The following is a 288,358-nucleotide window of genomic DNA, read 5'->3' on the forward strand; positions in this document are numbered from 1 at the left end:
TTCAATGTCCTTTTTTCCAATTTTTTTACAGTGATCTTCTTCAGTTTTTTTTGCGTGATCTTGAAGGATTGCTGGCAGCTCCACCTCATAACTCTTTTGGATTAACTACTGTCCAGTAGTGCTTTCTTTGTCCAGAGATGAGAATAGTCCTTTACTCAATTCTTCACCATGGATCAGTGCAGTGCTCATACGCTAACATTGTGTAATGGTGAATGCATGGAGGTTTACAGGCTTTATATAAAATCATCTTCCCTAAATTAATTTCTATATGAAAATATCATGTAAAAAATATATCTAAAAGTCACTCATGGCAGTTATGTTCTCCTGCATACGTAGGTTGTCATGGTTTCAGCTGGGATAGAGTTGACTTTCTTACTAGCAGCTGGTATATTGCTATGTTTTGGATTGCGGATGAGAATGGTGTTGCTAGCACACTGGTGGTCTCGGTTGCTGCTTGGCAGTCAAGGCCTTTCTGCTCCTCACACCACCCCGCCAGCGAGTAGGCTGGGGTGCACTAAAAGTTGGGAGGAAACACAGCTGTGACAGCTGACCCCAACTGGCCAAAGGGATATTCCATACTATATGACATCATGTTCAGTCTATAAAGCTGGAGGAAGTTGGGGGGGACATTCAGAGTTACGGTGTTTTGTCTTCCCAAGGAACTGTTATGTGTGATGAAGCTCTGTTTCCTGGAGATGGCTGAACACCTGACTGCCAATGAGAAGCAGTGAATTTATTCCTTGATTTGTTTTGTTTGCGTGCACAGCTTTTGCTTTATTTATTGAACTGTGATTATCTTAACCCATGAGTTTTCTCACTTCTACTTTTCTGATTCTCTCCCCCATCACAGCGGGGGGGGGAGCGAGCCAGCGGCTTGTGGTGCTTGGTTCCAGCTGGGGTTAAACCATGACATCCATCTACTTCAGAGCTTCTCTTCACAGCCAAAAAAGTTGTATTTCTAACTGCAGGGAAATGAATACAAATAGGCCACCCTAAGGTAAAAAATACAGCGAGAACAAGTTGTGTTATATTCCCTTCCAGGTAAATTTACTCCAAGCTTAACTTCAAGTGGGGAATAGGGTTGATCTAGGTGAATTTACCTTGAAGTGAAACTTTGCTATGATGTTTTCTTGTGCTTTTTATTTGGGATAGACAATCCTTCCTAGATCAAAGTAAAAAACACGGCGTTTTTAGCAAATTTTTTGTTCACAAAACTGGTAACTGCTTAGGATCCTGGCAACACTTATGTAGATTTTAGTCTCTGAAATATAACTGAATTAAAGAGACACAGCTTCTGTGTTTCTAACAACATGAATAAGAACACTTTTTGGTAGTAGTGCCTTGAATGTGAATCTTTGCCCAGGAAAAAAATTATTCTCTGGGGCAAGCCTTGACTGTTGACTGCAGGTGCCGCTGCGCCTGGCATTAGAGCAGGCGCTTTCGGCACTGCTGGGGGCTTACCACCACCTCCAAAATGCACAACAAGGAGCCTCTTAGTAATAAAAAAGGAATTTGGGGATTATTCTTTGGTGAGGGGGTATCTATCTGTGGATTTGGATGGAATATCCAGCCTCGTACTCCCGACTTGGACTCAGCTGTTAAAAACTGCAACTTTGAATCATCTGTTTACTTTAATCATCAGTTTATAGACATCATATTGTCTGTGTCGAGGTCCCATTGTATGCTTTTTACATGAATAGTGTTACTTCATCTTTTTGTAGTCTTTTACATTCAGGAGATGTGCTCTAAGCTTCGGGTAAGATCATAAGATAAGAGTTAAACGCTGTACTTTATTTTAGGGAACAAGTCACGTTTTAGAAACAGCTTTATCTAGAAAGGAATTTGAATTCTTTTTTAGCTTATCACGTTTCTGTTGTATTCAGGCGAAATGTCACACATTGGCATCTATAGGGGAGCTATTGTCAGTGACCTTTACACTACCTTGAAAAAGCAATAAAAACTTTTTTTTTTTTTTTTTTTTTTCCCCATTTGCTCAAAGAAAGAAGAGGAGGAATGACTCTGAACTCTTTCAGTAGCAGCTAAATCTTCACTTACTTCCTAATAACAATCCTTGTCCAGAGCAGGTAACAAGGTTCCCTGTCAATAGACATAACTTAAATAAATCCAATAAATACCGAGAAAACTTTACAGTAAAACTGCATTGTTAGTGGCATTAAAAGACCCGTGCATTTGCAAGCTCAAATATTTTCTTTCCTTTTTTTTTTCTTTTTTTTTTTCACGAGACTTTGGCTCTCCATACAGGGAGACATAAACCTGAGTGCTCCACTGTTCAAAACAAAAATTAAGACCAGTTTGCACAGCGTTGTAGATTAAACAAGAGAAAATGTTAGGTAATTAAATGCTAATGATTCAAGCTGGGTGCTTATGTTTTGGATTACTTGCCTAATAATGTTAGCATTTAAATGGTCAGCTTTGAAGTTAACAAACAGCCCATTAAGATGCAACCGGGGAGTTGCGGGCTCTTTGGGTGCCATTGTTTCAGTCTGGCTGGCTGCAGACTCAACAAAACAGCAGTGATGGGATTTACACAGCGAAGACTATTTTTTTGCAATTGGAAGGGCTAGAAGTTTTGGTTGTTTTTTTTTTTTTTTTTTTCTTTTAGTGAAAGCTCGTATTATTGAGAACACAGCATGTGGGAAAAGCCTAAATCTCCTCATTTCTTCTGAGTCCTGGGATTTCTATTGTCCCTGCTGACTGCTTAAATCCAAATCACTTGGTTCCCAAGCGGTTGCTCTGTGCAGTGATCATCCTACTGCAGCCATTCAAACTCTACCAGATTGTTGACTCCTAGGTGGCATTGCTGGGTACTTGCAAGGGTTAATATAAAAATGCACTCCTGTCAGTGAAAGTTAAAGGAGCTTCCGCGATGAAAATTGCGTCACAAAATGAAAAATCCTCGAAATAGTGGCTACCTATAGGACAGAAATGGTTAAGAGATAATTGTCAATAGAACAGTATATTCTCCAGGATAATGGACTCCTGCAGATGCAAGAAAGCCAAAGCATTTATGGAAAATAAATGGCACGGTGCAGCTCAGGTTCTTTCTTCGTCAAAATGCACAACACTGATCCTGTGACAACGGTCTGTTATTCCGAATCATTGATGTAGACTTAATTATTTTATCTAATGGAGGTTGATGTGGGAGTTACTTACTGTGCCACAGTAGACCTATTGCAGTTTGAGTGCCTCTGAAGAGAAAGGCACTGTGGATTTCAGTGCCTGGATTTCATCAAACGTTTTGTTATCCCTACTGTGACTGCTATTCCCCGTACTTGCCATGTGGTGTTAACCAAGGAGAGCTAGTTTCGCACTATCAAAAAGGGGATCGCTGTGACAGTTTGATGTTTCTTGGTGGCAACTGTAAATATTGACATTTTAGTGACTACCACAGTGGGAACTTGATGCAACTCATTAAAGGTAATGGGTTTTTTTTACTGAATTTAAAGTGAATAATTTCAGGCCCTGTTTGGTGCATTAGGAGGAGGAGAACTATTCTTAAATTGGCTTTGTTTTCTACTATCTTCTACATGATGTAGAAATGCCAGAACAGTCTCCTCGTATAACTGTCTTAGTTGTTGGGTTTTTATCTTTTGTGGTCTGCTAAAGGATTTATTAAAAATGCCACGAAATATGTACTGCTAGATCTCAGAACTTAATCAAAGAAATCGGTGATCTGGGTGTTTAACAGAGACTTCTTTATGCCAAAAATGTGAAATAGTGAAATAGTTCTTAGCTAGAAAGATTGCACTAAAACAACTTCTTTGAGTTATTCACTTGCCATCTTCATTCTTGTGACGCCATTTTTGTAATTTATCATGGGTTTTTGTTTTTTTTTCCTCAGAAATGTTGGATAGAACTTACCTATCTATTTTGGTCTCCTCTTCCATCCTGTGTTGACTTAGAGAGAATAGCTTTTAAGGGTTATTTCCACATTTAACCATCCACACGTGACATGACCATCAAAATGACGGCTGGTTTAATGCTGTGTGGGCTGTCTGGAGCTGAACAAAAGGGCATAGACTTGGCCCTCTGTATTGCACGCAAAAGCTGAATGTAATAACTTAGCAGGTTGTGCAAAAAAAAAAAAAAACCACAGCAAAAAGTGAATCCAAAATACAATAATGACATAGATCGAGATCAATAGTATGATTAAAGTACCAGGATCACACTGATTTTTCTCCAAGTGTCTACAGCTGTTAGAGTGAATGTCTGGTGATTTTTTAACTAGCCCAGTTTTAATTAGGTAGGTGGCTGAGAAAGTCACATGAAGCCTGCCTTGCCTTCTCGCTCCGTTTTTGTTACAAAGACGTTAACAGCGTATGATCAGCTCCATGACCTGATGCATCCCTCCTGCTTTAAACTTAACAAAAGCAAGGACAGCCAGGAAAGTACCCTTGCCCTCTGCCAAACTTTTCTAGCTGTCTCGTTCAAACACATTATCTTCTTCACAGATATTCCCACCCTGACTGTCAGGTGATTAGCTAGAAGATCACCACAAATCACAGGTGATTTTTAAGCTAAACCACATTCTCTTTGTTACAGTTTGATCCTTCTGTTACTGTAATAACAATGCCTATAAACATTAGTTAGGAGTCCACGGAAAAGTTTGCTATACGTAGCTTAAAGCCCATATGTGAATTGGGCTGTTGGCTTCAGTGAGGATTATGCTATCTGCATCTTGTATTTAGCCTGGATTGCTCCTAGAGAGGCTGATGACCACTTTTTAGTGCAATGTATCTATTTGGTTTTTGCCATATATGATGATTTTGTCTATGTCTGAGAGTTAAGAATATGTGGACATTAATTTGGAACAACTTCACAAACCTGTTATCTTTACTATAATTTTTCTGGCCTTATAAGTGGCCATTATATGAATGACACAAGTAATATAGATTACTTAATTTTTCGGTGCTTAAGATTTATTATTAGGCGTTACAGCATTTTAGAATGGCAGTCACAATCTGGGGTTGTCTCTGAGTGCGGAGGAAGGCCTGTTACAAACTAGCTCTGCCTGCTTGCTAAAACCACACGATGTATGTCATGTTGAGGATGGAAACAACTGCACTGGCTTCTCTGGCCTTTTCTCCTGACCATATTTCATTCCCAAGTCCGTATCCCAAAGATGCAACTTCTTTGTTTTGCAGCATCTTGAGGAGGGGACTGAAGAGCTTTCTGAGGAGCTGCAGATCACCTGAGTAGCTCTATTCTTTTTAGGACTCTTCCCAGACAGGTAATTTTCAATGTACTCCACTGCTGACACATATATCCACCGAATGACTGGTGTGCTCCACACCGCCTCTTCTTTTAGCCCTTTCTCCCGTGCCAGAACACCAGACTGTAGGATTTACACAGCTGCTGTGAGGAAGTGATAAAACAACACTACAAAGAGCAGCTTTCAGGTGGGAAGGTATAAGCAGTCTGTGAGAATGTGGCTGCATGGCATGCAGAAGCTTCTCTTGCTAAATGGGGTGTTGGACGCACTCTTAGATGTCCCTTGTTGATGATGATGCCACACCATACCTAGAGAATTTACAATCCTTTTCAGAAAAAAAGACCTTATTGTCCTTCCTGTGTCTGAAAGTCCTGCTTTGAGCATGTCCCAGGCTCTCTCCAAGGTTAGTCATTGATTTCTGGCTTTATATGGTTAAGGGCTAATTTTCACACAGTATCTGAAGGTGCTTCAGAGCTCCATATCAGCTGACAGACTCTCCATGCCACTATTTCTGCACGCTGCACTTACTTGGCCACCTGAGCTTGCCACTCCTCATCACAAGTGACAGTGGTCCTTAACTCCTCCCCTGTGGAATTTTAGCAGCTCTGAAGAGAGGATGGATCTTGCATTGCAAGGCTGCAGTCCACCATCTCCAAGCCAAGAAAGAATCAATCTAGGATAGTATGGCTCTGCACCGGTCCCGTTAATAAGCTGTTAAATACTTAGACCTTGGCGAATGACTAGCACTGCTTATGGTGGGTACAGAGAACAGTTAACATCTGTCACATACGTATAAGCAAACTATTTTCTATGGCAACTATTGATCATAACCAGCTATAGTGAAATCTATATACAGCCATCTCTTCTTTTGCCTTACACTACACAAGGAGGTGGAAAACAATTCGTATACCGTCAGGACTGGCCGAAGGTGTTGCCCCCAAACCTGCAATAAACATAATTTTTAAATAAAAAAGGCAACTTTAAAATATTCATATCTGTGTTTTCTGTTTTACTCAAGGCAGAAAAATTACACCAAAATTCTCCTGATGTTTTACGGTTAACCTGAAAAGAAGGTAGTCATAAATTTCTTATCAGAAAAGTAGCAGTGCTTCAGTTTTAGACTGTTGAAACCAAAACAGATGCAAGTAAAGACTGCTCATCCACAAAATACACTTATCAAAATTAAAAGTGCTTCAAAACCATACTTTCTAGGGCTTCAAAACCATACTTTTCTACAGACCAGCTGTATTCTTACTGGAGGCAATGCAATGATTGGGATTGGTGTCAGTGGAAATGGTTCAGTAGGTCTAACACTGGGTATAACAGGTTAAGGTTAGCTCAGAAAGCAGGAGATTGGAATTTCCCATACTTCTCCCATTGCTCTGCTTCTGCAGATGACTAACTCTGCAGCACATTCCACCTGGATGTCATTCAGCGCCCTCACCTCTTTGGACAGGTCTCTCCTGGTTCCACCACCACGTTTTATTGACCCCTACCAGTAGCAGATTTGCACCACCTTCCTTCAAAAGGGCTAGTTCCCAAGGTGTTATTTGTTTGGAATCACCAGTTGCTGGAAGTTAGTCACTAAGTTTAAAAAAGAAACCTTAAGAACAGTTTATTTACCAGCTCAGTAAGACAGAGGTAAAATGGAAAAGGCCGTGGGCCCAGAGGAAAGCTGCGGCCTTTGGAAGACCTGCAGTACTGATGTTAGAGGCACCTGCAGCGGAGGAGAGCCCCCCACTGTTGTGTGCGATAGCTGAGTGGGAAACCAGCTGTGTCTGTGGCATTAGGGCCCCTCTGCAATTGAATGAACGTATCAAAGGGCTCCATCAGAGTCTGCAAAGAAGAGCTACTTGAAGCAAATTTCACTCTGCTGCTGCCACTCTGTCTTGATTGATATGAACAAGTCTTATCTTCAAAAATATGTATAGCTAACACGAGTATTTCTATAATCACTTCAGATTGTATCTTAGAAAGGAAGACAATTTTGCCTGCCCCTCCTCCTCCTCCTCTCTTGTTGCCTCCACCCTGGAAGTCTTATGCATGGTTAAAGCATATGCTAAATGTGTGAGGAAAAAAAAGCACCTTCCAAGTCTTCATGCCTTTGACAGCAAAGCGGCTGTATATATCCCTCTTCTTTAAAGGTATGAATTAGAACTGAAGAACTACTACTCCAAAATCTCTTGCCTTTTGACAGATATTTTTTGTGTGTGGTGGTTATGGTTGTTGAGTTCTTAAGAATATTTGATATTGCAGGGAAGGACCATCTTTTTTTTCTCTCAAACAGGGGGGAATCCAGGAAGGGAATGACTGCCCTGGCCATGCACATCTATGCCTACATTTTCACTTTGACTCATCTGATCTTGCAGTCCTTATTCAACAGTACAGATTTTGCAGGCTCTAAAAGGCAGAGCTGCACATTCAGGGATGAAATCCCTTATCTCTGCGATCTAAGTACTGATACTCAACTCTTGGCCCAGATACGGCAGCAGCGCTAGGGGATGACACAGTATAAAAAAAGAAAATAAAATTCTCCCCCAAGACATGTTGAATGTGACTGTGGCTATACAGGGAGTGAATCTGATCCTGCATTTTTTGAACAGGTATTAGACTGATTTTTAGGACAGCCAGCAAAGGTTTTGGTTTTAAAAGCTGTTACACACAAAGAAAAAAACTCTAAATACCAGGAGCTGGCTACAAAAGCTCTGGGGAGAGCAACACAAGAGACCAATAGCCACAGGAGGATAGAAAAATGCAGCAGATTTTGATGAAGAAAAACATCCCCTAAACAAGGAGGAATAAAATGGGAAAGAAATAAAGAGAACTGACTTTAGGTTAGAGCCAATTCACATAGGTTGACCAACCGTAATCAATTGCCTTGTTGGTGGTCTTTAAATAAAGGTCAGACAAAATTGTACCGAAATCAACATGGGGATTATTTAAGTGCTTATTTAAGACAGTGGGTTGCCTGTGGGAGGCAGTGCTCAGTGCTAGTTTCACTGTATTTCTAATAGTGCTTAATTAGTTTATTATTGCATTTGGAATTACTCCTTTCTTAGAGACTTTAAAGTCTTTTTGTACTGTTCAAAACTCTCTTCCATCCACGTATCTGCCCACAGCTGCCACAGAAACATAAATTTTTGAGTTCAAATTCTATATTGTCATCTTTGCATCTTATCAAAGACCTAACCAATAAGCTCCTATGCAAATGATCAATCAAAATATCACCCTCTGCTCCATTTGTCAATGCTCGTCTTCTGCCACTATCATTGAAGCAACGCGCCATGAGCTCCATGCACTTAAGAACCTTGTCATTCCAAGATTGATGATGAAATCATGGCTGTTTACCCTTTGGCAAGCTTAGTTATCACGCACGGCGTGACAAAAATATTTATCTAGAATGGTCTGCTGACCTTCTGTTCCCACAGAAGTTGGATAATTGGAAAACATGTGCAGTAACATAGTCTGAATGGTTGCACAACAGAAGTCTGTACAGCTTCTGAATGTAACTTATGTAGATTGATAAAAAACTTTTGGAGCAGGGACAGCATTGCTGTGTATTCTCCTTGTTTCCGTAACACACTAAAATGCCTTAAATCAGGTATACAAGCTTAAGGACAGTTTCCTTGTGGTTGAGAATGCACAGTATCTCTTTGCTAAAATACCTCATGTCCTTATGCACCCAAGGAAGAAGCTGAAATCTTCCAGTATGGGACTTTAGTACATCAAAAATATATTTTTTTTTCCAATCTTGCACCTCATGCCTGTGCAAGACTTTGCAGCTGAACCATTTAAAGCCTCTAGATACAATATGTGAAAGAAATGTCCCTGTGAAAGGCTTAGGTTGAAAATGCTGTACTCCTTAGAGAAAGCAGCTTAAGACCAATTGTTTTTTGAGACCAAAAAAGGGACCCGTGAGTAGCCAACAGAGGTCCCCTTCAGAAACTTGTTGTTCTCGTGTTTGCTAGGTGTTAGGTTGCCTTCAGCTCAGCCATCTCACCACCTAAGAGCACTTCAGCCCCGGCACCCGTGACCGTCAGCCAGCTGTATGCTGCAGGAACCAGGGGGGTTGGAAGGCACCATTGAGCAGCTGTTGTCATTGCCAATCTGACACCATAAAAAAAAAACGAGAGAAGGAGCGCTAGATGAGAATGGGGTGGAGCTAGCTAGCTGCTGCTTGGCTGATTGCCACCCTGCCATCCCATCGTGGTGTCCAGCGTCAGGCTGTGTACAGGATTTGAGCTCATTGAACGAAGCGTGTTGTTTCAGACAGCTCATCTTTTTCTCTTGGCAATGAAGCTGTCATTTCCCGAGGGGCTTGCCTTCAGGAAAGTCTGTGGGACTAAGGAGGAGAAGACATTTTCTAAGAGTGCTGGTGTGGGAAGTGAGCCTTGGTTTGTGGAGCAGGAAAGCAGATCGACCAGCACTCTATAACGGAGCTGCAAGGAGAGACTACCTTGACCTACTGAAAGAGTTAGATGCTTGACTTAAGCTGCTGTATGTATTTTAGGGTCTAACTGGAACTTTCACGACAATAATTCTCCGGATCTGAACAATTCACTGTCCATTATCATTACTGTGAGTTTAAGCCTAATTTTACACAGGGCTTGAAATGGGAGCACTGTTGGGTCCTTGTACTGCGCTCCACGATATAAATATATAAGGAGCACAGCAACATACAGACCTACTTTAGGATTGAGGCTCCTCTGAAAAGTGTCCTTTAAGGCAAAATTGATTTCATAATATGCGAGTACTGTAGGGAACATTTTCCACTCTTTTTTACAGAGAGTGTGCAAGTTGGTCTCTATCTTTCACAAAATGGTATTTGATATGAACTATTATTAGCTGAAAAAGATAATCTGTTCAGTGAAACATGTTCATTTTCTGGTCCTAAATTGTTTCTGTTCCCTAAAAGCACCAATCCCACAGCAATTCAGAACACAGGCTCTGCTAATGTTATGCTTGACGCACATATTTATCAATCTGATAATTATGCTTAAAATAAGGGAGGGAAACACAAAAAGGCTGACTGAGAAAGAATTCTGATCAAATGCTAGAGGCAGACACTGTTCATGTCTGCTAGCACAGAGGTTTACAAGAAAACAGAAAGATAAAATGCAATTTTACATTTTATTCAGTGCTGTTTATTCAGCTCTTTTTCCCTAAGAATCATTATCAATATTCTGTAGTTATTTATGCTTCCATTTCTGATGGAGCTTGGGCTTGGTCAGCAAATCTTTTCTAGAATAAAGCATTTTTTCTTTTTTATATCTGCTCACAGATGTTTTAGGAGGAGATATTGATTATCCTGTAAATGGACAAGAAAGCAGTTGCTTTTGAACCAGAGGCTTGTTTTCCTCATTACAGCTCTAAACCACTTGCTGTTTTTTTAACCCTATTCAATCCTCTGGTTCTGTTTCATCAAGTTCCCTTCAGGCTTTTTTTCTTCAGCCTCTCCTCTCTCAAATCCTTGAGGCTGCAAAATTTCTAGGGTATTTCACTACTCGTGCTGCGCAGCGCTGAGAAAACTGAGGGATGAGTGTGTGTGTGTGTGTGTGTGTTCGTTTCTATATATGCTTTGAAAACTTAGTGATGCAGCCATACTGCCACGCAGATATTATTGGTGATACGCTTTTGCGGTGGGTTGACCTCGGCTGGCCACCAGGTGCCCACCCAGCTGCTCTTTCACTCTCCCTCCTCAACAGATGGGGGAGAAAATAAGACAGGGTCAAGATACAGACAGGGAGATCACTCACCAATTACTGTCACAGGCAAAACGGACTCAGCTTGGGGAAAATTAATTTAATCTATTGCCAATTAAAAACAGAGTAGAATAGCTCCAGCATGGGTGCCCTATGGGCCACAGACCCTGCCAGAAAACCAGCTCCCGCGAGGGCTCCTCTCCAAGGGCTGCAGCTTCCTTTAGGGCATGTTCACCTGCTCCACCGTGGTCCTCCATGGGCTGCAGGGGGACAATCTGCTTCACCGTGGTCTTCTCCAGGGGCTGCAGGGGCATCTCTGCTCTGAAAATCTTAGAAAGCTGATTTTTTGTCATCGGTATCAAAATACCGTGACCTGAATCTTAAGAGAAAAGTAGTAGGCTGAGAACAAGAGCCAGTTAATAAGTGCCTTTTTTTCTTGTTAAACCAAGAAGGATTGGCCTCCTGAATAAGTAATTCACAGCCCTACCAGCTTCCTGGTTTGCACTGGTTGCATCAGATAAAGCTGGAAGTTCATGAGCATGAAAAACAAAGGCATTGTAGGAGACAGAGAAGTGAGGGCTGAAACATCAGAGGAGTGAAGAGGTAGCAGAAGTGAACGGAGGTATCCTGTCTTTATTTGGGCATTACAAGATCTGGGTGGCCACAGAGCCCATCATATGAGGCAGTAGTAAATTTCTGAACTAGAAAGTTCATTGTAAGCATACTCTTATTTTTGTCTCCCAAGCACTGCAAACTTTTGCAACAGAGACACATGTTTTTAAGTGAAAGTGTGTGAATGAAAAAAAAATCTTAGCATCTGCAGGCTGAAGGGCAATTTGGAGGGTGAGGCAAGCATTGCTTTTAGCAGAAAAAAATGCCTGAACTAGGAAGAGATTTAATATCCAGAAGCTGGTGTTATAATAACCCACAAGTGTTGTAACACAATATCACATACCATCTAAGTCTTGGGCCACCATCATTCTTTACATGGACAGGCATGGGCTCAACTTTTGCTTTGCAGTAATGAGCATGAATACCAAGGTCTGTGAAGTTACACTTGTGTAAAAACTGTGTGGCTAGAGGTTGTCATTTAGACAAGTGATGAATGGAATCACAGTAATCTTTAAAAGTATTCTTGAAGGGAGCTTGAGGCATAGCATCTCCTAGAGTCAGCACTTCTTAAAACAACACCGTTAATGAACGCATAACAAAAGCATTTCATATCGCCCACTCTAAAGAAAAGGCATTTTGCATCTTCTTGCCTCTTCCGTGAAATAGACCAACAGCTTTCTATGGCAATATCCTACCACATACTTCCAGTCGCTGAGAATAAAGCACATTCCAACTGACATGTTGAAATAGCGGCTCACCGGGGCGCAGCGTGGAAGGCTCTGCTTCCTCCCCTGACAAGTGCTATCTAAGAGGCGGCACGCTGCCCTGCTGTACGCCTATCAGCAGTGAATAGCTTTACGCACCTTCCCTTTCCTTTTCTGTGTTTACAGTGGGGCTGTAATTGACCCCTACTGCTTCACACCTTCCTTCCCGAAAGGCTGAACAGCTTCCAGGCTGTGGTAGGACCCTGTCTCCCCACCAGGCTGGCACTCAGGCATTAAATTCTTTGACAGAGCACTTCATACACACAACTGTTGGAAGAATTTGAAGAATCTGACCAGCAGCAAATGATTGGTTGGGTTAAGCTTTGAAGCTGGGAATTATGGTCCACTAATGTGCTGCTTGGGAGCTTTGGGGCTATTCCCAGTCCAAGCCAAAACCAAAAAGGATTTACATCCATTTCCCTCTTGTTTCTTGAAGTATATTCCAGGCTGAGCCATCAGTGTAAGACAGTAAGACAACGACCTCTCAGTCAATGTAATACAGTGCAGTAGGGATTACTTTTCTCTTTCAGGGAAGGACTTTCTCAGCTAAAGAAGAACAGCCATCAAGTGAAAATTCTGTTTTGCCTGGAGTGTTTTGCAGGTCTGGAAACTACTTTGTGTATTGGGGTGCCCATGAGAGCCTGGAGGGACAGTCACCCCGGAGAATGGGTATGTGGGTACCCATCATTCTGGGACTGGACTCGGCTCCCCTCATGGCCCTTCTAAATCCTGCGTCGCAAAAACCACACGCTCAGAACTACTAATCAATTTATACCTGTAAATATAAAGCAAGTTAAATTAACAAAATTCTCAACTAGTGTAAATTAGCCTAGCCTGAATGGTTTCAGTAGCTATGCAAAACTGACACAAGAGATAGGGGAATCTGCCCCAATATACAAAATATTAAATAGTAGAATATATTACATATGTGTGTGTGTGTGTTTTCACATCCATATAACCAGAATACTATCACAGCATTCTGTTCTAACCTTTTTTAAACTCAACCTCAAAATGGACCAAGCTGATCAGATTTTGAGGATACCAGGTTTTATTAAAAAAAAAAAAAAAAAAAAAAAAAAAAGGGAAAAAAGTTTGTAATGCATGAAGCTCTATCTCAGCAATATCATTTCCTAACTATGGCAAGAAGTGCATATGGCTACTATTCAGAGCTGAACTGGAACAGATCTGAGGTTGGGTGGCACTGAGGTGACTCTGACAAGATGAGCCATTCAGAGGTGGTGTCATTAAAAAGAATGTGCCATTTTCTGACAGAACTGAATACAGTACTTTGCGTACCAAAAGACAGAAGAAATAAATAGCATTTTACCTAGAACTTTTCTCATTTCTCTCAGAACTCCAATTAAAAAAAACATGATTCCTCCCAGCTACTGAATTATTCTTGCTTTTAAAACCTTCCTTTTCCCTTTAGCTTCTGATGATTGACTCTCCCTGTAAACTGCTTTGTAATACTCTGTATGGAGGACAGTATATAAAAAATAAATTGCATTGAGTTTGATCCAAACATCATTTGACTCAAAATTACACTGAGGTTTTGGGCTGGTTTTTTCCCCTCTCCCCATTTCTAGGTCTGACGGGCAAGCCAAATCATTTCTATTTGCTATCATAAAGGCTAAATAAAAGGGCAAACAACTCATTGCTGTTTCAATAAAATTCATGTTGTTATTTCAAAAAGTAGTTCTGCTTTGTCAGCCCCCACCCCCATCTATTCATTCATCCATGGTGCCACTTGGATCACTGTCGTGTTTGCATATTACAGAGTCTGCAGAAATTATGGGATCAGGTTATACCTCTTTTGGTAAACCTGATCACTGGAGAACGAGTGAGTCCGTTGGAAAATTAGCTTTTATTTACAACACCGGCAACAGTGAAAAGATGTAGCTTCTTGCTGTTGTACTGAGGTTATTACCTTCCTTGTGGTAAATCTCAGGACACCCAATTAAAGTTAACTCACGGCTTGCAACAAGCAGCCTGTAAAGTTTGCTGGAAAGAGCTGCCATATTGTCATTCAAAGTACTTCATACTAAACAGTGCAAGGCGGTGACAAAACATCTAATTGTCTGATTACACTGTAAGAATAGTTTCTTACATGTACTGAATTTTGCGTACCATCAATGAATACAGACTGTGTTCATCACTGACTCACATAAACAAATAAAAGAAAATAGGATAGAACAATGGGTTTCAGCTACTATTGTTCCCAAACAGCAGAGATATTTTTGCTAGTACTCAGAAATAAACAGACCTCTTCAGCAAAGTGGGAATTCTGGTGACGTCTAGCTCAGGAACGGAATTTTCTGTCCTGGTTCTAATCCTGCATGACGCACGTGGTGGCCAGAGACGGTCCATCTTCATGGCCAAAACCAGGGCACCGTGCTGAGAGCTGTGCACCTGCTGTTGGCGGAGGTGGTGCTTCTTGGAGTAAAAAGATTTTCTATGAGACGTCGAAGAACAAAATGTACCCTCAGGCTTAGTATTTCACATTTGCCCACCCCTGGCAATGTGGGGTGAACCAGGTTGGGCATTAGCAGCTGCTTCATCAGAAGTGCTTGTGCCTTTTCTCTTACCCTGGAGAGATCCCATCAGAACTACCCGGGAGCCGCAGTGGAAGCTCAGACCCGGGTAGTTAAAGGAAATGGACACGTTTCAGTTTTATGCCCAGGTTTATCCCACAGCTGCTCATTTGTCTGAGCAATACAACCAGTGAAAAAGGCAGAAGAGCATCAGCAAGGAAGCTGCGCTATTTTCCCATCAGCTCTTCTTTTCTGCTGATTAGGCTTTACCACGGCTGGCCTGCCAGCCCATCGCACACGCAATACATCTGGTACTGTATACGCCAAACTAAACATGGGTAAGGTGCTCAGATTTCTTTTACTACAGCTTGTGGCAAGACAGAGGGAGGAAAAGGGGGCCTTGGCTATCTTATGACAATAACAATTTCAGAGGAGGCAGTTTTTTACTGTGCCACTACTGCGCTGTGAGTATCTTCACATCAGCCATAGCGTAGCCCCACTTCTTTGCCGTCCCAACTGTCAAACCATTAAACATAAATTGTGGCCTCAAGGGACCCTCTTTTCCAGAAGGGAGAAGCAATTTAGCCTCCATAACGCATCAGTCTCCAGCTTGTCCTCAAAGGGCTGTCAATTGTCCTGAATTATGTATAAAATCAATGCGAGGTGCCGTCTGCCAGAGATGGGTTGACATTAGCAATTTCATTTTCACTGAGGGGGGTCACAAGTCCCAAATCTTCATGACCACAGAATAAGTGCCCGTTCCATCCCTACTTCTCCAGTTCCAAAATTATACCCATTTTGTTGCAGTTTTAGAATTACAGAAAGGTCACAACAGGATGATGCTGTCATGAAAGACCTCTTTTAACTGCAATGGGCAAATTTATACGCTGTTGTCAATGGGGTATTATTATAATCTGTCCTTTTCTACTCTAATTTCCTGATACTCTTTATTAAATGGACATTCACAAACATATTTTTTTTGTGGGGGATCCCACACAGTGTTATATTCAAGTAACAAAAATTAGCACTCTTAAGACTCGCAAGGACTTTCAAGTGGTGGAGAAAATCTCCCCTGCAATAAGATGCACAAATACACCGAAGTATGACATATTCATGTGAGTTGGGATAACAAACAACCTTGTGATGATCTTCAGGGAAGCCTGATGTTTTATTTGACGCTGATTATGAATCCTGTCCTTGTAAAATCACCATCACTGTGAGGGTGTATTGAATGATCAGGGACTGCAGCCCACAGACCTACAATAAATACTTACACGGCATATAGCTCATGACCCAGCACTTTACTATACGCTTTTTCAATTGTATGTATGACTGCAGCAGTGTTGAAATCTAATTTCATGGAGTCATCTTTTCCCTTTCCTCTAGAATGGCAGCTGATCTGATATCCCCGTGACAGCTACTAAAGGTTCGAGTGTCTAGTGGTCTTTGAGACCATCAACCAACAAAATTGCCATCAAAATTCTCTTCCAAATACCCAGTTCTGAAACAGCTTTCTGTAAAACCTCATTTAAATAGGGTCGCCTGTCATCACAGCACGGTCCAGAGTTCAGCAACTTAGTGAATACAGTGAGTTGTAATAAACATAAAGTCATTAAAGGATATTTTTCAAAAAGAAGTCAACTGACACTTGAGAACAACTTGAAATTGTTATGTCAGTCTCCATTTTCTGAAACAAAGATATTCGTGCTTGTATTACTGGTTATCCAAGGTTATTTAGCTTCATATACTACTGTATACGGCTGCAGAAATATTACAGGTGTAAATGTTTTCTCTGAGACAAATGCAGATTTGGGAGCATCCACAACAGGAGCATCTCCATTGACTCAGGAGCTTTGTCACTGAACCCACTTTTGAAGGGCTGTATCCTGCCACTCTTAGTTATGCTCTGTAACGCATTGCTCCAGCAGACACGTTGACACTACTGGATTTCAAAGTGGCAAAATTTTTCATGAGAACGTGACCTGATGGACTGCTATTCAGCAAGAGGGTTTGCCTTCCGGTCCCTGAAGGACAAGGCTGAAGGCTTGTGCTCAAAATGTTTCTTTTTGGTCCTCGTCCTGTATGAAAACCTTATTGCCATTTGAGTCTTGCCTTCAAAGGCTGAGTGGGAAAGTCCAGCAAACAATTTATTTTGTGAATAACTGCAAAGGATTCGTGATCTGTTTCCTTCAGGATAAAATCTAGAGCTTTCCAGAGATTTTCATAGCAAAATTCAAGAGGCTGTTTTCAAAAGAATGGCGTTCGCTTGGCATATAAAATACCAAGGCACCGTTCCCTGTTCCTGAGCATGGACTGGGGCTTTTTACATCCCAAACAGTAGTTGAGGCTTTAGTCTTTTCTCAGGAACAGCAAATATTTAATTAGTCATAGGACTAATTAACAACAAGGAAAAACAGGAAACACAAAAGCAACTAACTCAAAGTTAGAGCTTGGACTTAAGACACTCTGCAGTCAGATTATTCAGGCTCTAGTCAGTGTGAATTCTTGCCACACAAAAAAATGGGAAGATCAAAAAACTCGGCCATAGCCCAGAATTCTTCTGCTATGAGACACGACAGCAGAGCAGGTCTTTGAAGTTGCCTCTCCCATTCCACGAGGAGTTTTTAAGGGTTGGTTTTACTTTTTTTGGTTGTTTTTCTTGGTTGCCTTCATTCTGCCCAAATGAGGAAAAATCAGTTCTCAGAAAGATAGGGCACAGAATATTGCTTCCTGACTAGGTCAGGCTAAAAGATTCATTTTTGTTTATTTCTCAGTTTATCTTAAAATAACCTTGCTGAGCAAACTGCTCTTTATTAACTTCAAGACAAAACATACCAGCAATGATTCTATGTTTTTAGTGTAATTCCTTCTAATCATCCCAGCACAAAAACTCTGCTTGTTTTTATAACTGCTTTATACAATGCCACCAGTAATGAATGTTCTAGAATTGGAACATAATTTTGATTATCTGGCCATTACTTTTGATGTATGGAGCACAGAGACAGCTGGGGTTTTATAAGCTCCCCCTGCAGTACTGCAGATAACAAATGTAATGTAATAATCAAACTTCTGTAACATGGAACCCAGAAGGGGTGGGCCCACAGATCTGTCTATCTATACATACCCACATCAACAAATTTAATCTTCAGAAGCAGGAGTATAAAAGTAATTTGCACGATGCTACCATTCATTACTCATACCCAGAGCGAAATATGTTGCTTTCAGAACCAGTATTTAGGCTCTGTGGGAGGGGGTGAACCACCTGAAGGTGGTTTCACGAAATTACATAAATGCGTACCACCATGAGGTTTACAAATGCATTAGGGTTAAAAAAAAAAACCCTCTCTAAAGAAACTGATTTTAAGAAATAGAAATAAATATAAGCCATTTTGAACGATGCAAAATCAATTTTTTTTCTGGGTGCCACACAGGAAAATACAAAGGCAACAAGAACTTTCCCCACTAAAAGGAAAAAAAAAAAATCAGCCGCTTCAAGGAAGAAGAGTTTGACCATTTTGTTCAGTTACAGGAGGTTGATCAAAGGTCTGAAAACAGCAGCAAAAGAGCTGGTTACACAAACTGAAAACGGGGAAGAGGAAAGCAGAAACATTCTCTTGGGCTTGCCAAGAGAACTAAGAAAGTAGAATTTGTTAATGCAAACCAAAAGGGGTTTAAAAACGTATACTAGGAGAGGAAAATGCGGCAAGCACCAACAGTAATTCATAAACCAGAGAGCATGCCCTTCGCTAATAAGAGACAAATGGTCCTAAATACTTTCTAAAAATCCGTCTCTCATAAGGTGGGGGGAGGAGAAGAAAGATGAAAGCATTGAGAAAATAACGATCGCCTCATCCAGGTAGTGGCTGGTTGTAAAGGTGATAAGGGAACGGTGGGGAGGACTGAGGTGACACTTGTGGGTGCCCGTGAGCTCCAGGTTTTGCGTTTCAGGAGTGGTATGTGGGTGGCTTTCGCGTGCTCAGGGAAGAGGGGAAGAGAGCTGTGACTACACTTAAATCCTCTGAGCGCCAGCAGTTCCATCACACACACACAGATGCATTCTCTGCAGCCAGAGCTATGCGGGGAGCAGTTCAGAGAGCACATGCCCACCACCTCACCCTGACTGACCTTTCAAAAAGCTCTATGGGGGTTGCAACTTCCCATTATCACCACATTAGCGTATGCTCTTCTGTGACAGAAAAATCAAAAGAGCATACGAATCTGAAATCTAAGTAGCTACCGTGTTACTGGCAATTGCTGGCTTTGTTGATGTTCTAGAAATCCACAGAGGTTGCAGGGGAAAAATGCTGTTGGGGACAGTAAACTTTGAAAAGGAAGACAAGTCCTCCCAGCTATTGCTGTGTTGAGAACACATCCTGCAGTCCACAGCAAAACACCCAAACCAAAACAAGACTGAGGCCTCGATTCTTTGAGGCTGTAAACTGAAGAATATGTAGAGCCTGATTTGAGATATGGCACTGTTCAACTATGTAGGTAAACTGAGGGCAAAAATTGTGAAAGCTCGGTGGTGGCACGTACCCCAGCAGGAAAAGCAGCAGCATGACACCAGGAGCTCCGGAGAAGAGGCTTCTCCAAGTCCTCCACTACACCAAAAAAGCCATTTGGCCAGTACAGAAGCAGCAGCCTGGATGGAGAGTGCCTTGACTGATCAAAGGGTCCCTAACAAATGGGATGCTCTTTCCCGATCTGTATGATGGAAGGCACCTTGAGTCCCCGTGGGAAGCGCTTAGCCTTTTTTCCTGAGCCATTCTTCTCCTCTTCGATTTCCCAGCTGGGCTTTGTTGCTAAGGGGAAAATTTTTTCATTATTCCTGAAGCTTCCTCATTATTTCTGTGACACATATTAAGTCAAGGGCAATTATCCTATGCTTTAGAGAAACTCCTAGAAAAGATCCTTTCCTACAGTAAAAGTACAGCTTATGTAAAGAAATGTGAAGGAAATGAAAAAAGTAAGGACATCGTACAAATCTAGATCATCTCTGGCTGAATGAGGAAAACTGCGTATAAAATAACTCCATTGTGAATTAGGTATTAAGGAATTTCAGTGACTTTTCTACATTTTATTTCAATAATTAATATTGACTGAGGTAAAAGCAGGGACTTTGCTTGCACATGCCTGATCCAGAAAGGTAAATCTGCCAAAAGCTCACTACTCCCGCTAGAAAGAAGGCTCCTTCAGAAGGTGGGAGTGGCTGTGCAAGGTAAGAATTGGCAGTGGCTTACCTGAGACATCTTGAATGACTACAGACAGGTCTGAGAGACCCTTCTGGGGATGTGTCCCCCATCACCTGCCAGAAGACATTTTCCCTTGCGTGTTAAGGTGAATGAGACCACGGCAGAGTAGATATAAATGTTCTTCATGGTAAGCAGCTTGGTAGGGTTCCAAAAAATGCTACATACCAAGAAACAGAGCTCCCAAGAAACAGATTTTATGTGGCTTTTAGCATCAGAGTGACTTTGCTACTTTGGCACCAGAAGAAAATAAATGGCCATTTAAAATATTTTTGTTCACAAGTGAGAAACATCTCCTGTCTGCAAACCAGTGCAATACAGACACAAACATCTTCTGTTTAAAAGTTACATGAATTTATAAACATTTATAAAGCAGAGTCAAGCAAGACAATAAATTGGAGTGAGGGGAAGAAGTCAGTGCTCATTGTCTGCCCTACCAAACTGATTTATGTGAGTTTTTTGCATTCAGAAAGATCAGTGAGCTTTATAGCCGGCTTCTAACAGTGCTACAGCACAGCCAAGAGCACATCACCACCAGTAAAATCACCAAGTGACAACTCAAACGTCACTCGGTTCAGCTACTTGGAGGGAGCATGATAAGTATGTTTTAGGCTGTTATGGGATAAGTATTAACATCCTTCACCAATGCTTGGCAATTCCAGAGGAAGCACAGGAAACTAGATCCGCCCACATGTAAGGCCTCAAGTATCCACTTGAGATCTTTATTCCCCCAAAACACACTTCTCCACCTTTTTCGCCCCTGAAGTTCAGAAGGAATAGGCTACGAAGGACCATCATTGAGAGAAAATACAAATTGTAGAAAGGCTGAGATAGGAAAGTTCCTACAGACTTATTTCTTGCCAGTAACTTCCCTTGGATACAACATCTACAAGGCAGAGATAATACAGATCACTGCCAAATCCCATTTCCAAAAGAGGCTGCAGGAATTTCCCAAGACAGCTGTAGGGTCTAAAGTTCAGCCATCCCCTTTCTCTCCGTGCAGTCCTCCAACAGGGGTTTATGCATGTATTATGGGTACAAAACCTGGTTGCACATTTCTAGAATAAGAACCAACATGAAACTTGATGAAAGGGGATCAGTTCAAACATTATTTTTTTTTCTTGTAAAAGCATTTGAGATGCATAAAAATGATTTACCCTTTGTTCTGTTCAGCAAACCTAATGCTGACCTAACACTAGGCTTGAGAACCGTTGCTACTATTTCAGAGCAGCTGTAGATAGAGCTGGAAGATTGTCTGATCAAGATAAAGCTCCTATTGCTGTGCAAAAGAGCTGAGTGCTCATAAAAGACGACCTCTGCTCCATTTTAACAAAAAAATGTACTATAGCCAAAACTGAAAACCTTTCACAAATCTTTCCCCCTCCGTATCTCTTTCACCATTCGATGTCAATTAAATAAAATTCTTCTAGCATTTCCACTTTGTTGGTTCCAAGAAACGATAATAGAATTATTATGCTTAAAATACATTTTTGCATAAATGACAGAAGAAGGAAAATCAATGTGCTAAAAGTGGCCTTTTGCTTATTTAACGTGCATTTACAGTTTAAATCCTGCCCTTTATAAAAGTTTTCCTGACTTAACTATGCAGAGCCAGGTTTTCATTTTTATGTCCTGCTCCACATCTTTTTTTCCCCACACTGCTAATTAATATGGAAATAGCTTAAAGAAGGTCACTGACAATTTGGACACATTACTGAAAAATCAAGGCTTTCTTACAGCATCAAGCTATAGTTACATATGCATGAGATAAATAATAGCCAGCTAGGCAGACACTGAAATGTTATATCCCAGTCTGAGAGGATTGCTACCTCTCAGCTTTCACAGGCATCATCAGGAAGGAGAGGAAGAAAGGAGACGTGCCCATGAAAAAGAGATACCTCACATGCAGCTTTAAGATTTCAGGATTTGCCTCTGGAAGTCATAGTCCATTTCTGTAAATTACAGTTTGAGTGCTGAGGAAGCACTGGGGCGGCACCACGCTGAAGAGCATCACCCACAGGCTAAGCCCCTGCCCAGCCTTCCCAGCGCAGAAGGACGCTACGCCAGTCCCGGTGCCTGGGATCCCCTCCCGCTGCTCCAGTTCTCTCAACAGACTGCGGAACTGCGGCTTTTCTGCCGAGTTTGAGCTTCACACTGTTCACCATTAGGTCCTTAATGAGTGTAAATGTAGACATTAAACCTGAGCAGATTGTGGCAAGTGAAAGGCGGCGGAACTGCTGTACCTACTAGGTTTGCTTTGTTCGCAAATAAATCATTGTAACAGGTTAGAAACATGTTTAGTAATAGCTAATCTCCTAATGGGACTTTTTGATAAAGCTCCATGACCGTGAGCACCACCTTGAAGGACACAATCTGATGCGCACTGAAGTTATCATGGGCTCGTCTTTACTTCAGCGTAAGAAAGTCCAGGTGGCAGATGACTGCCAGGATCTGCAATTTACTTTATTTATGCAACCCGCAGCATAATCACACAATCATTAAACTGTCAGTCTAGAAATGAGCCAAAAATGATGCAAGCTCTGTTATTTAGATAATGTACATTAAACCGAAGAGATAGCCATCGAGGTGGAACTGAAAATTCGGAATTCTCAGAAATGGCACAGAGCGCTTTGCTTTCACCTGGGAACTTGCCTTCCAAATCTGTGCCAAACTTTCTTCTACGTGCAGTGTATTTTCAGCCCAGCAGTACGGAATGCTAAAGCGCACCTAACTTCTGACAAAACTCAAACGCACTTTGTGTCCTTTTTATTTACTATAGTCAGGGCTGCCCAGGTAGGACAAAAAATGCCAAACCAAGCACCGGATCCAAAATTAGCATTTTATTCAGAACGTTGGGGTCAGAGGTGTATCATTCATATTCTGGTACACAATACAGAGGCAAAGCTGTTCTCAGAAGTCTCTCCAGTTTGAAAGCTCCTTCCCCCTTCCCTCCCCGCCCCCAAAACATACTGTATATTTACTCGTGCCACCAGTATCAGGCGAACTCCCCTCCCCCCCCTTTTTTTTGGTACAAATTATGTAAAACTTTTGTGCTAAGAACTTTTCTCCCTCCCCAAACCAAAAAAATAATAAAAATAAAAATAAAAAAAATATTGAGTACTCTAACTACAGTTCAACAATTGAATCAATGTCACTTGTTTGCAACCTGTTTTGTAAATACTTTATCCATAACGAAAGATATAAACATGCAAAAACCTGAATCCATAGTCCAAATAATACATACACGTGTTCTGAAGTTTCTGCACTTCTCCACAGACTATGCCAATAAAACATTATGTACACATACCATTTTTACAGTGAAGTGGGAAAAAAATACTAGAAATTAAAAAAAAAAAAAGAAAAAAGTGTACATGGATTAAGACCAAAATGTGTCTAACATTCTAGCATAAGAAAAAAAAAAATCAATTCTGCTACAAACTGGTGATATGAAAACTCCCTTTATTTGCAACCAGCTGCATAAGTTTTAGAATTTTAGTGAAAAAAATCCCCTAACATCTAAAACTAGAAGTAATGTACATTGTTCCACCTCATGGTCTTCTCTCCCAGATAATAAAATTGTTCCATGAGGATTTTTTTTGTTTCTTTTTAATCTCCTTATTTTAATAAAAGCAATGCGATGTAACAAAAGCATGTTGAAGCATATTGTGTTTCACCTTACTCCTCCCCACCCCAACATATTTTGTCTCTTTAATGCATCATTTCATAAATCAGTACCATTAAAGCCTTAAACATAAAACTAATTCCGATCTGAAAAAGGTACAAAAAGGCACATAAAATCCCAGTGCTTCTGTACTGTAAAATTCAAGTGTAACTGAGCTCAATATTTTTTTCCAAACAGCATTGGATCACTGATATTCCACGGAGCCCAAATTGATTTGCAGCCTAAGCCAAAGCCTTCAGCAAGCACTTGTGCTAGTAGACTACAAAGTTAAAGCCTAGCTTCTGTATGCTTTTGGGGAATATCAGTTGAAATGTTTGTACTTGTCCAAAAACAAAGTTCACTTTGAAGTTCAGTCATCACCTCCACCGTACATATCGGCAAGTTTCTTGAAACGTGGGCCCCAGTCATTTAGGTAGTCATAGTCTTGCTCACCACCACTACTTGAGGAGTTAAGAGAGCTCAAGGATCCAGCAGTGGAGCCACTTCCTTCATAGTCAAAGACTAAGAGGGAGTCATAAGGTGGGGCTGTAGGGTCATTGTCGGCTGCTTTAAGTCCCTGCAAGAAGGAGGAAAAAAAGATAAAGTTCTGTATCTGTGAGAGACAAAACGTAACTGGAATGTTGCAGTGCTGTTATTTATCGCAGAATCACAGAATGGCAGGGGTTGGAAGGGACCTCTGGAGATCACCTAGTCCAACCCCCTGCCAGAGCAGGGTCACCTACAGCAGGTTGCACAGGAACGCGTCCAGGCGGGTTTTGAATGTCTCCTGAGACGGAGACTCCACCACCGCTCTGGGCAGCCTGTTCCAGTGCTCTGCCACCCTCCAAGTAAAGAAGTTCCTCCTCATGTTTCACCACTTGAGAAAACCAAACTCTTGTTCTTCTGCAATCCAGTTCAAAACAGGAGTCATGTTTTTGTAACTCCAGCAAGAACTTATTTCAATTGCTTTTAGAATGGCCAGGTTTCCAGCATTACAGCACTGGACATTTTGAATGTACCTGCAAATACAGCTCTATCAAAACCTGAAGAGAACATCACAGTACCTGGACTGATGCTAATAAATACCTAGTTTCAGAGATACACAGCTCACAACCTGCGGCATGAGCAATATGGGACTGGTTAAACAGACAGATGGGGAAGGAGAAACAGGCATGTTTGCAAAGATTCACTTTAACAGCCATCTCACGTGGCCAATAACACATACACTGACATTGCTGGCCTGCAGTCCATCCGTGTGTTCCAAAAGCCATATTTATTTAGTTCTGTAAAATTCATGTACCTCTATACGCTGCTGTGAGAAAAAGATACAATGCTGGCTTAAGCCTTATGCCCTTTGCCATAACCACCCATAAGATTCCACCTGCTCTTCAGAAAACACACACACGCTATGACATCGAAGCTAAATACAAGATTATAACCATTTTTGTTTCCTCATTTCAAAGTATTCAAGTTAGCAACAGACGAATATTGGGTTGTCAGTAATTTTAAGTTTCTGCTCTCTAGAGCTGAATAACCCAAACTAAAACCAACACAAACTGAACATGAGGGAAGTAAGGAAAGAACCACACTTCTTCCCGAGAAAAGTCCCTTCCCTCCCTATTTTCTTACACAGGTCCAACCCCAAACACTAAGATTAATTTTAGAATATAAGATGATTGCTCTGTGCTTATCCTGGGAAGATTTACAAGTTGCATATGAAAGGCTGAAGTCCAAAGTTAAAAAGCCCTCTTGTGTTTTGGATTTCTCAACCTTGCAGTTCCTTCCACGGGTTTAGCAATGGTTTTTCAAGTTCTTCCACTTTGAATAGGTTCTGCTCTGGCAGTCACTGACAAGGGATAACGCATCTTCCAGAATGCTATAAGGCTGAGCTAAAGATTTTAAATTGCTCACTGTTAATTGTAACCAGTGCTATTTCGCTGGCTTTATTTTTAATGTTTATTTATTTAAAGAATGCCTTTTTAATACTCTCAGTTATTTGAAGGATTGAGTGTACCTCCTTTGAATTATTTAACATATTCTGTTTTTAGAAAAGTATGTTTTACTCTCAATTGTGTTTAGTCTAAGTGTGACATAATGGAAACAGACGTTGATTTTCCTTCTAGAAATACATACCTAAACCCATTAATTAAAGCATATGGCAATGATAAGGTAGAAAGAATCCTGGTTCTTTATTGCCTATCTAAAATCATTCAGAAGTGTGTAAAAGGTACCTAAAATAATTTTGCAAATCAGTGGTGGAAAGGCCTGGCATATTTATCAAACTAATGACGTCTAATCAAGAACACATTTTGGACTTTTAAGTCCATGATCGTTTCATGTAGCACAACAACATCAAGCAGGTTATTAATAGCCTGCATTAGAAGCGCAATTTCGAATTATCTGATAAGAATAATTGGTGATGCTTGTTATCTTTCTCTTTAGAGTTTTCCATCCTGATGGCCGTAATAAGGACAAAAGATCGGAGATTCAGAAAAGGCAACAGCAAATGTTGGAAGACTTCCCTTATCCAGCTTCAAAGCTGGAACTAGTTCTAAGGCTTTCTCTCAATTTATGCTGCTGAAGCAGAAATGCAACTTTACTTCTTAGGAAGTAACTGGCCTTGTAGTATTTACATCTTCCCTTAAGCCTGCCTGGAGTGAGAGACACCCATACTTTTTGAACGCAAGTGACGGAGAAGGAGAATAAATACCACTCGAGCTTAAGGAGTGCTGAGGTATGATTCCCAGGTATCAGTGTGTGAAAGTCATTTAGAAAGCCAGCTTGGAGAAGAAATGCTATTTCCCTGCAGTTCTGCCTAGTAACAGCCAGCCACCCATGGGATATTAATTTCTCAAAAATCAGCGAACAAAACTTTTTCCTACATCACTGCAGAAATTCTGATACCCATCAGCCATCCATGGCAAGGCGGCAGGCAGCCTCTTTCCATCTTTTTTTACAAAGGGGAAGTTGTATTTTTTCTGCAATTTGCTGCTGGTATCATGATAGCATTTAAAAAGAAAACTGGTTTTGAGCTACTGACTTACAAGATACCATCTCGCTAACAAATTCATTGTTTCAAAGGTTGTGCTTACGTAGCTACGGGCCATGTTATGGAGGTGTTGACTCAACTGCACAGCCCAAGTTACACTGACATTTGCACCTATCTTCTGGTTAAAAATTCCTCAGATTCATAGTATAATGACTGACCTTAGCCTCTAACTCTTCAAATGACAACCAAGTTTTCGTGTGGCAGGTTACACACTAAAATGACAAAGAAATATTATAATTTCTTCACTTTCCTTCTGCTAAGCATATTCTCTGGACCCACCCAGCGCACTGCCCTGCTTTGCTGTTAGGTTCTACAGCACGTCCACAGCTAGGGTTACTGGATGTAAGCTTTGGCAGTGAAAGTGGCTTATGAAGCTTCTGTTGCTTTCAGTATTTTCACCATTTTTGCTCATTATGCCATCCCTTTCAGTGGGTGGTACCACGACCTGCTGTATTGGCCCAACTGAAAAGGTAACAAATGGCTGCCAAGAATTGCTTCGACTGACTTTGCTGCCGTGGTATTGTCAAATGCTTCTGAAGGGATCTCTCAGTTTTTCCCAGATGTGTTCAAAGAATCTCAGAGCAGCAGAGTTGTTACAGGTATTTGGTTTACAGTTTCTTGATCTGAAAACCCAAAGCTGTTACTAGACAGAGAAGCTTATTCAATAACAGAATTGCTGGGGCACACACCTGGGACCAGGTGATCCTGCTGGGCGATAATGAACTAAGTCACATTTCCTTGCATTTGCCTAATGCACAACAAGCAGTCACAGAAGAGCCACAGCAGACTGACTAGTAAGCTCACTTTTTTCCTCTTCATTTTTTATATATGTCGTGGTAACTTTCACTAAGGAGGAGGTAAGGGGCAGAAGAGGAGAAACTACAGCACCTTGACTGAGGAACAATGGTAACCTTAAGTTATACCTTCCTTAGCATGGGTGGCATTCTCAATTTGTCTTAAATCAAGGGAAAGCAAAACCCTCAAAATCTTGAGCTAACATGAAACGTTAAAAAAATCTAATGCATTTATTTTCATTAATCCTACTACTTAATCAGATTCAGCAAACTTTTGATGAGAAGGAAAGGAAGTACAAAGCCCTACAGGGAAATACAAAAAAATTGTTTAAATCTGGAACCTTTTTTAACATGGCAAGAAAAATAGAAAACATTGAGGGACTCTATGCTGCTTGGAGGTTCACTGTATCAATAACCGTTTACTAAGAATGAACTGAGGGTCTTCCACGTCCTCATGAGATGAGACCTTTAGTTTGTAATTTAAATTCAGTTTACCTCAGGCTATGTCCTCTATTGATTACAAATATATTCTGAGCCACAAACTCCACCACAATGTAATTTGTTTAAGATTTCTAGGGACAGCATAGGTGGTTCTTGAAAACAGGATTAACAAAGCTACTTCAAACAGGCCTAATTTATACTGTCCCGCAAATCCTGACTATTCTAACTGTTAATTATGCTCCACACTCTGCAGGTTATGTTTTAAAAGGCTCCAAATGGAAAACAAGGTCTACAGAGGATTCTTAATAACACATGACTTATTTCACTGACTTGTTTGTACGCTAGACTGGAAGAAAAGGAGGTTTTTCCCTTCCCCCCTTAAATTAGAGATTCTCCATTGAAACAGACAAAACAAGAAAGTCCCCGAGGTCATTTAGCTTATGCCTGCAAAACATATTTTGATTATAAGGCACCTCTGGAACCTTCTTATTTTAGAAAGTTCATAGCTCTGTAGGTGTTATCTTAACTTTGTAAGTGTTATAAAAATACTTGAAGTTTCTATTATACTTGTAACTTGTTTTTCAGCTGAGATGTCATTAGGCCACTACGAAATACTCCTACTTATGTATGTCTCATTGAGTTTAGTAGATTTAATACAACGGATGGCAGCTAGAAAATAATATACCAAGAAATAGAGTACTGCCAAAAGGAAAGAAACAAAACAACCCACTAGGTTTTTTTCACTTTTTGTTTCTACGGCTCTGTAATATAAGTAGGAAGAAAAAAACAACACCCTATGCTTGCTTGGCGATGGTAGCCAAATCCTCTGACATCTGAAACCAACAGCCTATAGTTCTTTTTTGTCAAAAGTTGGAGCAATTCAGAGGCTAATCTGAACAATGCTGTCTGTGTGCATGAGGTGCTGCTGAGCATTGAACAGACTAAATTAATTCCCGCACGTGGGCCAGCATCCCAAGGGATGACACTGATCAGCATCTCAAGGATAGGGCCAAGTCCTCCAAAAGTCCAGACTGATCTCCAGAAGTGTTGCATCTTTTCAAACCAATGGGGTTCGATGCAGACTTTGCTACCGAGGTACTGACAAGTCAAAGGCAGCCTCCCCCTGCTCAGCTAGCGACCGGGATAGTTTTGCAGGTGGCTTGTTTTAGGGCTGCCCAAGGGAAAAATTATGGTATGACTTGTAATTACAGTGAAAGAAAGTTCTTCACGTAACGATGTTGAAGCTGGATGCAGAGAGATAAGAACTCTTCCCTTTCTTATCTTGCTATGTTGTTTTCACAGCTCAGCGTATCTTCTGTAGGAACTGCCCTAAGAAATGTCTGGTACAGGTTCTACCCAAGCTATTTCTTCCATTTACTCCAAGTAAAACTGAGAGGAACTCACCGATTTGTTTGGGTATAATCTTGCCAGGACTGTAGGCGGAATTCTCTGAAGAGAGTCTGAAAACCTGTGCAGCCTGAATGTTTATGCTCTAGATGCTGATAATTTGGAAATTTAACTGTAATGGTGAAGATTACTGTGAAAGACTGGTATTTCCCCCTCCCCCCCAAATAGACTTTTTATAATCACATTTGCCATGGGAAATTTTAACATAAAACACAAATTCAGATGAAACTGTTTTGGAGAAATAAAATCTCCATTTTGCTCAGAATTCTGACGTAACAGACAGAGCATGGACAACTTTTGCAGCTACTGTTTGCTAGAGAAGGTTGGGTGGAATGCCCCATAGTAAAACGACACATTACTGTGAAATCCTAATAAATACTTTATGAAAAAAGAAGCTAAATATATAGCGCTTGAAACATATAAACTCCCTCATATAGTTCCTTTCAATCAGAGGATATAATTAATTCTGAGCTAGCTTGCAGACAAGAAAATTACCACGTTTTCTTTAATTTCATATGCATTTCCAAAGTTAACTTACTTTAGAGTCAATGACATTATTGACATTATTTTACTGTGTAAGAATAGCTGGGAGAAGCTTTCTCTTTTGGTGCACGGCAAGGGGAAGCATAGAGGGAGGTATTGTACAATAGACAGCGTAAGAAAATGACTCCATGCTCGTCTGTGCTGTGACATAAACATATCGGGCTAAATCATGACAGCATGTACTGTTTCTATAGCTCCACGTCTACACATTGATGCTGTAATCTTCAAGAGCGATAACCTACCGTAAAACAGTATTGCAAGCACAGCTTGCTAAGTAATTTAAAATTTGTAGGATGCCAGACAAACTCTGGCCCCTTTCTGGCTTTCCAGGAGAATCAAACTTACTCCTTGTCTTGGCTTTGTAAAAGAGCTTGATAGCTGCTTTGAGCACAAGAAAAAACAGGGTATTGAGGATTATGGGTTTTTCCTGACCACCTGCCAGGCGGGTAGTATCTGGTCATGGCTGTGTGAGAACAGGATGGGAAACTGATTGTTTGGACGAAGACAAGGAAGCACAAGGAAGTTCTTTGTGTGCACGCCGCCCTGGCCAACAGTGTGGGCCTTTTATTGTCCCACATCTCCACTATTTTCCAGAAGCTGATTATAATTGTAATATTTAGAAATGCAAGGCATGCAAAAATCCTCTTTGTTGAGACAGCTCTTTCTAATACAGCTCTTCCCCAAACCTGGAGTCTCTTAAAATACAATGTCTTATGAGAATATTTGTATGTTTCCTGCTAGTCATGTCCCTGCAGGTTTTTTTACAATTGTATTGCTGTTTACCTTAAAAGGAGCAAACTCAATTTTCTGCAGCTTGCTAACACAAAAGACTTTAGTCTATTAGCCTGACTTTTCTTTAAAGCAAACAAGAATAAACATGTTTGCAAAAACAGTTCCGCAATACTTGTCAAGCTCTAGTTGCCAAGGAAGATATGAGAAAATTAGAGAAAAAAAATTGACTATTACTATATATCTATAGAATATAGCTTATTTTTAAGTGGTAATTTTGGATTAGTATTTGTTTTCCTGTAATCATCAAGCACAGGAAACTCTCTTAAGTACCACAAACCCAATGGTTTAAGATTGACCAGTGACAGAAATAATGAAACAAATACTTGTAGGAGCATTTCTTTTAGAACTGTGAGTAATCTGGTATAGTCTGAATCTTACTTACATTTATCTTTATTAGATTGAAGAATCAAAGATAATGCAAAGACTTTTAAAGCTCTACGACAAGACAAGTATTAAAAACACTTACATAACATTTAATTTAGCTGCCCTGCTCCCTAATCGTATTTGATGGAATTCTTTTGGTCTTATTGAAGGTACTGAATTTCCACTATTATCTGGACTCAAAGGGTAATGTGTGAGGAAAATGAAAGTGAACTCTTCCACTATTAAATTACTGTGAATTAATAAATGAATTTAGGCTAAACTATAATTTTGTTAGACTATTTATTACTTGGAACCCATAGAATAATCCTGCTTGGAGATACTGTGGTTGTAGCTGATAACATATTATGAATGTAATTAATACAAATGTACAGAAGTTAATTGATAAATCTTCCCTTTCTGTTTGAATGAGTTAATTAAATTTGCCTGCACTTTAAAAGAACATATTTACTTCTATCTAGCATAGCAATTTTAATTGTCTAAGTAAGTTTTAAAAAGTTATTATGTTCAAACATAACAGCTCCTCCTGCAGAGTACAATAAACAAAATAGAAAAGCTTATCAGATCTTAGGAGAAAACTCCTTTTCTCTTCTTTACCTCATTAATGAAGTCCCCGATGTCCCCAGGATGAGGAGCAGCTGATCTGACTGGATACTGAGGTTCTGCATGGATTGGCCTTTCATCAAGACGTCTGATTCCAACAGGTTTGATGGCATCTGGTTCCACAGTGTCAGGCTGCTGGAGCTGGCTCAAGTCATAATCCTGCAAAATATGAAACAAGGACACTACGTTAGGAGAATGTCAAACAATATCTGTCAGGGGGAAACATGAGGAGGAAAACAGGGAAAACACAAAGTATCGTTTCAACAGAAGTCCTATTTTCAGGATTGTAATGCTTACTAAGTCAATAACATTGTTATTTGCATACCAACAGGATGTTATTTGATTTATACTCCCTGAATCTACAGTTTTGATTCTATTCCATCAGATTTGTAGAGCTTCTCATAAGTTTTCCATTGAGAAGCAAGGATTTGAGTAGTACTATTAAGAGACTAAGCACTTTGCCTAGTAATGATGATTTACTGCATAGAGCAAAGATGCCAAATCCAACTCTTATTTTTCTAAGCAAATAAATGCCAGACATTCTCAGTCTGAGAAAAAAGCAAGAGCACTGCTCTGCAGCATTTTTATAATACCTTCAAAGAATGAATTTAAGACTCCTTTCTGATTTCATGTGGCTTCTCTAATATGAAAGCCAAAGGGGGAAAAATGTCATAAGAAGTACAAAGCTCCTCAGATTTGGTCTTAATTCTAAGTACTTTCTAGAGATTACTTGTGGATCTGTTCATTAAATACTTGATGCAGCAGTTTCAAACTCTGGCAGACTGATGCAGCTCGCACAGCACTATGAATTCCAACAAGCAGTATGTATGTATGTATATAAAAAATTTTAATTAGATGAATTTTTATGCATTTAAGATAGATATGCCTGAATACTATTTGCACAGCGCGATGCATTTCAGCATTGTCATTTACGGTTGTCATGTCCAGAAGGCAGTCATGCTCTAGGATGCCTTCGCAACAAGGCACTGGTAAAAATGCAGAACAAAGAAGTGGGCTTAAAGGCTTAAAGTAAAGCCACTCACGAACTACCAGTAGATTGGGGCTGATGCCAACTCTACTGTATGCCAGATACCCTGCCCCACAAATAATCCAAGCAGTTGAGGAGCATCCTAAATAACCTCCCTTTATCACCAGCCTCTATTTTTCAACAGTGTTGTTCTGGTAAAAATCTTATTTATAATCTCAACTTGCTGGAAGCTGGCTGTGCAGACAATTGCATTTTCATTGGTTCCTCACTGGCTCCTCAAGGAAGGAATGCAAGCATTTACTTGTGCTGTCACCTCTCGGGATGTAGGTCCTTTGTGAGAGTATTACCTACTGTGACCCCAAAACCAGACTTTTCAACAGAAGAAGTCGTCAGTTGACAGCAGTGAAGGTAGTTTGTTGGGAGAATTGCAACTGACTATCAAATCCACTACACCGTCTAATTTGTTACTCGGGTCCTCAGCTGACTGCACACAAATATATAGTCAAAAAAGGTGGAACAGCTCCACTGAGATCTGAGAATGCAGTTTCATATGCTTTAATTAGATTACAAGTTCCTTGGGGCAGAGCTGTAACTTCTACCCTTCGGTTCTTCATGTACCAAACAGAATAATAAGTGATCTCCATGAAGTGGTATGAGTAGGAGAAAAGTAAACAGAACAGAACTTTTTATCCTTTCTCTTTTTATTACGTAAAATAAATCAAAATAGTTCAGAGACATGCTATCACAAAATCCTATTAAACAGAGAAGAATATACTTTTTAGAATTTATAAATATGTAAACACACAAAAGTGCTTTTCATACCCAAAAGATAAAGGTGGAAAACACCAACAGAGAAAAATGAAAAAAAAAAAAAAAAAAAATAATAATTTTTTTATACTAAGTGTTTAATTATGAAGGAATTCAAACAGGTATGGTTAAATAATAATGTAATAAAACCAGGCGAGCCTCTCTGTCTGTTTCAGTTTTATAAAGATAGTATGTTTTTTTCCACCCACTGGCACATGCATTCGCTTCTTTCTGATTAGGGGTCAAACAGAAACGCAGTACGAATCAAGTCAGTCAGTCCAGTATCATCACTTCTAAGGCCATCCTCTTGAGTGCATGTATAGTTTGAGACATCTCCAGGCTCTACGGCTAAAAAGACAGCCCAGATTGCCATCTGCAAGGCAACTGCAGTGTAGAATGTGTCCTTACACGGACTCCCGCTTTGGGTTTGTTTTCTTTTCTAGAGTAATTTATGACACTGCCAACTAACCTTCTATCAGAGGAAATTTATTTTGTAGGTCTATTAGTGTCCGGACAGGAAGAGAAGATCCACTGTGCTTATTACCACAGACTCTCAAATCTCTCGTATCATTAAAATCAATACTAACTGTACATCCGTCAGTTATGGCAAAGTCATCCACCATCTCCCCAAACTGGCTCAGTGCCGTGCAAGCACAGCATCATGCAATGACTCCAGCTGTTTCAAAATTCTGTCTAAAGCCAACTCTACTCAATTATTGCAAAGTAAAAGAAGGAAAAATGTTTTAAAAAGCCAAGGTGTAAGCTGTTTAGCGCTGCTGAAATTCCATCTCTTCACTCAATGCTGCATTCACAGATAGAAAAATAGGAAAACCTTTCACATATTACCTAAAGCTCCTGAAGAGACTGTAAGGTTAGTCTCAAGCAGTTTGTTAAGATAGTTAAGTACAGAAGTGACAGTAAATGGAAAACTGTGGCACATCAGAGAGAAAACAAGACATGCTGGGGTAGGTTGGGATACCCAGCTTGGAACAACACGCTGGGTCATTATTTTTACTTTTAATTTCAGGACCACAAGTCAACAATGCTGTGTCTTGGCTCCAGTTTTTTTTTCCATGTAATCTGTTCGTAATTACAATCTGCTGAGGCACAAGATTAGGCCCTCCATTGGACACATACTTGAGCAAAGGCTGTGAGCGCCTAATTCATACGGCTGCCAATTTTTGTCAGAGGTATTTATTATTTATGCTGTTTAGCTCTAACTCCAGCAATTTCAGAACAAATACTTCTTTCCCATCCTTCAGTTTGGATTTAAGCAAATCCAAACAGAGGGTTTGAGTTTTTCTCCTCAAACTTCCAGAAAAGGTTAGATTGTTGATGGAAGGGAGAATTTAGTATTAGATTTTCTGTGTTAGAAGGTCACTAAAACATTTTAGTTTGCTCCCATTTTGCATCTAGCAACCCCCACGCCTTTTAAAACCAGAAATTTAGACTAGCCTGATTGTCCAAGTCTACAGTCAACAGGGAAACAGAAACCCCCCATTCTATGACAGGAATTTAAGTGAAGCAAGCTGAATGATCCCCTGTCTTTCCCCTTGTTCATAAAGGGATCTGATATTAGTGGATGAGACAATACAGCTACCTTTTAGATAACTACTGGTTCAAGAGGTGACAAACTTAATGCTTTATCGATATAACTCTCTTTGGTTAGCATCTCCGGCATCACTATTTGCTGTTGCTGAAAAAGACAAAAATACCCTGACATCTGTACCGAAGCAGAAAAAGTTCTGGTTTTGATTTGCTTTTTCTTTTAAGAAAGAAAATAAAATCCCAATATACTAAAAGGGCATTTTGTCACAAGTTGCATCTTGTGAAATTAAACAAGCTCAAAAAAACCCCCCGCAAAACCCCACCAACCCCCTCGCTCCAAACATTAATCTTATTATCTATTTACTTAGTTGTGGACAGCTTTAAGCAAAGACTTACACCAGTATTAGCTCACACCTCACATTCCTGAAATGTGAGATCCTAGTGAGACAGTGCTAAATGCCAAAACCAGCTAGCCAAGCCCTAAAAATTAACCACCTTACCAGATGTGTAGGCTGGAGGGTCCAAAACCCCCAAAAGCACTTCTTTAAGAACATCTACACAGCAGTCTGAAGCGCAGTGCAAGTATCTCTACTTGACTAGAAGAAATGTCCAGAACAGAAGAAAAGGCCATTTTATATTCCCCAGTAATCACTGATTTACAGAGAAACGAGATAACGCAGCCTTCAAAATCTCTTCCCTTAAACAACTTCCTCTTGTACGAGGCAGCTATTCGTTTCACAGCACCTGAGTAATAAACCCCCATGGAGCAGTCATCAGTTACGGTAGTAAGAGAAATTTTTTTTAAAAAGTACCTTGCTTTTTGACTGTTACCAGATTCTACATTCCTTAAAAAAAAAATAAATAAATGAAGGGATAGGCCAGGAAATAGAGTTTCTCAGAAGCTTCTAGTTTTATAAAGTTAACGTTTTGGTTTTTTTCCCCCTGGATTAGCTGTTCTGGTTGTGTTTGCATTTTAAAAGATTTACTTAAATTCTTGGCAAAAACTTAACAAAGTAAAACTTTTTACAGTAACTGGACCTGCTTTATACGAATGCATACTGGAACATTATACAGCAGAACTGCAAACAACAGAATCAAGGGCCACGAAGATGCTCAGAGGGCTGGAGCAGCTCTCCTATAAAGACAGGCTGAGAGAGTTGGGTTTTTTCAGCCTGGAGAAGAGAAGGCTCCCGGGAGACTTTGTAGTGGCCTTCCAGTACCTGAAGGGGGCCTATAAGAAAGATGGGGAAGAACTCTTTATGAGGGAGTGTAACGATAGGACGAGGGGTAATGGTTTCAAACTGAAAGAGGGGAAATTTAGATCAGATGTTAGGAAGAAATTCTTTACTGTCAGGGTGGTGAGACACTGGAACAGGCTGCCCAGAGAAGTTCCTTCCCATCCCTGGAAGTGCTCACAGCCAGGTTGGATGGAGCTTTGAGCAGCCTGGTGCGGAGGAAGGTGTCCCTGCCTATGGCAGGGGGGCTGGAACTAGATGATCTTTAAGGTTCCTTCCAACCCAAATCATTCTATGATCAAACCACAACATACTAAAACTGTGAATTGCTATGCATAGATGGGACTGACTTTTTTCCAGCTAGGAGAACTCTGATAATATTGGAATATAATACATCTAAATTGAACTTTCCACTACTAAGAAGTTTCTCTAACAGTAATACATTCTAATACATGCAACCTGACTGATACATTCATTAATGATTTATAAATCTGGCTTATCTCAGAACTCTCAGTATATTTCCTGGCCATTCATTAGACTGTGTTGTACACTTTTAGGGACGTCTTGTTTTTTTACCTTGTACAGAACTAAAGCTTTGGCTATGCATGAATACAGGCCTAGACATATGACTAATACAAAAAAAAACACTACGCCTGTTTCTCATTTTCAAAGGATGCAGCCTTTGCAAAGAAATATGAAAGTTCAAGTCTATCCCCATGCAAGAAATAATCAATTAGTCACCAGATCACTTAATTTGACAATGACAGCTGGAAGTGTCATTCACTAAACAAAATCAGCTGCCGTAGTCTAAGTGCACATAAAACAACATTGGCAGAAGTTTGCATCGCACCCATCCCCTTTACAGGATGATGCCTTAGTGTAAATCCAGTTTTATTGCTGGCTGAAGAGAACAGAGCAAACTATAACTTTGGATAAAATACACGTCCTGCTTTGCCTTTGTGTTCCAAAACCAATTACTGTCTACTCCAACAGAGAAATGGGATGGGGGAGCAAGGGAAGAAACATTTTACACAGCTGAATGTTCCCACCTGCCAAGGTCTTTTAAAAACAAAGAAAAAGGAAGTGAAACCCAATCCTGCTATATCTTACTATTTTACCCCCAAACCCACCAAGCATCACCCTAAAAAGCTAGTGAGAAATTTTCACATAAAAAAGCAAAAAGCTCCAACCCACCCTAAATCTTACATCCACTGAAATAACGGGACTCCAAAGAAAGCAAAGCACAGAGGACTGACTAGATGTAGGCTGCAGGTGGGGTGCTAGTTAAAATGCCTGCACTAACAGTTGCTCTTTATTTGCCACTCACATTTTTTATTACTTTCTGCCATATTGCTTTTCCCATTTGTTTTTATTATAGATGCATCTGGAGCATTACAAGTTAGTAATTTTTAGGATAACCAAGAAGCTAGCTTATCTCTTTTAATAATAAAAAAGGTGAAAGTTAAACTCCAGCTGCAGATAAAACACAATAACAGGCGTAGGTTCTAGATAGGATAAAATAAAACACAAAACAATTTTGTAATGGAATTATGGAAACATTACTTTTCGTATGTTGAGATAAAGATTCACCAAGGAATGACAGTAATTCCTCCACAGGAGCACTGCATGAGTCACTCATTCAAAAAAATGAAGTTAATGTCTTAGTAAGCAAACACAATCCCCAAAATAACTACCTTGTAATTATAATGTTTTATATTGCTAGAGATATCTTAGCAACAGTTATTCCATTCATTCTCATTAAAAATTCTAAACATAAAATAGGTTCCAAACTTAATGCAATGCAAAATAAAGGTTAGAGGGCGAGAGTAAGTGATCTGAATAACACTCAGATAGGGTGGCGAAAATAAACTATACTCAAATGGATTTATAAAGTTCATTGAGTAGGTAAGGTCTGTTGTCATGTTTACAACAGAGGTTATGACAAGATCCAGCATACAAGACCAATGTAATTTTAAGATGCACGCATACAAAGTTATGACAGTAAGAAAAAAAAAAATCAAACAAAAAATCCAAAGGTTTACTCAATTTGTTTTTATCAGTGACACACAAATGCTGGAATAAAGCTACCCTTTCATTGAAGGAGCAGTTTCTGTTTAGAATTTATAACCTATCATATAAAAATAAACCATTATGGTTTTATTTGTAATGCTATTATTACCTTTAAATTAAATGCTCTTTTCTTTCTCTATATAAATGTAATAAAACACGACAAAAAGCAAGCTACTGACTAATGTCTGAATACACACGTAAGAAAAGTTGATGTAGGACAGAACAAACAGAATCCTTACGAAGAATAATACTTTGAATAATCGTAAAATCATTGCATTAGAAACTTGTGCTGAAGAGATTTGAGGGCAAGATTAAAATACAGGTTTAAAAGAGCTGATCAATACTATCAAAACATACCATGCACTTGCTTGGGCAACTTGCTTCAACTGGACCATCTGCATGGGGGGCAAGTACTACTGAAATTCAGAAAATACTATAGAAATGGGCTCAAAGGAGGTAAGAGGATCATCTTGTGCAATGAGATGTATACAAAAGCAATTAAATGGAAAAAAATGTATCACAGTTATCAAGTTGACATATGCTGCACGTATCCCAGTCGAGCACCCACTGCCTCGATGTAAATCACACGAATGGCCTCAGATATGCGACGAAAACGAAATTAGTGATGCTTATGGGTTGTGATCTGCTATGTGTGTGACCTATGCTGCAGACATGTGCTAAGTGCTTTAACACTCAGCCAACGTGAGGTTTTGGTACTTAGAATTAACAATACTGTTACAAGCTAAGAGCACATTACGTCAGGGGAGAATATTTGTCATTTGTATCTCACACCTCCCGTTTGCTAAACAGCTACAAACTCCAGATCATACGGTCCATTAATAATCAAGACAGTCACTATCAGCTTCATAATTTGTACCTAAATTAGGCACATCTACCTCAGAATATAGCAAACCGTAGTTTGTGTTGTGTTGTGTCGTGTGTGTATCCCCCCACCCCCAATTGCTGGGTTAAACATTCAGATGGAATTTAAAAAAAAACTAAATCCAAAACAAATTAAATAATCCCACAACACTTTTCCCCTCCCCAAACCCATAACCAAACCAGTCTGACTTCTGTGGTGGAATGATGCTGACTCAAAGCCTCTCACGGCCCAGCTCCTGTAAGCCAGGTGGCCAGACTGTTAAAACTAGACAATATTGAAGAAAATCCTGAGAATAATCACAGACCTTCTATCTGGAATACCTCTGCCCCCTCTCCTTCCTCCCTTATCCCCAAATTCTGCTAGCACAGTGATCTTTGCTGATACCAGGAAAAAATGTTTCTGCCTGAGATGACAGGAGTGCTGTACAGCTTTCACAGCCAGTTTTTCAGACCAAATTTCTGACAAACAGAAGTTTAGGTGAAAAAAGTCCAGAATATTTCCAGTGTTGACAACACTCTTCAGTAGGGAGCAGGATGACTTCAGTTATGACCCACAGCTCAAGAGCATCTCTGGCTTAGGGAATTAAAAGCATTTTTCTCAACTGCTGTGGAGATCACACGACCCCGTGTACATCATGCCAGGCTAGAGGAAGACTATGAATCATTCAGGAACGTCTATTTATTTTACAAGCATTCAGTCTGTCAGAGTGAATGAAGCAGGCCAAGATGGCCTCAGATGGGATTAACAGAAGACCTTCACGATGGAATAAACTGCTCTTTTATGACAGACTTCACATAATAATTCCTTGGAAATGCTAGCACAGGAGAAAAACAAACAAACAAAAAAGAAAACCAAGCAGGAATTCCACCTTGTTGTTGACAGTTGCTATGACTCAGAGGAACTATCTGGAATTTGGAAATCATCAAGTTTGTTGCGGGAGACATTACTCTGATAACATGAACAAAGAGTTTGAAAGGAACACGCCAAGCATGCTTTAGGAGTTTCTGGGTCTGCCATGACAGCTAAGAAACCCAACTGCACAGCTTCCAAATAAATAAACCCTCTTGAATAAGTAAATTACTCCAAGAGCAAACCCACAAGTCTAAAAGTAGCTTGGTTCAGGATGCAGAGAGTCCTAAGTTCTATCACTCATCTTCAAGCCCTACCAGCCGAAGTCAAATCACCTAAAGATCTGGGATAAACAAGAAAAATATGAGGCCACACAGAGTAAGTTTTCAAGTATTCATCAAGAAAAACAGGCAATTTTAAGAAGGCGTAAGTAATTTGCTTGCTATAAACAGAAATAAGTAATTTTAAAAGGTACAGATTATGCAAGTATCTGAAGCTTTTAAAATGTTTTCGCGGAGATTCCAGGAAGCTTTGAGCATTCCTTTTTTTTTTTTTTCTGCAATAGATGCACCCTGGGTTGGATGGTTCTGTTTCTGGGTCACCTTGTGCACTGCCTTCCACCGAAGGTGCTTGTTCAATCAGTCCTGAGAGTTTGGGGGAAAGTGCACCATGAAAAGTTAATATTGACATTGAGCACTTTCTTCTGTCATTTGCTGATGACTTGTGGATGCAAGGCTGACGTGAAATATTTTTTCTTGATTTTAATAGAACAGTGGCAGTTTTACCCTATGAGGCCTCATTCTGAAAATAGATTTTTGATGGCAGTCTCATACTTTTTTAGAACACTTCAACTTTGACACTTTAATGCTTTAACTTTGATAAAAACACAGAGATCTTCATGGCCAATGCCTTTTACCCACAATGTTCTGCACACAGGTTTGCTTGTGCAGTACTTCGCTAAGCCACGGTTTGCAGAAATGAGATTACTACTTGTAGGGAACTTGTTGGGACGTTTCAAAAGCTTATCATTCCAAGTTCTTAAATCTCACATAAAATGCGTGCAAGACCAAATAAAACCTGATCAAGTAAAATCCTCCCTCTTTCCCCTAGGCACAGGAGGTGAGGGGGACAAGGAGGGAACCAAGAACAAATGAACCTAGGAATTATTATCATCTAGTTAAGCACAGGCAGAGAATAGACTATACAAAACGTCAAACCAAAATAAAGTAAAATAATCTCCCTGAAACGCAAGACAGAACTTATTTCCATCATCCATTGTAATCAGAAATCTAAGTGCCTATGCGAAAAATTTGTGCTCGCTATTCAGCCATTCTGGACAGGAACAAATTCCTAACTTTGGAGCTGTGGGAGAATCTACCCCCTTTTTTGCCTAAAACTCTTGTGGTCTAAAACCACTCTAAAGTGGTCTAAAACTCTTGCTACAGAAGTGGTTATAAAAGCTTGCTATATTTTGTACAAGCTTTTCTTTTCTTTTCCTGCAATGTTTTTTACATCTGGAGTGTATAAAGGCATTTTAGACCCTCAGACACTATGGTCTACTGCTCAATGGATCAGGAATGGGACCGGTGTACCTGAACTATGTGGCTGGCAGCTAAAATAACTAATTTGCAACTGTGGCCTTAAAATTTGTCTTTAGAAAGCAAGCAGAGGTTTTGTGGCTAAAAATCACTCAATTTTCTATAAGCCCTTAAACCTCTCCGTGTCTAGCTGCTTCCTCTGCTCACTGCGAGAGGCAATGATCCTAATTTCACATTTCTTACCACTTTACTGCTACTCCCCCCAGTTTTTCCTTTCATTGTGTGCACTGCGTGATTCACTGCTGGTGAAAGGCTACATTTACGGATGGTTTACATCCTGCTCATCTCTATGGCATGCACACAATGCTACCTCCTGCCGCACTACCCTGACTATACCTCTCTCAAAGACAGCACTTTCACTGGAGAGGAGCACAGTACAAGATCTTAGGAGGAACAGCTGAAGGAGCTGGGGTTGTTTAGCCTGGAAAAAAGGAGGTTCAGGGGAGATCTTATCGCTCTCTACAACTACCTGAAAGGAGGCTGTAGAGAGGTGGGGGTCGGTCTCTTCTCCCAGGTAACAAACGATAGGACAAGACGAAATGGCCTCAAGTTGTGCCAGGGGAGGTTTAGACTGGATATTAGGGAAAAATTCTACACTGGAAGGGTTATCAAGCATTGTAAGAGGCTGCCCAGGGAGGTGGTGGAATCATCATCACTGGAGGTATTTTAAAAGACAGGTAGACAAACAAGCAGAGGGAAGATATAAATGTCTGTGCCAGTGAAGGGAGACACTTTTCAGGTAACTCAAGTGCCAGATCACTGTGACTGGGGATATGTGGAAGAATTACACTTAATTTTTCAAGGCTTTTTACTGGAAAATTTCTTAGACCCTATTATATGCACTGCTCCATTTGTAATTATTACACTTACTTCTACCACTAATAATGTGCATAAATCTACTGTTTTGTCATGTTCATAAAGCACTTAATAAGCCTCATCTGAAGGAAGGTAATCACACTGCTTGGAAATTCACTAACTCGGAGACAGAGGGGAAAAAGAAGCTATTCTTAGCATATATACACATCACTCCTAGTCCTCTGACATATCAGCAGTGGTTCAACCAGAGGTGATGTGAGAGTAAATGCATATGGCACCTGCCTGGAATGGTATTTGAATAAACACAGATGTGCCCTGACAGCTACTTGAAACATAAATACTTTCCAAGCTGAAATCCCAGTAGTGGCCAATCTGTCAATAGCCAACATTACTGTACATCTAGAAAGGCATTCACCCACCACTAAAATGGTCATATTTGGAATAGACTATATTAGGCACTCTGCACTGGTGATTCTGTACAACAGGATCTCAGACAAGGAATGAAGAATGTTTACAGACTGCAATGAGAGTGGATGTTAATTTTCATTTAAAGGTAACAGCCTTAGTTGCAATATGGTCAGAATGCTGTGACTGTAAGCAGACAAGATACTGCCTGTTTTACATCTCATCCAAAAGGCAAGCAATTGGTATCTCTGGAACTGCAAAAAACAACATGATAAAGCGATGTTATATTTCAGGTTTTTAAAACATTAATTACTGCCTGCAGTATTTAACACAAAAATTAGCTACCTATCATAATGTGTCAATGGAAACAAAACAGATACATTGTAGAGTGAAATACAAATCTCTATGTAAAAACCATTAACCATTCCTCACCTGATCTTCTTCTCCACCACCTTCTTCATCGTATTTCAGAATGTTGTCCCTCACATCATCTTCTGGATCAATCAAGAGCTGCTTTGCCTGACGCTCTTTATCACGGCGTTTCATCCATACCACGAACATTAAAACTAAAACTACATGGCAAAAAGGGAAGACACAAAACCACATCTTAATTCTGACATTACATCCATGGAAAATTGTACAAATTTAATACCAAGATTTAAAAAAGAAAAAAAGAAAAAAGCCAAGAAAGTTGGCTTTGACTGTTCTGGATGAGGTTGTTTTTCTAAAAAATAAAAAAAAAATGTATAGAAGGCAGCTTAAGCAAGAGAAGTTTCAACTCAGGTTACTATAGGCAATTTGATTTGGAAATCAATCACGTTTTCAAGGTCATAAGTCACAAACGGATTCCACATCTGCAAAATAAACTTGTCACGAAAATAAGTAAGGAAGACAAAGCTTCATAAACCACTGCATTCAGAAGGGAATCTCTCCAGTACTGGCAAGAATTCTAAAAGATTATATTATTTATATTTTTTCCTGCTATGTCTCAATAATATATATTAATTTATATAGTTTAAGTTAAATTCTGATGTTTGAACATCACCGAGCTTAGGCTGATTTGGTGTACAACTCAGCGGTCCATGAGAACAGGCCATACTGTTGCCAAAGTTTAGATTTATGTTTAGAAGCAAGAGGAATCAAGGTCAAGGAAAACGCAGTGGCATTTAGGCTATGTATTTTTAATCTTTAATCTCAACAATTTCAAGTTATAGTGTTAAACTGTTTGCTTGTTTACAAACTAAAGCTGTTAAAGAAAACCGAATGAGAACAAACCAGAATAAATGTGAGTAAATTAATTTCTAATACAATAGGCATGCTTCCAATTACAACCACCTTCACGGAAAGAAATTCCAATGTATCTAGAATCATAGAACGGTTTGGGTCGGAAAAAACCTTAAAGATCGTCTAGTTCCAACCCCCCTGCCCATGGGCAGGGACACCTCCCACTAGACCAGGTTGCTCCAAGTCCCATCCAGCCTGGCCTTGAACACCTTCAGGGATGGGGCATACACAACCTTCTCTGGGCAAGCCGTCTCCCCACCCTGACAGTAAAGAATTTCTTCCTAAAATCTAATCTAAATCTACCCCTCTTTCAGTTTAAAACCGTTACCCCCAGTCCTATTGCTACACTCCCTAATAGAAAGTCCCTCCCCACCTTTCCTGTAGGCCCCCTATAAGTACTGGAAGGCTGCTATAAGGTCTCCCTGGAGCCTTCTCTTCTCCGGGCTGAACAACCCCAGTTGTCTCAGCCTGTCTTGTCAGAATGTCAATATGTAAAGACTATCTTAGAAGATTTGATAGTTTCAATAAGGTTCTGCTAATTGAATACCTAACATTTTAAGAGTATCTTGTATTGGGAAAATAATTGTACTGCACTTGTGTACAGCCACGGGCTTAACCAGGCTCATATACTTTTAAAATTTTAATTTATTTTGTTTTTTAAAAATTACTCCTTTGCGTCATTGGCATTGGACTGTTGCACAGTATACTTTGATCAGGTTAATCCTTCCTTGTGTTCCACCACAATCAGAAATCCGTTAACCATAATATGTAGGAGAGCTAGCATCTAATTTACTACATTGGACAGACACTTAGTCATGATGTTTGGTCATTTCCCTTATTAAATGCACTTAACACAAAACCAAAATACTAGTACAGCTTTAGGCAGTACTTAAACACACCCGTCTCTGTTCCTGCACAGCTGCCTGCTCGTCAGGCCTTATATGAAGGGCTGTGATGTATCACTTTCCAAACTCATCTAATAGCCTACTTACAATTAATCTGAAGCACAACAGTAGTAACACTGGAGCCCTCCTTAAAAGCACTGTTACCCGCTGTGGATGGCATCAAACCACTAGAGGTCTGCAGGATAATCACATCTTCAACCTGGTCGCTCACTGATGTAACGTAATAAGTGCCCAGGGGCACAGATGGACCATCTCTTTCACAAACCCACTGTGGGGCTGGACTGCCATGCAAGTGCTAGTTATGATCTGCCTCACAGACTCCTAATCCTTTACCTTCAGCAAGTTTTCATACTTGTCCAAGACATTAAACTAAGCAGCAACAACTCTTGGACTTTAGTCTTTAATCATTCCTCTGTCTTTGTCAAGGTACATGGAAGTAGAACATAAGATGGCACTCACAAAGCAAGAATAGAAGACTTAGGATTAAGAGATGTATCTACTCACTGAGCAAGATGATGATACAAAGCAGAATTGCAATGATGGCACCAGTGCCCAGCCCTGCCCCAACGATCCGGTCAACATCAGTGCAGTCTCCATTTATGTCACATTGGCAAACTTTCACTTTCAGCACAGAAGTGCTAGACGCATGTGGATTTCCAGAATCCGTAATTACTATGGGCACATCGTAGATACCAGCCTCCAAGAACCTGATCCTTAAAGAGAGCTGGGCATGATCACCTGTGTGGAAAAATAAGGCACTTGTTAACAAGTAATGTACTGCTTATGTGGGTTTAAAATATTATTGGCAAAAATGGCTCATCTTTGGGCTCTGTGTTAATTTATTGTTCAGCCCACTACATGACACTCGGGACAACAGACTTCTTTCTTACTGTGAACATCTTTTCTTAAAATTTCTTATTCTTTGGGCAACTTACACTAAGGTGCTTTCCTGTTCATATTAGCCAAATTCATGTATGTTGTGAAGTAACACCAAAGTAAAATACAGAAAAGCATATGCAATAGTTTCTTCAAAACGATTAAGATTTCTGTAACGTTGATTACCACTAATTCGAACAATGGTCCAATTCCTCTTAATACTAGCAGGTGTGTCAGGCAGCTCAAAGGCAAACGGGCCCGCATTTGGATCTATGTCAGGGTCTACAGCAGTGATGTTAATAGCGTTAGGCTGCAGTGTTTCACAAGTTGTGGCTTCTTTTGGATTCACTTGTGGGGCATTATCATTGATGTCCAGCAGGTATATCTGAAGCGTGCCCGTTCCGCTCATCGGGGGAATTCCTTAAAGAAAAGAGAAACGTATTGAGCTTGTTTCCAATTGGAAAGTTACTTAAATTAAGCCACACCAACACTTTCCTATTACCACGTACATATGTTCACCTCAGTTTTGTGATTCTGTCTTTACCAAGCCAATCTAACACTGTCACTGCTCCTGGTAACACACACATTCTTATATAATCTATCCTCAGAAAAAAACTGTCCTACTCAGCAAAATTCAGCAAATAACTGCAGATCCAGACATCAGGGACTCAGCCGCTTTACTGACCAGACAGCTAGTTCCTCTCCAGAGACAGTCCACATCAAATGCTTCAAAGAAAAAGGTGAAAAATTCGAATAGTTTATCCTCTGGAGAAATTATTTTGTAACTTTTAAGACTAACCATCACCCTTTACCACAAGTGTGCTATTTAAATTCTTTCTAATACTGGCTTCCAGCACGCTACTTCTAGACGTTCTTGCTATCCATATATAATGTGTGATGCTTTCGTAAACCTTGGTGAAGTCACACATTTATGTGAACATGTGGCACTGAATTTCTCAGTATAATTAGCAATCGTTCTCATTCCACCCCTACGCCCCATAATCTTCCATTTAATTTTTTTTCCTCCAGAACAGAGCCAAAAGGATAGAAATAGTTGATCTAGGTTTGCTATCCTGTATCAGTTTGCAAAATTTTACCATTTGTCTTCTCCCCATGATAAATAGCCCAAGTGTTTAAGTTTTCCCCTCTAATGCGAGAACGTTCCTAGCTGCACCTGCCCGTCTTTCTGGTATCAGCTATGAAGAGTACGGCACTCCAGCTGAATTCAAAGGACTCATTTCTGAGCAGAGACTGTTAATTGTCATTAACAAACTGACATTGAAAAGACACGGTTTTTGTTTTCCTCTACGCTGCTCTAACCTGAATGTGGAAAAATACAATATGGCTCCCTCAACACGTTACTCCCTATAAAGCCCACTGATGCTGCTCATTCACTCAGCCTACTGCACTGCTCTGCAGGGTTTTTCAGTTTTCTGTAAACTCAACTAATGTAACTAAGCCAGTGCCTTTCTCCAAACTCACGGAATTAATTTTCAGCCCACTTCCCGAGTAGTGGGAAATATACAAAGTCTGATACTAATACAGACTTCCAACTGGATGTATTCTAAGCACATCTTGCTCTCTGTCCCAGTAAAACTGAATGCCATTCAACCACACAGAAGAAAGCTTTTTGAATAAATATACAATGTTGTTACATACCATTATCAGAAGCAAGAAACGTTGCATTATACATATTATTTTGCACATATATTGACTCTCTGTCCAGAACAGCTGTAGTAGTTATTTGTCCATTAACAGGGTCAATTTTCAGCCAGTTTGCAGGATCTGAAAGTTTTGAGTACCTGTGTAATTGATCACAAGATGCATTATTTATCTGCCAACATAAATACTGACAAAGGCAATATTAGTATTTTAATTTGTATTCTGAACACATTTGTGGAATTTGGAGACAATATTTCACAAATTTCCATTTATTAAGTCTTGTTGCTAAAATTCTTGAAAGCACTTATTAAAAACAGTCCTACATTTAGATTCTTGAAGTGCTCTGCCATATAAATTATCGTGTATGATTGTAAATCTTACAATTACCATAACCTATATAACATGCATATTCAGATCCAATTACAGTATTTACTTAAGGATCTTTTGTGCTTGTTCTGTAGCTAGAGTTGTTCATACTAACTTTTATCTTATCAGAGCACTGCGAACAGGAGAGATGTAACAATGAATAAAGAGTGTTAGAGTAGCACTAACTCGCATTATTCTAGTGCTTCCAATATCACTTAATTTTTTAGAGATCATGGTTTTACTGCATGTTCCTCATCTTAATTTGAAACAGGAGTATCTTTCAAAACCATCCTTCCATCTGATAAATTGACCTTTGATCTGTGCAAGCTATCTTAGGTCATTAAAAATGCATATATCCTTAAGTCCTCATGCTATCATGTCTACAATGTTATGTCCAGAAATGAGCAAAATAATCAGCAACAGCTAACCAAAATTAAGACAAAATAAAATTTTAAGAACCTTGATTTTGGAAGGAAAGACAGCGAGTAAGTTTTGGAGTTTCCTCCACATGAACTAAAAACGTTGTTGGATAAGCTAGGAACCTAAATCCTGGTCCAAGGCTAGTCGCTGCGCCTTAGCTTTGCGGTTAATGACCATGTTTTAAACAAGGTATGCGAATGCGTGCTTTTAAGATTTCCATGTTTCATCCTCTTCACTTTTCTAATTTAGCATAGTTTTAAGACATTAGGCAAATTATGATTAAATTATGATCATAGCTATCAGTACAAGAGTTCACAGATGGACAACAGCAGCACTTTGCATGGCTGGAGAATAAATGAGAAGAAAGCCCTTCAGATTTGATCAGCAATCTGTGGATTGCTGCCATGTCAAAATTATTGGTTAATTTAAATTGCAAATAATCTTAATTCACACTAGCATGTGTCTGCTCTGACTGAATTTGCTGGGATGCCTCGTATAGAATCATAGAATCATTTAGGTTGGGAAAGACCCTTGGGATCATCGAGTCCAACCATCAAATATATGCATAATGTATACACATGCATAACTTCATTCTACCTTGATGTAGTAGGACTTAGCATTAGAAGATGACCTAGTTTACAGATCTATGAATGCCATTCAAGTCACCCTCTCTACAGCCAAAAATCTCTTTAGAGAAAGCTGCACAAACACTACAGGAGGTATTAGTATAGCTGTGTGCTATGGTAAATGCAGCCATTTTGTAAGCAGTCTCTGCTCCCCACCCACTCGAGAACATGGATATTGCATTCCAGTTGTTAAATAACTGCAAAATGTTAATATAGACCTTAGAGAGGTTTGCTGCATGTAACGATCTGGGTCCTGAGCAGTGAAAGTCGTCAACATGCTACCAGCAAGCAGCCCTTCTTCTTGACGTACAAGCTTAGGGTTTGGAACAAAATATGGGCTCTCATTCACATCAATGACCGTAATGGACACGGTTGCTGTTGACTGGGGAGGATGCTGAATCCCCTTAGCCAAAGGCACTTGATTTTCTGCAGCTACGGTAAGTACAAACATCCTGTTGGTCTCGAAGTCAATAGGCTGGGAAAAGCAAAGAGCAGAAAGTGTTGACATCTACTTACGATAGCGAAGAGCATACAATAACATTTTTACTTTAAAGCACATTTTTAAATATTACTTGCACTGCTTTTCTCAAAAATGAGCACAGAGCCTAAAGAGAATGCAATCAATGTAACACCTCAACAGGAGACTGGGTTGGGGTTTTGCTTAGCAGCAGCAGTTCTGAAGTCAAAACAGCTAGAAATCTTGTCATTCTTTGGCTTAACTTACTCTGGTACTGCCGTTAGTGGTAACTGAGGAAACAAGTAATTTAATCAGAAAATGATATAGAAACTCCCAGCTGTGTGCCAGGCACTCGCGTGAGCAGATGCACCTCCTGAGGAGCTCTCCTGGGGAGAGAAACCTGCCTCTCTCTGTTATGACAAAGGTTTCCTTCAAACAAGTTCATGACCATACCTAGCCCCACAGATCAGGGATTCCTATGTCCTTAACGTTTCACTAGAAAGACTCTTTGTAGTCTCAGCTAATCCTACTGCTGCTATACCACAGTCCAGACAACCTTCGGTTTGGGGTCTTCCTCACTGAGCCAGAAGTCCAATTTAAGGAGTAAAACCAGTTTGAGGCTAGAGTTCCTCTGCCGTGCTGCATAGGGGTGAGGCATTCCCCGACACCTGATTCACCTTAGTACTATGCACTGTACAACTCGTACTGATTCTAGACTTAAGGGAAGCCTGTACTTTACAGGGGCAGTTGGCACGTAACAGTATGAAGTCAGTGACAAGAGACAATCCAATCTTCATTACAGGTTGACAGATCAACTCATTGCACTGCCAATAAAAACTGTAGGGAGGCTTCCAACTCTTCCCATGTCTGGGTGCTTAAAGGAGTGCTGCTGGCCAGACTGCAAAACTGCCATTTATCACCTCAGCCTGATTTTCCTGTGCTGTTTAAGAGAGTCTGATTTCAGATGGCATGCATGGCTACAAACAGGCCCATCATTCCCTTGTATTTGTAGGAAAAAGTTCTTTTTCCAGCGAGGCTCCCACATGCTGCTACTCTGCTGTTAAACCTGGGCAGGTGTAGCAAAGCACTGAGGTACTCAGGCAGTAGAAGGGATAGAATTTGTTAAAAATAAATTTGTAAGTGAACGAAGCCATATCAAACAGGTTAGGGATCTGGAATCTTAGGCTTGCTTCTCTTTGTAATACTTTAGTTTAATCTGTGCATTTTTTAAATTCACTTTTCCAGATGGTTCTGGTTTGATACCATTCCTAGATCTGAAAAAGATGCTTATGTGCCTAATTGCAAAGCACAGACACTCACATAATTCTTGCTGGAAGACTGCAATATAACAATTGGTACCTCTGGGGAAATGCAGTTATAAAACAGAGACAGTTCTTAAAAAAAAATACCTAGTGTGAATTACCACTATAGCTGTACAAAAACTGTATCTTCTCCTCACCTAGATACTGAGAAGATAAAAAAAATAAAAATAAAAGGAAGGGGGGGAGAGAGAATGTTTTAATTTCCAAATGGGAACACTGGCATCTCACACTTGACTTCGTAAGTGGATCAGCCAAAACCAGACAGGCCAACTCAGAGATGAGACACTTATCAGAGGGCCGCGAGGAAAGGTGGCTACTTGCCTGGCAGGTTTAATTATAGAACCACATTGTTATTATCACTTGAAATAAGTCACCCCTCAACACAGAGCTTTGTTGGCTAGTGAATGAAGATAAGACAGGTTATTCCATAAAAGGTATTTAAGTGAGGTTTTAAAAATAGCCAGTCTTTAAAAGCCTCTTGTAGAAGTAGCCTCCCACCTATCACTTTTTCCTCTCTGATTGTGCCTTGACTGCCTATATCTGTTCCTTTAATGGGAACATGTTGACATAAAACCTGCAGATAACAAGCGTGAGTACTAATGGAGGCCAGGAGGTAGGAAGCTGTTTCTTTACACTAGCAACAAACACTAAGCAAATGCTTTTTCACAGACTAATTCCTATCTTTTGGCAAATAGAGCTTCAAAATCTGTCATTTTCAACAACCTCATCTTATTTTTTAAAACTGATCAGTTGGAATGCTACTGATAGCGTAAGCAAGAAAATGCTCCAAGAGATGGATGGCTTACTTCTGCAAGACAGACAGTGCCCATCCATTTAACTTTCCAGACTTGTGCTGGCCTCAGGAATTCACATTTCCCCCCCGCAACGTTCTCCCACTTCTTCCATCTCTGCTTAATTCTCTGAAGCACAAGCATCTCTTACCTTCACAACTGTCACCAGCCCATCGTTGCTATTGGGATCAGTCAGGATGGTGAATCGACCTGTCGGGTCTCCTCCAGTCATTCGGTACATTGCATTCCATGCAGGCGTGTGGGGCTGATCTTTATCCGTTACCGTCAGATTCGCTACGATCACATCCACCCTGTTTTCTGGTACTTCCCCGTAGAACTGCAAAAATAAGAAGAAAACATTTTTCCTCGGCTGCAGAAGCACACAAGAACCACGCCATACTGAGCATTCATCAATGTTAGGGAGCGCATCTCTCTCCACTGGAGCTCTCACAGTTTAGCTAACGAAGTTTACCTGAGGCCACTCAGAAAACTGATGGTTTGATTACCTTGTCAGTTTTTGCCTTTTGGCCTAAGCAGAGTACCGTAACTAAGGGATATGTATTCTGGACGTACTTCAATTCTGCCTGTCAGTACACTATTTAGTAAGTAATAAATATTTACTCTCTGTGAATGTAACGAGAAAAGCAGGGAATGGTTATAAATACGCACATCCTTCAGTTACTCCCACCCTGTACTTACAGTCATGGCGGTGAACTCTGGAGGATTGTCATTGACATCTGTGACAGTGATGACAGCAGTTGCTGTGTTTGAAAGACCATATGTTGGGTTTCCTTCCATGTCCGTAGCTTGAATTATTAATGTATATTGTTGTACTTTCTAAAACACAAAATGACATCAACATAAGTTTTAGACAAATCTAACATTACCTTAGGACAGCAGGTGTTTCCGAAATTGCACTTTGCTAAGCAATGGAGCCTATCACACTGTTTCTTCTAGTTAGCATCACCCGAAACGACAGGAGCAGAGTTTGTGCCACAGGAGTACAGCACCAGGCTGCACCTCGCTACAGTGAACTACTGCTTGATTTCCTTCAAATATCACTGAGATGAGGACAGGCCGCCTGCTTCCTACTCTCAAAAATGGAAACCACTTTATACAGTTAATGCTTCTCTCACAGATTTAAAAATGCTTTTCAAATGGGGAAAAGCACAAGAGTGCAGTTTACACTAAAACAGGCTAAGTCCTCAAAAGCATTTAAGAGAACTGAGCCAAGGCAGGTTCGTTGGCCAAACGGCCACAACTGCCAAGGTTTTGTTTCAGCCGAGCCCAAGTATAAAACTGCTGTTGCAACTTCTTGCGATCGTTATGGAAACCGAAGATGTCAAGGCTAACGGAGATGAGTGGGGGCACTGGGAGAAAGGGGGAGGGAGCAACCGCACGGGTTATTTCCATAAATGTTAAACACCCCGTCTGAGGATGGCCATCTCCTCCTCCTCCTCTCGTCGCTGTGTGTGCCAGTAGTAGCGGCTCCGCTCTCCCGGCAGGGCTGGAGCGGGGCCAGGGCTCCCCCCAGCACAAGGAAGAACTGACCGCAAACTGGCTCGCTCTTTAAAACAAAGTTGATGCGATTGTGTTAAGAAAAAAAAAAACCAAAAACAAAACCAAAACAAACGACCAGCTAGAAAGATGATTTTTTTTTTGTGTAGAGTTGCTGAGAAGTTGATTTTAACTCATCGACGGTTTCTACCGTGAAATGCAAATATTGTGTGTGCTTTTCCATTTACCAGTTCAGTTTCAAATCTGGCATTTCCCAGCTCAAAGATAGCTAGGTGTTAGCATTCAGTTCTTTCCAAAAGGAAATGTACAAACATAAGAAGCTGCTATTACTTTGAAATACCACTTTCATGAATGGTTTACTAACGTTGGCAAAAAACCTTCTGGCAAAACAAAGAAAAGCACAGTTTTTTCTACTCGGTACCTTATCTTCTCCCACTACTTAAAGACTGGGCTGTGAGACAGATGACTTCCTCATGGAAACTCTTTACAAAAAGGGACTATGGGTATCCATACAAAAAATCCGCAAAGACAATTCCACTGATAATGTCTAACTTTCTTCCAAATTTTGTCCAGACACAACGACAGACATTAGAGATCTAATGGTTATGCACACTTCCAAGCAGCAAATATGAGCCACTGAATAAAACAAGTTTTTAAAAAAAGCTGTATGAATCTTTATCTCCCACTGAGAATAATTTATGCTCATGTCCTCTTTCACAAAGGAACCCTTACAAACACACCTCAAATCTGTACTACTGCATATGCACCCCACAGTTCTTTAAAAAAGCAAGACTAATATTATTTATACAGAAGTGCAATATATATGTTTAATAATGCATAAGTATGTATACAAATTCTGGCTTGGAAAACATACTCGCAAAGTGACCTTCAAAAGGCTTCAGTAAACATCCTGAAGGTTTCCTTCATGACACCAACAAGAGCAACAGTCACAAGGGAATCAAAGAAATACTTTTACCACTTTCATCCATGAAAAAAAATAAATATATATATACACTTTACTTATCGCGAAGCAATAAAATCTAGAGCCGTATTGAAGCAAATCTTGCAGCCAGATGATTCTACGTTATTGAAACAGCAGGTGCTTCTGATTCATCTGGGTCTTAACACATTGATCCCAAGAAGCAAATTTCATTAAGGAAACTCCATTATTATTACACGGAGACTCCACTTCCGTACAATCTTCTTATTTATTTCCAACAGAAACAGCACACTAGAAGTGCCCCAAAAGACAGCATATATGTGGTTTTGTTTGTTTTCCCTCCCTTCCAGCACTCAAACACAGAAGATCAACTGCTGGGAATGAAATTTCAGAAATCGACAAGGGCACAACTTTCCAAGCATGGGGGAACTGAGGGAGGTGGCTCTCCTCTTTTAACTGCAGGTTGAGAAGGAGCCAGGAATAAGCCGTGTCAGCAGCCTGCACAGAGGCTTTGCAGCAACACATCCGAAAACGAACTGGCAGCTTCAAGACAGAACGCAGACCTCATCAGCTCACATCTTTCCATTTCAACACAAGCCAAATAAAAGAGCACTTCACTGAATTAACCTCACGTGAGGCAGGAATGTCAGTGTGTAAATTTAAGTACCCTGCCTGACTTCTTCGGCACCTCCAGCACTAAGGCAGATGTTTTAATGCTGAAGTGAATTCCACAGCAATAGCAGAAGAAATGAGAACAGCTGGATCTCATGAAAGAGCATCATTTGGGACAGCAAGTGAAAGACGACTTCTGCCTTTAGCTGAGTCCCCTACTCAAGCAACTCTCCTCCTGTGCACATTAGCACAGATAATGCATTGTGTATGTTGACCTAAAATACTAGCAGATGAGGAATGCCATCAGAGGAACTACTTTTTTTTTTTTAATGCCTACAACACATATGCTCCCGCAAATCATGGGTCACACAACTTAAGAATTTAAAATCCTGTCTACTATTTTATGAGCCTAACTAGAGCTTTAGAAAGAGAGTCAGGCTTAAGAGAAAAGGGCAGAATGGCTGAAGTGGGTAGCCCAGTTAAGGTTCCTGGGCAACAAGGAAACTTGGGCAACAAGGAAAACTTGTGCAACGAGGCACTCCCCAGTCCACAGTCAAGAGACCTGCTCAATTCCGATCTGGCTTTCTAGGCTCCTGGTCATTTTAATTTAATTGACATCCATGAAATGACTCAGGAAATGAAGGAAGCAGAGCAATGGCTTGGGAAGGAAACCATTTTATCTCATATTAGTCTAATTTAATATTTGAATGATTTAACATTAATCATTAATACTCAATATGTGCAAGAAATGTTTATAAATACTCATTTGGGTATCAGCACAGTGATCCATCAGGAAAACTGATGGTAAATGACAAGGCTTTTCCAACTGTTAATGCGAGGGCCTAAGCTCCAGACAGCCGGTTTCTTCCAAGCTAAATCACTCCAGTACAGCTAGTCACTGAGTAATAAAACTCAGAGTTATCGCTATGTCCTTCTGAAAGTTCACCTGTCAAAGATGACCAGGGGATTTTAAAAACAAGGGCAAAGCTGCCCATCATTCTTTTAATTTAATAGGGCAGTACAGTGAAGTTCAGGGTTTTCCTCTCCTCAAATCCATCCTCTTCAAAACCAACTTAAATAGAATTAACATTAATAAAATTTTAAAACTTAATTACAATATCTAACAGTCTGTTTAGCTTTTCAAATCTCCTGATTGCCCCTTTCAAACTGAAATGCATCAGAATATTAACAGCCGACGCAGAGCATCAGAAATATTTTTGTTCTCCATTTTACATAAGTATAAGCGAACAGCTAAAAGCTGAACAGCAAATCCAGTTTAAAAAAGCTTCAGATTTAATGAGCTCAAATGAGGTTAGTAAAACAGAAGTTGAAAAAACATGTGTTGAAATAAGATTTGTTTGGATTTTATAGTTTGTTTATAAAATAATGTTTATCTCTTCTTAAGTTTTCAAGTGGTTCAAAAGCACAGCTAGTCCATGTGACAGATCTGGAGTTGGGAGGGAAATATTTTTATTCCCACCTCACAGATGGGTGAACCAGAGCAGAGGATCTGGCATCTTTCTTCTCCGGTGGTGGGCAACGGTGAAGAACTGTCTAGACAGAACAGGACTTGCCCAGCACGTAGCAGGGAATTATTGACAGTCAGAGATTATTTTTTTTATTATTTTTTTTAAAGTGTTTGAATGTGTGTCCAGGCCTTGAGACAAGTCTCTATCTACACAGTTTGTATTACTGAGTGGTTTATTTCTTAGACACATGCTTTCAAATTTTAAAATTGGTAAGATTTTTCCTAGTTTATTTTAATAAGTAAAATTCAGATTAGAGAATTACTGATCTGAAATTAGCAACATGGCATCCAGAAGATTTCAAATATTTGCCACCTCTCTGTGAGGAGCAAGGAAGAGGACAGAGGGAAGACAGAAGCTCTCCTGGAGCTTCCAAAATAAATAAAACATATAGTCAATTCCATTTTCCATCTACTCCTTGCCTATGGAGCTCATCAAGAGGAACGGCTTGTAGCCGAGGAGCACCTCACATCTCAGCACCCAGGCTGAGCACCTGAGATCCTTATCTGCATCGTTCTGTGTGTGCCTGTTCCTTAAAAACAAACAGGCTTGTGAGACAAGATCCTTTCCACGACCCCATGGAAACAAGAGTGACATATACAGAACACATGGGTCCAGTTTTTTTCCAGGGAGAAAGTTCAGACCAGGGAGGGAGAGAAGAATTCATAAATTACTAGCAAAAACCGTGCTTCTTCACAATATTAAGTACAAGCCAGCCTATGGGATTGAGACCTGCCGTACCTCTCTGTCAAGCCCAGCTGCTACGGTGATAATGTCACCAGTCTCGTTGTTGATTGTAAACATGTTTGGAGAGGGGCTGCTCGGTGCCTGTGACAAGATTCTGTATCTCAGCATCCCATTCTGTGCATTGGGATCATCAGCATCGATGGCTGTAACGGTCATCACGTAGGTTCCTAGCAGCAAGATAAATAATTGATGTTATATAAACAGTTTACTCAGATTACACAAGATCACTTACAAGCAATGGTCAAAGAATGTATTTCTTTTGGTAAACTCCAAACATTCCTTCCCTTACTTAAAACAAACTGGTTAAACCCAAGACTCACCAACAGAGTAATTAAAATACATAAGAGGAGATAAAAATACTTCGTGTTTATAAAATATCAGATTTGCTTAGAACTGAAGAAGCTCCTCCATAAACAATGAAATCCTACAATTCTGCCACAAATAACATTTCTGTAACAAAAGAGCTCCTTACGTTTAGCTAAAAATGTTATTAATTGGGCCAAAGGAAATATAATTAATTTTCAGAATTGGTGCACATACTGATAATGATTGAAAATCAATGTAAATAATACTCTTTAAAAGGTCTTTGAGATGCATGTTCTTTTCATCTCAAATGCCAAGTCAACACTGCAAAGTGAGAAAATACGTTTCTTGGGCTAACCTTTCTGAAGAATTCATTTTGCACTACTGACAAATTAAGAAAGTGGTTTCAGCCACAGTGCAAACTTTAGTCTGAGCCAATTAGAATTTTAATGAGATGTGAACAACGTTTAGGGTTTTCTCGACAATTCAAATGAAACTGTTTGATTTCAAATCCCAGTATTTCCAAAGCCTCTGAGATTCAGAACTAGAACTGGATCTGCTGGTATTTCAGAAGTCTCTAATACCCTGAGCTGTCAACTAAATGAACGTCAATGGCTATCATGAACATAACTGTAAGAACTGCGACACTATAAATAGGATTTTCCAAAACAGGAACCTAAAAGTCATATTCTTAAAGACTGCTCTGTTTTAGTTTATGTACATAATACTTTCTTCTTTGGGAAATTAATCCTAGCGTACTAAAAACTGAATTAAAAATAACATGAAATAATAAGAGATTTTGCTCATCACACTAGTAAGACACCTCTGAAAGTGTTACAAGGTCTGAAGCCACCCTATTCATCACATTCAGCGTTACTGCACAGACTTTGAAAGCCCATGTATTACCTGGCTTCGATCCTTCAGGGACTGTCCCATTCCAAACCTGGTGTAAGAATTCAGGTCTGTTGTCATTCATATCAATGACATTAATAACAATGTCAATAGGATTTTCCACCTGGTTTCCATTTACATCCACTGCATGCGCTCTCAGCTGCAAACGTCATTAAAAATATTAGAATTTGCACAACATACAGGCACAAATAGATACAATAACGTTGGCAGGAAGTTTCAGACCAGATATTTTTAGCTCAATGTATTTTGTTACCTTCCACTGCTTCCTCATATCGACAACATTTGAGTTTTCAGGTTGCTCGTGGAACTACTGTTCAGACTTCTAAATTATTCTAAACTGCAGATTTACTTTGATTTATTGAAAATTATTTTGAATCATGTAATTTCGATTAATACCAGTGCCTACTGTCATATATAAATCTGATTTTAGTAATGACCATTAGAAAGCATACTCTAGAAATATGCAGATTTATAGCAACCAGATAGAAACTTATTAATAATCTATAGGGAAGGAACACTGGCATCATTTTCAAAAATTCTTTACTGATATTATAGATATTGAATAGACATGAATGCATAGGAAAAGTTTATAGAACAGACTTGTGCTACCTGCAACACCAAGGTAAGGTTTGTGATAAATCACTGTCAGTAAACACACAGAAATTCCAGACTAAAATTAAGGTATTGTTTATGGACTGAGTTTCAAAGATACTGAGACACTTAGATTTAATGCCCTCATTGTCAAAAAGGACTGAGTAACTACCTTTGACAGCCAGGTTTACCTAAATCACCTTAAATTGGACAGCCAGAAAAAAAGGAACACAGTATTTTCTGAAAGTTTAAACCTAGGTATCCAGGCCAGAACCAGACAATTGCTAGGCAAAAGAGCAACTTTTTCCTGTCGTCACTCCTGCTGATGCCCATTATATATATTTTTATATATATGTGTGTGCATGTACACACACACACATATGTATGTTTTGGCTACAAACTTGTTAGAAAGGAACAAGAGGGCATTACTAACTCACCACTCTGGAAAACAACTCATAACATTTAAATTCCTAAGTCAGTAAATCTTGAATTGCCAATGCCAGCAAAAATCTTGCAGATGCCAGAGCTGTCGTGCTCTTGTGAGAGGCGTTCCCCCCCTGCCTCCCCCCAGATGCCTCCTGCTGCCTCCTCTGTTCGGAGCAGCACTCGAAGGGCTTCCTGGAACGCGAGGCAAGGAGTGTTTTAATCCACGACATGCTGGAAACACTCTCTAGGAGCTGAGCGACTTCTGTAATGATTTCAGCGTGGTGTTTCAAAAGCAGAGACAACTTTAGGTCACCTCCTGGTCTCCCCCCTTCCTTCAAACCTTTCTTTTCCACTAATACTGGAATCCGTGGTATACTTTGTCAATTTCTTTAGAGCAAAGAATATCATTTTCATAAGCTGACAGACTTAATTTACAATTCCATTAAAATGCTTAGATTTGCCCCTGAAAATGAAAATTGGTAGGTTATTCTTCCCATCCATTTCTCAAATTACAGCTGCTGCAATTCTAATAGCAGTCACATCCTAATTTAAGTTGCTGAATGAAAAGTAAACTTTTGAAAAATATACAATACAGTGGAGACTGTGATCAATGGTCTGTATTTGAATTATAAGCTACAGTATCCATATTTCAATCTTTTAAAATTACTTTATCTAAATGCATTTAATCACTGTTTACATATATTAATGTATTTAAGCTGCTTAATCATAGGAAGAGTTAGCCTTAGTAAGTACAATAAATACAAATCTGCTACAAACTCTTCAAAATCATATCTCATAGAAAACTAAATGCTGGCTGCTCAAGTCATGTTTGAAGCAGATGTTAATCTTCAATTTGATAATCTGATTTATGGCAAATTAAACTCTTACATGAAAAGAAGCAATCTGCTCCCGGTCTAAAGGCTTTGTCACAGACAGCTGTCCTGAGATGGGGTTGATGATGAAGATGCCTGTTGGAGGTTGGTCGGCTCCTGGGCCAGTCACACTGTACCGTAGCGAGAGGCTTTTATCACGATCGGACCTAATCTACATGTCAAAAAAAGATAATATTTACATTAGTTACAAACAACCAATGGGCGTGACTGCTGCCAAGACAAACAGCAGCTCTTTTTTTTTTCCATCTTTAAGTTAAACTCGTAAAAATAATTATTCGGGAAATGGTATAAAGTTAGTATAAAGTTTGAGGTTTTCAGCTGCGCTTTTTGTTAGAAAGTTGGTCCATGAATTTTCAGGAACGTGAAATTATCCCTCTTTATTTCTCATAATAGGATCAATTGTATTAAACCAAAACAAATAAGCATTTTTGCCTTAAACAGTATCATTTAGATCCTAGAGGAAACATATACTGTCATAAAACTACATAAGAAATAAAAAGTTTGTTTTGTTTTTTCCCCCCTTCTGTATCTTTCCAGAACAAAGCTATAGACTCTCTTCTGCTACTGGCAGTAGCCCTTTAGAAACTTGCCATTTTTGTTTAAAGACTGAACTTTGGTTTCTTCTTCCAAGGGAAAAGTTAAAGGGCAGTGCATCTGTGAGGAGCAGGTGAATCACCAGCACTGCTCATCAACAAAGCAGAGCAAAACTATATCGTAGCAACTTGGGCTAATGCTCTACCAAGTTCCAACAAACCCTCACAGAAGTTGGTCATGACCAACCAGTACCATGGTTGGAAGCCCTCTCCTGTGCTGGGCTCCTGACAATGGCCAGATCTGTGCTGCAGAATCCTATGGAGCAACTAGTGCCCTCGCCCTGTCGCATCCTGTTTCCTCCTGCCTCCTGGTGCGCTCCTCCTCTCCCAGGCGGAAAACTTCAGTGCAGAAGACTAGAGAACTCCTGAACCACCAGAGATCCTCCTTAACCACTTAAGGAAGTTATCACAGCGCCTGCCACCCAAACCAAGGTCACCTTCCACCAGTACAGGAGGGACAGGGGCAACTTAAAAAAAAAATAAAATAGAAAATGCAGCCCAGCCCAATATGCACAGAGGCAGCAACATAAATCAGCCCAAAAGACTCTGATAAACGTTTGGACTATGAACAAGACATCATTCTCTTCAAGAGCTCTCCAAGGGACACTGAAACCACATTTCTATTAACTTTCTTACCCTAACTAATTCCTGAGGAAAAGGTCCTCTGGAATTTTCTGGTAGGTTGATTGGAGGAATAACCCAGTCTCTCTTCTGCCTCTTCAGAGGGCTGCTGTGCTTGTATTGTTGCCATGGAAATACGATGTCTTCAATTTTCTTTTGGTCCGTTCCCAGGTACAAGATAAAATTAAGCACATGTTAGAATGAGAATTACTAGTAGACATTATAAAATAACTCAGATACAATTACATAATTGACTGAAAGGCTGTCTTTCCTCTGTGTTCATAGAATTGTTTTATTTGCATTCACAGCGCAGAATGAAAATAACCAATATTATTTACAACTACACTGCAAAATTTTAAGAACTCCTTTTCTTTTATCCTTATTCAAGTTGGAGGAGAAATACAATTATAAACCATTTATAATGTGGCACTACTGTGTAAACTATTCTGCACTTTCTGAAGAGTAGTTAATATTTTGCAGAATTTAATAGTATGACTTTATGTATTTCTCATTAGCTAGAACTTCAGTTCAGGTAATGTGCTACTGTACATTAAATTTAGATCTGGGTGTGCTAAAATATAATTTGAGTTCCAAGAGAAGTTTAATACATACTGGTAAGGAATGTCTCAAATATTTATGACCCTATTAAATCCCATAGAATTAATGCTGTAATTATTTTAAACCTATGTCAGCCATGATGGATGCAGTAGATGACCCACTTTACACATTGGACATTAATCTCTGCTGGGTGTCAACATTCCCTTCCTATTCCCTTCTATATCTGCACTCATTTCAGCCTTTGGATGCCAGCACACATATAGCCATGCTAGCTTGCTTAAAGGCGGAGACAGGGCAACAGAAACTTTTTCCAAATCTTTTAAGAGAACGACTTTAAAAAAAAAAAAAAAATCTAATCAAATAGAGTAAAAACAGATGCCCAATTGAAGGTCAGATTCCCCAACTCTACATTCTGCTGATGGTAAGGATGCCTGACCTGGATTTTTGGAAAGAACAGGGCATGCCCTGGCATAACAAAGCATCTGCTCTTTTACTACACTTTTACAGACAAAATGACAACATTACCTTTGTTAAAAACATGCTGTAGAAGATTTAAAACAATCATCAAGTAAGCAAACAAAAAAATGAGGATTATACAGCTTTGGTCTCCAGTGTGTTCTTGGGAAAAATGTCTTCCATAACTACACTGTCTGTTTTGACATTATGATTAAATCCTTAATGCATACCTATTACAGGTACGTTCATCTATGAATACCTTTTGTTCTTCATTTGTAAACTAAGCACTTTATAAAAGAAGGTAAGAAACAGCAGGCAGCAAGTAATATAACAGAAAAAGGTAGTAGACCTAATATTGTTTTCCTAAAGTAAATGCATTTTTATTTGTATAGTGCTAGGTTTGATTTTTGTACATTTTTAGTACGTGGTTTATCCTATGCCAGCTTCCAGCAGAGGGAGACTATCTTCCTTACCAAGTAGTGCTGGAATCATGAATAATTTACAATCTACAATTTGATTATGAAGGGACAAGACAAAGCCAATATTCCCTGCCAGAAATGCTTTCCTACTACTGCTGTAAATCTACAGCTCCCATCTAATAAACGTGACTGATGCATTCTAGCACAAATTTGTTTATTTTGTGGTTATATTTAACCGCTCGAATAAATACTATAATACTTTCAAGCAATTTAAAATAAAGAAATGACCATGTCTGACTTAAATTCAGATATAAATCTCAAACTATACAAACAAAAAGCTCAAACATAAATGAATCCTATATATTTGAACAGGCATGCTTTTCCATGCCTTAGCAAAGCTACAGAATAACAGGCTATAAAAACGTTCTTCCTGAAGCTCCGGCTTTGCATACACTTGTTGTCCATTAATAAAATGCTTCATGGAGAGGTACATGACAGACAGGATCAAATCCCTATTTTAAAGCCTTTTTGCAGAGATACGTTTCTACAGGGAGCATTTAGCTTTTGTTTTACCTTTTCTGAAGGCCCTGCGAAGACTGGTTCAGGGGTTAGCTTCACTCTCATTTGCCATTCTTCCTGGGTTTCCTTGTCTTGAGCAGACACGACAAACTCTGTGGGCTCTGCTGAAAGTTGAAAGCTTCTCTCTGCATAGACCACACCATCTTCACCTACTCTGAAATCTTCTGGCTCGCTGCTTCCAAAGTGTATTTTTTTGTTTCCGTCACAGCTTCGAAACCTCACTGTAAAATAGACACAAAAAAACGAAGAATGAAAAATGAAAAAGCAGCCCACTTGAACTCGGTGTGACATAAAATGCATTAAGAACAACTATTCAAAAGCAGAAAGACTTAACTTGTTGCTCTTATTATCACATGCAATTATGAGTTAAGACTTCACTTTAGGGGTCAAGTCCACATAACAACGATACCCTTTTGTGGACTGCTAGGCAGAGGGGAGTTTTTAACCCCAGATACACTGATCTCCCAAATACACACCCCCTCTCCCCAAAGAAAACCAGTTGCCTCCATGTCTTGCTCTATGTTTCAGTTGGTTTCCAGTGGAACAGCTGCAGGGATTTGTACTTCAAGTCTCACAAAAAAGATCCAGTCAAGTCAATTCATCAAAAGCACTCAACAAATTTAATTACGCTGCAACCATAATTGCAAACACAACCGTGCTTCCAGCTCCTTCTCTGCCAACGAGGGTAAGGCAGAAACCCAGAAGCCCGTTAAGAGATTAACTTCTGTGCCCAGCTCAGCCTGTGATTCAGCTGTATTATCTCAGGTAGGTCATTTACGAATTTAGGGCCTGAGTTCCTCATCCCTCACCTACAAGACAAAGGCAGCGGTAAATATTTACCTCACAGAGAAAATCTAAGTTAAACACTTTTTTTTTTTTTAAGCTACTTCATGTACCACACATGTCCATTTATCTGCTTAAGAGTTACTCATTCTTGTTTAATTCCCGCTCTCCTTCCTTTTGTCCTGTCTGAAAGACTCGTACTGGAACAAGAAAGTCAGGAAAACTGATTGTATAGATAATGATGTGAAGTGCACGAAACAGAATTGATAACAGGTTGCTGCTTTTTTTTACCCAATTGCTTTCGCTACCACTTATCTTCTGGGTTAGTGCAAATAATAGTAGGTAAAAAATGAAAGTGTGCTTTTATAACCAATGATCGCTCTTTAATGTTTCCAAAGCATTATGAAATATTTTGATTGTATGGGCAATAGAAGTGCAAAACATCATTATGAAGGTTGTGCTGAAACGCACATAGTGAAGATGAAGATGAAATGAGGCTTTATGCCTCATTTCAGTTATTGGGCTTTTTATATTGTGCTAAACCATGCACAAACTATTTAGCTTCAAAACCTAAAGGTCCCTCTCAAGAAAAATCACTACTAAATGCCATACATCATATGCTTTCTTCTGTAATGCACTGTTTTCAGGAAGGTACTGAGAAGAATCATACCTTTTTGTATTTGAACTTCAAGGACCAAGCTGATGTTCAGATGACATATAAAATTTGTTTCCTTACTGCACCCTTTCAGTTATCCAGAATACCTACCCCTTTTGCCCTCTCCTGACAGAAAAGACTGTACAAAATACTTCTTTGAAAGGGTCCATCATGTACAAGAATGAGATAAAGCACAGCACTCCTCAAAATAAATAACAAAACATCAATCTTCTTAATACTGATCTTGCTGGGCTGAGCAGGGATACTGCTCTTTCCAGGTGGCTCGCGGACTTTGAAGGTCTCCTTCCATGAAACACCAGCTTCATCTCAGGTAGAAGATCATGCCATGTCCCACAGAGAACTGAACCCAGGAAGAACAAATCTGCCTGGGTAAAAAGCTGAAACCTCACAGCTAGGGCTCCTCCTGTGGCGCTCCTTGTAGATGTTGCCTCAGGTCTTCCTCATTAGCAGTGAGAGTGCTTTGCTGAAATGCTAATAAATACTCAGCCCCTTGCATTGGCTGCTCATGGCTTGGATGGGCATATGCTTCACTGGGTAAAAAAACTGACTGGATGGCCAGACCCAGAGAGCTGTGGTGAATGGAGTTAAATCCAGTTGGCGGCTGATCACAAGTGGTGTTCCCCAGGGCTGGAGTACCAGGGCCACTTCTACTTAGTATCTTTGTATCTTAGAGGCCACTTCTACTTAGTATCTTTGTCAACGACCTGGACAAGGGGATCGAGTGCACTCTCAGTACTTTTGCAGATGACACCAAGTTGGGTGGGTGTGTTGATCTGCTTGAGGGTAGAAAGGCTCTACAGAGCGATATGGATAGGCTGAGGCCAATGGTATGAGGTTCAACAAGGCCAAGTGCTGGGTCCTGCACCTGGGTCACGACAACCCCATGCAGCGCTACAGCCCTGGGGAAGAGTGCCTGGAAAACTGCCTGGTGGAAGAGGACCTGGGGGTGCCTGGAAAGCTGCCTGGTGGAAGAGGACCTGGGGGTGTTGGTTGACACCTGGGGGTGTTGGTTGACAGCCAGCTGAATATGAGCCAGCAGTGTGCCCAGGTGGCTGAGAAGGCCAACAGCATCCTGGTCTGTATCTGAATAGTGTGGCCAGCTGGACTAGGGAAGTGATCCCTAGTGAGGCCCCACCTCGAATACGGTGTTGAGTATTGGGCCCCTCACTACCCACTGAGGTACTGAAGCGTGTCCAGAGAAGGGCAATAAAGCTGGTGAAGGATCTAAAGAACAAGTCTTGTAAGGAGCAGCTGAGGGAACTGGGGCTGTTTAGCCTGGAGAAAAGGAGGCTGAGCGGAGACCTTATCACTCTCTACAACTACCTGAAAGGAGGTTGTAGCAAGGTGGGTGTTGGTCTCTTTTCCCAAGTAACAAGCAACAGGACAAGAGGAAATGGCCTCCAGTTGTGCCAGGGAAGGTTTAGACTGGATATTAGGAAAAAATTCTCCACAGAAAGGGTTATCAAGCACCGGAACAGGCTGCCCAAGGAAGTGGTTGAGTCACCAACCCTAGAGGTTTTCAAAAGATATGTAGATACAGGGCTGAGGGACATGGTTTCCAACCAAAATGACTCTATGATTAGTTTCTATAAATATATATATATTACTCTGTAGGCAATCCCTATTGGTCCTGAAGTCCATCCTACCTGCTCCATAAAGTACAACTGAAACATCCTTTCCTATGGATCTACAGACTTACAGGTCTGCAAGATTTGGAGAAGGTGACAGAAACTCTGGTTTGCTGTTCACACAGGAGGAGAAAATGACATGCAGAAGCTCCAGCTCCCAGATGTTGACCAACCCATTGATCTCCACTCTTTTCAACACTGAGCCTTGTGGCTTGAGTCAGCTTACCATGACGGTATGCTGAAACGCAACAGCCAACTGAGGAAATGCACGATTCTAAGCCAAGGATATAGAACTAGCAGTTAAAACAACTATACCAGTGTGCAGAAACCATTACCACAGTCCTAATTCTGTAATCCTGATTAGCCAGCCTTCAGAGCTGGAGAGTCTGTATTATTTAGCACAAAAATAAAGAGGCATACAAGAAGAGTTTACTCAAAAGTCACTTTATCTAATGATTTAAGAACTTAATGACTGGACTACCGAACAGTGCTGCTCGTACTTCAGAGGCACAGACCACCCACACCCCAGGCACGGAGAAAGCTGGGCCTCCTCCAAGTGTCATCTCTGTTCACAAACAAAACTCTCAGCTAGAAACAGCTCACATTAAGAAACTACGGAAAAAAACAGCCAGCGATATGTCCCAAAGCTCTGTGCCTCTGCTGACCTCTCATCTCAGCTACAGCTGCTCTCTAAATCTGCTCTTCAGAAGAGTGCCTCGACCAAAAGGATGAAGAGTGAGGAAGATTCACCTCTGGCTCTTCTCAGACTAACTTCTGAAAAGTAGGGAGCGGGAAAGAGAATGAATATTAATCTAATCTTTGATCATTACTGTTTTTAAAGAAGCTGAATTTTAAAATTAATATTACAGTCATTATGGTCCAAAAGACTAAAATATCACAACAAGATTTTATAAAAACTGATTTCCCAACTATTGCAACGTAAGATATTAATTTTTAAGATATTCAAATTCATAAAGAAGAATGATTTCCCCCATCTTCTTACACATAGACTCCAGTAGCCAAAAAAAAAAAAAAAAAAAAAAAAAAGGGGCAAGAAAAAAACCACCCTGCTGGCCACTTCATTGACATTCTTCCTCCAGGCAACTTTATATTATGAAATTCAATGAAAATCCCTTTCCTTTGACAGCATCCTGGTAAAAATGTATAAAATTGTCAATGCTTTGTGAGACTTTTTCTCCCTTTGCAAGGAGCACACATTAACAAATTATAGTCAAGTATAACCATCCATAATTAAATTACCTTGACAGAGTACAGGTTGTGCAGTAGCTACTCTCCCCCCAACTGCATGGTTATCGGTCTTGTAAATTCGATTTAGATCACTTTGCTCCATTGTTCAGTGTTCAACCAGTATGAACAAAGAGTGATTTCTGACTGTGGGTTTTTAGGCAAAGATTTTTGCAAAAATGTGACAGGAAATATTTTTTTTCACTGAGAATAATGACTGTTTATACCAACCATGTTCTTTCTAACAACAACATGTAAGGGAGGTATGCTTTCCAAAAATCATTTTCTGCTGACGGATCAGTAGTATGGATTATTTTCATTTTAAAAAGGGTTAACCAGACACACTATGTAGCATCTAGTCACTTTATATGCAACAGAAAGAGTAATCAAGTGTCTTATTTTACTGCTGTTTAACAGCATTCTCCGCATAAACGATCAGATGTACCACGATCTGTAAAAACAACTCATCGATATTTCTCTTTTGAGTATCTTCTGCACCTTCTGAAATGTACCTGCTTTTTAAAAGATTTCTAAGTATATTATTTGAAACTGCTAGGAACTATTCAATCATAATCTGAAATATAACTATTTTGGCTTTATGACGAATACCTTCGGTCCTATCAGAACAGTAAGATGCACACCAGCTTTGACGCATGGGAGTAAATGCAATTAGTTCAACATGCTCAAAATAAGGCCATGCACAAGGATTTACAAAACCAGGGTCTTTAAACAGAAGAAAAATATTGTATTTAGTATCAGCATATGATTATTATTAAACACTAGACCCTATGACTAAAGGCCATTAGTATCCTAATTTAGAAGTCTTTCCTTGTCCTAAACCCGAGACAAGTGTAATCTACTAAAAAAGAGAGAACCTCTGAGACTAAAACATTCTAAAATGAAAATCTACAGTTCCGTGGTATTAAAGCAAGCTTTCAAGTTAACACTCTTGCATGGAAGTAATTATGACATATGTATACACGCGTAGTCTACAAAGCGTTAAGAACTAAACATGCAAATAGATTTGAAGTGCACTAGAGAGCTACGCCACTCATACTCAGGTCTAACGAGATGAATGATTCAGAGTACCTACAAAATACATGTACCTTATGTCCCTTACTAGTAATCTTCAATTATCCAGAACCATTTCTCAGACAATAAAAATCCTTTTTCAGCCACTGATGTTGGTCTGCACTCTTTGACAATCTGCTTCTGCTCTTTTTATCTTTGGCAAATAACATCAGAATTACTTGACCCAAGGACTGAGCACAGAATGACATAACAGGCTGCATTACTAACATCATTTTTTTTGTGAAAATATTAATGTACGATACAGAATATTAATACAGAATGTTCATTACTCACTTTGCTCCCAAGACAGATGCATTGAGTTTGCCATCTGGATTTCTGCACTTTGAAAATATCCAATTCATTTCTAGATAACATCCGCATGTATATAAGCAAACAAAAAAAAAATGTATTTCCTTCTGTAAATTTGCTGGAACAGTATTACTCCTCTTGAATGCTACTCTCAATGCCTAAGCACCAACCTCAAGGCTAAGACTCACTTAGAGGACATTATGGAAATTGCAACAACATATGCACTCCAGCAATACAGTTAAGAGTGTGTATCATAAAATGGAAAACCCAGGCATATTTAATCCACTCAGGATCACTCTGCAGCAGATAAAATAAATAGAATAAGAAAGTAGTTTACATACAACTACCTGCCAGATACCAGTTTTACCTTTGACAGAATGAGAAATTATATGGAAACATTGTGCTTGAACTGTCTAGCTTCTGTATACTTAATATCTGAACACTACCTTCTCCAAAAACATTCTGTATTTAACAAGTCTTCCTACTTTTCAGAGAGAGAAACTGTTGAAAACTACACTAAAACACATAAAACCCAACACTAACTACTTTATAAATTAGTCATTTATTCAGAGTCTGTAAGGTGATCTGTTATTCCTACTAACACAGTGCACATGCTCCTGTTTCAGCTCATGGCTTGTTGGAGTGGCATGTCACCATGAGACCTCCTTTACAGACAACCTTCAAGAGAAGTATTGACATCATGGTGGACTGTTATAATCACAAAGAACTGAACTACATTCTAACTTGCTTTTTCCATCACCAGCAGCACTTTTAAAGTCGATCTCACTTTAGAACTTCCTGAGACCAGCTTAAAAGCATGATTTGATTTTTGATTTTTTGGTACATGGCAGTCTACAGCAGCCAGGAAAATGTCTTGTTCTCACCTCTAAGCTGAGAAAATTAGCTACAGAAATTGCTGACGCAAAATAAATATGGGAGATAATCAGGTTATTTTAGACAATGGCATTTTCCTATCTGCAATATAATTCAGTTTGTCATTATATCCTTTAGAGATGCTTCAATACACCACTGTTGTTTCTAATAGGTTCTTCTAGTCTTTTTTCTAATCCCCTTTCCTTTTCTACTTTTAGATTCATGCACTGTAGTTTATCCCATACTCCAGACCATCCAGAAAAATCTCAAAGCGCTACTCATTTTGAGCCTTTTTCGAGTAACCAACCTGTGACGCTTTAAAAGAAAGCTTGGCCGTCAAAAGGCAGCTGCTTACCACTTTCTGAAAAGCAAGCCTGCTAATTCAGTAATTGCTTTTGAAAACCTCTGCCTTTGTGCCGAGCGCTGCGTTCTGCCACCCAGCCCACGCCGTGTAGAAGGCTACTTCAGTGGGGCACATGAAACCAACTGGAGTTTTGCCACTTATTAAGGGCCAAATATGGCCATTTGCTTCTAATTCCTATTTTCGCTTGACTTCACAAGCTTTACAACGCGGTGCCAAGTGAAAACCAGGCTATGAAGCTCACAAAAGGGGAAAAAAAAAAAGTCACACCAAAAAGTTTCAACCGAGATAAAACTGGGGATACATTCAAGCTATTTACCAGCTTCAGGTGTTTCACGATCTAACCTGTAGCAGCTTAACTTTCCGCACTTCCATGCTGTGCTCTTTGCTTAATAATTTGTCTATTCAGTTAGGAAAACAATAAATAAAAGGAAAAGTGATTTGCAAGAGTAATGGTTTAATTCATACTGTACACTTATTTCATTAGCTGAAAGCAGTTCCAACGTGATTTGCAGCAGGCATTAGGTAAAACCTATTACTAATATATGACTTTACTCTATGGAATTAAGATGCTAAGTGAGTAGTCTACTGCAGAAAAGCTGTAAAGTTGTATGAGAAGTTGTATGAAAAGCTGGTAAAAATACTTTGTGCTGCTTACTGCATCTGATGTTCATTCAATGCAATTCTCTTCCCTGCCCCACTCCCCAGCCTGCCACTTATAGAGAAAAGAACATGCACATTACCTAAAACAACACACTTTTGAAGCAATCTGGCAGTCTACACAACAGCAGGTCAGTGGACACAGGCCTCCCTCTCCCTACTTCTGCAGCATGCATTTTTCATTCTTAATTTGTACAATTATATTTTGAGACCTTTTCTTTTCAAGTACTTTGCTGCAGGGTGCAAACAGGAAATATTAAAGCCCAGCGCATACTCTGTCCTAAATTAGAGGACTGCTTCCTCATAAACCCAACTAACTCAAACACTAAGGTCTATTTTTAAAGTATATTCTTTCGCAGGTAGCTATCCGATTCTTGCATTCACAGTGAAAGACTCGCACAGTTCTTTAATAAAATGCCATCTAGTTTCCAGTTCCCATAATCCTCTTTGTTTACAGAACAAAGTCCTAACAGGCATGCCAGAATGAAAATGGGGATAATGTTCTTTCTATTCGATGGAAATGCCTCTGCAGCTTTTCAGAACGGGAATACCAGCCATCAGCAAAACACAGGACTGGTATCTCAAACAGAGTCCAAATTATATCTGAATCACTGATTCTTTTCAGCCCTTGCCGCTACCACTCACTGACACAAAGATCTTCTGCGCTTTGACACCCCTTTTGTCTTTATTTTAGAAAAAATAAAATGCAGAAAAAGAGAATAAGCATCTTCGAGCAGGGGAAGTACTTTATTTCGACAACTGCTTTTGTTTTAAAACACTTAAAGGTTTCTTTCCCTTCTCCTCTCCTCTGCATTGTTTAAGGCAGTTTCACTACAGATGAGCCTATAGGCCCCCGCAGAGTTCTGCACCAGCTTTTTTTCCTAAATGATGCTAGCTGAAAGAAAACTCAGTAATAAATGTCATTTCTGTACTCTGGAGTACGCAGCGCACCTTTAATACTTTCCCAAGTATATCAATCTACACAGTAATAAAAAGAAGGATTAAACACTAATCTCTTATACCCATAATGCATCAACTGACTACACCTGCTAAAATCCAATTTGGTAATTAAAAAATATATCTACTGAACAGTCAAACCAGGAGAGACTACAGCAAAAGTACTGTCTCTGCAGATAGCTAGCAGAAAACAGTTTCAAAATTCAGGCACTTAACACAAACCTATTTTTACCTCTGTTCATTTTTATGTGACCTTAAGCAGCGTAAGAAACAAATACCTACAATTATGGTGCAGCAATTAAAGGCCAGTTTTATTGCTACAGTAATGACTTAAATATCTAGTAAAAACTAGATAAGTAGCTTTGCCTTTTAGTCTATCTTTAGAAAACACAAAAAAAGGTTAGCTTTTCCTTTTTTTCTCCTCCCCTTTGTTAGCAATAAGGAGGGTGAGAACAGAGAGTAGAGGCTTTTGTATCTTCTCTTTGCTAACTCTTCCTGGCCCAAAGTCCTTCTAGGCTTCAAGTTTCATGTTTTTTTTCCTAGCTCTTTTTTCTTTCTTTATTCCTCCTCCTCCTTCACCCGTTCTCTAGGTGTTCTGTTTTCTAGATTTTTATTTTTTTTTAAACTTACTTTATTCCCTGATGCTCCCATTTTTCCTGCCCCTTCTTTTCAAACTGTGCTCCTGACCCAGGTGGGGAGGTGCCAAAGCGTCACTAATTTCAGGCTGAGAACCCAGGCTGCAGCTCAGGCCTCAAGCACACCTAGGCAGAAAGAGCCTGTCACTAGAGGGCTGTCTTTAAAAAAAATAAACTAATGAACTAAATAAATAATAATGCAGGCTCCTGGAGTTTCTGTAAAGAGCCAGGACTTGCTGGAATACCAAACGGGCTCGTACTTTCAAATGAGTGATGATCTGTTTCACCAATTCAACCGGTCAGCAGTTTTCCATAGTGGCTTAAGCTCCCACACTAAGAAGGGTTTAGGAACAACAACAGAACGTGCATATATCACATTTAGACTGTCATGGGAGAAGGATGCATATATCCCATTTAGGCTATGTGTGACATTTTACCATGAAAAGAAATAAAATAAAATGGATTTTTCTCATTAAGTTACTGCTCAGGCAGAAGCAGTAAGTGTATTTGCATTGCACTGCAACAAACAAAAAATTCCTAGCTCTGACAAAATGGCAGTGATCCTGCCAACACCCCTGCTTTCCATTCAAAAAAAAAAAAAAAAAAAAAAAAAAAAAAAAAAAGTGTGTTGAAGCAGATGCAGGACCATTTAATATTCTGTATTCTGCTGCATACCCCAGGATACCACCCATCACTTGGGAGCACGTTTTGCAGCCCCTTCCAGGTGGCTATGGATGCAGCAAGGGGACGGTTTTCCCTGAAGTTCCTCTTCAGCTTCACAAACCAGCACAAAGTTGAGTGTGATGACCCTCCACAAACATCAGCGCTGCTTTTCCTCTTTCTGGCCTGTCCAATGCTCTGGTGGCGTTTGTCACTCCCCTACAGGTCATTCCTCTGGGCACACCACGGTCTAATTTTCCAAAGCTGCAATTATTTTTTTAATGACTTTTAAATGGTCCTTAGTCATCCTTGAGTTACCGTGGCAGCTCTGCGTGCCACTGTCTTCCTAAAAGATGAATTCTGTTGTCTCCAGGGGGAACTTGGAGAACCTCCCAGCCAGCGGAGCTGGACATGGACACTGGGACACAACTGCACCAGCGTCCCCATAGCAAACAGCAGGCACAGCCGACCTCAAAGCAGAACCACCCTATAATACAGGGGTGCTCATTACCTTAGCAAATGGATAATGGTGAAAAAAATATCCTATTTGCTTGAACACTGTACTTTGTACCAAAAACGGGCAAGAAACCTCCTAGTTGCCGAATGGGGTGGAAGAAGAGCAGAGACAGCCTAGCAGTATTTACACTGATGTGTTAGATAGCAATAAAAATCATAAAACCCGAGGATTAGACTATCACTGGATCATGTCCAGTAGGCCTCAGGCAGAAAACTAGTTGCCATGGCAGCTTAATGTTATCTAGTCAGACCTCAGGTTTTTATTATTATTAAACACAGATATCTGACCTTAAAAATCAAAAAAGCACCTGGTGACTGGTGCAGGCTAGTACAGTGTATTTCACAGCCAGGCCACAGCAGTGCTTCCCGTAACAAAGCGGAGGAATGAAAAAGCGAAGGCAATATGTCTATCTCGTTATAAGGGAGTACCTGCCCGTGAAAGTATTCTCTCTGCTATGTATAGCCTTCATCATTTAAAATGGCAAAGGTGACATGCTAACTAATCATTAATTACTTAATCATTAAAGAGGGGAAATACTAAGAGAACTGGCAGGAAAATGCTTAATTTCATATACCTGAAGGTACCTCTATCACCTGTTGCTTGTTATCGCATCTCTCTGAACACACCTCACATTCCCCCTAGATGCAATAAATGTGTGTAGACACTTTAAAAATAAATGAAGGACCACTAGCATGAGCCATCCTGTTTAAATGAACTGGAAAGGTATAGGGAATCATTTGACACTGCTGACCATAGAAGTTCACCTAAAACATTGCAACAGCATAGCAAAGCCTTAAGTTGTGTTCAGTTCTACACATAGCAGCAAAGAGTAGTACATGTTTTACAGGCTTTTCCTCTTGAGCTAAATTAAGTACAATGAGCAGAAAGAAAATAATCCAGTGCTGGAATACTTTTTAGTGACTGACACTTAGTGGATGCTCCCGGATGATTATTCATTACTTTTATCTTCTTGGTTGATTACCTAAACCATATTCTCAATGGGATGGAAACAGTCCATCGTTGCAATGTTACCAAATCTCAACAGCACAAAAGGAAAAACAAAAATAGGAAGAGAAATCTGGCTTCTTTGGGCCTGAGCTATGGACTCATAGCTCTGACTTGAGTCTTTTCAAATTACTATTGTATGTCATGGAATGCCCACCTGGCTGGACTAAGTCAGAGAAACACCAGCTGCAAGCAGAAGTAGTATCATCACTTAATGTCTGACTGCACTACATAGTGCAAACTCTTTAAAACGACCAAGATGAGGTCACTTGCATACAGCTGAGACAGTTTAAGCCAAAATTCAAGCAATGCTACTTCCCTTCAAGGACAACACTTACCATTCTCCACATATCCTGTCTAGGGATTACAAAATTACCAGGCTCAAATAATCCACTTAACTTCAAATGACAGTAATAAAATTGACGGGAGTAAAAAAAGGTGTTATGCTAGGAAAAAACACTGATAAAAACTGTTTTCTTTGCAAAACGCACACAAGCATGACAGCAGCACAACATGGTACCTGCGTTAATACAGGAAAGAAAAAACAAAATTAAAAAATCCTTGGATATAATATGCAGATAAATGAGAGGGATACAGACAGACTTCATTTAAGAGGCAACTTTCAATACAGCCACCACAAAATTAAGACATACTTTAGGATCCTATGCCAAGACAGCGCTGTGCAAATTTATGCAATTTATTCCAGGTGGGAACAGACAGAGACAGACCTGGCTGAGCAGCCTCTCGTTTAACAATCGTGATTCAGTCCCGTCACAGAAGAACAGAAAAGAAAAAGAACAGACATTCTGATATATTTGAAGATAGGCTTCCTATGATAAATGCAGCATATTTTTTTTTTTTTGTCTAGACTTTCCTGTGGGCCTTGTGAGCGCAAAACACAAGACACTTGACATTCAAATTGTGTTAGATTGGAATAATGCCTGAAAATGGCAGGGGCTTGACTGATTGCACTAGAACTGAAAATTCTACTTTTAGCAAAGCCTAAGGATGGGAGCAGGATATTACCTTTCTGAACCCTTTTGCTGGTTTGAGCAGCTACATGAGCTTCGAGACCAAAGATTACAGTTATAAATATCGCAGTGAAAACCCTACATGCAATAATCGTTCCTAAAGGGAATCATTAGGATTCATTCCTGGATTTGGCAATTAACCTACTACTGTCTGAGTCAAGACTATTTTGCTGAGAAGCAGTGAAGTATTCTACTCTATGCAGCCTTGATTTTTCAATTATTAGTCACAACATCCAAAGTTTCTTAGTAAAGATTACGCAGCCATCACCCTCCAAATGTCCAGACTGCAGAGTGTCCAGGGATTATCCCTACAGCAATCAGTACAAAAAATAGTAAACGAAAATAGTAACTTCTACATTTACATGAATTCAACATGGTGGTCCAAGCCATCCTGGGTAATGGAAAAATTCATTCAGTGCTAGCTTGCAGAATCAATGCATCACAAAAATGAAACTAAACTTGCTTTTAGAAACCCAAGTAGTGTCTTATTTCAATAGGAAGGCATTCCTTGCTTTGCTTACCAGAATACTAAATATTCCTTTCCAAAAGGAATCTGAGCAGAAAATCCTCATTGTAATAAACATTTCAACGGCTATTTCAACTGCCATCTGTATTCCTCTCAATTTTCCTCAAGTGTCTGAATTCCCCTAAAAGACACCTGTGGCATTCACTCATGAGAAAAAACATCTTTTTTCACTTCCTCTCCCCAAAAAACAATGCCAGGTTGCAAAGGGAATAAAGAAAGCCACGCTACACTTGCTATGCACTTCAGAAAATACTACCCAGTGTGTCCTACAGTAATGACCGTTGATGCAGAGATATTTTTCCTTAGGATAAGCATTATCTTGAACATCTTGTACAAAGATCACCGAAACGCTGCACTTTGATAGCTAATATAAGCAGATTCATGATCTACCTAAATGATTGTGAAAGTTACTCATGGTAAAATTCTTTCCTTTGCTGGTGCATGATGTACAGTTCCTCTCCAATAAATCTCAGACAGTTACTATAACCAAGACACGTCTTGTATGCATATGAAAATGCTTTCGGTCCATAAATGCAATAGTTTCACCTATCGAGAGAAGACAAAGTTATTCAGCGAGACAACATACTGAATTTTCTGTTGAAACAAAACTGTAGAGCGTGAAATAGCAACCTGTCTTCAGATGTTCGGAGTCTGATGTTCAGCAGCAGCAGCTAAAACCACCCTCTCCTCCCACTTATGTCTGAGGGAATTGACAGTCATCTGCAGGCAGGTCTGGCCAGTCGACATCCTGCGAGCAAGGACTGGAGTCAAACTCTACAACACCTTTTAGGTTCTATTTCACCAGGGTTTAGGGCTGTGTTCTAGGAAGACTGGGTTTTGTTTTTTGTTGGTTTGTTGTTGTTTTTTTTTTTTTTTAAAAGAAAACGAAAAACAAAACCCAACCCAACCAAACCAAACTCCCCAAAATCACTCCTAAAACAACCACAAACAAAAAAACCAAACCAAGCCAAACCATCCCAACACAAAGCCACAAAACAACCCTCTCACACACGCACACCCAGAAAATTAAACCAAAAAAACCCACAAGGCTCAATGTTTTCTAGCCATTTCAAGTAACTTCAGTGCAGGTGTTGCACTCCACTACAATCTACTTTCTATTAAAATGTGCACACTGTAATCGGAGAATTGACCCATATCCACATCACCCCACCTCATTTTATATTAAAAGGCAAGGAATTCACAGAATCCCACAGAATGGCAGGGGTTGTAAGGGACCTTCGGAGATCATCTAGTCCAACCCCCCTGCCAAAGCAGGTTCACTAGAGCAGGCTGGATAGGAATGCAACCAGGAGGGTTTTTAATATCTCCAGAGAAGGAGACTCTACAACCTCTTTGGGCAGCCTGTTCCAGTGCTCTGGCTCCCTCAAAGTAAAGAAATTTTTCCTCATGTTGAGACAGAATTTCCTGTGTTTCAGCTTGTATCTGTTGACCCTTGTCCTGTCCCTGGTTACCACTGAGAAGAGTGTGACTCCATCGTCTTGACACCCACCCTTGAGATATTTATAAGCATTGATGAGGTCCCCTCTCAGTCTTCTCTTCTCCAGGCTAAACAGACCCAGGACCCTCAGCCTTTCCTCATAAGAGAGGTGCTCCATTCCCTTGATCATCTTTGTAGCTCTCCGCTGGACTCTCTTCAGCACTCCCATGCCCTTCTTGAACTGGGGGGCCCAGAACTGAACACAGTACTCCAGATGTGGCCTCACCAGGGCAGAGTAGAGGGGGAGGATGACCTCCCTCTCAGTTTGCCCCCAGGAGGAGCTCCCAATGAATACAGCCTGAGAGCCTGCAAACACGGGCTTGGTAGTTGTCCAAAAGGCACCATCCAGAGCATGAGTGTTCAAGGCCAGGCTGGATGAGGCTTTGAGCAGCTTGGTCTAGTGAGAGGTGTCCCTGCCCATGGCAGGGGGGTTGGAACTAGATGATCTTTAAGGTCCCTTCCAACCCGAACCATTCTGTGATTGTATGTGGCATCACACGTCTACAGCTTTGTCTGGACAAGCTGCTCACAGGGAAGGTACTGCAGACCTTCCTGCCCAGTGGAGAGACTCCACATGGCTGGTGCATTAGCACTTTGTCAAGGTCATCAGACAGGTTACCAAGCAATATAATCAATTTGAGCAGCCATCTCAGCTGAGTGCTCCGAGTCCAGAATAACCCTTATTAAGTTGGGCAATGCCTACGGTAAATGAGCGATGCGTTATTTTGATTTGCCTCTCAGGGCTCAGATCGTGGTATCTAAAGCTCACCTTCCCATGAGAAAGGGATTTCTGCAAACTGAAAGCAGCCTCTCGAGCAGCAGGAAGAAGCAGCAAGTGAAATGGAACAGATCTGACCTTACACTAAACATCTGAGCTACATTTTAAAATACTGGCACCGAAACATTATTACTTTGCTTTGATATGCTGCCAAGGGAAAGCAAAGAGCCACTGAAAATTGAACTCCATTTAGAAGTCACGTCCATTTTTCAATAATCCTTGTAATACTGTGTACATAACTTAAGGACGTTACAAAAGACAACAGACTATGATGTCATAAAATAATATTAATGTGAAGGTCTTAACAGATTCATGCTTAGTACTGTCATAAATCAGAAAAATTACCAAGGAACATATACGTGATACCACAAATTAATTACATACAGTAACTTGGGTACGGAGAAAGGCATTTAGGTAATATTAACAAGACTTTTGGCTCACAAGCACGCAATATGGCTGCTGTGCTTTATTAGAAGTTAATGTTTTGATAAAGTTCGCTACAGTGCTTTTTTTCTTAAAAATGCAGAGATGTCACTTTTAATGTGTGACTGTTGGCATTTTGCCCATTATAGATATAACTTACCGATTTCCAAAAGACTGGTATCACCAATCTACATGCTTTTTCCTTAACTCTTTTGTTGCCGGATGTCTCCAATACTACAACTCAACTTTTTCTTTGAGGACCAAGGAAACAGAATAACTTGAGACACCTGATATTTTAGTCATGCAGCTGTGATTTATCTGTGGTACTCAAAAAGCCCTCAGGATAAAAATCAGTAACTGCATTCAATCTGTTTACAAATCACATTCAGCTGTCTCATGTACAGCTGCACAGCTTTGGTTTTACTTTAGCTTACCTTCAGATACGATGGACTTCTGCTCTTTTGCCCAGTATTGCAATGTTAACTTGTTTTAGTATTAATTAATCTCCCTTTAGTAATACTCCTTGTCACCACAATGCCTTTTCTTACCCTGTCTTCTATATATGACTCAACCTGATTCCCTGCCTTCACATTTTCAACTAGATGCCTCCAAGTGTTGTTTGCCATAAAATGTGTCCATGTTGTTCAGGACAATACTATTGCTACATAAGGTCCTTGTCTCTTAGGTGCCAGTGAGAACTCTTCCATTATTCTCCCAAATGGGGAAGATGGGGAGAGAACAAAAAATTCTCAGCTTCAAAGGCAGCAGACACAATGGTCTTCCCAAAATCTTGATGCAGGATAGCAGAGCCAAGACAGACAGCAACGCCTCAAGGAAACAGATCTCCCTCACCTGGGGCACCTTACCGTGTGATATTTTAGGAGGTAACAACATGGGACGCATCACTTCTTTCCACTATTCCATCAAATGCGTTCTCCCCATCACAACTAGAGATGTCATTATCTAAAGACGGATGAAAGGCGAATGCTATCTTTACAAAAGATTCAGAAACAATTCCTAAAGCCATTCTAATGAACAGGGAAGACCTAAATTCTGAAGACTTTCACAAAGCAATCCAAAATCAACAGCAAGGGTCTGTAAGGAAAAAATGGTAAGTAATACCGAGTAATCCAAAAAATGAATGAGGAAATACAAAACATCGCTCTCAAAACACTGTCCTGAAAACCTGTCACCATTTAAACTAAGTCTAGAAATCTCTGTCGTCTTATTTAAAAAAAATAAATGAGTATGATTCATGTAATTGTTTCCTCTCTTGTCAAATAGGACCATTCTCTCTTTATAGCCTCCTCAGGTCAAAAGCATAGTGGAGCCTGTGGTGCTGATTGACCTGAAGGGAAAACTGAATGTTTAAGAACAAAAAAGCTATGTCATTTCTCTAGATGAAAATGGAAAGGATCCATCTTTCCCTAAATGTCTTTTCAGTCAGGCAGCAGTTTTTATTTTAAAAATATTTATTAATAAGATTTGATACTTTTCTTGGTTGCGGTCATCAACTACAGAATGCTGAGATGTGGAGTTTCTCAATGAATGTAAGAAGGAAGGCTTTGTCCTTTACTTTTTTCATCTGAGCCTGAAATACGTTTAGATGGCCTAGTCAACAAATGTATATAACTTTGAATTAGAGGACTGGCTCACCAAAACTAAATGCAGTTTAGACACTGTTTAATGCTGTGCTGTAAAACATTGCCATTTTCCAAAAATTCAATTTACCAAGTTTTTAAAAGGTACATTTATGTTTCCAGACACAGTACTTTATGACATCTACTGGACCAATACCCAAGTCTACATTTCTCATCTCATCTCCATTGTGCAGATGTAGTAATGATTTGACTATTTCCTTTCCTTACGATGGATGATAAAATCCAAGAAAAAACAAACTTCCTGGGGCCTTCAAATACATCTACTACAGAACGTGATCTAAGGTAAATAAAAACTGTTCAGTAAAGGAGGCACAGAATGGGGTGTAACGTCCATCCCTGCCCCTATTAATGGTCCACTGTGTGACCCCGAGGAACAAACAGGAGTTTCCCTGTAGCAGCAAAACAGAAGTCGAGAGATGGGAGGTGAGGAGGATCGGGTCTAGTGGGAGGTGTCCCTGCCCATGGCAAGGGGGTTGGAACTAGATGATCTGTAAGGTCCCTTCTAACCCGAACCATTCTATGATCCTATGATCCGCTGCAGCTAGGCAGTTTCACGCAGCACAGGGCAAGCACCGCCTCAGCCTACCCACAAGCAGTTTCTCCTCCTCCTCTAATCGCTACAGACCTCTGTCCTTCTAGACAAGAGAAGCCACCTCAGCCTCGTCCTCAGAGGAGGAATTTATGCTCTGACACACAAACACACAGCTCGAGAATACAATGTCAACTGAGAGAGAGATGCTGTAGCCCTGAGTTCTCCCGCGCTGCCGCTGCAGGGGCAGCTCTGCCACGCAGGCAGGACGAGGGGTCACGCAGGGCAGCAAAATATCAAGGGCAGCAAATTGTTTAGTGACTATTTTGTTTACTGTGCAAGTGGCTTTTGACTAGGAGGGGCGGTAGTTCTTTCCAGCTCGCCTTGGGCAGTGAAAGCTATAAAAGCGTTTGTATTTGACTGGTGTCTAGGGAAATCAGGCCGAGTCCTAAATCTCTTTCTTTACCAAGTTTGCCAAGTGGTACGCTACATGTGGCACACTTATGTATTATTTTTTTCCCCTCTCCCCCCGCCCCAATTATTCCACCTAACATGCCTAGGAAGAGTATTAAGCACGCCAGTCCAAACGCAAACAAAAAGCAGGCAAACAAATCTCTCCGACACTCAGTATTTAGCAAGCTGCTTTTGCAAAGGTTTGCAACTTGAGCAAGAATTTGCCCTCATCTTCATAGGAAAACATGATGCCATGCAGATTCCTCCTGAGAAGAAAATCTCTCTCAGGCTAAAGATTTGCATGGCAAGTTGAAGGAAGCAATATATGGCTGAAAAACAATTTTATTTACAGCTTGGCAGAAGTGACAGTGCCCACTAGCAGGCATTACCAACAATAAAAACAGAAATATGGATTTTTGAAATTTATTTATGGCCCATTATGTAGTTTATGCTGCATCGCTATCACATGTTAGAGAAATTACAGCATAGCTGGTGACAACAGGGAATTTCAGTAATAACCTTGAACAATCATTTTATCCTTCCCCCCAACCCTTATCTAGGAAAAAGTGCAATTTTTGTCAAAACTCTTAAAACTAAAGTCAACTGTAAAATATTACATTCTTTGAAGAATAAGAAAATGACTTTGGCTAATACTGATCCATTTACAGAGAGGAACAATCCACCTTTCACAACAAAAATGTTCATTTGACATGAAACACTGAAATGATTAAAAATTTAACAGATTATAAATTGTGATTATTAAGTGCAACCACCAACAATAACTCAGAGAAAAGTGCTTTGTCTTTTAGGTTACTTTGATAGCTCACAGTAAAACTAATTATAGTTTCAAGGTCTTCATCATTATGTAACTCGATGCCCACATTAGCCAATTTACTAAAAACGTTAAATACACACGAAACAAATGATTTATGGCACAACTGAACAACTAAAGCAGGGCAGCCACAACACTAGGGTGAATTTAAGCAAGACTTGAAAAGCCCAAACCAACCAGCCATAGCCTGTTAATGTAGGAAGCTCAATCAAAGCAACCTGAATTTCTAATCTAAAACTCTAAAAATCTACGAAACATGAAATAACACCTGCTCCCCCCAACCCGCCAGACTTCTAGGTATTATTTACTGTGTTGGTCTATTGAAATTGTTGGATGGCATCTACTGGATATTTGAGTTCATGTTGTTTAAAAAAAAAAAAAAGTAGTCTTGGGTAGTCTTGGTATTATTTACACTTGCTTTAAATGAGACAAGTGAGGAAAAAATGAAGAGACTGCTACAGAAAACAAAAATGCTTGAGTTCTCGCTTGTGATTTCATTTGAAAGTTAAACAAAAACCTTACTGGACAGGCATCTTGAATTGATACTTACTAAATAAAAAACACACCAACAACTAAAGAGCAGCTCTTCCAGAGTAAAGTCACCATGTTTGCGAAGAAAGCACTAAAGGGGAACAAGTAGATAGCAGGAACCTCTCTGTACTACACACTGGTATTGATTTGGGAGAGTTTGGTATGCATGAGAACTGCAAGACTGCATCCTAGGGAAATGAAAAGGAGCTATGACACGGTTTCTGCTGCCTGGAATCTTTTCATTGAATGGAGGATTTGCTCCTGTGGCTTTTCCAAAAATTTCTCATGGCTAACAGAAAAAGAGGGGAAAAAAAAAATAATCAAAGCTGACAAAGCATGAAGCATGTCCCAGTCTCTCCCCTCTCCTTGATAGTTATCCCCTTGCCCCTCAATTAGGCGGCTGTGCAGAGACCCTCATAGAAACCCCGAGGAAATGCTTCTAAACAGACAGTGCTCAGGGAACACACCACTGGTCTCAACAACCGCATGGAGGCAAGGGGGAAATGCTTCTGCCAAGGTAGTTATGGCCCTGGACATACACACCGTGGGTTGCTTTCATTCGTTCCACTGCAGACTACAGCTCTGCTAATACATATTCCCAGTTCTCTTACTGTCTACAGGCAAGGCCTTACTTATCCTTTCAACCATACCAACACAATGCTTGCAAAAATCAATTTATCTTTAAGATACTGGATTCTGACGTACAGGTAAATTAATGTTCTACAACAAACACTAAATGGATGCAGCATCTTCAGGATCTGAGATGGATTTGAAGGCATATATTACACTAGCAGAATTGGCAAAAGATCCTTAATAAAGATTCCCCAACACAGATAAATGTTATCTATCTATATGTTTATCTATATATTTTTACAGTACATTGCGGTTGCCAATAGAACACAATTGCAACCACTCGGGGTGGAATTTGACATGAGACTATTTTATTTCTGTTCCTTTTGTCTCAGCATATGGGTCTCAGCCATTCCTGAAAGTGCCAGCAGGAAAAACAGTTGCTTTACTCCTACAGATGCCCATGCTAACTACCTTCACAAGGCCCATCGCAGGGAGGGGGTGCTGTTCTTGACTGTTGCAGCTATAAACCACAAATAATTACATTATCTTTAACTACTCTTCACTTTAGCCTAAAGAGACCTGTCTTGGATCCAGCCTCTCCTAGACAACTGTAAGGAAACAGAACAACTGTTAACTCCCAAAGCCCCCGACCTCGTGGGAGATGACACATGCTGCCCTTGAAACCACTTTTCGTCAAGAGTTTCCTCTAAGCAAGTGGCAGAGAAGTAGCTTAGAGAGAAGGGTCCACAGAAGCCAGAGTTCTGTGGCAGATGAGCACTGGAAAAGGACTGTGATGTTACTGCCCAGAGAACATGTACCATGAACGATCCCCCCCAAATTCTGCAGATTTGCAAATCTGCAAACTGACAAGAGCACTATACAGAAATACTAAAACTGTGTATTGACTCTCTAAACTTAAATTTGAAGCCAGCAATCATTCAAGAAAAAGGCACACATGGGCAACAAAAAGCACGCAGGACACAAGATTCAGTACATCTCTATTCAGTGGCAGGAAGGCATCTATTATCAGATGCAGAATAGGCCTGAAATGCAAAGAAAGCCAGCATTGTTGCCAGCATTACTGGGAACAACATCCTAACTGCTCGTTGCAATTATTGAAAGAAAGATGAGCTGGGACAAACCAAAAGAATATCTTTAGAACTACTAAACCAAACCTTAATTCTTGCAATAAAACTGAAAGCAAAGCGAGCACGTAAAGTACTTAGGTACTACCCAGAAAACTCACAGATAAAAAACGGCTGGAGGTTGGCCTTCACGGGCCCGTCTCGGCAAGCTCACGACAGAGCAGCAGTGAAAGATGCAGTCAGCCTTTTAGACATGGTTGTCTTGGAGACACCAGAACACACTGTATTGATGACAAAGGAAACAAAAAGCTGGATGCACTTTCTAAGGCTTTTAGTCTGCTCCCTTTCATGTGGGGTTTACGGAGGAGGGCCTCCCTGGGACGGGTATGCAGAGAATGCTGGCAGCAGCACCAGCTCATTGAGGTAGAAATCCGCACTTGCTTGGGACAGCCCTTCATGCAGCCCCAGAGCACCCTTTATCCCCAGGAACGCAAGACGTGGCAGCTCCAGCAAACGAGACTCACGTTTGCTCACTTTGAAGGTTTAGCTCTGCAGGAGCATTAAACTCTTCCACCTAAGGATCTTTAAGAGAAATAAAGGAAGCAGCGTCTCCTGGTTTGCGCAAGGGCCCTGGAGCTGCTCAGCTGCTCTGGGGACTCTCCATTTATCTGAGTAATCTTCTGCTAGGCTCCTTCCAAACGAGGGGCAGAAATCTGGCATTGTAGTTTGAGGTAACAGAGCCACAGAGTTTCCAGCAACTAGCAAAGGAATGGCTAGCAGCGTTTACGCTGTAACTATGAAAAGAGCAACTTCTACCACGCTGGAATTGAGATATGCATGGAAAAGAATTTCAAATGAAAGCTTGTTTATTTATTTATTTATTTATTATAAGAGACCATGAACAGTGACTCCTTCCTATTTCAATAGTTAAGTAACTCTTGTAACTCTGTAACGTGTAACTTCCATACCGAACTCTGTCGGATGCTAGCTTTGCAAGGAGACAGGCCAAGCATGTAATTTCCCCCCCTCCCTTTAACCTGCTTGGAGAGGAAGGCTATTACCATGAAGCAGCACTCAGTTTGAATGGACCTCTTTCGATGCTGCACTGTAATATGTGCACCGTGTACAAGGATCTTTTCAATTTGCAGTACTTTTCGTTGATAATGTAACTCAGCCCTACATCAGAGGATACCATGACAACAATAGTAACTACTGGCTTCAGATACAGCCCGTCACATGCACCTATCAGTCCGTGAATTAAGTGCCAGCGCTTAGGTCTAGCTGGGTAGCGTGACAACACAAGCCTAAATACATACGCTGGAAGGGTTCTGGCTCCCTGTCTCCACATCTAAACCTCTTGTAAGGTTTAGGCTCTTGTATGTTTAGGCTCCTGTAGGACAGGCGCAATACTGACTGTTACTTGCAAAGAGAGCTCAGGCGTTGTAGCTATTCCTCACACACGCACCAAAAAAAAAAAAGACGGAAGGTCTCACCCTGCCACAGGTCGCCTGCTTGCATGAATGTTTATAAATGTCCTGATTTCACAGGCTGCTGACTTTTATATGCCCACTTTCAAATTCCGTGAGTACACCAAAAATTGTGCATGATATATCAACATTTCGTTCTGACTGACAGTAGGATGGGTGAAGATGAGAAGAACAGGGGAAAAATTGATAATTTTCCACATCATAACCTCCTCTTCTTTCATGCTGCTCCTCTCTTTTGTCTGTACAGTAGATTGAAAGGGAGGGAAAGGAGTGAGGCTATGCAAAGATAGGTGTTAACTCCTTGCCTTCCCGGTCTGTTCTGAAGGGTTATAAAATGGACAGAAAATAGGTACCTGACAAAGGGATATTGGAATAATCAGCACCACCACCATCACACCTTAGAAGACCTCTCAACATCTTTACATGAAACTACGCATCTCTAGTAGATGATTGCTACCCTCTCAAAAATAATAAAACGCTTCTAGCAAGAGCAGAAAACCTCGGTCAAATGATGCAGACGCTCAACCTGATGGGACCGACTGCTACTGGTGTATTTCCAAATCAGATCTGCCTACGCAATAAAGTAGCATTGAGACCACCAGTTTTGGCCCATCCATCTTGCCACTAAATGCAAACCAGTATATTGTATTAACTGAATTGCTGATAGTAGCTGTGTTTTTTGGGAACACTAACAAGCAAACTATAGATACCACAATATGCATTTTGTAATCTCATTTCAGGCATCACATAGCTCAGGCATACCCACACTAGACCAAACATCATCAAGACAGAACACCTCTCAGTTGGAGAACCTGTGATTTCAGCAAGATTAAAAAAAAAAAAAAATCCAGAAATCTTGTCCCCCCTGTAAAGCGTACCTCAAACACCACCCGGGACACCAGTTGACTGTACACTTTCCAGTGCTCAGTCTGCGGTGCTTGCTTTTCTGCTAAGGCTTCAGTATCCTCCAGTAACGTCGTCTTGCAGAGGTATGCTATGAATAGGGCATATTGCCATCCATATTGGCTATACCGCTTTACACTCACAGCGCGAAGCTTACTTAACCGGTTGACGCTGACAAGTCCCTTTTTTGTATGTCTAATGTCATGGATCTGTACTCGAAACAAACAAGATCTACCCTGCATCCCAGCTTTTTCCTGGGTACAAGCCAAAAATCCAAGGAATTTGGACTGACCACTTATGGCTGCAGCATCCTAATGACCAGTGCTTGGTTGGTCTTTCTGAAGTGCAGTCTTTGACTTGTCAATCATCCAGAAGTTGAAGGGGTGCATACTGTGTACGCCTATTACATGTAAGGCAAATCAGCAGTGCAAGTACAAATCTGAAAACTGTGTTAGTTTCCCAGACTGGGTCAATCTGGCAGAATAAAAATGCCTCTCTGATGCATCATTTAGAATTTCTTTGATGATGAGTAAATCAATACACTCTCTGTACAGATGACCTATTCCTTGGTGTAGCTACCTTGTATACCTGAAGTATCCGTGACAGCACAATTCAGTAGGATTTATGAGGAAAAAATATTCTATTCTGTCAGTTAGTAAAATTAAAACTCCAACTATCCAACAGGGAACATCAGTGGTACGGTGCAAGATCCCGCCTTCCACAAAGGGGTCCTCTGATATTGATACAGGTGAATACTCGTGGTATCATGATTCCTGCTGTGAAATTTATAGCAACTAAATAGTCAAGCTGTGCTACCACCATTTCATACGGTGATCCCAACAGCAAAGACCAGGCTCAGAAAAACACAGAAGTATGTTTTGATGATGATGCATGAGGCAGAACACACTATATAACATTCTTTCTCCATCGACTTCCATTTTGTAAATAAAAGAAAAGAAAATATTAGAGGAGATTCATATAGACACCAATTGCATCCATTTCACGATGTTGCACTAGAGACACATTCAATATAACCGGCAGGCAGAGCAACCAGATGAATAACAAGCTGGACACTTGGATACACTTTTGGATCAGCTTTAATGCCCATCTGCACCTTACCTCATATTCTTTTAGAGGATGCTCTCAAATGCTGCTCAGAATTGGGACACAAGATGTTTTTACACATTGAATCTATGGGCATTTGGTAAAACATTTACACAACAACCATAGTGTACATCCATGGTAAGGAAACTTTAAGCAAGCCCTTTAATCTTTCCCTACATCCAATTCAAAAACCTCAAAACCACACTAAAGTCTCCTCTTGACTCCCACAAAAAAAAAATACTGAAAGTTCTAATCCTACTTTTAAGACTAACTATAATTAAGATCTTCTACCATATCTATTTATAGACAGGTGCAGTTGAACAGATAATGTACTTTACTGATAGGTGAATTGTTCCATTGTGCCCATGGCATATCGGACATTTATTAAAATTATTTCAGCATAGCAAATTAGAGGCTAGTTCCTTAGAGGGCATTCCCCTCTGCCCCAGCTCCAAATCTAGAGTATCACTGTAGCTCAGTTTCCCAGACCTTTTGTAAGGGTCTGTGCTCCATGCAGCTAATGTACACAGACTGCCAAATTTCAATGTTACCACTGATTCACCTACTAGGTCCTAGTACAACAAAACCTAAAACCAACAAAAAGGGGCATAACTATAAAAACTAGAACCTCGATTTTTTATTTTTTTTTTCCTTTCTTTCCTTATAGGAGAGAATGAAGCTTACCCATCTGGGTAATAAACCTCTGTATGTGTTCTGTTATCAGCAATAATCAGCCAATGGACTAAATTTTCACAAGATTGATGCCCAAAATAAATATTTTCAAACTAACATATTGAAACTTTTATTGCTAAGTAGAACAGGTCTTCTCATTCTTTACAGCAGGAGCCACTTGCCTCCATTACTCTGTTTTATGGGAATTCTGTTCCTTATTTAGACTTCAGCATTAAGGGCTTGCATGGTTTATGGATACAATTCTAAACCCAGGTCTGTTTCCAATTTTCCAAAGCCAAACCTTCATCTTAACAGACACAGTCAGAATCACAGGAACAAAGGGTGATCATGAACGAATTACATGTTTGTAACATAAACATACATGGTATTATACCACACAATGAAAAAGCAGATTTTGCAGCCCTAGCTAATACATAACACCGTGAGGTCATTTGTAGGATTTGCCTGATTGACTGGAAAGCAAAGCCTGAACCAGCAAAATCATTTTTGTATTAATATAAATACTCTCAGTCAAAAGGACTACTTATGTGCTTCAGACTGGACATATGCAAATTCCTTGTGGAGATGCAGTCCTACACAGTTAACACATCTCCGCATACATATAGTAGCTAAAGCACTGAACTTTTACACTCCTGCTGCTAAGATCACTTTTATAGCTCCAGCTGGTATTTGCATCCATGCTGTTCCTGTGGTAGAAACTAGCAGGATAAAAAATTTGGTAGGAGACACAAGTAAAAAGGTAGCTATGATTGATTGCTTTATTTAGTTATCTGCTTCCAAAACAGCAAAAAATCACTTCAAACCCATCAGAGCAGGCTCTTAATACTATATTTTAACATCATTTCATCTACCTCATTTTCCCCTTACTTTTTTGAATCTGTGTATTATATCCCTTCACCATTTTCTCCAGCTAAATTCCTTTTCTATTTTGCAGATGAAAAAAAAAAAAAAATATGCAAAATGAGCCTGTATGCCTGCTGTGGGATTGTGTCACTGAAAAAGAGAGAAGTTCACTAGAATTACATACTGTCAGCTCTGCTCCACTCCCACCGACGCTCACAGAGGGTCTTACTGTACAGGAGGGAACAGAGATGCAAAGCTCTAGCATACAGAAACTATGCATGGGGGGAGAAAAGCAAAATGGGAATCCTGGCGTATAATAAATATTACAGATGCTGACTGTGTGCATAACAGCTTCCTAAACAGAAGCCAACAGGAACGCTAGTTGTATAATCAACGGTCTTACAGTTTGCTTCCAAATTATGGGTATGTATGACTCACGGAGTTGGGGGTAAATCATTGCTTAAACTCAGTAATGTCAAATAAACTATACGTTAACAATTAAATGTTTTCCCCCTCTAATGCAATTTTCATCACATCAAGTCTGACAAGTTCCTTTTCAGCTAAAGACACAACTAAGTACACTTCACAGAAGAGATCTGTTTGCCTGTGAAGTTGTTAAATAGACTCAGAACCACTTCAGTTCTCATAGGAGAGTCATTCAAGTTTCTGATGGTCGGGAATCTTATTTTCAAAATCATTTCAACATTTAAGACTTCAAAATATATAGGTTATTGTTACACTTATCCCAAAGTGGTCGCATTCCTTCACTAGAAATTCGTTAGTAACGAGTCAAAGTTTGCTAATAACACTGCTGAAAAACTTTGATTTTTCAAAGACTGTATCTGTAATTGATATTAAAAACCCAATTTCCATTTTGAAGGCAGAACAAAAGAATAGAAGACCAACAGTGAATTGAAACTTTTTGGATTACCTTGTTTCCATTAAAAAATGCTTTCTTTGGCCTTTATCCAAACACAAGTATTAGATACATAAGAGAAGCTCACATAAATGTAAAAGGACCATCAACAAGCATATTTTCTGAATTACAACTTACCCCTAAACAAGATTGATACTGTTGGTAGTTGGGAATACATAAAAATGCAGAACACACGCAGAATGTGAAACAACAGGTTTTCTGTATTTTAGCATATTTGCATTGTCTGTATATACACACATGCTCTATGCCCACATACTAACAAATATACATGGACTCATATCAATGCCTTAGAACAGTGAGTGCTATTTATCCCAGCCCTAAGTGAACTGCATATTTAAACCCTTAATATGGGGATGCTGTTGATGCTGTAGTATTCACTTAAAGGCTCGTGTCTTCAGCCGATCCTCCAAAGAACCAGACTTCCAGAAAGTATCTGGCATATCTTTTACCCCATTTTCTACTCAATTTACCAAATAAATATAAACATTTTAAAGATGGCAATGACTTGCTGAAGATGGTGGAATTCATTTCATCCGACTGTTGTGAGTCCAAACGTCTCATCATCTGGACGCTTTCTGTTCTCAACAGAAAGACAAATTGCTTTCCTAAAGGGTTAAGACAGGCTGGGCAAACTGCCATCTAAAAATAACTCCCTCTCCACTGGAGAGGCCAGAAGCCCAGACAACGTACACTAGATGCCTAACAATGAAGGACAAAGTTTTGTATGAAAAAGTATCTTTCATTAGGCTGACTCGCATAAGTTTTAAAAAAATGACACAAGAACTGGGGGCACACAAACTCTTTTTTGTTTTAAAATCCTCAACAGTGTTATTCTCAGCTGGGCCAGTATTCTTACTTTGGAGCTAAGGAAAGGCAAACATACAAAGTCAAAAGACTTGCCCAGGGCTACTGTGCAAACTACCAGCAAACTAAGCTCAAAGATCAAGAGGCTCTGGATGTACATTTGGGGGGCTCCTTCCCCAGCTAACATCACTTCTCTCGTACTTCTGGAGTGCTTGTACTGCACAAAGAGAGAGTTGTGAAAATGCCTTAAGTGAGTTTTTGCAGGGCACATTCACATCACGAAGGTACTTTGGTGTCACCCACCGAGCAAATACACTGTCTGCGGCTGATAAATGAAACCCATTCAATTCACAAGAACACACCATGCCCCACCAATACCATGCATGGTTTTAAAATGGGCTAATCCACCTGTGCGAGTATTTCCGCAAAGTCAAAGAACAGACCCCTGCAAGGAGGAACACGGGGTTTTTTGGTTGTGTTTTTTTTTGTTGTTTGTTTGCTTGGGTTTTTCTACAAAAATGATAACCTCGCACTGAAACAGATTTGTTCTTAATAAGATTAACTTAACTGAAACAAGAGCCTGTTTTTAGGCGGTGTTTCTAAAAAGGAGAGAGTGAGTCAGTACAGATCAGAGGTGGTTTATACATACAGACATCCAGAGGAAAAAAATTACTGAAAAATTTGTTTACAGTTCTGAGGTTGAGACTGCCTACAGGTAAATAGTCTGATGTAAATAGATGAGAATTAGTGTCTGAGGGTGACCAGTCTTTCAAAATTCTCTGATCTGATATAACCCTTCCAGTGTGCTATAGCTAGATGTCTGCGTACTTGCCCCTTGGGGACTTGTACATGAGTCCTGACCTTGAATGGATACCAGCTGGCCTGGCAAACACTCCTATCACCGAATCCGAAACAGCCTTGACAATATACCCAGTGTGGGTCACAATTAGCACTGCCACTCGACAAGGAGTAACAACTCCTCCAGTTTGCGTTGCAGTTGATGGGCACACACAAAAAACTTCCCATGAATTGTTGAGCGGTACCCAACTGAGCAGGAAGAATCTGGAGGGAAGCTTTAATGGGCCATTGAAGAAAACTGTGATGAGCTAAGTATGAAACAGCAATAGAAATAATAGTGGAAGATTGCAAAACAAGGGCATAAGGCCTAATATATGAGAAGATGTGCCAGTTGGAAGCAGGAAGGAGCTAACGCTGAAAAGGAGAGATCACAAGGCAATTCCGAGACCAATGAGTCAGATAAAAATACCAGGTTCCCATTATCTTTAGCCCGCGATGCGTTTAGCTTCATTGCCTATCTAGGGATGCTGCCCCACTGTTTCACTGTGCTCCTTGCTTCTTCTCTACAGATGGCAGTACTCTGTGCCACCAGCTCCCACCTCACAAACCCATGCTCAAACTTGCAGAGGCTCAGGTGGAGGCAGACTGCTGACTGCTTTACCTTCTCCTCCTCCTCTTTCCATAACCTTTAAGATACACCTCCAAAACCATCATGCCACTAAGCACTGCGGACAGGCTGGGAAGCAACACATCCCCAAAGAGCATTGTCTACGCTTCATAGAGGCTCTGCTTCACTCCTCACTTCACTCCTTCACTTCACAACCTCACACTGCTACAGCAGCAGGGAAACTATTAGGACGAAAGGGCATTGAACTAAAGCTCGGTTAGAAGATGCTGTAAAGTTTCGCATTCATACATTTACCATGTATGGAAAAAAGAGACTTGTGATTACAGAGAGAAAACAAGACAGACATGGAAGAGACGCCGTAAACTTTTTTCTAATTGTCTGAGCCTTTGGATATATTTCTTCCCTTTGTGTTGTTACGATTGTTACGATCTTGCATACCCATTGAGGCTACTGAAAACACACCATTTTTCTCAAAATACCCAAACAGACAGCCAAAACATGAATTTGGACAACTATTCAAGGCACTTCCTGATCAGGACCTATCCAGGTTTAAAAGAGTACCAGCTGCACCAGCTGCTGAATACTGGCTAATTAAGATACAGTATCTGGCACTCCTAGAAACCCGTCTATGCATCCAAAGCCAGTCTTAGAGAAAGACATTTCCTTCTTCAGAGAAGGAGCCTTTAGTCTCTTTGAAAATTTCTGAGATTTGAGGTAAGAAATGCACACAGACAGAAAGGAGCAAAATTAGCAGCTGGAAGCTGAGCCCTTCAGACAAGCTGGCAGAAGAGATCACATACTTATTCTTAACAAATATTTAACTGCAGAAGACCCATTGCTGGGAAGGAGGTCCTTTTCCAAGTTTCGTATGAGAGGTGTCCCTGCTATTCGTGCTTCAAGATTAAGAAAGCATTCATGTATGTTTGAATACTTCGTCATTTATTCTATTCATATTTTTATTTCCTTTGACTCAACCTCTGCAAAAGTCATTCTTCCATTGACTAACAGGAGGGAGAGAAACATGGGCCAGGACACAGGAGTAAATCCCAGGCTGGTCCTTCCACAGACAGAAACCTGATAACTACAGACTTAACTGGGCTCATGTTTTACGTACTGCAGCATATTTGATTAGCATCAGATGACGCAGAAGGTGAGACATGAGGAACATTGACTGTTACAGCAGGGCTGCTAGATCTGCTCCAGAATTTCCTTCTCAAATGATTTATATAGTTCATAAGAGTTCTTATTTAATAAGCATTTCACTAAATGGCCTACATGGTAAATTGATTCACCAGAAAGAATCAGTGCAGAATTCTGTCCTGCATAAAACAAGAATCACATCAATAACATCTATAAGGCTATTCCCAGCTGGCAGCACTGCAACGAGAAAAATAAATCGTGCTTTCCATCTGTAGAAAACATTCTCACAATCTGGATATATGAAATATTTAACAATGGTCATGCAAAAATTGGTATTAAAATAAATATCCACTATTCCTTCTGCATTCAGAATGACTTTTAGTGGTAGAAATTATGCCCTTTCTCTGCACAGACAAACATGATATCTTTCATCCTGTCACTAATAGATGATCACTATGATGACGATGATTTACAGTGACCAAACTTAATGAATAAGACTGCATAATAAAGAACCCAATGTTTCCCTATCAACTTGCTGAAGTAACTGATGAGGCCAAAATTGGATTTACAAGCCAAACACTTTGATATAAGAACAAAAGAATTCACTTTGTTCAAAGAAATCACTTTGTTTGCTTTTTCTAGGACGCCTCGGAACAAGTTAAGGTTTCATAGACCTACAAGAGCATAGATGCAAGACAGATGCTTTCAGAGTCACCCTTAGCACTTCCAGTAGCAAATATGCCTGCAGATAAGTATGCGCCTCAGGGTTTGATTTGCCTCTCGAGTATGAAAGTTTGTGAAACTGTTTCTGTCCTTTATTAGGTTGTTAATCCAAAGGTAACTTAAGGGTTACAAAATGAGTATCAAATAAAAATAAATCGAAAAGCAATCCTTATGAGTAGAGCAGATCATGCTTCTGCTTTAACAACAGCCTTTACAGAAATGTAACATTTGTGTTTCTTGCATTTCAGACAGTGATATTCCAACTGGTAAACCCTTTTATGTATTCTGTAAAACATTAGGTGCCGGTTGCCCAAACTGACCATTTCATTATAGGTTTGAAACTCGGTCCCATTTTTATTTTTTTTTCAAGGAAGCCTGAAACTTAACACCTCATTAATATTTACCCACAATTCCTGCTGTGTCCTCCCCTTGCCTCCCCCCAGCTCTATTGGCTTCTGAATGATGCTAAGCAACCTGCTGTTTCGTTTCTTTATTAATACATTAGTGACTTTTTGCTGAACAGACAAAATCTAAAACTCAGGAGGCAAGACCACAAATCCCAGTCTCTCTACATATAACCAGCCCAGTTACTTAACAACTTTATTAAGCTAAGAACAGAAAACTATTCTTAGAGAAACAGCATAGAAGTTACAGAAAGATTTACTGTTTGGCCCTAAAAACTATCAATTGAACAGCTGGACAGATAACAACTCAAGAAAAAAGATATTCACCAAGTTTATCTTCTAGCAATAAACCTAGCCCCATCATTTTGTACTATTTCTCTACGACTAGCTTTTCCTCATTAGATGCCAACATTCAAAACCAAATCAAATCCTGCTTTAAGTACTCCCATTTCTTTTACTCTCTCAAAAACGACTACTCCATTGTCTTGCCTCTGATCATTTAGACATTACCCTAATATGTTACTTCTGAAGTCAACTCAAGAGAGGGGGACAAAGCTACAAAGACTGTTCAGCGCACAAGGCAGAGGCTTGTTAGTGCTACCACTGGACAAAATCCTAGTGAAGAAGGAAGATTGTGGCTATTGTCATTCATTGTTAAGATGGACAAGAAACATTCCCAGGTTTACACTATGGAAAACAATCCTTTCAGCTCTGAATTTGAAGCAACCAACAGACAAAACTGCAAAATGTTTTTCAGAAATCCTTTTCAGTGGACTGAAGTCATACATCTTATACATGGTTAATTTTACAAGCAATGGAAAGAAAACAGCATTTAATTTAAGGATTGTTAGCTTCAACTCAAATTATTACCTCTTCTGGAATAGAGATACAGGTACATTCATTTATTTTCTTAGTGCTTTTACATTGCTGCTTCTAGAACAAAACTTTCAGGACAAGGTATGCTAGACAATATGTAATATTTTTAGCATATACGTGATAAAGAGAAGCTAAATACTATGAGAAGCCCAGGGCTATCCCAGGACCATGAGAAGTCAGGAAATATTTTGGATCTTCCTTTGAACTTTCAGGAATTAAAGGCTAATCTCCTTTTTAAAAGAGAAACTGCTTAAAGCTTTTCGCAGTAGATAAAATCATCACTAGATGAACTACATCTGTTCATCACATCATTTAGAGCCAGCCACACTGATCATCTTGGAATAAAACATAACAACTCTGGGTGGAAGTTAAATAGTGATTATTCTGACTGCAATCCTTGCACAGGCACATTTAAGTGTGAGTTCAATGGGGGCTTGTGCTCAGCCACCCTTCTCCAGCCCATGCCCTCATCTAATTGCAATTCCTGTATCCTCTGGTCCCGCAGAACTCCCCTTACCTTCCTTTGTGTTAAGGCACTAAAGGCAGTAATTTACGTCTAATTAACGGAACTGAGTCATAACCGAGCTGCTTTCTTTTACCCGACTTGAATGTTAAATGTCCAAAATAACCAGTGAAACCCGGCTTTTAGTCCTGCTCCCTGTTAAGTTCCTGCAGCACAAAGCTGTTATTCAGGCCTCCTGGCTCTGGAGGGTCGGGGGTTACTCACACTGACAAATTCTTAAGATGGCACGCACAGAGGGGTTTCGCCACCAGCTCTCCTGTTTTAGCTAAGCAGCCATGTTGAGACAGGCTCATCCTTCAGGACCTGTCCATTTTCTCCTCCAGCTTTGAGGGGACATCCTTTCCCCACCGGCTGAACGCGATGGCGCTCTTCAGGAGGGATCAATTTCCACGCCAGAGAGACAAAAGGCAGGAGGAAAAATCGGAAGGCAGGCGCACACAAAGGGCTGTGCATCTGCCCAAAGACAGGCATGATAAAGCACTTCTGCTGCTGATCCGAGATGAACCACCTAGATGTCAGGAGGTAAATCAAGGCTATCAAAGAAACCAGCTAAAGCGGGAACAAAAGCAGGCACAAAATCATAACAAGTAAAGAAACTGAGGTTCCCACTCTAGGAAAGAGGAAACTGTTGCCGATTTAGTGAATCGAACCACAATAATACAAAACAAATAAAATGTTTAAGGATACTGACCAGTCATCCCAAAAGACAGACCAAGTTCTTCTGAACTACCCTGTTTTCATCATTGTGCTTTCAGTTATGTAGATAATGCTGATGGTGCATATATTACACAAATACCAGTATGTTACTATAAGGAGGAAGAGAAAAACCAGCCTAAGCAGGACCAGGTAGGCAACCCAACCCACCACCTTGGACAACTTCCTTCTTACCTTGTCCACGTGAGGTACCAGAACTTTGGAAGCAAAGAAGTCAAACAGGCCCTTCCACCTGCACAGCACAGATGCCCCCCATCCCATCCACTCAACTATGGATGGAAATGGAAAATTACGAATACAGACTCTTTGTATCAGAAGATTATTTTGTAAACTATCAAATGCGATAAAGACTCAGAATTATGTTTTTAATCATTCCTCATTAATGTGATGTGTTAGTTGTAACATGAGATTTAAACACATTTTTTTCCAAACTGATTTTAAGAAGAGTATCTTCTTTAATGTTAAAGCTACCTTGATGTCAAGTGACACGTAAATAGTTATACATCCACCTACTCAGTTTTATCTGTAGTTCATCAAAAGTGCGAAGTTGTGACAGCAAAAATAAAACCTCAGACTAAAGTTATTAATATTGAAATTCTGTTAGTATGGAAACATTCAGAGATTAGACTTTGTGTCGGTATGGTCACCTTACCTGCAGCAACCTGCATTTCCATACATATTGCTGCCTCGAACTTTGCAGCCACCCTCTCAAAAAATGTCCAGGAGCAAAGAACAGCTTAAATAGGGACGGCGTTTAGTTTTTTTAGCTGTTCTGACTTACCTCCCCACTCCCTCTACATCATTCTTTTCATGCAAACTTGTGCTACCAAGAGAAAATGGTAGTTTTTATACTACAAAAATTAATGCAATATGATTTACTGCATAAACTTTTAGGTATTTTTTTTGTTGCAACAGATTCAATGTATTAAGTGAGAACTACACAACTTCCCACCCCCCCCACCCCGCATGTTAGTCAAAATAACTGATGCATAATTAAGCTAATAATCTAGTTGCTTGGTAAAAATATTTAAATTGCTTAATAAAAAGAAAAAGTTATTATTTTTCAATTGGTTAAAAGCCCCATTTGTTGAAACTGAATTACACTAAAAGCATTTTTAATTTTACAATCATATGAAAAGAAAAAACAATGTATATTTAAAAAATCATGCTTGTCAAACATTCATTTTCTTAATGTACTATTCTGTTCATCCATGTTAATGGCTTATTAAATGTAGTTTTCAAAGAAATTTACCCTATAAAGAAAACAATTTAAGTACATCACACTATATTAAAACTAATGCTAATTTGAAAAAATACTGGTAATGAAGTAAGCTCATAAGTGGAATTGCTTTCTGAAGCAATATGAGTTCTCAATCAATTAAAGAATTGGTTAATCAAACATGAATATTCTTACTAAAATTACTGTAGTCTCTTTAAACCCAAGCACAGAAAGCAAGGTACGTAGTTTTCCGTTTTCCCCTACGTATTATTTTTGTTTATATGAAAACATAGAAAAAAAGACGACATATCAAGAACCACATATCCTGAGTTTGTCAAGGATCTTCTTCCTCTTTCTTCAATCAATCCAGTTCTGCTCCTTTAAAACTGAGTCAAATGGATTTGCAAAGGTTGATTACCATCATTCGCATGTTAAATGCATTTTTACCAGAGGAGTACACAGGGCAGACAGAAAGACAAGGAGGGAGGCAACTGCTAATAAATACGTACACCAAACATGAAACACTATTTCCATAATCATTTTCTCACAATAACGCAGACGAGCGCACAACTAGAGAACAGAACGGGTGATCTGCTGATGAGCACTTTGTTTGCTTTTTAGCAAGTGACGCTCAGGCTGATGTGTACCATGATTTCTGAGAAGTTCCCAGAGCACAGTTGCCTGGAAGACGTATTTTTGAAATAGTATACACAGTATTTCTCTGCACAAAGTACAATGCAAGGTGCATCACAGGTTACGTGAATCTTTCCCTGACAGAACAAATAAAAAGCCCGACCAACAAAGCCATGTAAAATTTTCTACTTCAGTATTTGCAAAGGACTTCAATAATATAAAATTTGGTTTCTTTAACATTCATTTTATTCGCATTATTTTCTACTCTTCCATTTTAACACTTTTTAAACACCATTTATGGAAGTCAACTTAATTATGGAAAAAAACCTTGGTTGACTGACAGTCTATCAATGGATGACACGGTTGTGCTAAACTCAGATTGCTTCAACATGTGCTGTACTAGACCCGAGAGCATCTTATCTTCTCCTGCACCATAAAAACTCAATATAAAAGCCTACTTCCTCGTGTAGATAAAAGTTTAAGTGGGTATAATAAGAACTTACTCCTAAAATTTAGCAGTGGTGGTCGATGAAATTTTAATGCTACACTGAGATGCCAGACAGGATTCATTTCTGCAATTTAAGTCTCAAATTTGCTTAAATTATGTTGCAACATAGCCATCCATTTAACAGCCTGCCAAAGCAGAACTTGCAAATCTATGGGAAATTCGATTTCGAGACAGGGATAAAGATGGCTGGAATACTGCTAATAAACTCATGGGTGTTTCCGTGTTCGTGCGTGTGTTCTGTTTTGCTAATAGATGTCTCCCAACAGAAAGCGCCCCCCACTTCTTCTGGCTCTTCCAAACACCAGATTCTTAATTCTCAGTTATTGGTTCCACCTTGTCAGAAACTCTATTCTTTACTCAGATATAAAAGCCCTTTTGTTCCTATTCTTAGAGAATCACCAACAGGAACAATAGCAGCAACAAAAATTCAGGCTGGAGAAAACTAGCTTTAGGCCTCACCTCTACAGAGGGTCTTTTTAATTGCTCGGTCAGGTTTTTCCTTTCATGTGCACCAATGCGGCTGCACCGATGCCGAGCTCACCCAAGGTAACGGATGCAACATTTTACATACGTGCAAAACACGTGCATCACTACGACTATAACATTAGAGGAGGGCAGGATTTGCAGTGCAACATCAGTGTTGTTTCCCACCCTCATAACTTTTTGCCTTTATAAGGCTTCTATTTAGGAAACACAAATAATTTCAAGTAGATTAAATTAAATGTATGACAAAGGCTATCTGTTTGTTTTTTTGGTGTTTGGTGTTTTTTTGTAGGCTTTTTTTTTTTGTGGTATTAGAGTTTGTTTTTGCATAATACAGTTTCAGCACAAAACGTGCAAATGCTCTGAAGAGCAAAACTGTAGCTGATGCATTTTTCCATTTCTGGGAACAAGGAAATATGCACTTTTCCTATATACAGCAAGATAATACCTTGCAGCTGTTTACACAGCCATAATAAATAAAGAGCCAAAATCCAAGAGCTGGATATCAGATTCAACTTTAAAACATTACTTCTCAGTTCAAGGATAGTTAAACAGTAATAAATTTTGATCAAAAGAAGTTCACCATCATGGTTACATTAAAAAAAAAATTAAATAAATACGGACTTTTTGCCAATATCAACCCCAAATATTGCTTTAAAGGTGCTCCTCTTAGGCTTTTATTAAGGTCATAATGATGACCACTGAGCCATCCGATCTTCTCTACTTTGGGACTCAAAATTGGAAAAAGCCTGAAATATAACACTAAAGGCATTTAAAAATACATTACTTCAACACTTTGGGACATGGTGAATTGACGGGTTGCCGTTTTGTTCATTTTTAATTTCTGAATAGTTATACGAACAGAGGCAAGCAAAACCTCTTTTCAGCAAGGCACCGTATTGTTCCCTCCAGAGCAGAATCCACAGCCCCGCACACATCTCGTTATGAGCGTGGACTCCACTGAATAACATTTTCTCAGTACTGCAGACCACAGTATAAATCCTGGGTCACAATTAAAATGTCCCACAGCTCCATCACAACAGCTCAAATTCCTCATGTGAACCAGCACAGTAGAGCGTTGGTATGTGCTGAAGGGGCAGCTAGGGCAGAAACACTGTGTATGACTGAGGTAGAGGAATATCCTGCGTAATATATGGTTCTCTCTGGTGCTCATTTCAGGAGCAAAAATAAACACACACCAAAAAAAAGTAAAAATAAGTATTTCATTGTGGCCAAAATTAAGCACGACTTCCACCAGCATGAGAACAAGAACAGACTATAATAAACTCCTAACATTGCATGGCTGTTTTATAGGAAAAGAATCGGGATTCCAGGAAGATCCGTCTGTAGCTTACATTATTACTTGTTTGGGTTTTTTTAAAGCATCTCAGAGTGCTGACTTCTTTAGGTAAGCGAGTTTGTCTTGCCGTGAGGTAGACCAGTTATGTACACTAGAATTTGGACTTTGCAATGCAGAGAACAGTCTACACTTCGGCTGAGGATTTCTATCTTTGCGTCTGACACCACCTCCATGCTGTTAGAGCAGAGCAAAGGCAACACGCCCATGATTGTTATAAAAAGAGTAAAGAAAAATTGTCATCTTGACAATACCGAACTTAAACTACAAACTTTCAGAGAAACTACTAATTCATGTGGTCCACCACTTGCCATGTTTATTCCCTCACAGTTCTTTTCCTATAATATATATTATTTCCCTAAGCATTGAGTCTTTCAGGTATGAACATGTACACTCATACAGAAGTCCAGGCTTATGGATGAAATAATTTTAAATCTAACCAGTCATCTTCTTACCATAAGGGATCATTGTACTCTGTATGTGGGAGTCAATAAAATGTTGATGACTTCCAAAAGGAAACAATCAAGCTGGAAAAAGCCAAAACATGGCAAATAAGTTGCGTATAAAAAAAAAATACTTCCCATGTAAAGAAAATGTGTGTGCTTGGAAATAAGTCTTCACTATGCTGAATACTCTTTGTTAAACAGTATCTACAAGGATTATTTCAGTAATAAATATCCAGCATCTAACACCCAGGCAATTTGTTCCAAGCACAGGGGAAAAATACTTCAGATAGAATTGTGGTATCTGGCGATTTACATTAAAAAAACCCCAACCATTCTTTAATGATGAACACAAGATTTAAAATTGTACTACCAACAGGGTTGTAGAGTATTAAACCACCCACTGAAGCTTGTCAGTAGGAAGACTACCTGTCAATGACCATATGTTCTCATATACCTCTTTCAAGTCACAAGAAAGGAAACACAGGATGTGGAAAGGGGTACGAATTTCAAGAAGGAAGTTAAAAATTCATAAAGACAACCCAGAATGACAACTTTTTTTTTTTTCGTTCTTTTTTTTTCCCCTCCCCAATCCAGAAGCAAGTTTCCAGAGGGGGGAAAAATGGGCACAGTCATCATCTCTTTCCTCAGGACATCCAAAAAGAGCTCGGAACACATGGAACACCAACAGTTATTGGAATTTTTTTTTTCCTTTTGTGGAGGCCTTAAACATTTTCCACTGGATGTGTATCTCTCCATCTAATAAACTTAAGCCTCCTGTTAGCGGAACTTCTCCAGCAGTCCTTCCAAGATGTACAAACAACAGACAGAAAACACAATAATTAAATAGCTATCTTCACTACAAGTGAGATCTAGAACTGACACAAGGCAGCTGTCTGTACAGAAAAGTCAGTCATGGCTGCTCAGTGCATTTCAAACCCTATTAGTTTTTTCACTCTGCCATAAAATGTTTTCAAAAAAATCTGCTATGCCCCCAAAAAATAGTATCTGAGATTGAGAGATTTTACCTATTAGATAACAATTCTGGAGGGCAACGATCCTTTTATTTGCTTCAGTTTGGAGATCCGTCTTTCCTCACTGATGCTTACTTGCATCCAGTGGGGGCAATGAAACTCGAAACACATATTTCTTAAAAGTCTGCTGTTAAATTTGGAAAAGCATATATTATTCAGGGGAAAGAAAAGATTGTTCTTGCTTGCAGTGATCTCTTGCAGACAGCTGCCAGATGGGACAATTCCCTAGACTGATCTGCTTTCCGATTCCGTTTCGGATACCCAGCTTTCCTAAATAATTTTAATTGTCTGACATAAAACGTCTGGCAGTAAGTCATACATATTTCTTCTGTAACTTGTAAAAATTCTACTAGTTCTCACTAGAGTAAGCGTTGTTACCATTTACACATTTGTAACAACTCCCTCCCTCTCTGTCAGCTGCTCCTTGATCTTTGTTTTAAAAACACCATTCCGACATGCAAAGTGACTAAGGGTTACCAGGTCAAGAAAATATAGCTACAAAAGGACTACAAACCTATAGCCTCTCTCATAACCAGAGCATGGCTAAGTTGCTATGCTTCTTTAGATCATTTTCCCCTCCACCAAAAAAACCCGACATTCATTGCATCTACTGGATGCTAACCCCCCCTTTTAAATCAACACAATAATACTAGCGACGACGTTCCTTTTCTAATGACTTACAGGAGAAAAAGAACATGGCATACGCTATTTGTGGCTACATCGTCCAGGAAGACTAGAGGCAGGATAATTGGTGATAAAGGCTCAATCTACTCCATTAGCTAGCACTTACTAGTGCTGCTGTTCCAAGTTCAAGAAAGAGAAGAATAAAGACAAACCAAAGGAAGTTAAGCAACAAACCTAAGAAGGAGCCTGGCAAGAGCAATTAATACTGTAAGACTAAAGAGCTGAACTTACTGTATGTCTTGGCTAAGTAACAAATGAGGGAGTCATGATAATTATCTGCAAAGTATCTGAAGGACACAGAACAGGGAGGAGGAGGAGGAATTCTGTAAGGCTGCACAACCCATGAGGGTACCAGGAGGGCATCAGCCTGCTTAGATAAGGACAATGGAAGCAGAGTATCAAGAAAAGTCTCGAATAAGAATCACTTACCATGCGGTTGCATTTAAAGAAGTAGCACTTCTCTTAACTTCCAAAACCCTGCACCATATCCAGAGGAAAACAGCCTTTCGTTTGGGGACAGCTCTTAGCTCTCTGCAAGCTACCTGACAGCGGCCACTCTGTCATTCACCTGCAGAATTTGTTTTCTTCTCTGCAATTTTGGTGTTTTCCCACATGGGTTTTGCTGGTACAGCAGTATTTATAAAACCTGGATTTGGAAAGCACTATCACTGGTCAAATGTTTGGGGTTTTGTTTTTTTTTTTAATAAAAACCACAAACAGAACTAGCAAAATAAGAAAGCCCTTAGAGAATCCTTCTGAAACATGAGGGGAAAAAAAACCAAAAACAAACAAAACCCAAACCTTTGAATAAAAAAAACAAACCACCAAGCCCACAAAACAACAACAAACCCCCCACCTACTTCCCCGGAAGAATGTGGAGGCAATACTCTGACATGCTCCAGGGATGAACACCTTACCACAAAGGGATGAAAGAAATTAGAAGCATGTCCCCTTTTTCGTTTTCAAAGTGTTCATAAGATTTACTAAATGATAGCCCAGTTTATTTTTTCAGTTACGTCAACATCTGAAAAGCATCCATAAAACTGTTTTATGAACCACTTTCCAGAGACAGCGCTGAACAGGGAGAGGCAAAACAGTAAAGCTGCTGAACCTGCACATTCTTGCACGTGTCAAACCAGCATAAGATAGAGCAGATGACAGAAAGGTTTAAATCCCAGCAGTTCCTCATATGGGCTTTCTAACTGGCATCAGTTTAGAAAAACCTATCATGGGAAAAGAGAAAGACAATGTTTTTGGCTATGTCTCACTCATGAAAGCCTGCATATGACGCCACAAGATCAAGGAGGAGACAGATGTCTGCTAAGGTTTAGGGTTAGCAACACCGACACTTCCAGTAGAGCAAATTTACAGCTAGTTTTTGAAAGGGTCTGTGGTTCTCAGATTTACTAAACTATTTTTGTGTCTCCCTCTCTTTCAAAAATAACTGGCAATAAGAAAAGTTACCTAATTGTCCAGGGAAAAAAAAATACAACCCTAAACAAATGCATCACTGGATACATACTTCATAGGGATGAAGGAGGCACTTATTTATACACAAAAGGAAAGACAAAGGATGGCATTATAGTATACTTTCTAGCAAGATGCTTTCCTGAATAAAGTAGTGCATTGATTATAAACTGAGCCAAATGCAAAAAGCTAATACACCATTGAGAGTATTAACTGAAATTATTTTGGGAGGGTGATGGGTTGGTTTGCCTAAGTATCAGGAGAAAGCAGTTTCTTTTATTTAGTATACAGTCTGTCTCTTAACAGTACAGCTGCACCAGCACCACTGGGCAAACTTGCCAGAACTAGAGCTACAAAAATAAAGGCTTAGCTGAATCCATGCAATTTTTAATATTGAAGATGAAAAAGAAAAATGCACTTCAAACTTAGGTTCCAGACTGAAAATGCAATGCTAGCAGTTAGAGGGAACATAATTAAACTTGTAGAGTAAGCGTATTTGACGATGATCTCAGTGACAAACAATACACTGGAAAGCACAAAGCCATTACAAATACGCTTTCCAGAACACACACTTTTTAGGGTGAACACAGAATATAGCATCCTCTGTTGACTTTTTGTTAATTCACTGTCTGAATCCTGTATATACCACAGCTTTCAATTGAACTTCTAGAACGACTTCCACCCTATGAAATGTTACTATGCTTGTGAAAGCCTCCCCGTTTTAGATAAAAGTCCATTATAATACCTTTTACAAGGTTTCCCTCCACCCTAAGGGGTGGTATTTAAAAAAAACACCGCTCAGGTATGGAGATATAACCTCCTAATTAGTAATAGCTTGTTCAAATATCCTAAAGAGTTTTCTGGCAACACTGACCTTTGATGCTTGAGCTTATGGTCAGCATCTTTTAGAAGGAGAAAAGCATCATTGCTTTCCTCTAAATGTGATAGCTATCTGTTAATAGCCATAAATACAAATAAGGGCCTCAAATCACGTCAGATTTATACGATGCTTTTAAAAAAAAAAATAATAAAAAATTCAGCAGTCAATTTTATTTTAACAACATATCACAGCCATTTTTGCCGACTGCTTTTACGAGACGGTGCTGTCCCAAAGGGCACCCCTCGCAGCCCTGCCGTCAGCCTGCCCAGACTCTTCGTTCTGATTTTTCCTTGTAACTTAGGCTCAGTTCACAGAATTTACATTTCCCTTCTTGGAGTCTAATTTTAAATCTTTATTCAATATAGTGTCCCTTGGCTCCGCACACCAGATAGCAATTAGATTCTACCCTGTTTGAGGGATGGCACTCAGACTACCATGTGACCACTCCTTAATTTGACTGCTGCCCTCTTTAATACCCAAGCTCTTAAGCAAAACCCACATTATTTTACTTTTCTTTCTATTAATCATGCAATGTTTGTTTGCGTTCTCCAAAACAAACACAAAACTAAGAGAAAGAACTGCACCCAAGTTATCTGATCCCCAAATCCTGGGCAGCCTGTCACAAGTAAGATGATTACTTACAGCTTGTCCTTTTAGACAGTGCCAGGATTACACTTCATCCTTTTACTACCCTCCCTTCTCCCGAAAACGTACCTTTGGCAGAGGCTGTCAAGCAGAAGCGTCTTAAATGGGCCATCTGCAGGGAGTGAATTCCATCCACAAACCCCATTTACTGCTGCTCAGTATTTGTATATTTTGTGCATGAATCTTCTACTATATAATTTATGCAGTCAGTTCAAAATTACACGGAAGTCATTAGATGCAACTGAACATTTAGTCTACTCAGAATTATGTTATGGAACTCAGAGCAGCATCAGAAATGAGATTATCTGAGTCGCAATGGTAAAGGGCAAGAAAGCATAGAGGTTCTTCGGTCAGACAGACACATGCTTTACTTAGCTAACGTTATGTATTTCAAGTTTTCTCTTTGAAAAAGAAATTTAAAAAAAAAAATAATCAGTAATTGTAATACCACGTAGCTCACCACTTTGGCCACCTGCTTTTTGGATTACTAAACCGCTGCCTTAAAATGATCAACATCTCAAAATCTTCACGAAAAGCAAGAAGCTTTAAGCCGTGGCAAAATAGTTGACGCAGATGTTGGGGAAAGCATGGTGTGGTGTCAAAATGACCATTCCAGAATCCAAATAAACTTCAATTAAAAAAATCTCTTGAACAGTTTTGTAAATACAAGCCATTAAAGAAATGATAACCTTCTACCTCTTCTCAAGTTAATATACCTGTGAAAAATAATTTCTAAAAGAAACTCAACTAGAATACTTATTTTTGGTCATTTTAAGTTTTACATGTAAGTATAAAGAAACTTGTTTTAAGGAAATGATCTTTTACTGTGTTAGATATCATGTTTGTTTGTAAATTTTTAGTTCTTGTATGTATATATAAAATGTGCCTTGGATGTATGTGCATTGATTAATTTATGTTCCCAAAACTGCACACAACCTTAAACTTGCTTCTTTAGCCAACCTGCAGAAAGAAAAAAAGAGAGAAAATTCTTTGCAAATGCCTTATTCTGAGGCAATGCTTTCTTGAAAAGATTAAGCAAAAAACTCTCTTCATACGTTAATTAGCCAGCTTGCAAACCAGGGAGAAGATGAACACAAACTGTTAACATCTTCCATAGCTCACCCTTTGCTGTCCATCGAAAGAAAATCCTCTCATGTTGGGCCTTAAAAGAGTGGTTTTCCTTTAGTATCCTTCCTGTAGCTATTGGCAAGGTTTATCTTGCAAGAACTCCTTGTTTACAATACAGATATTATTCTTCCATGAATTAAACCAAATTATCCAGATTTATTTTTTTTAATTGAAACTGTTTAAAAATCCACTAGCACCGTTTTGGTCGAGAAACCAAACCATAACCCGTAACTGGAGGGGAAGGGCTGGGGGGAGGGGGTTGGGAAGTGAGAAATATTGGGGGAGAAGGGGCTTGCAAGCCCCTATTAAAAAAATAAAATAATCTAGATGTTCAGTGAGCATGACAAATGGTAAAGAGATGAACAGACTCATTTTCCAACACTTTAGTCTTGGCGTTTGACCAAGAGGTCCCTTCCCAGCACGGAAATAAAGCCCTGAAAGCTACTGACCGCTCCAAACATCTGTAAGTATCAACTTCTTCTGGACATTTATTCATTCTTAACATATGCCCTCATTAACTTTTACCTCTAATTGCAATCTAAGGAATTTTTTTTTTTAGGTTTTTTTTTAGCCGGTGCCAAAGGACCCCAGCTAAGCAGGTCCAGCTGCAGCAATAGCAAGCAGCCCCAATGGACCTGGCCGTGCCGGGGGCTCTGCCAGCGCAGCCCGATGGGCTGATGCTCGGGGCTTCGCCACGCAACTACTACCCAACTTTCCAGCCCATCAGGAGAGATCTGAGCAGCAAAGCCAAACCCAGATTTGCAAAAAAAGTTAAAAAAAAAATCAGATTTTCTCAGAGCAGGAAGGTGACTTCTGTGCTTTGTTTGTACTCTAAAAAGGTACAACGTTTATCTAAAAACTTCTCAAAACTTGTAGGACCCTGGTCATGTCAGACATCTTTGTAGTAAAATCAACCAGGCACACTTTCCTCCCTCAGCAAATCACAAACTTAAAACGGAGGCTGACTTCAGTCTAGTTAGCCTTATCATTGTTACAAAGAAAGTTAAAAGGGGGAATGAATTTCCCTCCCCATTTTTAAGATGACACCACCTCTCCCCACCCTGTAATCTCGCCTGGAGAATAAGCACAGCCCTTTTGAGTACTGCGTCTTGTGGAATGGCTTCCTACAAAGCAAAACCACAAACATTTCAGTAACTTGATAGATTATGGGGTTTATGAGAAAATAAGTTAACTTGGGTCTCGCACCACATCCCAAGAGAGCAAGAGACAACTGCAGCATAACTTCTCATTATTCATGCAGAACCATTTATGCCTCTTTGCTGTGTAACCCCTGCACTTCTGGTCTTTCATTACACTCTCAAGAACGCGCACCCTCTCTTGTTAAGAATAATTCCACTATTCAACGTATCATTTACACACAACTCTTGAGAAAGAACAAAAACCTATCCCTACTCCTTACGCGAGCCTTATGAGATGATCAGTTCTTTGCACACAAACCTCACATGGGCCTGATGTCCCAACTCACAACATCACACACTTCTCGGGACTGTCTACAAGAGATGAGAAGCATGTACAAGAAAGGAAAGGTAGATCTGCAGTGCGATCTAGTTAGAACCAACAGCACTAGAAATATGTACCTTGCACCTACAAATGTTTTTGGCATACGTTAGCAATGGATGGTAGCTTTCGGCTTCCCACCTTCTGGATGTGCCACAACTTAAGCATATGGACAAGGAGGTTGCCAGCTGCTAAGTGACAACGGTAACCTGTTCCCGTAGGAAAGTACCGCTCCTACAAGAGTCAAGGGCACCTTTGCTTCAGCACTGAGGTACGCACTGAAAAGACGAGGCCTTTCTGGTTTGGCAAGCTGGGGACATGGAGGAGGAAGACAACAGCAGGAATGGTGGCAAAAGCAATGCTGGGGTCTGCATTTAGGAAAGCAGGATGAAAACATGCAGAGGGGCAGGGCCGGCTCCTGCTTTCAGGGAGGTAGGAATATAGTGGAAGTATAGGGAAGACAGATTTGGGAATACAAGTAACTCCAGAGCCTCTTGCTGGCCGGTGCAAAGTTGAGTCAAAAAGGTCAATTTAGCCTACGTGCAACTAGTCTGAAACCAAATGAAGAGTGGAGCAAGGCAACTCAATCAAAAGTTTGGCGCTATTTTTGTAACACTGTCATTAGTTCTTACATAGAACCCTAGAGAATGTCTTCCAAGGTTTGCCACGAAGCAAAACCAGCTTTCTGCAGATAATTTAGCTAACTAGTAAAAAGGATGGAATGAACTTTACGTGGCATTTCAACAGCCCTGTCCTGTCAGAAGATTATAGGCATCACAAAATATGCGTACTGTGCAACGGTTAGACCACAGATAGCGATAATGATACGCTGTGCTACACAGGGCTTTCATTGTCAGTGAGCTTTGCAAACAGAAAAAGCATCACCACAAAGGTCCTTCCTAACAAAGTTTTGCTTGGAAAAATATGAAAGCGCTTTAAACCCTGACATCTTCCTCCCAACTTTCCTTCTTGACCACATCTCTATTTAGACTTTGGCTGGCAAATAAGTATGCCAACTTGAGTCTCTTCGCTCTCAGGGACTGCAAAAGATGACAGAAGACCATTTTGGTTTAGTGCAACAGCACATTAATTGTCTCATGCATTATTCTATATCAGATCTCTGAACCACACTTGCCAATGGTTCACAGGTCTAACATTAGGAAACGGAGGGTTTGAGCCTTCTTTTGGGGCAGGGAACATCAAGGCAGGCTCTACAGAATTCGCAATGTACAGCTAGTATAAGAAGCAACTTGGTAAAGCCCATCCCTTCCAAGTCAATATATTTCAGCAGTAACCTGGATCTGTAAAAACAAGAAAACAAAAAAACCCTGCACCCACAAAAACTTCAGTTGTCACCAACTGCTAAAAAGTTCAATCCCACTACCAGAACTGTCACAATTTCTATGTTCTGGTCTTTCTACATCAAAAATAACTTCCAGGGTGCTGTACCTCAGTGTAGTATTCTCCTCCCCTTAACATTTTCATTGAATCACAGAATTGTTTAGGTTGGAAAAGACCTTTAAGATCATAGAGTCCAACCCAGCACTGCCAAGTCCATCACTAAACCATGTCCCTCAGCACTACATCTACACATCTTTTAAATACCTTCAGGAATGGCAACTTAACCACTTCACTGGGGCAGCCTATTCCAATGCTCGATAACCCTTTTGGTTAAAATTCTTTCCTAATATCCAATCTAAACCTTCCCTGGCGCAACTTGAGGCTGTTTCCTCTTGTCCCATCACTTGTTACTTGGGAGAAGAGACCGACCCCCACCTCCCTATAACCTCCTTTCAGGTAGTTGTAGAGAGCCGTAAGGTCTCCCCTCAGCCTCCTTTTCTCCAGGCTGAACAACCAATTTTCTTTGGGCATTTTAAAAGCTACATTGATTTAGTAGGTAAAGGGTACAGACAGCTGGGTTGCACGTCAGGTCTAACCACCTAAGGACCAAAGATTCTTTGTATTACTGTCTGGTAACTTTAAGTTACTAGACCTACATGATTTTACACAGCCAGACAAACAAATGGGAAGCACAACACTTTTGCTCACGTTGTTACGATTTTACTTCCCCCCCACCTTAAGTCTGTGTTATTTCTTTTAACAGTATTTTTTGCGTCACCTTTGCATGTTTGATTGTCATACCTTACAGTCTGTGCCAGTGGAGAAACAAATGGCTTCTCCATCCAGCATGGCAGGATTTGACCCCAATTCTTCCTCTTTTAGCTGTAAAGGATGCCCACAGAAACATGCTCAGCTACTTATTTTGCTATTAAAAGTATTCAGCATTTATAGCTTCACTGCTTGTTTCCCTTGATGTCTTAATTTTTGCTTCGCTTTTGACTGAAAATTTCACTTCTACGTTTTAACTTTACTTTATGTATGAAACAATAGTGACTACCAAATAATAATAGATCTAGCAGAAAGGACAGCCAATATCCATACGCTGAAGTTCATGGAAAAACCTTGTCGCCTACAGATAACTTCCTAAATCACACCCACTACAAGCTCCGGGAGGCACGCAGTCCTTTTTATTTTATATCTCCACTCTGTGACCAGAGACAAAGTCACTGGACCAAAATTAACCCCAGCCGCTTTCTGCTGTGACCATCCTGGGAGCTGCCTGGAGATGACCAGAGATGCCTTCAGCGTCTGACCTCCACTGAGCCGCGACATGACGGCGGCTGGGCGTACAGAACATGCGCCCGCGTGTCCAGGTCCCATGGGGTCTGACACTGAGGCAAAGGCTAGAGATAAGGGCCATCAACCCACTGCCACACTTCTTATGTCATTTGCTTTAAATAGCCTTGCTATCTGTAGTCTTCAAAGAGAAGCGTGATGCATGCGTGCTTTCTGGTTTCACACTGAATTCACTCACGTGATATTTTTTTTTAATTCGTCTTAATTTTCCGGGACTTAAAATGCTAAGAACTGTATTAAAGAACAGACACTAACTGGTAACAACAAAAAACTTTCTTCTCCAAAATGTAACACTAGATTAACAGAGACTATAAAACTAGAGGGGAAGAAAAAAACAAAAGGAAAAAAAAAATTTAAACCATCACCCCTCAGTTTTCTCCATGCTAAAAATACTGACAGCAAAAGGTCAGCAGTTTCTGAAATTTGTCTGCTGTGAGAAGTTCAACTCTGAGCTTCTCGAGATGAGGGCGGTTCCCCCATTTTTATTACTTCTTTTTCTTTACAAAGGACTGTTTCAGCCAAACATGTAAAAAGACTTTATGTTAGGGTTTCTTACATTGCCTCTTATGCTGCAATGGGTGAAACAGAGTTGCTCTTTGAGAAGACTTATTTTCCCTCTTTAAAGGCTATTCTACTTGAGATAGTCTCTGGAAGCTTATTCTATAGCTAGACCCTCCTTAAATAGAAAGATTATCTTCTTTGAGACTTGCTTTTCATTCTTTTTTTTAAATGCACTTTCAAGAAACGCATCCCAAGTCTCCCAAGACTTTGAAGATTGCTATTGAGCCTTCATTCCCAGTGCAAGGGTGGAGCACAGGTCTAATCTCTTTAGGCAGAGATTAGCCTTGCTTGGTGGAACCGGTGCCACGCTGTGCCTCAGTAAATCCAGCTGCCCGCTGCCCTCCCTCCCACGACACACAAATGCCACCGTGCCTGGGGGCTGCCCATGTCTCTGCCTCCAGTATACGCCTGTCAGTGGGCAGCAAGACCTCACTAGTACGTGTGGCTCCGTTCAGAGCTATGTGATCCCAGAGCTTTCCTTCCCAGGTGCACGATACAAAAGGTTTCTAGATGAGCCCACCAGACCCATAGCAAACTCGTATGGACCACTGCTGAAAGAAATGTTGCTATGACCTGCGGCAGCACAGTGCTGGTAAGACAGAAAACCAACAAGGTTACAGAAGCAGCAATAGGACACAAGTTACCTTGATCAGTAATACACACAAAGCCAAGCTAGCATGACAAACAGACCATGACAAACTACAACATTTAGGGAGGCAACGTTTTCTTTCAGTAAAGGCAAGCAAATGACTCCCAGTTAGCCTTACACTTACTTTGAGCTAGGTACTTTTTATCCACATGGTAGTCTCCTGTATGCACAATTATACCCTTTTAAGAGCAAAAGCGGTACCATGAGAAATGACAAACTGGACTAGGCATCAAAAACTGGTATTTCATACTGAGCTGCTGAATGGCGTAAGTGATGAAATGCTACTATTTTCTGCTGTTTCAAGAACATAAATGAGAAAAACACAATGCATCTAATGAGAGATGAGTCTATATAACTTAATTGCCATCGAGGTACAGCATTTACCATTTGCAAAAAAACAGCCATCCCTTGTTTTCACATCTATTGCAGTTTGACAGAAGTATGAAAAAATAGCAAAACTAATGTCTAACTATGAGTCTTAACTTGTATCAGCAAGTGCGCAGGAAACTACAGATTACCGTATTTTGTCTCACCATGCATTTCCCAGCTTGTGACTTGGAATAAAAGAAAAATCCGTGGTAAAGTCAATCAGATCATTGAGACTTGTCTCTCAAGTCCATTTTTCCTTCATGCTTTTCTCCTTCCTCCCCCAGAATACTTGCGGGAAGACTGAGATGCACGTTAACTATCATGAGCTATTTGTTGATCTCCGGTTAATAGGTGCACGGATGCAAGTATATCAAAATTGTTTCTTTTAAAGTGTAATATTCACATTCAGTGCCCTATAAAGCATTCCAGAAAATGTGAACGTTATCAAGTTTCTAGTACTCCTTGAAATTGCTCTACTTTTTCCAGTATTACAGCCTACTTCTGAAGTTTTGGAGCATGACAAGTATTCACTCGTGCAAGGCAGGCAGTCACTGAATTCAGATGAGGAAATTATTCTGTACTACTTCTGCCTGAATACTGCAGATTTATTTTCACAATGTTCTCACAAAAGCACAACGTATTTCAAATGTACAGGAAAAATAATAAAAATTTTGACTCAACAATGAAAGCCCCCTCCCCCCTTTAAAGTCTGCTTAGGAAATTCTAATTATTGGCAAAGCCGCACTGTATTGCATTGAACAGCCCCTTCTGGCCACAGCTGTCAGCTTTTACTTTTAGAATCAGGATCTGCCCATGGGCATAGAGATAGCTTGTAGCTAATAGGCTCATTACAAGTCAAGGGCAAATAATAAAAGAAAAAAAAAATCCATGTAAAACAGTATGAAACGCTAATGTAACGTTGGATGTTTAGATTATGCAGTTGCACATCAGTATTCCAATTAAAACGAAAAGATACTATCCAACCTCCAATTTTAAAAGGAGGTTTCCATACTAGGAAACCTATGTTTTCCTTTCCGTACTAGGAAAACATTTAAGTCATAAGAAGAAGCAAGCAACAGATCTCCTGACCACTTGTTCAGATTGAAATAAAATCAGATACCAAAAATCATTATCTGAAGAAACACACCTGTGCCATCAGATACATTCTGTTCTTCATCATACACAAAAGCCCACTAATTATTAGTCTCCAGAGACATCCTTATTCCCATTTGTCCCTGAACAGGAAACCAGCATCACTGTCATTCTCTGTAACATTCACATAACATACATAAAAATAACTTGCAAATCTTTTCCAGAATAGAAAATCTGTAGAGGATTCTACAGAATCTCCCTTTTCCGGTTGAGATACTCCAAAAAAGCAAAAAGAATACTAGAAACTTACGAAGTTTGTGGTTGATTTTAGACTAGCCAGATTTGCCTTGAATTTCAAGTATTCGCAAAAACTCTGGAACTAATTTTCCTCTTTGTTATACCACATTTGTACTTATGTAAATCCACCAATTTTGACAAATTATTTTTATGCTGACCACTAATTTAAGAGGAGAAACAGACTGTGCTATATAAAGATCTTTGGAGTACATAGTTTAAAAGGAGGCTTGCTTCCCCCCCGCCGCCCCCCTCCTCCTTACTGGGAAGCTTTAAAAATGCTGTCCAAACCAAATCACAGTCTGTCTCTCTTCAGCTTAAAAGGAAGCACTCTCCTGTTGTTTTAATCCAAACTTAATATGATTATTACAAGTCACAGGGAACGCTGCTTTTTTTTTTTTTTTTTAATCCCAGTCGCCACAGTGGAAACACCTGGAACAAGACTTCAGCCTTAGCTGAAGAGCAGCAAGACTTGCCACCACAAGAACTTACTGCAGAAAACAGCTGTAGACCACTTTCTGAAGTCCCTGTGACCAAATGGGGAGCCCTGGGGTTCTTCTGCCTTCCCCCACAAAACACTACCACCCCCAGCCACCTAACTTGCCTCTCTGCTGACGACAGTGCCTAGTGAGACCCAACAGAAGGGCATGTGCATCCTTGTCCTGCCGCTCTAGTTCTTCCGCTGTTGCGTCAGCACATCGCTATTGATAATTCACAGGAGGCTTTGACCCTCAGAGGCGAAGCCCAGGCAGGCAGCCTGTGTGATCAGCCTTGCTGTGGGATGGCAGCCTGCAGAAGAGAGGCAGCAACATCCTCGACTATGACGGGAGGCTCCAGCAGAGCTGTCCCTCCAAGCTCTTCACACAGAAGAGTTTGAGGAGCAGACGGACCACTGAAGCTCCAGGAGAAGTCCAGGTAGACTGTCATGTTTTACATGACCCCAGATGACTAAAGAATAAATTCAAGAGGGGTTGCACACAGAAATATCTTACAATAGTCAGCTTTGCTGTTTTGCCTTGCAGATTTGCCATAAGACCTACGATGCTTCTTGTCTGAAGAGACTGCTGCTTGTTTAGGGGTTTACTGCTGGATTGTCACAGCAGATGGAGAGAGTCTGGATGGGTCTGGAGAAAAGATTAAAACGCTGCACGTCGTTCTCATATTTCACAGAAGGGCTTGAGTTAATGGTGAAATACCCATGATTTATACATTCATTTAAAAAAAATGTAATCACAGAGAAAAGGTCATCTCATTTGCATACTAGAGGCTCAAATCAACCACTCAGGCTCTGCAGATCTAAAATGACAGCAAAGGAATACTGTTCGCTGGTGAGAGATGCAGGATGAAGACCTCAGTAGAGGATAAGCAACATTTACAGACACAGCTAGGCTGCACTTCTGGTATATATGACATGTCTGTCATACCAGACAATTAAAATTATTTAGGTGGAAGATGCTGCTAAAGCAGGTGGTCTTGCAGCCCACGGTCCCATCTCCCTCTTCTCCCAGAAGCCGCTGTGACACAGCTGTGGGACAAGTTGATTCATCCGGCCGATCCATGGGAATATCATTCCTCTTTCACTGCGGGGTAAGCCTGCCATTTGATCAGCCCAGTGCATCGATTCTTACTGAGGCTGCACAACCACTACATCCAGTGCAAAAGAAGCATTTGGACCTCTGGGTAGGGGGTAGGAAGAGATGTGGACTGCCCTCTGCAATGGTAATTTACCCTTATATCACTGTAATTGTAGCACAGAACTTCAGCCTTAGACATGAGAAGGCAAATCTGCCCAAGCTCCTCTATCACCAGTGAAGATGCCCTGGGTTGTCTTCTCTGAAGTGTGACTCGCATCAGGGAAATAGTACCATTCAGTCCCCCATCCAAACAGCTCTCTCTCCCCCCGCCCCTGAATCCACCACCCTTTGGTCCTGTGCTACCTTTTACAGCATCAAAACAGAAACCAAGCTTTAATTTAGCTACCTCACCCACAGCAATGCAAGTAAGTGCCTCAGCACCAAACCTCCCAATGCATTTGGGGCTAGGAGAGTGAGGCACAAGTAGGACTAGGTACCAGCAAACCTTATTTTACTGCACATCTGTTTTATGTTTGTCTCTCACTAGCAGGATACGCTCTTCTATCTGGGAGCTGCTGCTGCTGCTCTGCGGTTCTTACATGCTCTAAACTGGGGGAACTGTACTTTTACTATGAGGAGCTTGCAGCAATCCATCTCCTAAGTTGGCCTCCTAATCTTACCAGCCATTGTCAATAACCCCACATGACAGTCACAGAGAAGTTAACTGTCTTTTTTTTTTTTTTTTTAAAAAAAAAAAAAAGCCTTGATGTTGTCTAGAATTTGCAACATCCACATTGGAGGGCTTTGGACGCCTGATGATTACACCTGATGATTCAAGTCATGGAACTACTAAAAATTCTGTGACAAAAAACATTTCTCAAGCTAAACTTTAATTTTCATATTCACTATAGTGAAGAAAATTTACTTTGAATGTTTGTAGGAGCACCAATTCAAAAGATGAGAAATACCACGTTCATCTGCACGCACATGAGTTCGGAAAGGCAGTAAAGAGACTGTGCATAAATGAGTATTAACCCCCCAATCACTTCCTCAGAACTAAGCAGGTACATTCTGAAACAACCCAAAACCACTTGCCTGTCCCTTACCGACTATGACAGACCTGACTGTCCTCTTGGCATCTCCAGCTCTTTCTAAAGACTTGTCTAATATTACCATTTTGTTAATAAAACATTTTACCTTTTGTTGCTGGTGAAATTAGCAAAATTAATACAAAGTACACAATATAAAATGAATAATGGTATCAAGACAGTGTGCATTTACCGCACAAAAGTGACCTTTTCCCTCTCTTAGTTTATGGCACCGTAGACTCAGAATTCAATTTATCCTCTGGCAGATCAGTGCATGGCCAGCAAAAATTTTAAAATGAAAGACAGCAAGATTTCCACTAAAGCAATAGTACAAACAGAGACTTGAGAAGTCCAGCACCAAATAAAAAACAAAGACTTCCTAGCAAACAAACCATGGTTTGCCCTTCAGTGACATTCTGACACTACGTATAGCCTGGAAAATTCTCTGCATCATAAATATATGTGGCTGAGAGACATTACTAAAACACTTGTGTAACGGCTTATCAAACTGTTTCTCTATCTCGACACCTTTTACAAAGCTATGCTTTACAAGAATATATTGCAATTTAAAAATACGTATAGGGAACTACCTAAAACACTTACCAGACTCTGCTCATCAGCTAAGCTCACATTCACAACGTTTTCATTGTTTGCAAATTAAAAACATGAACTCTGACCCAGATAAATAAACATAGACCACCTCTAACAATAACAATCAGGAAACAAACCGACAAAAAAGGTATTCCAGAACTTTTTTAGATTTCTTTCTAAAGCAGTCATCATTTATGTCATGGTATTTCAAAAAGAAGTAATCATGAAAAACATATAATTCACGGATAACCCAGGAGTTCATATTGCAGGATTTTCAGAGTTTGTGGAGGAAACTAAGAGAGGTTATTCAATTCCTACATGAGCATAAAAAAAAAAAAATAATCTTCAAACATAATTTTCATTTTGATTCATTCCAGAAAAACAGGCACCTTCCTATCCCCCCCAGTGATCCTTCCCAGGGAGCTGGAGCACAGAGTTCATTACAGCGTATCGATCTCCCAAACAAAGGGGCTCGCATCCATCGATCGGCTCCAGCCGAGCCCGGCACTGCTTGCAAGGCCACGCGTGGTGCGCAGCTGTGGGTCGCTCAGTGAGACAAGCGACACAACACATTTTCCTCCCCAAGTGGACCCAGGCAGAGCATTCTTCTACCCCATGCAGCAGTCACACAACCGCCCCCAAGCAGACAGCAGGCAGTCTTCAAAAACAGCTTTTTTCCAAGATGTTATTTGGTTACTCTATAAAAAGTTTAAGTACCATGTGAACGTTGATAGTCGCTTACAGGAACAAATGTTCAGAGCTTACTTCTTCAGTCTATTATTGATGTTCTGCATGATAAAAGGGGCTTCAAAAATTAAGAAGCATCTTTGTCTACTTTTATTGGTTTCTAAGAAGAACACACAACTCAATACTATTATGACTCAATAACTTTCCTTTTCATTTGAAATCAGCTGGAATATAAAGCCCACAAACTCAAGAGATGGTGGCCACCTTAAACCAGGCTTCATCCCTGTGCTACAACCTGCCCAGCAGATCAGAGCAACCACATGAAGCTTTGCTGGGATCACAACGCATTTCTCCCTTACAAAATTGGGTCCTAAAGCTAGGCACGCCTGTGTTTTTGCAGGCTTTGCTTCCTTTAAATAACAAACCCACGGAAGGCTAACAAAAGCTTTCATTTTAGTGACTAGTTTGGCTTTTTGGTTTGTTTTTTCTTTGTTTATTTTTTTGTTGTTGTTGTCCATCTTTGTAAATTACAGAGCCTTAGTTGCAAAAATAGGAGGAGGAGCTAACAGATCACTTGCAGTTGTAACAACCTATAAAAATCACCTTCTCTGAGGAGAAAACGATCCATTTTTATAAGTAATGACACGTATAATTCTTAAATATTTAATTTGCATACAAGCATAATGACAAGATTTTAATTAAATGAGACTTGACAGAGTCAGAAGTGCCAATAGTGACATGCAGTGTAAGAATGAGAAGGGTTTCTTTTGTTGTTTGTTTTTGAAGTTTCAACGCGATAGGTACTTCATTCTGTGTCTGGGAAACACGCCGAATCAATTACAGGTAGGCAAAAACACCTCTGACACCTGAAAGGCTTTTGCTGCAAGCTGTTAAAACTCCTGCCCTAATATATCTCAGCTCTGCATAAATGCTCTCCAAGAGGTTAAAATTTCACTCCGTATCATTGCTTCTCTCTTCTAGACAGTCTGGAAAACACTGGGATATTGACCTTCTCCAGCTACCTTCATACACACAATCGCTCCCTGCCCGCATGTGCTGCCCCAGTTTCCAGTAATTTCAGCGGTATTTCTGCTCTTACGTAATGAATGGCTTTTCAACAGAAACTCCTGCAGAAGAAACCAAACTAACCAAGGCTCTTTTTTGCTGCATAACCTACCAGGCAGCTATCACTGAGTGGCTACTGGGTGCACATGATAGACTGGATCTGAACCTGTGACCTCCAAGGGACCTACACTCCCCCATTAGCCATCCCCTGAGAACTGAATTAATCAATTTTTCATAAAAGCACAGACACACACTGAAGCATTGTAAAGGGAAAATTGCAGTTATTTCAACAGAAAAGCACATACTGAATTAGAAAGCTAAAGACTTTCACTGACCTTTTTTCTGTGGTGTAAAAAGCTTACTAGCTGCTTTACAGAAAACTCTTAAGTTTTTTGGGATTTGGTTTTGTTTGGGTTTTTCCCCCTTAAAGAACTCAGACAACAACCAGCACTGAAAGCTAAATCTATGCAAACAATAATTGATTTAACGAATGCACAGTGATAAGAATTTGATTTGGGGAAGTATGTTCCAAAGAACTTTTAGCATAAAAGATGATGCTGAACAACAAACATATGTGGGGATGATAAAACCACTTAGTTGACCCACTGGTATCCTCACACTTCCATCTGTCAACAAACAATGCGCTTTCAGAGGGTAGTTAGCAAGTTATCAGCGTGTCAATGACCAAGAGACGTTTTCTAGATCAAAGAGTTTAAAGAGACCCTTGAAATCCAAATTTTAAATGTATGATTTTTATTTACCTTTCCCCACAACGGTACTTATGCACCAGCTTTGTTGTATGGGTCTCCTTTGTAGAAAAGAAAGTTTACAAACTACTTAAGTTAAATTCAAGTTTCAGAAGCTGCACTCTATGCAGCAGCAAACCCTACAACACAAACAGCAATAAGATTTTATGTATCCCGTTTCTGGCACAAGGTTTGAAAGTTAAATGGCTATCCCACACAGCAATAATTTTATTAAGGAACATAAACATGATGTAAATCCAGGAAAGTCAACAAAGTAATTTCCACTGACTCAGCTACGCATCAAATCCTATGTGCACAACTAGTTGACAAAACCCGAACGAAATGAAGACAGGAAAAACCTCATACACGCTCAGTATTATGTTACTAATGTTTAAAAGCCACTCACTTGTGGAAGAAAAGGCTTCATCATTTTTTTCCTCTTTTCATGTGCTTGAACCAAAATATTGACCTAATGTAACCAGTGACCCACCATTAATAAAAGCTCCATGTTGAAAAACAACTAAGAGCTCACCCTCCACCCACACATAATTTTGATACAGGTATGCTAAATGCAGAAACGGAAGACTATTTACATAGATGTTTTGCTTGCATTTGATTGCCAGTTTACTTGTATTTGAATATCAATTTGCAAGCTAATTAGAGAACATTGCTGAGCCCATTACAGAAAAATAGTGCTCCACCATTAACTGCAGTGCTATCTCACTAATTCCTTTAAAGACTGGCTTCAAACACCATCTTCATCTCCATTCAAAACAATTAGTGTACATTTATTTCACGTTTTAAACTGCAGAGAATCAAATTTTTAAACACTTTAACAGATTGCACTGCTATTTTGATAGCTTTTATGTTACAAATTATGCTTTTAGGGATTCGTAACTTTACTATTTAAGAGAATGTTAAACTGGAACTCACAGAGGGTCTCTTAAATAATTCCTCTTCTCCACAACCTGGGAGGCATGTGCCATTAACTTTCAAAACCACACAAAACCTACTGCTTAGAAGGCGGCCCAGTGCACAAGAAAGACCTTGCTCCTGCAGGCGAGCAGAGAGGATCGTAGTATCTGCCACTGCTCACAGGTCTGCCCAAAACGGGACAGACAACAGAAGGGAAGAGGAAAAATTCAAAATGAGCCAGTTTTGGAAGCTCTTGCGGGCAGCTCGGAGGTGAAGGAGGCGCATCCAAGCCTTGCGGTGCTGCTGCTCTGCCCGGAGCATCGCTGCCCACCGTCGGGCTGCAGCGGGGAGAGGGATGGCAGCCGCAGGCAGCGCTGGGTGCCCTGGTTCTCCAGGATTATCTGCAGCTGGACTGGCAGGCTAATGGGATTGCTCGCTGTCAATCTGCAACCCAGTTAAGAACCGCTGGAGCAATTTGCCACTATGCCTGGATGGGCCTGGGATGCAGCAGGCAGCAAAGGAATGGGCAAGGGGAGCTGATCCTCAGCTGCCCAACCCTGGAAAAAATTAAAACAGCATGAAGAAATCTCTTGGTTGCACTGCTGGGGGAAAAGAGAAAAACAAAACCAAACCTAACAGAGAATCCAACACAGTGGAGTCTCATTCAGCTATGACCTCCTTTTCTCTCATCCCCCCTAACAGACACCTTTTCTCATTAATTTATCTCCTTTTCCACAGCATGTCCCAGTAAATCAACAAAGCCAGCTGACCCAGGGGAGAACTAGCCCACCACAAAAAGCAGGAATAGTTTTGTGACACATCAGCTTGCTGATCGAACTTACTCATCCTGCACCCACATCACTGCGATGTATTTATAACTCAAGGAAAGAAAGTTGCATTTTTGGTATATCCTCTCCTAGCTTTACTTAAGACCGGTATTTTCACATGCACTTCAACTGCACATCTGTAACCACAGTCAGAAACAATGGAAAAAAAAAAAATAATAAATACTGGTACCAATTCAACTGTAGCAAGAAGCAGCAGTGGGTTAAGAGGCCACTCTAGACACTGATGGACTCTGAGTGCTCAAACCCAATGCGGCCTCCAGAACAGTGGACAAGCCATGATGTACAAGCTATAGGTACTTCTTTAGTGAACCTCATATCCTGGCTGTAGGATCAGTTTATCTTCAAAAGGCTCTTTGTGCATTATCTGATCTTGGCTGAATACTCAGATAATTAGGTTTCTTGGCATTAGTATAATTTGCAAAAAAATGTGAGATGTGGGCATCCTGATGTTATTCTGATGTCAAAAAGGCCTAGCAGTTTCTCCTAGTAAAGTTTCTCAGCACTATCTGCTCAGTTAATCCACTTTGGTGGGCTCCACGCAGTCCTTGGCATTTTTCTCAGGACAGATTCCAGACGCCTGTGACTACCTTTCATGAGGAAATCTGAAAATACTCCAAGATACTTTCCTTCCTACCTTAGGTTGCTTCTGCCACCTTCTTTCTAACAATGCCAAGTTTCTCTGGTCTTTCTTGAGTTGTGGAGAACCTGTGCTTTCCTTTCTCTCTTGAACTACACCAGGGCCTCTATTCATTCCTCCACCCATTCCAGCATCCTCCATCACCCGGATTCTTCTGCTTCCATCCTTTCTCCAGCCTCAGCCCCATCCTCCTCTCCTGAGTTTCACCCCACTTATCCCCCAACATTATTCTCCTTGCTCTCTGGAGGACAAATTACCCAGCTGGGGTACACGCAGAGGAGTGGAAAACCATCTGCATTGTGTTAAACTGGAAGGATTTAAAGGGTACCAAAGCCCAGTTATTCCTTCTACAGACTAATTAAAAGATAATAGCAACTCTAGTAATTTCCCTTCCATCCAAAATCTGATGCTGTTCCCTTGCACCTTCCTTCTGCCTCTCCTATCTTCCGAGTTCAGCAGGGCTGACTCCGATGCATAGGACATGCCCTACAAGTTTGGAAGTGAACTCTTCCAAAAGTTATCATTTACAGATTAAAAAATGCCCCCATGTTGAATGTCACAAGTTCAACCAAAAGCAATTAGTTTGCCTCACTGCATTCAACCAAAATCAGAGCAGTTCAAACTGTACTTGAATTTGTTGACTGACATCCAAGTCTTCAACACAGTAGTATTTGACTTAATGTAGTCATTAAGTGTTTAAATACTACTGGAATTTATCTCTTTTTAGTATGCTAAGATGTTCTGTAATAAAGGACATTTCTCTATAATATTGGTTCAATAGGATGCTTTAGTAAATTTGTCTTCCAGATTGTTAGAAAGATGACAAGTCAACAAAAGATGTAGTCTTTAGCGAGAATTTGAATGCGTAATTATACACACCATGTATCTCACGTGATTCTAACACAGATGGTCTCACCTGAGGTTTTGCTCCACGTATTCCATACACTGATCTACCCACATAAAATAAATAAATATTTTAATGCCACTGTTAGAAGGAAAAGCAACTTTTCTTCTATCACGGAATACCTCTCCCATACCCAAGGGCACCTTTGTCTGCTGAGGAGGCCTTCTGCCCAGTTTCGCAACTGCCATTCCACCCAGCCTCCCCTAGAGCACCGGTCAGCCTTGGAGAAGGCTCTAACTACAGCAATTCCAGGAGAAATAATGGCCCCTTGGGAATCAAGGCCAGATGGCACAGTTTAAAACTGAGCTAAGGCTACACTAAATGGTGTTAGAAATACTGCAAAGCTAGACCTGGCTTCAGGGGCAGAAACAAACACCTCCTTTGCCGTTCCCCATTAAGTCATGCCCAGAGCTTACTGGGACAGCTGACAACTCGTAATTCATACTTCTGCACACAGAAAGGACACTACATTTGAGATCCTCATAAGTAACCAGCTGAACACAGGAAGATGAAGTAAGTACTAATTAATGCAGTGCATTTCAAGTAAATGCACCATAAACAGAAATGACTATCAGAGCTGGACTAATTAACTAAGATAGTAATCTACACATCCCAGAGCACAGCAACCATTCAGGATTTCTGTAACGTCTCTCTAAGTGTATTTTTCTCTGTATCAAGATGTAGTTTTAAGAGTCCACACTGGAAAAAGTGGACAGAATAGTGCAATTATGATTTTAACTACAAAATGTATTTCTACCTCTAATCCAAATATTACGCAACAGGAAAACATTTTGTTTAGTACACGTTTATAGATTTCTTTTAGAATGACTTCTTATCTAGAACTCAAGTGATAGATTCCTTGATACTGGATATACAAATCGATCCAAATACTGCAATTTCCTAAGAGCTTTAGGGATAATGGAGTTACGTTTCTGAAATGTTTGTGCTTTGTGCACATCCAAAACACCGCTGAATTTCACTATTTACATTTATTCCCTGTTTATATATATGTAATGTTCTACACACAAACTTGCAATGAGAAAATATCAACATTCATTAGTAGCTTAATACTAAAGAGTAAAATTGGGTATCACATAAAAATCAGATGTAGAACTTTGCAGGAATCGAAGTGAGAAAGAAAGATCCATCATTCAAATAGATATTTTCAGTAAGGTGAACATACATTATGTATACTCTAGGATATAGTCTATGTTTAACTAAGGAGTGGGGAAAAACAAGTAAGGAAACCACATCTCAAGAAAAGCAATCTCTTGCTTCAGCAAAAGAAAGCCCTGATTTTCAGGGGACAAGTATCTGGGAATACATTAAGAGCTTGGTACGTGAATAGACAACTGGCATCATAGAACAGGCACTGTGCTAGCGTAGTTAAAGCAAACAGAAGCAGCTCTTCCAATCCAGGATAGTGAGCTCAATACTGACACAGGAGAATTTAGGATGCTGCTGGGTATGGAAAGAGGACAAACAGGAAAGCTGTTTGAGAAGAGAAGAGGAAAAGGATTAAAAAGGCAAGAGACTGAGAATTGGAATACAACTGTAACATAAAATAAATCAACAAGGCACAGCATCACCAAGTGATGACATTAAAATTTACTGCGCTTCACAGGGAAGAGGGCAAAACTTAATCTACTAAATGTTAAGGAGGACTGGGGGAAAACAATGAATATATATTCCCAACATATGCTTCTGAAAAAAAAAATAAAATAATTCTCACTCCCATTAAGGTTAAAAAGAATATGTAGAAGGATGATGTTTAGGTTTTTTTGTTTGGGTTGTTGTTTTGTGTTTTGTTTTTTTTTTTTCTGGGGGGGGGGCAGGGAGGAGAGGGTACAGGAAGAGAATTTCAGAAAAGAAATACATTTGGGAAGAACTGAAACATTTTTTCCTGGCTTGCCAGAAACTCATAGAGAGACCCCATCCATCTGAGATTCTTTGGCTGTCTGCCTGGAAGGAACTTGTCAACTGTCTTTTTGCTTAAGGCAAGGAGACTTCAAACAAAGTGGTTACCATTTTCATGGGGGGAGGGGGAGGGGAAGTCCAATTTTTTTTTTTTTGTGGGGAAAGACTAATTTCCCTCTTGGAAAATATGATTCTGATAAAAATACTTTCCCTAGCTCTACTGTTAACGTGCACTGGAATATCAAAGCCACCAGTACATGCTACCATAGTAAGAATATAATTGCATAAAAGTTGTTTATAGAAATGAAGGAGACATAAGCCTTGAAAAGCTGCTGGCTTCAGTTTTAAGCATGATGGCATTCCTTTTTTTAAAAGAAATTTTTTTCTTAGCTGACAATGGGCATTTTTATATGTAGAATGGTAAAACACCACTAGCAGCAAAAAAAAGCCAAGTGGCTTCACCTGGGACAGGCAGCACCCATGTAACCCCCACTAGGTCATGAAAACATTAGTTACTTTTAAACACCAGCCAATTCCCAAGTACTGCATTCCCAACAACGCGTTTCTGGATTGTTTCAGACCAACTGGTATTCTCAATGGTAAACTACAAAATAAATCAGTGGGAATGCCAAAAATCAAGTTTTGTCACTCGGTTTGAAAGCATCGAAACAAATATTATTTTCTAAGCATTTCACTGCTAGAAGAGAAGAGGCAGCAGGGACACCACGGCTGTGTTTAAGCATACAAAAATCTTTCAGCAAAAGCCTAAGGAGTAGGAATGCGAGTTTTACCCCAGATTAAATTGGTTAACCCCGTTCATTTTACGGTTTCATAAACACTTGGTACCAGGCTCAAAGAGGAGGGATGGCGTAAGCGTGCCTCTTTTGGCAATGCTGTCAGCTCACTCTGGCTTAAATGGCTCATGAAAAACTTTGCTATTACTCACCCATAATCACCATTTATCTCGGCGATCAACACCAAAACATTTTTTTTGTTCTTTATCATTGTGCTACTCAAAGGGCTTAGAAATATTTTATAGCACCCAAAAGGATGCATTTAAGAATCTTGTCTAGACAATGAATTTGCTTAGCAGAGGACAGAAATAACGTGTTTAGTAACAGGACAGACAATGTTAAAATAAAGTCTTTGAAAGATAAGAAAGCACTAAAATAAGTTATCGGAGTAAGAATCTCTGACTTTAAGATATGATTCTCCAAATAACCATTCAAGTAACGTTCCTAGGTGAATGATTTTAGTAGAAATGCATTATTTGTATCTTAAAATTTGCAGGATATAGAACAAAGATTAGATAAACAGGCTGGACATACATATCAAACTGCCACAAGTACTTTTTCCTGGATGAACTACGAAACTGCAATAAAACCAGCACAAGAAAGGGCATTTAATATATTAGACATAACTCCCTCTAACTTAACCTCTTCTTCTCCAAATACTACATCTTATGTACGGTCCTCCAGACAGCAATCATGTTTTACTTACAGAAACAATTCAGAAGTAACATGACTGTAAATTTGTTTTAGGAATCTACTTCTACTATGTGATGGCTGGTGAGTTGTTAGTTGCATACGATTTCTTTTTTATAAATCTTGGAACATTCAAGTCCTAAAATACTTCAAACCGGGACAACCCACATTAATAAATGTGAGGGTTTTTTTCCCTTTTCCAACTTACGTTATTCTGAATGTACTGCTCCACTGACTTTTCACATATTGTGACAACTGAACATGTAGTGGCCCCTCATGCACAGAAGAGTCTGACAAATATATAGAATCATAGAATGTGTTGGGTTGGAAGGGATCTTTAGAGGTCATCTAGTCCAACCCCCCTGCAGTAAGCAGGGACATCTTCAACTAGATCAGGTTGCTCAGAGCCTCATCCAGCCTGGCCTTGAATGTCTCCAGGGATGGGGCCTCCACCACCTCTCTGGGCAACCTGTTCCAGTGTCTCACCACCCTCATTGTAAAGAACTTCTTCCTAGTGTCTAATCTAAACCTACCCTGCTCTAGTTTAAAACCATGGCCCCTCGTCCTATCGCTACATGCCCTTGCAAACAGCCCCTCCCCAGCTTTCCTGTAGGCCCCCTTCAGGTACTGGGAGGCTGCTCTAAGGTCTCCCTGGAGCCTTCTCTTCTCCAGGCTGAACCACCCCAACTCTCTCATCCTAACCATATAAATGAAATGTAATTTTGCTAAGATTTTTAAAAAATGTAATTTTTTAATGTAATAGGAACAAGCCCAACCCTCTGTCAAAAACAAGCACCACCTGAACACAGGAACAGAAACCTCTCCAGAAACCAGAGTATCATGTACTGCATCGTGGAATCCTGCCCCATACTCTAAGGTAAATATTTCTTATAATACTGCTCTAAAAACCAGATATCCTATGTTACTGTAACAAGTGAAAAGCACAGATCAACAAGTCATATGGTAACGCTGATTTTATTTAAGTTTTGGTGAGGAAGACGGAAACTCAAGACCTTAGGAGAGGTTTGTCCCCAACTGTGCCAGATAAAGCAAATGAATGAGACACATAATAAACATATGGTTATTTTGTTAGTATTTTAAGAAGCATCAAGTCAGGTTCAAATTATTCTGCAGCTGGCTGGAAGGGCCACAAAGCCTCTGGGCTTGTGGTATCAATGCACAAACCCAAAGAAAATTAAAGCTTTCACTTCTAAACCATACAGAAAACCTACAGTTTTATGCCTCACTTCTGAATTCATACTAGTATAAGCACGCAGTTAGACAGGAAAGGCAACGAAGATGAGAATCAGGCCCATGGTTATCCCCAAGAAGCAAATGTCACGCAACTATACTTAACTTGCAGCGTCATCCAAATCTAGTTTAATAACCAGAAAATAGGCTTTTGACAACAATAGTATTTCAAAATGACAGTGTAATTAAATTTAAGTCAAAGCTATGCAATGATGGACTGTATGTTTATGTGTAACCAGCAAATTACATGCTTTTAAGCATGTCAGAATTTTCAAAAGAATTAACCATTGCAGTAATTCAACTGAGGAAACAGTGGTAGGAAACAAACTCCCCCAGGTCATTTTTCAACCAGCTGATATGATGTGATACATACAGTATGCCTCGTACTGTTTTTCCAATTCCTACTTCCCTAAAACGCTATGCTTTTTAATACCATTCAAGGACAAACCACTCACTTGTGAGAAGCAAGGGAAGGGACTGTGTGAATGTGATGAGTAATGAGAAAGGAAGTCAGTCTGCCATCCTACGTTACTAGTTCAGACTCAGTCAAGGCTGGTCAGTCATCGTTGCATGAGCAATGCCCGCACAGAACTAGCGGGCAGCTCACTGGAGTTCCTAGCTGATGGGAGGAAAGAAAAAAGAAAAAGAAAAAAAAAGACAAATTGCAGAATGGGTCTTGACTCTATGAAGAGCAAAGAGAACTTTCCCAGGACAGGGCAGATCTCAAAACTTGCATGATCTCCATTTTAGGATGAACTGATGGCATGATATTTAAGCAGTAACAAACATTTGGTGGTTTTAAGGCAGCACCTTTGGAAATCACTTGCCCTTTGTGCTCTCTGTCCCTGTTTCTGCCCCTCCCTCCGGGTTTGTGCATCACCTACCAAAGGAGTTCTTGCTGTTGACGGCTATTGAAGAAGTCTACTGTAGGGTCATCTATTAACTCCCATTTGGTGGGAAAGCGAGGAAAATTCTTTCTTCTTTATTATTTTCTCAATTGGCAGAACATTTGCTTTAATACATGAATTTCTAAGCTATCCTTCAATGAAAGAAAAGTCTGCAGTGGTAGAATATACTTCCTTGAAACTGAACAGAAAAAGCTTTAATAACTCAAGTTTAAATACACTAAAGCTAATCAATTCATCCTGCATTCAAGTTTCCATTGTATTTCTAAAAAAGCACAAAACAGGTCTGTAAAAATATAATTAAGGAGAGAGACTGCTACATACAGCATGTAAAATCAAGACTACAGCTTTGACTTCATTTGTTTTGCAGACTCATTAGAATGTTTTTCATTTAAATGTCTTGATCTGTGTAGCCATATTTATATGTGAAAGAAACAACAAATTAAATTAAATTAGTCCTTATTTAAGATGTATTTGAAACAGTCTAAAACTGATGTTCTTAAGTCACAAATTCCAAATTAGATGAAAAAAAAAAAATAATTATGTTAGCAGTTTAGAAAACAGCCAAATGAATGCACATTTTTTTAAACATTCTACTTCCACAAACTTGCATACTGAAACTTAACTGGTTGGGGAAATCTAGGAAAGATTCAGAGCATGTGCCTCTGTCCTAGTGATGACTACTCTATCCCTGAAAAACAGAGATGCAAGAAGAGCAGCGAACTGAATTCCCAACCTGGATGACCCACGGGCAGATGTACTGACTGCAGCGTGTCCCCGGCGGGAGGCAAGGGCTTGCACTCGCAGAGCGAGCCGTGAGCGGGTCATCCTCATCCTGGGCACCGTGCCATTCCCACACAGGTAAGTGCCAGGGCGAGAGAGCAGCACACGGTCCAAGAGACAGTGCCGGCTCTGTCTTGCCCCTCCTGGCACAGCTCCCCACAAAGACTGCAGTGCTGCGGTCACCGACTGGGGGCCCATGGGCAACACCTCTCTCCTGTTCCTGCCTGTCCCGTGCCTTGCTTTCCACAGGTGTCCCTCCTCAGGTTGCTGCCAAGAAGCAGAAAGGGAACTATCTCTGCATTAATGCGAGTGCTAGGGCTGGGTCTAAGTGCAGTACTTCTATGGGAGATGGAAAGCAGAAGGGAAATTTTCTTCACCTCCTCATCACTCGCACGTGGGCTCTAATTATAGGCTGACAGTATACATATCGTCGGTGGTAGTAAGGAACACCAAGAGTGAATGCTGTGCTGAGAAAGAAAATCAGTGGACAATCACGGGAAGGTTTGCAATGCTCAGTATTTTCAAATTATGGTCAACAGAGGTGCACATGCTACCACTAATGCCAACAGATTTTCTAAGTCCTATGACAGTAATCAAAAAATAATCACAGAGCAGCTGACATTCTCTCCTGCAAGAGTCTGTGCCCTATTTAAGGATGAAAATACTCCAGAGTGACTTGTGGGTAAGAATACAGGAGATAAAATAAAAAATAAATCAAAACATCTTTTCTAACCATACCGTTGAGAAGCGGCTGTCCTCCATGAACGCTCCTTGACACCACTGCACTGTGAACATCTTCAGGAAATCCAGTCTTGCAGGACATATCTTCACAGGTTGCTTTTATCGGTGCCTGAAATGCAGGACAAAATTTATGTAATACTCACAACCCTCATTCACCAGAGAAAGATTCCAGTTGGCACACGCTCCATTTTGCTGCTTCTCATGTACAAGCAGCGTCTTTGTTTCTGAACGGCTGCAATTAGGACCACGAGGGCAAAGGGTTAATCTTTCTGATAACTGGAATGGAAGAAACAAATCCCACTTGTCTGGTAAGATCTAAATAATACACAATCTTGATTCTTCTGACAACTGAACATTTCCACTAACCCAGCCGTCGAGACTGAAGGGGAATCATAGAGGGAACAAAAACATTCCTTCCTCTGGAAATAAATGTTGCACAAAACCCATCGGCAACTTTTACAGAGCCAGATATATTTGAGAGGAAAGACTTCAACCACTGATTTAAAATGCTTTATTTAGAGTATTTCTGTGTGAGGTTGCAGCAGTACAAGTAAACTGAGATAAAATGCTACATTTGCAGTAACTTAGCAGAACTTATATTTGTGTTAGCATTCAAACGGATACCATATAAAGCCAACTGTTTCCAATGCAATCTCCTTCTATTTCAAAGGGACCTCAAGTTAAAAGGAGTGCAGCTCATTATTAAATTTGCACAACAAGGGAAGAGCCGAGCCACTGAAACTGTTTGTTCTCTCACTTGTTAAGAAAGTTTCCCCTCAAATCACGTTCTTAAAGAGTTTCATAAATGCCTTTTTATTAAGAAATATAATACAGAATCTGGAAGCTTGTTTGCTCTGTAGTGTTCCATGTTCAGAAGATGCTTCTGATAGCTAAGCTCGTTTCCAGGAAAGTTTGTTGCCTTGTTAAAAAATAAAAGAAAATGAAAAAAAAAAAAATGCAATTTTCTTTGGCAAAGGACTGAGATTTCTTTTCAGTGGGTTCTTTTTGTCTCATTTTAGTCCCGCACAAAACAACAGCTCAGCTTACATGTGGGTAAATGACCATACATGGCAAAACCCCTTTCACGCTGGGCAAGGCAGAGAGCTCAGCTCCCACACCAGCTTGGGCTGACATACAGCCCAGGAATCGCAAGAGCCGTCGCACAATCTCAAACACGCCTACACGCCAACTAAAGGCCTATCCATGTGCATGCCCAGATGTAGTATATGGTCTTTGACAGCACGAGCAACTGTGCTGCTATATCATACCTAAATCTGATCGAGACTTAAATTAGATATTCCTTTTTACTTTCCCAGATGGGCTTCCATCAAGTAGACCTACTCAAGGCCACGTAAGTGTGTCTGCATACACTTGGCAAAGAAAGCCCTAAAGGAAAAAGGAAAAAAAAAGATGGAAAAGGAAGAGATGATGGTGTTATACCCATTTACCACAGTAACCTCAGGGAAAGAGAGAATTAGAGCAGAGGTGGGACAGGAGCATCTCAAACCACGAGGGTTTCCTCAGGCAAGAGAGATCGGTCAGAAGTGTTATCTCTCCACTGACATACATGGCCAAGCTCAGCATGCCAACCCCTATTAGAATAACTTTATCACTGATAACAGGAGGGATTCATAACACATTGTGTTGCTCTTATACCAACATGGTCCTAACTAAGCAGCTCAACACTGACCAAAAAAAAAAAAGTAAAAAAATTACTACCTAAACTCAAGTTAATGCACTATCTACGTAAGTGCCCAGCAAGAGAACTTGTAATTATCAAGCGTCCAGTTCACTTAAACTGTGGCGTGGGTTTAACTGTGACTTCTGTACTACATAGGTACCTCATCTGTGTACATTTCCTTACGTACTTTAAAATGTTTATACAGAGACCCTAAAGAGAAAGCAAACACAAAGCAACAGTTAAGCTGCCAGGGGACTGTTACCTGCAAAGCTGGAACTTGGATCTGTAGCTAAGCACCAACGGTCCATTTACAGGTTGAGTTTTTAAGATAAAAAGATGGTAAATCAAAAGTAATTACAATTCCAACTGCCAGTTTCCTCAGCTTTAGAACTCAAATAACAGGTTTGATAAGGTTTCTGTAATTTGAAAGAAAAATAGTAAGACTTGTTTAAACTACCGTACAAAAGGTGACCTCAAAGCAAATGTGATCAAGAGGGAAAAAAAAACAACAAAGTTTTTCATGGTATCTTTGAAACAAAAAGGTCCTGGGTGGGCAGTTGAGGAGATAGCAGGATTTTTAACAAGTCTGCACTGATGTGCCTGGGAATCTTTCAGCCTTTCCAGCAATCTATATGTACTAAACAGCTCTTATAAACTGAAACAATGCCCACTGAAACAAAGGCTGGGGGACATGAATAGAAAGCCTTCTTTATTCTTTCATTTGCAGCCATCAATTTTATCCGGAAACAAAAGACTGTACTCTGCTCTCCAAAAACAGTCCTTTGTAAAGATTGTTTGAGAATAAAAACACAAGGGAAGGAAGAATTCAAATTTTCAGCAATTCTTAATCGCCCTATGTTAAGCGTTTTGAATTAAGTAGAAGTTGTAGCTTCAGACACACTGGGTCATATCAAGTTCAGACTAAGAGCACTGCAAGACTTAAACGATTTTAACTCTAAGCAAAAGAGGATGCTGAAATATTTTTATCCCGTTGTCCAGGGCAAAAGGGGAAGCTAGTGAAGATTATGGGGCACATTATTGTAATTTACAGGATTTTGTGTGATTAGTGCAATTCTCAAGACTATTTCAAACATAAGATAATATTACTCGTACAGTCATCTACAGAAGGACACCACTTAAAAAACCCTATCGTTTAAGATGGAAAGCAATTACCTTAACTTGCACCCATATAAAACCTACTTAATGGAGTTACAAAGCTTTGAAAAAGCTCAGCGCTGAAAATTCTCCTCTCAAGTACTAACAGACTTTGCTAAAGCAAAATAGGGTTACTACTGAAAAAGTATTCTGCTTTCCTCACCCTTTATGGCTTATTTAGTCATTTTTAACTGCAAAATGAGTAACAGGCATTACCATCTCCAGATGCTAAAGAGCTAACACCTAGTCAAACGTGGTATCAGACCATGCACATAAACTCAGTACTGTAGATCTCCGATAAAAGGCAAAGGCAAACTGCAATTATGAAGCAACGTGATGCAAATTAGAAGTCCTCTGTCAAAGTTATTATTCAATCAATTCAAGGAATTGGCCATTTCGATATACTTACGGCAGTTCAGCCTGCAGTTTTCATACCCTGCTCCTCAGTTACTTTAGTTTCATATCTAGATATATCTGAGTATCTAGAAACGTGGTTTAATTTCAAGGTTGTATACCAGCTCAACGTAAAAAAAACACAAACAAACAAAAAGCAACCTGTTGTTGACAATCCCAACTTTGTCATTCTAATGGATTCATGTTTACTACTCTTTCTAAACACCACCAGTAAGTGTCTTCCAACAATACAGGCTTCGTTCACACTTGCGAAAGAATAAAGCCAGGCAGAATCGCTTTCACTAGCTTCGACAGTTCTTCACTAACACCTCTTTCCAACTTCCATACTTTCTAAAAAAGTAGCCACATTTAAAATACAATTCTGTAAAGAAACACCTATTTAAAAATTCAAGCTCACCACGCAACTGTAGATGCAATTTCGTATCACAACACGCATCCTAAATTTGCAGAACTGAACTCTTAAATACAGCTTTCAAACGGGGCTGATCTTGTTCTCTCTGCATACACCACACACCACTGGAGATCACTAGTAGCTATTAATCTGAAATATCAAAGTCTCTGTTTTTCCACTGTTTGCATCTGCATGTACTACAACATTAGATTTCTTAATATTGATTGTACCAAAATGCGAGGGAAGTTGTTTTTGAAAGACTGCTTTCTTCTATGCTCAGTGTAGCTTATTCCTATAGGAAAATTAAGCCTGGGTAGTAAAGTGAGAAACAGAGGGGTAGGCATCAGAGAAAATATCATGCTATACAGTTATAATTGGATATAGTACAGCTGGAAGTTGCCAAGTCCAGCCAATTCACGGGGCATTATTGTGCGAAGCTCAAAACAACGTCTGACATAATTATACGTATGGCAGAGCAGGAAGGGGGTATTTGAGCATTTCCTCCTTAATAACCAACATTAATTTGCAACTGTGACAGTAATATTCAACTTAAGTACGGATCACAGAAACATTTGTGACTGTGTTTAAAGACTGGGTGTTTCCTCATTAATTTAAAGGCCAAGATGGTACCCAATACTCATTCACAACTGTGGTGACTCTAGGGATCATTCTATCTGTTTTTAGTTTTGCCGACATACATTATCTGCCACAGCAGCATACGCTGTACAAGGTGGGTCTTATTTTATGATGAGCTTTTACTCACTACCATAAGGCATACAAAAGATACTCTGCAGGATGACAGACACATCTCTGAAATGCTTCAGATGCTAAACTTGAAAACATTCAGCAACTCTTTCTTACTCTCCAACTTGCTGCAAAGAGCTGCAGCAGTTTATACCCTCGTGGTACTCAGTACTCCAGCGAATGTAGTCAATGGAGTACAATTTGTTTTCAACTGTAGATTGCAACCGGAGAAAAAGAAAAGTGCCTTTCATTCAAATTGTTCTGGAAACCAAAGGCTTCCAAAGCGGGTGCCAGGTTACGTCCTCCCAGAGGTCATTCAGTTACACCAGAGAGGGCTTTCATTGTGCCATCTTCACTTCTAATTAGTGCTCTACTTCACGAGCCACAACATTTTAGATCAGAAAATCCAGGTTCTTAAACCAACACTTAAAGCTCTCAAGCACTTTCCCAAAAGAATAGAGACTGCAACTTTGATGCTACCATCTGGCTAAAATGAGTTGTCTTAAACCATCACTGGTTACCACAGGTTACCATAGCTTTACAAATTCGAGAGTCTCACAAACCGCGTCAGTAGCCTATTCTGTTAACTCCAACTGAGCGACAACATTCATTTGCTTTACTAAACATGGAGATATTTAGTTGGTATATCCATGTAGCACAAAGCCGTAACTTGGTGTGGGCCTTCCCCTTCCCTCAACTAGGAGAACATGGAGTGCTGCATCTTCCAAGACATGTGCTTCTCCAGACAAGCCACGGCTCGTATCAGAGAAGGTGTCTTAAAATTTCAACTTCGGTAACAGAACCAAATGGAATTTCTGTACGCCGTATTTTTTTAATTAAGAAAAAACGAAACAAAACAGATCAGCCCTGTGTTTGACTATATATATCCTCATTTAAGAGGGGAAATGTCCTCTCTCCGATTTGATGACAGCCATTGCATTGCCCATGTTGAGCATCTCCACTCATGAACAACTGCTGCTAATGCTTACAGGAGGATCCTGTGTTTTCCCGACCTTCGGGGGAGGCCTCGCAAGGCCTATCTGGAAGAACTCTTTTGGGGGATCACAAAATTTTAACTATGTCTTCAGCTGCTGGGTGATAATTATATGCTAATTATAAGGAATGGAGGAGTCCCCAGAGGAGTCTGTTGGTAAAAATATATTTTTTAAATATGTCAAGGAGTGCCTAGAGGAGAGGATAAACACGCCTTTTGGAAACATGATATTTAATTAAATACACGCATACTGACTAAAACCAAATAGTTTAAGTGAAACGTTGAAAAGATTTGGCAGCGATATACCTTCCATTTTGTAAGCTGCTGATCCCGTATCTGTTTTCATAAGCCATTTAAAAATAGAAAGCCTAATTTCCCCTCTTTATTCAGACGGAGCTCCCGTGATCTTTCAGCGAGACCTGAAGGATCAAATCGAATGATGAATCACGCAGATTTGGTTATATACCTCTCAAGGTGAGCGAATAGCGGCACGACCTCACACCCAGGTGAAAAAGGTCCCTCTCAGATCACTCACAAACTACAAACGTGCTTTGGCAAAATACAAATCCTCCCTAAACTCTTCCTGCAATAACGTACAACGCCTTCTTTCTTCTCAAGACTCGCCTCTACTCAGGTATAACAGGTATTAAGACTCAGTATTAACTCGGCCAACCAGTGAGTCTCGGTTCGGTGGTAGGTGGGGAGAAGTGCCGTTATAATTATCATTGCTATTGCAAAAGGCATTAAGTCGTCCTTCTGCTTTCATCACTCTCCACGCCTGATATGTCTCATCGCATCTTATGCGCAACTGGTGCCACTGGGTTAGTGGAAGTACACAGGCTATTCAGTAAGGACACTACGGGTTCCTCCTATGCTGTATAATAAAAAACAATTTAAAACAAAAATGCCAGGGAACACTAGAAGTTGCATAGCCTTTGGGGACTGGACTCGTATGCATACATTGTTTGAAATAAATAAAATTTTCATCCTAATTGGAGCACTGGAGAACTACTGAAACTATTACAAGTTTTCTAATTTTTATTTTTTTTTTAGCCTAAAAAAGCATTTACAAAAACAGTGACACACAGAGAGTTTAACTGGTAAATGATCCTCTTACTCAGGCAAGAAAAGCCATTCAACAATTCCTACTCCTTAACACATGACAAAAAGTCCCTTACGCAAGACTGTCTGTATTGAGTAAAAATAACTTTACTCACAACTTCCTTAAGCTATTTTTAAATATACACATGCACTTCTGTCACAACTAAACTGTCTCATGTGTTACAGTATTTAGTTATTTTAGAAATCCAAACCTAATAAATGAAATTATTGACATGAAAGCATCATTGAAACTAATTAAGATGGGACCTGACAGGGCTCTTCCAGTGATGTTTCTGGGAGTTCCTCCAATCTCTCGGAGCAGGAATAAAAACGATAGATGGGAAGTTTTTGAATTACACACTCTTGAACAGATGTAGTTCAAAAATATGATCATCTTAGGCAATATTTTAAAAACTGTTATAAAAACTATACATCCATCTTTCTAGCAGATCAAGCTGCATGCCTAGGTAGCAATACGACCCACGAAGAGAGAAGGGTAGAAGGCTTTCTAGAAAGCACATAATCTTTATTAAAAATACATAAATTGACAAGAGAATATGTATACCTTCTGTTACATCAACAGTGTACATAATTCTGAGCTTGTACCATATCTGCTCAGATAATCAGAACTTGTTTAAATACATGAAATTATCTCCTGTTTTGTCAACCTATGATTTCAATTCCAAAAATTGTCAACTTACGCGACCTTATGTGTCCTGTAACAGATGTAAAAAGCAGTTGTAAAAAAAACTTTTCACAAAATAATTTTTAAAATAATATCTCCAGTTTAATATCCAAAGAGACACTTCTAATTTTTTTTTTCCTTCAGTTATGCAATTATCAGAATTTTGAGGATTTGTCAGTGGTATCACTATCACCTAGACCAGACAGACAAGGATTAGCGAGCTCTTTACTGCAATATCCTGCCACATTTAACTTTTCAGATAGATCCTTTGAAGACAAAGCAAAACCAGAACGGAAAGATCTACATCCAAAAAGGCTGAGCCACTCACGTAACTATCCTGTTCTGGGGCTTATGAAACGCATTATAAAATGCATTCGATTCACTTTGAAAGGAGTTGATGATGTTGGAGCCTGATTTGTTAAAAAGAGACAACCTGAAACTCATTTTTGTGCTTATACAATCACGTATTTCCTATACGACTTAAAATAGATTGTTTAAAAAAAATAATAATAATCTAAGACACAGGTGTCTTATGAGGGACAGAAGGAGATCCACAAAAGGAGATCTCGCTGCCACTTCTGCACAAAACCGCGTTAATATTCCTCACCCCGGTTCTGCCAGCGACTGCTGCTGGGGGTGATTGCGAGAGGGGTGCAGTTGGCAAGAAATGCCGTTGCCGGATTCTCAGCGGAGGCAGCTTAACAGGAGTGTCATTTAGGGTAGTAGCTTTATCACCTGGATACATTCGCTAAGACCTGGAATAAGACCAAAACTGCCTGCAGAGGGTAATAACTTACGTCCTCGGTCATCGTAATTCGAATTCAAACCAGTCACCCAGGCATGAAAGGCTCCAAAACAGCGTTATTATTTACTTATTTCTAATTTAGAAATGGATAATATCCACAGAGTGATCCAATCACCTTATACATGGAGAAAAAAAAAAAAAAATCCCTTTTTGACCACTAAATTTCTACTCCCCTTTCCAGTTCATTTCTAACTAACCGTAGTTTTATTCCTGTAATTGTAACACTCATGCCAGCTTTCCCATTGCTTCTTCAATCCTGTGGTTTTCCCAGTTCCAAAAACTGGAACTGTTGTTTTGGCCAGAAAAGCAAGCCTCGCTCCTTTTACCCTCTCTTCCATCAGGTTTTTCACATAATACTTCGAGACTCATACCAATCTGTTAACCAGGAAAATAAAGTGCAATTTTCACCCTCTTACATCTCGGGCAGGTTAGATATTGCCAGAAATCTAAAGCCCTATTTCCTGAACATAAACAGCACCTACAGATCTGCTTTAAAATGTGCTTCCAGTTACAATCTTTCAAGTAATTCCATAATGACAGCTTTTCTACATCACTGATGATTAATGAAATGATCAGTAACTGCAGAAAATAAAGGTAGTTAGGTCTTGTGGTTGCAGAGAGGAAAAAGGTAAGTAGAAGGGTTCAACATTTCGAAATACCCTGATACAAATAACCTTGTACAAACTAAAAGTAGTTGGTATGATGACAGGGGGAAAAAAAGTTATCACTGCATCTAGCTTGTGAGGGTTCTTTGCAGTATGCATGAAAGAAGAAGGAGGGGAAAAAAAGCTTTTAAAATGAAAGTGTTGTACAGGCACAGGTCTATAAATCTGATTTCATACCCAAGTTCCAATTTTGTTACACACTATTAAAAATCAACCCTAACCTGATTTAATGGATACCCAAACAAGGGGGAAATTGGATTCCCCAACCGTAACGTGCTAGTGACACTGAGTGATACATAAAAGCAATACTGCTAGTTCCTGTCCTTAATTCATAGCTTGTGCTTTAATTTCAAACCTGCCCTGGGTAGCGGGGAAAAAAAAAAAGGAATAAAAGCTTACTGCAGAATTTGTGCTTTAAAGATTTATTGAGATAGGAAGACTAAACAGAACTGAAAACACATAATAAACAGCACATAAGGATTTGCAAAAAAAAAAAAAAAAAAAAAAAAAAAGAAAAGCTGCATGTACAGATCTGCGGAGATGTTAGGATACAGAGGAGGAAAAAAAAAAAAAAAGGCAAAAAACAAACCTAGCCAAAAATCAAGCAGCACAAAAACCAACAACAACAAAACCCACCCCAAAACCCGAACCCAGCACAACAACAGTCTGCAAGTGGCACATCACAAGTTTCTGAGCGGGGTGGCCGCCGCTTTCCATGGCAGAGGCTCATGCCCAGCCGGACCCTCCGGTGCCCGGCCAGCCCCGTCTCCTCCTGAGACCCGAGGGATAAAAAAATCCCCGGCTGCCGTGGACCAGCGTTTCAGCACCTCGCTCGCCCGCTGCGAGCCATCACCCCCCCACACACCGAGAGCAGCTCGGAAACTGCGGGGAGGGACTCAACGGCCCCGGGAGGGTGTCGGAGAGCGGGGGAAGAGGAGACGGGAGGGCGAGCGGGCTCCTCCTGCCCCCGGCTGCGGCGGAGGCGGCGGGGCGGGCGGGGGCAGCGGCTGCGCTGCACCATGGACAGTGGCCGCCGCCGCCTCCCCCTGCCCTGCGCCAGCCGCTGCGGCCGCCCCGGCCCCGCCGGCGGCCTCGCCTCAACCCGCTCCCCCGGCCCGCCAGAAATGCCCCAACCGTAAATACCATTAAGAGGCGATGATCTGCGCCATCTGTCCCTCAGACTTACCGCCCTCGCCACCCCCGGCGCCGCGCCGGATACGGGCTCAGCCAGCACAAAGCGGTGGGGGGGGCGGGGGACGACACACCGACACCCACCGCCACCCTCCCCACCTGTCCCCGGCCTCCGCTCGGGGTCCCCCACCCCCCGGCTCCGCGCTCGCTCCGGACACCCCCCGCCGCCGGAGGGGAGCTCAACCCAACCATCCCCCCGCAAGGCACTGCCCCAACCGGGATCCATTTTGTGTCGCTCCCCCCCCCCCCCCCCGCCCCCGCAGCGTCCCGTCAGTCCCATCTCGCCCCAGACGCCCCCTCGGAGACCCCCCTCTCCCGGAGCACCCCGCGACTGCCAACGCGGGACCCCTCCGCTCGGGGCAGGCGGAGAGCCTGCCCGGGCCGCCCCGGCGAGGCCGCCGGGGGGAGGCAGCAGCAGGACTTTGATAATAATAAATTAAACACTTCGCAGCCCAAGCCCGTCCCAGTGGAAATTCCCGTTAACGGCAGGGGGTGGGGAAGCCCGGCGCCCAGGCGGAGGCTGATTAAATTCTTCCCGGGAAGGGATTAGCGGGCACGGGAGCCGGGGGTGGCCGAGGCGCGGCCCGCAGCGGCCCCCAGCCTCCTGAGCAGGGGCGCGGGGGTCGCCCCCCGCCCTGCACCTCTCCGGCACTCCCGCTCCCCTTCCCCACGCGGGGCCGGGGAGGGATGCCCGCTCCGTCCCTTCACTCCGGTACTTCGTCCCCCGCGCTCACCGCGGGGCCGAGCGGACACCGGGCAGCCCCCCGTCCCCCTCCCCCGTCCGCCGGCACCTGCTCTCCCAGCAGCGACGAGGGGACAATCAGCGTCCCGTCAGCGGCGGTGCCGCTACCCCTCACGCCCCGGGCACCCCCCTCACCCGGCCCCAGGCACAAGCTCCCCTCTCCCCGGAGTGCAGCGCCCGGTGGCGGGGCTGCCCCCGAGCAGGTGGCTCCATGCGAGCGGCCGCGACACCCCGGGGCACCCCGGCCGCGGGGGCCGCCGCCGTCCCCTGCCCTCTCCCGGAGACCCGCATCTCGGCGGCGGAGCTCCCCCCCGGCCCCGACTCTCCCGCCTTCCCCGGGCACCGCCGCCCGCAGGGGAACAAAGAGACGCAGCCCGGCCCCGCTCCCCGCCGGCGGTGCTTACCTGCTGCAGGGCCGCCAGCAGCATCAGCGCCAGCGGCGGCAGGATCCGCGGCGGCGCTCCCGCTACCCGGCACATGGAGGCGAGGAGGGGCGGCGGCGGCAGGGCGGCCCCCGGCAGTCCCGGAGCGCGGCTGGAGCCCGCCGAGCGGGGCGAGCGGAGCAGCGGGGAGGGTCGGGCAGCGGCGGGTTGCCGGGGGGCTGCGGACGGCGTCTGCCCCCGCCTACCGGAGCCGGCTGCCGCGGCGCTGGCTGCCGGCTGCCGCTTTAGCTCATGGGCAGCGATGCAGCGGAGGAAGAGAGAGAGGAGAGAAGAGAGAGGGGGGCGGAGGATGGGTGAAACTCAGCTCTGGGTCAGGCTGGCTTTTCTCTCTGCCGAGCCCCCTCCGCGGTGCAGAGGGTGGGCAGGGAAGAGGAGGAGGAGGATGGGCGAACAAAAGGCTGGGAGATAAGAAAGAAGTAGTCGCTGCTGCTGCGAGGCCGGTGCGGCGGCGGCTCCCTTCGGCTGGCTGCTTTCCTTCCCCCACGCCCGGATCGTGCCCGCTTGGCTCCTCCCGCCGGTGCCCCCCAGCGAGCTCGGGCAGGCGGCTCCTCTCAGCGCCTCAGCCCGGGCGCGCCAGCCCCGCCGCTGCTCCGGCCCCAGCCCTGCTGCATGCTCGCCCCGCACTTTCTCTCTCTCTCTCTCTCTCTCTCTTCCCCTCCCTCCACCCCTCCCCCTGCACGCAAAACCCTCCGCTGAAGCACAATGATAACAATACCCCCGCAGCCTCCGCCTGCCGCGTGTGTGTGTGTGTGCGCGCTCGCCCGGTGCCTGCCTGCCTCCCTGCCTGCTGCCGGCAGCTCCCCCGCCGCCTCCCGTCGCTCCCTGTCGGCCGCACGGCCAATGGGAACGGCACGGCAAGCAACGGGGATCGCTGTCGCCGCCCGCGAATAGCGGTGCCTCGGCTGGGTCTCCAGAGAGCCGGCGGTGGGGCAGGCGCCCACGCCGATACACCCCGCAACAGCTAAAGGTGGGGGGGGGAGGAATAAATGCCAATCCACTAACTTGGTGTGCTGCGGTTGTTTGCGGGGGGCGAGGCGAGGGGATAACTTGCTGGCGAAGGAAGGACCTGTTTCCTGCCGCGCATGGGAAGGTGTTGCGGGAAGATGCGGGGGGCGATGGCCCGGGAACCCCGGGACGCCCCGGCAAGTTTCCCGCAACTGTAACTGCTTAGCGGGTTAGCTTTTTTTTTTTTCTCTTTTTCACTTTTTAACACACCCCCCTCCCCTTTTTCCTCCTTTTTTTTTTTTTTTTTTTAATTTCCCAAACTACCTGCTGAATTCCATCAGCAGGCGTTTTCCAAAGGCTTGGCCGGGGCTCCAGTCCGTGGGTCCCCCGAGAAAAAAACCTGTCAGCGCGCTATAGCGGAGCTGGGGAGGGGTTGCTGAGCGGGCAGCTACCGCAGCGAGTATCAGTGCTGGGTCATTGGCGGAGCTGGCAAGGATTTTTTCGCTCGCCCACAGGTCACCGAGCAAAGTTCTTTTGTTTCCGTGCTTCAGGGCTCCCATTCTGGGACATAAAAAGGGGAGGATTTGGTAGGCATTGGCCCCCTAGACAATCTCACCAAGTGTTGATTCAAAATGGTGCGTTGTTTATTTTAAAGCGCCTTATTTTACACTGGAACTTGCAAGAAAAATACTGTTTCTGGGTTGTTCGGTTTGGGTCGGTTGTTGTTTGGTTTTGGGTTTTTTTTTTCCCCCTTTTGCTTTAGAAAATAACGCAAAACGCCAGTGCTCATGTTTTGAAAGGCAACAGCGGATTTGCTTTTATACTTTGCCGGGGGAAGGCGGGGTGAGTACACGCTTGCACGATGCTGATTTCATCCGCTTCGAAATTGAAAACAGCGGACGCTTGCGAGCTGCGATGCAGCCGTTTACCCAAGTCCGGGAGAAAGAGTACAGGCCAGAAGCGGAGGGGAGATGCGCGCCGGTCCCGGTGACCGCCCGCCACCTCCGCGGGGCAGGACCGGGCCGGCAGCGGGCGAGGTGGGAGCCACCTGCAAAGCCTTAAAAGCCAAATGAGACTCAGCCGAGGAGAGGCAGTCCCAACTAGAAAAACAGCCTTCCGCACCACCCCCCGCGCCCTATTTAAAGTTGTAGCCCATAAAATCGTACCGACGCCAACAGCGGTGAGGAACAATAAATGAGGGAAACAACGGCTGGTAATTTGAGTTTTCTGCCTTAAGCCCAGGGCTGAAGGGAAAGTAAGGAAGAAGGGCACAGCTGATGTTTATATCCTGTTACGAGGAAGAGTTTGCCGGGTTTGCACCTGACGGAGCATGTGTTAGGTCTCTTCAACAGCTCTAACGTCTCTGCTTGAATTTACTTACGAAGTGGTGACTTGCCCCAAGTAACAGATTCCTATTTGTATTTTCTGGTAAGGTTGATGTAATAATAGCATATGATTGTACTTGAGCATTTCTGCACTCTCACAAGTGTTCTACAAAACGCGAAGCACACAATATAAACAACTCCATAAACCAACTGTCTGTCCGATGAGAGTAATTACCAATCATCTAAATGAGCCTGGCCCCTCATATCCCTCAGCCCATCCATCCCTGAAGGCCTGAAAAAATAAAAGGCTCTGCAGCATATCTGGAAGGTTACCAGATCTGAGCTCTGGCTGATGCTTCTTACGGTTCTGCAGCTGCCTTTAAATTTACTTAGCAGAAATAGTAACACTGGCAGACAAATTGCTCTCGGCCAACACCATTTTACTGAATCTTTTAGCCTTGAACACGTTTCTATCAAGCAGTTGGCTTCCCTCATTTACACAATCGTAACCAAAAGTTTCCTCCGGCTCATGGAGTTTCCTAGTTATGGGTACTGTGATAAAGAAAACTGAGAGAGCAAGGGTGTGTTATACCTTTTGAGGTATAATCTCTGCACCGCATCTCTTTACGGGTGAGAGGCATATGTTTCGGAGAGCAAAGCAGAGGAGAAGCTTGTGCATTGCTTCCAGACATGGATGACTCCTCAGGGTTTATGCTATTCATCTGTAGCATAAACCCAAGAGAACAGCTTTTTTTTTTTTTTAACTTTTTTTTTCTCCCCCTCAGAAATAACCTAGCATTAAGTAGGCATAGCTGGAGATTCAGAGTTAGAACTGCTACTAGATTGAGATCATCAACCTTTCCACATATATCATGCAAAAGCCAGCAAATGGTGGCAATTTCTGGCCAAGATTCAAAAAAGTGATTTAGAACGCAAAGGGTTTATCTTGTAACTCAGCCACAGATTGCGTTTATGAGTGTGTTTTAAGTAGTATAAAAATAACGGACGTAAGTTAAGGTTCAACCTAGGAGATCTCAAGGGCTTCCAGAAAAACCTTGTTAAAATTCCATGATTAAGTTGAAGAGAGGATTAGGGTAATTCCCATGTTAGTCATGGAGTTGAGTCTCTCTTTCAACTTGTCCAAATTAATTTTCATTCCTAGGGTTCATAAAAATTCTGTAAAAAATGAATGTTTTCAATTTGGAACATACTCGATTGCTCATGGCTTCAAATATTTTGGAAAAAAACCCCACCTTTTCCCTTGTGGCTCTAGCCTTACATTTAATTTTTCAGGTACTGCCACTACTACTCTCCTCAATTCAAATGATGCAAATTAAGCACTTTCCTGACAGTTTAGGCCTTGATCTGAGAAACATTTATACATGTGATTTCAGCAAATTGAGTCACACTGCATGCACTATCCGTATGCCCGAGTATTTACAAGGTGGAAGGATACATGCACCGAGCAAAAGTATCGAGGGCGTATTAGTTAACCTAGTTTCCTTGTATTCTTCATTACATATGGGGAAATATTTCTATTTGTTAAAAAAACCCAATACCTAATTAATGGGTCTGAGGACATCGAATGCTTATTACTGAGTTTTATCACAGTAGCGGAAAAAAAAGCGGTTGTTTCTTACTATGACATGAAGGCTGCACACGCTATCAGCTAACCAAGATTTCTTTGGGTATTCTTTTAATGGAAGAGGAAGAAGCACTAAGAAAAACAAGAATCCAGCTTTTTAGGACAGTGGTTTTCAACTCGGGTTCTGTGGACCCCTTGAGACCCCAGACTTTCTCTGAGTAGCCTGTGACAGGCAACAGGGAAAAAGCAAGTTTGTATATTCTATATAGCAACTTCACGCAGGTAAAATCCCTAAGGGGGGGAGATTTTTCTGAATTGTAAGATTTCTAGTCGTTGGCAACACTTGAAAATGATTGTTTTAGGAAGTAGTTAGTCATGTATGGCCAGGGAGAATGCAGTTTTGTGTAGATAGTGTCGAGTAGGAAAGAAACACTGAGTGGCATGGATACCAAACCAGCTTAAATATTTAAAAAATTGTGATAATTAAAGCGTTAGTGCTGCTGTCTTTCTCTTACTTTAGTAAAATAAATATGACCCTTTGAATTATCCAATCTGAGTGGTTTTTCTAAATATGCTTTTTCACGTTGATCACCTATATGAACTAAAAAAAATAAATAAGTGATTTCTAATTGGCCTTTTATTTAGGGAAATAGTCTTGAAACTATTTACTTGACTATATCTTGCAATTTGTTACAGAGCTTAACCAAGTTATCCTCATGGGCTTTTCTGGAACTATCATTACCTAACATGCATAGCCCTGCGTGTTTCTCCAGCCTGTTTCTTACATCAAGACACTGCAAGACGTGGAAAGGTAACCACAGCTGCAGCAGTTAGTGAGCTGTTCTGCTCAAATTTGAAAATCAGCTGGGTTAGGGTGGAAGAATGTTGTATACAGCAGTCTGTTTCTGCTTTAGCAACCCTTGCCAACATTCATCTCTTTCAATCACTATGTCTGTAGAATATATATATCTGATTTGGTGGAAGAGGTTGTTTTTTCCTTTTTTTCTGATAGCTAAATTGTATCTGTCGCCATAGTTATATTTCTGTTAATTGCTAGCAACTTTTGCAAAGGATTTCTCTGTGGAGAAGAAGCTGAGCATATGTAATCCAGATGCATATTGTGCAGTTGGCTCTATGTCTATACCCTCAGTTTGATGATTTGGGAATCAACATAGTCAAGCTTAGTACATGTCATTCATTCTTCCAGGGATCTCATTCAGCGTCACTGCCCAGTGCCTGCAAGCTGTTTGGCCTGGAGAGTTTCTATTGAAAATCAAGATAGAGAAAAAGATCTTCTGATCAGCATAGCATCTCTATTCAGTCGGAGATCTTCAACAACAAAAAAAAAAACAAACCAATTTTCCAGAACAAGGCCTTAACCATATGGTGTGATAAAGGGCTGAAAGGATGACGACTTGTAACAAGGGCCTATGATAATTTCTAATCACCGCAAAAGAAAGTCTTAGCTTCACAGAACTGCTTCATATGGAATAGGCCAGTAGAAAGAGGTGGACTTGCCTCTTAAAAAGTAAATACACTTTTTTTTTTTTTAATTTGCTGGTAATTCACTTATTTGAAGTGAAGTATCTCCTTTTTCTTGATTGGCTTTCCAATGAAATCAAGTAATCATTTTATTGTCTTGGGATCAGAAATCTCAGTTGTTTTCTGACTCATGCAGTCTACAGAGTGCCAGATTCCCTCATTAGCCATAGCCAGACTTCACTCGCGTGAACGAGCCTGTTGGCTTCTCTGAAAATGTATGTATGTAACACCTACAAAACAGAAACATTGAAAATTTCCAGAAGACCAATCTTATTACTCCTAACTTCTGGATAATAAAAATTAAGAATCTGGAAGCCTAACTGTTTATGGTAAACCAGCATATATAATAATTTTCTTTAATGAAATTGTAGGAGCTGTTATGTGGATTGCCACTTTAATTATTAAACAGAATTTTTAACACCTACAGTTAGGTTTGCCTAATATTTTCTATCCCCAAATCTTATTTTCATTTACTACAATATTTCCTTTTTTTTAGTTAACAAGATTGAATTCTCTGGGATGGTTGGTTGTTTCAAGCCAAATGCTTTTTGAAAACTTCAGAAAAATCCTTTGTCCTTTTTGAAGAATGAGATCAAGGAAAATATGTCATTTTATTTTTGTTATAAAATTCTTACTGCCATCTCCCAGAGGGATTTTACTCTAGGTTCTGGAGCATAGACTTTAACTTTGGGAGGAACAGGGTTCTTAAACTGAGGTTGTGCTTTTCCAAATCACTGTTAAAGTTGACCAAAATCTGGCATTGTTAAAGATCTGAAAATTATGTTGTTATAGTTTGGAAGAATTTCACAGCTATATTCCCTGATGGATCTGTCTGCAACTAGTATACCTCTTATTCCCCCAACAACTGCTGTGTTGCAAAAATTCTGCAAATAAACCATTTTCATAGAACAAGTCAGTGTCCCCTAATAGGAGGCTGGAGGAGCTTCTCTGGAGTTTCCAATGCTTTCTATTGTATTAAGCACCAGAGAGATGGTAGGGGCTGTCTATTTTTGAGTTTGTTGCTGCTCTTGAAAGGCCCCGGCAGCACGGAGGAGGAGCTGGGTCGGGTTGACGTATCAAAGGGTAAGCTGGAGGAAAGGGTTGAGACAGTACTTCTCTTGGATGCAATACTGAGGGAAAAAATATTGTAATGTTTTAAGTTTTCCTTGGTCACAAAACAGCAGAAACATATGGCTTTTTCCAGTGAAGAAGCTGTTGTCGATATCAGCTTCCTTTGTTGTGGATTATAATAGTGATAATTATGTTTTCCTTAGGAAAAATGAAGGTAGACTATAAAATGGCCCAGCATGATAATATAATTGATATGCCGTTGATACCTGTTTCTGCTTTGAGGAGAGAAAATGCAATTACAAAAACAGAGTTTTAGATCACGGTCAATGTTCCCAAAAATTGCGGATTAAAATGAACATATTACATGGTTTGTTACAAGGATTCAAGAAGATTAGAGCATTTAGAAAGTTAGGGAACTGTGTATTCAAGCATCTGAAAAATTGGTTTTATTGACAAGTAGATTAATAATAGTAGTGTGCTTACTAAAAGCATTTACAATTTGTCTGCAGAAATTCAATCTGAGTTAAAATTTGACACACAGTGGAGTAGCCATCCAGAAATATTTTACATACTTTCCCAGAAATCTGATGATTAAAAAAAAAATCTTCCTGGTTTTTGAATCATTTTTACATTAGTAGGGCTTTAAAATTACTTTCTTCTCCACAATGACATTTTGGAGATCTTCTTTCTGGTTTGCAGTAATGCAAGCCTAAAATATCCCCAAATGCTACATGACTGGATCACTAACCCGAACTTTAGGAAGTCACTAAACTTTTATTCACAGGGGAAAAATACTCTGCTTTGGTTACATTAGACCCCTGGCAGCCTGGAGCCTTGGGGTTTTGGCCTCACAGTGCCAGACGCGTCTTGTAGAAAGGCTGATTTCTGTGGGCACGGCTGTGTCTGAAGCTAAACTAAACTCTTCAAACAAACTAAACTCTTCAAACAAACCACCTTGTCTCTTCTGAAGAGGTCTCCGTCCCCACAGCTGAGGGGAACATGTGCGTGTACCCGACTCCGTCTGTTTGCAGTCCACCGCGTTAATTCGAACTCCTCCTCATCAACAGTGTGAGGTAAACACCTGAGCGGTGCCCTCACGTAGCTACCGGGCAGTGGATTACAGAAAAAAAGCATGGTGACTCTGAGGCCAAGGGGCAGGAGGGTTGTTTGGATTAAGGTGCTAACAACTGTCATGGCAAGATGAGCCAGGGCTCCTTTGGCGAAGCCCTAAATTTACGTCATTCCCCCTTATAAACCCCTCTCTGCTGCTTCTGACCTTAGGATCAAAGGGAGTTGCTGAGTGCTTGTTATGTTCAAAATTTTGTCCGTTTTTTTTTTCCCAGAGTCTTAACAGAAGAGGAGTTGAAATTATGGGTTTGTTTTTTGGTTTTTCTTGGTTTGTTGTTTTTTTTTTTTTTTTCAATTATAGTCCCAAATTTGTTCCTGTGTTAAGGAGCACAGTTCAGTACATGTGCAGATTCTGAAAATAAATAAACAAATACACAAACAGATAAATAAATAAATAATCTCTCTAGGACTTTAGCTCTTTGGCTTTAAAATAAAATCTCTTGTTTTTTTCTCCACTGCTAATGGATCACATCCACTGGTTTTTTTTTATATTTTCTGAAGTCAGAAGGGAATGTTTTCATAATTTATTTTGTCCTCATAAAAACACAGGATTAAGAATATTACCTAGTAGTTTTCCTAACAGCGCCAAGAACTTGTGCAGAGCGAAGGGATGTTTTTAAGGCAGACAGGGAAGCTTGATTTAGAGTGACAGAATCCACCACAAGTCTTGTTACCGTTACATTTTCGCAATGAATGCAGTTGTTCTGTGGAAAGTCTTACTTCACAAGTCAGGGACAGACACTTTTTCCACCTAGGCCTTTCTTTGAACCACTTTGGAGAGGGTGCAATATCAGCTGCTGTTATAACCTCGTCTGCTCACAGTTCCTGAGCTGCTGGCAACAGCAGGGAGCTCAGCATGGGCTAAACACCGAAGTATTCGCTTTGATTTCCAGAAGGATTTTGCATCCAGTGCTGAGCTTTGTGCTGCTGCTACCTGGTCTGATGCTGCCGCGGTGGTATCTACATTGTACCACAGTTACAGCATAGCCAGTAGTTTTTGGGGAAAAGTAAATATTGAAAATGCTTATATCCTCACAGGGTTTGTAGTCAGGCATTCTTTAGGCATGCTTGTGATTTACCTTAAAATTGTTAGATTGGAAACGTTATATATCCTAGATTAAATGAACAAAAGCCTAGAGGCTGACCTTTGATGTAATATTGGTTATAAAACATTGCTGAAGTAGATGCTGCTTGAACTAGATTTCTTTTTAAAAAAAAATAATCCAATTTTCATTTAAAAATTACTGGTGATGGAGAGTCTAATGTCACCTGCACTAAGTTGTTCCAGTGGATGGTTACCCTTCTTTTTAAAAGTAAGTCATGAGTAGGCTGCATTTATCTGACTTGTCTTATTTCCAGACATTTGCTCTTGTTACTTCTTTCTGCACAAAGCTGAAGAGTTGCTTTCTCATGTCTGTTCCCTGTATTGGAACTACAGACCAGTTAGCTTTGATAAGTCAAAGCTTTTTCTCATTAAGCTAACTAAATCAAAGTCCTTGAGTATTTGATTAAAACACATAGTTCCCAACAATTTAATAAATGTTCTGGTTCTTCCCTGACTCTTTAATTTTTAACATGCTGCTTGAAATATTGGTGCTAAGAACTGCTCACTGTATTTCACCGGCAGCTGTAGTCATTTGAAAAACAGAAGAGATACACGCACCAGATTCCTCCCATGTTAATAAATACAATGATCACATTAACCCTTTTGGCACACCTTTGCTTTGGTTATCAGTCGACTCCTCAGTCAGAACCACAGTTTCCCAAAATAGTATTCCTCGCTCTGAAACACACCCTGCAGTATTTGTTCCCAGGCATCTGACTTTTCCAGGAAGAACCCTCATTTTCCTTCACGCTGAAGCTTTTGTAAATACATTCTTTGCATCTCCACTTCTGGCAGTCTTCCACTTCCATCCCACGCTCATCACTTTACATCTCTCCGTATTCTCTCCTCGCACTGCTTTGGAGTCATCGTGACCAGATTGCCTCTACAGATAAATGCCCTTGGGAAGCCAGGAGCGCCCCGCTTCGCTGCTAAGTAATAGCAAGTTTCCATATCCGTTTAAAGTAGCCACGTCCCCTTTGATTCTGCCTGATCATGGCTAGGCTTCTGAAGAGAAGCATGTGTTATCCCACCTGGAGATGAGTCAGGAAGTTGTAAATATGCGTGAGATTTTCAGAACGAGTGAAGAAATCCCTCCAGATCTTGTGTCAATGGCTAAGAAGTGGCGACAGAGAAACTGTAGGATGAGGGGACCAAAACAGGACTGCTGATATTGGATGTGCCACAGTTGTGAGGAGCTGGATTGTGGTAGCATCAAACCAAAGAATTATGTGGTGTCTATTTATCCATAAAAACCACAGCTGATATGATCCATGGCTGTACCTTTGCATTGTTTGCACTAAATGCCAGGCTTTGGGTTGGCTTGGAGTTTTGTCCATGCATGTTACTTTGCCTCACATCTGTTCCTTGCTGGTGCTGTTACCACTCTAGAGTCAGGGTGCTGTGCAAGCTCCGTAAACCTCAGCCTGAACTGGATAACTCTGCTGAGCAACATTTAAGTTTTGTAGAGGGTTCATTCTTTCAGTTGCTTCTGCACGTTTTGCATACGCATCCGTATCATGACTCAGCCCCCTCAAATCACTGTGCTGGCTCTTCTTGAGGAGTGGTAGGGAAACAAAAATCTGGCAATTATTGCTGCTGAAGACAGTATTTTGCTGAGTGCTGGTCAAAAGCAAACTCCTGACCATTGCTTACAAATACAGAGGTGAGCCTTTCTCCCTCCCGTGTTCCTAAAGAGTTTAAACCTTTTGGGGATTTTAACATCTCTATTTTCCTTTGAGAGCAACTTTGTGATGCAGGTAAACAGCCATTCATACTCCCCTTCCTTTCAACTCCGGTGAACAGGTTGTATGAATGAATACAAGGCTGTAAAAGGTGTAATATCTGTTCACAGTATCTCCCCAAAATATCTTAGCACTCCTGCTAAGGAAACTGACATATCGTTTAGGAGGTGCTCAATTAAAAATCATTTCTAAATTTGTTTTCTTCCTGGTATCACATGCCCAATAAAGCCAAAGAATCCTGTATAAGCTAGTTTCAGCATGTGTCTCCTTCCTAACTGTATCTAACTATTTCTTAACATGAGGCCCATTATGGAATAGCGACTTCCTTCAAGTAATTCCTGTGAGAACCTTTTAAAAGTTGCATGCTTCTGAGACCCGGTCTCCTGGTCATCATTTCTCCTCTGGAGAACAGGCAAATGGGATTTATATGTTCTCAGGTGTCACTTCAGTATGGAGATGGGATGTGGCTACAGCTCACACCTGGACTTGGGGAATTTAAAGTGTTTGCGAGTTCTTCGCTTTTCCTCCAAAAAGCAGACAGAACGGGACTTCGGAGGAAAAAACCCGATGACACATGATGCTTTGCAGAGGAAGAATGCTTACTGAGGTGACAAATCCAGCATGAAAAATCGTGAAAGGACATTGGCTCACGGTTTCATTAGTGCACTCAGTTTTCCCTGCTACTGAGATTTCATAACATATACAGCCAAAATCACATTACAGAAACAATTCAAACATGAGTAGAGATTTTTAAGACATTGCAGATTACTTGCCCTTGAACTGCAGAATGCTATTAATTTCGCAGTGTATTTTATAATTATTTGTAGGTGCAATAAAAAAGAACTGAAAGCTAAGGTGCGCAGACTTCAAGGAAGAAAAACTCTCATGTGCCTGCTCAGATAGTTAGTGTTTCCCTTTACTGTTCCAGCAGCTGGAGTGTATCTATGGTTGGGAGTAAGATGAGTAAAAGATCATGATAAAGAGCACCCTTGTGCATCTTTCCAGTTTGCCTATTGGCTGTTTTGAGCAAGATCCTCCTATACCTCAGGAAAGTCTTGCCTCTGGGTAGCATCCTCAAAAGTAAGAATAGCTTTGATGAATGCAGAATGCTATTAGCAACCATCTAATTGGTTTTCTTTTTTCTACCTACCCACCAAAGTCTAACGCTGCTGGTCAAACACCCAGCTACTGTCACAGAAGCTTTAAGTAGGAGAAGATAATTTCAAATATAGCACAGCCTCTCCAGAGAAGTCAAAATAAATCCCAAGGTAGAAGAGTAGCTGGAAATAGCTCCCCAAAAATGTGGGGGAGGTGGGAAAGGGGTAAAGGATTATTTTATGTTGTTGGCATTGATATTATGAAGAGGGGTCACCAAGTGCCTGGGATATTTCTGTCATGCTGCAGCTTGTGTGAAGGGGGTAGCTCTTCTCCATTGAGAAGCAGACAGATCTCCACAGGAAAAGAAAGAAAAAAAGATCTGTTTGGGGGATTGTTGTATTTGCTCTAAGAGAGACGTGAAGAGACAGTTGAGAAGCAAATAGTTTCTTATGCTGGGGCCAAGGGGCCAGACTGGAGCAAAAGGTTTTGGAAGGGGTCAAAATGAAGAAAATGAAAGGAAAAATTATGCCAATGGACATCTTCAGCAAAAAGCTGAGCAGCGTGGCCCCAGGCTCTGCTGCCATCACCGAGGGGAGAACCCTTTCCAGCAATGGCTACAGGACCTTCCCCCAGTGATCATTCACTCTGTCTTTCCTCCCTGCAGAATAAAACAGTGCTTTCCACACATCCTTGTGAGCAATTCAGCATTTAACCATAAGTGGTCCAAAAGCATTTTCCATTTTCAGACTAAGCAAAGTGAAGCCAAACTATTCTTTCTTCTGCCGAGGAACCCAGAGAAAGCACCATATGCTGGGGAACTGAAAATAAACCAGATATTCCCTACTGAGGTGTGAAATCTTAACACCATTAATATCCAGATTATCCAGAGAGCAGATTTTCCTTTGGGCGCTGCTGGAAATGAACCCCAGTTCTTGGCAACGTTAATGTTTCCACATTAATATTAGTGAACCTTCCTTAATAATTGATGAGGCCTTGCAGCAACATGAAAAAAGATCTTCTCCTGTAGATGAAAATTTTGGCTTGAAATCTTGCTGAAGGTTAGCCATGTACATCTACAAGTCCTAATGGAATCAGGGATGTAATTCATAGGCCTCTCTGAACAGCCAAGTTACTGATATGATACAACAGCACCGCTCCTCCCAATACTTCTGATCTTCCCTATGATTGCTCCAATGTGATCTGCTGAAACAGTTAGCTAAAGACAAGCAAGCTGCAGTAAGTGAGCTTTCTGAAGACACCGAAATGTAGAAACACCCATGCAAATACCTATGAAAGCAGCCTTTGTCATCTTGAAATTCTGCTGCCATTGTTGGCAGCATCATTGCTGAGGTCCTTGTCACTGCAGTTGCCTTATCCCAGTAACGGAAGCCAGCTAGGACAAGCTGCACCATGTTCTGTAGAATTATCTTTTCAGCCTGGTGTTCCTCTTCCATGACCCAAATGACCATGACATCTGAAGGTACACAATACTGCACAGTGACATCCATCTGCTATAAAAATCCATTTGCATAGGCACAGCCTATTTGTATCAATAAGATTTATATTCACAGCATTAATCAAGATTCCTTCAAGCGTCCCGACAACAGTTCAAAAAAGGGAATGGCAAAAGTAATGGATGTCAAAAAAGCAATGATGAGAATGTTAGCCTGAGTCACAGTTTGAAATTTCTGTCTTCAGGGACTATTCTGCATTGTGAAAAAACCCACAACCCAAACAGGAAGGAAAGAGGTGCGTGATGGAACATCACACCATAGGGCATCTTCCCAGAGTGGCGCATTTGAAAAAATTGCGTTAATGATGTCATTAATGATGACTATTAATGATGACTACTAATGATGTCATTAATGATGACTACTGGAAGCTGGTGTCGTAAAGTGATATGACCCTCTTGGGTTTGATACTGCTAAATTGCTGTGCTTAGACTAAACTGGTTCATCTCATGTACAGTCGATTATGGGTGCAACCTTAGAAAATGTTTGTGTGAAGCATTTCTTCAGTTGATCTTACTATTCTTTGTTCAAACATGTATCAAAAAGTATTTGAAAGGTACCGAGAAAGTCTGTTTTATAGACTGCCATGGGTCTCCCCTAGTCCATTCACGTCTAATAGCTGGGCAAAGCCCTGTAAATACACAGAAGTACAAAATTAAGATTGAAATTAACCTTAATGCAACTTAGCGAGACCATTTCAGCAGTGAGAGTCAGCATGTTTTTACACCAGTAAAGTATTGTTACAAGGCCATTGAATAGAATTATGTCAGTGTTTAGTACAAAATAATGTACATTACTCTAGCTATATGAAGTCATGATAGAGTACGGTGCCAATACATGTTAAGAACTCTTTGCACAATCTTAGGAAAAATTTAAACACTGCCAGTGTCAACTCAAGGACAGCAGGAGTTTTGTTCATGTCATGCTAGGTCTGAAAAAAACTCCTAATGCAAAATATTGAATATGATATCAAGGAAAGATTTTGTTTGTTTCAAACTAAAAGGAAATGAAAAAATAATAATCCAGTTACCATGAGGCTCTCTAGCCAGGCAATGATTCATCTAAATCCAAACTAAAAAAAAAAAAAAAAAAAAAAGATTAAAGAAAACTCACTTTAAAAAATAAAATAAAACAAACGCATTTACACTGTTTGTGTTACATGGAACACTCGATGGAAGAATCAGAAATATACAACGTTTTCTGCTAGGAGTGAGTCCCTTGACTTTGATTGTCTTTAAGTTTGTCTCAATCTGGGAATCTGTTGTTCCTCTGGCTCCTTCTGCAGGGAATGAACAGTGTGCCCTCGCCTGTATTGCGCTTTGCTCACCCCGTCTGCTCCTTCACCTGCCTTGATCCTGTATGTCCAAGATTTATCCTGATTCCTTGAATTCAGCTTCAAATTAATTTCCATTGAACTTCACTGATGTTATCTCTTAGATTCTGAGCAACTGTTGCATGAGGAACTGACTACTACATTATTAAACAAATGCAGCCAAGGTGATTAGACCTTGACAGCTGGCTGGTGTTGAAGTTCTTGTTTTAAAGACTCCTGTAGTTATTTTTTTAATCAATCTAGAAGCAATGTGTTGCTAGATGATAGGATGCATTGGCGATCAATTTGTTTACAAAGGAAGATCTAGAAATTCTAATATTTATTATTCAGTGCACTAGCCACCTACATGCGTGTGTGGGAATTACGTACTGTACTCCTGAAAATAATAAAAAAAGCACAATATGAGGCAATTTTCAAAGGCTAACAATGCTGACAGTATGTGTCCTTTTAACTGAAGACTTTTTTTTCAGGTCTCTTCAGTAAGAGGATAACTTCTTTAAAATAACAACGTTAATTGTAGTTAGCACTGAAATGATAAATAAAAGATTTGGCGCTCTACAGGAGGCTATTTTTTCAACTGATAAAAGGGGAGAGATGTCTGACAGAATAATGTGATTAATTTTAAAAACATTCTCAGCTTTGGACATTATGTCCAGAGGCAATGACGTGATTACTGTTGCCTTTAAAGAAAATACAAAAGTTTAATTTTAGGGAAAACACTGGAAATGCGAAGACAGTAGGCATTTGAGTGGCTTTGAGGACTTAATAGACAGTTTAACTACCTTTCAAATTGATGGCTGACATGCCAAAGGGTACGTTTTAAATAAGTTGTCTGGATTTCACAATCTCAGCTACTACGGGCTTTATTGGAAATCATACTGATAATATCTTTGTCAACAAATCTAAGTTTTCTTGAGCCAAATGTTTCGGGTACCACCAACTTTGCCTGTCAGGCAACCTGGACAAACAACACTCAGACAGCTTTGCGGTGCTAATTAAAAAGGAGCAGTTAGTCATATTTCCTAGGATTTTCTTTGAAAGTGTGATCCTGATCACCTTGAAATGAGTTTATTTTCAAACAATGTAAAGGAGTGTTTTGTCACACGAGCAAGCAGCTGTCTGCAAAGAAGCATTTACATGTCCACACACTGAAGCAGGGTGAAGATATTGTAGGAAGCTATTTTGAATTTCCTGACCTTCACAGAACTGGAGTTTCAACTTTAATCAGTGCTAACACAGTTTCTCTTCCCCCCTCCCCTTTTCACAATACAATAAGATTTTATTTGAATATTGTAGTGTGGGTTGTAAAGTCCCAGCGAATTGAAGTGGCAAGTCTCCAGGATCTGACTGTGCTAAGGGAAGAGATAAATTATCTTTCTTGAAGGAGTGAGCGATTGCTTCATGTTTAAAACCTCTCTGCTATTAGGAATGAAAAACAAACACTTGGATTTTGCACTGTGACCTCCCTACAATATCCATGAAGAGAATCACATAAATGTCAACTAAAGCAGACCTGCATGTAGGATGGGCTTTGAAATGACTTCCAGAGAGAGCGGGGGCTTCGCTAGCTCAAAAAAAAATGCATTTTTGAAAGACGTTTTGGGGGCAGGTGTATTGTTATGCATTACGGCAACTGAACTCTTCCAACTTTTGTTGTTTTAAGCAAAAGAAATGTTAGGAACATTTTAGATTAATATTAATATAACTTCTATCTCGGAAACAGAGGGCGTTTATAACACCTTAAAAATGAATAAAGCATGCTTTGAGGAGCTTTCTTGTTATACCAGAAATACAGTTTTATACCAGACATATTGTTACTCTACAGGATTTGTCCGTCTCTCTATATGTAATAACAGAGTTCTAACATTAATAAACGGAAACCTAAGTAATACAAGGACCTCTACTTAGAACGTTAACTACAATACTAACAGTCCTTGTCATTGTTAAATTTTAAATCTTCATTGCCAAATACACATGAGACAAAATAAATCATTTTGCGTAACTGCAGAAACCTTTCTCCCCCAGATTCCTTTCTTTTCCCCTCCAAGACTTTTTCATGCTATTTTAGCGGTAGCATAACATGTTAAGTTCTTTATGCTGCAGTTTGCTGATAGGAAGTTTCATTGTACGTGTTAATATAGGAAAGCTACAAGAAAGTTGCTTGATCTTCTTCCAAGTTTTAAATACCAATTTTAAGCAGCAATAGTCTCATTCACTAATTGCTGTTTATTTCTTACATGCTGCTGTATTTTTCCATTTCTTATGTTTTCTCTCTACCACAGCTGAGTCTCTAATTGCAGCACAATTTTTCATTCTGCTCAGGTCAGTTTTATTTCCCTGCTTCTCCCAGTTTTAATAATATTTGCACAGAAAAATAGTGACTGCTGTGTTAGTTTTGGCTTTTGATAAAAGTAGGCAATATATTCTAGCTTTCTGTTAAAACTAAGGTTAAGTAGCATTATAAGTAAGGTGTGGACCAAAACTGCAAAAGCTGCTTAGCTAAAATGTTTTTATCAAGAGGTCTTATTTGCATTTGAGCAATAATTCTCAGTGATGCAAAGCTGGGATCTCATTGCTAAAGAAAAAAAGAAAATTTCAACTATCCTTTCTATTAAAATGTTAAAAAAGAGAAACAGAAGGGCAAAATATTTTTTTTTGTACTTCCAAAGATGGTATCTTCTTGTTCTAGATGCTTTAAACATGAAACAGCCATAGCATCCTACTCCCACATATTTTTCTCATGCCTTCTCTCTCCTGCAAGTTGCTCCTCTGCTTTAAGCCTCCAGCCTTTCCCTCAACTTTGCCTCTTAGGTCAAGAAATGGAAATATTAATGAAGTTTTTGCTCCTATTGCCCAAACTCAGGGTCTCTTCAGGCATTTTTTTTCTAGAACTGCTTAATCCTTCAAAGGAAAGGCATAAGCTGCCTTGTAGTGTTCTAGTGTTACCAAACTGAACTTTAATTAATCTTATGTTCTTCAAGGGAAGAAGCCCCCTCTCACTTTATGTTTGTCTGTGCGTGTCTGTGTGTTCATATGACATCTAGCAAAATGGGGTCTTAATTCTGTTCCAAATTTAAAAATTGGTCACAAGATAATAAATAGAAGCTCATACTCATTAAATGCTCTGTGGTCCTTCCCTCTCATCGCTTGCTTCTTTGCATAGTTTTTTCGCCATCTTTCTCTGTTTCTTACACTTTATTCATAATGCAGTGAAATGTCAAGGTATTTAAACCAAAATAACTCAGTATTAGATAAACCAAGTACTAAAATTGTGGGCTGTTTTTTCCCCCCTCCCGCTCTTCTTTATATCCAAGAGATGTTAATCATGGTAATAAGAGGCTATTCAAAATTTGCGTGGAAGGTGGAATGTAAGTTGCAACTTAATAATGAGCTTCTTAGCAAAAGCTCTTTTGACGTGCCTATATTATTGACACTGCTTACCAGGCTCCTGCTGAGTTTAGGGCCTTTTTGTTCTGAGCACTGTGTAAACAAAGACGAAAAATAATTCCTGAGCTAATGAGGCTAGTTTCAGACTTGGCACAGGGAGTGAAAGTGGGAAGTTCTTCTTCATCTTCAAGAAGGATGGTGAAGAGGGATTTTGTACACTCTGTCCTTGAGAGTATCTCCAGCCTGATGAGACTTGACTTATGAGACTGATACTACAGAAGATGCTATAGTTGAATGAATCTAAGACAACCAAGAAAAGGAGGCTCTGTAAATTGAGTAGATGCTGTCCTGTGTATTCTTAAACTTTAAGAATCCCAAATTTCAGAAAAGTTAGAGGGAAACCAAGACAGGACTTTTCAGCAAGCCACTATTACACAGTACTTGAAATGTAATAAACATTGACTTAGGCTGTTAGAGTTCTGATAAGTACTTACATTACAGTTATTGTTTGAACACTCTGCTGAGGTTTTAATAAAAACAGACAACTTGGAACTGCCAAAGGAAGTTTTATTTCAAAAAACGCCTTGCACATAAACCCATGTGAAAAGCTTTCAGTAGCTAACTGAATAAGTAGAGCAGAACACTCATAAAGAAGCTTGAAAACCTCTGCTACGATTTTGTATTACTTTGTGGTAACATCTATGTTAAATAAGCCACTTTAATCTCAACTCTTTAAGATAGAAGCAAGCTTGTTAGATCTTCAGTTCCTCTTCCATCTTCATGCCACATACCTGCTATTTACTGCAGGTATAGAAGACGTTTAAATTCCTGCTTCCCTCTGTTCACAAGGCTGAAGTAGGTTTGCATCACAGGGAAGAAAGAACTTTTATAAGGACTAAACAATTAAGTTCGGTCTCACAATCTGGCTGAAATTTATTTTTTTCTAATTGAGAAGCCAACAGGAAATGTGAGCACCTTCCAAGCAGTACAGTCTCTTTTTGAATCATTCTTCCCATCTCATCACCTGACTTGTCAGGGATTTTTGTTGGCATGTACGCAGCAAGCATAAGAAATGTATAAGCTGGAGCTTTGGTGTGGAAAGCATGGTCTGAAGGAGACAAATGTAGAGCCTAGAAATTTTTGTCAATTTGTGTTACTTTGTAAAGCTATAGAGGCAATTAAGTCACAGGATTTGTCTTAAAAAAAAGGTAGACCAATATTGCCTCCGTACAAGAACACAGTCTCGAGTCTCTTCTAGATAGGTATTTTTTTGTTATCCAGTATAGCTTAAAAAAAAAAATTAGGAATAAACAGCAAACATTGGATCAAAAATAGGCATTCTTTCCTTCTAAGGTTGAGGCAGGATGAACAGCAAAATTATTCTCCTTTCCACTTCCAGCATCCTTTCACACGGTCCATAGTGTGATCAGAAGAATTCCTTTCTCTTCAAGTTTCCCAACTCTGATGTTTCTCAATTCAGAAATTCATTTCTAAACTCAGCAGCAGTAAGATTTCCTTTCAAAAATATTAAATCCAGAGATTTCCCTTGACTCGTGTATTCTTTAATGTTTGAACTGAATAATAATTCAGTACTAGATGATTTATTTGCTTACAGGGTTTTTTATCATCATTGCTTCAGTGGCTATTTGGCTATTCTGGCTGCTGCAGATGTGTCATAGGCTTCTCTGCTCTGGCAGGGGGGTTGGACTAGATGATCTCCAGAGGTCCCGTCCAACACTACCATTCTGTGGTTCTCTGTACTGTCTATCCAGTTCCATGCTGTTCAACCATCGCCAAAACCATCTTCACATTTTCCACTAATAAAACCACGGTATAGAGAAATTGTCGCCATTTATAGTGTTACTAGAAATAATAATCCCTTAAAACTTAATACACTAAAAGGGCAAATAAAACAATGGCCCTCAAGATGGCTGAAGCTATGAAACTCAGCTTGAAAGACTATTTTTAATTTTCATTGCTGTTGCTCTCAGACGTTGCCATCACTTCATCTTATACTGAAGAAAACATAAATTTCTCAACAACAAAGTAAAATTAAGGAGAATTTCTAACTCCTAAAAGAGCTTGAAGTATACTCAATCTCAAGAACATTTGTTAGGAAGCTTGCTTTACTCACTTCTTTTGCATCCTTCCACCCACAGAAGCAACTGTAAAAACTGAATTTTGTATTAGTCTGAGAAAAGAAAAACATAAACCCAAAACTGTTAGTGTTTGGAGATCATGTAGGTGTGCATAATAACCTTTGCTATCTCTTTTTTATGGTGCATTTATATGGAGACGTCCCCTGAAAAGTACTAATATTCCATAAAAGAAAGAGACTTGAGGAGGTCTGTAATTTGTTTGTGGTGGGAAACATAAGATGTGCGATCTCTAGGGAAGATTGCTGAGGGGATGAAAGAGCTCTATTTCTTCCATTAAACAGGCCCGGGTGTATGTGTCAACCAAAGAAGGGAGGATGGCTCCTCTACCAAATAATCTGCTTCTGTGGACCACCCAGTGATGCTGCATGCTGTCTACATCTCCAAATCAGCAGCGATACTGCTATCGTATCACACCATTATCTCTCCACCATGAAGGTGTTTGCATCTGCATTCTGATGCACCCACCTGTGTTATTTGTGTTATTTCAGAACACAATAGCAAGTAGCTCTCAGAAAAATGTTTATGCAATTCCCACAAAGCAGAAAAAGAATGGGTTTGAATCTCATGGACTGGGTATAAACCAGCCCAGGTTTCTTTTAGGTATCTGGTACAGAAAATCCAAGCATGTTGTTACGGTTGCATGACAAATTGTGCTTTAGGTCATGCTAGGATATTTATCAAGTGACAGGCTTATTTTCCTTTACCCCTCACAAAAGATGAAGCAATACAGTCCCGTAGCTCTGTATTCTTGGCTGTGATTGCATTATGGACCCAGTCATACCTGGCTAACGCAAAATCCTTCCTGCCAAAAAGTCCGTGATCAGCACACTGGGTAAAAATGACTCAAATTGAGGTATTTACTCATTCATTCAAAGAACCCAGAAAAGCAGGAAAAAGAGAAAAGGTTAGGTATATACCCATATTTCCTCTTCACTACATTTTAATCTTTACTTTCAGTGCTTAGTAAGTCAACTTTCACCCAGTTCTGGTCTGGGAAAAATAAACTAAGCTTCTGCAGTGTGCTTTATTGAGCTAGTGGTAACTTCGCAGGGATACAGTCTCAGCCTTAGGTCAAGAGGATAAAACTGAGAAACACTCATAGCTGTTCATCATACTGTTTCATCCAGTTAGTGGATGTGCATTTGGCTGCCTCTAAATCTTAGAAAAAGTAGAGAGTAGGTTAAGCTTCTCAACCAGCGGTAACACAGGAGGACATCTGAAGCCACTCCTGGAGACCCCAAGCCTGAGTTTTAAATCAGTGAGAATTGTCATTGGAGTTCCACTGCACAGAATCAGTCCTGAGCAGCCTTTTTCTCATTTAAATACCATTAAATCGAAATATATTATGCAAAGGGGGAAAGAAAAAAGCAAGATTGAAATCCTGCTGTACATAGTTAGTGTGCAGGAAAACCGCAGTGTTTTAAATGAAAGTAGGGTATTAGATGGTGGACTGAGTGCAGTCCTAGGTGTTGAATTTCAAGAGTGATGTGGACTAGCTAAAAATAGAAGAATGAGCATAATCCAGAATTTGAAAAACCCGGCTTTCCAGGGAAGACTGCAAAATGATGAGATGTTTTCCACAAGGGAAAGAGACAGAGGAAGGACATAATTATGAACTTCAAGTATGTAAAGAGCTGCTTGTTGTTCTCTGTGTCCATGGAGGGTAATGTAGCATAGGAAAAGGGAGTGCGCAAGGAATCGGTGAGGGCTGAACTGCTCTCGGGCCTCCCAGGTCTCCATGTCTCCTAGCAAGGACTGGGAAAGGAGAGGATGATCAAGGTAAGGGCTGTCTATATAAGCTGGATGTATGGGACTGTGTGGGGTACCTTGGAGGGTATGAAGAGAGCTGGTCACTGTGAGACTGCTGTTAGTCGTCTTTGAACTCGTGTCCTACCAGTGTTCCCACTTGCAGGTGCAATGGGATCTTCACTGTCTCACAACTTGACAATCAAAGCTGGGGCGCAATTATTGCTATCCATTAAGTTGTCTAACACCTAACATGTTAAATCTCTAAGAATTTCACCACTTAGATTCCTTTAATTACTTTAAGTTGACATGATGCTATTTATGAATATTAACATGATACTACTTATGAATGTTAACATGATGCTATTTATGAATATTTGCATTACAGTAAAATTTGCAGTAAATTTATTACCAGAGCAGTGGTGGGGTTTTTTATTTATTTACTTTTTTTTTATTCTGGAACGAATTTCTTGACCTCTTTTGTTTCACAGATGAGGGTCAAGAGTAGCCAGATTTTCCTGTTCTCTCATCTTTCTTTCTGAGCTTCCCAAATATGAGTCAGCCCGGTCTAGAGTTGTACCTGAAGCGGTAGGCTGAGAGGCAGGGTGTATTAGCACTCTGCTAATTTGCCTCTCCGTCTGCCGAGCTAAAGCACACTCACAACTTCCTAGCTTGGAGTACAGCCAAAATAAATCTGTGACTGCACTTCTCCGAGCAGATACACACTTCAACATTTAATTCCTTTTCACAAACATCATTCTAAAAACCCTTTCCTCTTTCAGCGTAGGAAGCCACTGCCTTTATACATGGCTTAGCATCAGCGCTGCCGAAGGCAGTGGGAAACAGCAGCCATTTTGAAAGAGAACAATTCTTTGTGTTTTGCTGGAAAAAAAAAAAATTGCACGGGCTTCTAATGAAAGTAAGTTTCGGCTCTGTGTTGTTATTGCTAGTTCAAAGGCTACTGTACTGTGTCTATTCTGAGCAGAGGCGAGGAAGGTGGGATGCGGAGGGGCGAGTGTGCAACTGTGCATTTAAATAAGAGCGTGGCAGAGGAGCGCACGTGTGGAGGGTATGGTCCTGCAGGGGAGGGCAGGCAGCTGTGAGGAAGCCCAGCGTGGACACCTCAGCCACCAGAAAGAGAAAGAAAAAGGTACTTTTGTGTGTCCTTGAGAGTGATTCCTTTTAATAAACATTCCGCTGAAGGTGAGGATCCAGACGACTGCCTGAGTCGTAACCTGCGCTTACTGCATGATTTCACTGGGCATCGGGGATCAGAGATGGGGTTGATTGTGTTCCTCCGTTGTCCATAGCCAGTGCTTAATTTTTAGAATTGACTTTTAACATTTTTTATCCGTATATATTTTGTACTTCTAAGCTCTACTTTGATTATATTGTGTATGACGGTGTTGGGCAGAAAAATACAGCGGAGTTGGTCAAGCAAATTTTGAGCAGGATTTTCGAGCAGAACCACTTTTTGTGGAAGATTCTATTTTGACAGTTTCAAAAATTGCAAATCAAGTCTCTTTGTCTGGAAAACAACACAATCAGTCATTTTATGAGTCAAAATAATTTTCCAGTTGCAAGTTCAAGTTAATTAAAACAAATCTTTTAAACAAGGCGATTGGTTGAAATTGATTACATTGTTGACTGATTTTTTAAAATTGAAGTGGATTTTACTGAACATCCTTGAAATCTCAGTTTTTTCTTTATTTGGGGTGGGAAAAGATTACAAAATCTTGACCTTTTTAATGATGATTAAACTGTTTCCCATACAGTTTTAATTTCTAACAGTATAAGAATATGTTTTAGTATAGATTTCAGATATACGCTGTCAGCCTTAACTCAGTTTTATTGTAGGTTTCTATAGCAAATTTATTAACTGACACAAATACATTAAGACTTAAAAGGAGACCATATTGTAAGCCAACCGCTGATATAGACAAATTGAGGCTTAAATTCTGTCGCAGCTCCTGTTCTCCCCTTCGCCTTCCAGCACTTCATTAAATGAGATGATTAACATTGATCACATGCAGTTGTAGCAGAAAGAGGCAAGATTTGTAAAGGCCATTATTTCATATGGTAGCTTACTTCATAGTCTCGTAGGCACCCCTAAAATGTTCTGTCTCCAGCATAGGCAAACTTTACCTCTATCATAAAATCGCCCTTGTGTCTGAAGAACAGCGCTGCCACCCATTAGTCATCATTTGAGAGCTTTAGGTGATTTTTTAGTTGCCTTGGTTCCACGCCAAGAGTTGTCTGGAAGATAAAGACTGTGGCCCAGCACAAGGAGTGGACAATAAGTTAGATGTGCTTGTGGTAGGTTACGTTACTGAGGACATGTTCTTCAGCTCTTTTTTTTTTATAACTAGCTTTCCTAAAGGCTGATAGTTTCCTGTCCAGGTAACTTCCTGCAATAAAGTTGCGATGGGACAAGAGGACAGATGATGATGTTTTTTCCCTCTGGGATGTGACGGAGGGAGGATTCACAGCCAGATTTACATTATTGAATAGTGTTCATAGAAAAAAAACACTTCACAAATAAAGTTGTGGGGGAACTTGGTGCAAGCAAATGCTCCAAAACTCTAAGACAGGTTGACCAACTGCTGACACATACTCTCAGCCAAAGTGCACTCAATCATGGCAAAGTACACTCCACAAAGTATATTCTATTTACCTGCGTGACCTTTGCCTTGCTTAGATGCACCTCCATTTGGCTATAGCTCATTCATGAGATGACCTGATTGCCATCCTAGTGATTAACGCTGAAGATGATGTAGAGCTAAATGTTAACTTAAAATACCAGCTTTATCTCTGCATTTCTCAAATTCTCCGTAGTCCTGATATTTTAAATGCAGCATTCTTTATAGTAGTTTTTGTCTGAAACTGTATTCCTTTGCCATTGGGAAAATACCTGCTAACTAGGCATGTCCATTCCGTGGTATAACACTGTATATAACATCCTTATTCTTATGCTATTAACAGATACCAAGAACTAGGTAACTGTATTGCCCGTTATAAATTGAAAAGATTCACAGTTTGATACAGTTCAGCCATGTCAAAAGAGAAAGTTAATGAAATATAGGTGAGCAAATAAGAGACAGAGGAAAGTTAGGAAATGACACAATAAATAAATTTCAACATAGATGAAGTGTGGTGCTACAGTCATTTGGTGCTAGTAAAGTCTGGTACTCTCCTTTTTACCAGTTTCTCCTAGATGTGGAATTACATTTCAGAGAGTTATCAGCACAGATGCTTAAGCGATATATAATGTTTTTGACACCCTTTGATTAGGACCATGCTTGAGAGCATATCCAAAAATATATGTGTAGCAACATGCAGGTGCGTACTATACATACATACATACATACATACATGGAGGCAGGGGGAGAGAGAGGAGGGAGGGTGGGAAGAGAGAGAGGCGTATAAGATGTAGTTAGCTATATATTTACTGTGGAATATTGTTCAGTTTGCCAGAGTAAAAATGACCAGTTTGATAACTCCATGTCATCTATATATGTACGTAGCTTACTGGGGAGAAAAAACACATTTTACTTTGATCTGAAAGGTGAGTGAGATATGGTTTGTTCTGATTCATTCCATGTCAGTACAAATACAACCTGTATTTTAGCTGGAGAATTTTTATTGTGAGTGGATGTAAAATGATGTATGGAACAGAAAGAACATAGTTTAATTTATTTTTTTTTTTAGGCAGAGGCTGAACAGGGAACATAGACTGCTGGATAAAAAAGCAGTTAAAAAAAGTCTCTTTTGATTTGTAAACTGAGCAGATTTAATCTGGAAATCACCAAGGGAAAATAAATACAGTACATGATAGATGTCATTTTTATAGTGTCATTTTTTTTTGACCAGAGTTACACTTTAGCAGTTCTGCTGACATGATAGATGTTCCAGAGGAGCCTTGTGCCTCACAGAATTTTAACTGCAAACCTTTATACTTAACACATATCTCCTAAGGCAATAAGACACACCGCAATCAACACTAACATCATTTAAACCTGCATCAGCCAGAAACTACAGGTCCGTGTCAGTTATGATTGCTGCCCATTAATGCAATCCTTCGTTATTATACCACCTATTATTTTACCACATGTTATTATACCACCTATCTCTAGGTGGTACAAATGCAGTTTGCATTATCCAGTGGATGTAAAATGAAATTATATGGTCATAGAAGTGTTATTATCTGCATCGTGTTGTTTCAAAGTCATGCAAACTTGAGTGATTAGTCTCGTATGGGAAAAGAGGACCAGGAATGGTGCCTAGAGATTTGCAGGACATGCATTTGCTGCAGTGAGGCCACTAGAATAAGGGGAGAGCCTGAGAGGTGATAATTTTTAGGGGAAGGGTACAGCATGAGAAATGACAGTAGGAAAGGAAAACAACTGAAAAGGAGGAAAAGAGAAAGTGTAAAGTGAATACTGGCACTAAATCCAGCAAAAAGTGGTAAAGGAAAAAAGCAGATATCCAGGGGAGTGAATAAGCCTTTAGTTATCCATAAGTGGTCCCATTACCCATTTAGAATTCATTACAAGCATTAGCATGGCAGCCATCAGCATCGTTTCTGGAACCTCCCTAAATGCTTTCTTTCATCCTTGTGAAAACCTCCAAAGCACAGCAATACAGCGTGCCTGGCGCAGCGCCAACTTAGAGCTTCTCAGCTGCATAGCAAAAACAGAGTTATGCTACCAGAGGGCTGAAAAAGTGGGGCCACGCCAGTGTCCTCTCCTGTCACTGGAATGGACGGAGATGGGATGAAAGGGAGCCATGGGGAGGGAGGCTCGTTCCTGCGGTGGGTGAGGGGACAGGCTGTGTTCTTCTGGGGGGACCTTCACCCCAGACCTCTCTCTGGCACCTTGGCAGCACGAGCAGCATCAGTGGTCAGGAAGATCTCCAGGGCTTTGGCACAGCAGCCTACTTTGCTGAAAATCTATTGTTATCCCAACCGCGCTACGGCTGGATTCCCTCTACTGCCAGCTGAAGAGCAAGAGAGACTGACTGAATCTCTTGATATTTTGGGCATCTCTGGTTTCATAATATCTGATAATATGTGAATTGGTGTTCTCAGTGATGATAGCTAAGGAAGCAACAATGGAGATATGCTGAGTTGAGAATGTTTGTTGTCAAATGGTGTTTGCTGGAAAATGCATTTTTGAGTACAGCTAAACCTTTGCAGAAAGTTGTGCTGAGTTTGACATATAATTTTAGTTAATAAAGGTTGCAGCATTTTCATGTTTGATAAATGTTTATTTGGTTTTGCCTCAAATATTTCATTACAAAATTTAATTAAAAATAGCAATGTAAAATGTGTTAATAAGCAAGAACATCCAAACCAAAGAGAAACACATCTTTTTAAGTTGGACCAAATGTTTCATTTTACAAGAAACAACCCTTTTTTTTCCTAATGTCAGTAGTAAATGTGGGAGAGATTTAAAAAAAAAAAAATCCTAAAATGAGAACTGTGCCTCTAGCTTCTCTAAGGACTGCTGCTTTTTGTTGTGTCCTTGGAAGGCATTTGTGCAGTCCTCCCGTAATTGAGACAACATTGTTTTGGCATTTTGTTTTACTGAGGCAGTGGGTCCATGTTGCAGATAACTGAATATCTCTTTTTTAATCAAATATTGAATTTCCCTGAGACACTCAGAGATTCAAACACATTTACAAAGACAGCCGTACCAATACAGCATCCTTCATGGTGACCCTCGGAGTGTCTTCAGGGAAACAATATTCTAACAGCATAATGTTTTCTGAGAAGCATATTGTTTCGTTGTAAAAAGGAGCAGCCGAGTTTGAAGTTAGCTGGGATAAGCTGGTGTTAGTCTGACGATCTATCAGGAAGAATTCTGTGCTGCATTTTGCAAACGACATTAATCTCTGAGACAATTTTGGTGTAAGAACATATGGCATCCTAGCACCAAAGCCAAGTTCCGGGCCTTGTAGAATGGTGCTCTCTGTCTGAGTATGCTTGTTGGAAGTTACCTAGGGGCTAGGAGTGGTGTAAAAGGACAACATGGTAGATTAGGTATTAAACATATAAATAGCTGTTTGTGTGTAGATATATAATCAGCACTCTGCCCTCTTCTCCCTTTGCTCTTTCGTAAGTATTTATTTTTGTAAAAATGATTTGTTTTGAGGAAGTTTAGATCAGGCTCCTTAGCTTCTATAATTGGTTCAGTTTTGTTCTTGATATGACTTTGGAGATTTCTTGAAAGAGAACAGAAGATTGTATCCTCTCTGACATTGCTGTTGTTCACGATAAGAAAAGAATAAACTTTTGTCTGAATTCTGAATCTAAACTTTTGCATTTCAAGAAGTGTAGCGATGTTGTTACAATTAAATGTTTTACATGGCATCAAAGAAAGGTTGGTCTAATTCCTCTTCTGAGGTCATGCTTTCTCATCCGTGGGTCATATTTATGTAACTAGATTTATTGATACTGTGAATATTGAAATGTTCTATGTCTTGATTATGTTTCCTTCTCTTTCACTGGTATGTCCAGGTAAATGTGGAGAAATGTTTACTGCATGGCATTCACTGCCCCTGGAAGATGTGTCTGATTTCAAGGCTATTTTTATCTTTTGAGCAAAGTTTTCTGGACGTTTAACATGAGTAGTCTAACTGATCATCTTTAACTTTTATAATGACATCTGTTGTTCAAAATGCACCTTTCTTCCGGCTCGCCACTTCTGTATCCTTCCGGCACTATTCTGTGACAATGCCGGTTGAATGAGAAATAATGCAGACTTGGACTTTGTTGGAGTTTCCATGAAGACATTTCAGTTTTGAAAGGGTGGAGAAATCAGCAGCTTACCTGGTGAGCCTTACCTGCTGGCAGGGAGCATTTGGTGCAGGCAAAAGCATTGGTCTTCCCTTTCTTCTTGCTTTTCATTTCATCTTGTTGAAGCAGAACAGCATTTTTCCAGAAGAGTAATATTTCAGTCCAGAGAAGCTTTGTTGCTAATTATAATTTATTATGCTGAGTGACTGTTGGTAATGTGCTGCATGCTACTCAGTTGACACAGGAGAGAAGATTCCTCAGAAGCCTTACAAAAATACTGAGCACAGTGTGGTTCCTGGGTAGTAATAAAAGAGGAGAAAGGGGAGAAAGTCCATAAAACTGGTGCATGGCATGGTGCTCTTGCTTACATTGTTTGCATCTGTGTAGATATCTTCATTGCCCACATCCATGTCTCAACAGAAAAGCACCATCAGGAGAACTTTAATGAACATGGTTGCCTCCAGGAGAGCCCTGCATGGACTTGGCATGTATTTGAAGTGTTATAGCAAGCACAGTGAGAATAATGGGAGGTCTGGAGTACTGAAGCTGATGTTATGTACTGAGATGAGGTGGTGGCCAAATACTGAAGTCAGATAAAACAGCGGGAAGCAGATCTGGGGATCAGTGCAACAAAGAAATGGGAGGCAAATACATCCAAACAGGGATGTTTAGATGACTGGTCAGCAAATATGATTTCAGCAGTAACATCCTCCTAAGCAAATAGAAGCAACGTGGGCTTTAGCGAGATCAGAAAAAATTGTGTGCAGCAATTAAGCCTGGAAATGAAAAACCTACTTGAGACTATTGTTATTGTTATGACCATTATATTTGCCTGAACAGACAGAAACGACCAGGTACTGTGTATGAGCAGAGCAGAGTAGAAAAAATTTGTATTTGACAGACAGGTGGCAAAGTGTAGTGCCTATGTACATTTTAAAATACCCCAGTAGTCCTTTTCTAGAATGGTATTAGTATGTTACTGTACACCAAATGAGTCTCAGAGGTGCCACGTACTTGTGAGCTCACCATCATATCATATTTCCAGCTTGTCCCATCAGTCTCACATGTGTTTTACATCTGTTGTAGAAATTTAAAGCCTTATTTCAAGCCTGGCCTTATATTTCTTAGCTATTAAATTGCCCCAGCTCGGTGTAGAGGGTTTAGGGTTTTCATTATTTATTTGCAGTAGAGGAATTTTAGAGGAGAAAAAACACATAAAAATTGTGTTCCTGCTTGGAAAAAGCTTATAAGCTAAGATACATAAATATCCTATGCAATTTACTCAAGTGGTGGATGGTATAAGGTATGTAAACCATATAGAGGTGTTCGCCACCAGTCTTGGACTTTGGGCAGGTCTTTCCTGGTCAGGAGAACAAGGGGCAATAATTTTGGAGAAAATGAGAGTGTTCATGGTCATTAGGAGCCTGGGAGGAGAGGTTCACCTGAGAAAGGGAACATAAGGCAGAGGAAAAAGAATGTTTTCCTTGAGGGGTGATTCTTTCATCTAACAGACATCCTGCTAGGTCAGCAGGCCTTACTTCAAATGAGGCAAGAAAGAACAAAAAGCTGGAGAGTCCCTCAGTATGTCCCACCTGCTGCTAAGGTAAGGATGTCCTGTGCCCTCAGGCAGGGACACTGAGTAGGGTTGGCTAAAACCCAACAGTTTTGCTTTGTGAAAAATCTCGAGGTGGTTGAGATTGACGCAAGATGTCAGCACACACGAGATTGAGCCTTTCTGATAGTTATCATGGAAAGAATATAACAAATCTATTAGCTAGTGAAATAAACCTTTTATAGGTGAGTGACCTGCACAACCGAGTGAGGACGTGGGTCTGACTCTGTATGTGAGCGCAATGTGGGCACGTGAGTGTCTGTGTGAAGGTATCCATCAGTGTATCTCATCTCCCCACCGTGCAGCCACCAGTTCTTGTGATGGACAAACTGGATCCCTCCTCGGCTCTGCCTCTTGTCCAGCTGATCACATCAGTACCAGGAGCCCAGCATTGCTGACTGTCCCCATCAACATCACTGTTTGTTACTCGCTGTCACGGGGCTTGCCCAGTGAGGAATTTATGCCTCTCGCAAACAGACTGGAGGAAAGGTAGAGCAATACAGCAGGGGAGGAGGGAAACTGGCTGTCTTTTCCTTTTTTTGCGCTGCTTTTCACCCCAAATCTCAGTGACTGAACCCAGCTCCTTCCCCCGCAGGAATCCTATTATTTCACTTTGAAAATCTGGTCAGTCTGCTCCTTGTTAGGTTAAATCAGGATTCCCTGTGCTGTCCCTAATGTGTTATGTGGGGAATTTAGTAATGACGCTTTAAATCCCTTCCAATTTAAGTTTAAATCCTTCTCTGCAATTGAATCTTACTTCCCTGACAAAATTATTCTCGATTATTTTTAAACAATCAAATTTGCCGTGGACACATTTCCCTTGATACGCTGAGCTTCACCCTCCCCTCCCCACCCTGGAGTGACTCGGAGCCGGCGCGTACTCCTCGCCCCTTGAGAGAATATCTCAAGGACAAAAAAGCTGTCAAGTGACAGGAACAAAGCACGGGGAAGTGCTGCTCGTCCTCGCTCTCCCACCCAGTCCCTAATAAAGAAAACTAATAATGCCCATTTTAGGTGGCCTGCTTCTACAACTCTAGTCTCATTATTTCAGCAAAGCAGTGTAAGCTGCCAGCTGTATCTTTTATACCTCCAGTCACACTTTGCAGAGGAGCTCTTTGCTGCTATTTTGAAAGTGAGTTTCCCCCCCCTCCTCCCCCTTTTCTTCATGTTTCTCTCCTAGATCCTGGCTGAAAGGAGGGTAGGGAGAGCCCTGCATGCAGGGCTGAGGAGGACAGGCAGGGCAGGGGTGTGCAGCAGCAATCCCTTCTGTCTCATTTTCTCACTTCCTTCCTAATACCTTGATAAGCTCTCATTAAGCTTATCCCGGTTCCTAGGTACAGATGCAACCTGTTTGTTACGTCCAGCGGTACCCTGCCGACTGCTATGCTGAATAAGAGCATTTCTGCTCGCATCCCCAAAGCTTTTCAGCTGCCGAGCCCTTTGGGCAGCCATCTCCCTGTTCCCAGCTCAGCTCTGACAAAGGATGGGATCTGGGACTGTACAGAGTGTCTCTGTAGGGCTGCAGCACTCGTGGTGCATCCCATCTCCTTTAGTGCTGTCCCTACTGGCCTCGAGCCAAGTTTAGCCCTTGCTGAACACAAGAAAAATCCAAGTGTTTTTTGGCAGAAATACAAACCACTTGGAGCACTTTGGCGTATGGATGTGAAGTGTTTTACAAGCATCCTTAGAAGCCCGGCACAGCTCTTTGTATCATAAATTTCTGTAGTGTGGACAAGCCTTGAGAAAATACCTAGGAGAGGGATGGGAGGCAACTGACAGCATAATTACTGATCCTGGGGAAAAGGAGGCCAGAGATGGAGGGGAGAAGTGAGACTTGTTGATTGGGCAAAAATTTAATAGTGCAGTTTGACCGAGAACTGGAAATCAGGGACGAACTGAACACAAAATTTTCATTTTGAGGTTTGTTTTCTCCCTGGTGATAACAAACCCCCAAAGTAGCTAAAATCAGAATAATTTAATTCATCAAATAGTACATTTAAATTTACTAGAAACCAAGTTTTGCCAAATTTCATTTTGGAATTAAAACCATTACACTACCCTTATTTTACTGTTTACTTCCATACCACACTCTCCTCCAGTCTCCCTTTAATTTGCATGGGGACAATAAGAGGTTTCTGCAGAGACTATATTGTATTACTGTCTGTACAAAGTCTCTGCATCATTGCATTCTTCAGCATGCTAATGTTGATACTAGTACTTTCTGCATGAATTTCCACATTTTTATTTCTCAACTGATGCCTTAGATGCAGACCACAATTTAATTCCATTTCATCAGAAGTGATGACAAATGTTCTTTGGTGAAACTGAAAGATGATATCAGAATATACTTTATGTGCAGTACTCCCCTAAGTACATCAACAACCTATTTTTCTTAGCCATTTAACTGATGAAGAGGAAGAAAAATTCCCACATTAGAAAAATCTAGAAAGAAAGTGACTCCACTGACTTAAATTCCTGTCTCGGTTTCATTGTTATGAAACTAGAGAGAAAAAAAAAATGAAGTCATGTCATCTTTTTTTGTCTCTCCCATCTTTATCACTTGAAGACTCACTGGCTAGTTAAGTTTCAATAGCTATAGAGCCGGACACCTTGGTGAAGCTGCTTGAAGATTAGTGGGTACTCAAGACAATAAAGCAGTGATAGAATGACCCCAGTTAACAGGTTTTATTTTGGCAAGGAACTTATTCCCATCTATCTTAACAAGCTTGAAAGTAAAATAAGCAGAAGCTGTCAAGGTTTCTGGAGGTGTGGGCATCCCTCCTGAGTGTTAGTAGTGCAGTTGCGCAGGGATGAGGAGGCTCAGGAAAAACTTAGAGGTCTCTGCTTAGCTCTGGTTCCTCTATTGCATTCAGACCATCCCAAACGTGTCCCACCACTAATGGACGCGTCATTGAATTTCAAGCCGGACTAAAAGAAATGGTTAAGCAGCTTCGTATCCATTGCTTGTCATACAGGACATACTCCCAAACATGGAGCAGAGACCACTAAGGCATTCTGCCTCCAGTAAAGCTAAGTATATATGCTATCACATCTCTTTGTAGGGTAAAACTTACGTGTTATATGCTGCCCTTCCATTAGTGTGTATGGATACTGGTTTTGTGGTGAATGAACTAAATCATGCTCCCTACTTACTCTCCATATCTCCTTTTGGGAGTGGACAGACCAATCCCTGTGCAGGACTCCACAACTATTTACTGCTTTCCTATGCCTTGCAAAGCAAATCTCCTGGTCTTCTATAATAAAACCCTGTGCCTACAGATAGAAAACGATCCTGTGATAGTATCGATTTATTGGAGGAAATTATGGGAGGGGAGAGAAACTGGATGAGAAACAAGTATTCAGGAAAAGTGGGCATTACATGTATTTTCCTAGCATGGCAGTGCTAGGGAAGGCTTTGCAGAAAGTATGGGTGTTTCTTCTCTAACAAAAGAGACATTGTCCTTCAGTTCTGCATCTGGATGACTGCCACTGAATCTTCAGAAAAAGAGAAGAGACAACATTGGACTTCTGAAACTTAGAACAACCTCCTAGAGGCTGGAAAGAAATCTGAATGAACGACCCCAGCACGGGGAGAAGCAGCATAGAGCAGGCTGTGGACAGAGGTGCACTGGTTGAGCCTCCCGTCCCCTGCTCCTTCCTCTGATGGCTACTAGTAAGTACCAGGTTACTCTGGAGGCTCCTTCTCCTGGGGCCACCAACCAAACTGCTCCTGGGAGCACTGCTTACCCTCTGCAGCCAGAAAGAGCTGGGCTATGTTGCTCATTTTACCAGTATTTACCAGCATGGCCTATTCGGACTACAACTGATTAAGGAGAACTCCCATAAGAATTTATCCACTGAATCTGAAGGATCGTCAGTCTTCAAGGGCACAGTATGAGCCCTTAAGGAGGGAAATGCTATCAACTGGCACTCCTAGTTTTGGAAGATGATGTTCACACGTAGCCTTAATTGTAACTACCGTTTAAAAATAAACTGCTAGAAACTTTAACAGGGCGCAAGAAAATCTTTAAGGCAGTAACTAAAGACAAACCTTTAGGCTGTTCTCTTCAGTTATTCCCAACCTGTGCACATGTGTGTGGAATTCATTGATATATAAACTTAGGAGCACTGAAGTGTAGGATGCAGGCTGCAGCTGGTAATGAAGAAAACAGGGGTTTTGATTGCCTCACCTTCAACAAGTAGGACAGGAAACAATAAGGCAAATGGGGACATCCCTCCACGTGGTGAACAGACAAATATCAAACATCAACTAAAGATTAAAAGTAATTGTCACATATACTTAGTCTTTGTGCTTTGATATAGACTGAGATGAAGGCAATTTAATCAATTTGTTATACTCTATGTGATATGCATGTCTTAGAAGTTTGTTGTTTTGAAGCTGTTTTTGAAAAAAAAGAGAAGGAAAAAAAGACAAAGAGATTTCATCTACAGATAATATGCTAAAAGTGGTTATCAGAGAGGCCTAGAGAAATATATTAGTAAGTAGAGGGTAATAGAGTTTAAAGTAATAAGACTGGAGGTTAACAATGACAATAAAGTTTGGCCAGACAGGTATGAGGAGTCCTTTTCCTACATGGCATGAATATGTACCACTCCTGCATCCTCCAAAAGGTTTTCTATATACTCTTTCAATTTTTTTCATGTCTAATCGGGTCTAATATTAGTTTGCCCTTACTCTTTTTTGACATGTTGTTAAACTGTCCTTTATTACAGATAATTATTTTTTAATAATCTTCCATAAAAAAAATAATATTGTTAGTATATAGCAGGTCAAGCCTTGCATAAAATCCCTGTTAAAGTAATATATTAGACTATGGAATCTGCCACACAAAAGTAAGATAAAGACCTCAGTTTGCTACTATAAAAATGTGGCCAGCTACAATTCACAGCCACAGCAAAAGAAAAACTGATGCTGAAAATTGGCACATTGAGATATTCTCACTGTTCAAGTCCAATTATCTCCTTGGTAACAAGTTCTTTCATTCATTACATATTCTATTGTCAGAATATACCATGTAATAGTGCTGTATCTGGGTCTGTACTGCTCCTGCAAATATGGAACGTGGAAGCATAAATATGCAACCTGCTAACCAGTTTCTTATGCCTGCTGGAAAATCAAAATATCCCTGTGAAACCAGATCTGCCAGACGACAGTACTTTTCACTTTTCATGTGTAACTTTGCTTTTAGATACAAGTCAACAGAAGTTAATGGGCTCTAACTTATTTAGGTGAAAGAAGAAACTCCACCTGGCTGTGTTTTAAAATTCCCCTCTCACAAACAGATTGCAAACTCGCCATGCCTATAACCTCATTCAAATGAACGTAGAATCATAGAATGGCTAGAGTTGGAAGGGACCTTAGAGATCATCTAGTTCCAACCCCCCTGCTATGTGCTATACAGGTTTTATACATTTCATGTATAGTGTTGTACGTTATACATGTTTTATACATGTATACATTATGCATTTTATGCTTTTACATAAATTGACTGGACTTTACCCAAAGCACGGGTGAAATACAGTGAGGTGATTTACATAACGCCTCAGCTGCCACGTATGTGGCTGCAGCATTATGTGTTGAAGGTATATCTTGCTGTTGTTGATTTTTGTGAGATTTTTGTAACCTATTTCAGCTTAACTGAAATTAAGATTATGGTTGCTGAGGGCTGAGAGTGGAAGAGGCCATTCATTCAATAATTATCAGATCTAGTGTCAAGGAAACTGCTATGTGTGAAAAAGAACAAGGCAGAGCTAGGCTGTTACAGCCTTGCGTACGCTGCTATCTGTTTTGGGCCCAGATCCAAAAGCATTTCATGGTCTAAAACAGCATCCAGAGATTTCAGCTGGGACAGGAGCCCATTTCTCTTTATTGCACAAGCACATAGGAAGAGGTGTTCTGCCACCAAAGACATTGCAGTCTTGCTAAAACAACAGCGAGAAAGGGGATGGAAAGATGAAGGCAACTGGGACTGGGACACGGCTTGTATATGGCTTTGTTATGGCTTTTTCGTGAAGTTGTGGAGGCAGTGAAAGAGAATACCAGAATATTCACCTTTTGCTAGGTTCCTTCTGGACATTCAGGGGATATGAAATATCATTTCTTGGGCCAAGGAATAATATCATATAGTGCTGGTACAGTTAGAAACCAAGAGAGGTGTGGTATAACAATGACGGCCACAGCTCCCTTGTGTAGGAGTATTGCCATTCGTAGCAGGAGCCATGTACCTTTTATGTTAGAGCCTGCCAGCCTGCTTATATCCTGCTGCTAAGTTATTGGTATTAACTTGGCATGTTTTGTTGGTCATTACCCTCAATGTCAATCCAAAGCTCTTCTTAGTAGGAGCAAAAGTGGGAGCCCTAGGACAGACAGCACTGCTGTGCATGAAGTAAATAAGAAGTCTGCCCTCCTCTAATAAAAGCCAGTCTCCATTGGAGTGAGGTCTGCTGCTGCTGCCAATGGCACTCCATGCAGGGGTGGGCGATTTGAAGGTAACAATCTGGTGTAGGCACATAGTTATCACAAAGTTAACAATTTTTAGGTTGGTTAGGGAGATAGTAAGTTGGGAAATGAGCCAAGGAAGAGATACTAATCTTATCAGGATTCACATAATGTCCCAAGGACCAAATATCTGAATATCCCAGAGAAAGCAGTGTCACCCAAAGTCAGATGAAGTCAAAACCAGTGCACACATGGTTTAAAAATGCTGATGGGATCTAACTGTTTCAGCACAGTTACATGTATGTGAACTCATGTACATGTGATGATTTCATACAAAGCAAAGACTTCAGTGGGGCTCCTTTCATCTGTTTCGCACCACACGGATGATGCTTGCTTGAGCCCCACTGTGTACACTGCAGCTGACCCACATCTGGATTTACACTGGCAAGTCAGTTGTGTGATTTTATTCATAAGCACTCAAAAATGTTCCTAGCCTGAAAGCTCTTCAGCTACACATTATATGTATATGTTGGCTGACAAATGCACACTCTGGAGTGTGTTAATGGTTACTTAGGAACAGTTGCACTTTCCTTAGCCAGCTTCAGCTGGCATGTTGCCTGAACACAGAGATCTTCCCAGTTGCAAGGAGTGCCATGATTATGGGACAGCAGGTTCATGAAGAAGAGACATTATTTATATATTGGACTCTTCAGAGGAAACTGCCGCAATCAGCAATCTGATCTTGGACTCTCTGCCATTTTGTGCATTTCTGTTTTATCATCTGACAAAAGGGAAGAAATACACTAGCAGCGCTGCTTTTCTGCTAACCCTTTCCAAGTTTAACATCAATGGTATTTGCTACAGTTTTTTTCATAATGACATGGAGAAGAGTTTCTCACTTAGACATACTGGGCAAGTGTTTTCTCTTATCAGAGAGCAGAAAGCTGCAGCCTAAGGAATAGATCTAGAATGGTCTGGGAAAAGTCTTTCACAACTGGATATTGAAGCAATTTCTCATGGAAAAAGATAAACGATTGGTTCCGTAGTATCTTGTTTTCTTCTCATAGCTCCTGATTCCTGAAGTACTCTGTTTCAGTATTATGCATGCTGTCACGTGGAGGAGAAGGATGAAATCAGTATTTATGAAAGTGATTTGAGTGGTCATTCAAATACCCCTCCCCATATAACATTAAGCATTCAAAGGATGCCAAAAGATGACCACACACTACCCACTGGAGTCTCAGTTAGATAAGAAACCGCTGATTCTGAAAAGAGGGATGTTTTCATTCCCCAAGGCAATGATAATGCCACTTAAAATACCACTGTATTTCTGAGCTTTGAGCTAGCTGCTGTCCTCTGTAACTTCAGATGTATTTTAGGATTACTAGTGTTGAATTTGGAAAGAACTTGAGGGTTTTAATACAAACACTAACGTCAAAAGAGAATTACAGATATGCATATTACAGGGTGCTTTCACAAAATTTTGATACTGGAAGCTAAACAGAAATTAAAGTACTTCCAAAAGGAATTTGAATAGGGAATAGGGATTTTCCCAGCCCTATCACAAGTTTATGAAATCTGTTTGATGTGTGTTTTTGAGGAGGACAGAGAGCCCTATGTCTAAGTTTTAAAATAATTTAGAGACCCAAGTAGGGCACTATTAACTTTCCACATTGACTTTCTTAATTGATGTTGCATCTCAGTGACTTTTAACTGTGGGCAAACCCTGTCTCCCAACATTAAACCGTGACAAAATTCTGATTTATAGAAATACTGCATATCCACATTGGGATTTACTACTAGGGCTGTAAAATGCAGGCAGGTGGAAATTTTTATCTTCCCAATACGATTTGTACAGGTATCTTTTTCATTGGCCTAGCTAAACACTGATTCTTCCTACTAAAATAAAGGCATTAACGGAGTTGGTCCTGATGGGACTGAGGTACTTAAACTGGCACTTTTCCTGTATATTATTACCATTGCTCTGGCATTCCTTTAGTTTCACCGGCAATGGAGCTGAAGTATAGGTCTTAACAGCTGACGATGTCTTAAATACAACAGTGCTTGATCCAAGCAGATCTAGATTTCATAAACCTGCCTTTATTTCTCATTCATTTTTTTTTCCTATGCATGTTGTTTTTTCTGCTGGTATGATAGTTCTGTGTGGTGAGTGACAGGGTTTACGCCAATATGCCGTCGATGACTCCAGGCTGTTCTTTCCTTTGGAGACCTTTTCTATGTATTGTGCATGTTTGTGTGTTTATTTATGTAGGAATGTAAAGAGCTTATTTGATTGACCTTAGTTCCAAAGTGACTGTAGCACGTATCATCTTTTGCAAGTTAGAGGTATCATAAAAGACAGAGACTGCCCAGGGGCACCTGTAGTCAGATGGACATGAGGGGAAAAGAACAGAGACTCAGAGGAAATCAGGCTTCATGAGTTCTTCTGCTCATGGAAGAATTATTGTTGTTGTTGTTGTTATTATTATTATTATTACTAAATGTATTCTCCTAAGGGCTGAAAATCCAGTGCTCTAAGTGACAGACTTTGGTATGACAAGTATGTTTAAAAAAAAATAAATATGGTGAGAGAGATTACATCCCCTGAAGCTGGGGATATTTCTTACAGTATTTCTTCTTCCCAGCTCATTATCTGTACGGCTCATTGTCCCAGTGCTGTGTCTCCCATAGAGAGTTAAAAAAGCGATAAACAAATAGATCTCAATTTAGCAGCAGATCCTTCTGGGAGAATATTTGTAAAGCTGGAATTTTTCCATCTTCCAAATTTCCTGGTGATTTTGTATCTAAATGTTTTTCAGATATGAAAGTCTTTTCATATCAGCTTGACAGGAAGCAGTGCATACCACACTACTGTAAAGTACCTAGAGTTTAAAATGAGAGATGAACAACCTGGCTTAGCAGGGGATGCAGGAAGAATTGGTTCAGCCCTCGAGCCAAATCTCAAACCGACCCCAAACTAATTTGTGTCTGGCTGAATGTTGTCTTTGAATCTTATTTGTTCCAGGGTTCCCTGGAGAAAGAAGATAGCAGTGAATTTTGAGCTGCCTCTTATGTAGGGAAGCCCCATAACTCATGAGATTTGAAAAGAGCATCTGGTGAAAGCCCAGCAAGGGGTTGAAAAGGATGCATAAAAGACAGAAATGGGGCCCAAGTTCCTCAGAAGTTGTTTACCCTGTCTGTTAAAATGTCTCTTTGGCTGTTTCTCTGAGTCATGCCATGATAATAACAATACTCTGCACTATTACAAGAGTGGTTGGTGAGAGAAGAGAAAAAGTGAGGTAGTTCCCTTTGCTCTGCGGCACCCTCAGTGAGTAATACATACGAGTCTTCACATTCAATTCCAGCTATCTCGATAAAAGGATTGTTTATTTGCCACAGGGTAGAAAAACAAAGGTAAACCGAAGAAGAAATAATCAGAAAATAAAAGTTAAGCAGACTGTAAGCACAATAGAGTAGATTACTTCAGGGATATGTTTGACCCAGCTAAATATATTATCGCAAAAAAAGCATTCAAGCTGGGCATGAAACCTGAAGTCTTAAAACTCGTTTAGTGTCTAAAGTTGGGCACCTAAATCTAGATTGTGAGTGCATAAAAAAATTAAAAAAAAAAAAAAGAAAAAAGGAATTTTTCCTAAGGTGGTCACATTTCTGCAGTTCTTACAAATGTGAGCAGTATCTGAGGGGAACCATGTTTTGCACCTTTACAATTCAAGCGCCCCACTTGAGACAACCCAGCACAGAGCTGTAGTGAAACTTCAGGGCATTGTGTCACCTTGGCACCTCTCTTCCTTGCCTTCCTGGCCATGGAGATGCAATGAAAATTTGGTAAAAGACACAAGCAAGCAGCTTTGTATCTTGATTACAGCTTTGCTCTAGGAAATGGGCATTTATAAGCACTTAACTCCTGTTCTCACTGTGGTTGTTCCTAATTTGCCTTTATGTTGTAAACTCTCCTGTCTCTTCTAGCTCCTGCCATCTTGCTTGTCTAAGCATCCCAGCTTCTCTGTGGGAGCATGGGAGTGGGCCACATCCAAGCAAGGGCTGTGAAATATAAGCTGTCCTCTCCTTTTCATTTATGATATACTCTTTCTTTTCATTTCTGCAGAAAAAGCTTCCAACTCAAGACCTGTTGCCGTAGTTCAGATCCAAAAAGTTGTACAGTATTCATACTTCCAGTTGATTTCAGTGGGAATTTAGGGAGGTAAATAAGAGTTAGGAATACTTTCATGGCCCTAGAGACCACAGTCAGTAATGCAATACATCTCTCACAGTCAATCAGGTGGAAGTTGTTTTTGCTCTAATAAAAAAGCCCCATTTCTACTGTAAAATTGCCTTAGCAGATACTGTGGAAGATACATGATCTGACCTGTGCATTTTGAACACTGTGAAGCCCATTTTTCTCTCATTATTTCACATTCAGTTTTGGTTTACTCTTTATTTGGATTGTTTACAACATTAATGGTTTGCATTTAATCAAATAATTCCAGTCCAATTCCATTGTATAAATTGGTCCTCCAGGTGTTCACATAAAATCCCATTAGTGTGCTTTCTCTCAGCACATCTTGGGATACAATATCCCATTACTATGAAAATGGAAATGACTGTATTCCCAGGCAGGTGAAGTGTTGCATAGCACAACTGCCATGCTACTAAATTTTAACACTCAAATTTTCTTATACAATATAATTTGTATCAAAAATGCAGGACAGTGACTGTCACACATGATATGTGCTGTGGTTAAGTTTTAGCAGAAATCAATCTAGCTGCATGAGTTGTGAGAGCAGGAACTCCCTCCCCCACCTCTTCCATATGTTCCAAATGAACTGCTGCATTCACATGAGCAAAACGGAGCTGGAAATAGAAACTGGAGCCCAGATCCTCCTTTGGCATAAATTCAGCAATTACAATGAAGCTAAAGGGTACTGGTTGATGCAAACAAGTGAGGATACGGCCCTTAAAAGTTAATTTATTTTATTGTCTTAGCCACTAAAGGAGGAGCCTTGCAGGAATTCCTGTTTTAAGAGACTGAAGTGAGGGTGTCCAAAGGGAAGTGCTGTGCTATACATCTTCTGAAAAATTCTTGGTAGAAAATTTAAGAAACCTTAAGTCAATAATTTTTAAGATCTTTATATGTTTTCACAATATCATTAAGCTAGTTTAGGCTATAATATTAGCTATAGAAAATGAAGAATCTCAGCTGTCTTTGTCAAAGTGTGGTTGGGTTAAGGGCACCATGCTGAAGCAACAGGGAAAGCCTGAGAGAGTTCTGAAGATTGGGAACAGTCAGAAGGGATTTACCGAAGGCAAATTTTGCTTCATTAGCCCAAATTCTTTCTCTGGTGAAATGCTGGACTCTGTGGCTAGTGGTGAGCAGTGGATGTTTGCCTCAAATTTAGCAAAGCTTTTGACATACTCTTGCAGAATACCCACACAGCTTCATCAAGGAGATGAGGACCGGATGCGTGGTAGTGGTTAATGACTGGAAGGCTAATTCGCAGCAGCTGGTGTTTGTGGGGGGCTGACACTGGGGCTGATCCTGCTCGTCTTCTTCATCAACCGCCTGGGTGATAGGATAGCATGAATGAGCACTCTGCAAGCTTGTAGATGGCACCAGTTTGGGGGATGCAGCTGTTACGCCGAGGGCAGGACTGCCAGGGAGGGACCTCGGCAAGCTGGATGAGTGGGCAGAGAGGCCTCATGGAGTTCAGCAAAAGCAAAGGTAAATTCTTGTGTCTGGGATGGAATAATGCCATGCAGGGGCACCAGCTGGGGTCGACTGGGGAAACAGCAGTTCTCCAGAAAGGGACCTTGCAGTCCAGGTGGTCAGTTAAACACGCCAGCAGTGTGTCCTTATGGAGAAGAAAGCTAACAGCATCCTGGGCTGTGTTAGCAAGAATACTTCCAGCAGGTTAAACTAAGTGATTTTCCCCTCTGCTCTGTACTCACAAGCCACACTTGGACTGCTGTGTCTGGTTTTGGGGCACCTAAAAGAAGTTGTTGACAAACTGTAGAGAGTCCAGAGGAGGGCTGCTAAGGCATTGAGGAGACAGCAGGATGTGACATACAAGGAAAGTCTAAATTTTTGTGTGTGTGTGTGTCTAATTGTAGTCTTCCATTACCTGAGGAAGGGCTACAGGGAGCACAGAGCCTAACTCTTTTTTGATGTGCTTAAAAAGAGGATGAGAGACAACAGTGACAAGTTGCAGAAAGGGAAATTCTTGCTTAAAAATTCTCAACACAAAGGGTGTTGAGACAGGTTCACAAGCATGAAGGTGTATTAGCAAGTTCCATCCATAGCTGATGGTGTACATCAATTCTGATGATGAAAGCTACATTTGGGGGAAACATATAAGGGCAAAGAAGGAGAGACAGACAGACAAAAAGAAGGTACAGGGGAAACTGCTCACAGGCCAGCTGGGAAGGGAAGTGATGAGGGTCCCCGGAGGAGCATCCCCCTTGCATGTTCTCTCCTACACAGCAGGGTTAGTAATTTTCCCATAGTAATTCTATAGTGTCCACCGGCCCTTGCTCGAACTCCTTGTTATTTGTTTCCCCCTGGGTAACGTTAGCGCTGGTTGGACCACGCTTTGGTGAGGGGGAGGTGCTGTGCACTGCTTGGTGGTTGAGCTTTGTGCATGCATGTTGTTGGTTCTCTAATGTAGCCCAAAAGCTAAAGCTGAAGGAAGAAGGGGAGAAGGGAAAAAGAAGGGGTGTTTGTCACACCAGCAGAAGTAACTTCCCATGAGAACCCCCCTACAACAACGCTATCGGTGTTTGCAGGTGCATGAGAGAAACAGCATGAGAGCAACAAAGGAAAGATACTGGTGGCAGAGGCTCTGGAAAACACTGCCCTGGCAGCTTGGGTGAACGGGTGCAAAGCTAGGCATGAAAAGGCAGTCTACAACATTGCAGGCAGAAGTCCCTTTGCAAGCCAAAAGACTAAGACATCTAAGGCACCGTGCAGTGAGGCTTAGGGTAAGAATCCTTCACTGAGAGAGTGGTTTGGCCTGGGAACAGGCTGTGAAATCTCCCTCCTCGGAGGCGCTCAGAGCTTGCCTGGACAAGGTCCTGAGCAACCCGACTAACCCTCAAAAATAGCCTTGCTCTGAGTAAGGGCTTGGACTAAGTCATGCTCAGAGCTCTCTTCCAACAAAAGTTTTCCTATGATTCTTTGTAAATAGTGTTGGGTACCATCAGCACTGTAAATGTATTTAAAATGTAGTGACTGAAGGCTTAAAATCTTGTCTAAAGATTCCTGTAAGGGGAGAAGACAGAGCTCACACTCATACTGGACATATTTTGATCTGCATAGGGAGATGATTAAAAAAAGATTATTTTAATTGACATAATTTTTATAGGGACTTCATCCTTTTTACTCTCTTTGGATTGTGACTTATGGAAAATTTAAAAGATGATTCAAGCATAAGTACCAAACACGCTGAAGGTTTTCTACCTATATTTGACTCAATAGTGACTTCAAGGAAAGCTATAATAATGAAGCTTTCTTAATGTCATGAAATCTCCTTAATAATACTATTAATAAAAACGAAAGTGTTTACTGCCTCCCCAACATTAAAAAATCATCCTCACATATCAGTTCTATTTTCTTCCCTGGGCTTTCCAATGGATATTCTTGGAAAGGTCGTCTTTGCCTAGGTTTATAAAAAGGAACAGGAACAGGTGAGTAAATTTGTGTATAATATGCATCTTCAGGGAGTTATATAAATGAAATCTGAATTTTTTCTATTCACTATAAATCATAGTTCAGATAAATGAGGCCGTGTCCACATTCTGGGTGAATTCAGTCAATCCATTTTAGGATCAAATTTAAAAACAGCCTCCAGCACAGTGACCGGACGCTGTGCAACCTAGCCAGCTACATTACAAAACAGTTTCATTAGAGTTACAGTTCCTAACTAGCATTTGAGAACTGCGGGGATTTTTTTTTAATATGCCCTAGAAGGGAAAGTGAAAGGGTTATGGGATTGATGTCATTCATCTATGGGTGAGTGGACTAAAAGACTTGACCGAGCTGGAAAGTTGGGATGGTGTTATAGTTCTAGTCTGTATCAGACGCTGAAGAAATTCCTACGCAGTATTAGATTCAGCTATTGAGAAAACTAAATGCGTATTTTGCCTATTTAGAGAAAAAATTTCTTCTTGGCAGTGCAGCCTTAAAGAAAATATGTCTTTTTTTTTTTTTTTCCTTTAGCTGATTAGCTCCATGGACAGCTGAGTGACTGATGGGTACAGACCACTTCAAAAATTATCAAAACCATACTGTTTTCTGATGGAGGGAATTATTCTGCGCAATTATTTACAAGATATAGGGTGGCAGTGGTAGTCCCTGCAAATAAACACAAGAAATCCAGAGCAAACCATGGGAGATCACCCTTATGCTTTTTCAAAGTTTAGAAGTTAACCAAAGGGACAGTGCCATTTACTCTGATGGAAATCCAGCTGTGTACCTTTGCCTGGGAGAATGGAAAAGGAAGTCTTTTAAAGTACTACTGGAGATGTGTAGGCTTATCCTTAGGCCTAGATATTCAAGGCTTAGCCCTATCTACTTCTGAGGTAACTGAGAAGTCTTTTCTTTTGTTTTATTTTCTTTACACTTTGGCTATATTTATTCTATTTATTGAACCAGTAAAGCTTTATGGAAAACAAAACCAAAACAAGAACCTGTGACTGTCTAATCCTAGATTCAGAGATGAGAAAGGGGTAGTAAAGATATCTAGGCTGTTTTTCTTTGCCATTGGGTCTCCCGGTCTGATGTAAATTAAGCTAGAATGAATGGGACTATTTCATTGGGCAGCAGTTCACAAAATGCAACTCTTAGCCCACCTGAAATATTTCCGGACACACAGGAAGGGTACTGTGGTGTCTGTTACATCTGCTTCACGCTACTTGGGAAGAATACAGAAGTTCCTGGACATCAGGGTCTTGCTCTTAGAGCAGGTTTCCAGCAGACAGTTGAGCGAGGGTCCATAGCTGTGAAATAAGGACCTCATACAGTGTGAAGCTGGACTACCCAAGTTTAATTAACCCTATAAATAAACATGAAATGCTATTAATGATATGCTTGAGTTTCATGCAAACTGAACAACGTTATGTAAAAAAAAAAGGCAGAAAAGGAACTATGTCTGCAGCATTTTATCTTTGCACATCACTTTCTTGATTATTCCCTTTTTCCTTTGCTGCTGACATTCAGAAGCAGTAAGGGCACATAGGGTACTATGGAAAGCTAGATCATTGCTCACCACAGGAGGTATGTGTAGCTCCATGTAGACAGTGCTGGTCATATCCTTCTGGTGTGTTTTGAGGGACTTTCTGCAGCCACCCTCAAGACTGGGCTGACTATCTGAACAGTAGGACTGAAAGTGAGGTCTCATGTACAAGAAAAGGCTTCCTTCACAAAATTCAGTCAGCCTGAGTGTATGGGTTGGCCCAGTGAGCTGCCTGGTGGTTGAGCTGATCTGCCGGGTACTACCCACAGCATCAGGTATGACCAGCCAGCAGGTCTGTTTGGCCGCAGCTTGCTCAAGTGATGGAAGAGAAGGTTGAAAGAAATCTGAAAAGATCAGCTAGTTTTAGCCCATCTCCTTCATCTAAAGTTGGGTTGACCATCCTTATAATGAATACTAGAAGTCTTTCTTGACTCCAATTTCTTACTGTCAAATAATGCAGAGCTGGGGCTGCTATACTTATCACTGAGTGATCTCCTGCTTACTGCCCAGTCTGCCATCAACCATGCACTGCTGCAGTAAGTTTGATGGAAGAACCAAAAATACAGAAATTGCCTGACGTATACAGTCATGTTTTTCCCTGCTTTCTTCGTCATTGTGGAGACCAAGAGAGGACTAGCTAATGTATTCTATTGTTAATTTGCCTTTGTAAGATATTGCTCCCTGAGCCTTGAGATAGAAGGGTATATCTTCTGCTAATCCAACCCTCTAGAGGCATTTTAGCAGCTAATCTGGTTGAATCAAATCATTCCTGCTGCATATGATTAATTTTGGGCCAATTTAATTTTTATTAGTCATGGGTTTCAGTCACCTACAGTTGCATGACTATAATTGCCCTTGAGCACATGGAATTTCTTTGTAGATTTGATTTGAAAATACACTGCAGTAGCCCCACCTCTGCTTCACCTATTTGTGCACTGCTAATCTTATCGTGCCTGGATTTGCACCCTCTTAAATATAGGTTGGCAAAATAAAACCTTTGCAGACTAAATTGGTGAGTCAATTTGCCTTCCTAATTGTGGGATTTCTCAAGTGAATTTAGTGCTTTAGAATGTGGTGCCTATGGCACCCATGAAAGGATTAGTTTATGAAGGCCAGCTCTTAGAAACAGCCCAACAATAGTGCCTTATCCTCGGGATCGCTTATCAGTCAATGGGAGTTTGTTCTCAGGAGGGCCAGAGCCAATGGGTAAACTCCTGTTTACGCTAGCTGTGGAACTCTGTCTCAATGTTTGGATAAATTATCACTTTGTATCCTGTTAGAGGTAGAGTAGTAGAGAGGAGTCTTCGGCTTTTGCCCGTGCAGCTTTGAGTCAGCTCGCTCCTGCCCATACAATGGAATAAAATAATTTCCACATGGAGATGCATTGCCTTATCTTGCGCTTCCCCTTTCCCACCCATAAATCCCCTCTGGTTGCACCAATGAAGCGGCGTTCCTGAGAAGTGCATGGGTCTTACGGGACCTGGACAACCTCGGGCTCCACAATGAGGAGGGCAACAATGGCTCTAACGAGTGCCAGCAGGGATAATGATTTTTCCGCTCTGGATAGTGGAGAGAAAGTGCCAACTCACTTTATTGAGGCAACAGTACCATTTTTGGTCAGCGCCAGCCAGGGCTGGTTTGGAACTAATGGCCTGGAAAAGTTCCCAGTGCCTTTACACCACCCCCAGGCACCCAGCTGGCTTTTTAGGGACTGGATTTCTGCATCTCTCGGTGAACGTGAGGTCCTAGATAGCTGTGCTTGATTGGCGTGACTTGAAGAACCGCTTCTTGTTTAACGAGTATAGTGTAAGAACAAATGAAGGGAAAGCCATGCTATCTCTTCTAATAACATTCGCTCTTTACTAAAATCCCATAGAGATGTAGCAGACATTGGTGGTATTAATATTATGCGACTTAGCTGATGCTAAGAAGCATTTGGGAAAACTTTGACTGACTGGCTCATGCAGTTGCTAATGAGGATATCTCACTTACAGGGATATGGCAGAGTAAAGAGGTTTATTTCTCAGTGTACTATTGCCACGTCTGAGAGATGAGAGAAATATTCAAGCGAACAGGAGACGTGAGGGATTGGAAACCTCTGGCCTGCCTCAGCCCTGGCAACATGAGGCAGCTAACGGTGGCCTCCTCTCCACCTAATCGTGGTGTATAGACACTGTGACGCTCTGAGCTGCAGGATGGCCTTTTTTGCATGGAGGTGGACACCCAGGAGCAACAGCCAAGAGAGAATACAACCAAGAACCACTTTCCTAGGCAGAGCTCGATGAGAGACAGATTGCCTCATGGCTTGAGGCGCCCAGCGGAGTGGGGGGAGGGAGGCTGTGCAAAACACTCCCCTCAGATGAAAGCGTAGAAGAATTGCTCATTTTAGAGACACCAAAAGTTTCAAGGTATAGCTCTGCCTGCCTCGGAGGAAGCGACTTGTCACCCTTGTTACCCTTGAGACTCCTGGCTGACATAACGCTTCTTCCATTAGCCACCTACTTCTCTGCGGCTTCTCTGGGAGGAAATAGTTCTGCTTTTGTCAAAGCACAGGAAAAGGGATTTATTTATTTGTTTATATGTTTTCTGGGCAGTGCTTTTCTGCCTTTCACAATGGAGGTGGCTGGAATGTGCGACTAGAGATAGTGTGGACGGATTGATCTGCACTAAATTAATGTCATGACAGCTTCTGTGAGAAACCTATTTGAAATGTCTTTATTATTTTACAAAAGAACTTCAGCGACAAGATTTTACCAAGAATACAGTGATTTATTGCATTATGGACTCCAATAAACTTCGGATTCCAAAATAGATACACTCACTATGAAACCGCATGCATGAATTTTTCAGATTTATTCCCAACCTCGGAGCATATCTGGAAATGTACAATTCTTAATAGTATGTTTCACTTAATACAACTAAATTCTCACATTGTCATTGTGGGAAGTAACGTGACATCAGGTTTAGTCCTGTTGAAGTTAGTGAAGCTCTCTGTGGACTACTCAACATGGTCAAAATTATTTTCACCCTGGTTTAATGCTGAACAGAAATCATTGCTTAGAATGTATGCGTTTCATTGTTCGCTTTTGATTGTACATTTTTCAAGGTACACTTCTCAAGGTACACTTTTCATGTACAACTCTCTCGACTGTTTTGAAAAACAGTGGTACATGCTGTCTTTAGGGATCTACATTTTTCCGTTCAAAGACAAAAAAAAAAAACACAACAGAAACCCAGCTGTAAACTTCAGGGTTAAAGCATTTCTGCATTTCTGGTCATGCCCTTTGCGGTATCTTTCAGAAGGAGGCTAAGCATAACTGGAAACCTGTAAGTACAGTTTATATGCATTTTAAATGGGCTGAGCTAACATTCAGTTTAATTGGAAAGAATCCTGAATGCAAAGCAAAGCCTTCCCACACTGTAGAAATCCATATGTTAAAATACTTCCTTTTTTTAGAATTTCACAGTGCTATAGCCAAGAGTTGCTAGAACAAGGTCCCTGTGCTGTCCTGTTTTGAAAATAAACAAATTGACAAATCTGTTCTTTGTGCCACAGCCACCAGTTCCTGGGTATATATGCAAATGCAGAAACATAAAGCTGAATAATCCGCTTCTCTCAAGGCTGCACATTAGGCAATTAAGGGGGTATGTTTGCAGGCAGGCACGCTGGGCATTAGGCACACAACTATTAACAATAATAAGAATTGGGCATTTAATTCCCTTCATAGGGATGAAAATGTATCTCTGCTGTTTAATGCAAGCCAGTGTAGTATTATGTGATAAACACGGATCAATAGAAAAGGATTTTTAAATTTAGAATGCCATTCCTCTACCACAGAATTGGCAATAGAGACTGTTTCCCAGTAATAGAACCAGTCTACCTCTGCTGCGACAGGAGCAAAGTTATCTGAGGAAGTAGCAACAATGTCATTTATTTTAATGAGGCTTGTTCTCTAACAAATGCCGTTTCCGCACTCTCGGGAAGGTTCCAGTAATGCTATAAAAACCGAAAAGGAGCCCTATCAAATGTTCGAGTGCGCCTGTGTTTATTTAAGCCCAGATCGTGGCACATAGCAGGGCCCTACGTTCAGGCAGGAGCGGAGTTATCTAACCAGGGATGTCAGGGCTTTTACAATCTCTGCCCTTGTTGGGTATTCAGCTTTTTAGTCCAGCTGATAAACTGGTTGTCGCGTATCCTTAGGTGGTTCATCTGTTTGTTGAACACTAAAAACTACAGTTTCAAACTTCTCCAGATGGATATTTAAAAAAAAAACACATTGCTTTTAGGACATTAGGGTTTCATTATCCTTGGCCTTTTCCATGGTATTATGCTATACACCCTTTTTGGCTTGCCAGTCCCAGTCCTGATCAGGGGGAAAAAACCCCAAAGGATTGGCTTTGCTGTAGGGTTTGCCACTGTTAGTCTAGGGAGAAAATCAAGCTAAAACTGGCACACAGGCTGCGTTTACTTTAAGCTTGTATTTCAGCAGTCTAGCAAACCCAATGGAAAACTTAATTTCTAAACATGAACGTTATTGAATTGCAAAAGCTATATTTAGATCGAGCTCTTCATGCCAAAATTATTAGACTTTACTAGGAAAAAATACATTACCGTCTAGAAACGTATTAGCACTACTTGTGTTAAATGCAATAACTGTATTTTAATGCACTTTTACTTCATTCTGAAGACCCAGTATCTACTTCTGACATTTTGAAAAACCCGGAAAGCTCGTATCTGGATATTTTACAAGTATTTTCTTTATCAGTTAATCACTCAGTCTGGGTTAGACAGATACTTCTTTTGAGGGAATATCCTCAACCATTTTTTCCCCTGCCTGTGCTGCTCCTTTCTTCGTGCTAGTGCAAGCGTTATGGGGAAGGAGAGCTTGTTCGAGAACCTGGGAGAAAATACCATGCAGAAAAAGGTGGGGGAAGTTTACAGAATTTAAACATTTGGAAGCAGAAGCAAAAATATGCAATGGTGTGGAACCAGTATAAGCATGTGGTGAAAATTTAGTGTTCTTTTAGCAGGCATGTTTTTTTGAGCATGCTAGTTGGAGTTTCATTTACAGCAATGAGTTATCATGCCTTGTCAGATACAAAGCTGTGGGTTTATTATAGATTAACTCGTGACATTTTTAACTTTCCTGAAGCAATTTTGAAATGTAAGTTGGAGTAAAAGCGCAGACAATGTTTGTTCCGTGAAGCGGTAATTGATGAAAAAAGGTTTGATGAGTAAAAGAAGTTATGGACCTTTAATTCCTTTAATTGAGGATTAAACCCTATTCATAAAGAAAATTCATGATAGGTTATTGGGATTGTCATTTTTTATGATTCAGAAAGAGTGGGCAATGCTTGTAGCAGTGTGAAATGAAACTTGAGCTCAGCAACAAGATATTTTCTTCCTGTCCACCAGCAACAACTCATTCCTGGTGCCTCTAAGGAGAAGGAAATTAAACTGGAAAAAAAAATCAGAAAGGCACTGACTTTTCATGCAAAGTATAGCAAATGACACCTGTTAACACTTGCATTTAATGTAGCAGTCAGTTTGCTGTAGTCCAGAGTAAAGTTTATAATCTGCATAGTATTTTTCTGGACTTCTTTTTTAGAAGAAACCATCTAAGATAAAGCATCATTGAAGAATTCTGTGGTAAAGATGTTTATCGGTTGCCCTTTCACCTTGTCACTTCTGTATTCTGAGCTTCAGAAGAAGAGGATAAAACATCTTGCTGGCAAAAATACTACATTATGTGTACTTTTTCATGGTTAAACTCTATTTTATAAATGAAAGTCTTGCTAAATATTAAGTCCCAATTCCACATGCTGCCATGTGATAAAGCCTTTGTATTCTGTTGTGATATAGGTTTGCAAAAGGTCAAACTAAAGTGTTCTGAGTCTAGTCTCAATGTATATTCTATGGACAAAAAGGAGAAAAAACTTATATTAATACCATTTTTTATTAAAAGCATATCTTTATTTGGCATTCTCAGCCTGTAAAATTCTCAGAGATAGAACATCATCCAAGGTTAAGCTAAGGTTAACTGTGTAGTATTGGCAGTTTATGCTGTGTCACCCATTCCTGCTCATCTTAGCTAAACCCCGTCAGTATGCAGTGCATAATTTTAAATATGTAGAATACCAATCCCTTTGAAGTCAGTGGAAGTTTCCCAGAGAAAATACTAAGGCAGCAAAGATGCTAAAGGGATAAGCAAAACCCACCTAATTGTTTAGACATCTATTAAGGGTCAATGGCTTAATGCAGAAGCTACTCCTGTTTCCCACAGCAGCCTAAGAGAGTTTTTTTTCTCTCAGAGGCAGTGCTACCAAGGTGAGGTGTCTGGCCAGGTGTATCAGGGGCCAGAGAGTGTAAAACATAGGTCCTGCTGAAAACAGATGCTCGTGGCTCACTACTGGCAATGCATCTACTGCTATGACATTACCCAGAGGAATTAAAGAGCCTGAGATGTTGTCCTGAGCGGACACTTACCTTTGACACTCGGGAACTGGTTAGTGTAAGCTAGTTAATGCAACAAAACAAAGGGAATTTTCCTTCAAAAACAAAGAACCGATCAGATTCTTCAAATGCTGTGAGTCTAAAAAGGAATCTCTTACCCAATCCTGCAAATAGTCATGCCTAATTTTATAATTCCCCTAAATTAGACTAGCCACATGCTTACTGCTAAGCTCAAATCTGTCTGCAGGATCTAACATATGTTAAATCATGTGTCTGCTTCCCTGCAACCTATTCTGTAATTCAAAGACACACCAAAAAGCTGTCCTGTAGTTTCTACCTATCTACCGACAATTGAAAACAAATCGTGACTATGTTGCTGAAATTTTTGTGACCCAGGACCATTTTGCAAGAAATGTGTTTGCACAAAAACCCACGAAACCCAAAAAGGAGGGGAAATCTGTGTTTTCAGTGAATATTTTACTGTTCTGCAAAAAGCAAAAGCTATACCAGAAATCACTTTGCTCACCGCAGAAATACAGTCACCTCTGACTGACTATTTTTGGAAGTTCCTTGTTATAGCTGTAATTGACAGACTGTGAAGAGTCGCTTCTTTTGAACATGTTGAACCTTCGTAATTCCTTTTTTTTTTCTGATTTTGTGAAAATACAAAATTAAGTGTGATTATTTAAGTATGTACTCCATTTGGAAGGGAAGTGGTTTACGGCATATTGAAGCTAAGAAATAAAATTCAGGTCACACTTCTGAAGGACTGTCCTGATTCCTTTACAGATAACTGATTTCAGCATGTAATATTAGGCACTCAGTTAATTTGCAACTTGAATTTTTACTCATGGCTTCTGGACTCAAGCAACTTTGTTTTTCCTGGATACAGTTGCACGACGCTTGGTTTCTATACCAGCGAGTGGGGAAAGCTCTGTTATGGTGCTGATGCAGAACCCAAGTGAGATTCCTTGTAAACGTTCTAGCGTACGCAGGCTTACCAGCTACCTCTTGTCTTTTCTAAGAGTTACTGTCTGCGCTGGGCTAAAACGACTGGTAACTCAGAAAAACCTCAGACCTCGATTAATTCCAAAGTTAGCCATTGTGCAGCCCTTGAGTCGGTGAGTGCTAACTTCCCATGCTGCCCTTTAATTGACCTCAGCATTGGACTTCTGGAGCAAACACTGATAAGAGGTGAATGACAGTTCAGCCGCACGCAAGCTCTGAGCTCGGTGACTGAGTCGCCCAGACCTTGCCTATCACCTTCTCTACTTGGGTGATGCTGCGGGCTGTGACCTTTATGCTGAAGGTGCTGAGCTAAAAGCACCGAGCCCGTCTCTTTCGGTGCCTGGGTTTGCTTCCAAATGTCAGTGCTTTTATAAGGACGGGTAGTAGAATCACTCTTTTGACAGGTCCAAAAAGAAAAAGAGTTTAAAAAAAAAAAAATCTAGAAAAAACCTGCTGCTCTCTAAAACAGAGCGAAGTTCCACGGAGGGCACTCCACTGCAGGGTCACACGGTGCCAACGCTTAGCATCCCATAATCAGTTGTTAGCTATCATCTCCCTGCTTTGCTAGTTACTTCTCACCTTCTTAATCAAATTGTCATAAATAGGTCGGGAATTCTTGCTACCGGTTTTATTCAACAACACCTCTTTATCTCTTACTTGTCCTAAGTCTTATCCAATTTTCTCTCACTTTTCCATGTGCCCTGCCCTCATGACAATCACTTCTGTTTGATTACTGCTACAAGCCCCTGATTGCAATTCTTCACTGATGAGAGAGCTCCAGGATTTGGCGGGGTTAGGGTCGTATTCCAAATACTGCCAAAAACATCCTGACATCAGACAGTACATTCTGGGGACACGTCCTGATATTTTTAGTCACACAGAATACTCATTTACTCCCGGAGGAAGGAGTAAGCAGGAATATTAATCCCAGAATGATGTTTTGTATTACCTGGCAGAACTCACAGGTTATAGCCCGCAATCACTTTTTACTCATTTTTACCTCTGATAAGATAGTGCCTTCTCTTGTGGGGGACTGGAGGTGTATCTCTGTTAATGATTGTGAGATGGTCTGTGACAAGCTTTTGAGAAGTGATTGCTCTCTGACACTGGTCTGATAAGTGTGAATAGAGGGTTAACAATCTTAGTTCCTTGACAATGGGCCATCTTGTTTTGGTTTCCTTATTTCATCATGGCTTGGTTTTCACAGATTGTGTGTATTATAATAGGATTTATTTTACACCCTTAGTAAAACCAGTGGTTTATAATTGTAGGATTATATGGAATAATTGTGGCATTCTCTGCTCCCCCATGGGAATTCTGCTTTCTTTCCACACTGACTAAAAGGAGATGAGTTTTATAGTACGAGCCTGGGAATTGGGGAGTCCAGCTTTTATTCCCAGCTGTGTCAGTGATTTACTTAGGGATTTCTCAGCGCCTCAGTTTTACTAGAACAGTGGTGTTAGCCTTCCTTTTGACAGGAGTGCTAGGAAAATCCCTGGATTATTTGCTGCTTCAGTGAACGACGAGGTTGCTCCACACTTACCGAGGGCAGATTCAACTAATTCTGCAGGTAATAGCTGGAGACACCGTGCTTGTACAGGAAGTTACACCTTGTGTCTTGGTGTTTAGCACTGCGCATAAACTAAGTACCATTATTGTCCCAGCCCTACTGGGTGCTCCCTTCCTGGGTTAAATGGGAGTATTGGAGGTTGCTGTGGTAATACCAACACCTGAGTCTACAGGGCTGTGTGCAGCATCCGATCTTCTCTGAATCTTTCTCAATTAAATTTCCAAGCTGTTTAAACTCTTCCCATTGTTTATATCCCCCCACATACACGCATACATATACAAAAAACCACATACACACTCTCACTCTCTCTCAAGATTAAACTTCTCTGTCCTCTTTGTCCAGACTGATAAAAAAACCCAAAACCAAAATAAAAAAAAAAATCCCAACAATTGAGGAACAAGGAAAGTTTTTAAAAAGCTATTCCCTTCATAGGTCATTTTTTTCAGGGGATTAGAAATGACAAGGTACATTTGTTTTTATTCTGGAGTGATATGGTGAAGGTAATTAGTTCTTTTTTTTTTTTTTTTTCCCAACACCCTCTATGTATATTTTCATTATGCCAAGAGAAGGTGTACAAAGCTTCCTCCTTTATAGTGAGACTGCTTAGGTATATAATCATATTGAGATGACTAAGGACAGAAGACAGTTCCCAAAAGTACTTGGAAAATGCTTTCAGAGATTTCTGGAGCTTTAGTCCTATGTGTATGAACACACATACGTGATGTGCATGCGCACGCACATATATATATGTACACACACACGTATGTACACATGCATATAACTATAGCCCCTTCACTCCTCCCTCATACACCAAAAAGACACCACAGAGTGTCCCTTGCACAAGCTATTTTATCTCGCAAAGCAACCACATTGCCAACTGACCAGTTTTAATGAACATAACCCATTCCTCTCACAAAATACGATGAAATAAGCATCAGAGACCAATTAATCGATCTAGGTAGTAACGGGTTATACCTACACTGCTCCACTGTGTATATTCACAGCACCGGCCATTGCTTCCGCTGTTCCATCTTTGTTATTTTTATTTTTTTGCTTTTTACCCTGCAGCAGCAGCAGCAGCAGCAGCTCTGATTGCAACAACCAATAGACATGGTTGGCAGCGTGAAATGTAAAACAACAAGACTTGCAGTCTGGCTAGCTTTGTGGATAATATGCTGCAACAACCAGCCATTTCCTGCCCGTGGCTGTGTCAGCTGAGCCATCCACAGCCCATTTTTTCATTGGTGTTATTTTTTTCAGCGTCTATGAAATCAGGAATGGGACACAGCATGCTTGGAACTGGGCCAGTATCCTGTTGAGTTAGTAGAATGGAAAGAAAATAAAAACTACACTGACCCAATTTCTTCGACTAAATATACTGGGCCATAACAGCAAAAGCTGTGGACGTGTTTATTCTCTGAATCATTTTTCAGATGAAGTGGCTTAGGACAATACGTTGCAAATGGAGCTGGAGATCGGGGAGTGAAGCCTTCTCATCAGGCTCTCCGTTAACTTCAAACGGCTTTTTACATCCTGGGTCTCAAAGATTTAAAAGTAAGCTTCATTTTTTCTTTCTGTTGTTTTTCTACCTAATTTAATTTCACTGAAAGTTTCTGTCCACTTTTTTGTACCTGTTTTAATTGAAGGAGTTGTTTTGGTTTTGGTTTGGTTTGGTTTGGTTTTTTAAAAAAAAAAAAAAAAAATCAGTCAGTGTATTTATCCCTTATGTGACAAGTACCCACATTTAGGATTGGGGGAGACTGTGCCCCTTGCTCTCTGGTGTGAGCAGAAATGCATCTGGCTGCATCTGGAAGTGAGGAGAAACATAATAGCACAATCAGTTAGTTTTTTAAATGCAAAGCGGAGGATGCACTTAAAACCTGATAATCATCGAAATTGAACAGCTTGTGCCTACCTTTGGCTCTCCCACACCTGTGCCATTCATTGTGCCATCCCAGGCAATCGCTGTTCCAGCGAGGAGGAGCGTGCCAAGGGGTCGGCTGCTCTATTCTTGGATCTTCGTCCCGAGAAGGACCAAACAAGCCCTGTGATCTCTGTCTCAGTTTCCTCATTCATAAAATGGGGACAATGATCTGCCTCCATCTTTGCAGAGCACCTGGATATATCTGAATGCAAAGTGGTAGGACACAATGGGAGCCAAGCAGAACAATTCTCGAGTGCCATATGGCCAGCCAGGTTGACAGCATTCAGATCTAAAGAAGCCAGAGTAAATTACAACTCCTCCCTCAAAAAAAAAAAAAAAAAAAAAAAAAATGCCGCAAGCCCAAACAAAAATTAAAGGGTTAATTTAGCACTAATAAACAAAACACATTTCAGAAATGCCTGGCCAAATAAATGTTCCCTTGCAGCTCCCCACCTGCTGGTACTGGCAGAATGATAGTAGTACCTGCAGTATGGTGCACTGCTCCTCCTCCACTACATCCCTGCTTTTGTTGTCTTCTTCAGACCTACAACATAAGGTCCTTATCTTATCACCCTCCTGCTTTTCAGCTTTCTTCTCCAGAGATCCACCCAAAATGCTTAAAAATTGTAGAAAGAATTATGCACTAGGAGGGAATGAGAGAAAAATATAGTTATGTCTGCAAATTTGTATTTGACTTGGGCCTGAGCTTTAGCCTAATTCACAGATCATTCCAGCTGAATCCTCAGCTTCTTTTTTGTCAGCCTCTGTCCTTGGCATTGAAACCCTCCATCATGGGAAGCAGAAGGACCAAGACCTGAAAAGACAGGGGAGGGATCAAACACGTTGAGTGAAGGCAAGAAGGACATTTTAATCAAACTCATAGATTTATCTGCCCAGGTGAGTTTTCCTTTACCGTTCGACAGCAGGTGAGCATGAGCCAAGGTGCTTTAAGGTATCCTGCTTGTTTTGGCATAGGGGTGAGGAAGAGAGGTTTCTCCAAGATGATGGCTCGGGGAATTCTGTGGACAAAAGCCCAGGCTAAACCATGCGTTGATATTACTCCAAGGAGCCTGAAAGCACGAAAGCAGGAATCCCAGGATTCCAGAAATTTATGGGTGGGACCCTAGCTGTCCTTCAGGGCAAGGGTCCCCCATGCAATGGTTCAACAGTCAACATTCCTGTTAGCAAGGGGCTGGTAGTACAGTGGTAACAAGGTCTGGGCACTGGTTTCAGACAAACACAGTTACGTGGTACATTTTTATTTTAAATGAGAGGTTTCATTGCACATGAACCCCCAACTAAAGTCTATTCATTGTAAGAACTGACAGAAGTAAAACTAGGCAAAGGAAAGCAGATGGCTGAAACATGTTGTTGAAAAAAATCAATAGTCTCACTTCTGATGCATCGATATTTGGGTGTGGACACATTCAGAATTGATGTTTAAATGTCAGCTGGGCCCAATTTGCAGCATTTCAAAGCCACCTTTGTGTTTTGAATTCAGCAGGTCTGAAGGTCAGAAGTTTTACTAAGTGTTCAACTCCAATGGTGCTCTTTACAGACATTAATTTTTACCTGAAAAGATCTTCTTTTATCTTCTTCCACTGATAGTAGTCAAGGTGGAAGAACATAGAGGGGGCATAAGTTCAAAGCTTGGTCAAAGGGCAACAGTTGCTTATGTTATCTTGACCCTAAACCCATCATTGCTCCTGAAAAACTAGATAGCTGCAAGTCTGAATTTTTCCAGTGTAGAATTATATTATATCAATAAGTTCTTTTTTTGTCCAAATCTGTAAAGACACTGCGGCCAATAAAACTCTTCACTGACTTTCTTGGTTTTGATGTGTGCATCTTTTGTAGTAGAAAGAAACTGTGGAGCTATTTAATAGAAAGTGTTGATAGCACAGAAAAGAACATAAAAGACATGTATTTCCTTTTTAATGCTATATATTTAAATTACCATAACTTCAGTTAGTACAGTGTGGCAAAGCCTCTTTAAAACTAACAGAAATGTCCATTTAAATCATCTGAAGAGTTAGTTATGCACCTTAAAATGCAGTTAAACAAGAGCTGCATGAAATTGTAAAAAAAAACCCGTCAGTGTTGGAACACTGATACCGACAGAATAGTTTGGGTTTTAAATTCCTTTAAAGATGTTTTTCATTACTTTGACGTGGTTACTGAACAATATTTTTGACATGCAGAAATAATAATTCAGTTGTCCATTTCACAAACCTCAGCAAAGTACTCCCATCTTTACATATAATAGGGACTTCAGGAAGTAGTAATTGAAGTTTAAGCAAAAAAGACATTATAAACAGGATTTTGCTAGATAAATGCAAAGGGACAGTTTTAAACCCATTTACTTTAAGTGAAGCAGATGTCAGTCAGCACGCTGTGGGAAAATTTTGCCAGGCACCAGTGGTGGCATTCGCTGTGTGCTTTGCAAAGGAGCAAAAGACTGCATGAACAAGACTAGTCAGGATGAGGAAGTCAGGCTTCAGAGCTGGTAACAGGCTACAGTTCCCTTGAAATTAGTAGGACTGGAAGGTGTTCAGAGTTTTTCAAGAAAGTTGCATTTATTTTCATCTCAGCTACGTTACATATTATGAGTGACAGATACGTGGCAAAATAGCGTACTGAAATTTTACTTTAAGTTCTGAACTGCAAAGATAGAACAATGCTTGTCACATTTCAAAAAGGCTACAAAGGAAAATCCTAAATAGTTAACGGAGGCACCAGAAGGAAACAAAATAGCTGAGCATCATAAAAAAAGCAAAAAAGCCACCTATATTTATAGTTGTAAAACAAAAAATCTTCAGAGCTTTCTGAGCAATAGAGGACAAGAATTATCTCAAAATCCCAGGCAGAAAAATTAATTTGAAAGTGTGCATTTTTTGAAGAAAATCTCGGACACACTTGTGTTGAGCAGAAGATTCTCTGCATGAGGAAGGGGCTAGGAGACACATCGGAGGAAAACATTCCCAGTTTGCATGGCACAGCCGTGGGATGTCTGGAGGATCAGCATAGGATACAGCTATGAAATCATCCAGGCATGAAGGTCAGTTTATCCAGAAGTCACGTCAACAGGATTGTGATTAGGAATCAAGCAGGCAGGTAGCTTCAAGTAAAAAAAATTAAGAAAAGGAACAACAAAAAAACCAAAACCAAATCCAAAGAGCTTCAAACCCCCTTATGTTGGGGGGTGGAATTTAAAAGTGAAAGTGGAATTTAAAAGCCATTGTAAGGTTTGGTAGATTGATATTGGAATACTAGAGCAAAAGTTAGAGATTCAGCATGGTCAAATACCTGTTTAAAGCAAAGTTGTAGGGATGGAAACATACCACGAGATACCTTCTCTGGAAGAAAGATGAGTCCTTCAAAGATTCTTCAGTGCTACCGCGAACCCTTCAGTGGGGAAGATGTACTTTATTTAGCAGCCTCTAAGAGTTGAAAGAAATGATGTGCCAGGTCTATTTTACAATTACTTAGAAAATACAAAGAGTTTTCTTGTCCTCATTTATTCTGGGTAAGAGAAGAGAAAAATTATATAGAGCCCTGAAGAAGCAAACCAAAAGAAAACAGGGTCAGCTTTATGACCATGTGCCCCATTCATACCAGAATGTTCTGTCTTTAATATTGTAAACTTCATTCACAAAGACCATTTTGACTTTCTTGGAATGACACTTTACTTGCAGAGATTTTTAGTGGTTGGTTTGTTGGTTGGCATGTTTGTTTGTTTGCATTAGAGGAGTCTGCTAAAGCATATTGACTAAAAACAAAAGTCACCTTGGTGTCAGTTGCAATAGCCCCACAAAGAGTGCTTGGATTTGCAGCACTATCACTGTGTTCTGCTCGTTTTTGAAGGTTAAAGTTGAACCTATCCTCAACACCACTACCCACGGGCCTGCTTCTTGAGTTTAGCTATTTGAAAGATAACATTTTCCACAATTTCTCGCCCAGCGTTTAAAAAACAATCTCATTCCCTACCCTCATAGTCCTGTTAGATTTAGTCCATAGCTTTGAGTTTATGACTGTAGAGCCCCCCCCAGCACGGGAGTCTCAGTAATGCCGCTTACTCCATGTGTGCTCTCTGTGCTCTCGGTAAAGGGGAGACTTCATCCCCCAGGGTTATCTCAGCAGTGTCTTCCACAAACACATCCCTTCTTTAAAAGAAGAAAGAATTTACCTTTTCAGCTAGCTTAACTTTGTCTAGACAGCAAATGCAGCTACATTTTATGTATCTGATTTAGCTACCCCACCTGACTAAGCCAGAGTGAGCGTGATTCACAAAGATTTTCTCTTTATCCTGTGTTTGTCTTCCTAACTTCTCTGGCTGCTTATCTGTGCTTGTACCTGGGAAACCTGGGAAACTCTAAGCAGCTATCCCACACCGCAAGCTGCATGCCAATCACCTCAGCAGGGATATGCTACTGGTAAAATGAGACTTTGCAGAGTCTAATGAGTAACGTGCAGTGCAGATGATGCATTTTTCTTCATTTTCCATTTCAGAAGTTCTTGTTGTTTCTTCATGTGATACAGTTTTTTCTGCTGGTTGTAGCTTGCACAAAACGGAAGTGTTTTTACAGCTCAGGATAGGTGTTTTTCTGACTTCTTATTAATTTAAAGAAATAAATATCTTGATGAGAGTGACCTTCATTATACTTCAGACCTGATCATTGCTCCCTGTGGGCTCCATTACCTCAGTGAAAGCCATAGACAAAGTTCACTCAATAATTAGAGGGACTGGAGTTGTTCTGGTCTGGGAACCTGACACCCCTGCTGTGCTGAATGGCAGTGTACAGATGAGGGATTCGAGAGCTTAGAGAGCAAACTAAATTAAGGCTGCCTAAAGTCTGTCTTGTGCATTAACTTGCAAATAAGGTGGGGACACAACAAAGAACGAGTGATCCTTTGCCTAAGTAGTAGGAAATCATTCCCAGTTAGGATGTGTTCAAACAGGTAGATGTGAGCTCTCATATGTGGTTCAAACCTACAGTAACATGAGACAATTACTTTGTGTAACAAAAGATGTTGGTTTGTGTCCACTGACATTTCTAGTACTTATCCAACAAAACTTGCTGTGTCTTTTTTGTGCAACCATCTGTTTAGAAAAGATATTATACATAAGAAATTGATATAATATAAAATATGTATAAATATATATATATTTGCATACACACGTGCACGTAGATATGTATGTGTGCACGTTCTGAACTAATCACTGCATAGCAAGAGTTCTTAATACAAGGAGAAAAATCTTTTACTGTTAAATTTGTGGACAAAATTAATGTGTCCGACAGCATTGCCCTTCTACATTACCAGCTACTCCTCCCCAGAAGGACTATCTGGAAGTGTGACCTACAGACTGTCCTATAGCACCCAGACACAAACCAGGGGAGGGCCCAAGGCAACTGTTGTGATACAGAGCAGACATCCACAGAGTCTGTCTGAGTACCTCTCAGAAAGACTGTATTACGCTTGGATTTTCTAAGGAACTTAAAGCCATATTTAGATATAACTGAGTACTGGAGGCCAGATGTGAGTGGCAATGCTTACAATGGGACTTTGGGGGACTTTGTGCAATGCCGACCGGCCAGTGGGTAACACAGCCCACCTCTAGCTGTGATGTGCGCTGAACTGCAGTGGTGGGCTTTGTGGCTTCTGTGGTCTTTCACATCATGATGGCGCTCTGGAAAAAACTCTGCTTACCTTTTGGCTTTCTGCATCTGCTTATGTTAGCATACGGTTATGGCATCTGGCCCACCCTGCAATCCCAAAACCAGGGAGAGCTGCTGCGTGTGGAGGTGCTCTTGCTGCACACCGATGGTATCAGCCATACAAGGCACTTCCCAAAATGTGATTGAGGCCATTTCATCTTTAAAATTTGTTTTGAAGCATCCCGCTTTTCCAGAGAGTATATTAACAGCCAAACCCTTGGTTAGGTGGCCTTGGGGAGGGGGTTAGGAAGGTGAGGCTGCCTTTCCTCTCCCCTTTTGAAGCAGTGCCGCTGTGCAGAGGGGAATGTCAGACTCCTCCACCAACCTTTCTAGCTTGCCCTTTCCAATCAGATTTCTGACCGAGGGGAAGCAGCCAGGAGAGCCGCTCTCAAATGCCCGGACGGTGGGTGCCAGTCTCCCCGAGGAGCCCAGCCTGCCCTCGTCTGAGGGAGCGGGGTGCCCGAGAAGGCAGAAGGGATGAGGCATTTCATTGCATCCACCTATTTCACCTTCGCACGAGATTAGAGCAGATCGCAGCAGTATCGGAGGGGGGTGTTACTGTGAAGGCACACAGGACAGAAGGGCCAAGTTCACTTTCTAATAACAGTGCCATCTTGAGCAGTCCTCACCCCTTCATCTATTTTCTTCCACAACAGCCCTTCTTTTCCCTTTTATTTATGCTGGTTTGTTTTTCAAGTGGCAGCAATTCCTCTATCCAGGTTGCAAATAGCAACAGTGCCAGAAGTGATGGTGTGGTGGGGAAAAATTATCAGTAGGAAGAGAAGGTAGGAGGAGACTCCCCAAACCATCCTAAACCCCACTGCTGCTGAGGGAACAGCTATTGCCAGAGGCTGCCAGTAGTTGTTTCCATCGTGACAGCAAATGTCTTCTTGATTCTCCACCTAGCTCGTTCCATCTTTCCTTTTTTTAGATGCTGCTCCTTGGCTTTTCTTCCCTTCTCTGTCGTTTTGCCAGCCTCGTTTTGGACCCTCTGCTCACAGATGTGTTTTATGCTGCGGTCACCAAGGACGTGGGATTATTCCTGCTGTTCTGTAACATCTTGGGTTATTATATCAGCTGAAGGAGTCCTCTCCTGCATGTTTCGTCCTGGTGGAGATTACTCTTTTGTTTTGGGCTGTTTGGACTTGGTCTCTGACACACTCAATGTTGTTGGGTGTTTAAGGGCCACCTGTTGGTCCTGTCTGGTCACCAAGCTGTCACCAGCCACCACCTCCTCCTCTTTGTGTGGCTGCGGGTGAGGCAAGATAAGCAGAATGTACAATGTGTTAAGAGGAAATTTATACCATATTTGACAGCATTACCCTGTTGATTGGTGCCAAGAATATGACTGGCATCATTTTCTTGGGTCTTTCTCTGATCTCAGATGTAAATTTGATATGTGTTCAGGCAAGCACATATTTCAGAAGAATTCTAAAGAAGAATTTATTCCAGATGTAGCTGCATTACAAGTATTTACTCTGCTGATTGAACTCCAGCCATCTTCACAATTTCTCTTTATTCAAGGTGAGTAATCATGGTGACATCTTTAATAGTGCAACTATTTATGGGAATTGGAAATGGAAAATCCCAACTGTGAACATTCAAGAAATTTAATACCATGTTCCTGTTTAGGAAATGAAAAAGAAACCTGATAAGAGTCACCTATATAAATGTGGGTGAAAATAACCCACCTGTGTTATAATCTGTAGTTAGGAATAGGAACACTAGAGTATTCTTTTTTCTTTTTTTAGTTCTAATACATGGTACTGTGATCCTATTACGATGACACATTTTGAACCAAATATCTGGCCCCCAACTTGCTTTTGTAAAGCATGTCCTTACATTGTGCCTTCTTAGTGTCAAATTTTCAAAATGTGACTGTACCGGCATATAACACCACAACTCCAGCTAATTCCAAAATGTAGTGTATGCTTATACTCCTGTGTAGTGCTTTCAAGTTTTAAAGAGGAAATTTTTGAAGGAAGCAAAAGCAAGTAGGTAAGTTGATAGGAATTACATATCTCTTTTTCCTTTTGTAAACTCCATATTGTGGCATCAAATATACACACATTCTGTATTTCCAGTTTTCCATGCACGGTATATGTTTTGTCTAGGCAAATTTCTATACTCCTTCTTGATGGAGGACAGAATATTTACTTAGTTTAAGTAAATATATGATATATTAGTGTCCATCATTGCTTGTATAACTGAAGAACTTATAAACTGCCTCACCCCTATGTGTTCTTCAGGCAACATGAACACATTGAAAAAAAGTAATACTTAGAGAGCAGAGAATGAAACTCAGAAAAATATTAACTTTGGATTTTAAAAAAAAGAATAAAATTAGAAGTTTTCTTCTGTGCAGAGCATGTGTGGCAATAAAAAAGACAGCAAAAAATCAGTGCCAAGGGGAAATGGTGTCCTGAGCCCCTTTGCTACTGTGTGTCCAGGTTATTTTCTGGGGTGAGGTGAGCTCCATTATTTGCTTTCTCTGAGTCAGAGATCGGCTGTAGAAATATCAGTGTGCTTGACAGAAAGGAGTCAAAGGAACACAAAGCAGCAGGGTGACAAAGTGGCACACTGGCTCCTGGGCTGAGTTAACATGTCACACAGGGCTGCACGACAGCCTAGAAAAAGGAAATGCAAGAACTGCAGGGGGAAAGGGACTTTCCACAGGACTAAGGGTCCAGTGCCTCTGAGCTTTTGTTTAAAAATAATAAAATGATGAAGAAAAAGGTATAGCAGCAGACAGTACTGAAAGTTCAAGGATTGCTTAACTCCAAAGCTATCTCATCAGAAAACAAGATGAGAGAGGGGGTAACATCAAGGACTGGAAAAAGAAGGGTGGGGAAGGAGGGAGAGGGAAGACAGACAAATGTGGATGACATCTTGCAGCCTGACAAGAAAAAAAAATTATTGGTGCTTCCCAGTCAGTCACCAAGACAACAGCAGATTGGATTTGGAGCTGCCTGTAATAATTTATGACTACTTTGTCTTGGTTGGATTATTGTGTTGCTTTGCCTGTTTATGTTGGATTCATTAGCTTGGCAAGAGCTTCAGACAGAAAGAAAAGGTAGAGGCAGAAGAAAGGGGGAATTTGGGGAAATTTGTATCTGCAAAAGACTGATGTAAAAATACTGGTGAACTTGAAAAAGGTTATCGCTCTTGTTGTTTTGAACACCTTTTGTGCTGTGATTTCCTTCCAGTGGCAAGAAAGAGAGAGACGCACACAAGGAGCAGTGACAATGAAATCCCTTGTTGCTATAAAAGGACCTTCTGGTCCCTGTATCCACTGCTGATCTCAAGCTCCCAAAAAGAAAGGTCAAAAGTGTGGCGGGACCTAGCAAGACCCCTGGGCTCCGACAGCCAGCTGGAAAGAGAATCACCATGTTTTCATCCCTGAAGGGCAGGGTGGCAGACCCAGAGCTCGGGGAGGTGGGAGGCGATAGAGAAGCTGAATCGACCGTCCTGCAGCAGCTGTGTCGCAGTAGAGCAGTGTGTTTTGAACCCAGGAGTGACAGCGAGACTGGGGAAGCTGAATATGGCTGCCTGAAAACACCGGTTCAAAAAAGTAAGCTAGCAGCGGCATAGCTGAGATGGACAAGCGTCAGGCAACGCGTTGCACTTAGCACTTCAGTTGGTTGGAGGACGGAGAGATGGAGACTGGCGGTGAGGGAGGGTGCCCTTTCACAGCAGGCAAACAACTGAGTGACAAAAGTCCTGTCAGTCCGTTCCTGCTGGGATGCCCACACCTGTTAGAGGCAAAGATGGTAAATTGCACACACAGGCAAATTGCTCACCATATGGTCTAATTTCCTTTGGAAGCAGTGTGTGGCAAAATGCAGAAGAAACCACCCTACAGCAAGCAAATCAAATGCAATGTTATGGCACTGGACCTGCTAGGCTTACTTTTTCAAAAGCCAAAGGTTTTACAGGGGACTGGCTGTCCTGCAGATTTCCCTTTGTGGGGCACCTCAGAGGTGTATTAGAACCTCCAAGCAACAACAGTAAGAGAGCATTAACAATGGAGAGCAATTTTGCACCTCTGAAATGGATGCTAGAATTCAACTGCTGGGCACCCAAAAAGGGTGGCGGATCTGTCTGTTCTGCTCCACCTATAAACCCACCCAGCTTCATCCCCACACTTCCACCCAAGCATTTAAAAAAAAACAAGCACCACTGATACCGCCCCCCTCACATGCCCAAGTTTTATGGCTTCAGTAAAGTGACAAATGTGAGGAAGGAGCAGTTTGGTATATGCCATGCTTTGCACATTGCACTGATTTTATTACCTCTAACATTTTAAGCTGACAAGGTAGAAAACATCCGGTCCCTATGCACACAAAGGACCAGTTCAACGTGAGGGTGTCTGAACCGTTGAAATTAGTGCACATCCCACAGAAATGTATTTGTGGAAATAATTTCCTATTGTAACCTAACTGTTTGGGTTGAACCATCCATTTATATGCCTGTTTTCTTTCCTTGTAGCTTTCCCTTTAAAAGGTATTATGGCAGACCTCCCTTTCCCACCGAGGTTGGGGCCAGCTTAGAATGCTACTTTAGGATTACAATAAATGAACTTACAAAAACCATAAACAAGAAAAAGAAATAGCAACTCTGAGCCATTCATCATTTTTCCTTCACATCTTTTTTCTCCCTACAGCTATTGCAGTAGCCCTTGATGAACCCCAAATGTTCCTTGCTCTTCTGTGGCAAGTACTTTGTGAATTGTTTATTAGGTTGGAAAACTGTTTCTGTCTCTCAGGACAGGCATCAGTAGAAGATATCTGGGATGAGTATTCTGTGAAGACTGTACCTTTATGCCTTAGGAACCAATGAACTATTCCAAATGATCCAGCTCTATGAACCATGCCGAACTGAAGACCAACAAAAGTTACCTTCCATCTCTTCTAGTGACTTTAGTGTTGTCTTCATTATCATCTTCCGTTCTCCCTTGCCAATTCAGTCAGCAGTTTGCCTCCTGTGCTACACACCAGCTGACAGATGTATCCTTTTCATTTCACATACTTTTAAAGCCTTGGGCACTGCTTTCTGGAGATATTTATACAGCTCTGGGACCCAGTTGCTGGAAAAGTAGTTTGTACTGAATATTTGTTACATGTTCTACAAGATCCCACACACTCTTACTTTGCATAGAGTAAAACAACAAAAAAAAAAAGGTGCTGATGCTTTGTATGTATTTTGTATGAAACTCATAGAGTAGACGTTGCAATATTCCGACAATGTTTCAAAGGTTTTCTCCATAACAGTATGAATTACATGAGAAACATTTTTTATGTATGCCATGGTGCCTTTAAAACCTATGTACTGCCAATTTTCTTGATTTCCTACAAGCAAAAAGAGTGGGAGAATGTCTTCCTCCTGCACATCACACGACATCTCTGTGTCCTCATCTCAAACACCGGAAAAGGAAGGACATTTGCGAGAAAACACGCTGCTGAGTCTGTTCCCCAGCAGCGGTCAGTAGGAGCAATCAGTCATGTCCTGATTCTGCTGGTGCAATTTCTTCCTCTTATTTTATTTGATATGGGACAAAGTGCAGAACTGGTATAAAGATAACTTATTTTTATTTGGAATTCTGTTTTCCTACATGTGTATTTCACTTTCAGGATACCTTGTAGGTATGTTGGCTACCTATTGAATGACCATCTCCTGGCTCTGCTGGAGGAAGGTGCTGAAATCTGAAGCCTCTTTTGCTGAGCGTTTTACCGCTGTTCTCTTGTTTAGATCATCCGTATAGAAAAAGCGATAAACACATAATATTTGAAAAATGCCATAGCAGAACCCTGAAGGTAAAACAGCTGGCCTTTGCTTCAGTTTCTAGGGCAGCATTTTAATAAACATTAGTCATGGTGATTATGGAACGTTTTATCAAGGATACATCATTTCCAGCATTATTCAGTTTTTGAGTCCATATTAGCATAATAACTTGCATTATTAGTATAATTTGAGATGTTTTAAGGACATGGCTTGAGAATAAGAAGCTCAGGCTGGAAAGCATCTGATTGCCAGTTGCATGTCTTGCTTGCCAAGGCCAATTAACATATTTCTTCCATTTTCGCCTTTGTTTGACTTATCAAAATACAAATGTGCTGCAGACTTTCAGAATCACTTAGGCTCCTTGTTCAGGCTTTAGAGGCACATAGCAACACGCAGCACATTCACACTCTTTGGAGTATTAGAAACCACTTAATCTGTATAAATATGCTTCAGGTTGCTCAGTTTTTACAACACCTTGAGAAGGAACTGCAGTGGTTCAGAAAAGCATCTGATGCATTATTTAAAAGGAGATATATAATCCATGATAAGTTTATCTTTCAAGTGACTATTGTGAGAATCATAGTTTTATTTTTTTGTATTTTTGTACTTCGTTGCACTGTGCTAATGCAAGTGACAAAGGGAATTTCCTATTATATACTCTATTACTTTCAAAATTCTGTTTTTATCACTGTTAATTTAGAAAATAAGCATGAGAGATGTATAAGTACTGAGCAATTTTACTTTACAAACTCGTGCAGCAGGAAGGATTTACGCTTAAACAGAAAAAGGTAAACAGTATTTATTTTCTCATCTAGCTAAATATGTTAGCCCATGCATTAAAAAGCATACCTTTTTAGTTTTCATTGACTCTAATTTTCCTTTGCACTACAGCTGAAGAATGAGGTATGAGACAGGACTGAGAAGAGCATATCGGGATGTTAGCTCTTTTGCTTTCGGGGTTTACGGTGTCGTTTAGTCTAATAACTCTTTGCAGTATAGTTTAATTATTGCCAAAAATAGAAAGCATGGTTGCATTGCACAGCTTTCCCAGAGGATGCCTTACGTATCCTGAGATAAATTTAAGCTCTATATTTAATATATTTGAAACTGTAACTGTGTTGTATTCTAAAATCCCCTGTTATTCAAATGCTTGCAGCAGCCATTTGCAAGCAGATGGTGACATGGACAAGACAGTGTTCATCATAAAATGCTGAACTCAAAGAAGTAAATAAGATTTTTGGTGGTCACCGCAATGGAGACTGGATGGCCTCTGAAGAACAGAATTCAATACATCATTGAATTCTAATTTTAGTTACAACTTTTGGGTTTTAGTATCAATAAATACCTATTATGGGAAAAAGCCTACACTCTTTAGTCCATCTTGAAGGATGCTTTAGTAAACACCAGTCCTCTCACTTTCTGGGGCTAGTGGCCCCCCGAATTGAAGGTGCAGCGTCCGTGCCAGGTGCGGTCAGTGAGCGCTAGGTGCTGCAGGCGAGTGAGGTCTTCCCTTCGCCAGTGAGGTCTTCCATTTGCCGAGGATGCGCTGCTGCAAGCAAACACGTCGAGGCTCATCACTCCCTGAGGTTCTCCTGCGTGGGCAATAGTGGCCACAGCGGTTTACATTTGGGCTTCGAAGCAGGACTTCCCCTGCCACCATGATGATAACCTCACCATGGTTTTAACGGGGGCTGGCACGGCTGCCGTGTTCCCTGCCCTGATGCGTGTGGCGGAGATGATGGGAGCAGAGGGATACTCGTTTGCATGCTAGGGCAGGCTGAAGGCTCTTTTGAGCAACATTAAATAACACAAATGGGACTTGCAAAGGGCAGAATGTGGCCCATTTGCTGGGTGCGGAGTTGAATTTTAGCCTTCTTTTGCTCCTTTCACATATAATAACTAAGGATGTGACCTTAGTTGTGAAGGGGACAGCTGTGTGTCTTCTCTGGGTCATTTCATTGCCCCTGTGACAATGTTTGACAGAGATTTGTAAATTTACAGGGTTTTTTTTGGTAAGAATTCCAAATGTTCTTTTTTTGTCAAAATAAAAATTAAAAAAAATTACAAAGAATCTTTGGAAATTCTGAGCTTTTGCTGCGATAAGCAGTATTCAACTGCAGCAAGCTGGGTGAATAAGGCTGCTCAAATGATTTCAAAATGGATTAAGGTAGTTTTCCTAATTTTCATCCAACTTAAAGTGCAGGTTGCATTGTATGTGAATTGCACAAAAAATACCACGACTTTTCTCACTGCAGGCTCAGATTTAGTTCCCTGGGTTATATCCAGTGCAAACACTGAAATGTGTATGACCTCTATTGTGCAGAGGTCCTTTGCCAGAAGCTCATTGCAGGAATGGGCTTTAATATTTTTTGCATTGAATTTTACCCTACTGTTGGTTTTATCATTCTTGATCTCTGCAAATGTGCTTTATTGTCTGGATCATTTAATTTTGTTAGGCAAACGTGCTTCATTTTTTAATGATAAAATGTTAGCGTGCTCTTCAATAATAACTGTTTTTCCTTTCAGAGCAACTGATGCATAAAGTCTAATCTTTTGTAGTTGAAGGAAGATGTTCTTTAAGAATTGATTTAGGGTCTGCCTTTGTATAACTAATTTTTAATTACATGCAGTCAGACCTGATTAATCTGAATTAGTATGCAAAGCCCCTTTTTAGAACTAAATAAAATCAGATTAACAAGTAAAGGATACATACAAGGATGTGTTATAAGGTTGGTTAAAAGCGAAATCCTTATTCTTAAACATACAGGCATTTCTGTCTGAACAGTTTATGTCTTCTAATTGGCTACATAGTTGTGCTGCGTTACAGAGCTTTAATTCCTTTTGACTTTTGAGTGAAGCATCTAGGCATCATAATGATATTATGCAATAAAATGCCTGCGTAGGATTTTATAACTGAAACTGGACTTAACAAGCTCAGCCAATGCCTTTACGAACGCAAGTGTGTTTAAAGAGGTAGCATTATGTTGCAATTTCAGAAGTCTCTTTGCTTTTAAACAGTGGCTAATGCAACCTGATATGAATTAAGAGCAGCTGCAATGAGGGTGAAGCCCTCCTGCTCTCCTCCAGTCCCTCCTCCCCTCTTGCTCCTGGATGCCCACTGGCTTTGGTGCTTGTTGGAGCACAACACAGCACCTTTGCTAACTAAAATGGCAGAAAATAACCTGGCAAAAGAGTGAATATGGACTTTTTCTGCTGGTAGAGCAAACTGAATGAGTTTTCCTAGGGGTCAGCCGAGCACTGAAGTTGATGAGATAGAGAGGGGAGGGTAAATGGGGGGCAGGGGGCAGGAAGGGGAGAGAAAGGAAGAAAAGGAAAGAGGGGACAAAATCTCTGTCTTTCAGACACTGTGGACCATTTGTTCAGCTCAGTCATAGTGCGGGACTGTGCCCTAAACAGGCCAAAGTCAAGTCTGAATCTCAGCGATGTGCTTGAGCGCCCTGCTTATCTCATGGGAGCCGCCTCACTAAAGTCAGCTAGATTTAAGTGTGTGCTTTAAGCAGAGGCAGATTCAACCCTCCACAATGGGGATCCAATTAAAATGTCTCCTGGCTCTGCCCCGGCATTGCCTCTCCACACACACACACCTTGCCTTGGTGAGAGCATACAACTGGCCTGGGTTTTGGCTAATAGGAGCAAACATGCTCTTCTCTGGGCAGAGGCCACAGGTATGCAGAAACCTGCTTAACTACAGTTGCCTTTCTAAATTGATTGAAGCCTACTATTAGATTGCTACTACACAATTATTTCCATTTGTTAGAACTGCACAGTACTGTAACTCTGCATCTCATCTATACGTCTCATCTGTGTTTCTAAAACAAAACACAGCATGTTACACTGTTAGCATTATGTTGGGAAAAAAAATATTAAAACCCTCAAATACAATGGGAAAGGCTGCTCTAGCAGGATATTGGTTATTTTAATTTGAAATGATAAATACACATCTACTAGAGGACAATAAAGGTTTTATACTTGACTAACCCATGCCCTATTTGTACTACTTTTTGCCATGATGTATTTCTGTACTGTGTATAATATAATACAAATTACTCAAATTCATCAAGAAGGGATTAATTGGCATGTAATAGGGGGTCTGGCTACTACACTGGCAAGCTGCCAAAATACAAGAAGAAAGAGGATTGTGGAAAAGGGGGCATAAAAATACACGTGAGTGCAAAAAGCCAGCAGCTATAGGAATAAGTCTATGTGGAAGTTAACTCCAACTATGTGACTTGGCTTATATCAAAGAACAATAGCAACATTATGAGATTCCCAACATGGAATGATTTCTGTGGGTCATTCATACATTTAATTTTATTTAGGCTTAAACTGAATTGCTTGAGCAGACAGGTGGACATTTGATACGGTTGTTTGGAAACTGTAGGAACCCAGATGAGCAGAAACCACAAGCATGCTGGCATGCTGATCACATCTCTTCAAGCTGAACAGCCTAACGCTGCAAACCCTTGACTCTCTGATTTGACACTTTGCTTAGCTGGGGCCTAAGTCAGGAAAACTCATTACTTTTTTCTTCTTTTTCATTTCTTTATTTTCCCATTTCTTATGACTATATTCGCCATTCATTTCTTGTACTGCCGTAGATTTTCAACAATGATCACATTATTGGTCAAACCCAGACTCTCTTTCCCATCCCCCCTCAAAAAAGAACAAACAGAAAGGCTGTGCAGTGTCTTAAAAATCTGCTGTTGCACTTATGAACTTTAGCTGTCAGGCACTTAGATGCGATGTTTTTCAGGAGGGAATACAAATCTGTCCATTTCAGTGATATTCCGCTTGCCCTTAATTATCTTCCTTCATTCTGGATAAATAAAAAGATTAATTCCCACACATTCCTGAAGCTCTGCTTGGCTCTAAATTAGATCAAGTTGGGAGTTTTGCTCTTTATGGCTCTTCTTCTCTGCTGGCAGAGAGACTCTTGTCTTTGTCACTTGTCTTCTGCCTGTCCGCCTGTCCTTACAATTCAATTGTAAATCCCACATGACCATCATTCAACCAAAGAACAGACTATCGGGACTTTTTAGCATGTTTCTTACTGTAAAATATGTACAAATAAATGCACATGACTTCCAGACAAGCCCTTATACTGCTAGCAAAGTTTTAGATGCATAGAAAATAATGTAGTTGAAAATACAGTGGAGCACAAATTTTAAATAGCTGCTTATCTCATTAGAAGGGCATTTCAGCATTTCAGCGTGCCAGAGTGTCACTTCAGTTTTGTGGGTCCTCCCCTTCAAGAAGAATTACTGTCTCTCCTTACGCAGGCGTATTCTGTGACAACAGTTCTCACCATGTTTTTAATACATATGTATATACATTTTAGATGCATAAAAAGCTATACATAGTATGAATCATCTGTTTCATAAAGTTGACTATGCTGTTGTCAGAACCTATAAAAATAATGTGACAGGCAGACCTTAGCAGAGTGTCTATCCACCAGCTATTGTGAAGACAATCAACCACGTTCAATCTTCATCACCTCAGCTGGAAATCTGCCCCTGGAAGCCAGAGGGAATACAGACAGGCAGGAAGCCAGAAGTTTGACAGATCTGATTTTTCAATAACCAGGAATATGTGTTTCATAGCAGAGGTCTTTGAAAATACCTTTTCAGTGCCACCTTCCTGTTTATACTGAAGGAGCTCCAGGCTGAGCAATTTTGCTGATTACAGCACCAGCGAGACTGACCAATATGGTACCATCTAGAAGTATTGCTGCTTTATAAACTTTGAGACCTCTCTAATAGCTTCCTGAAAGTTCGTGCAGACTCCCGAGGTACGGTACGCTCCTATACAAAACTCTCATCGGGGACGGGTAAAAAATACACTCCTGGTCTGTCCCTTCCTCTGCAAGAGGTGCACCTGTACATGAACATGGGCAAGCACACAGGAGGTCTCATCCCTTTCCTGCCTGTCGTTCTAGATGGCCGCAGACAAGCATCACTGAAAGGACTTTTCAGCAGCTCAATATGTTCCTATCATATTCAGTGAAGTCAGGTTGAGATTGCTACTTCTTTTTGTTGTAAAGCCAAATGAAAAAGTCGAGTGTCAAATGATGGCAGTAAGTTCCAATCTTCTTCCACAAGAAAAAAATCTTAACTCCCTTTTAGGGGATTGTCCTTATGCATGCTTTTTTTAGAAAGGTGCTAAAATACCAAGATTGGTCAGCACAAAGTGGCCAAACCACATGACAAATTGGCTTATGAAACTAAGCAGTTAGTCCTGCGAACAAGGAGCCAAGGAAATTATCTTAGCACTTTTCTATCTCTTTTATCCCCCCTGTAAAAGCGCTAAGATGATTTGAGTGGCCAGTGTGGACACAGGGATTTTGTTTATCGCTAGATCAGTCAGACAATATTCATTTTATCGTCCACAAATAGTGTAAGAACAGTAATAAATAACCCTCAAAATGCCTTTGGGAATTCATACAAAGGCTTATTTAAAATGATAAAAAAGTAAAAAATACTGTTGAGTTCAGCTTCAAGAAAGCAAACCTTGTGTGCATTATGAAATTAGGTGAAATTTTATGTGATTTTGAGTGATAATGTTTATGACCATATGTTTGCTAATAAGTCCTTCTATATTTGTACAGCTGAGCTGAATTTCACCTAAGAAATCTGGATTTAGGTGAAATTAGCAGGTTTTTATTCTGAAAAGCATTTATGAGAACAAGAAACTGTACTTATCTTGCTATTTTTCTTAAACTAGCAAGCTCATTAAAGATATTTAAAAACAGTTTAATACATGCTTGACCTCGAGCCCTTATTTGGGCTTGACTTTAATGATATGCAAGTTTTCATTTGATTTAGAGCATAGGTTGAAGCCTTTTAAAAAGTGGAGATAAAATTTCCATAGTGCTGATTTGTCTGAAGTTCAGATAAGACACAGACAGGTGAAATGTTACATCATATTGATATATAGTACATGGCTTTTTCTTCAAAACTGTCACCTGTCAACCCCTACAACCTGGTTACCATATTCAGAGACATGGGAAAGTTCAGAAAGGAATCATTTTTATTTCCTAAATTTCAACAACCTCAATTCTACCTAAATATGAGACACAAAAGCTGTCTGAAAGAGAAGTTATTCATTTACATTAAGATGCAACTGTAATAAATATTTGGATAGCACAGAGGCATTTCTGAAAGTAAAAAATGTGTATTTAATATAGCACTTGTAAAGGCAGACAGGGTATAAGGGGCAAACTTCTGGGGAAGTCTACTCAGCTGTGATTCTGTTTCCCTCATTCAGCGCTGGAAGTCCCCTTGCTTCTTTTGAAAACCAGCTTGAACAAAACACTAATGAATATACATAGACGCAACAAATCCTGTACTGGCAGAGGAACAGATTTTATGACCTAATAGGTCTTTTCTTTCTCCAAAGGCTATAATTCTTTGAAAAATGAATCTCTTTCCGTGGAAATGTGGGTATCTACTGCCCAAAACAATATTATTTTGCAGAGTGATGTGAGTTCCTTATACTTTGTAAAGTTCACCTACACTTTGGTAAAGGTAGAAAATAAACAGATAACCAAGCTATTAACAATAAAGGCCCCAGGAGCACAAATGATTTTTTTAAAACTACATAAAACAATTACCCCATTTCTAGGCAACCCAGCCTGCTGCCTGAATAGTTTTGTGTTTTCCATAATCCCACTAAAGTCTTACGCAGCCTTGCTGAATTTAATTTCTTCAGTTTCCTATTTGTATCCCTGTACTTTCTCAAATTAACCATTATTCCAGTGATGTTGAATTATACAGAACCTTTTGATTAAAGTGCTACCAAACACAAGGAACCTTCAATATAGCTGAGGTTTCCACAGGCATCAAACCAGCCTCGTCTGCTTCTTTATGCCAAATTACAGAAACCATGTAACATGGCACACATTCCTCCCCGCTTTGGCAACCCAAAACATTGTTTAAACAAGAAGGTACTTTGGCACTGCATATAATTCCCAGAATTACAAAGAAGAAAATTTCAGAGGGGTATGACTCAACAAACAGCCTTAAAAAAAAGATCTACTTTCATTTCCTGTTGGAATCAGTAACAAAATAAATTCCCCCTCTTTTTTTGACCAGCATCAAATTAGCTCTTTCCAATGCGAGCCAAATTCAGCTGCTGTTCATTTGGTACTGCTTTCCTTTGTGCTTTAGGCTAGGCTATGCAATTAATTTTTACTAAGGTCTGTTGAGTAATTTTACTGAAGCCCACTAATTTTTACCAAAGCCCTCTGGATAATTTTATTCAGGTCTGCTCAGCAGGAAGCTGTTCTGGCTCCAGCTCTGATGGTCTAGCCAAATGCTGGATGCTGCCCTCATATCTGGGAACAGTAGCAGTGCGCTGCAAGGGCTTTCGAAGAGATCAGGGCATGTTATGGATACGGTGGCAGGAATGTGGCTGCGATCGGGGTGAGGTCTGCTTAAAACTGCTTATATTCCTAATCCATCTGGAATCTCTTGTTTGAGGTGACACAGTATGCATGTTATTAATTTGATTTTTTTTTCCTCATGTTGGTGTGATTCCGTGAAGTTTACAGAATTATTTTTATTTATTGTATTGCTAAGGAGGGACAAAACAGGTCCTGTTTCCTCAGGAGTTTTTCTTAAACTTAGAGCTCACTGTCTGCTATTTTTGGCAGTTTATCTGTCAACGTTCCTTGGATGTGATGATTATATTATTTGTGAATGCATTGTGTCCTCCTTTTCCATAACAGGTTAAACTGTAGATATATTTCAGTGGCTTGGCTTAATGAGGTCTTTCCTAACGCAGTAAGCACAGTTTGCTAATTCCTGTGTATGAAATAAAAGATAAACACAGAAAATAAGAGATTTTTTTCCTTACTTTTCATGTGAATGACATTTTAATAAAATTGTTGAGAAGTTGTATGTTGTATAGATCTGTGGAGAATAAAGGCAACTGAGTCATCCCCTTTATAGCCATGTATCTAAAAACCATTCTGAAATCCATGGGAGCCGGAGGTACTTCAGGGACAGAAGATCAATCCTTTCTTAAGTATGAAATCCTCAGAAAAGATTTCAATTGTCCAGAACATCTACTTTTGCCTCAAACCATTGCTTGGCATATTGATGCATGTATTTTCTATACGCTCCCTTAAACAGACTGAGGGATCAGATGATGCAGGCTTTGCTACAGAAAGCACACACTCCTTTTTGAATATCAGGATAAATTGCTTCAAAAAACCCCCTACATTACTTAGGAGATATTATACCCTTAGTGCTGTGGATACGAAAAATCTCTGTGTGGGAATGTTTTTCTCCCTTCCTCTTGATATTTTACAGATGCTGCAATCAATGTTGTCCTCCACCTGTAAATAAGGAGGTAGGGGCTTCTGTCGTTTACAGACCAGCTGGATCCACAGAATCATTAAAACACTTATCTCTCATTGATTTTTATGGAGCGCTGGTTCCTAAATGCTTTTGTGGATCTAGCAAGTGATATTTTCTTCTCTTTATTGAGATGAAGGCAATTATATGGCCAAATTCCTTCAAAATCCAAGAATAGTGTTGTCACTCTAATGTATGCTTTTTGATCAGTACTTGAAAACTTGTCAGTGTATTTTACTGCTGTGCTCAGAAACATAATTACATGCTTTATAAAGTATAATCAATATTAGCACACTAAAGTAGGGAACAATCTAGATCTCTTAATTTGCCTGCTTTCCATATCAATACATTTTCAATATGTTTGGAAACATTAGCAATTAAACACCATCGTGACTTAGAGAAAGAAGTGGAAACAGCCCGGGTCAGGTGTTCCAGCTCCTCTTGTGCTTCCTTAGAAATATAAAGCAAGCTCAAATGGTGTTTATCTGGCCCATCAGACTAGTTTTACATCTCCTTTCTACAGCCGGGGCAGAACGGCCAGAGCATGCTGGTAGTGACTCTGGCTTGTTAATTTTAACTAGACACTGGGACTGAAGGTTGTTTAACACCTGAACTACAGCTTTCTCTGCCTCTTCCTAGGCATGATTAACGCAGTTGGCAGTGCTGTCTCTAGAGCTCCAGTCTTCTGACTAACACTTCTTGTAACCACACTAAAACAAAGCAATGGATACAGCTATCCAAAAAGCAAAAAATGCATGCTATCACCCTTTTATTTCCTTGCTGCGCTTTATGGCCAGTTTGGTTTCACAGACAAAATGCTCCATTTTTAGGAGACGCAGGGGAAATCAGACCCTGGGGGTGACGGTGGGGCTCTGCTCTGCTTTGCCAACTTGCAGTAGTCCCCTGGGGGCAGCTGCCGCACCTATGAAACACTGAAGTAAAATGCTATTAGCCTCACCTTTACAATCCAAGAGCAGTGCATGGAAGAACTTGCATGGAGAAGATCCTTAGCTGCTGCTACAAGGCTCTTTTAAGTATCTTCTAGTGTCAACAGTCAATTTGGCCCTAGTATACCTTTAACTTCATACTTAAGATCAATGGGGCAACCCTAACATAAAAATGAGGAATGTAGAATGCTATTAATCCAAAAAGGTACTACGTTTAATGACACATTACCTAAAATATATTGTCTACTGGTTTCAAAGTTAACAAAAATATATAACATGCAAGTGGCTCTGTCTGTGAAATAACGTTTATGTCTAGAGGTGTCCTGGTTGTTGCTGGAACACCATCAAACTCTCTCCTACCCATAAATACCAGGCTTTGGAATGATCCAGGGCAGGGCCAGCTATAAAAAATGCTGTTTGCTATTAACAAACTCAGTGCACTATCCAAACAAGATTAGGGAAACTCTAGGAGTTGGCCATGAATACGCAATTATGTGATTTCAGCAGAGGCAATATATGCTCTAATATTAAGAAGGCACCATGGGATTTAAGAACCTATCCTACTCGAAAAGAAAATCAGATTTCAAATATATTAGACTCAGGGTAAACCGAAGTCAGCTGGTACCACTAATCATTAATCTGCGTTACTGAGATACAAGCCAAACTCACACATTTTGCACCCCAGGGCAAATCTTGAGTTATTTAAAGAAAAAAAAAAAAACCCAACAAAAAAACCCCAAAACTAAAAAGCCCCAAATGCATTTTTGCCAGCATTGGGCAGTCATGGGATGCCATAGGATGTAAGACCTCTGACCCTGCACCAGGCCCAGCCATTTCAAAATCATACAAATATGTGATTACTCCAATTCTCCCTTATGACTAAAACTTCACATTTACTTTTCAAAATGGATCTTTTGTATTCCTACCCCTTTATCTGCCCTTACTGACTGAAAATTGCAGAAGTGCCAACCAGTCTGCAGAAAGGATAAGGCAAAACTCTAACACTTCAAAGTCCAAGTGCCCCAGAGGCAGCAGCAGCCCTCACCAGCCTCGCCTGCCTCCCCAAGAGCCCATGGGAGACATCCGCACCCATCAATGGAGCACTTTGTGTCAGTCCCGCTCCTCCCAACCTCACCCCTTCCTGCGCGGCAGCTAATGAGGGACCTCATCGCAGAGAGGGAGAGATGCTATGCCCAGAGGCAGCTGCTTTGAATAATGCCCATTTAGACTGGTATTCTCCTTCTTCTGCTCTTCTTCATTCTTTGTACTTCTCCTGCATGTCCTGCTTTCCCTTAAAGCTGAAAATGGAGGGGCCCACAGCAGTTAGCTGTCGTGTGCATTCATTAAGAGGGTGTGAAGAAGGTGAATAGGGTTTCCCTTTATGGGTGCTGTTCAAGGAAAAAATAAAGGGGGAAATCGATGAGTACAGAAACTAGCATAAAATTAAATGTCGGTGAAACACACGGTCCTACATTTATTTATGCTCATTTAACCTGTTAAATGGGCTATTAGCAGGCCATAACTTTTTCAAGTGCCCCTGCATAGACCGGCTCTCACAGTGCTAGCTCCTTAACGCTTCCAGAAAAAGTAAGACAGCAAAGAGATTTAAAGTTCATTTGTAACTGGGTGCTGTGAGTAAGAGGGCTCTGCGTGCTTATCAATGTGCCTTTCAGTCTCGGAAATACAAAAGTGGATGTTTTCCTCTCAGCACTTGCCCCCTGTTAGCAGAGCAGTGAACAATTGTGAGCTCCTATGGACTGTTTCAACAGCTACAGGCTGAAAATTAGAGTCAAGCAGAAAAGGAAAACACAGATAGCTGTGAAACAGCACAAATTTGCCTGTTTACTTTGGAGACCAAATTGTGTTTGGAGACGTGTCCTAACGAGATACATGATTATTTCTGCTGTCCGTGCACCTTGTTACTTTTCTATGGTGAGAGGCCATGAGGAAAAATGAGGAAGACATTTGGAAGGATGGTGAAAAAAATGAAGGGAGGAGAAGTAAAGAAATTAGCTGCAGAGAAAGTAGCTTATTAAGCCATTACATGTTGGATGAAGGGACTCTCTGTGCACTCCAGGCAGCTCCGCTTGACATTTGTACAAACTTGCTTTGGCTTCTTGAGCCATAGTCCCATTTCTTTCTCTAGATGTTTGCATCTCTGTTGTCCTTACATACCCCAGCTTATCAGCTTTGTCTAGTTTTCTTAGGAAAAAGTGAAATAAAAACCTCAATCAAAAGAAAGAAGAGGAGAACTTCTATCAGTACATAAAATGCTTCAGGCAGATTTTCATCTGGAAAAATATTAAGGAATGAAAAGGAATGCATAAGTAAGCTTCTGTGAACAACAATAAAATGTAGTGATGAGAAAGTACATACAAAACGGAGCTGAGCCATCAGCAGAAAGCCCACAGGTTGCTCCTGCAGCACACAAGTGTCCAGCCTGACATTTGAATGCCCAGACATCTGTATCATCTGCTTCCTCAGCACACTGGGGGCAGCGTTCTTTAACAGTTACCCTAATAAATGGTTTGAGGAAAACGCCCTCGTATTTCCCATTGATATGCAAAATGTTTCCTTAGAGAAAATAAATAAAACAAGCATGAATAAGTTTAGGCTCTTAAATTGTGACATTCCTTACAAATGAAAATCTGGGCCAAGAGTCAGCTAAATGCGATAAATATAGTTCCTGAAAAGAAAACCCAACCAAAGCCTAACAACTCTGAAACAGAAGGTATGATACAGAAAACAATGGTCTAAATTATCAGTATTTCATTGTATAACTGGCTCCACAAGGGACATATAAGTATCACAGCTGAACACCTTCACTATACCAATTGATTAGCTGCTCCTCAAAACATCCGTCCAGGTTGGTGTTGCTAATTCTGTTCTACAAAGAAAGTTTAAGGTTATAAGAAGGTCCATTTCCCCTTTCCTTTGCTTATATCTGCATCAACTATCCTTTTAATGTATAAGTAGGGAGAGAAAAAAGAAACAGAAAGAGCAGACTATAACTAAAACCTCTAAACCCTGTCAAAGGTGAGAAACAGATCAGGAGGCAACAGTGTCCAGGGTAAAAAGGAAAGCCTTGCTGTGATTACTGTCTTCACAGAGATAAAAAGGACCAATCTGGGGCACTTAAGTCTCTTCATTGCTCTGGGCAAGTAACTTGCTCTGTAATTGTGCTGGGTTGCAGGGTTAAGCCAGGCTTCAAGTCCTCTTGGCCTTGACTTCCCGCCCGTGTGGAAGCTGCAAGCCGGCTTGTGTTTATCCGCTTTGAACTTGGTAGCTTACACATGTAGTTTCACTGTAAGTGAAGGCTATCTTCAGTTATTGCTGACATGGTCCTTCCCTCCCTCCTTCTGTGGCCCTTCTTTTGTGGTGGGATTTTGGCAGAACAGCCCGAGCTTGGCGTTAGCTGCTGCGGGAACTCGCCCTGTGCATCGGACCCACCTTCTGCGCTAATGAAAGGGCCATACTTTCCTACTATGGCATCAGCTGCGGTTTGCTAAAGTCCTTGGTCTCCCGTGTTGGGGTGTTGGGAGCCCTTCTGTGGGATATGGGGGGCTTGTGGAGTTTGGTCTCTGATTCCTTGAGGACCAAGTAACTGCTACAGAGCAGCCAGTGAGGAGAGCTGGATTCAATGATGCCAGTGTACTCCCTCACACTACCCTTGAAGAAATGTGGAAAATCATATCCTTTACATATCAAGAATCAATCTTACTCCTATCAAGGTTAATGGCAAAGCTGCAATTTATTTAAGTGGAAACAAGATCAGGTCCCGGGTGGCTGGAATTAGAGCTTGGAGCAGGAAAAGACATTGAAAATTAAGAAGGTGGTTGTGGGTGGTTACATGGACATTTTTCCACTGTCGTGCTGGCTAAAACAGCCCTTCAGCCACTTGTCCTTGCCCTCTTTGTTAGACTGACCCCAGAGCTTGTACATAGAGCTAAATTACTTTTCTGATGGAGAACAAGCAGTTTTGGTCGGGTTTAATTTTCAGATGGATGAGATCACTCCTGTAGTCCATCCTGTGCTCCCACAAATGCTTTGCAGACACATCAGGGAGGGTGACAGGGAGCAGGGACAAGTGGTCAGGGAGGTTGGGAGTTGCTTAAACTCTCAGCATCTCACTTTTCTTTACTTTCTTCCTACTGTTTTTCCTGTTCCCATTTCCAGTCATCAAGATTAAGAAGCAAACAATGTTTCACATCTTCTTGTCATTGCTGGCTGCGCAGCCCTGTCATCTGCTGTCCTTCAGAGAGGGTGGCTGCCTGATAGTACTAAGGGCAAGTTCACGTAGATGAGGTGGCAAAACTCTTACCCCAGCTGGAAGTCAGAAAGTTGGCTTACGCCCTCACAAGTATTCAGACTTTGTGTGCAGTGGATACTAGTGCGAATTACTGTCACTGAACAACCCACAGCTTATCACTTGAAGTACAATAACTGTCAACACGCGTGCCCTCAGGCAAGTATAAAATGAGCTGGCTTACTTAAGTCTCTCTTATAGAAAGCTGAACAAGGGCAAATTGCCTCAAACTTCCCGGGGCAGATCACGGTGCTGATGTATGGTGACCTGACTCTATATCTGAGCCCTAAGTCCAATAGGAAGCACATGAATATTTTAAAGGATCTACTCCTAAATATTAAGGCATTACTCTATAAGCCATCAAACCACTATAGTCTGATATCCCCTTCTGGGAAACTTACCCTGCCTTACAGTTTATTTGCCTTCCAGTTTTTCTCCGTTTGCCCCAAAACATTATTGTTTCTTAACCTTCTTTTAAAAGTGCCATTAATTTTACGAGTCCATTGCCAGCTGTCGTTGCTGCTGTTGGTCCCTCCTCCCAGCTCCTCTGACTCACCGTTTTGTGAAACCGCACTTGGCAGGAAACACACTTTTAGAGGGACCAACTGTAATTTAGACAAAAAGACCATTAGCTGCACTCAGCAGCAATGGCAAGACTGCTTTTGTGCTGCTGTGTTAAAGCAGACCAAGGCCAGGAAGAAATACATTATTTATGCTTACCAAGTTTTGGATAGACAGCTTTTCAAAACTTACCCTGCTTCTTTTGCAGTATTTTGGTCAAATAGATTACAGGCTCTGATGAGAGATCCTGCTCCATGGCACTAAGCACTTAATGTTTAACAGGGTCCAACCCACAAACCCACAGATGTTTCTGTGGGCACTTCAAAGGAATGTGGCATTTTCTAAACTGGGAAGATCATAGCATGTGGTAACCAACATCAGCATGGTCTTTGATTCTGGTTCTTGCTCCTTGGAGACTGGATTCCCTCCAGAATTGCCTGCTTTCCTCATTAGGACAGAATTACTGTTTTCTCCATGGCCAACCTGCCACATATTCTGTTTATATCTTCTCTTTTGGATGTCAAACAGAGGAGAAGAGCAAGCAGAGGCAGTTATGGGCAATATATTTACTCCTTGTCAAGGAGGGATATTTCTATTAAAAGAGCAGAACTCTTTCCTGATAGAGTCAAGGTCTCTTGGAGTTGTCAAGGTAGATGCTCTTTTAAAATATATGGCTTCTGACAAAACAAACAGAAGTTTTCCGTGGGAACAGAGCAGTCAAAAAGATTATTCAGCCTTTATTTTAGGCAGACTGTACAGTGTTAAGGACAGGTCAAGGATAATGAGCTGTGATTGTAAGAGTCATCATGTATGAGAGAAAGATGTAGCGACATGTCATTTCAATCAAGGGAGAGCAAGTCGGAAGGGTATTTATCTTCTGCCTTGCCAGGGAGAGATCTGTCTCCTCCTGCAGCACAGCGGATATCGGTGTGACCTGGCAGGTTCTGCTCTCCTTTCTGGGCCTCCTGAGTACGGGAAGAGAAGAGCCCACTGTAGCTTTTGATCTGCTGCAAAGCCCAACTGCAAAACAACAGACTGGGCATTGCACTGTGGTGAAATAAAAGCCATCAGGAATTAAACAGAATATTCATGACAGTGATTGAAGATGATTTTATTTCTTGCTGCCTTTGTTTAAACAATGTCCTTTCCATATACTCACGATGTACACAACAAATGACTACATAGCTGTGGGGGAAATACATAATGCTCTCTGTCTCCGATCGAAGGTTGATCACCAAATGATTAAAGCATAGTTGTTTAGGGTTATTCCCAACACGGACTTGCTAACTTCTTTGTTATTGATGTTATTTGGGCAATTATGCCAAAGTATGTTATGTATGCAAAGAGAAGAATAGCTTTTTAATGTAATAGCTGAAGTCAGGCATGTATGCATATATAAATAAATCTGTGTACAAGCAATATTTTAAATGTTTGTCTGACAAAGAAATGAATATGGAAATTAACATGCTCAAATGTAAATGAATACGCTTTTTTTGCATGAGCAACACATTCTCTCATTGGAAACCTTGAACCTAGTGGCTAAATGAATTCTGAGGAAGGTTCAGAGTATTTTTTTCATCTTTTTTTTCTGGAGAGAAAGGAAACACCGGCAACTGTGATCTGGCAGCAAAAATAATAATAATAATAAAAAAAAAACAACACAAAAAAACCCCAACCCTAAAACCAATGAAACAAGTTGGAACACCTTGATTTCAGTGGTTGCTCACTGGTTGAAGTCTGCTTCCAGGACTGCTCCTCTTTCACAGACTCTATGGACTGTGTAATAATTTGAATAGGGATTTATAAGGAATTATTGAGTTGGCTGATCTGAAAATTCAGCTTTTTAAAACAACTCTTCAGGGTTGCTAACCTGTTTGTGATATATACTCTCCCCTCAAGTAAAACCCCAGTTATTTTAAAACAGATCAGAACTTAAAGCACTGTGGACAATCAACAGATCTGATTACAAATTTAATGGCCTGATTCACCCCTGCTCTGCTTCAATTTTTGAGCAGTGTGAATCCAGTGCTTTTTATCTCCTCACCCCAGACACAATCTGGACTAGCACAGCAAGGAGCAAGTTTCTGGGAGCTTAAGCTTGTTCTGTTTTATTCGTTTTTCTGTTTTTGAGAGCAACTGTCTTTGAGATTTGTGATCTGTTCTAAAAGCATGACCATCGTGATCATAAGGGCTTGGTGAATTTATAAACCCTTCTTTATTAAATCCTACTTTGACTCTTTTTTGAAAGAATTAGTTCAGGAACACAGATTTAGATCTCTTCTACCATGTATTCACCAGATGTAGGGTGAATTTTTAAAGTATTTAGTTCCTACTTCGGACTCAAACAAGAAATATCAAAATATGTAGTGTAGACCACTAAAACCAGCAGCCAAAACCTAGCTGAGATTTCTTATTCCAGGCTACGAATTTTAAAATGGATCACCTAATGGTACCCAGCTTCCCTTGCAGTCCCATGAATAAATGTGTGGCCCTGGCTTGAAAGTGAAGTGATATTTTGAGGGAGCCGGAAGCGGTTGTGTGTTATTTGTGAATAGCATTTTCCTAACCAAAAATCCTGTGATGGATATTATATTTTAGTCATAGCACCAGATATTTCAGAAAAGAGATGAAGTTTATGAGTTCTCTGATGCAAAGGCATCTAAAGGCTGACCATTTGGCTCAGGACACACTCAACGTGAACTGAACCTGTAAGCTGCGGAAATTATCCTTTCATCACATCTGCTTAGCTATTAGTAATGATTTCTTTTGTTTAAATATGACCAAAACTCTCCTCCCCTTCTCTCTTTCCTTTTTCTGAGGGTTTTGTTTTCTACAGAAATCATTCAGTTAATCCTTGATAATCCAAGAAAAAAATAAAGGCTATAGTCCAAGCCCTTTCATGTGTGTTCAGAAAAATGAGATACAACTTCACCATTAAAACTCTTAATTTTCTATCCAAATAAATATTATATGATGTATAACTTGTAAATGTTCATAGCACAAGAATGGGCTGCCCCTGGAAATTGCATGGCTTGAGCACAGCATAAACTGGCAATTGTTACATGATTAGGTGAAAAGGAAAGGGAAGAATTTCTTATGACATTTCAAAGCTTCTTATAGCACAGTACCTTCACCTATAATTGCCAGCCAAGATGCTACCACAGGGACACGGAGTGTTATTTAAAAGGCTTATAAAGCTTTTTCTTTCCTAAAAATGATGAAATTAAACATCGTCATTTAAAAGCTTTTAAAAACAGGGTCCTTATCTTCTCCTTTTCAGCCGCAGTGCCCGGTTTAGGGAAGTGAAGAGGATGTGCATGACTAGCTAATGTCAGATGATATCCTAAATGACACTGTGTAGAGACTAAGACACTCAGACTTTTCTAAATGTGAATTTTAGTGCTATACAAAGGTGCTAAAATGACAGCTTTGGAGGCTGAAGTCTCCTCTTTTTCCAGCAGTGGACAGAAGACAAGATCATTCAGTCTTTGTTTCATTTAGGCTATTCTTCATTGGCCTCCTACAGAGGCCATTCAGTTTCTAATCAGCCAAAGTTTGCAGCAAGGATTTCTTGGGACACTTTAAAAATTAGATTAAAGGTGGAAGACCACTGATACCTTTTACTTAGGACATCCACTATCAGTAGCTTTTTTCACTTGAATCCATGGTCTAATAATCTAGAGGTAGAGACTCATTTTCTGATAATCAACTACATCTATAAAATTAACTTCATTGTTTATCTGCTTTCTTGCTGAGAATGTACCTTGTAGCATGCAAAGCCTTGAAGACAGGTTTTGGTGTGAAAGTGTATTTGAGGAGGGACTGGAAACAATTTCCAGAAGTGAAGAAGCTGATTTACATTTAAACAGACTCTTTCTTCAGAAAGGAAGTTTACCTGGAGTAAACCGCTGGGTGGGAATGTCCTTTGAGTCGATGTTAATTGTACCTTGGTTCAAAGAACTCTTTGAAATTCCTGTAATGCAATTATGCTAAGTTAGAGGAAGTTAAAGGATTGTGTATTGGCAAAAATGCAGTTAGAATCCCAGTTGAAGTCCTGTGTCAGAAGCGCTACTGATGATAACATTGACACCTGCCTCTGATAACTTCAAAGTCTCTGCTCTCTGTATGAACATAAGTTCACTGAGCTCAGCTAGCAAAAGGACAAACCAAGACAGAGGCACCGGTCCAGACCTTCAAGAAGTGTAAATGGAGCTATGCCACTTAACAACAGCATGTCAAAAGGGAGCTCACCACTTTTTAACACAGAGGATACAATGGCTGCGCTCTACCAAATGAAGCCCAACATCTGTAGACCTATAGCTGTTAGTCATAGAGAGAAAGGGATCTCTGTGACTATCTGCTTTCTCCATGCTGGTGGAAAAAATAAAATTGCTCTGTGTGAGTTTCTGAGGAAAGACTGAGTGTAAAAGACAGCTTCCACGTTGGTTTCTGAAGGCACTGAGGTTCTAAGAGTTTCTGATGTCTTCTGGGCATGAGTTCCACCTTTGCAGGGGGCCGTATTCAGACAGAGTGATGGCAGGTTTTTCGTCTGTCCCACAAAGTGCTTTGGGAATAATGAATGAAGTCTGAACTGATGAATATACCCAGAACTTAACCTTTGGAAATAAAAATAGTTACTCTATGCATCACCTGGGTTTTGTAAGTGCTGTTTAACAAAAATGTTGGTGTATTTTGAGTCTGCTTTGATAATTTCTCTCTTTTCAAACACAAATCTGATAGTTGATGTTTGCCCAGTTCTGTGAAATGAGGAGCTAGAGCTGAAGAAGCCCAAGCATCTCTTAAGATCACATCTCCTGTCTAGATTTGGCTGCGTACGCGGAGTAAGAGTGACTTAGCAGAAGTTCAAAAAACGGGAATATTAACAAAGGTGCTATTAACCTTTGTGGGCAATTCCAGATTTTAAAAACAAGGTGGGAAAGGGCTAGATTTTCCTGCCCAAAGCACTTCTAATTGTTTAGTTCAAAGTCTTCCCTGTCACACAGGCTCTGTCTTTGGGTTCTGGTTCCTTGGTTTCCCTCTCTATGCAGCAACCAAAACATGCAATTGTTCCCACTTCAGTCACAAACATATTTCTTTTCTTTTGGGACAATCAGGGAATAGGAAAGGTGCAGAGCAGTCTGGATCTTCCACAGAGCTTGGGGGAAGCTCCCATCCAAGTGAGGCACATAACAAGATCTAGGAACTACAGAGCTCTTCTGGCTTCCTTAGCAGAGATACAGCCAGCCCAAGCCCTCAAATGTATTGGGAGCCAGGTCCTCACGCTCCAGTTTCAGTCTCTTATTGCTAATCTTCTCAGTATGGAATTCTGTCCACAGCATAATTTAAGATTAAGAGCTGTGGACTTCACGTCAGGAAATAACAGTGGATTTCAGAATTTAGAACTTTACAAGGGAAAATGCCCACCCTGGTCACGCAGTCTTGTTGTGTACATACTCCTGAGGTGCTTTTGATCTGTTGCTCAAATGAATTCTCGGTGAAAGAATCATATATAAGTGTGGTGAAGGGGAGAAAAACACCCCAAATGCTTTTGTAGTGGAACTGAAAAATATGGTGTCATAGAATCCAGATGACAAAAATAGATTAATTTTTCATGTAGTGCACTGCGGTTAATCCTTGTGCTCACAGTATACTTTATTTAGAATCACTGCAGAATTCCTCCTCTGATTTTTCTCCCTGAAATTAGCCTGTAGTGCTATGCTTCAGACTTCACAGGAGCCTAAAGGTATTTGATTTAATTTATATCTACAAGTTTTGTTCTTTGTTCACTTATTTTAATCACTGCTGGTTTTCTCTCCCTTTGACTATTCTAAGATTTTCGTTTTGATACGTCATCGGTTATTATTATCTAAACTGTTCTACACTGAATTCAGGTTCCCTAAAATTTCAAGTACAGCAATTTCATTTGAGAATGAGTATTGTCAAATGAAACTGCTGGATTAAACTATCTCAGAAGTAGAATGTGCAGTTATAATTTTTGTATAATGTTTATAATGGCATTCCAGTCATCGTGCTAACACTTGAGTATTTTCTGAGAATTTTCAATTCAGCATTTTTAGATGTAATTATTATTTTAAAGATTATGTAAATGCTCTAAAATTGTAAAATATTATAGTAATGTGTTAAGTTGGTTTTTTTTGGTAAACATTAACAATGCACTGTTTCATGATGTGTTCAAAGTTAAACCAAAATATTTCACTGGACTATGTAAAAATATTTGGATATTTGAATCTTTAAAAATTAACATGATCAATGCCTATTGCAAGAGAAAATAGAATAGCATATTCCACAAGTTGAAGCTGACATCTATTTGTATTTACTTACATAGTTATCACCTTTCTGCGTGCAATTACATTAATATTTTTAGATATTGTATGGTTTGACATTTTGGTTCCAACTGTAGACAGGCAACTATGCCTTCAGATAGGTCTCTGCCAGCTAAAAATATGGACCTAGATAAGTACACACAACCTCCACATTAGTATTAGTGACACCCAGAAATAGAATGCCGCGTTGAAATAATTGAACTCCAAAGAGTTCTGTAGCTCGTCCATTATTAAGCTAGCTTGCATATACAGAGCTGAGCAGCCTGCATATCCAAAGGGTTAACGGCTGCTTCCATTAGAGAACTGTGGTCTCGTACAATGCTGCAGCTCCTAGCAATTTAGGAGCATAAGATACAGGTGAAAAAGGAGTCTCTGGGTCACGGAACCAGGTCCTCACACCACGGTGCTTTTCATGGACAATGACTTCATGCGATACCTTTTATAAACTGTCTGAGTTTCAACTTAAAATTGGTCATTTGCTTGATGGTTACGCTATCAGAAGGCTGCTCCAGACTGTCACTCCTCCAAAGTTAGAAAACTTGTCATTTAAAATTTAATCTATCGTCAATGAGTCACAGCTTTGTCTTAAACTCTGTGCTGGCGTGTGTAGCATTGCAATGGTAGTCGGTTCACCTCTTCCCAAAGAAACACAGTGGAGGCTCCCCAAGCAGATGGATGAAAACCTTCTCAGTCTTGCTAGAACAGAATAAACACAAAAACTGCTGGTCGCTGCCAGATAATCTCTTTAATCCAACTATTGGTTCTCACTCTGCATGAGAAGAATCAGATCTTTCATGGCAAATAAAAGCCTTGTCTGCATTGGTATGATTGATGATCTCCTTTTCAAAAACCAGAGGGATGTTTTATCCTTTTGCATACCAAGCTCTGAATATGAGACAACATTCTAGGTACCTTACTGTTTCAGAGCTCAAAGACTGTAGAGGATGTGGCTCCCTTGAAAAGAGGAGATTTAGAAAAGGAAAGGTTAACATTTTAAGTATTTTTCTCCCTCCTTCACTCCATACATTACATTTACAAGTTCCAGTCAGGTTAGTCATAAAATTGTAGGAACGCATTTTAGCCAAAGTTTTACTTGTTGTAGGCTTTTCCGTCTCCCTCTGCCTCTGCTTAAACTATTACTCCTGAGATAGGTGAACCTGTATTTGCTCTGTCAATATTGGTGAACCAGCCTTGCCAATATTTTTGTACTCTGCACACAGAGAGTAATGTCCTGCGAGCAGAAGATGCACTTGAGAATACTTCAGCCCTGGCAGCCAAAGGTTTCACCAACATTGCTTCACTGAGGATAGAAAATTCAGCAGTAGCTGACTTACGGGGTTCCCAAAAGACCATTTTATTCTGAATCTAAAGGTGTGAGAACTTTTGCTCTCAAACCACTGTGCCAGGTAGTCCAAGTAAAAGATGTTATAAAAGCAACATTTACTTATCTGAATTCCTTGGATTTGTCTGCCGCTGTTTATAATGGGATAATCTGGTGCTCAAAAAAATGTGAAAAAGCCTTTTGCAAAAAGCAGTAGAAAGACATTTTATGTTCCTTTTTACTGATTACTTTTGCTTGATGCTAGGAAACAATTATTTTAAGTGGATTACTTCCAAAGAATAACTTAATTTGATAATAAAACAAATACTACTTTCCCATTTATTGATGAATCAAGCAAGGTAATTGGATTTATTACTTCTGAATCTATGAGTAATCCTGTTTCCAAATCACATATGTGTTTCCTCCTCTGCTTTTATGTTCATCAGGAGATGACACTTATTTATTCTTCCCTTTTCTGCCAGAAATTCACTTTTCTGAATCAGGACAGCACGGTCTTAAGCTCGAAATAGAGCTAATTTATACTTACGCGCTATACATCCTTGCTGAAGAAAAATGAGCTTCAGTCATTCTGAGTAGCTAAAAATATGAGTTAATTAAAAACATATCTCACATTAATATCTATAATATGCACGGCAACTGTGAAGTAGATATAACGATGTTATGATGGTGCTTCATAGCAGGGGCCTGGAAGCGGAGAGTCCCCTGAAACACATATCCCAGCCTGGTATGTAGGAGATGCCTTTGATGGACACTTACAGCTCGTCTGGGGAGTGGCTGTGCCAAGCATTATTGACACTTCTCCTCCCTCTGCTTTTTCGCTTGATACCGCAAATCCACCATGCTGAATCTTTAGAAGATTAGAGATGATTTAAGACATAATAAAATCACAGAATATTTTTCAGCTAACTGAATTAGTAAAATATTCGGTTTTAGCTGTAATTAATCTTGTAGCAGTTTATACTCCTAAAGCATCTTTCACCTGGAGATTTCACAGCAGTTTGCAAACATGAGGTAAACTTCTTAGACTCTGGACTTAAATATTTCATTTGGTTTACACGGCTGGTCTGCGCCCACAAAAGTCTACCGGTATAGCTATACCCACTCATACCAACAAATTTCTGAAGTGGAAATGCGGCTTACATTAGAAAAACAGTTCCTCTTTTGGTACAGAGTAAGATCTGTTCCTTGAGGAACTATGTCTACATATTCTGGTTTAAAGTGTGATTTCTTTTCATACCTCTGTTCAGCTCAGTAATGCTAGCAAAACTTTTAAGAGTAGATCAAATCATGAACTGAAAGTGCTAAAGAAGCTCATTCAAACTTGGGTTATTTTCTTACGTAAAAGGCAAATGACACTTTCATTCAAAATACATTATTTTATTGATGGGATTCATTGATCAGCATATGACCTTGGTCCCAAAGATGCAAATCTGTTACATTCCCCAGCTTCACCACCTTCACTCTCTGCATCAGTGTTGTCTTTTTGCCTGATAAAGCATTGCTCAATAATGGACTTCCAGAGCTGAAAGAACACATCTGTAGAGCTTGAGTTGAATAGCCAGCTTCTGTTGTTTGGAACTGCAGCAAAATTGCATCATCTGAAAATAGCAGAGTTCTTCTACCTATCATGGTTTTACTGTGGATCTGAAAATATTTCGACATTTTTCCTGGTCAGTCAATGTCAGTCATGTTCTCTAATGGTGGTCAGCAGTGAATGATAGTGATTCACTTGGGAGTTTCCAGGATTTCCAGGCTGCCAAGCCCCATTGTGGTTTACGGTTGAAAAATTTCAATCCAACTTTTCCATTTGTAGATGCCATTTGAAGCCACTGCTGCACTTTCATAATTTCCTTTTTTTTTTTTTTTTCCCCACAGACAGGAACAGAATGTGGTGTTTGAACTGAAATTACAGTCAAGGGTAGAAGAGAAGGGGGGAGAAGAAGAGACATGTTATTTGTTAGGAAAAGCATGCCATGGACTTTGCGATACTGTAGGAAAGTTTGCTCCTGCTGAGTCTACCCAGAGTCCCAAATCCCACACTCACATTGCCCTGATTCCCACCACATCTTCCTCCGTGTTGCCTTCCACATAGTGACAGAAGAAGCCCAATCTTTTGGACTAATCTAATAGTCTCTTTCCTCTTCAGTCTCTTCCGTCTCTCCCCATTGCTCCCAGAAAGGGAGGCACTATTTCTGACCGTTACAAGGCATCCTAGGGCTTTCTCACATCACTTCCAACGCATTCCTTGCCTCCGTTCACCCAGGAAGAATCTGCTGCGTTTGATTTCTGTCTCAGGTCACTCATCTCACAGCTATGTGCCAGGTCAGTGCCAGTGAGTTGTCTTGCATGGCAGAGCTTTGTTATACAGGCTGGTGGGTCAAGTTTCACGTGTTCAAAAGGAGTCAGTGTAAAGACAAAGAGGAACAGCATATGTTTCGGTGCCAGTAATGCGTAAACTACCACATCAACTACACAGCATGAGTATCTTTATCCAGCTGTGTTTATATATTATTTTCATTAATTATGGGTGTTCCTAACATTTGACACAAACAAGGACATTTAATTTTTCTGTTAGGTTGCCTTTTTATTATTCCATTGTTCTTCCAAAGAATAATATCCTCCCCACCCCCATTAACTGGCTAGTGATACATCACTTTTTTTTTAATAAATCTCAGAATGCAGCCCTGCAAACTACTGCTTTTTGGATCATCATTTATGAAAGAAGATACCACCTTCTTCTGTCCACCACGAATTAAAATAAAATTGCTTATAAGCCATCCTTTAAAGCCCCGTGCTCAAATTTATTCCTGGCGTCACAGTGCAGGAAAGAGCATAATTGCACCATGGATTAACTTAGTCTCATGAGTTTAGCTGTGCTTTGAAAGCTTTTTGATGTATGTGTTGTATTTTATTTATAATTTTTTCTTTTGTTTTGCTTTTTAATACCAAGGCTGTTTGGGGGCAGTATTAGTAACATGAACTTCGTAGCATCGTCTGCAGCAGAACCCTAATAAAGCTAATGGCATTTTAGCCTTTGTCAAAGATTACACACAGTGTATAACCAGCAAAAAATAGTTATTTTTCAGAGATATGCATCTTAAGAGATCGGAAGTACTCGTGCATTTATTGACTACAGGGAAGCTGTTTGAATTCAGACAAATGCATTTCACACAATTCATTTCAGGGCTGATTCATTTTATCTGCGTGTCTCCTGTGCCAAGTGGGAACATTAGGCCTCTTTAAAAAATGATGGGGGATAATAAATGCTCCAGGCATTTGTTTTGCTGAAATGAAGTAATGGCAGAGAAGCATATGGTGAAATATATTTTTAATTACTTTTCAACAATGTTAAATGTTTTTTCCTTATTTTCATATTTAATGTTCTTGATCAAGCTTGCTAAATAGGCAGCTCTTACGGAACACACCACTTTGTGCAATAACACATGACTAATTTTATGGGCAATATTATATAACCCTGTGTATCAGCAACATATTAGCTCTAGAACTTTGTTTACGATGCTTTGTGCCATCCAAGGAGGCTGGGGTTGGGTGGCGGGGGGGGAGGCTGTTTTGTTCCTGGTTTATTTTTTTTCCTCTGAGCCCACAGCTCTCAACATCGTTGGTTTTGTTTTCTTATATTTTTGTTTGTGCATGTAAAGCAGGAAATATGCTGCTCTTCTGGTAGACTAAACAAAAGGAAATCCACCTGGGACCGAGAGGAGACACTAGCCCTCCCTTTCAACAACTTCACTTCTAAACCACCCTTCCATCCCCTGCCTTCATCTCCCTCCCTGTAGCACAGACTCCGCTCTAAAGCAAAGCGAACACAAACAAAGGACACCTGTTCCCAGCCCTGCTAAAGAGAGAAAAGCTGCTACTGCCTAAAGGCTAAAGCTGAGCTGAACGCATTATGGCTAGAGGAGTCGGCCAGGCTGCAGATAGACCTGCGCAAGGGAAATATGAGCCTCTTGCACAACGCCAGCAAATAACAACTGAAAAAGTAACTTACGTCACAGGAGAATGGCAGGGGGAAATCAAGGTACAATTATCACCGCTCGCTTGTGCCTATATATCATCTTGTTGGGATGTACTCAAGCATTCCTTCAATACAAATTATTAAAGAAAAAAAAAAGTAAAAAAAAACCTGGGAACTTGCTGTCAACACTTACAGCAGGCGACCACGCTCTTCCCTCACTTGTTACATAGCTCGCACAAATTCTTCTGTTTCTGCAGACGTCACGGTCATCACCAGTGTGAGCAGAAGGATGCTTCTTGTAGCATGCCCTGGAGATCAACAGACCCAGGCTATTTCATACCAGTGAGTCCTTTCCAGAGCTGAAAGCTCCTCACAGAGACTGCTCTACAACCGTCGTCATCTTTTTCAGCTTGAGTGGTTTTTCTTCTCGCAGCCGTGGCAGTATGGCAGAAAGGAGATGGGATAGCTCTCTCGCATGTCCAGCGCTTCCTTTCTCACTGCTAGTGATTCAGAGGATTAAAGCAGCAGGATATAGAGCAACAGATGGGGATTTCATTCATTCCCTGTGCTTTGAAAATAGACTCTACGAAATATATCCATTGTTGTTATTGTGACCGCCAGCACGGTGAATGCAGATTCCAGTTTGAGACAGGAGGGGGATGTCTCTGTGTCCAGGGCAGTGGGCACCGCAGTGGAGAGAAGCACTCCAGTGGTATTTTATCCACATTACTCAAGAAAAAAACAGTTTGTAGCAAAGCTCAGTGCATCGAAGACGTACAAGATACCCCCGTTTTTCTCCATCTCTTCCCCTTGTCCTGGGGAGCAAGCGCAGAGGAGCAGAAGCTAGAGGGTTGGCAGTGGGAGAGGTGAACCTCAAGCTCAACTCCTGTGGTGAGGTGCTGGCCGCTCAGGCATGTCCCTGGTACTGGGAAAAAACCCAACAAGCAAATGGAAAAGAGAAGGAAGAAGTTGCCTGTGGGAGAAGGAAGGCCATGGCAGTTGGTGGCCTGACTCCCGTGTTGCCTGAAGGGGGAACTGGCCAGTTCTGAGTCTGCTCATACAATTTCTGGGACACAGTTTTATGGCAGAAGAGGGAACTGTAGCCTTTCCATACCTGATCAGTGGGGCAGCCTTGTGTGGGTGATCTGTGGAGAGGGAGGAGAGGATTTCCCTAAATTCCCTCTCTCCCCAGGTTGCCCGTTGGCGGGCTCCGAGGGCAGACCCAGGGCTTTGGTCTTGGGGACGGGGATGAAGGAAAGAGCCTCCAGAAATGGCCTCATTCTTCTTTTAACAGATACCAAAGGGAAAAATTAGTCTCGGGGAAGAGGCTTTTGCTCCTGGGGTTCATAACCCGTGAGTGTTGTGGAGATTCCAGAATCCAGATGTGATAGATGACATTAACTTTTCCAGAGTCTTCACTTTTAATCTCCACACGTGAAGAATTGGGTCAATTTTGCATGGCCAGAAACAGCAGTTCCCCTTGCACTGTAGCTCTACGTACTGGAGATAACACTTTCTATAAATCAAGACAGGCTGTAAAAAGTGACAAAAACTGTGAAGTTCAGCTTGCCAGGAAACTGTTATCGTGTATGTGTATTTTTTTTTAGAAAAAAACCATTTAATATCCACACACCGTTTTGTCAATCTTTCAAAACCCCTGACAGGGATGTGAACGTTGCTCAAGAGCTATTACATGTCGTGATTATAATTTGTTCTTTTTGAAGAGGGTGATGTCTAAGTCGTTTTTGATGATTACATTTCCTTGGTCTATATTTATTCGAAAGGCACTTTTCAAACCTGAGAATTGTTTCCAAACAGTATGCATAAATGATTAGTACTGCTTTCAGTCGTGCAGTTTGATCCCTATTCCCTTTAGATGTTAGTGTAGATGTGAAGACAACGTCCTACCTGGTGCAGAAAGAATAGATCTTAACTGCTGCAGCAGCTGAAAGAGTTGGAATGTTTTCAGGACAAAACCAGCCACTTCCTATAGAATCAGTCAGAGCCTTGGTTTTAAAATCCACCATATACTTTGCATGTGCTAAGGACGTGGTGTTTACTAGCAGAATGCTGTGTAAGAGACTAGTAAATACCATGGCTTCAAAGACACAGATTTCCTGTTTCGAGCCTCATTCTATCGCCTACAAGCAACTTAGTCTTACTTTGTGGCTGCCATGCCACAAACCCTAAATTATCTTCTAATTTTTCAAATTCAAAAGAAACTCTGTCTATTTAATTGTTTAATGCCTCTCTAAAGAGTCAGGGTGTTTTACACAAGGCTCGCCAGAATGCATACTTATCCCAGACATTTGCCTTTGAAAAGAAGGTTCTTCATCGCGCCAGTAAGGAAAATATTTAGTGAGTGCTGCAATCTTTTTTCCAGCTAAGTGACAAGGAACATTTGAGTTTGGATAAAACAGGTGTATATATTTTCTTTCTTGTCATTTTTTTGTTTAATACTCCATTATTAGTGTCCTTCACCATTTGAAAAACCAGGAAGGAACAACTTTTCTTGAGAAAAGAATAGGTAACCACATAGTGAAATGTCAAAACCAAAGAATCATTGTGTTTTGATAGCACATGATATGTAGTGAAGTCTCTATAGCTCTCCATACTTTCTGATACATTTTAGACTTGTATTTATCTGGAAAAAAAAATAAGGAACAGTTGCTGCAAAAATTAGCACATGTTCAAGAAGAGATATATGAGTGGAGGGACTGATTTTTAAGGGTGCAGCCATAAGATGCATATGAAATGAGCACAAACTAATTTGACCTTTGTCAGAACTAGCAGCAGTGTGGTCTGGTAACTTTTATATTCTTTACTGGTTTTTGACCAGAGTCTTCTCCTCTGCAGATCCTGTTCTTGGAGCCATTCTTTCTTCTCCCGCATCTGATCTGACACCTGTTTCCAAAGTTAATGTGCTTTCTGTCCTTTGGTTCTTGAATGACCTCTCTTTTCTTTTTACTTCTTCTGTTATTTAAGGCTGCAACGTGTATTAAAACTCACAAAACAGGCTTAATGCAAACCAGCCCCCAAACTGTCTCTGTGTAATGTGGGCATGTGTCACCAGGAGCAACAGGACAGTTTCTTCAGTTACTGCCAGGACATTCATGTAAGAGGCAAACCTCATTTAAACAGACGTTCTTCTGAAATACAGAAAAGGAGCTGGATTGTGTCCCCCCCCTCATTCGGTGACAATGCGTCCTGAGGTTCACCTGATGCCTCGGTCCTTTTGCATGCCAACTAGTGGCTGCAAAGCTGGAGGGAGGAAGCACATCCTGCAATTTGACCATCAGGGAGAAAATAACAAATGCCTCAAACCAGAGAAGTAGTGAGGGGCAATGCGGCACCGTTATGCACAGAGGTGGGGGGTGGCACAGCTGGAATCGTGCGTACAGTATCAGGTGGCACTAAAGTGTTTATCTGGGGTTGCTGTGAGGGTGGAGAGAAGCATTGACATGACCTCTTTAGTCCCCCGGTACATCCATTCCTAGCCCTTCAGCCTTTCCTTTAAAGAAACTGAAAATGTCCTTCAGAGGACCGCTGTACGTCTATTTAAAGTTATTGGTAAATCCTTTGCTGAATTTGGGCTTGCGTCAGAAGTGGGCTGAAAGAAGCAATGAGCCATAGCTGTGAGACAGACCAGATAGAGTCTGTATAACGTGTACCCCCTTAAAAATAGTTACTGCCTTCTTCTAAAAACAGTAACAGAATATGAGATGTAATCTTGGTGTTCTTAGATTGTCAGTTTGGCTCTAACTAAGCTACCATTTAAGGCCAGTTTGTACATGGGGTAGGAGTGGTAAAAAAATAATCGATGCTAGCTGCTTTCATCTATCACTTTCCAGTGAATGATTTCCTATTTAATTCCTGCTAATGTTTGTCAGCAATTTTCTCATGGATTTTTTTCGTATTTCTTTTTGTGTGTTGTTTCTGTGTTTTTTTTTTTTTTTGAATCTTGCTTTGTTCAGGCAAATTCGCTTGCTAAAGAAACTGTTTAATTTCATGGGCCACGCTGGAAGAATGCCTGTGACTGCCCAGGTGAGGACTCGCTCCGAGTCAGAAATGCTTTTATAGTCAGCCAAAAAGGAACAAATGCACACCCCCAGAACTGTGAATTTCAACACCTCTTCTGGCGGCGCATGCAAGGCAGCATCATTTTTGAAAGCATAATAGTATTTCTAAAATCCAATTAAAGATCTTACTTTCAAGATATCTTATTTTCTGTTCCAAATAATCTGCAGTCTACAGTATAACTTTGTCATCCAGAAGAAAGCCTGAAATTAAGAGAAACATTATATGATCCTAGCATCTATTATGCATCTTTTTATTTGTTGAAAGCTTGCTGTAGAATCTGCTTGTTTCCAAGGAATGAAAATTGCTTATTATCCTGGATAATGAAAGAGAATGTCGTCATCTATAATTGTTAGTTTAGGATACTTACTGTACCCTTCTATTATGAACGGGTTTGCATAAAAAAAGGTTCAGTAAAGGAAGCAGCTTTTAAAGATATTCTTAAAAAAAAGAGGCATTTGTTTGCAAGTGAAATTTATGCATTTTTGACTGCAAAATGTACTGGAACAAGTTTCTTAATTGACAGATTGTAACTTGAATATGAATGCTATTTACTGAATGCAATCTGCAAATATTACAGTCTTTTTTCCAATAATCATAGAAGTGTGCTTCTATATATACCTAAGTATATAAATATACCCACCTGTCTATGTATGTCTGCGTACGTAGGTGTATTGTATATGCGCTTACTGCTTTTTTTAAACACAGAGTTTTGCAATATCTAGGCTTTTTTTTCAAGTCTCTTCCTTGTTTTATTTCCACTGATTAATCTCTTGCAAGATAATCTTTACAGGGTAAGAAGGTTTGCATTAACACCCTCCGCCTGAGTATGACAGCTCTGTAAACAGCAGCTGTACGGGGTCAGTCGTGAGATCTAGAAATCAAAACTATATGGGCCTTAGTCACAGCTCATGAGACAAACACTATGTGCTGGGAATTGACTGCCAGACAGCCTATATATGATAAGTTGCACTAGACTATATGTCACACTTTCTACAGCAGTAGTATTTGACACACACACACAAGTGCCTATACAACAAAAAAAAAAAAAAAAAAAGGGAAAAAAAAAAGATAAATCTACTCCAAACTCTAGGAGGAGGATATTAAAATCATTCAACTAGAAGGACATTTTCAGAGGAACAAATGTTTGTGCCCAAAGGGTTAGAAAACCAGTTTAGACCTAAACCCCCGTGAACATCAGGTATTCAGAACTGTTAGCTCTTTCTGCAGTTGCAGAAGCGAGCTTTAAAGCTGTGACTGCAGTCAGCCAGTAACAGTTTATGCCTGCATGGAAGAAAAAACCTCAGCACTGGAACAGTAAGCCCAAAGAACTACAAGATGAAGAAAATGAGAACTTCTCTAATAAAGAAAATAATAATAAAAAAACAGTGTTAGAATTGGTATCGGCAATCAGTATAAGAGTTCATATAAAACTCTCCTCATGCTATCAGTCATGGATTTTTCATCTGAGCCCAGAGAGCCTTCATCCATCTCACTGACATGTCCTGCCAGGCTCTGGGTAACTCAGCCTCTGTTTTGGATATGGTTGCGGGGATGTCAGACTGGAGAGAGCAAGCTGCAAAACGGTTTCAGTTCATTTCCAAGCACAGGCACGTGCGACTCCCCCACCGTCACCAGGTATAACGTCTCCCCGAGAGCACGCAGGCACAGTCGGGAGCCAGCTTTTGACTTCTGTCAGTGCCTAATTAAAATTATGCTAATTCTACCAATAAAATTATGACTTTGTAAAACAAAACAAAGAAATGTGTTTACCACGGTGCTAAGTATTTATTTGTCTGTCTTTTCCCTTCACCTTCTGACAATTATGGGGAATGACATATACCAAAACTGTCCATGGCAGTTCTTCAAACATTTATGTGGGGCTTTCAATTTAAAAAGGTTGAAAAAACACCTGTGCTTTTCTGGGCTATCCGCATCTCATTTTTCTTCCAAATTCCAGCCTACTGAAGGTGAAGGTCCCCAAACCCTTAACCACTCTATAGCTCCCACTGTACCCAAATATCTTCGCATGCAATGCTGAGCTTTCCAAACTGTTTCAGCCATTCTTCCATACTTTATGGAGATCCTAATTCACTGCTCTCACAGTGTACAGAAAAGATGTTACTTAGTGAAGAGCTAGAAAGAAATTCCCCTGGTATGGGAGTTGACAAGAATCTTTCCTTATACTTCAGAACTTTTAGGTCTCCATCTAATTAGGTTGTACATTGCTAGGAAGTAAGCACCATGCTGCGTTTGCTTGCTTGCATCGTCAGACACACTCCAGCACAGCTTAGGTGCTTTATAAAATACAAATATAAACTTTTTTTTTTTTTTTCCTGAGGTGGTGGGGGCCAGTGAGGGAATGAGAGGAATGTTTTGTTCCCATAATTCACCAGTCTTAGAGAAAAGAAGAAGGATTCATATTCCAGCATTTAAATTGTCACAAGTTGAAAAGCTTGGATACCTTTTATTTATAGTGCCTCTATTGTTTTATTAGGGAATCAGACAGGAGAGATCCTCTTCATAGTGTGGCAATGGCTATGAAATTGATCGTCAGGGGGAGGTAATCTTGAAAGAATTTGCAACAACAGAATGTACATTCCCTTTCTGAAGCCATTTGAAGTTATGAAAACTGGATGCTGTACCTGTGATGATAGAAAAGGCCATAATTTCAGGATAGTCCCAGCTCAGCAGTTGTGTCTTACAGTATTTCAGCCTGCAGGATGTGCTTAGAACTGGAGTCCACAAGTGAGTGGAAGGTGGTCTGTAAAACAGCTGAAAATTCTGGAATAAAAACCTTAACTACACCCCTTTTCCTTATTTTTGACAGTTTTGTGTTGCTGCCTGCTTACAGCTGCTGCCAGCTCTTTTGCTGGATATGTACACACGAGAGGGCCCTTCTTCTTTTATTTTTTTCCCAAAATGATAACGTGGTGCTGGGGATTGAGGAAGGTTAAGAAATGCAACACTTTGTAGCTTGCACACACACACACACACAGTTTGCACAAACCCACACAGACTGAAAGCACAACGTGTCTGCATCTGGATCTGAACCTGAATTCTTGGATTCAAAAGCTATCCCTGTTCCTGTCAGCTCCCCTCCAGGGCCTCCAGCACCTTATGGTTAGCAGTTCTCGCAGGTGGCACACGTTTGGCAGGAGCCCTTCACGAGCGCTGCTGTGGCTTCACGGCTGCAGAGAACATCTGGAAGTCCCCAGTTCTGCTGAGAGCTGGAAAGCAGCTGATCCTCTGGCTTTGTTCCTCACAGGGGCTGACCGAGTTCCCCCTGCTGTACGGGTGCTGACATCTTGGAAATATCCACAGAGTTGGTCTTCAGGCTACACAGAAGTTGTAAATCCCACCTCACATCAGTCCCGCATCCAGGGAAGTTTCACCAGTCTCTGGGATAGTGGAGGATTTATTCTGATTAGAGATGCTTTGCTATAGGTTATGACATTTAGTTGCCTTCAAGCAAGCACAGAAGGGAGGGGAAGTTAGCTGAGCCCTACCGCTGTGACCTGGAGGAATTATTTCAGAAGGAGAGGGTGGAAGTTTGGTTATATTGTCATTTATGAGACTGACAAGGAAATGGTCCTAGTAGCATCAAATGTCCCAGCCTACCTGATCTGAGCTGTCGGGGTCTAGGTCAGTAGGTTATCATTGACTACAAAAGAGGATCATTTCTACCTTAATGAGGTAAAGATGGCTTATTTCCATCTACCAGATGGCAGCAGCTATGAGTCATACACCTGCCTGGGATGTTATTTTTCTGAACAAAGTAATTTGGAGAGCAGTTTCCAGTAGCTCCATGCTCTTCCCTATGGTTCCAAAGTTTGCATGTACTTTATGGACTCTGACCATATACTGTTGTATCACATTTGGGAGGAAGGAAAGGAAGCATACAGTGCTAAAGCCATTTTTGTTTAAATTTGGGAGGACCACATTGTTTCAAATCACAAAAGCACAAATGTGGCACCTGCTTGAAGTCTTTGCAATGCCTGCTTGCTCTTCATCTTTTTTTCTGGCAATACTCCAAACGGAAAGGAAGCAGAGGATGCTTAAGCTCTTTGTATCTTTATGAAGCTAATATGACTTTTAACATGTTATTCTGAGAGAGCTGGACCTATTGCTAATGGGTTTGCCTCTTCTAGTTATTCATGAGCTCTGATTGGGATCTTTGCTGCAGTGATCCTGTGATGCGGATTTCTTGGTGTCTGATAAAGTGAGCTTTCATGATGCAAGTGGTCCCTCAGAGCATGCAGAGAGTTTCCTTCACTGCCTGTTTACGTGAAATTTACTGAAAATTATCTTTGAGGTTTCTACCCTTCTTCGCAGTTGAGGTGAGCCACAGGATTCAAACATGTGCATACACGCTTGCACGCAGTGGAACCGTGCAAGCCTTGCTTGGAGAGGGAATCAGGCTAGAACGATATGATGACTCTAGGGCTGCAAGGAATTTCAGTTCAGAGACATTGCAAACCAACAGATTCAGAAGCAGGGTCTGTCCCTGATTTGATTTTAGAAGCCGATTTTTCTTTCAATTTTAAGAGCTGCTTTCTGAAGGAAGCAATGGATTTTTAAGAGAAAAAATAACTTGCTGAAAGTATTAAGTATTTTTTAATATTTTTTTAGCAAAGTATCAGCCTCTGGACATCACCAAGCAGAGGGTTTTCCTGAGAATGCAGGATTAGTCTGGGATAGGGCATTAGCTATTTCTTCCTTAAGCAAGTTTGAGCACCACCAAGTGAAACGCCTGCTGATTTTTAGCCTCTGTCATAAGGGGGCTGAGCTTTCCTTGAGCTTAGTTAGGTTAAGTTAAATTGAAACTAAAGTGAGGAACAGAACAGCAACCTTTACCATACCTTAGACTGTTTTGATACAGGTCTAATTGAGAAAGGAAGATGAATCAAGAGTCTATGTACACCCTTGAGAAGATTTCAAGTCATTTCAAAATACTTGCATCCAGATTTCTAAGGAAATTCAAATTAGTTACATGGCCACAATGTATTCTAGTGTCTTCTCCTGTAACTTTCAAACCTGCTGGCTATTTCATACAAGTTTGATGGTGAAGTAAAAATCTAAAGGATAATAGTGCAAATAGCAGCAATTATTCCATTTTGCACAGCTAAGTATATTCCATAAGCACAGCTTGTAGGTAAAACTTTCCCTCCACCTTCCTTTCCAGTCTTAGACTGGCACGGTTGATGAGTGAAGTGCTTTTAAATAGCACCTCCCCTCCCATTTTCCTGGAGCTGTTGGATGTGCCAGGCCACTTCTCACAGACTAAGCACTCAAGTCTAAGTCTAAGCACTTGAGTATACAGCAATTTTACACCAGTTGGAATAACATGGCAGATGTAACAAAAAAAAGGGGGAAAAAAATGGAAAACGCTTTTTTTGTGTGTGTGTGTGTGCTTTTGATGCCTTTTCCCTTTAAAAGATGACCCGCAGATTTACCAGTGGAAGTCTGATTACTTGAGGAGAAAATGCTATGGAAGAAAGGAAATGGATTGCTGTCTACATGGATTCACCTGTTTTCTGGACAGACATTGACACGCAATGAAACATGGTCTAGAGGCAGTTCTGTTACACTTGATCCAATACAAAGGCAAAGCGCAGGCTCGGTTGTTTAAAGGCATGTATCCCGTGTTACGTGTCATAGATCTGGCTAAGCTCCCTGGCTAGACATTGGCCAGACACTAGAACATGTGTGCCTTAAGTCTTGAAGCCTGAACAGAATCTGTATAGTCCTAGGATTAACTTCAGTCCTTGAGATTTGTCCTTGCTTCAGATTACCCTTTCCCAAATCTTAGCTAGCATGAGCATGCTGAGCTGCAACTCATTTCTCAGGTGCATGTGGTGCTGTAAACAAATTATCTTTATTCTCTGCTAAATAGAGCAAGAAAATCTTCAAACCTACCTAAAATAACAGCTCCTCTTTATATTCCCAGTGTGAGTTTCTTTTCATTCTGTGACAACCTAAGCTGCTTCTGCAGCTCATGAGTTAACTCCTGTTTGGCTTATCCGCAGGTAAGTCAAATATTCTCTTTTCAAATACAGCCATCTCTTCTTCCTTCACTATCTCTCTGCTTTTTTTTTTTTTTTTTAAATCTTTTTATCCCTGTCTTCCATATCTTTGTTTTGCCTGTGGTAACTCTTCCTGGCTCCAAACTCCCTCTCTATGGAGAGGTGAGCCTCTTAAACGTCAGTTTTTCACTGTCCCAAGTGTTTTCATCTCAGCAGATAACCATTAAGATTTAATTACGAACTGCTGCCTCGGTTCTGGAAAGGCTGTAATGCAGACCTTGGTCATCAGTACATGTGCATGGGGATATCCCAAAATACACCTGACTTCTTAGTAACAGCTTCATAATATCAGCCAGAGCTAATAGATTGTGCACAGACCGTCCTCTGCTTAAAATGTAAAACACCGCTTCCTTAATGCCCTACGATGCAGCTACACAAACACACAGATTTTCTTCTTCCTCTAGCTCATTTGCTCAGCACTCAAGCACCAATTTAGAATGACTGATCTGGTTTTAATCCAGATGGCTTGATGTAGTGGTTTCTCTCCCTCTCACTAACTGCCTCCCTCCTCTCCTTCCCCTGCAATTTGTCTGCGTTGTTTGGTTCTGTTTTACAACCTTTGGGTAGGACAGGTATTTTGCTCTCTCCTTTACTGGATACCTGACATTTGTGCTGCCATTGTCTGCCGAGTCTTTCAAGTCACTCCCAGAGACATGGTGTTTAAAGGCAGCTCCGCTGGGAATAGCATTAGAGCGGCACTGATTGTCTCATAATGTGGCATCACTCCTACAGGTAGCAGGTATTTTCCTGGCAGCTTGTCTTAAGCTTAGAGCGGAACAGCATAACTGATAAGGGGTAAAGATACTGGCAATACATTAGTGGAGCTCTGTGAAGAAGCCTACGCAGCATCTGCCTTGCTCCAGCTCTACCCAGTATTGTAATCATGATATTGGTAATCTACTGGGCACTTCTGAGAATTAAGAAAAAAAGATACAGCAAAACTGCTCATACTCTCAAGGTGTACGTGTGAAGATAATGAATATTATTATCCTCTCTTTAAAGATGGAGAGGCTGTGCATAAATGATTTACCTAGGGCCCCAGAGGAGCCTGTGTTTGACTAGGGAGCTGAACTTTAATTGTACCTGACTTTAATCCTATGTTCTGACTGTACCTCCCTCATTACCTACCTGTCCGTTTTCATTAGCACTCATATCCATCAAACTTACTAATAAATCTGAGAGGGTGTTTTGTCATAGCTACTAAACAAGAAAGTTAATCGAGACCTAGACTTGAAATGTTTACTCGCCTCAAACACCCATTGCTTAAAATTGCTGTCATTTACACTGAATGCCAGCTACGTTATGACATTAACCATGACACAGTTAATGTCAGCCATTAACCCCAGGTTATGGTCACAGAATCACAAGTGACTGAAGCACTGTTTTTCAGGAGACTACTGCCTACAGCTGGAAATTACTGTCCCCAGAGGGGACAGTCCTGTGACAGCTTCAGTCAGTCTAAGTGAGCATGTCCGTGGTTCTGCCTCTACTGGCAACTCCTGAAAGATAATGCCATTCCTTTTCTTTCGCTGGCACCAGCACCTGTACCAGGGCTGGTTTGATTCTCTGTACTGTCTTACTTTCCAGTCAGTTAAGAAATGGTGCTAGTTCATCAGAGGGTGCAGGATCATTGTCTGCTCTGGTTTATACTGCTTTAAACAAAGTCAGCACAGAGGCTGGTGATTACCCACAAGGGCTAGGAAGGTCCCAAGTCCTTACCGTGAAAAATAAAATAGACTAACATGAGCATCACTGAAAACTAGCTAGGAATAGGCAAATGGTCAGTGTCTCAAATGAAGAGCATTAACTTATAACTAGCTAACTCAACAACTCGAGATTGTCTTACCTTGCCTGCAGACTTGTGTTGGACTTGGGGACAGTGGCTATAAGGTTATGACCCCAGTTACCAGCTCCTGTTGAAGTTACTGCCTGGGTTAGTCAAGTGGTACGTTTGCTTGGTGGTTGAAGTTCAAAGCAGAAATATGTGACAGATTAAATTACTGCCCTTGGTTATGGTTATGTCAGAAGCAGATCTACCACTTACTCTGCTGCCTCTGTAATGCAGACAATCTTTTTCAGGGGAGGCAGGGAAAAGAGGCTGGGGAGATAACTTCCTCAGCTTACTTTGGAAGGAATCAGGTACCAGAGTCCTTGCCAATAGCTTAACACAGCTGCCACCTGCAGCAACTGCTGGTGAAGAAGGCCTGACTTAAGAGGGGTGCACCTGAGAAGGATTATTTTAGCAGCACTGAAATTTGAAAATACAGAGAGAAAAATTAATGGATTTTTATTTGCTGCAGAATATAATTTCAAGTTTGAATGGAATAGTTGGATGAGGTTTACTTAAAGAGTTTTGTCAGAAAAAATGAGAAAGTAGTGTTTAATTTTAATTTAACAGTTTGCCCTCTCTCTTCAGAAACATTTTTAAATCCATTTCTCTTTCCTTACATATTACTGACCCAAACTTCTACCTAGGCGTATTACGCAGTTAGTTTAGGATCTCTTGTTGCACCTCTTCTATTTTGAATAACTAATTAAATATTAATTTGAATAGAAGTTCCTTAACTGTCAGGCAACAAACTCGGTCTCTCTTCCTCTGGCTCATTTTTGTGATACAGAACTGAGCTGGATTAGGGACCAAAGGACTTTCATACCTGCATAGGAGCTTTCATTCAGCCTCAAATGTAGCCTCTTACCACAGCTAAGGGGATCTGAGAAGTGACCAGCTGACCTTTAGTAGTGCTCCTTCTGCTCATCTTGTTCCTTAGACCAAAATCAAGGCATATCTTTTCCCAAGCTGAGCCTATTCATGAAATTGAACAACTAATTCTACCAAATAAAACATTAACTAAAACAAAACCAACCCTATAAAAACCAGTGAGTTCTTGGAGTTGCCTTAGTTCCTGGAAGAGAGGCCATACAAAGTTAGATAAGTACCATAGCTTGGGTGAAGGAGAGAGGGGACTGTATGGACAAAATCTGGCCGTCAGCAGCCATAACTTAGATCTATTGAAACTGTTGTGAAACTGGATGTCAGGGAGTAGCGGGGCTGGCTGTGCCACAGGGTGTAGAGACAGGGGTGACAGCATGGCCGGCAGGGCCGTGCCCTCAGCCACAGTGGACACAGCTCCATGGTACCCCAGCAAGAAGAGCAGAGCAGGTCCAGTGATGGTACCAGAGTCAGCCACAGCTCAGATCACATGCGGGTCCATAGGGATGGGGCAGGTCCGCGGATAAGGTTGGAAATCAAGTCAAGGTGAGGATCAGGAGGTGCGTGGCCAGCACAGACACACCAACGGGTAGTTTAGGCAAGGACCTGAGTGTCAGAGCAGCTCTGGAGCCAAAGGGGAGGGATGGGGACCAGTGAGGCTTCTCCCAGCTATTCTCACACAGCCTTCTCACAGCATCCTGGTCCCAGGTCCCATGCCAGTGCTGGCTCTGAGGGCAGACAGCCAGCTGCTGGGTGGGGGATCTTGCTGAGCCTGATGGCATCCTCAAGGCCAAGCACTGGATGCCAAAAATAGGGCCACAAACTCTTGGTGTAACTACATGTTGATGTTATTCAGCTGAGCTCCCACCTTCCCCTGACCATTCCTGTTCATTCCAACCTCTCCATTCAACTTCTGCTGCCCTCAGCCACGCTACTGCAAGCTAGGATGCCAGACTCTCAACCAGGTCCCTGAAGTCTTGCAGGTTAAAAAAAAAAAAAAGCAGTAAAACAACAATAAATAATCTCCCCAAACCTTTTAAAGCTCTTCAAGCAGTTCTGTCTGTAACAGAAATAACTGGTGAGAGGACTGTTGGGAACACGTGAACTTCTTAAGTTGCCTTCACTGCCAAAGAAAATATACAGTCAAGACAAAACCTCTGGCACAAGAAAAGTCCATTGTGGATTTTAGCCTCTTAATATGGGTAGTTCTCTTCCTGTTGCACTAATTACACGTGTGTTTAATTTGACAACGCATAACGTGTTCGTGTTCTCCATCAATAGTATCGCCCAAGAGCCTTCATCTGCTTAGAAGAAAACTGTGTTAAAAACAAAACAAAGCAAAGCAAAATAAAATAAAGTAAAACGTAGGTAGACATTTGAGAGAGGTCGCTTCCTTCCTCTGCCTCAGATGGTGTTTTCAAGCTCATGAAATGTATTGCAGTACTTCAGGTCACTTTGCTTAAGTCACCTTCCATAATGTTACACAGTTAATGCAGAAGACTAATAATAACATGGACTGATGATTCACAGAGGGATGCACCTTAGAGGGTACATAGAAACAAAGGTGCTTTCCTAGGATTGTGCTGAGGAAAAGATTAATTTGGCATATAAATCTATTATATAACTTAAATGCTCTGCATTATCACCAATAACAGTAAAACTAGCAACAGCAACTTTTACTGCCTGAAGTTTTCTCTGGCACTGCACAGTAATTATCTGACCTATCTCTAAGGTCACTGTACACTGTGGTTGTATTTCAAGTTGTTTGAGACTACTGTAATTATTAAATGTATTATGGCTATGTAGCTTTTTTCAGTAGGAACTCCCTGAAAAATAAAACCCAAGTGCATTTATGGCCTCAATATCTATAAAACTAACAAAATACCTTGGAGTTTTGCTATTTTAATCCCAAATATCTGCCAGTGGATAGAAAGAAAGCTCTAGATTTAACTGTGTCTTGTAGTCCTGAAAAGTTTTCTTCTTCCTCTTATCAAGCTGCAGAATGCACACAGCAGTAGATACGCTTGACGTTATCTGTAGGAGGATAAAAGCCCACACAGCAGCTACTCTGTGCTGGACAATTTTGAAGCTGTTGGGAACTGTTTCTGTCCTTTCAAAGTATTACCACATGCACATCAGGGGCTGTGGTACTTTCTGGCCTAATTTAATCACTGCAATGTGGAAGATAATCTTTCAGACTATCACACAGAGTGGGATTTGGGTCTGGCACCCTTCAGTTTTGAATTTCAGTGCTCCAAGATGCCATCACCTACAAAAACAGGACACAAATATAAAGAAAGAAACAGAACTGATTTTCATCAATTAAAAAACTAAAAATGTGCCCCTGCCCAAAAAAAAAAAGCAAGAATGACATTGCTCAGTATTACGCTCAAAATTTTGACAGCTGAACATACAATCTTTCTTTTCTAAGGCACATATAGCAGAGGCATTATTGTTAAATAGTTTCATGAGGTAGCATTAAGGTATCATGATTTGTCATTATTTCCTCATCTTCCCCAATAAACAGAAATACGCAGTTACAGAGAATATGACATTCATTGAAGAAAAAAAAATAAAGATATACTAGCTAACAAGTGATGAATAATATATGTTGAAACCCAGTGTAGAAATATGTGTTGTATTTTAATGTGTGTAAAGCTTTTAACCTGTGGAGTGGCATTTAAAAAAACATTAATAAACAAGGTTCCTGTCATGGAATGAATATAATCACAAGTCTTTTATATTTTTTATATAGCCAGCTGAACTGTGACTAACATTCAGATGCCTGTGTGATGGATGACTTAGAAATGATATAGATGTTTCTTCTAGGCAATAAGCTGCACTCAGGGTCTTTTTCAGTTTCTTTGTTCAAGGAAACACAGAGGTTGTTGTTGACTTACCGCCACAGTAGCTAATTAGCTAACATCCATTCAAAACGCTGAAGTTGTCAATACAATGCTTAATTTGGATGAAAACAACCTAAAGAATGTTTACCTTCTCCAAAGCTTCCCTGCGATGTCAGTTAGTCTAATAAAGGCTGCAAAGCTTCTCTCTTACATACCATTTGACCATCATGACTGCAGCAAAACTACTACAGTGGGTAAGGACAGTTAACTATATGAACTCACCAAATGATTAGGAAATATACTTATTATTAACATTGATACACAAAAGACATTTAATATATGTAGGTGTGAAGCAGAAAACTAAAAGTAGCTTTTAGCATTTCAAACATTTGGAACAATGGTATCTGAGTTTAATGTTAACATTTATTTATGCTGCCACTCACACGTTTCAGGGTGGGACAACTCCCACACGTTGTGGAAAAAAGGTGGCTGTGGGTGTTAAAAACAGAGAGATGCCTTCTAATTAGAGGTATTCAGGTATATGTCTTGCTGTGAATAGGCTAATTCTTCTCGAGGAAAAAATAGAGCCATTATACATGTATTGGGGGTGACACAGAATAATAAATATTTAAGAACAAGGCTGTGGATTACTTCACTGAAAACCACATTGAATCAAGATGTTTCAACAGTTGAATTTGTCACAGAGACCACTTCTTCAACATTATCTTTTCATGTACCATTTCTTATCAGGCTAGTTTCTGATGATTTTGTTGGGGAATGCATTTTCCTAGGCAACATCTCCCAGCAGTGGTCAGCAACAGTGACTAGTGGTGTTCCTCAGGGGTTGGTACTGGGACTGGTGCTGTTTAACACCTTTGTCAGCGACGTGGACAGTGGGATTGAGTGGACCCTCAGCAAGTTTGCTGACAACACCAAGCTGTGTGGTGCAGTCAACACGCCTGAGGGATGGGATGCCATCCAGAGAGACCTGGACAGGCTTGAGAGATAGGCCCATGCAAAACTCATGAGGTTCAAGGTCCTGCACCTGGGTCATGGCAATCCCAAGCACAAATACAGGCTGGGCAGAGAATGGCTTGAGAGTAGCCCTGAGGAGAAGGACTTGGGGGTGTTGGTTGATGAGAAGCTCGATGTGACCCTGCAATGTGCACTCACAGCCCAGAAAGTCATCCGGTGGAGAGGGACTCTTTATCAGGGAGTGTAGTGATAGGACGAGGTTTCAAACTGAAAGGGGGTAGATTTAGATCGGATATTAGGAAGAAATTCTTTACTGTGAGGGTGGTGAGGCACTGGAACAGGTTGCCCAGGGAAGCTGTGGATGTCCCATCCCTGGAGGTGTTCAAGGCCAGGCTGGATGGGGCTTTGAGCAGCCTGGTCTAGTGGGAGGTGTCCCTGCCCATGGCAGGGGGTTGGAACTAGATGATCTTTAAGGTCCCTTCCAACTCTAAGCATTTTATAATTCCATGATTTTATATCAAATCAGACCTGGAAAATATAGACAGTTTAGGTAAAATTAGAGCTGTCGTGTAATAGGTATTTTGTGTGTATTATACCAGGGTTGGGATTATAACAGACAATATATTAAGATGCATAATTATTTTATTGCTAAATCTCTATTCTAAGCAGAAAAGGGAAGGACAAAATTGATTTAATTTATTCTAAATATTCAGTATATTTTCCACATGATAAACCGTGCTCATAAAATTAATGGAGATTCATCTTACTCTTAAAATTCTACTTTTAAATCTGGAATTATATATGCTGTCACAAAGTTTAAGCCAAATTAAGAAACTAAGAGTGTTTTTATTCAGAAAAGAGATTGTAATCAGAAGTATGTAAAAGCTTAATCAATACAATGATAAATATAATATTTTAATATATTACACAATGATAAAATATTATTCTTATTACAGCTTGATATATTATCCCCAGTGCGCATTGCAATTTACATGTTACAGAATAATGTAAAAACAATTAAGAACTTACATAGATTAAAATTAAAATGTTCAAAACCCAAATTAATATTTCCCCAAAAGAGTTTGGATTTGTTTGTCAAGACATTCTGACTTTTTTTATCAGCAGTATCTTTTTGGTGCATTTGCAATGGGAAATCCCTTACCCAGGATATACCTACTGATGCAACACGTATGTCTGGGAAAGACAGCAAAGGAGAAATTCAATTCATCGTTCACCCTGTCCCGGAATTTCAGCTGATGATTGGCAGAGCTAGCTAGCGTACGCTGGAAGAGATTTAACCTGTGACACCACTGCTATTTCAGACCTCAGCCTTCCCCACAAAAGCTGAACAACTAAATTTATGTCAATTTTACTGTCAAAAAGAAAACTTGGATTTTTTAAACATATGCTAACAGTAGCATATTATTAAATATACATATAACTATTAATAGCTGAGTTCTCAAAATAGCAAGGATATCTTGAATACAGCTCATGGAATTGTAGCTGGCACAATTTTTTCCCCTATACAGTATAATGTTCCAACTGAGCTAGGCTTGTTCGTGTACATGCTGCATGTGTGTGTATATATATATACACATCTCCAAATTATAGCAATGTATTTGCATTCAAGTAGTATTACTTGGACTATAAAATATTATTCAAGGTGAAGAAGCATATCATATAGGCTATATTTAAATATATAACTAATTGTAGGATGCATCTCTCCCTCCTTTTTCTTCTGAACTTTACATTTACAGTGGGACAAAAACGCGCACATGAGCACTTACTGCAGATGTGCTGTAAATCAAGACCATGATTTACTGTATCTGTGGGGAAGGGAATGTTTCTAGTTTCATGTTTGACTAAATGAAGGGGTCCTGGTGCAACCCATGAATGCTACTTTTATATTAATAAATGCCCTTTTGTTCTAGCTCTGCCTCATGAGAGTTTTAGAAATGGATCAGAGTCCAGACCCAAACCCTGTCACCTCACAATACTGAACACTAAACAGATATTTATGGCCAGCACAGGGTACCTGTCACTGGCATCTGGTGTGGCTGGCACACAGCACTAGGTCATTTATATCAGCACTCGCTGGTTACCCAGAAATTTAGTTGCTATATGATGATACTGAAATTCACACATTTCCAACTGTCTGCTTTGAGTAAATCTTTTTTTCTCTTGGTGGATCCATGGATTCCCATCTGCACAGGGAGCTATCATTGCCTTTGGTAGAGAAGACATACCAGAGGCGTGGCCAGGAGAAGAAACATGAATAAAAGGAAGCTTTTTGTGTTGATTCCAGCTCTTTGGGTGAGTGGTAGATGACCCAAGAAAAGGGTGCTCCAAACTATCACAGCAACTAGGGCAGTTGTAAATATTTTCACACCAGTCCCTCTTTCAGCTGCAAAGAAAGAGCTGGGTGGACTTAAAAAAGAATGAAAACTGAAGTATGCTTAAGGAAGTTCAACAAATCTTAGTTGAAGGAAAACTGCAGAAGTAGGACAGAAAGCTGTAGAGGTATTATCAAAAAGTAACACTGTCATGGTTACACACTGACTTCTTTTTGACAAAGTAAAAACTTGGTTGATTCTGATCTCTGCAAAATAGTAGAATTCTCAGATTTGGTGTAAAAGCAAGTGGAAATACTCCTGTATGCAATAGAAGCAATTACACCAGTTCTGATTTGAAGCTAAATACATACAGACATTTTTGTATACGCTGTACGTGCTGGCTGCTGTTAGCGGTTGTGGTGACTCACGTACTGGCCCCCGTGGGAAGGCTATTGCATAGTTTTGTTAGGGGAGAAAACACAGGCCATATCTATGTTTGTGACAATTCCCAGCTGTCTTCCCTGCTAGTGACAGAAATAATTAGCATAAATAGATTTTTAGCTCTTTAATGCCTCCAACAGTATATTGCAATGAGAATACATTTCCAGAAAATCATACAATTTGTTATAGCATTTTTATGTTTTGTATACGATTTATTACTACTTATTATTTATTATGCCTTCTTCTATTGTGAATATATTTGCACTGAAATACTCTTTAGGGAAGGGGTGCCTCAAAGTGGAAAATGAAGTAACTGTGAAGTGACTGTTCCCAGCACAGAATATACCTATTATGTGGTCAGACTATGTCTATTGCATTTCAATGTATAGCTCTGTGATTTGGCTTACTTCCTAACCAGTTTCTAACTACGGAATTGACACGTTCAATGGCAGGGCTGTCTGCCAGCTGTGATGTACAATAAGGTAAAGGCCTGTTCAGATTAAAAGTTTTCACCTAAAATCTTTGTGTGTGCAACGAATGTACTTGTCAAATCAGACTTCCCTGCGTGAGCAGAGTAAATGGGTATAGTTAAATGGTTGCAAATGACTGATGGAGAGACGGTCAAGCAAGTGCAAAATGACAGACTATTTCTCAGGATGTGACCCCATATATACAGCCCATATAAGTGTGTATGAACACCCTTCATCATAGCAAGGATGATAAGTAAGGCTTACTAAACCTTCAGCTGTACGACAGGTCGGGTTTATCATCTCCATGACAGAACGCTTTGGGATACCTTCACTTACACAGCCACCTTTTCCTGTGCTGGAAAAGTACAGCGTGTTACGGTTTACGTGCTCTCTGACTGGTGATAATGAAAGTGTATATTGCGCTATCGATTCATAATAAGCACTTAAAGGTGAAATCATTTATGTATTAGCACTGTTTTGCAACCAGCAGTTCAAGATGGGTAGCTCTGTTTAAATGAAGGGAAAATAAATTCTTTCTAGAAAAGTTAAGAGTTCAGCAGTGGAAAGGCCAAGGAAACAGAGAAATCTGCTCTTTGACTGTCCTTGTCCATTATGCAACAGACATTAAAAGGTACAGATTTATTTCTCTGAAAAATCTGACACTTAAAAAGGACAATGTCAAGGCATTTGATATATATGGACAGGTTCACTAGTGTTCTCTGGTTGGTTTCTACTGCTCCAGTAATGCAAAAGAGCCATAAACCCAGCCAGATTTACGGCTGCTTTGTTTGCTAGAGCAATGAAAAAGCGGCCAGGGTGTCCCAGTGAAAATGGCCCATATGCTGCGGCCTAGATTCTCAACAATAGGAACCTAAATCCACATTTAGGTGATTAAATAAGTGGCCTGCTTTTCTGAAGTGCTGAGGCTACTTATGTCCCACTGAGCCACTAAAGAAGTAACTTGAGTTTCCTCTTTTCCTGATGTGTGAGACTCTACCTGCAGGGGCTGTGTTGTCAGGCTGCATCTGAGGAGTGAGCCACACAGGGCAACTGTTTTGAAGATGGGACTTGTAGATGGCATCTGGTATGTGATGTGAAGAGCAAGGGATGTCCCATAGTGTTTGGCAAAGAGCTGGATGAGGTGTACCCCTACACCCAGGGGTGCGTGGAGAAGAGCCGACTGGGTGGCCCGCACTCGGCACTTGAGATGTGATAGTCTTGATTCAGCGCTCAGCAGCCTGGAAAAGCAGAATGTGCCTGTGTGAGCCTAAAAATGGGTTTACAAGAGTAATTGATCCTAATGGAAAATACACACATTGTTAACAGCAAATTGTCACTCCTTGAAAGTTGGACAAGAGAATGCAACACTACATCAACACATCTTTGCTTCTACTGTGCGTGTTTTCCAGCTATGCGAGGCTCACAAGGATTTCTCTTGATACTAGAGAAAACATGAAAGCTACACCTTACTCAACAGCCAAAGAAAGAAATGGACATTACAGATGCAGAGAAAAACAAAGATAGATTGGACTTTGGACCTCTTCCAAATTTCAAAGTCAACCTTTAGGCAGGGGATGTAGAAGGGATGAAAACAAAGTAAAACCAAAACAAAAGCAGAAATCATGGCAGTGGTGCTCCTTTAATGTGATTAACTACTTTTAAACCCTTTACTTTGGGATTGCAATGTGCTGTGGTGTTAACTTTTGGGGCCGAGACAAACAGAGCTGGTTTTGAAGCAGATTTCTCATAGCCAACTCAGAAAGGTTTGTTGCAATATGAACTTCTTGCACTATTGAACTTTTCCTCCTACACATTAAAGGACCAGATTTGTAAGTTGTTCAGGTCCCTACAGAACAACAGGCTTCAGCTGAGTGCAGTTTATTTATGTCAGCTGAAGATATGATTTTCTCTGCTAATTTTTCCAGTTTGTATCAGTGACAATGGACTGATGATCCAAACATTCTAGAATTTAAGAAATGCAGCCTACATATGGAGTTTAATTTTGCAACCAGTCTTCTGCTATAAGCAGAAGGCAGAGGATGTTAATTTAAATACCTTGATTTTCTATGTATTTCTAAGGGAAAGCAGATATTTTTTGTTCCTTTCCATTTGAAACTTTCTGATTTTCAACATCGTAGAATAATTTTTAACTGAAAAAGGAATGTGACCTATTGATTTGCCAAAATGCACAGTAAGTAAGAAGGAAAACATAAGCATAAAAAGCTATAGCTGTAAATTCTAGATTTCAAGTATTTCCTTTAGCCATGATTGTTCAAATAAATCAAATGGTAATGTTTAATCTTACTACTATAATCTGGTACACTGTAACTTAAAACCTGAGTTTATCACACTATAGTCTGTCACTGAAGCAAAAGCTAGTATGTTTGTTCTAATTCAGGACATTACGATAAGGGCCATGGTGATTGTTGAAACAAATGCATTACAAAATTGAAATGATTCTCCACTGAAAATTTCCTGGAGCAATTTTTATGCTTAGCTGAGAAATCTCAAAAAGGAATGAGCAGAAACTCTAACTTGTAAATGTGGAAGAGCACAGTCAGTCTTAGATTGAACAGATCTTAAAAAAACCAAACAAACAAGTAAAAAACCACCTAAACTGATGGCCTTACCCCAAACAAACTCCTCACCCAGTCTCTTCTGTCACATGCTTTGAAACACAGTGTGCATCAGCAGCTAAATCTCAAATGCTTCCCTTTAAAATAGCGGGTCTGGGCAGCATGGATCTAAACTATTTTATCAGCTTCTGTCAGAGCCAAGAATCCCATTAGTACCTTTGCTTCGAAGACGAAGTGATATCAGAGCGAGGGGCAGGGGAGGCAAACATGCTGCTGTTCCACATGTGCTCAGCCCCTTACAAGAGCATCCTCCAGGGGATTTTTCCGTACGGTTCCTAACCTTAAGCCACCCTTTCCAAAGGCTTTCATCTGTAGCAGAATGGGGTATCATAAAATGTGTGTTCACCCTCAGGAGACATGGCAAAGGTTACTAGGCATTATTGACCTGCAGTGTAATAATGTCCCTCAAGACTAACCTTTAAAGCTTTCAGTTCTGAGTAAGTAAGACTGGCTGGATCTTTTCTATGTCTCTGGGAATATTATAACTTTTCATAAAGCTATGTAGAAAGAATACTGAAAAAGGGCAAGAGGAAATTGCCACCTTCTCTGAGACAGGCCTGCAAGGCACATATGTACTTGGCTTACATAAATCTTTCCTCTTTGGTAAGTTGATTGTTCAGACTGGTATTGCCAACATCAATATGATTTTGACAATGTTTGGAAGAAACAGCCTGGCTATGTAGTATCTTCATCCGTTTGTTTCAATAAATAGAATGACGATTAACATACAGCTTTACTGGATCCATAGTTGGTACACATTGGCTAACTACTTTGAATTTGATGGAGCTAAAAAGCTTTACGTTCCTTGAAAATCTGGCCCTCTGGTTTAGATTACAGGAACAATTTCCTGCATCTCTAAAGGCTTTTTTAAAATAAGAATGCCCATTATTTTGCAAAATTAGGGAAATATAAAATTTTCTTAAGGTGCAGCAGATTACAAGACCTATCTTGTTTTCTATGGAGATATATTTTTCAGGCCAGAGATGCCTAGTGGGTGGTCTAACGACCCTCATCTGGGTTTAAAAGACAGACAAGCAGGGTTTTAATTTTAAAATGAGACAAGGCTCGAAGCAGATTTTTTCAAGGACATCTAAGCCATCTAGAATCACAACTGATGGAAATTTTCCATTTTGAATACCCTGGTCTTGTCGTTTCACAGAAATGGATCAGGGTATATATGACAGAGGAGGGCTACTGGGAAGGGTAAATATATTCCAGTACTTTCTTCGTACAGTGTCAGTGGAATTTACTTATTTATAAAGCAGAAACTGGATGCCCCTTCATACTCTTGTGTCTTTCAGTGATATTGACATTTACGACAATATGTACTGGAGTTGCTTCTCACATCAACCATCAACCGCTTTACCAGTTAGTGCACCAACTCAGAATGTCAATCATAAAAACAAAATCCTTCAGGTATTTTATACTGAGAATATTTTACAGAATATGCTTTAGGTGTCCTTGATGTCCCTATAAATTATACCTACAGCAGCTTAAGAAAGACCTGTCTACCTTTTGTTTTTCTATGTCAACATTTCAAAAATCTGGGGAAAAATGATCCCCAGAAAACCAGAATCAGATTCAAACAAGAGAATAATATTAATAATAAGGTCAATAGTGCTGTCAATCTCTTTTCCAAATTTGGTCAGAAATACTTGCCCTTGCAGAGAATTCAAAGTTAACCCTAACTACACAGAACAATAACAGAAGGATATTTCACAGAGAACACTTGACTACAGTTCTGTCTCATTAAAACTTCACCTTATGCTTTAGCACATTTTAACTATCACAAATGCCAGGAAATAAATCTGTGCCTTGAACTATGCGATATATCTGAAAGAGCTTGGTAATTTCCACCAGGTACCTAATAGACAAATATCTGTATCATGAAACTGTTACCTATAAGAAAACCCAAGGAATGAAAAAAGAATGGGAACTGATTTCCTTAAAATTTTCTGCCAGAAGACTGGCTTCCGTAAAGAGCTCCTGTAAGGATGTCTCCTGTAAGACCTGGTGGAGAGAAGCACCGTATGCGTACTGATGGCACAGTGGCACACGGTACTTAAATAATCATAGTTTAGGAACCACAGTTTCCCACTCAGATGTTGCTTTAGAAAACTGCATTTTTCTCCTTTTCCATTTCTTTCTAAATATTTAGTATTTTTTTAGCACATGCATTATTTAAGTAAATAAAGTAAAGGATATTTTATGGTTGTTAAACTGTTCAAATCTGTATTGCTAGCGTATTTCTTCTGATTCTATAAATTCCAGTCATAACAAATACTTCATTCAAAGCTAAACCTCTTTCTTACGATGTGATTTATGTGGGTTATTTTCTTTTTTTTTTTCTTTTTTTTTGAAAAAAACACAGGCCTTCCATAACTGCAAATATGGAGCACTAATAATCAATCCATTTGGTCTCATTTAGATAATCAGCTTCTAGGTGAGGTCTTTTCATTTGACAGCATGAGAAAGGTTATGATGTGATGAGATCTGGTTGTAATTCCTTTTAACATGAGACTTTCTGGTCTGGTGAGTCTCAAGTTTTGAAGTAAAAGATAGGAAAAGAACCCAACAAACAAAACCATCACCACTACCAAAAACAAATAGGAAAGATATTGAAACTAATAATACGCAATAAATGTTTGCATTGGAAATCTGTTACCACTGAGTACCACTAAACAGGTAATTTTCAGCAGGCTAGCAGCTAGATTACCAACCTAAGTGAATGTAGGTTATAAAGCCATACCTTTCTCCCCTAAGATCATTAACACTGTTAGGGAAAGAGCCATTTTCTCATTACCAAAACCCAGCATCCAAGGCTAATGCTTCAATAACACTAAAACCCCTCCGTAATTTCTGTAGATACTGATGTTTCTGTGTTGCAAGTGTAGTTATTTTATCAGCTGTGTTAGAGACAGCCCAACATTCTCTTGTGAAATAACTTTCTTATTACAGTTAAGCAAACTCCAGGTCAATTCAGAAATCACTCCATTACGTGCAAAGTTGCGTAAGGGAAGAATTTGTAATAGGAACCAGCAGTTTCCTTTTAAGATAGAAATTGGGGAACACTCCTAAATATAATTGGTAAGGAAACACCAGTCTGCAGTCTCTGTTCCTTAAGAACTGTTCAGCGGCAGAGCAAGACCTGTAGAGTACTTTTTCATGCCTTGTGGTGCCACCGCACATGGTCACTAAGAAACTTGCAGTTAGCTTGCCATCAATGCACAAGTGTGTCCTGCTTGTTATTTTATTTGGAGGAGTTGGCAATGTTAGGTTTACAGTTGGACTTGATGATCTTGAAGATCTTTTCCGACCTAAATGATTCTATGTGTTCTAGTTTATTTTAACTTCAAGAATGATGCTAGGATGCCCACCAGCCCAACTCTTAAACGTATATAGTGGAACTCTCTGCAAAGCTAAAAGCATGGCCTATGCCACTTCTCCAGTTAGGTCCATTGATCAGGAGGTGACTAATAAAGCACTGAGATATTCCTCTGACTCACATTACTCCCTGTGAGTAAGTGATTTATTTCGAAAAGATTTCCAGATCTTGGAGAGCATACTGAAAAATATCTGGCCCTGAAAGTCCAATGTGAGCCCAATGTAAGATTTATGTGGAAACCATCTCTTTTCTGGGTCCCTGTTTGGCTAGGGCAGTTAAGCAACTACCCTATCACATGTCATGGAGATGTCAAATTATTGCCCATGTGAAAACTGGTCGGCTCAAACCAGACTCCTCACATCCCACCCCACAAACTCACACTCAAAAACAGTGTTAGGAGGTAAGGAATGCAAGTCTGAATCCCATTGTGTTATATGGACAGCCCTTGCTCACAGGCATCAACATAAAAGAAAACCAGGAGTTTACCTCTTTGGATTTGTATGCTCGACTGACCAATTCCTTCCCAAGGTGAGGGTATGAGTTTTGGAATCATGCTTCTAAGGCACTTGATTCTCTCATATTATACAGGGAACAGAGCTCATAGCTCTGGATTTTGGATGGTATTTACGAGGATAGGTTCTTTATAACAGGCATTTTGCTATCTAGATATCAAAGTCTTTTGGTAAGGCTGTTGGGGAACCAAAGGCTTTGATTTCAGTTGTCAGTCAAAGTCAGTAGGAAGCACATTAAAGTCTGGAACAAATACCACTATGGTACTTCGGTGCTAAACACGCACACAGGTTCCGCTTCTGTCATTACCGAAGCAAAACATAGTACACTATCTATTGAAGGCTTTTCCCCCAAAAGCTCCGAAGTTGGAGCACTTTACTCCTTCTTCTCATAGCCACATCTGGTTCAGTGTAAAATTCATAAGTGAGAGGCACACTTGGGGGAGATGCATTCTGCAGGATGACACCTCTTCTTCAGTTTACTGGTATGTGAATATACACAGCAAATGCATTTCGCTTCTATCGCATACCATTTTTAGAGTTTGACTTTTTGCCTGTTTCTCATATCCCTGCTATGAAAAGACAGAAAAAATGTGTACTCTCCAAAGAAGGGGGTGGTGATGCTTTTGACCTATGATTTCCAGGGACCATAGTATGAGAAACCCTGGAATATGGAATATTCATACACAGTTCCTGTGGTGTCCCTAGATAAAGCTTCTCTTTAATGTTTGATGATGCAATTTCCAAATAGTTGTTTAGTGGAAGACAGTTGGTGTTTGGATCTAATTTCATATAAAGAACAGGGGGTCAGAGAGCTTGTGCTGGAGTGTGTTCCATGTCCACCTAAAGAAAATCAAGCCATTTTTTCCTGCTAAAGTTCCCTGTAGAGATTCTGTATCTTACCATGAGTATATATTGTAGATGATCTATTGTCTTCCTTGGTGAAAGATACTATATAAACGTACTACTTTTATTACAATAATAACATATATTTTTAAAAAGCACGGTACTAAGATACATAAGTGCAAAAGCATTATTACAACAGAAACATATATTTTTAACGAGCCCTGAAGCCAATATAACAGCAAATACTGATGTAATTCACTACCATAATAAAATAATATACTTATCATAATAAATTATCTCAGAATTAGAAAATAAAATATTACTTTAGCTCCAGTCTGTCAGAGGAGGCATTCTGCTTTATATGAGACATTTGAAGAGACAAATCAGGCAATTTTATATTAGATAATTAAAGACTTTTTGAAAGCTAGTCACATATGGAAGAAAAAAAGAAAATGTAGTTCCCAATGGAGCTGATAATCCAACTTCCTCTTTAGGAAAAAAAAAAAAAAGTCTAAACCAGAAAGAAATGTTTCTTTTTTCTTTTAGGTGAAGAAAAAAACAACTGTAGATCCCAGATTCTAAGGATTAAGTTATAAAAAGCCCCTCAGACTGACCTCCGGTATTTTGGAAGAAAGCCCAGTGTGTAATGAGGGAGTTAGAGAAAGAAAAAGACGGAAAAAGCAACATTTTTTTTTTTTTTTGGTGCGCTTACAGTGCCTTCAGGGACTTTATCTGGATACACAGGGCAAACAACACAATGGAATTATACCGGTAGTCTTTCCCTCGCCACATGTTTAAATTATGCAACAAATGTTTGATTGGTGGCTTCTTTGTACTGAAAAGTGCCTGATCACTTCATCCCCCTGGTAAAAGAGAACATTATTTAAAGGGAAGTGAGTTAGAAAATAAAACAACGGCAGACAAAAATTTGGCAGCAAAATCACTGTGAGAGATTGAAGCATCCTCTCTAATATAAGCAGGCAACCCTGAGAATCGGAAGCAAAAGATTTCAGATAGCTTGGGAATTTGGCTGCCTCTGTGGCAGATACAGTAAACAGCTTCAGAAACGATTGTGTATTTCTGCTAATCACTTAGGCCATAAGATAACAGCTAAGTTGACATTTTGTGTGCAAGAAGTGAAACTGCTTACTCCTGTTCCCTATTTTCTGTCATTTTTGCAGAACAGTGACTGTCAGCAGTGCACCCTGAGTGCAATAACGTTACAGCACATTGGCAAAAAGACAACCTTGAGACTAATGTGCCCCCAAATGCAAGTCCTGTCTGAAATTCTTTCATGTTTTAAAATGATAGATGTGACTATCTTCTCCGTGCATCATCTAGTAAGAATGCAAAGAGTGCAAAAAAACCCTGGTAGTCGAAGGTTACTTGGGCCTTCCTTTTTTTAGAAATATGCCCATTGCTTGCTCTTTAGATGGCTTTCTTATCACACTTCAATATGTAGTTCCATCACTGCTGTTTAGTGATAATTCCATGACTCAGTGTTAGAACTGGCTTGGGCATTAGAACTGATTTAAAACATTTCTCCCTTCTCTTCATCCACAGATGTACATTTCTGCTTGCACCCTGAGATTGTCGCACCCCAACATTGCTGATAAAATTACTAACGAGACCACACTCTAATTTTCATTGATGATATAATCCTTGTTAAAAACAGCTCTCTTTTTGGGGAGATAAAAGTAGTGTTATAAATAAAGATGTGAAGAACCATTAATCTTGAGGTCAGATAAGTTTGCTCTTCACCAGGTAATGTTAAAACTAACTACCCTGGATATAGTATAGTATTATTCCAGACCTTGGTCTTAGACAGTTAAGAAAAGGAGTTCTTTTTTCCCATGACCCCAGAAATTAAATGATCTATTCATGGCTTGAAGGTAATATCAGTCATAGTCAGTAATGTTTTCTTCTGAAATTATGCTTTTTCTGAACTTACAATTAGATGTAATGCACCGAATCTACCACAAGTACCACTTTGCTATAGAAAAAGAGGCAAAATGTTGAAAATTGCCTGACCAACCTGTTTTTCACATTTCTGCCTGCACATAAATAGATGCTTACAGTTATCACCTTGATTAATTTTACAGGCAAAAGTGTGATTTTAATGCTGAAGAGAGGCCGCATATGATCTTCAGCCACCCAGTCTAGCTGTCTCAGTGGTGAACATCCATAGCCTCTTTGGGAGAAGCACATCTAAAATAGGAATAGGTTTGTGAGGAAAACCTGACAACCCACCCTTTTCCCCAGTGAAGTTGTGGAGATTCTGCTAAGGGGTGGGAGAAAGATTCTCTTGAAATCTTGCTGAATGCGTCCACCAATGATATGGGAAGTGTCAAATCACATAAGGAGTAAATATGGAAAGTATATTCAATTCAAGTATTTTGGGAAGCAGAGAAAGAAAATACCTAGAGACATGAGAAATAAGCTATATGGTGATAAAGGAGAGTAGAGGTGGATGTTTCCATAGGAACCAAGAGAAAAAAGATTTGTCTATGTTCAGAATCACTTGCATGACATTTAGAAAGGGGTCAGCAAGTTTCTTGGTACATTTCTTCCTTTTCCTTGTGCTCAGGAAAACTCTTTAGATATTTGGAAAGTAAAAAGAGTTTGGAAGGTAGACAGAACTCGAGACTAGGGTAACTGCACAGTTAATGCTGCCTAATTTATGTGAGGACTTTTATGATATCAAACATCTTTAAATGCTAATAAATACATGTATGTATAAGGAGCTGATGAGTACTAGCTGGATTGCATGTGTCTTCTTTGGATGGTTGGATCTGTGTGATATGGAACTTAGTACTTTTCTGCTTCTGCAGGATGATGAGAAAGAAAGTAAATCTCACCAAACCAGGAGTGGTCAGAGGAAATATTACTATTTTTATGTCCCTAGATGTATTGATTAAAAGTTTTTTCCTATAAGGGGATACTCTGACACAAGTCCAGGCCGAAAAAATGCAATTTGTCTAGAGAACAGAACCAAAATCCTTCCAAAGCCCAGGTATTTCAGGAGAAGGAAGCAGCGCGATGCCTCATCCTGAAAGAGATCTGGGGGTGAAAGCAGGCAAATAGCTGGGTAGGGGTTAGCAATGCATTGCAGTGTCAATAAAAAGCAATGTGATTTTGTTCAGTAAATCAATTCAACAATCATGCTGCACAGCAGCATTGTTATTGTACCTCTCTGGTCATATCACACCTGGACTATTGCCCTCAGTTCTATCACTTACAACAAGGAACTAATAAATACAGGAGAACAAAGTGAAAGGAAAGGATTACAGTGATGGAAGGAGGGATTTAAAGATTAGGAACAATTAAAATGTCCCTATCTTTTTACTTAGCCAAACAGCAAATATGGAAATGGATGAGCTGATATATGATAAATGTAATAATGAAACAGTGTGAGAAAATGCTGAGAATGATGCAAACTTAGAATGACGCTATGGTTAAATAAATACAGGCTGCATATAAAAACAGTGTAATTTTTTTAATGGAAGTATTTTTCCCATGGGAATGCCATCATTTTTACAGCAAGCCTGGGGAAAACATTGAAGAGCATATGTCAAAGAGCAATCATGTACTAGTAGTTACGAGAATGCATTTAGCATGTCTTTCTCATTCTCATTATTATTATTCTATGAATCATATTCAGTTAAAAATAAAAGGGAGGAAACAGTTGCAGGGAAGGGGGAAAGGTGCAGTTATGTGCTTCTCATCAGGTTTGTGCATGATCTCAAGAGTTAATTTCTTTGTAATCAGGAATAAAAGGAAAAATATGGAATTCAAAGTGTGAGGCAAAGTTCAGTGAGAAGTAGGCCTGAGTTCTTAGAGTTCTGCCGTGAAATCATAGGAGCTTTATCAGGTGACATTGGACGGGACATCTCCTCAAGGAAATGCATTTTCCAGAAGTCTGGACTTACTTTCCCTGCAGCTTGGATATCTGTAAACCCCAGAGACGAGGTTTCTGGTAATGCTACTTTATTAAAGCTACATATCAAAGAAAAGCTTTGTCTTGAGTTAACATTAAAAGTTAGCGAGAAGAAATACATAAGACAGCCAGACTGTCCAGTTTGGAGTCCCTCCAGACCAGCAGTGGCATGAACATGGTCAGGAAGAAGCCAGCTGAGAACCTGGATTAATCGGGGGAGTTAAGTTTTTTCACTTCTGTGTAGAACAGCAGCTGCCAGCAATGTTAAAATGGGTTTCAAACTGATTCTTGACAAACTCAAATATTGTCTTAGGGCCCTTATTCTTTCACCATCATGGACATTATTGTTGTTCTGGCAACCCATAGTAGGATCTTGAAAATGACACACTACAGTGTGTTCGGAAAGTCAGTCATGTAAAAAGTCAAGAAATAGGCTAGTAAAGAAAATTCACGTTATCCTTACTGGCTTTGCCACTCGGTTTCAATGGGAATGATAGAGTTATGCTTCCTTCAGTGGCACTGTAGTTCTTTCTTTAGTTTTCTATAAGCCTGTTGTGGAAGACAGAATTTAAACGTCATGGATCATTGCCAACAGAAAAAAAAACTTTTCTCGGGTGGGGGCAGAGAACGTCAATAGCTTGTTTGAACCTCGGATTCATTTTGCAGACACACAACTCAATTCAAGGAGATTTGGTAGGATGAGATAAACAAGTGTTGACAAAACGTAGAAAAGAAACAGACTTTCACATACTTATGGAAGGTAGGTAAGCTGCTTCTCTGAAAGGGAGCACTTTAGAGGCTGATCTCATGCCAGGCTTAAGCTGCAGATTGCTGTGTAGCTTGTCTGAGTTCCATTCGTTTCCTTGGGTTAGACATGGTTTCCCATCCTTCCCAAATGAAAGGCGGGGAAGCAGAAAAAAAGCAGGGGAGGAAACGATGTCTTTTTCTCCTGTTTTGATGGTATCAGAAAGAAATGATCCGAGTGCAGCACCGTCACTGATTTACGTGAAAGCCATCCACACACAAATCAATCCAGTCTGAAAATATATCTAAAGGAAAGCCCTTGATTTTAATGCTGCACATTAGGTGGAAAATTCACGTCTCAAACATTTTTTAGAGTACATTTCTCTTTTACTTTTCTGCCAAGACCTCCATGCAAGGTTCTGTGCTTCTACGCTAAAAGAGAGCGCTTTACTAAAAGCAACTGAAGGATGCAGCTCTGAGCTATTTTACTCCCTGATTCGGTAAATAGCTTTTAATGGGATGATTTTTAGTATTAAAACTAATCACACCATTAAAATATTTGTCAGAAATAGGGTCTTATGCATTACTGAGACCATCTTTTCCTGAACAGGAAATTAAGATTAGGGCTTTGCAGACAGAATTATCAGTTCTGATTGGGTGGATTTGATGTAATATTTCTTTCTCAGTTTGAATTTGCTTAGTTTAAAGTTAAATTCTCTTCTTGGATTTGTCATCTTTCACAATTTTTTCTTCATACTTACCGTCTATGGAATCTGTACGCAGGTACTAGTGCAGACTATTAGTTAACCTTCATTTTGAAATAACTTTTCCCACATAGATTAAGTCAGGTTTTGACCAGTGTGAATACAGAATAACTCAGTTCAGCTCAGTGGTACTAACCTAATGGGTTTGTATTAATGTGACTGACAGTGGGATTTGTCTTCCCAAGTGGGATAACAACCAGGGAAGGTTGCTCCATCTATTTAGGTTTTCTGCTTTTACCAAGACCATTATGACACTGGTTATGCATAGGTTGAATGAAGGGCACCCTGTCAGGGAATAGAAGAAAGGTCAGAAATAACTTTTAATACATACATCCCGTGCACAGTTTTTTCATTTTATAGGTACCTATATCCTTAGTTAAGCCCAAATATTTAAAAAAACAAGGATAAGATCTCTCGGTAGACTAATACGAAAAACTCTACCGAAATTGTGAAGCATCTATGGCAAGTAAATGTGAAAATTAAGTGATTGAATGAGGAGATAGTTTTTTATGTATGTTCGAAGTAATTTGAGTACACAGATGCCCATTTGCACGTACTGCTCACTATAGGAAGCATGTTAAGTGTGTCTGTGAGAATCTATATACAACTCAACTTCTTCAAAATGAAACTCTTTCTGTATAGCTATCATATTTCCCAAAGGATCAACTATTAGGTTTTCTTAAATCCTCTTCAGAGTAGGAACATAATTAAATCCAAACACTAATTCTCACGAATGGTGCTCACTATATGTTTTGGTGTATTAAAACACTTTTAGCCTCTGTCTGGGAAATAATAATATCATGAGCCCTATTTCTACGTAGATTTTTTCCATGTATTTTTGGCTCAAACAAAATAAAATGGAAAGAGGTGAAAAAAGGCTTAACCTTGTGGCTGTGATTAACAGCCCCCAGGGACTTTACATTTTCTGATGAAAACAGTACAAAAATGCTGACTGTACTATATATGCAATAAACAACTCCATGCTGACACAGTGCTAGAGAAGAAAGGTGAAACAATTTCAGTCATTATGTTAATAAAACCCTTAAATTAAGTATGTCTGTAAGTTCTCATCTAAAGCTTTCTTTAGAAAATGAGTGGAAATTTAGCTAAACAAACAAAGCAATGTGCCCTCATGTCCAAGAAAGCCAATGGTCTCCTTGGATGCATTAAAAAGAGTTTGGCTAGCAGGTGGAGGAGATTATCCTCCCCCTCACTCTGCCCTGGTGAGGCCATATCTGGAGTACTGTGTTCAGTTGTGGACTTCTCAGTTCAAGAAAGACAGGAGACTCCTGGAGAGAGTCCAGCGGAGGGCTACAAAGATAATCAAGGGAATGGAGCACCTCTCTTATGAGGGAAGTCTGAGATATCTGGGTCTGTTTAGCCTGGAGAAGAGAAGACTGAGAGGGGACCTCATCAATGCTTATAAATATCTAAAGGGTGGGGCCAGACTCTGCTCAGTGGTGCCCAGCAACAGGACAGGTAACAGGCACAAACTGGAACACAGGAAATTCTGTCTCAACATGAGGAAAAACTTATTTACTTTGAGGGTGCCAGAGCAGTGGAACAGGCTGCCCAGAGAGATTGTGGAATCTCCTTCTCTGTAGATATTCAAAACCCACCTGGACACATTCCTGTCCAGCCTGCTCTAGGTGACCCTGCTTTGGCAGGGGGGTTGGACTAGATGATCTCCAGAGGTCCCTTTCAACCCCTACAAATCTGTGATTCTGTGATTCTGTAATATCATGATTCTTCTAGCAGTAAATTGGACCAAAGGTAATTCGACATTGTATATGGTCCATAACTGAAACTAGGGTGAAGGAAGGTGAAGTGCTGCTTAGTGAACCCCAGGCTACTCAGTAACTACCCTGTGTTTGTATCCCAGAGCCGTCCATGCCCTTCAGCAAGCCTTGAACCAGGCTTTTGTGGCACAAGGATTAAAAATAACCAGGGTGAAATCCATAAACCAACTGTAGGGCAAAATAAATGTCATCAGGAAAAAGAATCAGGACCATCACATTTATAGGCAATGAGTGCACATCATTTTCCTTATTCATTGGCCGGTAATGACAACTTCAAAAGATTATATTTCCATTTACTTTGACAACAAACACATTCAATCTATAGTTATTGAAGCTGGTTATTTCAATATCAATTTATTAGCAGCATTAACACGAATGCTTATTATTTTTAAATGTGAAACCATGTCTTTGTCACTAATTTTAGAACTAATTTTAATTTGAACTTGACATTAATATAAACATGACAGTGCCACTTTGCCACTCTGTATTGCCATCATGTATTTTTATTTTCTCTAGGGAACTGACAGAGTATGATTCATAATGACAATATTAATATAAGCTTATGAATAGCAATAAGAATTTATAATAATATTAACATACATAACATCATCTGTATTGAATCTGTCGACATTAATAACTTAGATTTTTTTCCCTACATGCTATACATTTTCATGTGTCTGTAAATGTCTTCATTAATATACATTTATGATTACTATTAAGCTTATGAATAGTCTTTTATTATGCAAATAAGGGTTATAACATACACTGAAAGACAGTGACTCTCCATACATCACTTTTATCTTTAATAAGTCCTATAAAAAGCAAGTAGGTTAAAAACTCAGCCCCATTAATTAAAATCAGTTTGCATTCTTGAACTAAAAATGTTCATAGTAGAGGATGTCTATGGAGCTACTAATTACCTAGCTGTATTTATCTATATAAAATTGCTCACAAAAAACTGTGCCAAAGAAGTATTTTTCAGAACTGACAGAAAAATAATGAAAAGAAAGAAATTTACAGCTCAGAGTGAAAGTTTTATCTCTACATATATCCACGTACAATTGGGAACAATAAGACAGTCACAAAGGTGGTTCTACATGATGCATAGTTGTTGGAGGGCATATGGTACATTTCACTCCTAACTGAGACTTTTTCTACCCTTTTAGTGCTTTATGTTAGAATCTTAACAAGATTTGTTAGTCCAGCTTGTTTTCTTTAAAGTACAGTTGCTAAAAAAAGCCAAGGAGGAAAACTAGTGTCACAGCCATCTGTGAAAAGCGCCAGAGCAATAAATGTGTTGAATTGTGATGAGATCTACACCAGTAACGATGAAGGTCTCTGGGGAAATCTTCATATGCTGTTGATCTTCTACTGAACTGGACCATCAAACACATCATAACATTACATGGAAATAAAGCCTTTTTCCTCCACCTTCTTTAGCTGTGTTTAAGAAATAAACCTCATCTGAACAGATTACTAAATAGACTGCCTCAAGAGGAGGATGTGAGTGACATCTTTTAGCCCCAAAGAGTTTTAAATTATCCTTTTGTTCTTATGAGAGTACGATTAAATTAAATAGTCCCTATTGTCCAGGTTGAGATACAAAGTTACCCAGAATTGAAGGCATTGATTCAAAAACTACTTCAGAATGTCTAGAGGCAACTCCTACATTTGTATTGAAACTTCAGCGTGGGAGCTTTCCTGAATGGGGACGTAAGCCAGTTGCTGAAATGTGCACAGGTCAGTAATAGAGTCACACTTAATGCAGAATTCCTGAGGCTCAATAGCATAATCCTTTCTCTAGCCTGTGTCATCACTCATTAGCAGATATACCTTGTCATGTATGATTAAAAACGTATTAATTAAAATTACTGTGTCAAAAGGTTAACTATATGATTTATGCTATTCGATTATGAGTGCCTTCAGAGAAACGTTAGGCTGGATTCCTGTTTACACCAGAAGACATGTTCCCTTTTAACTCAGAAAGATGAGTTTTACTAAGGGATTTACTGAGAGAATACTGCTTTTTTTCAGATACGGTTTCAAGAACCCTCTGCAGGTAAGCTGTTGTTGGGATGGGCAGGGGGAACCCCTCTCTGGGAATGGACCTGGAAACTATTGTTGCATATAGGGTACAGGGAGGGACCATGGAGAATGACTGCTGCTTCTGGAAGGGGCTTCCCAGTGCCACACTGCAGAGCTGCAGGCTGCCAGGTGACACAACCTGTCTTTCCCCTTTGGTGGCAGCCATCAAAGCCAAGTTCAACGGCCAAGTGACACAGCCAGGTACTGGCAGGCAGGAGTAAAGTTGGGAGTGGGATCGTTTCCCACTCCTCCTGAACCATCTGCTATTTAAATGATGGTTTATGTGTCTATGAGTGGCTTTCATGCCAGGGCCAAATGGGGACAATAGAGACTCAGTTGTAAGAAATGCTGTATGTGATTACTGCTATGGATGGCTGCTGTCACAGCTGTGAATCCTATAGTACAAGGTACGGTTTCAGCACCTACACAAAAAAACCCAACTTCTAGAAGTAAAATTAATCAACATCGTTACAATTTTTCCTAAGAAATGATACTCACTAGTAGCTTCGTTTTTGGTCCTTTGGGGCCCATATAGCATACTAATGGGACCATTCATTTGGGTCAGGGTACAGTCTACCACAAAATTTTAGATAAAGTTGGTCTATGTTTCATGCACTCTGTTCTATTTAAGTTCCTTGTTCTCCTGGTTCTGTTCACAAGATCTTTGGAGCGCAGAATCAACTTGGAATTGACTAGAGAGATGATTCTGGTCCTGGTCAGTTATTTCAGCTGGATTGAGTGGTGTGTTTGCTGTCACTCAGGATCTTGAGATCTGAATCACACCAGGTGAACCCTGGAAGCAATCAATGAAAGTCCTGTATAGAGAATGCCTTCCTTTCCTGTTTTTGTTATTCTAAAACTATGTGAGAGAAAAGGTAAAAGGAAAAGCAGCTAGGCAAGGAAAGCATACTGAGATGGCAAAGTTGGAAGGAAAGAATTTTTTTAGGCATGTAAAGAGTGTGAGAGAGTTGTGAGAGAGAGGTATTTCATCTTTATTTTCCTGAACTACGGTTTTGGTCATTGGTATATTGGTTATTATACTCCTCCTACTAGAGCCCTGGGTTGTCTTCAGGATTCTACGTGCTGGATCTGCTACTGGAGTGGGAGCTGGGGCTAACCACGAAAGAAAACAATCTTTTCTTATGCTCTAGGAAAGATATCTCAAGCAAATCTCTCTGACAATTTATTGACCTAAGCTGTTTGTTTTCAAATATTCAAAGCGAAATATCCAAGAACAACCTCCTAAACCATTCTTAGAACAGCGTTTACAAGTCCTGCTTTATATCCACAAAAAAGAGTGGAAATCTTGACAGAAACAATTAATGCATGCTCTGCCATATAGAATAAGAATAGTGAAAAAAGTGTCAGGTATGAAGTAGTATGCAGAATATTAGATTAAACTCTTAATTTGTAGGGTTTCATAAGTATGCAAGTCTTGTTTCTGCAGTACGCATTTTGTGGTTGAATTTCTGGGGTTTATTTTTGTTTAAGATGCAAACTCTCCTATTATACAGTAAGAGTCGTGTTTTCAGTTAAGAAAATTTATTGAATTTATTTTGTAAATCCATAGTGATAGATTTATTCATAGGCTAATGGAAATCTGCTATATCTCTATTACATAGCAATACTGTACAAATCTTTGATTACATGTTTTTAAACTCTCTATATTATTTTTTTCATTTGTTTAAAATGCCCTTTTGACACCGTCTGTTACACCACCGTAAATGTTATGTGTGTAGACATTTTCAGGACATTTGGAAGTAATTTACTGATCAATGTTTGATTATTCTTGCTTTTTAACGAACAACTAAATCTCCGAACTTTTCCATTGTCCTTTTAGCTTACTCTAAAGTCTGCTGATAAGCAGCTTAATTGATTTCAATGGACTGTAACTCAAATACTTTATCAGAGGGGCTTAAAGCCATGCACAAGCTGTAAATTATAGCTGACTGACTGACTTAGGAGTTACTAGGAGTGTTATGAAGGGATTGCTTTACCAAATTGAGATCAACATTTATAGCTGATGAAACCAATTTTAAAATATTTGGAAATATTTCCTCCTATCTTTGGATACTGTTTAGTAAGTTCTTGCCAAGTTAAATTTATGCTTTGGATCTTCTTTATTTTACAATCATTTATAAAAAGAAGGACCAAGTTGGTGGAAAGCAATCATTCTCTTCCCAGGAAAACTGGATGATTCTGTTAATGTATCAGCTGCAAAATATTCATGTTAACCTTTACATTGTCCCCTACTGGCTTCAGCATCATCATTAACTGAAGTGTGACTCACTTCCCTGAGGATAAATTGTTCCATTTAAGAGGCCACATCAAGAACATGACCTGCACAAGTGGGGAAGAGGGCTGTGCAGTTTCGCCTCGTAAGATGTGGTATTGGAGCAGATGATGCAAATAAGGGGAACAAAATAACAGGTGTTGCAACTCCATTAGGCTATACTGCCCAGTTAATTGCTCTTACTCCCAAATAGCCCATGGAACGCCCATGTGAATAAGTGATATACAGAGGTAACAAAAAGGCATGAAAAAGTTGCAGATAGCTGAGCTGTCTATGTATTTGCTATAGGGAAGAGACAGACTGTGGGTGTGCATGTAAATTGAACTATTGGATGGTCTTCTGCACTATTTTTGCTACCGTTAATCTTACCCATGAAATGTCCTTTCATGGTCTGTCTCCTTTGAGGAGGAACCTCATGATTTGATGCAATTTAGAACTGTCCTGGCCATGCTGGGTTTCAGAGCAGCATTATGTGTTACATAGAGTCATAGGATCACTTAGGTTGGAAAAGACTATTAAGGTCATCAAATCCAACCATTAACCTAGCACTACCAAGTCCATCACTAAACCCTGTCCCTAACACCACATCTACGCATCTTTTTTAAATACCTCCAGGGATGGTGACTCAACCACTTCCCAGGGCAGCCTGTTTTAATGCTTGACAAACCTTTTGGTGAAGAAATTTTTCCTAATATCCAATCTAAACCACCCCTGGTACAACTTGAGGCCATTTCCTCCTGTCTTATTGGTTGTTACTTGGAGAAGAGACCAACACCCACCTCCCTACAACCTCCTTTCAGGTAGTTGTAGAGAGCCATAAGGTCTTCCCTCACCCTCCTTTTCTCCAGGTTAAACAGCCCCAGTTTCTTCAGATGCTCCTCATAAGACTTCTGCTCTAGACCCTTCACCACCTTTGTTGCTCTTCTTTGGACAATATCCAATACCTCAATGTCCTTTTTGTAGTGAGAGGCCCAAAACTGAACACAGTATTTGAGGTGCGGCCACACCAGTGACAAGTACAGGGGGACAATCACTTCCCTAGTCCAGCTGGCCACACTATTTCTGATACAAGCCAGGATGCTTTAGCCTTCTTGGACACCTAGGCACACTGCTGGCTCATATTCAGCTGGCTGTCGACCAACATCCCCATGTTGTTTTCTACCAGGCAGTGGTAGGAAACACCACTCATCTGACTGCCAACTGGATTTAACTCCATTCACCACAACTCTTTGGGCCTGGACATCCAGCCAGTTTTTTACCCAGCAAAGAGCATGCCCATCCAAGCCGTGAGCAGCCAGTTTAGGTAGATGACATCCACAGCCTTTCCTCACCCACTAAGGGGATCACCTTGTTTAGAAGGAGATCAGGTTAGTCAAGCAGGACCTGCCTTTTATAAACCCATGCTGACTGGGTCTGATCTCCTGGTTGTTCTGTATGTATCCCATGATGGCACTCAAGATGATCTGCTCCATAATCTTACCTGGCACTGAGGTCAGACTGACCTCCTTCTGGCCCTTCTTGTAGATGGATGTCACACTTGCTAACTTCCGGTCAACTGGGACCTCCCCGGTTAGCCAGGACTGCTGATAAATGGTGGAAAGTGGGTTGATGGGCACTTCCACCAGCTGCCTCAGTACCCTTTGGTGGATTCCATCCGGCCCCATAGACTGTGTGTGTCTAAGTGGTGTAGTAGGTTGCTAACCATTTCCCCTTGGATTATGGGGGCTTAATTCCGCTCCCCGGTGCAGTCTTCCAGCTCAGGGGGCTGGGTACCCCAAGAACAACTGGTCTTACTATTAAAGACTGAGGCAAAGAAGGCATTAAGTACCTTAGCATTTTCCTCATCCTTTGTCACTATGTTTCCCCTAGCATCCAACAAAGGATGGAGATTGTCCTTAGCCCTCCTTTTGTTGCTAATGTATTTATAGAAACAAATATAAAAATTCCTGGGCTCCAGCCAAAGCTCTCTGTTCATCCAGGCCCGTCTTTTTCTTCACTGGCTCGTCTTTCAGCACATAGGGACAGCCTGCTCCTGCATCTTTAAGATTTCCTTCTTGAAGAATGTCCAGCCTTCCTGGATTCCTTTGCCCTTTAGGACTGCCTCCCAAGGGACTCTGTCAACCAGTCTCCTAAACAAGCCAAAGTCTGCCCTCTGGAAGTCCAAGGTAGCAGTTCTGCTGAATCTCTCCTTACTTCTCCAAGAATTGAAAATTCTAGCATATTGCAATCGCTATGCCCAAGATGGCCTCCAACCATCACATCACCCACCCGTCCCTCTCTGTTCACAAACAACAGGTCCAGTGGGCTGCCTTCCCTAGTTGGCTCCCTCACCAGCTGTGTCTGGAAGTTTTCTTCCACACACTCTAGGAACTCCGTAGGCTGTTTCCTCTCTGCTGCATTGTATTTCCTGCAGAAATCTGGTAAGTTCAAGTCCCCTGTGAGAGAAAGGGCTAGTGATTGTGAGAATGCCCCCAGCTGCTTATAGAGTATTTCATCTGCCTCTTCATCCTGATTGGGTGGTCTATAAGACTCCCACCATGATATCTGCCTTATTGGCCTTCCCCCTGATTCTTACCCATAAACATTCAAGTCTATCATTACCATCATTAATCTCTAGACAATCAAAACACTCCCTAACATACAGGGCCACCCCACCGCTTCTCCTTCCTTGCCTATCCCGTCTGAAGAGTTTATAGCCATCCATTGCAGTAGTCCAGTTGTGCAAGTCATTCCACCATTTTTCCGTGGTGGCAATTATATTATAGTTTTCCTGCTGCACAATGGCTTTCAGCTCCTCCTGTTTGTTGCCCATGCTGTGTGCATTGATGTAGGTGCACTTCAGCTGGGCTATTGATCCCACCATCGTTTTTGGGGGGATCAGTCTCAGCAGTTCATCAGCTCACGATGAAAGCAATAAATGTAAGGCCTAGAAAATAATTTTGTAAAAGAAACTAATGTACAGAAACAGATACAGTCATCACCTAGGTCTTCACAAACTGTTCTATACTCAGGGCAGCATAAAAAGAAACAACCTCCAATAACTAAGTCTATGTAATACCACAAACTGTGCAATTGATGTAATTTAGAACCAGTTTCAATAAAAGTGCCACCCTTACCAGGGCTTCTGTGAACTTTTCGACATAGGTTTTACAGAATCTTGACTTGCATAGTTGCTTTAAATTATAGACTTAAACTAAAAGAGCAACATATTAATAAATACCACTCTACTGCAGCTCAAAAATTGGGCCAAAGTAATGTTAGGGTTCTGATTTAAACAAAGAAATAGAGAAGATTTAAGGCAATAAATACCCAGGGTGACATTGCAGCATAAATTTCATCAATCTGAATTGCAACCCAGTGAAGGCAGAATTTGTCTTAATGGCTATAATTATTTTGGAGACTTCCCCTCTGGAGGCAGTTCAGCTTCTCAAAAAGCCTTGTTTCTTTTGTCCTTCTGCTTGCTCTTATCCAAATCTATATGCTCTAAGCCACTGTAATATTCAAATAATGAAAATCATCAACAGGATGTGTTGGGGAGGTGTTATTATCCTCAGTTTTGCATGTGGAGAATTGAATTCAAGGCAGAAGTAAAAGGAATTGACCACAGTTTCACCTAGAAAGTCTGTGGCACAGTAGGGAATTGAATGCAAGGCTTCTAAATCTAAGGTTAATTTCCTAACTTCTGACCCATCTAACCTCCATAATTAGTCTTCTTCCCCGTGTCCCAGCTGAGTGTGCCTAAATATAACTCTAAGGTAGTATGTTGATCCTTGATTGCTTTCATTTTCCATTGGCTTCCTCCTATTTCCACATTTTATTCTGTATTTCTTTTATGTGAGGTTTTTCTTTTCTTAGGAGACAGCATTTAGAAAGTAAAGAAATGGTTGCTGGGATAGTTGGCTATAGTGTCCCCAGTCCCTAATGTTGATCCAAATTTCAACAAAAATGTGCCTTACATAGTTTTGAGATGTTACAAAAACTAGTAAGTGAGACAACACAAGAGACGTGAATTTCACTTTTGCTTTTCAAATATGTAGTTCTTGAATCTTAATCTTCAATTAGGAAAAAAGAAAAGAGAGGAGAGGAGAGGAGAGGAGAGGAGAGGAGAGGAGAGGAGAGGAGAGGAGAGGAGAGGAGAGGAGAGGAGAGGAGAGGAGAGGAGAGGAGAGGAGAGGAGAGGAGGGGAGGGGAGGGAAGGGAAGAGAAAAGAGAAGAGAAGAGAAGAGAAGAGAAGAGAAGAGAAGAGAAGAGAAGAGAAGAGAAGAGAAGAGAAGAAAATGTGTTCATCCATGCTTTGTTGCATCCTTTTCTTCACCAGATCTACTGGACAAGAAGATCTTGTAAATCTTGTAATGCATTAGTGTTGAAAGGCATTTGATTGCCAGTTCTGTCATCTTTAGCTGACCACATGCTTGCTTTCATTGCATATGAGGTTGGTCTGGGAGGAACTCAATTGGATGGAAGAAGAAAATATTCTTTCTCAGATAGAATGAGGGCAAATCTAGTTATTCAGCAGCTCAATATGCAAGCCCCAGTTAAGTCAAAGCAAATTCTTAGTGAGATCAGTAGGGACAGAATTTCTGAAGAAATCTGTGTAAGCGTCTTAACAGGTTAATTTTCTTGCTGACTAAGACCTCCAAAATTAATTCTTCTACAGGCAGGTTTGCAGAGTTAGCCTCCTTTGAACCCATATTACCACAAAGTCATACAAGAAGTATTTTACCCCACTTTCTGTCGATCTCAGTCCTGACTTCAAATATTCAAAATTTTAGCAATCATAAAATATCCAAATATGAAGAAGTTTCTGCAGTTAACTGAGGCTGACTTTCAAAGCTATGAGCTTTTTGATCTCCTAAAGATCTGAGAGCATTTTGTAGTTTACACTTGCATAGAGGTGTTTCAAAAGAGATATGATCATCTCATGTTCATAAAAAACCGTAATGAGTTATTTTTATTTTTTAAAATATACAAAGCATTTATTTGTGTGATTTTTTTTCCAGAAAACCCTAAAGGTTTATGAGACAAAAGATCCAAAGAGCATTAACTTTGAAAGAACAGAAGCACATATCCAAGTTTTATATTCATATTGTTTCTTTCTCATATAAAATGGAAGTATTTCATTAAACTGAAGAAATCTAGCTCAATGCCTTTTCTGAACCATATTTTCTGTCATCTTGAGTGGAAAGAAATACATATAAAGCTTAAGAAGCATGAACTGACTTGTAACAGAAAGTTTGCAGCGTAAGAAAACACTGAAAATTCTTCAGATATCTATTTTCTGTGCAATGTATGATTTCAGAACAATCTGCGTATGTTTTAAGCAAGTAGAGATCATAATCAAGAGGAAAAATGAGCTGAAACAATTTTATAAGTCAAAAGCCTTTTTTTCCAAGTAATTTCTAGTTTGCATGAATAATCTAAGTTACTTGAACTCATCAACAAAGGTTAGGATACTCACATTTGGAAATAATTGAACTTTGCTGAACCATCAAACATGTAATTTCCACTTAACTAATTGTTTTCATTGATTTATTTTTTTTTCCAGGAGAAGAAGCACGTCAGTCAGTTATATCTGGAATATCTGATATGGAAAGAAGATATATCCCTAAACCTTCTCTACACACCAATTTTCTTCTCTGCAAGTGAAGGAATGCAACAATTTTAAAAAATGAAATTAATTTGCAAGACTGTGCTGAGTTGCCAATAGTTTCTTATTGTTTTGCCAAAAGAATGTTGAGAATGTTGGTTACATTTGAACCGAATACTGTGATTTATTTTAGAGGCTGTGTTATTCAATTTGGTGTTTAGCTTCCTTTTCATCATCGCCGTACACAGATCCACTGAGAGCTGAAGTTGCTGGGCACTGCTTATGATTGTTTGGTATTTCTTACAGGTATACTATGTGGGTTCCTTTGAGATATGCAATACAAATCTTTCTTGGAGCATGTGTGGCCCAAAAATGAAAAAAAACAAAAGCCCAAGCTCCCCCCTCCTAACTTCTCCAACAACTATTTTCAAAGACACTCTCCAGCTCCCTTATCTCATTAGTACACCTGACGGCTCTGCCCAGCAGCTTTCCCATCTCTCTCCAGAGCCCTGGCAATGTCCAAAATGACTGCTATAAGCAATGTGTTTGGCTATTGTTTCAAGTGAAATATGGACAGAATGTAATGTTCTTTGTTTGAGTATCATATTTTTCTTTACTACAAGCTATTGTCTGGCTGAACATATGTCTGATGAAATTGGAGAGCCTCATGCTTTCCTGAATTACTAAGTACTGTTTTACTTACGTAAAAATATTAAACAATATATGATGATTAATGTATATACATATATAAAGCACATATAAGGTTATAACATTTAGAAAATGACAACACCAAGATTGTCTGAAGAAATATGAGCTATTTTCTGCATTAAATATCCACTTCGTACACGTTATGCTTGGTTCTACATGGGTCTTGCTACTACCATAATATTTTTTAGTAGGGTGCTGATCTCATTCATTGCAGAGGATGGATAGTGTCTGTTGAGCTATTTAATATACAGTTTATTTTCAGTATGCACTCCATGTCCTACTAACCACACCATGTGTAATTCTGCTCTGGTGACAGAATAGTTTTCTTCTCCTTGTCTTGCTTGCCTGAATTCTCCATCCACTTTTGCTGATTGGAACTTATCAAGGCCCTGGTGTGATCAGCTCAACTGGATTTCTTTTCCATTAAAACCAATGCATAAAGAAGTAGGGGAAAAAAATGAAGGAGTAAAGATGGTGCAGTTCTCAATCTTGTTCCATCATACTACTGGTAGGTGAAGATGACACATATACCCAGGTGATCCCAGGTGCAGAATTCATGTGTAGCCGCAGAGACATGTGATGTTTTAAAAAAATCCTATCAGCTTTCCATCGGGATTTCTCAGGTAACCAAGTACTGCAGAAATTATTGTGTTCTGTGTGTAATGAATTTGTCTTCAAAATGCCCATTAGGTAATGTAACAAGACAGTCTCCATTTGCGTATGAGTAAGAAGTGTACCAAAAAGCTGCAGCTTAAATTTTCAAACATTGGAACATGAAACCATTGATTTTTCAAACCCTTTAGCATGTTTAAAGCATTTTCTATATGTAAGTGTTTCCCACAGATTTAATTACAGCTTCCTTCAGGATCTCTGTAAAACAGACCATAGGTTCTCAAGCTGGTTACCCAGAAAATAAGAAATTAGGAGAGCTGTTTATCAAAAGCTTAATGTAAGTGACTTGAATTATCTGACACAGGAGTTTATTGACAAAATCAGAGACAGAATTCAGTTTTTTGGGCAGAATTCAGCTGCCTTAAGCATGCATTCATTCATGCATCCCAAATTTTTTTTTTTTTTGGTTGCAAATATACCAAGTTTTGATAAAAATATTACTGGGGACCTAGAGTTATGAACTGCACCACCTTGCTTCACCTGTAGAATACTGTTCTCCGCAAGTCATAAGAGTTCCAGCCTTCAGATCATGTCATGCTTTTTTCTGCTACGATAACATCATCCTTCTATCAGAAGTCTTCTAATTGTATTTATACTAATGGTACTTAGAACATCAAAAAAAGGACTAAACTTAAGATCAAATTCAAGTAAGGAGCATCAAAGTGACTCCACTTTAGGGGGAAACATGGAAAGTATTGATTTGTCTCAATCTATAATGACCTGCACATTTACAATTCTCTGTTTTGAGAGACCTGAAAATCTAATCCAAATACTGGAGGTTATATTCACAAAGAAGATGTAAAGTATGCATATGCTTCATATAGAGCATGATTAGAAGACCCACGCTACAGAAGGCTGCATTGTGTTTGCAATCGGAATGTTACATTTCTGCTTTTTGTAAAAATAGTCTGGCTTAATAGGTACTGTTTACAGTCAGGGTTACACATTAGGACCACATTACTTTTAATACTGAGGTTGTGTCTTTGTACCATGCTGAACCAAAATGTGTGGATGTAGAAGTCTGACCACCATTAGCTTGATGAGTTTGTATCTGGCCTTTGCACAATGTAGATGAATACCAAAGTGCCTAAATGTCCTTTTGTGTTTCACTGGCATTTACATCTCCATTTGGCCCTTAAAAATCTAGATGCACCTTAAATTCTGCTAGCAATTTTTCTTCAGTGCCTCTTCTGTGTATGCTCATAATGACCCAACTCCAAATACAGCCAAGCAGCTTAGTTTCAACTTCCCAGCTATCTCCTGGAATGAAGATGATAATGCTTTATACTCTCTCCCACAACATCTGATGCAGTATGAGTTCTCTAAGGAGAAAGAAGACAGCCAGCAAGGGGAGGGAAAGCAAACTGAAAAGTGTGATCTGAGCCAGAACTCCTACCTCCCCAAGGAATCCTTCAGCCAACAGTGAAGCCTTCTCTCCGAGGCACTGTGATATTCACAAGTGCAACAGATGCTGGGAGTTGTTAGAACTGCTTGATTTTTATTCAGTTTCCTACTGAAATGCAATGCACTGTGCTGTCTATCATTACACCTGGGAGGAAGGTTACCTGACCGATTTTTCCTGAATATTGTGAGGCAGGCTGAAACTTCATGTGAATGCAGGGTAGAAGGCTGCTTTTTCTCACCAGAGCAGAGGAAGGCCTGTCTCTCTAAGCAAGTCATGTGGCCCAGGGTAGCAGTGAAACAGTTGGCACTGAGGACCCAACATCCACGCTGTCCACGTTACAGGGAGTTGCTTTGGATGAACTCTAGTCTATGTCCTTTGGTGTTTGAAACCCATTAGGTGCATTCATGGAGAATTTCTGGTTTCATCCCAAAGTGAGTTAGTTCAGGTGCTGCAAGACAGAAACTTTATGCGCTTCTGTCCTGAATTAAAAAAAACAATGGAGATACTCTCTTCAAATCCCGGAAGGCAGAATGGGGCTACAAAGGAGAAACCCAAGAGGAAGAGATTTGCTAGTGTGAGTACTTCCTCGAATATCCTGATAGATTCAGGGAGCCAACATGCAGCAGGGAGAAGAAGCAGACTCCAAGGATATGGAAATAAAGAGCCCTTTATAGGAATACAGAAGGGTCTGCTTAGAGCTTGCTTGATGCAAGAAGCTACTCAGAGTTGCTGTAATGGAAAGAAGGACTGCTTGAAAAGATATCCTCTGTGATGGGGTCTGGTGGACAGCTGATACATCTGTCTTCATGCCTTTTATTTGTCTCTTTCCCATCAGAAAAAAATTTCGACTATTGGCAGATTTAGTTTTTTCTAGTTCGTTTCTTCTGTGTTAGAATAAAAATTGTGTAAATGGGAAGTCTGATGTGCCTTTTGTGTTTTCAAAAAATGCCAAAGGGCCTATGGAATAGGGTTTCTAGATCTGTTAGGTTAAAGAAGTAGTTCGAGATGTGTTCAGTCTTCTGTCATTTTCTTTAGCTTACGCTGCTTCTTGTCCCTCTGACTTCAGTAAAAAAACTAGCAGGAAGAAGATGGATTTTGTGGCAAGTTTCTCTATGTCGGTTTTCACATATGATTTCATCCACAGGTTTTCCACTAGAAAAAGGGATGTTCAGTCTGGCCCTCAGTTTATATCCCATCCCCGCTGGAACAAAAATTGCTGGCAACAAATATAATCTTGTTTGAATGAGGGAGACTGAAAAGTGACGTCAGATTTATTTCCACATTTTAAACAAACATTTTAATCTGCTGTGCTCTTTTTTCGTTTTAACAGTGACTGTATTCAGTTTATCATTCCAGACATTTCTTCCTGCAAACTCCCTCACCAGACTTTGAAAACACTTTTTTCTTACAGGAGAAATATTTCACGCACCCTCCCCCTTTGTCTGAAAAGCACAGTCATGTGGGAGCTGATTGCTATTCACTGAAAGGATGTTTCCACTCAGAATTAATATAGCTTTATTTAATTTATGACATCACATAACATGATAAATTATGAATTAAAAATATCATTATTCGGTGTGTGAATGCTTGTCATCCATTTTGATAGCAAATTAATCCTGAAGCTTTTGGAAAAAAGCTTCCAGCAGCACACGGTAACATCATTAGTAGCAGAAGCTCGGAAAGGTCCCAAACGTTTGCAAATGGGCAATACTACATTGTGCACTGCTCTGCTTTGTCTGGCTTTTGTGATTTACTAGATTTTCATATATAATATATTGTACTCAAATATAAATGGAATGAATTGTTTGACAGTCAAACAATAGCTCTTCAGTAGATAGCAGGATTTAAATATGACACATACATTGCACATCAGTTCTAGCAAGGAAGAAGGTATGGATCCATCTACCAGTACTCTATCAAGAAGCTCATTTACAAATGAATAATTTGCATGTCTGCCCCAGCATGCAATTTTAAATCTTTTTGAAATGATTTATTATAATTTCCTATTGTGCATTCATTTGCTTCCAAATGCAGCCAGACATGAAAAAATACGTTGCATACACTTAGGTGTGTGTTTACAAAGAGCCTCTAGGTTTTGGAAAAAACTTGAGAATATTTTTTTCTGTTATTTTCATATTTCCAATTCTGATTTCACTAGAAATGATGAAGTGATTATCTAGAAAGAATAACACAAAGATAATTACACTCTTTTGTACCCTAAACTGCCTGAACTTGTTTGGCTGAAGTTTCAGTGAAAGATTTGTGCTGCTTCTTGTTTAATCTGAACCGATTCACCCATTCCAGTGAATCCAAGAATAGATTTTCTGTCTTTGTGTGATCCTTGACTGCCTGTAATCTGAGGAAAAGAGAAAGGAATGAAATGACTTTTACATTTGCTGTGGGACAGTACTTGGCTGAAATTCTTTCTTTGGTACTCAGTTTTTAAACAAAGGATCCTGAGAACAGCTTCCAGCCTATTCAGCGTCACACATAAACTGAATCAACAGCACCTCTAGGTTGAGTTTCTAGCTGTGCTGCTCAACTCAAATATCTCATGCTGCATCTGATTTTCTCTTTTTACTGATTATAGCTGTTATGTTTTTTGTTTAACCTAGGCTGTCTTTTCAGTTATGGGGAAAGCAAATGAAAGTAGGGGGCAAAGATCCAGCACTACACAGACATCATAAATTCCAGTAATACGAACCAGATAAATATGTCTCAGAAAAACATGGTGAAACTTTATGGGTGAGTTTACCTTTAATATGCTTTGCAGAACTTTAATAGCAGCCAGTTTTGCTTGTTGTTCATTTCAGACAGGAAAGGTGAAAAGTGATTAGAGCTACAGCTAATTTGGGTGGTCTACATACGGCTACAAGTCAGTGTCTGCCTACCTTATTTACAACTAGAACAGCTATTTGTGGTGAGTGAGCTGTATATCAGAGAGAAAGAGAGGCAGCTGCAGAGAAAGAAAAAGCAATAGTAAAGGGAAAAGCTTATTCACAGGTTTCTTCCAGGAGAAAAAAAAAAATACAGGAAAGGGCAAGCTGGAGGAGATTCTGAGGGTAAATTGCCAGTGCCCAAGGCTGACCATCTAGAATAAAATGCATTCACTGTAAACACAGTTTATTTGTTGCTTATTCTGGTGCAAATCACGTGAATTGCACCGATATTTGTGAGAGGCAATGTGTTTTGTTCACTGCAGTTTAAAGAGCAGGCTGGTTTAGAGCTGAGTGGCGAGAAGTTAAGCCCTAGGAATTTTACTGGGGTGATATGTGTGTAAACAAACACCTAGAAGATCTTTGATGACAATCAGAGTTTGACACTGCAACAGACTTTAGCATCTCTCTCTGAGACATGCATTCAACAAAGTATTTGGGCACATACAATTTCAGAGTCACAGGTGGACCCATGGAAGACACTGGGGCAATTTCCATAGTTAAATATAAGCATACATTTAGGTAGCTTGCACTGGATCCATGTATGCCATTCAAAGTGCCATCTGTAAATTCTAGACACTAAGGAACAGTGCATCAAATGTGCTAAAAGCTCAGATAAAATAAAAATTATTGAAGAAAAGATTATTCTTTTGATAGACATCAGAGCCTTATAAATAGTCCAGAAGAAAAGAGAGAATGATCAATATAGCAGTTACTCCAATGACATTTCAGTGAAACTTTGAAAATGTTTTTTAGATATGTATTGCTGTTGGCTTAACTGGATTATAAGAAGCAGCACATAGTATGCCATCAATTTATTCTGTTTAATGATTGTTTAAACAAAAGGTTTGTAAATTGATTCTGGCTGCTTAACAAACAATAGGTTACATTGCTAATAGGTAGCAGAAAGAATGTTTTTTTAAAGACTCCAAGTAAACCAAAGGAAGCAAGTTAGAGCAAATAAT

At 40.4% G+C, this 288,358-nt stretch overlaps 1 protein-coding gene and 1 long non-coding RNA gene across 2 annotated transcripts; one reads left to right on the plus strand and one right to left on the minus strand.

Moving 5' to 3' along the window:
* Positions 1–22,916: 22,916 nt before the first annotated feature.
* On the minus strand, positions 22,917–142,834 carry CDH2 (cadherin 2). Its single transcript, XM_063326770.1, has 16 exons — positions 142,011–142,834; positions 131,036–131,147; positions 63,359–63,585; positions 61,368–61,505; positions 60,134–60,289; positions 58,223–58,367; positions 57,008–57,180; positions 52,370–52,507; positions 51,822–52,007; positions 49,319–49,575; positions 47,686–47,828; positions 46,213–46,446; positions 45,655–45,888; positions 43,394–43,533; positions 31,757–31,921; positions 22,917–24,329 (listed from the first exon to the last, which is right to left on the minus strand). The coding sequence occupies exons 1-16, from the start codon at positions 142,083–142,085 to the stop codon at positions 24,123–24,125; spliced, it is 2,730 nt and encodes a 909-aa protein (XP_063182840.1). The 5' UTR covers positions 142,086–142,834; the 3' UTR covers positions 22,917–24,122.
* An 88,309-nt stretch (positions 142,835–231,143) lies between these two features.
* On the plus strand, positions 231,144–241,810 carry LOC134511947 (uncharacterized). The gene is made up of 3 exons (XR_010070009.1): positions 231,144–231,230; positions 235,049–235,495; positions 236,836–241,810. It is a non-coding gene; the product is annotated as an uncharacterized LOC134511947 (long non-coding RNA).
* Positions 241,811–288,358: the final 46,548 nt, after the last annotated feature.

The sequence above is a fragment of the Chroicocephalus ridibundus genome, chromosome 2, assembly GCF_963924245.1.
Source record: "Chroicocephalus ridibundus chromosome 2, bChrRid1.1, whole genome shotgun sequence".
Lineage (NCBI taxonomy): Eukaryota > Metazoa > Chordata > Aves > Charadriiformes > Laridae > Chroicocephalus > Chroicocephalus ridibundus.

Excerpts from the sequence above, each read along its gene's own strand:
- CDH2 (XM_063326770.1), bottom strand. The coding sequence starts at position 142,085 with ATGTGCCGGGTAGCGGGAGCGCCGCCGCGGATCCTGCCGCCGCTGGCG. Across the intron at positions 52,508-57,007 it reads CAGCTGGGCTTGACAGAGAG|AAAGTACAACAATATACATT; the intron begins GTACGGCAGGTC and ends TTTGTGTTTTAG. Across the intron at positions 45,889-46,212 it reads GACCATTGTTCGAATTAGTG|GTGATCATGCCCAGCTCTCT; the intron begins GTAATCAACGTT and ends TTTTCCACACAG.